Raw genomic sequence first — 250,955 nt, 5'->3', positions numbered from 1 at the left:
AGTGCTGATTTGATGTTTGCACTGATGCAATATCATTAACTTAATCAACTTGCTATGACCTCAGCACATTGCAATTATATGTGAAAGGGTGTGTTTTATATGTGACATACCCTGATCACCGGACCCTGTTCTCTCGCTGTGCACGTCAATTAAACGTCTCACAGTAATAAATCATGTGTGGAGTTTTTTAGTAAAAAGAAAGAGATTTAGCCCACGTTTATGAGTCTTAAGAAAGTGTTTATAGGTGTTCAAACTGTGTCACGTGGTGCCATGTCACTCATGCAAAGAGCAACACAAGAGCAGAGGTAGCGGATGAAAGACTGACTCAGTTCACTTGGCAATGAAAGTGTGTGTGCAGCTACTTGCACTGGGTGTCAAGGAAATGGCAGGGCGACATGTAGCTCTATCTCACCTATATGGGGAATGCAAACTGTGGTTGTCTCCATGGTAACACTTGACCTGGGTTGTTTTAGCTTCAAAAACGTTGCTGACAAATGCTACATTATACCTTTTCATCTTGCCACATGTTGTAAAGGTACGATAATGATGTAACCTCTCACTAGGACTATCCCCTCTCTGTATCGCCTGCACACAAAGCATATTTGTCTTCTTCGGAATTATACATCATAGTGACTTGAAAACTGATTGCACAACAATCCACTAGGTTGAAATTAGTTAACGGTAAAGTAATTATGTGGCGTATCAATTTTGATTTTTTTGAGTTGCTGCGTGTTTTTACCGTCATTGATGTTTAAAATCCCCAAAACAAAAACTAAAGAAAATGACTTTGAAAATGTTTAACGTTAAGCAAATATTTTATTGGAGTTAGTCAGACTAATTAAGCCAAGTTTGTTTTCTCTTCATGAGAACAGTTTCTATCTCATGAATGGGAGCCTTTGTCCACTGTCCTCTGAATTTATAGCTCAGCTGTCTCCTACTCCCTCCTTCCACACATCTGTACATTTAGAAGCTGTGTTTGTCTGCAAGGGAGTGCTCGTATTTTATCTGATTATGTATAATAGTGTTTCAGTACTCTGCATGTATAACTTGTGCATTTTTCCATGCAATGGCATTTGAGAATGTCTGACAGTCTTTTATTCTGTTTCTTTTGAATGATGTACCCAGCTGTAGCAAAAATCTGTGAGTCATTATTTAAAGAGTTGAAAAAGTGGATGTTTGACTTGGCTCGTGTCATCAGATCCCAGTTTTCTTTCCAAGGGGGAAAGGTGTGGCTGAACGGGTGAATCCAGGTGAAAGATACTGTAACATAGCACACAGCATAGCAGCACACAACTGCAGCAACTTTCTGACAGTTACACCAAAAACTAAATTGAACTTGAATTGAATAGGTGAGCATATACAATAATCAAATGCTTGGTCAGTGTAAACGATGGGCCACCAAATATTCTCACTATTGATGCCTCAGTCATTATTGTTTGATAGTTCATGGATGATAACATGTTTCTGCAGGAGCATGACATCATCAAAACAATCCATACAGCACTCACAAATGACATTGCTCTCTTTCTTAATCCCCTTCAACCTAGATCAATCTTTCCAAATATCAAATCTGTTTTATCTGAAATTCTTTTCAGTTTGGTTTTACTCAAATCCTGGTTCCAAGTAGTTTGTCCTGTGATGGACTGGTGACCTGTCCAGGGTGTACCCCTGCCTTTCACCCAAAGAGAGCAGGGACAGATCCCTGTGACCCTAAATAGGATGAACGAAGCAAAATGGTGTTAAACATTAAATATTTAAATTTTGACTTTTGCTATTAAATTACATTTATCATGACAGCGACAGATAAAAATGAGTGGATGAAAATAACACAATAAAAAATGTATAAACTGAGCTCAGTGGTCTGTTTTTTTAATTCCATGTGTTCATTGTTGCCAAACATGCCACATTTATTCAGACCTAACAACAGAGAGATTTCAGTATAGCACTTTATGGTCGGAAAATCATAAAACCTCCTCACCTGACAGCTGTAAAAACATGTATGCAAACATTCCTATTTATTATCTTGAGGAGACAGAGCGTGTAAGCAAAGAAATCAGTGAATATTTGTGACACAATAAGCTCTGCAGCCAAAGATTTTACAAAGTTTTGGACTCTGCTATGTTTATATGACAGCAAAGACAATGATTTGAACTCTGAATGCCCCACTTGAATACACAGACACACAGATTACTATTGGACTGGTGGTTCCTGTTGACTCATGCTGCTCTGTCATTTGTTTGCTCTGTCATTTGCTTTTGATAAATGTGTTTTTAGCTAGCAAGGAAAAATGTATCAGACATAGTAAGAGTGAAAAGAAAGAAGAAATTATGAATGGAGGTCTTAATTTCTCAAAAAAACAAAACATTAAACATCCTTATATTGTAAGACGTCACATGATGAGCACATGAAGTATGGTAATCCCACATCTATCAGTGTTAAAGGAGGCTGAACATTTTTGATAAGTTTATTCACTTTCTGGCAGAGTTAGATGAGAACACCGACATTACTCTCATGTCTGCCTTTAGTTTAGCATGAAGATTTGAAAAGGGGGAAACATCTGTCAGTCCCTAACAAAATCCACCTACCAGCACCTGTAAAACCTGTAAAAACATTCGATTTTGTTTAAAGTGTACAAACCTCCTATGTAAAAAGAAGATCTGAATTTTTTGTGTGTGCCAGTCTATTATTAGGTAACTTTCTGGATCCCTTGCTGGTTTTATGACAACTATTTATCAAAGTTACTGTTTTTTTTGTAATTTGTTCGTTTGTTTTGTATTTTGTGCAGATTAGTGTACACAAAACAGATCTAAAGTGTTCATCTGTGCGTTTTAAAGGTGCAAGTAGGTGGATTTTTCAGAGCCATATGTTAGGGCTACATATTTCCTCCTGTTTCCAATTTTTGTAAAAAGCTGTGATGTCATTATTTTCATCTAATATAAACATAAGCATTTCCCAATAGGGCCAACTTTCAAATGTATTAAATAAACCAGTGACAATGGTCCTGACAGACTGAAAATTAATATGTAAATCATAATAGTTTCATGGGAGATATGTCATGAAGTTGCACATTTGTTACCCAAATTCATTGTGGAATAAAAAACTGAAATCGTTTTTTTTTTGTCTCCAGGCACAAAGTGGTTCTTAATCTGTCATATTAATCAATAAAGCTGCAACATCAAGTCAGCTGAAAGAGTAATTCAATATGGCTGTTCTTGCTGATCTGGGAAGATATCCTGCAGTGATAGCACCAAAAGACCTAAATGTCTGGTTGAAATTCACAAATATTGTGAAATAATGCGTTTGTTATACATATAAAAACTGAAAATGTGACCGATGCTTGAATGTCTCTTTTATCTCTTCTATCATTATAAAAGATAAGCTTGCTTTTTTGCAAAATCAGCTCTACAATCAAGAAATCCGATCTAGTTTTAAATAAGTACTGTACTTTTGCTCTGGTACTGTGCCAGCTGTTAAATTTATGTGGAACTACATTGAAACTATAAACCACTTGTGGGTTGGCCCAATACAGCTCCTATTAAAGACCTCATTGTTGATACTTTGTTCTAGGTCATTTTGTTTCACTACACTTGAAAGGGACAGTAAAAAGCCTGTGAGAAGAGGGAGGCCTACATTTGATCGTGAATACAACCCCTTCACATAGTATGAATAAGGGGATACCTCGTTGTTTCTAGGTCACTGTGCAGCCCTGAAATGCACACCTCGTTATCCAGAGGGAGGGGGAGGAACAAACAGAGCCCGATGTTTGACATCACATTGGTATTTAATAGGAAGCTCAAGGATACACTCCCTGAAATTAAACAGAGATGACAGTTGAGTGTCAGAGTGACACAGTAGCCAATTCCTTGATCTTATGTAAATCCTGACAACTGTTTCTACTTTGTTTATCCTTTCCTCCCTGCCCAGACTCTTGACTCCCTTTCTTCCTGTCTGATCAAATACAACTTTCCAAAATAATTTAACAGTAATCTTAATCTTTAACTTAAAAGCCGTCAGATAACCAAGAAGCCTTGATATTATAAATTTATGTGGTACTGAGTTAGATCAATAAGAAAAAAAAAATATTTAAACAGGGCAGCATGGTTGCTTAGTGGTTAGCACTGTTGCCTCACAGCAAGAAGGTTCCTGGTTCGAAACCCATCAGGGGCCTTTCTGTGTGGAGTTTGGATGTTCTCCCTGTGCTTGTGTGGGTTTTCTCCAGGTACTCTGGTTTCCTCCCACAGTCCAAAAACATGTATGTCAGGTTGATTGGTGACTCTAAATTGCCCATAGGAGTGAGTGTGAGTGTGTGAGGTTGTTTGTCTCTATGTGTCCCTGTGATGGACTGGTGACCTGTCCAGGGTGTACCCCTTCCTTTCACCCAAAGAGAGCTGGGATAGGCTCCAGCAGATCCCTGTGACCCTGGTTAAGGAATAAGCAGGTATAGATGATGGATGGATGAGCTGAAACAATCCATCTTGGTTCTTTTGGTGTTTTTAACATTAATAGACAGAAAGGCAAATTAAATACTTCAGAAAACTAGACCCAAATGATCAAATGAATAAATAAATAAATCAGAGCTCCAGCTGCTACATCTCTAAATAGTGATGATGAAGTAAGTCCTTGTTTCTTTGTAAAACAGAAAAGACAATTGCTCTCACTGGCATCTTTGTGAAACAATGAACAAGACTATTCAGAGACACAAGCTACAGTCCATGCTGCAACAAAACAATGCGTTATGTGGGAAAGTACCACATTCTGGGATCTGGGGGAACAGTTTTGTGCCTGTTTTGTAGATAGAGAATGTAGATTATGTTTCATTGCAGTCTTTTAGGCGTTGTAATTACTGTGATGGTTGAAATATATGGAATATGTACCAGCACTAGGGTGAACTTGCCTTTATTAGCCTATGTTGCACTAAATGCAAGAAAACAATCATGATTCACAAAAAGCTAAATTCTTGAGATATAAAAATAAATGTTTAATTTTAGGAATACATTTAACAAGGCACAATAATGGTTTTCAAAAACTATTAAACATAGAAAGATATCCCACTTGCTTAATAAAGCCTAATTAATATATAACAGCAAAGACTAAAATGCTGCTGAAATGAAATCTAGGCTAGACAGCAACTGCAACATATTGATAATACAGAAATAAATATGGCAGTATTAGATTACAGCCCTTACAAGCAAGTTGAAAATTAAAACAAATGTGAGTAAATATTAATGTATTCATTACTCATTGTCACCATTTATTATTGTAGCAAATGCTACAGTAAATGCTCTAAGAGAAGTGCCCATGTCAGGAATCCCAAAATATAAAGACCAGCCATGTTAAACAGGAAATTAAAATCACTGAGGATAAACAAGCCATTACAGCAAGCCACTGAAAAGAACAAAGTGGTCTAAATGTTTTATTAGGATCAGACGTTTTTGGCACAGTCTCAAAAGTTTTTATTCTTGACCAGTGTGACTGGAAAGAAGGTGATTGTCAGGATGGTGGTTTTCTAGTCTTTCTAATTTTTTTGAGCTTTTCTTGTCTCACTGTCTCACCCTCTAAAGATGACAGCTCAGAAATCCTTTGGATAAAAGAGGGGGAGGCTCTGACCATTGGGTCTGGGTAGGACTGGCCTACACGGAGAGAGGCAAGAAAGAAAAAGAGACAGAGAGAAAAGTGTGTGAGGGAAAGAGTAACAGATCAATACAATGCAATATTATTATGTAATATTAGGGGCATTTTCACAGTGATGAGTTGGTCTGCAGACTGCACAACCAGGCTTTTGCTTAAACAACAATCTTACTATAGTGTTGATTAAAAATTGAAAATGAGTTACATTAAGTCTTGGATACATCATTACAGCTCATCATCATTTTTGAATTTAAGTCAATGGGAGCCAGGACTTATTGAACCCAACAGCTAGCTCCTCTATTATGCCAAGCCAAAAGCGCCATTATTCGTCTTTCCTTTTCTCATGTTATGTCATAAAAAACACAGAAAGTCAGAAAAAACACTGAAAAAAGCAGTGTTTTAGCTGCCAAAGCAACATAAAAAGCATGCACCCCCATTTCCCAGTGTCTTTGAATACCGCTTTTTCATGCTGCACCATTGCACGTTTTGATGCCCCCTGGTGTTTTTTACGTGACGCAGTGTAGCACGTTTACAACACGCTATCACTTAAAAAACGTGCCATGGCGTTCTGTTTATATTATGATAATGAATCCCACCCAGAGGTTTTTGCTGCCACAGAGTTTCAAGACAGTACATCCAATTAGCAAAAGACACAGGCAGACAAGCCTGGAAGATCACTGATCCACAATAATAGTACATGTTTGTCAGCATGCCTTTACCAAATCTGTTTCAGCAATAAAAGCATAGGCATGCATCTAGGTCTTTTTGTTTGACAACTGGTGGCATTAACTTATGTATGCATAAAATATAAGAACCATAACACCACAACTATTTTTATGAGCTTTTTTTTTATGAGATAATTCAAATTAAGCAAGATAAAATGGCAGGCATCAATCAAATAAAGTTGGAAATGTATAAAGGCCAAGAATCAACCCACTTACACTGTTTGTGTTCTTCATAAATATTGATACAGGGAAGTATGGTAAAAATAGTCCTGAATTCATATTCATATGTTTTTGCAATTACACAATTTCACAAGTCATAGTCTCCTGCATGTAACTTGTGTACTACCCATTAGATGCCAGTAGATGGAAGCATCTCTATGCCAGACTGGCAGCTTCACTGTATGATCTGGTTTAGTATTTAAAAACTGAAAAGGTCAATGAGGAATTACAGTTGCTTTGGCTATTATGACTAGTGCTTTAACCTCTACTCTGTGCAGGTGACAGACTCTTCAGTGGAAAATGAAGGCACTCAAATTAAAAATAAAGAAAATATATATTGTGGAGACAAAAGACCTAGATGCATGAATAGACAGACTAAAGGCATGTTGACACAGTATGAAGCTCTCACAGTAGTAAGTAGTAGATCACTTAGTTCATGCGTATCATGAAAGAAGTGGCGTTCAAAGACACTGGGAAACGGGGGTGCACACTTTTTATGGTGTTTTGGCACTAATGTGAGAAAAGAAAGACAAATAATGGCCCTTTTGGCTTGCCATACAATATGGCCACCCCTTCAACAGTCAACTGAAAAAACCCTTGATCCAACATTTGTAGTCCATGTCCTACTTTGCTATGAGCTATGACCAATAAGATGCTCAGCAGTGACAATAATGAGGCACAGGATCATGCTTATTATGAATCCATGAGAAGAAAATGTTTGCTACTGTCATAAATGTAATTTAGGTCCAAGTTGAGGTTGGACTCCCTTGCTATACAAATCGGGTGTGCTGACCTGACATGTTAATAGCTCAACAAATACCTGAGCATAGACAAACTATGTACTTACATCTTGACTTCACCATCAAAATATTGAAATGACTCACTCTTTTGATTGACTTTAACATTCAGTAGGTTGCACATTGGATAATCCACCTTAGGCCTGCAAAGCAGAAGAATAACAGAAGAGGCATGGAAACAGTGAAGAGAACTATCGATTGGCTTAGTCTAACTTAGTCTATAGGGCCCATATACCTGTTAAGCTTGCCGTTTTCAACAGAGAAGGTGTTTCTGCCATTGAGGACTAGAGTGGAGGGAAAGACAACGTCTGGATTTGTGTTCAGTTGATATTTCTCAGGGTAACTAGAAGACAGAATTGATAACATAAGAAAAATAAAGCTGCACAAGTGGCTGTTCTGATAAATCCTGTATTTGCTCTTTCTGCTTCAACAGTAGTCTAATTTCATTGATCTTTAGGTTTAAAAAAAAGCAGTGAAAGCAGTCTACTGTCATTTAACTGTCACCAAACAAAAATGTTCTAACGAATGAATAACTAATAGTCATAACAGTGATCTCCTTATTATACAAAAAAAAATCATGATTTTAGCTCTACCCTACATTCCCAGAATATTAAACCTTAAAAGAAACCAGCTTAAAAACCTTCTTGTGCTTGTCAAAACATTATTTATCAGGCAGCTGTTCTCGTTCTTCATTATCCTATAATCTGTCATAAACAGGACAGTGACTCGGTATAATTAGAGTAATTAGTGCAGCTGTCTGTAGAAATATGAAGAGTACAGATACAACTACAGGCCTGAGTGACATTAATACACTGATTACCCTAGGGTGAGGGGTCGCCCTGCATGGCTGTGGGAAAGTTCCTTGGAAAGCCTGAAGGGATGCAGGTTGCCAGGTCTGTGCCCATGGAAGTCTCTTGGCAGTGGAGGAATCACAGTTTTGGCTCTCTCTAACCTTCCACCTAAAATAACTGTATGTAACCATTCAGAATTTGTATGTGATTAACAAAAATACTTTTCAAAGGGGATATAAAATATTAGAACAAGGAGAAATAGGACAAATCTCCTGCATTTCATAAATACAGTCAGTCCTAATTGTAAAGATATGTTAAGGTGCTCTCAAGTTCTCAAGTAGTTAATGTTACACTTAAAGTCGACCACACCAAATTGCTCATGATGGATGGATGGATGGATGGATGGATGGATAGATGGATAGATAGATGATGGATGGATGGATAGATAGATAGATAGATAGATAGATAGATAGATAGATAGATAGATGGATAGATAGATAGATAGATAGATAGATAGATAGATGGATGGATGGATGGATGGATGGATGGATGGATGGATGGATGGATAGATGATGGATGGATAGATAGATAGATAGATAGATAGATAGATAGATAGATAGATAGATAGATAGATAGATAGATAGATAGATAGATGGACGGACAGATAGATAGATGGACGGACAGATAGATAGATAGATAGATAGATAGATAGATAGATAGATAGATAGATAGATAGATAGATAGATAGATAGATAGATGGATGGATGGACGGACAGATAGATAGATGGACGGACAGATAGATGGACGGACGGACAGATAGATGGACGGACGGACAGATAGATAGATAGATGGATGGATGGATGGATGGATGGATAGATAGATAGATAGATAGATAGATAGATAGATAGATAGATAGATAGATAGATAGATAGATAGATAGATAGATAGATCTCCTTAACCTCTCATAATGTTTTCATAATGTATGATGATGGCTCCACCTGCTGGCTGTGAGGTTGTAATGCAACCACGAACTTTAAAAAAGAGGTAACTAGTACATTCATGAGCAGGAAAACCTGATCTAATTTTAACTGCAGCAATAAAAGGGAACTCATGCTGTGAATTTCTTACATTTGGTATCAAAAACAAAGTGCCTCCCAGAGATATCCTTCACCAGGTCCGATTTATGTTTGTCCTCTTTGGTCCAGACAGATGACCTGGACATAAAACAAAGACAGATTTCCATTCCAGCACACTTTAATTTTTTTTAAATAGGATTAAATAATAACACTGACTACTGTTTACTATTTCTGCAGGCTATTATTCTTAAACTATTAAAAGATTAGCTCTGGGTATTTCTGTGTAAAACGTCACTGAAGGTTGGAACTGAACTGCTCAGTATGTGATATGTTTCAGTCAGCTGTTAAGCCAGAATCGACATCCATAAGTTACAGCAGGACTGTCAGGTGGGACACAAGGTAAAAACTAGAGCTCTATGGCAGTAGCGTCTCTTTGCCAAAGTGTGTTTGGTGTAAAAAAAAACATTTCGTGGATAATGTGGTATGTTTCTAGCTCTTGGCAAAACGTTGACATATCTTACCCTCCAACTATGAAGCTGCTGACCACGTCTTTCCCATCCCTGGACTCTACAACACAGACGAGCTGTTTTTAGCACTCAGTGTTAGCTGTATCTGAATTAAGGACCACACACACACGGAGCACGCTTACTCACTGCTCAGGGGCTGTATGGTAGGAAATGTCCTCCTTAGGCGATTACTTTGCCTGAAGGCGGTCTGTCCTCCGCCTGACCGCATCCCGAAGTTCTTGTACATCGGATATCGAGCCGCATCGAGGCCGCGCTGCGTGAAATTCGAGCTCCTCTCCGATATTAAAGGCTTTGCTGACGGCATCGACGGGTTTACCTGGTAGGTCATCATGTTGGAGCTGTCGTACAAACGCCTACATTACACATAACCTGGCCACGATAAAAGCAGCTTGTTTCAGACGAGTCATCTCTGAGCAGCAGTGGCTGCACCCCCAGGTGGTACACGGTACCAATACCCGCGTAGCCATGGAAACGGGGCTCATTAAACCCCAAGACTTGGAACCGTTATTCGCGAGTAAACGTGCTGGTAGTTAAATAGGTAACCTAATATTGACTAAGTAACTATGCTCGTTAATTACTTAACCCATATGCACTGTTCGGGATGAAAACATCCACTAAATATATCGTTTTTTCAACTTTTTTTTTTTTTTTTGCTCAGATCTGTTGATCAACTTCAGTTCTGATCAAAACTCCTAAATGTTTAAAAGAAATTCCAGGATTTTAACTCTTTAAATGCCACTTTCATAAGTGATGTCATGGATTTGGGGAAAAACACAAAATGACTTATTTTCGATATAAACAGTGATTGTGGACTGGATTTTTTTTTTTTTTTTTTTTTTACCTTTTATCAGTCTTGTTTATGTCAATGATTAGTAAAATACGACCGGCCCAATAAAATACGATTGGACCCAACCAGTGCAAATTCACACACTTGCAATACCATCCACGACCACTAAGGGTACTGTGCGAAAGACAAATGTCCTGAAAATCTTCCCCATGGGGAAAACCGGTTAAATTAAGATCTGATGCTGCGCAAAAACTAATAATGCATCAAAGTGTTACTAATCTTTGACATAAGACTGTGATAAGAGGTAAAAAAATATCTAGTCGGCAATCACAGTTTATATTGACAATAAGTCATTTTGTGTGTTTTTCCCCCCAAATCTATCACATCACACATGAAATTTACATTTAAAGAGTTAAAATCCTGGACATTTTTTTAAAAACATTTTGTAGTTTTGATCAGAACTGAAACTGATTAACGGGCAAAAAAGTAGAAAAAAAAAGCATCCATTATATTTTTACAGCAGTTTATTTTAGTGGATGTGTTCATCCTGAACCTAAAGGGTGGTGAATTTGCCCAGTGTATTACTGACCTATAGAAAATTTCAAAATCATATTTCCAAAATTTGTCAAATTAAGGTTTGTCACTAAAAATCATTATCGGTACATTAGGGTTAACTAGCTTACCAACCTAGAGTTACCTAGATAACTATTCCTAACTAGTGCATCCTGTAGGTCACTCAACTACATGGGGTTGGTACAGGAAACCCATTAAGCAAATTCCTGAGTCATATTTTTTCCTTTCTATCCCATATATATTTTACATAGGCTTTATATTTTTCCTTTGTCATGTTGACATAAATTGACTATTAATGAGGTGGCACATAGCTACAGTACTGTAATCATTTCCTTTCTTGATTTATCTGAGCCAGTGACAGCAGCAAACTCATGTGCAAGGCAGTCAGTGCTAGGGCCTTCTCAGGAGTGACTGAAGCCAGATGGGAGAAGAGGCCTTTTAGTTGAACGTTACAGCCATCAGCTCACATCCTCTCCATGACCTGCTGATCAAACAGCACTTTCAGTCAAACTTGAGCTCAAGTCATACTAGTCTGATCTTAAGTCTTTCCACTGCTCTCAGTCAGTACTCTGACATGGTCCGTGTTATCAAAATGTATCTATCCTTTTTTAGACTGTATAATGCATATTGATCTTTTAATGTTGTATTTTACTTTTAATCAACATATTTAGCCTTAAAATGTATTAACTCATTGTTGCTGTAGCTGCTGTCAAGTAGTGTATTTAACTAGGCTTATTTAATTACAATGATGTAAAAAGTGTATGAGAAAGTGAAATAACATTGACAAAAGCAACACATGGTCCATTTTTATTTCTTTTATTGTACAGTGTCCTTTGAGAACCTGAAAAATAAAAATACGTGTTACCATACAAAATTACAAGGTTTAATCAGTCAGGTTACCTACAAAGTAAAATGTTTTTCTACCTTAGGAATACACAGCAAGTTGAAGACCGTCACAAGTAAATGCCTAACCAGCCATAACCTAAACCTAATCTCACCCTAAAACAAAGTCTTAACACTCCAACAGGGCTTTAAGGGAGCGTGAGAAAGTGAGGACTGCCCAAAACGTCCTCACCCCCATAGTATAAATGCTCAAACTGGCCCTCAAACTGACGGCTACCCAGGTACACACACAAAATGATTCCAATATGCTATTTAGGTTTGCTAATCAAAGTCAAGTTGAACAGAAAATATATAACTAGACGCTTAATGGCTATGATGTGGTTTCAGTCATTGTTGGCTTATTTTCAACTGGTTTTCACCATTGTCGATAAGATGGGGAAAAAAGAATATGCATCATTAACCACATTCAATAAGCCATGTCTACTTTAAGGACCCGAATACGTTCCTACAACTCACCACAGCTTTAGTTCATTCTCCTGATCAATCTGTTGATCTGATCCTCCCTGTTGCCGGCATCTCCTCCTTCCACGAAGTGTGTGGTCTTCTTGTTCATACCACCACGAGGTGATGACAGCTTGAAGGGCCAAAGGAAGTTGTTGGCAGGCTTGAAGTTCTTTCCAACTGTATAAATCTCATGGATAAGGTCCTCAATGCAGATGATGCCATACTTGCCTATGGATGAAAATGTGATGTGTGTAATAAATTTATTTGCATAACATCTTTTATACTTAACCAGAGTTAACAAGGCTTAACAAGAGTTACTACCAACTGAGAAAATGTTAAGTCAAACTGCAAAATTTGGGCAAAGTTGTGCAAAGTTACAGCTCAACAAGGAATGTTACATCTTCAAGACAGGAAAAAAAAAAAAAAAAAAAAAAAATCAGCTGGTGCAAGAGCAAGAAGGATATAATCAGTAATAAAATATCACTTTAAGGTAAAAATCACTGTTAGATTAGCATATGTGGTTTCAGACACAACTGGCTTAGTGTCCATTTTTTTTTCACCACAGTCGATAAGACGGGGAAAAAAAGAGTGCATCATTAACCACATGTAACACCTTCTGAATCAGACGGTAGATTGTGTAGTAGTGATTGTTTCCAGTTTTTTGCACCAATTAAAAACACACATGGAAAAAAGCACTAATTACTAATTATTAGAATAATTCTTCTAGAATTACCTTTATTTCATAATGTGAAAAAATCTTATTCTATAACATTTTCGTACCAAGGGCCTTCTCGATCAGAGCGTTATCTGTTAGGGCAATGCGCTGTTTCCTCATCCTGCCATGGCCCCGTTTGTAGATGAGCTCACGCACAGATTTCAGGTTGGGATATCTGGGTGGAAAGCATATCAATAAAGGTTATGAAATTACTAAATTACCAGGTGCGGGCAATGTAGTTTTGATGGTTTGCACATGGGATATATATCTGTTCAGTATTTGAGGATTTACTTCTTACAATTATTTCATGCTGTAAAAGGCTTCAATCATACCATCACATTTCAATAAAAAATTTTAAGGACATTTCAAACAATGATAAAAGCACTAATGTGTACTTTTACAAATTAAACTCTCCCAAAGTTATTTAAACTTGTAACAAAAAACCTTAATCTTATCACCTTAAACCATGCAGGAAACAGAAGTCACATTTATCAGCAATAAGCAAATTAAACCCTTAGAGAGCAGTGTAGCAGCAGTTTTCTAGGACTGAATGCATCCACACTACCGTAGCAGCATAGAGCAGCTAAACAAGGGAAATGCACATTTTCTAAAATGCTAACATGGGACTCAGATGTAGCCCGGCAATTACAAATATTTCAGTGGCAATACAGGAAGCATAACTAACCATCTGCACTTCTGTGAGTTTCAACAGGAAGGCAGAAATCATCAGTAATAGATAATAGTAGTTACGGTTAAAAAGAAGTACTGAATATGAGGTTGGACAGAAGTAACCAGGATCCTCTTGTACTAGGCTGTAAGTACATCTACAGCATCAAACTGTTTCTTTAATAAAATTGAAATTTCAGCACTGATCAGTCTCAAACATCCAGATGTCATGTTATCACAGACTACTAAGCCACTGCTACATTCTTCCACCTGCTGCAATGAAGTTTAAAAATTCATCTATTGTTTAAAGAAATTGATAGTACTAGCAGTCATTTGAGGCACAAATAAAAGCCAAGAAAGCATCAAGTGCATTTCATAGTTATTATAGGGTTACAATATTAGGTGCTTGAGAAAAACAAACAGGAGGTGACTTAGCTCCAATAGAGAACTGACAAACTCCTTGATAGCACCATAGTAAATTAACATTTAAAATGAATAAGTATTGGTAACAATGCATATATCCCACACACTATCACGTACCTATTACTATCAGAATGTGGTTTCAGACAAAACAGTCTATTCACCATGGTCGATATGATAAACCAAACAAAGTGCATATTTAGTATATCTTTTGGCACAGAGCTAGCAATAACAACCTTACCCCCAGGCAATGTAAGGTTCAGCAATCCTGAGCATGTTGATTGAAGCCTTGTTCAGCTTGACAAACACACCGTTGAAGATCTGGCGCAGACGGAGCAGCTGCAGAACTTTGCGGACCTTGGGGCTGACACCATTGATACTGGAAAACAAATGCTGATTCTGATTAGCTCAGTTTAACATCTGGTTACAGCTTTTCAAATTCAGTATGGATAGTGGTTTCAGAATATAATTGGCTTAATTTTACACAATTAGCTTCACCATAGTCGATAAGTCGGGGAAAGACTGCATCATTAACCACACACCAAAGACGCATTTACAGAACCAGGAAATTTAAGGAGGTTAAAGCACAACATTCACATGATTGCTGTTTAAATCAAATGGAGCTGAATTTACTTTAATTGCATATTACAGTAAAGGGAAGCCCCAGTCAGTAAGGATGTACAATACTGGCATGTTAACCATTCCATGTTAACAGCTTCAACTTATTGTTAGTCTTGCAACACATGTAAATGTCATTGCCACGGTTGTGTTTAACAAGACGGATGGTTCTGTCACTACACAATACACACCACTCACCCTCTGATCCTGATGACAAAGGCCAGTTTGGGCTCAGCTGGCACGTAGTAGTTTCCCACTTTACGAGCAGTACGAGCCAGGCGGATTTCACGCCTGTACATCTGCCTGTACTCCTTGTGATACTTCTCAGCCCTCTTGTAGATCAACTTCCTGGTCACTTTGCGGGCCTGAGAAGACAACATGAGTACATCATCTCCTCAGCTGGTGCAAGAATGAAAGAACTTCCCTCACACCAACTGTATTGTTCCACCACATGCTGAGAAAAACAGATAAAAACAGGTCCAAAAGAATAGTTCTCATGCTGTTGAAAGATCCACTCAAAAGCTCATCTGCAGCTGTACCAATAAGTCATTTCAAATGTGTTTATTTCAAAGTTAGTGTTTTTAGGACAGATTTCCCTCCTTCTTTTCCCAGCACAGTATTTCTACATGAGAAATATGCTGTGAGAAACAAACCAGGGAAATTTAACTAACTTCTAAAACACAGACTCAATGTAGCCTGGTGGGAGTGCTGAAGCATCTGCATTGTCACTTTGAGTGAAACGCCTCTGGGTAACTGCAGAAGGCATTCAAAGTTACAACTTACAAGACCTATTCTCACATACATAATGAGGTCAATATTGTTTTTAAGACCAGCATGAAAAGTCCCTAACCTATTGTATAACCAGACCAAAACTAGTGTGAATTACCTTTTTCTCAGCCAGCATCTTCTTGACACGCAGGGCCTTCATAGTGGCGAAAGCCTTTCGCCTTTTCAGAAGGCTCTCAGGGACCGCAGGGACCTTTTTACTTTAAGAAATACAAATTGTTGTAAGCACAATGACAATAACGTTACAGCTGTATGTAAATGAACCAATAGCTCCTTTAGTGGACTAAAACATCCCACCATCACCTGATAGCTGCTAGATTGCTAAATTAACCCATTAACCCCTTATGCCACCAACAACTACTACACCTGGTTGCCATTGTTCATCTATGATCATGTGCTTTTCACTCTCCTATTATGTCTGCAGCACTGACAGATCTCTGGTGCAAAGTATGCAACTGGAAATGTCCCCATGCATCCTGCAGTCTCGCCTCCTCATCTCCATCATGAAGTGCTCCAAATATTTGCCTGTCAATATTCTCTGTCAGGTCTAATACTGTAGTCCTGCACCAGACTGCGATTATCCTTCGCTTTGCAGGTATGCAGTTTTTATACAATCTGTTTTGGTGACATCACATGAATTCCTACCTATGTCTGAACACCTTGAAGATGCACACTTGCCTCATGGATATCAAAATTAACACACTCAGCTCTGCACTGTTGAGTTATAAACATCCTTGAGGAGGGCAGGGGCATTTGATAAATTTAACAAACATGTCACTGTGTGCAGATGCCAAACCAAACTAAAAACTGAAAAGGGCCTTTACACATTTACAGACATCAGCTTTGTGAACAAGAGTAAAAATGTCCATGGGAACTGGTTCACTGACACCAAGTGCTCAGACAAACATTGATTAGCTATTTTTATAGTGTGAACAGGCTCAAACGTCATAAATATTAACTAATGATATTCACAGTGAGAGTTGGTTAAATGTCTATGGCTATTCTCAGTCAGAGATATGAACCATATTTGACTCATGAGGTTTAAAACTACCGGGGGGCTGAAGTTTTGAAGCGCTAGAGGTCGAGTCTGCTGGCCGCACTCTCTCCATCAGGCGGCCTCGGGTGGTAGCAGGGCGCCCGTCCTGTTCTTACCCCCCCCCCCCCCCCCAAAAAAAATTAAAAGTCCCAAACGGAAAACAAAATCCTACCAGACAACGTTATACACAAGACTGTTTAATGTGTAAATCAAAAATTCACGCTGTTCCCCGCAGATGTGGGAGCTCAGCATCTCGGTAGAGTACTCCAAGCTTATTTTCTACAGCACAAACGCGATTATCCTACCCAGAAGGATGTTGAGACACGGGTTCGGTATAATTCCAGTAGTATTCACCCTAAACACCTTCTGGGACTTTGAGGTCAAAGGAGGAGATACGCGATTTTGGGGGTCCGTTTTTCTTCCGGGTGGGCTGGACTACGAAGCCGGGCTGTTTTTCGTCGTAGTTTTCACACCGAAAAATAATCAAATACTGGTCGATAAAACGCGAAAGTGTCTCAACCTGATGCAGTTTTTACAGAACAGAAGAAAATACTTCTGTGTTCACATGTTTTAAAATTCATTCCGTCGCCTTCTTGCCCCCATTGTGATTACACTGCAGGTAGAACGTTTGACCTCCCTAATATATGACAATCCTTAACAATTCTACTGGGATTCTGTCGTAGACAAACTAACCAATCTATTCCTGACGTAAGATTAATAAAGATGGTCATTTTAACACTGGATGGACTTAGATGTTTATGGGACGAAAGACACTCACTCTGTATCCGCCATTGCGTCCAACGAGAAAGAGAGCTTTCCATTTGCGCATGTGCATGTTAAAGAATGTAGGACCTCAAAGGGCTGTCCTTGTAGCTGCCTGATCTGACGGTGTCTTCAGTAAGCCGGTCGCAAGCCTAACGTAATATTCAACAATAAAATGAATAATGTTGTATTTCACATTAAATAAGACATCCAGTACCTATTATACTAAAACCGCTCATTAAGTTACACTTCAATATTTACTGTCTTTTTTTGCGTTATGTGGATGACATCCACATTAACGAAGATATTGACACGTGATATTTTGTGTCACAAATTCGTAATTATTAATAAAATAAAATGTTTTTGTACACATTTGATATGCCTCCTTCGTGATTTCCATGCCGGACGTTATGCATGTGCTGACCCGGCAGATGGAGCAAACGCTTCATTTTGCAGTCGAGCATCGTAGGGAAAGTTTCATTTGCTTACTTCTGCCGGATGTCAGTGGAAAAAAGTCCACATTGTCTTAAGCCTGTAAAACATACGAGGTTATGAAAACATTACATAATATGTTTTAGATGTAATTTAAAGGTCAAATGCTTCTTAAAGGTGCTTTTCTAAACAATCCTTAATAGAAAGTAAAATACACGTAGCCTATACATACAAACATCAAAGTTAAATATGCAGGGTAAAGCAAAATGTGTATAGGTCACTTTAGATTTAGTGGCAGTTATACAATCTAACTGACCCAACAAAAAAATATAATATAAATGGACAATATAAATGGACATAATGACAAGGGCTCCTATTATAAATAGACAAATATCAGTGAGGCACACCATTAAATAAAAACATCAAAAGACATCCATATAGCCTATTATGTACTCTGATTGTTTCTTATGTATAGTATTTGAGGCTTTTTTTCATTGCCCTGAGCACAAAAAAAGTTTACAATCAGAAGTTGCATTGTTAAATATAAAATTTAGCCATAACCACAACAAAGCTCTTCAGGTAGCCTATAGTTTATTATCATTAGTGGTGAATAGAAACCAAATATTACACTTTCTCATTTCAAGGAGAGGGTATAATGAATTTTGAAGATGGCAAAGGTAGATCAATTTTACAATGTTGACATTTCTAGAATATATGAATGAATCTCATTGATTTTAAGGATGATGATTGAATTAGATTCAGTACAGGGTCACATAGCTTTTTAATTAGCTGTCAACATTACTTACATTAGGCAGGAAATAAAATATCGGTACAATCATCCACTTAGGCTATTTTAGATATTCTTACAATCCTAATTCTATACCTCTTCATCATCAAAAGTAAGGGTCATGACAAGATCATAAACTACATCAAAACCAACAAGATTTTTAACCCAACATTCTTCTTTTATATATCTTATCTCTGGTATTCCACATTGTTATTACTTTGTTATTATTTTGAAAAGAACAAAAGCACGAACAGTCAAACTTCTCTGATATGCCTATGTGAATTGGAAACAATTCATAATAGTGTTAAGTAAAATCTCTTCAGTTACACACACATACACATGTATTGTATGGACCTGCTGCTTCACTCTGACAGGCGCTCAAGCCTCGGTCCTATTGGATCCAGCTTTGATGTGTGGACTGAATAAATACACTGTAAAAAAGAGAATGCTAAGAAAACTCAAATTATCAAGGCAACAGGATACAAGAGATTTTTGAGTTTTCTCAACTTTGACTACCTTTGTTAAAATTACTCAGGTTTTTAAGTTTTGACAGTTCCTACCAACTTGGATCTTCCTGTTTACCAAATTATAACAATGAAATTCTTGTTTCATTGCTATATATTTCTACCTTCAACAAACAGATATTTTAGTTAACTGAACTTAATTCTTGCTTCAGTGAAATGAAACTTTATGCCTTTATAAATCAAGGAAAATGGTGCTGTAATTGCATTTAGGGAATGCTCAATGAATACACAAACCAATAAATAAATACATATAAAAATAGTATGTCTACTACATTGGAAGTTATGGCGGCAGCTTCATAGACAGTGAGGATGGCAACTGATTCACCCCTGACAACTCTTTCTTCATGGTCAGTGTTTTGAGGAACAGATGCATGATTGAGTGCCAAGGAAAACTAAAAGACAAAACGCGTCTATTGACTAACTTTAACCATTATTCAATGTTTTTACTCACTCTTGCCTTTCAATCTATGAAAGTTTTAAAAAGAAATATTACCATTTTTGAATCCTCACATCCAAATTATTTGGAACGATAAACTGGAGGGGAGAGGGGAGTGGGAGACCTTTAATACCCCACTGGACAAACAAAATCTTCCATAAGGTGTATTATGGAATAAATGAGTAGCATGCTTTCTGAATGTAATGGGTATATTAAGCAATTTAGCTTGGATTTTGGAATTCCTACTGATTCTATTCCTTACCAAACACTTCAGGAAAAACCTGTCTGCTTCATCCTGGACAAAAATGGGTAGGCCTCTCAGTGCTGCTGTATTTCGGTGAGACACATGGCCCAGTGACCTAAGAGTAAATAGTGGACACAAGCATATCAATTACCAGTGATTCCCAAACTGTGGTACTTGTACCATTGGTGGTAGGCCTTGCCAAAAAGCTTAAAAACTGCACTCCAACTGGTCCTTAGAACCAAGATAATGTTTGTTCAGTTGTATTTTTGCCCCAACTGTTTAAGCTTTTCATATACAGAAAAAAAAAGCAGCATGTGATAACTTGTGTCTGAAACCTGTCCAGACTGATAGAACAGTAGAAATGTAATGTTAGCTAACGCAAGTGGACAAAAAATTATATTTAACATAACGCTAAGGCTCATCAAATTTGTGTTTGTGGGAGAAAAATACTTTACTGTTAGCTAACGTTAACCAACAATGCTAAAAACAAATTCTTAACCTTTAGTTGCACAAACTTTATACAAACTTTAATTACTTATGTAGCTAATTAAAAAAACACTCCTTGGTGATCGAAAAATAATCCAAGAATCCTCTATTTGTTCCGTCTCCAACTTCCCCAGGCAGATAAATTTCTGTTCGTCCACCTTTTCCTGGTCATGCGTCTGACCCTGGGAAACCCCGTAGACAACGTGCAGGTACGTACTTACGTTAATGTTTCGGTAATGAGTCAAAAATCTTACGTTTCGCTGTTTCCAAACTGGTTGCTATGACAACGATAGAGTGAAGTTTGTATTATTATTATTAGTTGCAGTTTGTCAAAGCTTTATTTCCGAGTCAGATTAAATTCACAACTTTAATTAGATAAACAATTGCTATTCCTTTTTTTTTTTTTTTTACAGTGTACCGAGTGAGATGCGGTCGAGGATGAGACGAGTAGAGGAGCAACAGGGGAAGTAGGAGGCACCGCTCATAGTAGCTAGCGTTATCTGTTCATAACTCACAGCAACCGTGTGTTAGTGGCAACAGGACTCTGACAGAGCAGCATCTCAACTCTCTTTTCACTAGCAACTTCTTGTCATTGTCGCAACTTTAGTTTACGATCATTGTTGGTGTTTCGTGCGTGCACTGAGACTCCAGTTTGTCGGCGTGACTCTACCTATCTGTTGCACAGAGGTCGCAAGACAGAAACATTCCTTCGCGTCTTTCGCTGCTTATCTCATTGATTGGAAGCTTCGCCAAAATGATGATAATAATTGCAGAGTTTTTCGTAGTCATTTTGAAGGTGCTCTGGGCTTTTGTAAAAGCTGGAGCTAAATGGGTTGTTTGGCCCAAGGAGAAGAGCGTGGCGGGACAGGTGTGCGTGATCACCGGGGCTGGAAGCGGTCTCGGGCGGCTCTTTGCCAAGGAGTTCGCCCGGAGACGAGCCATACTGGTATTATGGGACATAAACAGCCAAAGCAACGAGGAAACAGCGGAGATGGTGCGGCAGATATACCATGAAATGGACAGTCCGAAAACCAAAGACGGTAGGTCTTGTAGCGATTAGGATGTCATCAGGTTTTACTCACACTTTAACATCTTGCCGCTTTGTTTCTGGAATGGCAAATGATACTGTTATACTGTATTTATAAACTACAGTGCTGTTGTAGGCAAAGTGCTACAATGAACACATTTAGTCACATAGATTATGTTGCAACGACCTTAAAGCATCTTTACAAATAAACTCCGGTTTGTGTCTGACTTTTTTTTTCCGGTAACACTGTAATTACTATGTGTTACAGTAATGACACATGTCTAAGCAGGATAACAAAGTAAACATTTTAGATGTGGATCTAATATCTCAGTAATTCAGAATCCTTAGTTATGATAACGGCCCGAATCTGAACCAGACTGCTGTTTTTATGGATCATTTTAATCATTTCGATTTTCATCTCTTTTTCCTCGACAGGACCTGTTGGAGGAGTAGAGGAGGTCCCTCCCTTCCAGCCACAGGTCTACACTTATGTGTGTGATGTTGGAAAGAGGGAGAGTGTGTATTCTACAGCTGAGAAGGTGCGTCGAGAGGTGGGAGAGGTCGACATACTGATCAACAATGCGGGAGTCGTGTCCGGCCATCATCTTTTGGAGTGCCCTGATGAGCTTATCGAGCGCACCATGGTGGTCAACTGCCACGCACACTTCTGGGTGAGCTGAGGCGCAGTTAATAAAGCAGAGGTTACCTACTTACCTTAAAAATGTAAACTGGTTATTGGACATTAGGAAATAAAATATGATAGTTTCTCATTTTCCATGAGCGCAGAGTTTACTGTGATGCCAGGTTCACAGGAATGTTTCTAATAATCTTATTCCTCTGTGTGCCAAACTCAAGGTCTAAAGGTGTGTGCACAGCATGTATGTCTACAGGACTGAGAGAAAGTATAGCCATAAATAGTTTCCTTGCATGTTCGTATTTCAGCTACCCTTAGCTTTTGCCAGAGAAAAGTCACAGGTTTGGCTTTCTGAGTAGTGCCTCTGCTGCTTTTTGGCAGCCCCAATCAGTGATGATCCCCATGGTATGTCAGCCCTTCCCTCTCCTGTCCTTGCTGTGCAGATCTGTGCAAATATGACTTGCATGATGTAAGCTGGGGGTTCTGTACGTGGGTTGGATCTGTCTAAGATCAGCTCACCACATTTTGTTGGCAGGCAGTGATTTGTTGTGTATCAGATTTTGCTTTGGCTCCTTTCCTTGGGCCCTTCAGTGTGAATACTTATCTGAAAGGCTACATCGACTTGATGGAGTGAATATGTTAAACTTTTAATAAGCATAAACTGCCACGTTAAACAGAGCAGGTGCTATCACAGGTTTTTTTTTTCATATGTGTTTAGGGGTTGTGAAAGGACAATGGTTGCAGCCTGCCACAGCAGTCAGAGAGAAGAGCAACCTGACTTAAAACTGAGAATCAGATGTTTAGCATTTAAGCCCCTCTCCTTCAATACCAAATAAATCAGCACTGAGAACTGAATTAATTGTTTAATTGTTTACCACCTCTATGTGACCACTGTATTAATTGTGCACAAATTGGTTTACAGGGGTGATGTGATGTAAATTACAACAGCTGGGAATTTGTTCTTTGTCTTGTTGCGTGGATCTGAATCGATGATCTGATTCATGTTTGATTGTATTTTCTTCAGATATATTAAGCTATGTGTCAAGTGAAGTGGATATTATTCATTTGGAGCCTTTGGCCCACATTGATCTGAAGCTTCCTAAATGAGCACAGAAATCTCTTTGTTGTCAGTCAAATAGGTTGTGTATTTCTTCCTTAATGGATGCTCTATTCAAGTATTCATGTGCCTCTCTGCTGGCTATCTCTAGTTTTTTCTTTTCTTTTTTTACATGCAGGATTTTGAGTCAGGATCTAGTGGTTGGGTGGCAGATTTGGATTCTTAATAGGGTCTATGTTTGTGCTCTCCCATACACTTTGGAGAGTGTGGTTTCTTTAGGGGTGGGGGAGCAGATGAAAGAACAACTTAATGAATAGTGACAGCCAAAATGGAGGATGTGCTTCATTAAAGACACAAGCAAGTTGAATAGAGCTTAGACTAACAGGGGCCTGTCCACTCCTCTCTTACACAAACATGGTATAGTTGATTGTTGCATGCAGGTGGAACAGTATGTTGCACAAACCTTTGATTTTGCTTTTTCCTTTTTGAACAACAGGTTTTCAAACAGCTTAACTGTGGTTTGTGGCTCAACAAAAAACCTCAGTTTAGGGTCTAGTCATGCAAAGTCTGATGTGGAATTTAAACACTGTTTATTGAGGTAGATCCTTTCAAGGATTTTTACAGAGTGCTGACAGTAAAAGGATATGACAAAAAAGCATGTTTTTGGAAACTATTAACTATGTTAGAGATTCAGTTAGAGGGCTATTCACATTTGGTCATTTTAATCGACAGATTCATTTTTTCTTATTTCATAAAATCTGAATGTGGCTGAGGTTTATTTCCTATAATTTTTATACTTTAGCAGTGGACATAAATTGTTTGGGAGGTTTTCTTGGTGTGTTATTTTCATTCAGCTTATCCAGCATCACATTTTGGGAAAACAGCATAATGACTTTGGGCACTGAGTGAGACATCAAAGATGCAATGACAATCCTCTGCATCTTAAATGCCCCACTGAGTGTAAAGCAAACAAAGAGTGAGTGAGGTTGGGAGGTGTCAGAAGCCTATGGAGGGAGGCTTCTGACACCTCCCAACCTGATTTGGAGGCAGTGAGTGCAGCTGCATGGGAGTGACATAAGCCAGCTCAGTTCATCCGGCTCTGCGACACACACACACACACACACAAACACAAACACACACATGGACTAACAGCTCTCTCTTCAGGTTTTCATAAGGCAGGGAGCCATCACAATGAATTTGTCTGATGCTGTGATTAGTCCAGCTGGTGATTTGTAATGTTTGAGCACCAGTAAAATGACTGCACATTCCGTGCCCCAGTATGACTCAAAACTGTGTGTCACCAAAGTTTGTGCTTCAGGGTTAGTGTATGTCTACTGGAATGACATGAAAGGAAAACATCCTCAGCATCTTGAGCTGGTTAACCAACAGGTGGTTTATGAACCATATGCAGCCTGTGGAAATCCTACCTCTTTTGTGCAATGATATGACAGCACACCGCTTTCGACAATGACATGGCGGGAAAAGAGCAGAGGAAAGAAAAGAGGAAGAAAGACAGTGGCATCCCATCCACAGACGAGGCGAGAGGGTAATGGTAAGCTGCTGCTGACCCACTTTATCTGACAATTGGTTTCTTGTCTGTGGATCAGCTTGACAAGATGCCAGGCGACAGGAGCCAAGTTCTACAGGCTGCATTCCTGCTGTAGCCAGAGAAAGGAGGCAGCCAGGCAGAAGGGTCCTACTTGACTGGGTTTATATGGCCCCCTCCTCAGGCCCAGTGCACCTGTACCTCTTAGTGGAACTAGCTATGACCATTTCCATATTAGGCCATATTAGGCCTATGGAGGGAGCACATATTATATCTCAAGATATGGGGTACTCTTATTTTAATCCTCTTTTAATCTGCCAATTATGAAATTAATGTCTTGTTTTATCCAACCTGCCGTCAAGGGATTAAATGAATAGAACTGAAACCTACCTCACAGAAAAATGACAAATCCCAAATTTCATGAACTTGGAACAACTATACAGGAGCTATAGCCAAAGGGTCATTATGTGGAAAATGCCTTCCTAAAAGCCAAATAAAAAATTTGAATGGACTTAAATTAAGTGCCAAGTGGTGACTTAAAATCATGATACAGGCATTAGCTAGCAGGAGCTCTTAAAGTCAAACATCTGGCTTCCAATGCCCAAGATCATATTGCTTAGAGTTTAAATCTGGATTTAAAGTTTTAAATAGTGAGTCTGTTAGATGACATAACTCACAGAAGCTAAGACTAATGGAAACTAATTGCTTTTTTGCATTATTTTAGTTTATGTATATAGGCTTTAAAGTATTGTTCACACATGGTAGTTTATCTTGGGACTCTTTGATTTGTAGTTTACTAGTGCCATTTCCTCCCTGGATTGTTGATGTGGTTGCTTTTCCGGTTAATTGCATTCCAGGTGGATAATCAGAAGTCGGTTTGAGGTTTTTGCAACAGGGGCTGATTGACTAGCATTGCCACTCCAACGTGAGCAAGTTGCATCCATCATCCCTGATGAGCACCAAACCCAATCCACTCAAATTTGTTGATCAGTTGTAGGATTAGACAAGTTTTTTCTTCAAGGCAATTTTCATTCTCTCTCCATTCTCTTGTCCAGGAAGAAGTCAGCCCAATTAAATGGCCATCTGGTCATAAGCAAAGGCCAATATTTTGTTCATATTCCTGTTTGTCAGGCACTAGCACTAATGCAGCCTGACACCCCAGCTGCAAGAAGCTTGTGTGGCTTAAATGCTGTTGGAGGCATACACCAATTAGGGGGTGCAGCAGGCATGGCACCCCCACATAGGCCAAGGAGGCCTGGCTGTGTCAGCGGGTAATTTAGCGGAACAAGGGAGCGTTGAGACCCAATTACGACTGCTCTGTAAGACACGAGCCCCCGGTTGCCTTCACACATTATGTGTCTGAGAGGTCAGCGGGGGTCATACCCACATGCCAGAGCTGCCATGAGAAGCAGGACATCACAGGCGGGTGGGAGAGAGGTGGAACGCTTAGCTCCGTCCTCCAGCTGAGGGATCAACTTTTCCTCTAACAATTCCAGTTATTTTCAGACTACTCAGCAAAATTGTCCAGTTGTATCTGAGTGTTGGCTTTAGGCGATGTGTATTGTGCCAGATCAAGTCATTCTCTGTTCTCTGAAAGTTGCTGTGGGAGTGGGAAACTTTGGCTCAAGTCAGGTATGGGCATATCTTAAGTTAATGGTTCATTTGCACGCAACTCCCTCCCTCATCCACTGCCATTCTGGCTCAGAGAGGCCTTTCTCAGCTTTTGCCCAGACCTCTGTTCTCTTGCTCCCTCTTTGGGCCCCATCACTCAATGAGTTGACTATTGCAGCAACCTGAAAATTCATGTCCTGGAAAAGTGCAGATGTTTGGAGCTGAGTCAGATCAGTTATACTGTACCTGACTATGTAAAACTCCAAAACGATGAAGTCAGCGTCCTGAAATCATCCTTTTTCTGCACTGATTTGACTTATTGCTTCCAGTTTTATTTAGTTCACAAAACAAGAAAATACACCTACATGCAGAAGTAAACTCAAAAGAGACCCTGCTACAAGTGAGTGGAGTGAATCCCTGAGTGCAGTTTTAACAAGGCTTTTCCTCCCTTTTCTGCATTTTCATGGCTGTACTACCTGGTACCATGCTCTCTCTGACTCTGTTTCCCTCCTGCAAATGTTTAGAAAGGAGACTGAATTATTTCTCTGGCCAGGTTTACATACGCTTCCAGCCAATCAAACTGTTAGCATTGATTTATAGGACCATACCGTTATCAGAAACTAAAAATCAAATTATCAAAATTATAACAAATACTTACCCTTATTTTCCAAACCCCAAATGGATGTTTAAAACTGCTTACAAAAAAACTCACAGGTACCAAAGCAAAAGTTAGGTATTTTTATTTGCTAAATTTGACATTGATTCATTCTCTGCCTATCTAAAATAATCAGTTTATCAACAAGTTGGGGATTTCCTCTTGTAATGTAAAGATTTTTGTTGATTTAAAAAGAAACTTGTAGGCTGTATGTATTGTGCTTCACTAAGGCAGTCCAGTGACTTCAATGAGTCTAGGTCTGTTACCAACAAAAGGCCTGCTGGTTGTTCAGAGACCTCCTAGTGGGAGACTGATTGGCCAGTTCCTATCACTGCCATTACATGTCACACCTGCTGACTGGTGCATGCTGGGTCCAGAGCAGCTCCAGAGTCAGCAGACAGGCAAAATGTGGAATGGATCCATCGGTTAATCACTCTCTCTTTCTTTGAATCTCCCCCCTCTGGCGTTGTTCTTCTCACCATCTCAGTAAGTCTCATTGGACAGGCCTGTGGAACGATTCAGGCTTTCACGTGGCACTCTGGTGAAACTCTTTCATCTCAAAGCTCATCTCGCTATGATTGTTCAGTTGACTGCTGCTTGGGCGCTGTGGGTAGACGATGGGCTGAATTGTATTGTTGCAAGTGTTGAGTGAACGGAGGCCTATGATTTGTGCTGTCACCAACTCTTTAGAGCCAGGCCCAACGACGGGCATCAGATCTGTGTGGGAAAATAACAGATTATACAGCGGCACACACACACCACTTACCTGATTGTTCAGTGAATACCTGGAGAGGGAAAAACCCTTGTGCTGGTCTTCCCTTAATATTTAACTCACAGAGCAACAAATAACTAGAAAAAAAAATTTTAATTTGTAAATTATTACATTTATATGCTATGACTCCTGTATTTATTTTGTAGATGTTATGAATTCATGCCTCTCTCTGCATCACCATGGAGAAGAAGAAACACAGGGGAAACAAGAGAGAGGCAGAGAGGACCAGAGGGGTTTGGCACAGACAAACTAACTGAACTAACCTTCCTCCATTTTTTCCCCTTTGCCCTTGTGTCTGTTCTGTCCTTCCCCCAGACCACCAAGGCATTTCTCCCCAAGATGCTGGAGCTGAATCATGGCCATATTGTGACGGTTGCCAGCTCCCTGGGTTTATTCGGCACAGCTGGAGTGGAGGTTAGTATCATACACAACAACACATACACATCCCGTCGTTCCCACCATCCAAAACCAGTGTTTTTCTCCAAAGTCGTCCATTTGCCAGCTAGCACACTGGGCCAGAGGAGGTTAGGCTCCCTTTCTTTGGTTGCCTCTCCACCCATTAAATTAATGAACACATATGAGCATTGGGGAGCCTCTTATAAATTCCTCTATCTTCAGCTTTTTTTGGAGGGGAGGGTTAGGGTTGACAGAGACATCTTCATTACTGCTTTGTGAACAATTTGGTGCTCACTCAGTATTCAGCTCACAGCAGCTTTTAGTGGCAAATGTTTTGGTTTTCATTCCTATAGTTCTTTTTACATTATTCTTCCCCGGTATGGATCCTTTTTGTTATTTTAATGCTTATTAAAATATCGACTTGGGCTATTTCTCTTCATAAACACAGAGAAAGTAAACTGGTAGCCCTCATATTTGGTTTTATTTTGATATCTCTATAAAGAGTTCTGATTTCCCTTTTTGACTGCGAACGTTGTCATTTTCAGACAGTCTGTAGGGATTGCTGCTCCATTTGTCTTTGTTTTCGTAGCTGCACATTTGCTTTTGTTGCGCAAGCACTCATCCAGAATGATTAAGTCCTCCTTGAAAGGAGCTGAAGTGTGGTAAATTTTTCTTAACCTATAGTGCTTCCTGGAAATGCCTTCAGTGTGATTTCAGATGTGCACATTAGTCTCAGGGAACCAAAGCCCTTATCTGTCATTTGGGCACAGTCAAATCACTTTATCCACCCCATGTTTATTGACATGCATCTGTGTTTGCCTAAGCCTTTTTTAAAAGATTATTTCCACTGTGAACCACATCAAAACCTTCCTGCCATGCCAAGTAGTGTCCTGATATACAGGCGAAGAATGCTAATGAAACCGTAGAACAGCGGACAGGCTCACTCTGGTTTCTGTGGCTGTATCATTAACAGCAAGGAGAGACCTCTGTGCCTCTGGGATATGTTTGATAATGTTCTCTGTGGTCTGAGGGTTTGGGCAGAGGAAGGGTTTTACAGGGCTAACCTGTTCTCTGTTTATTCCCTCAGGATTACTGCGCCAGTAAATTCGGTGCCATTGGGTTCCACGAGTCACTGAGCCATGAGGTAAAGGCCTCAGAGAAGGATGGCATCAACATGACCCTGGTGTGCCCTTACCTGGTCGACACAGGAATGTTCAAAGGCTGCAGGATAAGGTTAGTTTCAGCACACAGCAGCCAAATGTAATTGTGTTTTGAAGTGCAGTTGTTTTTAAAAACTTTATTGCACCTGGAATGAGTTTGTCCTCTGTAATTTTCACTATATAAAACTGCCTCACAAAAATGTTTGAACTTCAAAGCAGCTGGTTATTGTATTCTATTACAGATATTATAAAGTCACTTGTATTCCTTTGGTCAGTGCTCTATTGGAACAAAGTGAAACTTTCCCAGGGGTAAACCTCACCAACAGGTGCACCTGGGCTAAACTCCCCTTCTGCTGTAGTCCTTCCTTTGTGTGATCGTTACAGCAGGTGGTGTGTCATTTGGCTTCACAGTCTCAGTACCAAGCAGCAAACACTATTAGTGTGTGCAATAACCCATGTAATCCTTTTTACTTTATTCATAGACTGCCCTGAAAATGATTGCAATTATCATACTTTAAATGATAAAGCCAATGATTGTCTTCTTTTCTTCTTTTTTTTTGGTTATTGTCCACAACTTCCATACAGATACTCACAGTAATGTCTGTGAATACAGAACCTCCTTTAGCCTATTTGTCTGTGCTGTAGACCTCCTTTGTTGTCTGAAAACTATTATTTTACTAAAGAAGTCCAAAATGCAAAAAACAACAACCACATTTTCTACAGTGTCTCAGCTTTCAGAGCTCTTTTTTTGGAAATAAGACTTAACTAATGCATTTCATGGGGAAATCACATGTCACCCAGTGGTTCACTGGTGTGTTTTTAATAGTTTCCAGACAACAATGGAGGCATGCAGCACAGACAAATTAGCTAAACGAGGTTCTGGATTTTCAGACATTATAGTGAGTACACAAAACTCCTCATTGGTTTTAGAGTAAATTTGTTCTTAAGGTCTGTGTTCAGCCTGTCAGTAACCAGACTGTGGTCATGTTTTCCCATTCAGGAAGGAGATTGAGCCTTTCCTGCCTCCATTGAAGCCAGAGTTTTGTGTGAAACAGGCCATGAGAGCCATCCTCACTGACCAGCCCATGATCTGTACACCTCGCATCGTCTATATGGTCAACTTCATGAAAAGGTGAGCTGCCTACATTATAATATCCTGTTTTCCTGCAGTATATCCCCTCATCTCCCCTCTGTCATTGCGCAGTCAGCACTCATTAAACTGCACAGGAGTATGTTGTGTCATTAATCTAATCTCTGTCCTTCCTTTGCAGCATCCTGCCCTTCGAGGCCATTGTGTGCATGTACCGGTTCCTAGGTGCCGACAAGTGTATGTACCCCTTCCTAGCTCAGAGAAAGGAGGCCATGAACAACAATGAGGCAAAGAATGGGATCTAGGTGGCGCTGTTTGCAGCACAAACAGGGTACATAAACCCACAAGCATGAGGAAACAACCACTGGGGATGAAAATGGGGAAGGAGGAAGGAAGCAAAGACTGAACTTAGACTGGTGCACTTGCATTGGACAAATGCAAAGGTTTACCATATTGTTCCTCTGGAACAAAGAAAGCTGTGTACTACACAAAGGATTTATTTGACTTGTTTTGTCCTTTTTTAAGTTTGTTAAAAAAACATCTATATACTGTGTCACTAGTTGTAAAATCATACAGAAAGGCTATCCAGTAATTAACTATTTACATAATGTAGTCACCAGCCTTATCTAGTGTCAATGTGCAAATATACAGTATGTTACTGTACAAACAGTAAAACACTTTTTTCACTTTTATTTTATTTTTGTAGACATGCACTGTAATTTCTGATTTCTCTCTACACTGCCAGCATTCTCTGTGTAGGAAGGTTCAACACATTACAACGTACCCAGTGTCTCCCCACACAGAGGCTCTTTGGTCAAAAATTGGTTTACAGCTTAAAACAGCTCTGATCATATCTTGTGCCATTGTAAAGATAAATATTTCTCTATAATTAAACTTTGCCATATTCTTTTGTTAATTTTTTAAGATAAAAACATTTAGTATGTGTGTCAGTAATTAAAGTCAACGTATTCCAAATGGGAAAAATAAAGGACTGATTGTGGCTGACTTAAACATTTCCAGTTTAATGGGACTCAGCACTGTCCCTTCATAGCCTTGTTATTTCGGGCCTGCAGTGACTAACGTCCCAGATGAAAGTGAATGAGGGGTTCAGTGTCCTGGATTGACCATTGCATTTGTGATTCACCTTCAGAATGTATTGCTTTCAGAGAAAGTTCAATGAAATATGCTTTCTATTTCTCTCATTTGTCTTAATTTTCAAATCAGTGGAGTTTCTCTTGTAAATTTATGTTTCCAATAATGTAAAAATAATATAAAAATAACCCCAGATGTAACTGCAGGCAAACCACCATCCCAACATGATGTGCTGTTGAAGGGGAATGTATAAAAGACACTAGGTCTCCATTATTCTTTCCAAGTTTTAACACTTTTAACTGTCCTGTCCATTGTCCACCTTGTCCAGCTAAAGTGAAATGGTTAAATGTTGTGAATACCCCTGCATCCCCAAGTTACTATCTCCACCATATTTGTATAAATATTTTCTGTAAAACACCTTTGGGATGACAAGAGTTTCTGAATTTCAAGTACATTCCAGTAGGCGTCATTCCTCCAGTCACAGTGATGAGCCTAAATTCTCTACCTCTTGATTTTTGCCATTTTTTTGACAGTATAACATAAGCCTCGGTTTTTTGTAATTTTCTGAAGACTGTTCCATAGCAGAGCAAATATGGTTCCAGTGTTTAGTGTCTCTGCCTAACTTAAATTAATAAAGTGATTTAGATTATTACATGGTCTGTCATTATTACCTGCTGGTGAGCATGTGAAATCCCAAACTGAATTTGGTGATAAAGGAAAAATACTGAAAATGGGAGCTGGAAACAGTTTCTTTTAGCTTCAGTAACCACATGTGGTTTAATGCTGCAGTGAAAAAGCACTATCGTCAACACTCTCTGAATTACTATCTGAATTACGTGAATCACCACAGACAGGATGACACCAACCCAGCCCTGTTTTCCTCCCAATGTCCTCCCACATTATGCCACACAGAGTCAGATATGGGTGTTGGCTAAAAAGGGCAATAACCAATTGCCTTTGAAAGCAAGTATCATACTCACTGTGCAGTGGATGCAAACATGTGACCTTTAAAAAAAAAAAAAAAAGGCTTACCTAAGAACTTGAAATAGTCATACAAAAACACCCAAGGTTAGCCATGTCACATTGCAAACTAAAAAGGAAAGAGGATACAAAAAAATGTCATGTTGTGACTTAGAGAAAGGTTAACTCTGGGTTACAATTTTTCTTATTCAACTTTATACAGAAGAAAAATAATGCAGGAGATGTCTGACCTAATGGTTAGGAATTAACCCAGGTCCATGATATGAGATGGGTTAAAAGAGTTTTGGCAACTGTCTGCTTTGCCAAGATGTCTGGGAGCTACAGTCATAAAGTTCCTACCTTTTCTACTTGAGCTGTTATGTGGCCCCGATCTCTTACTTCCTCAAAGGAAAACAAGAAACGAGCTAAATTTCCTAATAGGTGTCAGCAAAGTGTCACATTTAGGTATCATGAGCCAGAGTTGGTCTCACATGCTCAATCTGCTGAGAGCTATTTTGATACTACTATAATTATAAGTGACTATATTAGACTGCGATTCACTTCCAAACTAGGTGTGACGTCACAAACTGTACTTACAAACGTTACAAAACTCAGATTTTAAGTAAACACAGAGAAACTTTCTCCCTTCAGCAGATAAATGTGTAAACAGCCTTTTAGTGTCAAATTCTGCACCATGAAGGTCAAACATCCAGATGAAGCAATAATAAGCAAAGCATATTTTTAAGTGAAGGGGTGCGTTAAATTAGATTTTTTTTTAGGCCAAGAAAATAAAAAACAATGAAGTTATTTATATTTCTTTGCCAAGAAATATATCCCAGTTTTTTTGTACAGAAGCTTCATATACTCAAGGGAAAATAACTGAATTTAAATGAATTATAACATTCAGGGAAAATATAGCACATGAACAAAACACTGTTGTGTCCTGCTTTTCGTCTGTAGAAATATTAGGAGTCAGAAGTCATAAAAAGCCAATTTGGGTATGTGTATCTCTACCAAAAATAGAGGGAAGGTTAAACCAGACTGCAAGAATAAAATAAGTTTCTTCGTCTGTCTGGGATGTTGGACCTGAGCTAAGTGACATAATACCAAAGTTTTACCGTCAATCTTTAAGATGGAAACGGTAAACAAGTTAGTCTGGAAGCTAAAGTGATCCCACACACACATCACTCTGTGTGATAGCAGACACTCATCTCCCCACAGAACAAATTGATTACTTGGTCAGTGACAGAGAATACACCCACCTCCCTGGTGCATTATATGGAAGTGTGGAGATGTCAGTTTCAGACCACAGCATGCTGAGCTCCTCTGCTGTGACTAATCGGGGCTGGATAAAGTTGCTCAGTGGCAGATTAGCTTTAATATGAGTTAAAGTTGTCCTGACAGATTTGAGTCCTGTGTGTACAGCACCAAATGCTGCCGCCACCAGCTACTGTTAGGACTCCATGTAGCTCAAAATGACACTAGCATTGTGTGAACAAGCCTTCATGTGGTCTGGTAAAGTACATACTAGGATCATTCTGACTCATCCAAGAATGAAACATAAATCAACATCTATATAACTCACTTCACTCGATTTTCCTCCTGTTATTACAGCTCTAATTTAGAGGACTTCAAGGTGGTCATGGCACTTTATTCAGAAGGAAAAATCAATGACACTGGAATTTGCTTTTGTGTGGCATGGACAAGCTCCATAGCACCATTGATTTTGTTCTATTTTGGGCAGCAAGCTTCACTCCCCATATTGGCTGGTCTGAGCATAATTCATTCATCTTGGGTGTAACGCGGCCTCAAGCTGGTCTGCCACTACCTGAACAAGCTTCTGGAATAGATCTGCTGCTGATGTAGTTATCGGCTGAGTCTGGTCAGCCGATAACTGACTGGGTGGTCATCATGCCTCGACTGGTTGGGGTGAGTGGATAGAGGAGAGAGGAAAGAACAACAACAATAAACAACAAATAGACACTGCAGGTTGTTGGGGCCAGTAAGTGCACATCAGCAATATACAGCTCCAGGACCAGGGACACCTGCAGAAGGTACAGAGAGAGAGAGAGAGAGAGAGAGAGAGAGAGAGAGAGAGAGAGAGAGAGAGAGAGAGAGAGAGAGCACAAACTAGGGGAGAGAGAGAGAGCACAAAGTTAGTACATCTCTATTTGGAAAACACAAACAAGCTTTTTCCATTGTTAAGTGACAACTATTCTGAATTTCCCCCATGGGGGATGAATGAAGTATCTATCTATCTATCTATCTATCTATCCATCCATCTATCTATCTATCTATCCATCCATCCATCTATCCATCCATCCATCCATCTATCCATCCATCCATCCATCTATCTATCTATCTATCTATCTATCCATCTATCCATCCATCCATCTATCTATCTATCCATCCATCCATCCATCCATCTATCTATCTATCTATCTATCCATCCATCTATCCATCTATCTATCTATCCATCTATCCATCTATCTATCTATCTATCTATCTATCCATCCATCCATCCATCCATCTATCCATCCATCCATCTATCCATCTATCTATTCCGTCATGGTTTGCTTGTATATATTAACAGAAGAGTATGACATTAGAAATGCTGTAGTTACTTATTTGTTAAAATCTTTAATTGTCCAAGTGAAGGACAAAAGTGGTTTGCTGTTTTGGATCGCATAGCTAAATCAAATCTTGGCAAGTCAGCACATTGTCCTGAAAAATGCTACAGGAGGACTAGAATAAACATGCTCACTTTATATATTCTTATTTTCAACAAATCCCATGAACAAATGCAACAATATCAACTATCACATATGCAGCCAAAGCCTGATATTGCTAGTTACTGTGTCACAGACAACTATTGTTCTAAAAACAATTAACAAGGATAAGTCATGTATCATCCAGTGAAATAGTGTCTAGTGCACGATTTCGGACAACTACCCATTTTTTGTAATTTGTTTATTAAATGCTATTCATTATAAATAGCAAATGCACTAAGAAGAAAGGAAGCACAAATGAATAAAATATAATTTAATATAAAGTAGATTTCTTTCTAAGATTCTGTCACTTGAACAGTAAGTAAAGGCAGGGCTTTGTGTCTTTAACAAAACTGTGAGCTGAAAGCTCAGTCTTGACCCTGTGAATAACAGTGTCAAAACAGCCTTATCTCAAGGTCAACTTGTTCACTTTTTCTAGAGCCAAACACATCAGCAAAGTCATGTCACGACAACTAAGCCAACTTTATCCACTAGTGAAGGTTGTCAGATTTCATTGAAAGTACTGAAAAAAAAACCATATAACTAATATATAAATATTAAAACACCAATTGGTCCTAGAGTTATGATTATTTTGTGTTGTACAAATGGTGGTGTTAACAGCCTGCTAGTCTTTAGAAACGAAACGAAACGAAAAAGAGAAAACTAGACGTAAATGATTTAAAACTGTGCTGGTTGTCCTTGGGCAATTCAGAAAGATGTGTTCACGCCTTCTTGAAGGAGAAAGAATGAGACAACAACTGATTTTTTTCCACATGAACTGAGGTGTTTTTACTGCATTTCAGTAACAGAAACAGCCTTATTACACATTGCACACACAGCGAAGGAAACACATCCTCAATGTCAGTGAACAAAGTGATTCAAAGTGACCTTTAACAGAGGGAGCCAGCAGACTGGTCTTAAGCTCTCTCTGCTCAATAGGCGCACTTCAAAATGCAGGCATTAAAAGCACCCAGTTTATGCTTTGCAGGTCAATACAACACACACAATGGGTGTAGATGTGATCGACAAAACTGTGGGGGAAAGGGAGTGACAAGCCACTGACACAAAATCACTGGAATGGAGAGGAGTCACTTAATTCACTGGAGGACATGCAACCCACACCAAACTTTGCTGGAGTTTGAACTGTTAAAAGTTTACTGGCATCAAATTAATGGTGGAAAAAAAAAATTCCCCAAACTAAATAAAACAAAATAAAACAAGTCACTGCTGATGCAAATAGTCTCTTTATATCAAAACTACAACTGAGGGCACCTTTTGCTTCTGTTGGTCAGGTGATGTTCCAGTGATGCTATGCCAGTGTGGGGGCATGTTGACAGGGGATAGGTAGACCATTCAGGAGCTAGAGGGTTTTTCCAACCCCTGCACGGTCAACACTTCTAGTGATAACTGCTAACACCAGTTTTGTCCTTTTTGTCCACATGAAAAAATCTTTTCTGTGTTATTTTTCAGAATATGATACTCTTGCAATTCATACACATCCATTTAGATAGATGAACTCTTTTTTTTTTTTATGTCTGCATACAAGGTAAGCTGGGTGACTATATATGAAGACAACAACTACAACTTTCACAGCACTGGCATTGGTTAATTTTAAATACAGTACTCAAGCATTGTTAGATTAATAAAATAACAAAATAAAAAATAAACTGAAACATAATACCCCAGAAAAAAAAAAGCTACTGTATGCAAGTTGGTTTTTCCCCTAAAATGTTTCTTTTGTATTTCAATGGTATGATGTACATATTTGCTTCAACCATATCGAGACACATTTATCCAGAGGGAAAATTGTCTATCACTTTGGATTTCCCTTAATTTAATACAGTACCATGCATTTGTCTCATTAGTTGTATTTCATTTACTTTGTTTTTTATGCACTAAATTTTGACATAAATCATCAATAAATGTGTTATGATAGCGTTGTCTTCACATAGACTCAGATAATGGTGTTTTAGTTGGTCATTTCTCGGTGCACATCCACCCTATTGCATGTTGACAGGTTTTGCAGGATACAGTGGCAATCGTGGGGTAGGTGTGGGGGGGATTGTGGATAGTGGGGACACTTTGGGTTGTAGGTTATGGGATATCTGGTTTGGGGGTTGTTGGTTTTGTGTATGCTGAAGGAGGGGGTTCAGGGTTGTCAGCTCCTAGACGACAGCCTTTGAATCCTTGCAGACCTGAGTGGTGGTGCCTGAGTTAGTCTGTTTAATGTCCATCCTCCCTCCCACATGGTTCACTAGTCTGAAAAGACAAATGAAACTGTGTTAGTGAGGGTTGTGTCTAAGGATGCGAACAATGTTGTTAATAATCAGCCCTGCTCTGGATAATATGTGCCAGCTCTTTCAAAATAAGATAGGGTTTTCTTGTAAAAGAAAACCAAAAGTGTAGCAGCTCTGACTCCAGACACTTGAGTCCTTGACCTCGGTCTGTTTCAGACTAAATGGCCACTTGTGTCTCATGTTATGTGATTTTTTCATGTTGATAACTGCAAACATCAGACACTCAGTGACCATGAATGCAGTAATGGCAAACTACAGGTGAGCTAATGAGTTTTACAGGCTGAGAGCAGAAAGACCAGAGTAAGAAATGAGTGATTAACAGCTCAGGTGAAAGTGTAACTGCTGCCATCTCCCCTCTTCTCTGAAAGTGACGTAAATGAAGCTGTCTTTCCTCTCTTTGTTCCCTTCCTCTTTCACTTTAAAGGAGACACTGGGCTGCAAGAAAACAGCCCTGCCTAAACATTTTTCCCAGGGCACACCTACTATGAAAATACTCTAGAAATGTTTGACAGTGATTTCCTCCTTGGTTTCCAAAAAACCCCATGGCGTTTCTACTTTCCTACTTCAGTCTCCACTATCGTCCTTCCTTCTTCCTTCCTCACTGTGGAGAACCCAGGGACTAAGTGGAAGGGAGGGGAGGTATGTGGCGAAACTCCACTAACGTCTTGGCGATAGCCCTCATGCAAAGTTCTGACCACTGACAGGTGTGTGTGGTACATACAAATATATATGACTACTGTTGCTTTTTACAAGGGAGAAAAATGTTGAGCAGAAATGTTAGGACCTGTGTTTGGATGGTGAGGGAGTTGATGATGGACTAGCCTGCAACACAGTCTGGCACAAAACATCTGGCTCATCATTAAATGAAAAACACATTTAAATAAAAATCTCACTGCTGTGAATGACTCATTGGTAAAACATCCACCACTCAGTGTGAAGTGACAGCCAGTTTAGTATGATGTGTGTGTCTTATTGTACCTTGATGGGGCCATCCACTGGGTCCAGGCCCTGCTCCGACAGCTGTTTCAAGGCACTTAGAGCAGCCTGAGAAGAGAGAGAACAACAGATGGTCGAATGAGTGAGGGAGGAGGGAGGGAAAGAGGGAGATTGGGTGGGAGGAGAGTGAGTGTCACCCTTCTGCTGCTTTTCAAATAACACTTACACTGGGAAATCTGATGCCAGCAGGACACTTTCCCTTTGCTCTCTGTTGTCTTTGGCTCCTCTGCTCTGTTTATTTAGCGTTATTGGGTTAACATTTCCACTTTATGTTTTGGTTGCTCTGCATTTTCCTAAGTTAGTCTGAGTGACATCTGTATTCTCTGTGACCACAGCTAAACAACTAGCAGCGGGTCGGAAATACCTATAAATCATGACATTTTGGAAAAACAAGCTGTGTATCCCAAAGCCCGGAGTAAGTAAAAATACCCACGTGTGTGACATTTTAACTCCTGATTCTCTCTAATTCTCTAATTATGCTCAATTTGTGGTTGAGAAGGGAGCAAAATGCCACTTCTTAGCCTCAAATATATATAACTTTGGATTGACTGTCTTTGCCACATTTAGATTAGATTTAGACTGGTGTGTTAGCACACTCTACCACCATCAGCAAAACATCAAATGAGAAAACATCTTTTGGAAAAAATGGTGTTTATCTCACCGGTAATCTTTAGAAACAATAGTGTTTCTTCACCATGACCTGTTTTTTTTTTTTTTTTTTTTTTGTCACCTGTTTGTATATTTGCGTGACCTCAGTCTATGCAGCTTAAATAATTCACTGGCTTTCTACCAAGCTGATGATCACAATTTCCATGAGGTGATTCCTGCTCATCCCACACCTGTCTGTGGCAACTAGGAGCGTCTAGTTCGGACGCTATCATAACATCAGCAACATGTGTGGGAGTCAGAATATGTCGTGTAAAGTAGATTTTCTTCACATTTGCATTGATGTGCTGACACTGTCACTAAGCCAAACCACCCAAAACAATTAATAGATTAATTCCCAACCTGACATCACTAGTGGGTCAGTTTTTGACAAAATAAAATAAAAAAAAAAAAAAGTTTAAGCATACCCATGTTGGTCAATATGACGTTAAACCAGGATGTAGGTCTAAATCTGGCATGGATCCACCTAAAAACTGACCCCAGTTCATCACTGTTTCTGTCCCTCAGCTGACTTGGAGCAGAGGTAGCCGGAAAATATATCAACCAACAGAGCTGACACCTCTGGGTGTGGCAGCATAGACCTCTTCATTTCATACCAACCACCATGAGGGACACTGTTCAAATACTGAAGATACTAGCAGTTAATAACCCAAAATAAACACACAGTATCTCATCTTAGCAACAACATTATCATGCTGTCTTCACATTTAATCACTCATTACAGGCACCTGGTTAAACCGCATGCTTTCAACTTCAAATGGTGAGCAACTGTTACTGTAAACATCTTAGATATCCTATAAAAACACTGTCTCATTATTCTACACACAACAGTGGTCAAAACTAGCTTCAGGTATACTCCGTCACTACTTAAACAGTGGAGATAAGGCCTAAGTAGTTCTGCACACTAGATGAGTGAAATGTGATGACTGCTAAGTTTATCTCATAAAGGCAACCAATGTAATTCTGTACTTTTTTTCTAAGTGCACTCAGCTAAGCCATGCTGACAAATCAACTATTCTCCTTACAAGAATATTTGATTTGCTAATCTGAGACCCACAGACGGAGCTGTCGCCATGCGAGGAACAGCCTGTATTTAAGCTCATATGCACTGACATTTATATGGGAAAATATGAATCCCACTGCGTATCAATGTGTCTCTGACGTGCAATATGCAGAGCCCCTCCACGTTTCTAACAACTTATGGTGCAATGTGTTTATTTTCTCTATACAGATCTGGCAGCCAGTGTGATTTACAGCTTATACTTGCTGTAAATCAAGATTTAAGGCGACAACCTGGTCGAACATGACAGCTGAGGGAATGTTTTCAAAATTACAGTGATAACAACCATAAATCATATCAGTGGACTCTTGACATAAAACTTAATATTTTATACATATTCAGTACTCTCATGTTGCCTTACAATGACCAGGACTGTCCACATATAGTAAAGTGGAAAAAGCAATTAAGATAAGGAAACCTATGGCAGTCAGGTTAATCTAGGCCACATGATCAGCACCACACCTGATAAACAACAGGGACAGTTCAATCTCTCGTTTTCTCTGGTGACCAATAAATTGTAATCGCAGGCTAATCAATAGTTACCTCTTGTTTGTAGTTTATTCAATGATTTGAGAACTTTCTGTCCCTAAGTAAATAGCCAGAGCCCATCTGTTGGAGGAGGGAGGGGTAACTAGAGATAAACAGCCATAAATCAGGGCTTTGACAGTGGCAGTGCTGCTGATATACGACAGGCAGGCATAAGGGCAGAGGCAGCCAATCCCTGGGCCCCACAGCTCAGTAAAAGACCCTGAGCCTAAGACAAATACTGGGCCTATCTGTGGGAATGGCAGCCAGTGAAATCATTATTTTTCTAATGAGATAAATTGGCCAAAGTTAGAGGCAGCCGCTATACTGATGCATCAACACCAGAAGAGTATGTTTAGTCTGGGGCTGTGACATGCAAGGTGGAGACGTTCCATCTCTGTCCCTGGACAAAGAAAGAGTAAGAGATGGGTTAGAAGACAATGTGCAGAGAACATGGTGTGCAATGAGTTATTAACTAATGTGAAGAATGGCAAAGGGTTTTAAAGCTAGAACTTTAAATAGAAACAAAAAATGGTCTGTTGATCACTATGAGCTTTTCCACCCTGGTTATATTCCAAAAGAACAACTTTGTTTGCAGTGATGTACAACTACATCTGAAAGTAGAAGTGTCTATCGCTCTTTTGAATGGCCTCAAATGCAACGAGAAGCTGGCTGTGGGGAGCACAATGTGATAATCTGAGAATAACAACTCTTATTTTCAGGCAGACATAACTAGAAGGCATTCGGTGTTTAGTGTAGCACTCATTGTACACAGCAAACAAGACTGAAAAAAATGAGTACCAGTATCCAACTGGATTTCTTGGACTTTATTCCATCTTCTCAGTAGTTCCTACAGAACCATGTCAACACTGATGCTGCCACTTGAATTTGCTATGGGACAAGTACTTAAATTACAATTACCACTCCAACTTCACCAATCCTCTTTCTTCACCTAACTTTAGATAACAAACCAGCACTCACCATCAGACCAAGACTGGGACTGAGTTACTTTACACATGGTGTCATCTATCTATCTATCTAGAGGTCCCTAGTTCAAAGGCTTGAACAAACAGCAGTCAAATATGATGGTCCTGATGTGGAGTGACAAGGGCAGCTCATTTTTCTGGGCCTGCTGCGTTTTTAATGGTTTTCCTGACAGAGACTTCGCTTCCATCAGCAGCTTAGCCAAACAAAGGCCAAGTCCCCCAGGAGCCTGCGGCATCGGCCTGATGGATCTGATGGATTGTTGGATCACACTGACCCTGATAAATCAGACCTCTATGTCAGCTCTCACTGCTGACTATTAGCTTCTTTGGAAGCAATCAAGACATTTTTGGAAAGGGGAGATTCAGAAGAAAAGGTGTAAAAACAGTACAAGGGGAGGAGACAAGAGAGGGGAAGGGTGGAAAAGGAGCAGAAGTAGTAGGAAAATAAATATTTGGTGGGAAAAGAACCAGCGAGACATGAGCCTTCAATCCTTTAATCTCCATCATTTCACCCTCTGGCCCTTAGCAGCCAGGGAGGTCCTAATGAGGTGAAGACCACTAACACATCATGCAGCCTCAGATACTTGCATCTCTTTCTGTCTTCAGAGTAGCAGAAAAAAAGGAAACTAGTTTGCCTGTTCTCTTGAATTTATCTGAGTAGATCCTACCTCTGCTCTGATGGAGGCCAGATAAAAGTACAGACATCAGCTTAAGGTTTAACCCAATGACCCAGTCTTAAGAGTACAGTGGGGTATTTCAGTCTTTACCAAACAGATCCAGATTCCCAAGGCCAGGGCTTTCTCTGGCTCTGTACAGTCCAGCCGGACTAACTGACCTTCCCTAATCTTAAGTCCAGGTCAAGAGTATCAGTGGCAGCCTCCCATCTTTGCTTTGATCCTCCATCATTATAAAAGTCGTGTTTGGATATCTACATCATCCAAGGCAGCAAAAGCCAGGAGAGAGGGAATGTTTCTTTTCCTCCTCATACATACAGTACATACTTTTTGTAATCTTTTTGAAGTGCACAAGTGAAACAAAAAAAAGTTGAGATAACATTTTTTAAAAACCCATGCTACCTTCAGAGGCAGCAGTTGTTGGATTGATATAGGAATAGCAACACCATTCTTCAAGAGCTGCAGAGATGATTTCTTACAACACCCTTTAGTGTGGCAAGAAAGTGAAGCATTTCAAGTGAACGGACCATTTACAGGAAAAATGTCTGACAAGATGCACTTCCTCCACTTTTACCAAGTACCACTGGAACGTATACAACCCACAGAATCATTTCACAACTATTACTTTGTTTGTACTTGCTGGACCTTGGACAATGCTGGGGTGGATGTACTGTAACCCACATTTCTCACTATTGTTTGCTCAATTGTATCACTACCAGTCATTCTCATATTCTGCAATAACGTTTATTGTGTGGTTTTAACAAGACCAGAAAGATGTCAGGTAATCGGTTCTGAGCTGCTATGAGGCTGCTGATGACGATGATCTAAGGGATGTCCACTAGACTAAACAATGACCAGAGTGGATTTCAAAAGGGGTGATTTTACAGGAAGGTCCTGGGAAGTTGGAAAGATGAGTGCTCTGTTGTCAGGGAGGTTCTGAAGCTGGATATATTGTTCAGGAGAGGGCTTGTTCTGTGTTCAATAGGCTGTGTTCAATAGGCCACATAAAACCTTGACAGAGTTCCCCTTTTTTTGCACTCACTCTCCAAAGCACAAAGAAATATGAGATAGCAGGGAAGAGAAAATCCCAGCCAGCATTTTATCCCCCGTTAACCCTGTTGTCACTTCCATGCCATCACATCACATCTTCCTCTGATGTTCATTAAATTCTTTAAACATCATCTAAGGCAGGTTCCTCCTGCGTTTGTCTCTCTGTCATCAACTCCCAAGCTTCTTCTCATCCCTTGGCTTTTGTTTCTTCTAAATTCTTTTCCTTCTAACCACATCAAAACCTTGGACAGGGATCACTAGAACATTCCCGGATAGCTCGTGGAAAACACCTGTGTGTGCACGGCTGCTGCCAGCGTATGGGTCTATTTGTTAATGCGGTGTGATATGTACATGGATTCTTGTGTAACTACAGAAAAAATGTATTCCGATCCTCTAAAAAATTGCTTTTTCACTCTCTCTCCAGATTTCACATCCTCTTACACATCAGAGGCATTGATAAAAGAGGCAGTGTGTGCTGGCAGTGGCCTAGCTGTAGCCTGACATGACGTTAATTCTTCTGAAATAGCACTTAATATGTGGTGCTTTACTTCTTGTGCAGCAATGATGAATGTTGTACAGCTAAGTAAACATCTGTGAGGAATTTCTGAATACTTTTCAGTCATGTGTCCATGCTGCCACATTACAGTGATCCCAGTTCCTAAAGTGGATGGTGGGTTTATTCTTTTGTGTGTCCCCAACAACTTCTTTGAAAGCTGAAGACTGGCTAAGCTAAGTTTGTGGGTAACTGCTGTAGGGCTCCCCAGGGGGGAAAGCTTTCGCTGACATGGGAAGCCATAAATAAGGGCCTGGAGCGCAGCGCAATGTCATGCGTCATTTGGGCCGGAGAGGCCTGCTTTATTCCCTCCCATCACCGAGCTGCTGAGCATGGCACCTCCTAGGGCGTAATACAAAACACATGGGCAGAAGCACCTCAGCATATCATACCCCTGTCTTGTCAGCAAAGCATCTCAGACAAAAAGCAGATAGAACCAAAGACAACCTCTATGATAACACTGTGGTACTATGCCACATTCAACCTGTGCCACGAAATGGTAACCTAATCACTGAATTTTTTTTTTTGATAGTATCACCAGTATCAGCAATGAGTAAAAGGTTCATAACACCCTATTCCACAGTATAATATAGCTGTTAGCAGAAATAAGTATGTATTAAGTGTTTATCAACAACAGTAACTCCTATGTTCAACAGTGCTGTATAAACTGTTAATGAATGCTTAATAACACAAGATATTAATAACTACAACCTAAAAGCTGAGTTTTAATGGTTTGACACTGTTATCTAAGTTTGCAGTACTGTGTAGGTCAAGAGCAACTCAACAGTGGCAAGACGACACATACTATGATCAAGTATGACACTTTCACTTTTCTTTGAAGAAAATGACACATTTCAGTTGATAGAGGAACCTGCCACCGACAGGAAGTTACAAAGAGGAATGCCTGTGTATCCTCCATTTTTTTTAAAACTTATTTAAAGGTTACTGATGAATAAGGAACTAAATTTAGCAAAAGATGACAGACAGAGCATGAAGAATGTGTACACTACTGAGTGTGAAAATATTTAGTAAGAGGAGAAAGGCTAGTGATTCACCAACACAGCCAGTGATTAAGCTGAATTGCCATGAAAAAGAAGAATTTAAATATATGAAGAAATAACTCCCCCCACATACCCAGATGCAACTTGGGTGGGGTATTCTTTTATGAGTCATAAACTGTATCTTTATCTTTATGCTTCACTTCTATGGATTGGGGAGATTGGGAAACACCTTTCTGACTGTCCTGTTTGGTTAATATCTTTTTCCGTCAGACTTCTCTAGTGATTCCATAGTAGTGTTACATCACCCTATCTTCACCAGCAGAGATTGACCTTTTCATGCTGGTGGGAGAAGCTTCGATAATCCTCAACAAATGGACTCAAATCACTCTTGGGGTCCTATGAAAGCTGTGGAAAGGAAACCCAGCCTTCAGACACCCACTCTCTTATCAATGGAGAGATCATTATCAGTCCTCAGGGGGGGTCCTATTTATCCCCTTTCTGCCTTCTCTGCTTATTAATTTCCGTTTCCACTATTCTTTGTGTCCAAGATCTTCTTAACTGCTTGCTTCCTAGCAAATTTCACTGTCCTCAGTTCAAAACAAATAAACTGTTTGCTTGGTAAAGTGCACAGCCTCATTAAATCTGGGCAGTGGTACAAGCAGCAGTTGGGTGATCATGCAAATGTGATAGCTGTGTTTGTTGCTTTCCTGCTACACACTTGGAGGAAAAGACCTTTCCTTTCTGCAGCATGGACGCATGCACAGCCCACACCAAAGGTAGGATCTAAGGTCTTAATTACCTCCCCCTATTTGCATAGATATAAACTTGTGAAAGATACTGTGGGCTGTATCAATGACTGTGCTTATGTGCATGTAAGCACTAGCTTACATTTACCTAAACCAGTTTCTTAACTGTCAAGAGAGAAAAGTACACACAAAAACTAAAACTGATACTAATACAAAGTATCTAGTAGAAGTATGAATAAATCTATTCCTTACGCAGAAAATTAGAGTATTTGTTGAAGTCAGAGTTCTCACCATGAAAACAAGCTCCTGGGTAGTGTCACTGTACAGCTAAAATCTCAACCATCCTTTCAAAATACGCCCAAAGTATAGTAAAATTCTGAGTACTGATATGTTACATATACTGTATGATTTACAGTAACCTGGTTACAACAGTGGTTGTATGAGACCCATCATGCCTTAGAGAGCCTCTAAATGAAATGTCTAATGAAATGTTTTTCTCTATTTCCCTTGTAACCTGACATCTGACTAACCAGGCCACTTAAGTGTTTGGAAACACACTGAATCACCAGTAGGATATATAGTCTGGATGTCAATGAGCTTTGCTGTTAACAGTCCTTTTATTAATATTAGAACCCAATTATTTTTCATCACTGATCAAATAATCCAAAGTAGTCCAAACAAATGACATGGGCACAAAGTGTCATGCGGTTAGCAGCTTCACTTTACAGAGCAGTTTTTAAGACATCCTACTCTATCACAGTGAAAACAGCTGCTGGTTGTATTAAGTTTAAAACCTCACTATGAGTTTTCATAGTGGGGCTGGGGTATGTCTGAAAATAATATTTTGTACATGTCTACTGAACATGCATGAAGGCAACAGCGTGATCTCACTCATAGGTGGGGCAGAAAACAGTAGTTATAGGGAAGGTCAAGTAGTGATAATAGTTCAAATCGAGATAATGGCCCACACTTTTGTCCCTACTCACCGGCTCTCACTCTATTGAACTTAATTAATATACATACAAAACAAAGTCCTGCCCCACAATGGGACAATCCCATTATCACCTAATTTGAAGTATACTGTGCCCTACTGACCAATAAAACAGGACGACAGGATTTACAGAAGAGACTTAAAGGTGTGAAAAGTCAGAAAAGAGAGCTTGTGAATGTAGCATAGTAAAGGGTTAAGATAAAGGCTGAGGGGAGAAGGACTAAGTGTCTTATAGTGACAGCTTCCAGCTGCATGCAATAATCCCCTACTCCCCATCAGGAGCCCTTTATATTTTCTTGTCGCTGACTGCAGTATATATGAGAGAATGGCTGCCTGGTGGAAAAGGACATCTGGCAACAAGAGAGGACGGTGATCAGATGGCGTTTTACACCTCCTTTCTCTCGTCTCTTCCTCATTGTAGCTCCCTAAGCCCCTTTTTGCATTGACATTTAATCAACTCATACACACAGGGGACATGCCTGTAAAACCTGTTGGTGTTTTATAATTTGCTGTGGAACCCCACAAGGTCTGTGACTGTTTCTCATTACCCAATATTCTCGCTGGGCCTGTAAGATCTGGATAGATGTTTTGTCTTCTACTCAAATCCCAAGAAATAGAGTGGACCTGCAACTCACTGGGTGACAGAGGTCGTCTGAAACCCATCATGCCTTAGAGAGCCTCTAAAGTGTTATGAAAACCCTGCAATGTTACTATGGCAACTGGCAATGTGTACTGCAGAGATATATTATGTATAAGGCATGTTTACTGAAAACAATAAATTCCAGTGTGCTTATATCAGGTCTTAGTGTGTAAGAACTTCCAACCATACTGGTTTTTCTAATGAATAGGCCCAACTAGCCAAATACACAATATAATGGGGAAAAATGTAATTTAATGCCATGATACTATCACCGAGGTTTTAAACTAGCAGACCTGTCACAATGTGTTCAGAAACAAGAAGAACAATCTTTTCTTTTTAGCTGTGTTGGGTTTTAGTCCGCAAATGCTGACATGACCCAAGACCAGACACAGAATGGCCCACATGATGAGCAAACATGGTCTGATATAGGCCAGGTGGGTGATTCATGCAGAGCAAGAGCAGCATGACATGATCTCTGAAGATGGAGAAGTCAAAAGTAACATTTAATTTAATTTAGCTTTTACACTGATTTTTCTGAGAGCCGGCTTTCTATATATGTCTAAATATTTTAAAAGGTCCAGCAACGTCACCCCTTTCCACTTTCAAAAGCAAATAGAACATTTCTACAGTTTTCTTGAAGTAGCACAGTACTAGGCTGCAATGCAGGTTTTTATGAACCACTTTACATTTTTACAGCAGGGTAAGAAGACAGTAAACACCAGGAAGGTGCTGCACTTTAACATGTGATTAAGACACAGATAATTAGATTGCAAACAGTAAAACTGTGAGAAGAATCGTAAAAAGAGGGAGTAGGGGCGGAACTACGCGAGGGATCGGATACAACCAGCAGACGACAGGACACCGCAGGCCACTGACAAATGATGGAGGTAGGGTTTCTCATGACACGTTAACACTACAGTGAGAATGCAAATAGAAGACTTTCTGATGTTAAAAAAAAAAAACTCACACACAAAGCCTCAATGTCCACAAAACTTCCATCTCTCCATCTATCCATTCTTCTGTTAAGCCGCGGTTGGTCCCATGAAACAGAGGTCAGGGTGCTAATGGAGAACCTTGTGGCCTTGTGTGCCTCTGGACCCCCCCCCCAGCCCCCAGCCCCCAGCCCCCAAAACACAATATAAATCAACCAGGTTTCATTAAGAGTGACAGAGTCCTCTGATGTCCCATCCATGTCTCATTTCAAAGTCCTCTTGAAGACTCACACAGTTCCCAATTTACCTACTAGGCACAGGGGAGATGGGGGTGAAGGGGTGAACGTGCGTGACACTCACAGAGGGAAAGACAGAAAAGTGTAAATGAAAGAAAATGAGTTTGGGTTAAGAGAGTAGAGGGAAATTAGGAATGGAGAATATGTCCCAAAGGAAAAGGCGACCTCTAAAACAATTGTTTAGTTAGTAACTATGCTGCACTAGACTCCTCATGTGAAGGGATGTAATATAATGTAAATCTCATGATGGTGTACTGAATGAGTGACTTCTGTATGGAGAAAACTGCACTTTATGAGGTTTGCAAAATCTAAATGGATTAATAAATATCCTGATCATACAAGTACTTCCAAAGGTACAACATTAGACTAAACTGGTGCAACTGGTACAGTTTCATTTTGAGATGAGCCTTCACATAGTGGAACATTAAAAAAAAAGATGAGCTCAGTAAGGCAAAGTACAGCAGGAAACTATTCACCTTTTAAGTCTATGCGGCAATGTTTCTTTTGGATGTTAACATGTACATGCTTGACATTATGAGTGAATAAGTATGCTGGTTCATATAGGTTGTCAGGCTAAGTGCTTAAGTGTGTTCCCGTAATAGACAGCACGACAGGTAGTGCAAAGAAAAAAGAGCCCACCAAGGAGGACAGGAGAGAGTGGAAGGAGCAGAGCAGTAGGCCAGGAGAGGGGAGACATTTATCACTGCAGCTATCTGGGCTCCACAGCTTTTTAAGTGTTAAAAGTAACACAAACAAGACAAACATGAAGAGGCCTATCTTTAATGAGTCTGACATTGCTTTATTCATTTATGGATATGTGTAAATGTGGTTACAGCGTTGCGGATGTGCACACAACAGCACCGATGCTGAAAAAAGCCCTTGACTAACCACTGAAGATAAGTGATTGTTGTGTTAATGACATTGTGTGGTTTGCACAGATCCAAATGACATGATTATGTCCTTGTGTTTTCCTGAGTACAGGTTTCGTTGTTACATATTTGGTCTTACCACAGACTACTTTAATGAGGCTAAGAGCACCTAAACAAAATCAGTAACACATATAGACACTCAAGAGGCACATATACACAAAAGATAATACATTGCTATGCAATCAGTTTAATAAAAAGACAAGCTGGCAATGAGAGAATTAATTATTACCAATGAATTATGTTGAATAATGTTAAAGCAATAGCTTTTTTGCTTTTTCTTTTACTCATTGGAGGTTAGATGAGTGTATCAATATCACATTAATAACTTGTAAATAAATACAATATGTGCTGCTTAGCACAAATACCGGAAACAAAGGGAAACAGCTAGACTGACTGTGTACAGATGACACTAAAACTGCCTACCATAACCTTTGAAGCTCATTAATTAACATGCGATATCTAGGTTGTTTCATTCATAGAAAAATGAAAGTACAAAAGGACAGCTCAGTGTTTTATGAAGGTTGTATGAAAAACTGTTTTTTAATTTAAAGCAGTTTCCAGGATAGTCCATGTAAGTTTCTACTTTTGAGCAAGAAATAGTCCTTCCTGCAAAACCACATGATGTCACTTTAAACTTTGGTTATTACTTTAAAAAGATCCACAGATTAAATTCACATTAAAACACATAAACACTGTACATTTCTGAATGCAATGTAGTAAAATTTGTTACATTGCAAGTTCACATTTCAAATATATGCTCACTGAATCCCTGCAAGTCATATTCAACAGCAGAGAGCAGGACTACCTGTTGAGCTGAGTTGAGCTCCTTTAAAAAAAACAGCAATGATTTTAGATAAGTCAGAGTGTGGTTTGGTAAATCTTCCAGTATCACTTTTAAATGCAAACGGTTGAGCTGAATTTGCATGTAAAACAGAACACAAGCTGGCATGTGTTAGTATTTACAGAGATTTGTAAGATCATGAGCCTACTGTTACAGGATTGGCAGACAGAAACACACGTGCGCACACACACCCACACCCACAAACACACAGTGTTTACTTAAACCACAGGAGTGTGTGACACCTCAGTCGTAACTGTGTTAACCCCCGATATGGCTCTTGTTCTGAGTGTTTCAAATTGTCTGGTGCTCGAGGCCCGAGAATGTGTTAACATCCAGATGAGAGGAAGGTGGTTGTGAAGGGGGAGGAGGGGGGAGGGGGACTCAGACAGACAGAAAAACATTCCCCTGTCACTATACGTATCTCCATAACTCAGGACAGAGTCACTGATCCTAACATGAGACATTAACAACTCAACTGCTGCTGCATTCACACAGACACGTCCTGTATATTAAAACAACGCAGGGTCTGCACTGGAGGGGGTGTGTTGCCTCTTGAATTGATATGACAGTGAAATATGCTTTTGGAAGTCCAATTGGAGCACATGTGTTTAGATCTTATTAGACATCAAACACAGTACAGTGGTTTGTGTAACCACCACTGGTAGGAAGAAATACTACTTACACAACAAAATAATCCTATGGAAATACGTGCTTCGAGCCCCGTGTCTTGGTGCCAGCTCCTGCTGCTATTGCAGTTTCTCCATTCAAATGACCAAGGACTGTCTTGTTTTCAGTCAGAGTGAAAGTGTGTGATCATAGGACTTTTAGGGTCCAATCCATGACTGCCATGTTAGAATGACTCATCTTTTTACCTCCTGGTTGTAGCAGAAGTTGAATATATTGCTTGTAGTAATTCTGAATCAGTCAGGGAGAGCCTTGTATTGTATAGCTATGGACCTGTCAAAAAGTCTTAGTAAGAGCCTATAATTTCAGAAAACCATACCATAATAATATCATGTACAAGGAAAATCAAAAACACCTTTTAAAAACAAATGGCATCTAAGCATCTGAGAGATCTCATTTCATTGAGTCAGGAAAGGAACAGAAGAGTGTAATTACCACCATACAATACAGGTCATTGTGAAGTGTGTATGTGTGTCTATGTAAATGTGTGGCTGTTTTTATGTCTGTGAAGTAAAAATGTGTAATTACTGTCAGTGCGTGATTTGCTATGGAACACTCTGATGATTAATCCTCAAGTTTTCAACCACAAGGCGTGTGTGTTGATGATCAAGGTAAATCCTTTTGAATTTGCAATATAAATGTATTCTTCAACTCTGTAACAGTGGGACAAGACTGAAAAGGTTACTGTTCTTACTAGTATACTAGTACTTACTGTACTGTGCTTTTATATTCTCTATGACGTTGGTTTGTGGAGCAGTGACTGATTTTATTCACATCACTGTATAAACTGGGTACGAAACTGAAGAGGAAGAAGAAGAATATTCAGTGCTGCATTGACAGGAGACAGTCAAACAAATTGTAAAAAGCTTTTTTTTTTTTTTTTTTTTTAAACAGGAAATGTTAATGTTTATTATTTTTGGGTGTCAGAAAAGATATCACAAGCAGTGACACGTCTCACACGTTCACTGGGAAATGGCATTGCAGAGAAAAAAGATGAAATACCTGGCCCTTATCTTGGGGACCTTTTCAACAAGGCGAACTATCACTCAGTATCAAATGACATTAAGTTAATGAGCCAAAGACACTACAAAGAGTGATAGGCAGCAAATTAGCAGCCTGCCTTGCTAATGCCTCCCACGGGGGTGACGAGTGAAGAGAGGTGCGATTGGTTTAAATGCCTTTATCCAGGCCAAATTTGCGTGTGTGGGAACTCACACCTTGCTCCTCTTAGCATGAGGTTGATAATGAATCTAACACCTTTGGGTGCCTTAAAGCAATCACATTGGTATATAACAGATCATGAAACCAGCAAGAAGGGAGATCAGTTAATTAGTATACACATAAATATTGATATGAATAATTCTTCCTTTCCCTGCTTCAATTCACTTCCTTTCTTAACAAAACATATTATTTGCACATAAAAAACAATATCTGATTACAGTGATAATTATCATAATTGCTATACCAACAACAATAAAAAAAGATATGTACCATCTGTTGTGAACTTTGCCTCAATATTTTTAGGCTTTCAAAATGTATCACATATCAACAATTCAGATTTCAGTAAGCCCCCAGGTTATAAACTTTGATTATAACTGGCAGGTGTGGTAAGATTGTTATGTTCATTATATATTTGAATAACATTTCACACGTCTACCTAATAAAAAGTGTCAAGTTTCATTCTAACAAATACTTTAACATGCCAAAAGCCTGGAGCAAAAACACATACATTTCATTTTTGTTTTCATAAGGCAAACACAGACATTGTCATTGGGTTAGCCAGCACTAACTGGCTAATACTGTTTCATCCTCAATAAAAGCAGAATAGTACTTAAATCATTTTCAACAGAGGTCCTGCAGGCAGAGAAAATGGGTGATTCTCTGTTCATTCAAGCCAGAGGTACAGCACTGATCCTTACTACCTGACGTGGCAGGAGTTGCATACACACTTGAAATCCTAGCAGCACAGTAGATATGTGTCAGTATTAATTCATACTGCTTATGCAGCGTGACATAAGGTCTGCTGCTTTTCTACAATGTGTCAATGTGTCAGTTTGAACAAATCACAGTGTTTACACAGTGTGAACAGATTTTACTCAAACTACAAATACAAACTACAGATTATCCTCAATAATAGCAACTCTGAAATAAAATGCTGGTGTTGTAGAGGAGCGGAGACAGAAACCTTCGAGGTTTAGATCTGAAAACATGAGCAGATAAAACCAAAGTTATCTGTATGGATAGATAAGATACTCCGTCAACATTTGGCAAACTGAATGACAAATCTATTAAGTGGACTGAGCAGTTAATAGTTAAACCAATAATGGAAATAATAATTAGCTACAGCCATAACAGTAAGGAAGTAGCAAAATGACAAGTGCCCACCATTTGTCATTTCAAAGTTTTATTTTTTCATAGTCTCCACACAGTGTGGACTTCTTTGTTGATATCTTTCATATTTAAAAGTAACTCATGGACACAACTCAAGTGTCCGTGTGTGTGTAATGCTCCAAATGACCACTTGGACTTATCAACATGTCCCTTAATGGGTAAGTTCATGTTTATTCTCTCCCCACTATTCCATGCTTCGTCTAGTGTGAAAAAAGAACAAGTCACTTTTATCTTCAATTTTTTTCATTCCCTGTCTTCATCAATCTTTCATATCACTACTTAATCAATTTCTCTCAGTTCCTCTTCTCCAGTCCCCCTTTCTCTATCCCCACTGCTTCTCTGAGTCAACTACCCCCTTTTCTTCCTCCTCCATCATTCTTTCACTGCGCCTCTCCTCTCCCATCCCACTCTAATCTCCTGGTCTGAAAGGTGTTTCCTGAGGAAGGCATGTGTGAAGACAAGGGGAGTGATGGATTACTCCATGGATGCTTCACTTAGTCCTCTTTCCAGGGTGTGAACAGGGTTGGGTAAGGGTAGGGGGTGCAGTAGGGTCAGGTAGGTCTGACAGTGGGAGTGCCGGGTGAAGTGGTGTTGGGGAAGAAGGCAAGGTATGAGTTCCTTTGAAAGGTGACGTTGAGGAGTAGCAGGGTAGGTCTGTGATACCACTCCCCTTTGGTTCTGTGTGTATGATGTAACAATACTACAAAGGTATTGCAATACCCTGTCATTAAAAACAGTACTCTACCTCATTTTATAAGTGTGTGTACTTGACAGACAGTTTTATCCAAATAGACGTTGCTTTGACAGCACTGTGTGTGTGTGCAATGCCTTGCAGCCACTCTAGGCTCAGCATGTCAATTCTTTTTTATACTTATATTTCTTTCTGTAAGCTGCGGGCACCTTTCATGGTAAAAGGGTGGCATAGGTGCAACTACAAGTGCTCATAAACATAAAGTGAAATTTGGCATTATTTTGCTTACGTAGCCAACTGTCAGTGCAGACCTATGGACACTACAAAGCCCATCCTTAAAAGATGTTTCAAACCTACACAAATCAGGGGAGCCAACACATCAGGCAGTATCAGGAAGACCAACCATGCGAGGCTGTCAATCGCATTTTCAGCCTAAATCTGACATATGGCTGCTCGATAATGGAGAAAAAAAAAAAAAAATCCTAATCACGATCATTTTTGTTCAATATTGAAATCACAATTATTTACCATGACTCACTGGCTTTGGAAACATGTTGCTTTTACTGAACTAAAAAAAACACCTTCAGGTGGTTAAAAAGACTTATGGTGTCACCTAGTTTCTACCTTATTTTGCTGACCAAGATGCCAGTGCTGCTGCTGCGGCTCTTCTTTCCTCATCTTCACTTGTGCTGATTTTTAAATACCACCAGATGTCACACACAGGACTTGCTTCCCTGTCAGCATTGGTTGATTGAGTTTAGGCTTTGGGAGGGGCAAACATGTGTGTCATTAAGAACACAAGACAAAATAAGCAAAATGGAACGTGGCAACATAATCGTTGTTTCTCGATTACATTGCTTTTGTGATCATTTGGTGTCGAAATCAAAAATTAAATTAAAATTTGAGCCCTAGTCTGAGGCTACAGAGAGTACGGGCTCTGTGGAAGACATCTCGTTTGGTACCAGTTCCAAAGACTGCACACCCCAGAGGACCTAATGAGTAAAGCCCGGTGACCTTAAGATCACAGCTGATGAAGACTCTGAAGACGCTTATCCTTACCAAACAATGTCCTACAGTGAGACGAAGTATGGATCCACTATAATGTGCCTACCAGCCACGAAGTGGGTTGGATGATGCCGTGATCTGCCTCCTTCAAAGATCCCTCTCACACCTTGAGAAGGCAGGGATTACCATGAGGATTGTGTTCTTTGATTTCTCCATTGCTTTCAAAACTAAACAGCCATCAAATGCTGAGGGACAAAATGCAGCGAGCACAGGTGGTCCACAGTCTGGTCTCCTCGACTATGCACTATCTCACCAACAGCATGTGAGACTAAAGAATTGTGTGTCAGACATTGTGTCTTATATCAGAGGAGGCTCCACAAGGAACTGTCCTGTTCACTCTCTATATGTCAGACTTTACCTCAACACACTGCCACCTGCAGGAATATTTTCAGATGGCTCAGCTATTATGGTTCGCATTACTGACAGAAGTGAGGATAAATACAAATCTGTGATCTAGGACTTTACTCACTGGTATCAGGGGAAAGACCTCCAGCTTAATAAGAGGGACACCAAAGAGTTAGTGGTGGATAAACATGCCCAGACAAAACCAGTGAATATCTATGGAGTTGACATAGAGACCATGCAGACATATAAATGCCAGAGTGTATACTTAAATAATAACTTAAGCCAATGTAACACAGGGAACTGCCATTTTTAAAAGTTAATTTTAGTAGAATAAACAACAGCTTTTGACATAGAAAAAAAACTCACACAAATACTTAAATGTTGAAGTACTTTAGAAAAGCTAGAGGTAGTTGCAAGAACTGAGTCCTTAGAACTGTTTGGTCTGAAAACCCTTATAGAGGATCAAACTGTTAACCATCAGGAACAAGACCTCTGTGGTCTTCGTTCACCTCTGGATTCATGTTTATACAGACTGACACCATCTGACACTTGCTTGACACACCCTAATGTGGTATTCTCACATACTTGTACATATTAGTATTATTATTAGTAGTAGTAGCCTCTATCTAAAAATAATAATTTATTATCATTTATAATTTTCTTCACAGATAGTGATCCAGGTGCTGCATTTGGTTACACAGCACTGGCACATAAAGAGGAGACATACAAGACAGATAAACAGGGAGGAGGCTGTCCAACAGCTGGTTGGGTAATATTACAGCAGGACCCCTGAGCAGAAACCAGCCTGGGATAATGTCTGCACTCCAGTTGGGAAGGAAGACTTCAAACAGTGCCTACATAACCTCCACCCTTCTGCAGCTCCTTCTCACGCTGTTCTCTAAAGACCATCCCAGCAGTCCCCACACCATGAATCAATCCCGTCTATCCTCTTGCTGTCACTACACTCTCCTAGTGTCACAAGACAGGAATGTGTGAAACATGTAAATCAATGCAGTTTTCCTCACTGGCCCTTTCTATCGACTTCCTACACCATGGCCTTTCATCTTTTGTTCAAAATCACAACTGAGGTGGCAGAAAAAATGTTCATACCAGGAACAGGGAACAATATAGCTGTCCAATATTTATTTCTTTTAGGATCACTGAGCAACTTGGTGTGGAATTAAACGGTGCAAATGGTGTTTTGGTGAGATAATGTTGGCCCTGTGAAATGCTTTTTAACAAGGGGTATTGTAGTAATATCTCAGCACATAAAGCCTGCTCATAGGCAATGGAAAATTTGACTTAACGCCTAGATGACAAACTCAAAGGAGAAAACTTCACATTTTCAGGAGTATAAGAGACCAGGGAAACCTGGTACAACAAAAAAATAAATAAATAAAAGGAAAGAAAAGGCCTCATCAGACCTGAAAGCATGTCTACAACCCATTTTAATCCTAATATGCTACGTCTGTCATATAAAATTAAATCAGCTAAAATGTGTTCTTAGTATACGAAACTCAAGCAGCTGACAACCTGGGAGACACGGCCTCTGGGACCTAATATGGCATAGCTGAGAGTATTATGGCACGCAAAGCAACCACACACACACACACACACACACACACACACACACACACACACACACACACACACACACACACACACACACACACACACACACACACAAACGTGTTTCCATTTTTCATGGAGACATTACATTTGACATTCATTTCTTGGAGACTTGCCCTAACGTTAACCAAACCATTTTGTGCCCAACCTAACCCCAGTCGTCTCTTTAATATTCAGTGATTTACATGGTGGTTGGATTTTGTCATGTCACCGTGGAAACAGGTTTCAGTCCCTACAAAGTAGCAAAAACATGATAAACACACACACACACATACAGAGTCTAATGGTAGACAACAGTCACCCTGTCATCTTCAATTGTGGGCTGCTCATGTTGGACCAGCGACACCTCACAGAGTTCAGTAGTCCTTGGCCCCCTGGTGTCCCACTGCCGCCAAACAGGGACTGCCAGAGAGTTATTTCAGCTCTGCAGAACAAACACAGAAATAAGTCTGTCTAAAAAGCAGGAAAAATGTCTAAATATATCACAGTGCTACAGCCTGTAATTTGGCCCTGTACCACATAGCATATCAACAGAGTGTGACTTTAACTGGGCAAAACAAGAACACAACAATGTTGGATGTTAGTGGTCATCATCATTGTAAGACACCGTCACCGGTCACCTTAAATAAACTGCGGATGAATACAGGCACTTTCGGAACAAACGGTTCTGGGGTCTACTGTACTGAGGAACAAACACGAGAACTTCGGCCCTTGAGGGTCTTCACGTTCACACTGGCAGTCAGAACGCTGAAGTAATATAAGCCAGTTGGTATAGCAGCGTCAGTTTTGCATGACATTCAACAAAAACACCAGAGAAAATTCTCATACTTTGCTTTAATCCATCAAGATCTCTGTTGTATAGGCAGACCAGCCTTCTGTGTCGGTCCACTGGCTTAAGTTAGTGATTGACAAATCGATGTAAACATATTATTCCTATTGTATGGAAAAGTACCTATTCCAAGGTAGGAGCTAAAAAAAAAATTAAAAAAAAATCACATAAAACTGTTTATTAATGCTGAAACTAAAACCTTTAAGAGCCAAAACAGAGGACATGCTGACAAGCATCTTTCACTCAACGCTTTGTTCAGTTAGCCTCACAGCCTCTAGGCTCACATGTGCTTGGCAGATGGCACCGAGTAGATGGCACATAAGGTCAGAAAGAGCACTAAGCTGTATATCTCTCACACATACAGGCCTTCCAGGAATGTTTGCACAAAGCCGAGGATTATTGCATTTAAGGTCTGTGATGTGGAAGTGCTTCTGTGTGTGTCTACTTGTTGATGAAGAACAGGTCACTGTTACTAAAAATAAAAAAAAAAAAAAAAAAACACATCTGCTTGTGATCAATAGTGGTTACTGGAATATATTAAACATCAACTTTGTACCTCTAATGTAATTAGCTATCCTTCACTATTCATATCATATCCAGTATGTTAAAGATGCATTCTTCCTAATGGGTCCAAAAGCACCAGCACTGATATTAATTAAACAAATATTCACAAAAAGACCCATATTCTAGTGTACCAGGAGCCAGCTGGAGTGGCTCTTGTGAATTTAATCTTCTTCTAGTTTTAACATATATGTTTTTCAAGAGGAAATTTACACATTACCACATTAAAAAGGGTCAATCGCACAAAATTGTTCCTTAGAAAGGTTGTTACGTTTAGGTGGAACTTTTACATAGGCAGCTGAAAAAGCTAATGTTGGTTTTCTTTAAATGACCCATAATTGAGCTACTGTAACACTCAGATCAAATGATGCCTGGTAATGATATAAGCTACAAAGTAACCAAACATTAAGCTAATAACAATAGACTAAATTATTCCAGTTAATTAGGTTTGCGTAATTTTGTATTTCCAATACATACTAAACTCTGAAATGCATCTTAATTTTTGAATATACAGGTTAATCAGTGTAATACTTCAGTTTATAAAGGATCAAGATAAAACCACAAGGACTTTATGAGAATACTCAGTCACTAATGAATAAACATGACACTTGTGTCTATTGTGTTTGCAAACAAAGAAATACAAAAGTGAAACACAAACCCAATATCAAGAAAGTTTCTAACAGTGATATGTCTGGAAGGTATCATTTCCCTGCCATTTCACACAATAAAAACCTGCAGCAGATTCACAAAGATATCTTCAATTTCAGTTCCTTCAATTCCATACACCCCCTGCACAACGCTCTGATGAATTACTGGTTCTAGTAAGTCTCTTTCCCAGACAAATGAATCCAGATCTTGCTTTTCACAAGTGCTGTTTTGCCAACTGTAATTTCATCAGCTATTCATCTACAACAGCAGTCCATATCCTATGTCTTTCCTTTATACATCACGGGCAACGAGAGGTGTGGAGAGGATTTCCTTTGACTGTTGATCGTTATCAATTGCTTGTCTACTAGATATAAACCTCAGTGGAAGCACTGACACCACAGCAGGAAATGTCCAAAGATGTATAAACTAAAACGGACTGGAGTCACAACATGCTATTGTGTAACACCAGGGGTAGGATGCAGCCCAAAAATTCCAGTTCAGATACTCAAGTGGATGGTTAATAATAACAGGCCTTTAATGAATATAGTATAACATATTAAAAAATATAATGACACACTTGCCTTCGTCAGGACGTCTGAACACACAATGCACACAAACCAATTAGTGGTAATTCCACACACCTGTACTGAGTAAACCTGTGCACGCACGCACGCACGCACGCACGCACGCACACACCTTGCAGTCCACGAGGGGTAGTTGAAACAAGAGAGATATTTAAAATTTCACAACAGGGACAGAGTCCAAATCACGCAAACATAAAGGCCTACAGTAACACGATGAATTGATACACATATGCATTATATTATACATATAATGGATACATTATATTGAATGGTAACAGTACATATGTTGTCAATCCCTAAAGCAGCCTACTTCACTATTGTTGGAAAGATGATCAAATGTGTGATGCTTTCAGGACTATTTTTGTTCAACAAATGTTGGCTTTTGGAGGCTGCTGAGGGTTACCCCTTATTGTTAGGTGCTCCCTTTGTGGTTGTATTTCTCACTGTACTGAGAAGAGGAAAAGAAAGGCTTTCTCTAACAGTTGGTCATGCCCCACTGCCCCTGGCAACAACAGGTCCCGAGGACGCAGACCTGCTTGGCCTATATTGGCTTGGCTCTCAGTTAGCGGTGGCGGCACTAACCCCCTGTCAGCTGTCCCATTCAGGGCCAGGCCAGCCCTTTATTAAAACTTTGAAGACTGCTGAACAAAGGGGAGTCCTATGTTTAGATGATAGAATGTAAGCAACTGGTTTTCTGCTTGGGCAACACAAGACAAAGAGCCTTCTTCTGAATATGGAGAGTACGTGAGACAGAGTGAGTGAGAAAACTAAGGAGGGAGGGAGAGAGAATGAGGGGTATGCCACAAATTGTGATGATACTCTATTAGATTTCAGAATGAGGATTATTTTGATGGATTGAAAATCACGGTCAACTGACGGCTGTGTGTGGGCAGAACAGAGGCAGAGAGAAACGCAATGCATGATTATTATCACAGGTGGTTCTGATGACCTGGTAAGTAATAATAAATCCACAGAGCCAAGGCTTTCTTGTTAATTACCAGAGAGAGGAATGATATGGAACCCCTGCCTCCTCACATTATGCCCAACATATATTGCACTGTATGTTACATATAACTGAGCAAGGATAAGCAGAAATCAACATCAGTCTTCACAGTGTGTTGGCATAATCAAATTGCAGAACTTTAATGTATATTTATAATTTAGAAAATTAATTCATGTTTATTGTTCATAATTTACTTTGAAATTGTTATTATCATTCGTGATAAAAAGACAAGGTTATGTGTTAATTTCCAAATATGTGAAAGAAAAAAATGGAATATTGTAACAAATCTAGCTTTGGTTGTGCTCTATTAAAGTGATGAATTTGTTTAACATGGCAAGTGTTAAGACAATGTAGGCCTTCACTTCTTAAAATGTACGAAAATGTACTGAAACATTTTCAGGCACTGACATGATTGGTTGTAAGAACCTCAAGGTTGTTACAATTTTTTAAAGCCAACTTGCTGTGAGCTGTGAAATATTTTGAACATCTTGGAGGTAAAAACCTGAAACTGAAGTGCTGTCATATTATTACAACAAAAGACTGTTGCTATATCATGTGATTTTGAGATTGGTGCTGCTGATTAGCATCAGCTGATGCTAGGACCATTCAGCTGCAAGTACACAGTCAGATTTGATTATGGTGTAGTGTTTCTACAAGCCACAGTACATGCAACAAGTTTGATGCCCATTACATACACAAACACACACACACACACACACGCACGCACGCAAACTTGCACACTTGCACACACACACACACACACACACCTGGTCATGGCTGGCTTGGAGGGTGCTCCCGGTGCCGTGGAAAGTCATTTGCACGGGGGAAAGGGTCAGGTAGGTCACAAAATCCTTGCCACTCTGTGCATCACTGTACTGCACCTGGAACAGAAAGCAATAGTATACAAACTGAATTTCTGAGTTTAAAAAAAAAAAAAAAAATCAATCAAAACACAAACTGACAAGTGAGCTTAAGTGTACAGCAGGATACAGCCCTGTATTTTTGAAAGTGGTTGGCTTGAGAGTAAATCTTGCATGTCTAATTGCTACCACAGAACATTTGTGGACAATTACCCCACACCATACAGAGATGGCAATGGAGGGGAATGAATGTGAGGGTGTGTATGTGTGATTGAGAGGGGGTATCCAAGGGGGTAGTAATGACATCACTGGCGACCCCAGATCGTTTGAGAGGTTAACTCTGCAGGAATTCCTAAATACTGTGCAATCAGGGCTGTTATGACATGACGATCCTCTGGGACAGTCTGCTTCAGAGATTCAAGCGCTTTCAGTATTACTGCCTGTTGTCTGCCCTACTTCTCAATTGCTCTTACTCCATGAACACGTGTGTGTTTGCACGTGTATATATGTGTGTGTGTTCATGTGTTTGCTTGGCCTACTTATGCCCAGGAAAGCTGCAGGCATCTAAATATATGGCACAAATTAAGATCAGTAAGTGACAGAGAAATAAATAACTTATACCTACAGTGAATTACTACAGTTGTTATGGCCCCTAACAGTTTATGGTGTACCCATTTCAAAGGTAGAGAAGCTAGAGAAAACATTCAGTGCCTACATGAGAAAGTGGCTGGGAGCTCCTCTCCTTCTAAGCAGTGTGTGCCTGTATGGTAAAGGGATTTTGGAGATCCCAAGTTTAACAGAGGGGGTTAAGTATGCTAAGGTTAGACTGGAGATGACTTTGCCCTCAGCCTAATGGGCTGGTTTGGGTGTGTACATGCAGGCAAAGATGGGGGTGGTTCTGGGATGCTGGAACACATTGTTGAGCTGTCTTGGTGTCGTGGGCCCAACTCAACAAAACACCATTACTGAGAGGGTACCCATGTGCTGACTTGCCTGCACTCTTACATTCACATTGAGGCTCTGTGGGGATTGTGTATTTTGGAGTAATGCATGTAATAATATTTGTAGGTTAGTGAAGAGAGGGCAGAAAGCAATATAGTATATAATACGCAAACAGGTTTAGGATAGGGAAGGGTTGGAGCACCTTCTCATGGGGCCTTGAAGATTTATGACGCTGTGGCCTGATAAGACCCTCTTTGGGGCCACTTGACGGGGCAATCTAGACAGGGAGCTTCCATATAAAGGGTCATGCATTTCTTGGCACATTCCATTGTGTATTTTAGTAAATATAAAGAGTAATGAACAGTAAGCGGCAGATATGTGAGTCTCTAGCAGTACACTTCACTGTAAGTATGGCATAATAAAAAAGGGCAATTTTAAGTTTTTTGAGTGATGATAAGTATAATTTCTTAAAGCCATAATAAATAATATATGGATTTTTATAGGTGAATGTATAATTTTCAGATAAATTAACATTACTTTAAAAGCAAACAACTTGAAACACAGTGATATCAGTATACATTGAACTTATGCACAGTTTGTTTGCCTCTGTACATTTCTGCTTGCTGAGGTGCATCTTATTCTTCTTCGTTTTATTAGGGGAAAAAAATGTGCCTGAATATCTGTCTCTGTATAAGAGCGTGTATTTGATTTTGTGCATATAAACTTTTCTCCCACAATTCAGGTTTCAGCTTACTACTAGTACAATTTGTTGGCCATGCATGCCAAACTTTGGTTTACGCACATGCACACGCGGACATGCATGACGTGTGACTGAACACTTCCAGAGTGAGGCGCATGTCTCTACAAATGAGTTATGATCATATGTGGAAAAATGTGTGCGAGTGTGTGAGCCAGCCAGACACATGGACATCTGCCCATAAATACACAGACCCATCACAGTGTACACAAACACATGTTGATATGTTCAAATGTATGTCTACGAAAAATAATGTGACACAATTTACAATATGCTGCCATCCACGTGCACACATACCTGCTGATGAGGAGGGCCCACAGTGATAAATTGTGGAATGTATCTGTTTAATGTATGAATAATGAATGTAATAAAGTAAGCCGTGGAAAAAGCCTTCCTTGACAAGTTAATCTCTAATAAATTCTCCAGACTTCAATGCTACGAGGAGAAAGAATGAAAGAGAAAGGAGGAAAAAAGGTGGGTGGGGGGTGGGTTACATTATTAGGGTATAAATATAATTGTTAACAAGAATCCTATTTCAGAAAGTTTGAAAATATATGACCAAGACCAAAACACTGCTGCCTCCACAATTTGGGGAATTCAATATGGATGTGAAGAAGAACAAGACAATGGGCACCAACACAAAAGATACAGATCTTTGTGTGTATGCATCTGCAGTTGTCCAGTTAGGCAGCATAAAGACCTCAGGCTGGGAGTCTGTGATGTATGGGGTAATCATGCTGTCTGATCAGCAAACGTACGGCATACTTCTTGTGCTGTCAGCCCTCCAGCAGAGGGTGAGGCCCTTCAGCAGTGCTGGAAGAAACTGATTCACTTTTTCAGCCTCTCATTTCAAAGAGATATACGGTATCAAATTTCTAAATATTTTGAAATTGCTGTATTGTCTGGACACTACCTTTAACATCTTTGTATCTTTGACCATGGCCAATGATCATTAGCTCTTTTAAACTTGGCAAAACTAAATAACAAAAACTTTACTTTGGTTGGGATAAAATGTATGATTACACGCAGCATCAGTAAAACAACTATTTGATCTATTAGGATCCTTCTGGTTAATGCTCCCACTGTTGTATTTTTCTGCTTTTTCCACATTCTGTTCATTCTTTTTCATTTTTGAGTGGCAACAGCCTTTTAACCAATTTAATGCCATGAAATCTGGTACAGATGTTCACGTCCCCCACAGGACGTAACTTATGTCATCCCTTAACTATCCTTCCAGTGCAATTATCAAGAGATATTTTTAAATTTTGTCCAATATTTTTGACTTTGTCCAAACATCTTCCAGATATATTGTATTTCTATTAGCCTTAACTGTTCTTTATGGTGACTTCTCAAAATATGCTAAAGATGGAGAATAAAGTAAACTTTCAATCTACTGAACATCAACACGCTAGCCTTGACACTTCCAGTTTGTTAGCATGCCGACATTAGCCTTTAGCCTGAAGCACTACTCTAAATACAGCCTCACAGAGCTACTTACATGGCTATGGTCCAATGGCCTTGTTTTCTGATGTGTTTAAGTTTTTCTCTTCTTACTTCTCTTCCTCAAGAGATTTTGATTTTATTTGCTATGCCTGCAAATAATGCTGCTGTGTGCCTGTGATGCCCACTACACACTGTATGCAATACTGGACTAGATAAACAACCTTGATTTATTCCAGCCACCAGGTAAACTCTGATTGGAATAGAAGATTTGGCAGGCCAGAAAACATAAAGTGGAAGTCTTTCTTCCTTGGTGTCTTGCTGATAAAAGTCAAAGGGTATAAGTCAAAATGCCTGATTACTTGAGTTTGCCGATGAGTCTGACCTGCAGGCAAGAAAGCTGCCTAATATGCTGAAATCAAAGAACACTTTGGCATCATCACATTTGTGATATTTTGTGTGAAAACTAAAGTAACAAACATCTTAAAAACAAACCATCTACTCTCCCATCCAGCCCGTCTGTTTTGAGTGCATGTTTGTAGGCATCTGCGAGTGCCTGCATTCTAAACAGGCCTAACTAATCATCCCAGGTCCCAACTCAGAAAACAGCCTTCAATCCACTTCCTTCAGAGACAAAGAAGCAGGAGAGTTATGCAAGGCCTGCGATTGATCGGCAGCACTAATGTGGAACGACCTCTGACATCTGGCTTCTAAAGCTTCCCTTCAACTGCTCCTCTTTATTTGAACTAACACGAACATGCACCAACTAAAAAGCAATCACAGTTGCACCGCTCATGCAGCCATGCTTGAATTCACGGTAAGTGCACAAATATGCATGTGCACACACAAATACAGAGAGAGAGCCACACAAACATGAAAAGGGGTATACACACAAAGGCAAGGTTCAGACTGTATATACAGTACCAGTCAAAGTTTTGGACAGACCTTCACATTCACTGTTTTCCTGTTTCTATTATTATATTAAATATATTTTAAACGTGTGATAAGCAAAATATGTTTTAAATTTTATATTCTTCAAAGTATCTGTTGCTTGCCTTGATAAAAATTCAACTGGAATGCTTAATTAACAAGTATGCCTTTTCAAAACATATATTTTTCATCTTAATGTGATTACAGGTCATCTGTCTCGTGCTGAGGTAGTGTTGGTGTACAGCAAATAATCTCATTCCACTATTTTAATAATGCAAATCATCCCAAGACTCATTCAATTAAAGAAAGAGAAACTGTAGTCTATCTAAATTTAAGATGTCAAACTTAGTCAATCTGAAAAATTTAAAGAAGTGTTTGAAGTGTAGTCTCAAAAACAACCAAACGCTATGATGACATAGTGGCTCTCATAGGGACTGCCTAAGGAACTCATTAGAGCTACCAGCTTCAGAAATCATTGTTTAACTGCACCTCAAATCAGAGCCTACATCAATAGTTGTACAGTGGACACATCTCAACAGCAACTGTTAGGAGGTGACTGCATGAATAAGGCAAACTACAACAGGAGGCCATAAAGAAGCTATTGGACCTAGAAACAAAGGGAATGAACATTTAATCTGCACTTTAGTCCGATGAGCCAAAATTTGAGAATTTCATTTCACCAGCTCCAACAGTATTGTGCAGAAACACATCATTCGACATGTTTTGCACTTTGAGAGTCCATCGTAACTTAAAAGCACAGAGCACAAGAGGCAAAGAAGCTCAACTTAAACTATAATAAACAAGCCCTCACAACTAAGGAATGCTGTCATTGCCGGTGAGAAGCAATTAGAGGTCTACCCTGAGCCACTTCAGTGGAGACCTTAAGGGTCAAGAGTTTTTGAAGCATGCTGTTAATATACCTTTCACTGCTACTAATGTCAGGAGGTTGATGGCAAATAATGCTGCTTCTTTAAAAACGTTGCCTAAAATGTAGAAAAAAGTCTTGAGACAATGGGACAAAAGCTCCATTTACACTTCCCGTTCAAGGCAGGATTATTGTGACAATATACCACCATGATGTTCAGTATGGAAGGTACAAAGGTTGACCATCCGTTATCACACAATAAAAGCAAAATTAGTTCAACTGTTCCGCCTTAGTATGTGTATAAATGGGGGGAGGCAGAGATTGCACTGTAGTTTTATATTTAAGATAAAGATACAACAGTACATGTTATATGGTATTCTTATTCAGCTCTCAGCTGGAAGGCAAATGCACATTTCCTTTAAAAGATTAAATCCTGCTATTTCCTCATGAGGTTGAAATTTTTGATTTGGTTGCATGATTGTACAGTACTAGAAAAAAAGGTAGTTTATAAAGTTTGTATTGCTCTCCAACTATTTTTGTTTTATCCCAAGTAATCTGGGCACAGAAAACAGACCAACAGGTTTTTTATCATATATTCTCCATCATTAAATTGTCATTAAAACACTTGGTACTCTGTTTGTAGTTTGTGAGTTCACTCAGTACATAAGGAGTTTGAATGGTAGAGTATTTCTGAGAAGAGTGTGCAGATACTGAAGAGAGCTGCTTGGTGCCAGGTTAACACACCCTCCATCTCCCTATGCTGGGACTGTGCTGGCACACAACTGCTATCACTGCCTTGTGCTGAAAATTACATGAAATATGATCGATACTATCAAAATACAAAGAACAAAGGCAAGTTGAAGAAGAATTTTGCTGCATACTCAAATTTGCAATATGCTGTGCTGGCACTTGAGGGTACTTGATTTAAAGGTTTGCAAATGGGCTTGATTGTGGTGTAAAAACATCATCATTCAGTTTTGCCAAACACACACAGACACAGGAATACGCACCGGCACGCACACAGAGGGCCACCATGTAAGCAGAGAGACTATGCGCCGAACCAGCACAGCATTAAGTCTGATTTATACCACCGAGAAAACTTGTTTTCGAAGATTGCTCTTCACACAAATATGCCGCAGAGCCCAGCTGGAAGCCATCACCATGCCGAAAAAAAATCAAACATGGTGGGATTAGCCATCCCAAAATGTATTTTCTAACGCAAATTCCAGAGTAAACAGCGAGTGGAGGAACGAGACAGTGACAAGCAGGTTGGAAACAAACTGTTAGAATCTTTCAAAGTTTGCACCAGATCAGGCGTTTGATGTTGACACAGAGAGATGAGAGTGTGCAATGGAGAGCAGGAAGGGAGGACAAAGAGTGGGGAAAAAAGAGAGGGTAGAAACTGCCAGGGCTGGGTACAAGGTGTAGTCGGCAGCAATTGAAGTGGTTTTTCTACACAGAAGGAAGCTGAGGGAGAGAAGAACAAACAATGTGAAAGTGCGAGAAACCCTGGGAACTGTACTGACTGGACATCGACATCAATCACCCGGCAAGAATTGTGTTTTCATTAACATGGACTTTCAAACATAGAAGTTTTGATTCCCTCCCTTTTCTTTACATCAATCTCCCAGGTTAAGCTTTCATAGCTACATGACATAACTCAGCTGATTGCTATCTCTGCTGGGTTATTGCTTTTGGATTTAGCAGGTGGACAAAACTGATAGATGCACTAGATACCACTCAATATTTCCAGGCACATGTTTTGAGAGCTCCACTGCAGCACACTTCACATACACTCAAAAAACACAAGATAATTATTCAGGTCATGCTTTATATATTATCCAACCTAAATGCCAAACTAAGTCCCTGCTATAGTACACATGTGGTTCTGTCATATTTTCCATTTGCAAAGCTCAAGCACAACCTCAGGAGGGGAGTAATTTCTAATTTTTTTTGGAAAAAGGTGCTACATTCACTCCATCTGCCAATTATTTTCTCTAGCAGCTTATAGTATTAGAGTGTACTCAAAAATGAGATGCCAACCTGTCTCTGTCCCTTATTGTTTGCATGCATTTCTCTTTAATGTAGTCCATTTGATCTATATACAGTATAACAGAAGGCGGGGTCATGACATTTCACAATTTAAATTAACATAACAAATTAATGTAACTTTAAAGTTACCATTTGTTTTTCATAAAGGGCAGGAGGTTTCTTTAATGGAAGAAATAACACAGGCATATGTAGAATTATAGTGTAATGCATATTTTTGAATCAGTTTGTTTACTTTAATTCTGTTACAGATACATTAGTTTAGCATTGTAGTCAAAAGCTAAACATAGAGTGTCTTGCTATAAAACCTGTTTTATATTCTTAAATACTCTGTGTTGCATTAGACCAAAACCTGATTTGAGGCTCATGTGATACATAGATGAGAAATCTGCTTATAAAAAGATGCAGACCCAGATTAAAAGACGCAGAATAGTGTCATTTCTGAATAACAATAGATCAAGATTATCTCAATCCTTAAAAACAGAGTAAATATAAGTGGTCTGTGCTTAACATATGTCGGTCCACTAACTACTCATGTAATTAAAATCATTTAAATGCAATCAATGCCTAAGGAACAATTTTCAGTATTTATCCACAAAAAAGCAATGTGATTACACACATGCGCCTCATCCTAACTTGAATCATCACAACTAAATGTGTAACTCATTAACCCTACATTTACACTAACCTCCAATCAAAACCTTAAACTTAACCCTAAAACGAACTTATATAACCTCAACCTAACTTTAAGGCCAGGTCTTGGGGAGATTTTACATTTACCTTACGTTCATTTTCCTGAGAATTACCCTGGCTTTACCCTAACCCACACCCAACACAAGCACAGGTGTATCATCCACACTTTCTCACTCCCCATTTGACACACTGATTTTTAAATCTGTCAGACATGGACAGATAGAGCTGCTTTGATAAACATTTCAATAACCCCAAAACACAGTAGGGTATAGGAAAATAAAATGCATACAAACTGTTGTAAACGACATAAAAGAGAATAAAGTGATGCAGTAGATTTGTCTTAGACCAGGTGTGTGCCATGGTATTTTAAGGTAATGGAAAATAATTAGATTTCCATCAATCATTGATGTGCTATACAAAAATCTCCTGCTCACATTAGAAAGAGGCAAGAGTTAATACTTTGAAGCAGTCTGTGATGACTCTATTAAGTAATGTGATGGCAGAGTAAATGGGAAGTTGGTGACTGCTGGAGCCAGTCCCTTCAACATCACCAGAATAAAGAAACAGCAAGCAACGTTAAGAGTTAGAAAATGTGTTGGAAGCATTAAGACCAGAGGAAGCGATTATGATGGAAGTGCAAAGAGACCAAAACATAACAATAATAAACCAGGAAGGAAAAAAAGACAGCGATACATTGACTGAGTAAAAAAAGGCAAAATCTTTTATGTGGCTCTTCCTCAGTACTTCATCCTTGATCCATGTGTTGTCTATTACCTCCTGCTTCTTTGTTTCTGCCCTACTTCCAGCATACATACCCACCATGCCAACAACACCAGCCAAATTAATAGAAAATACACACACACACACACACACACACACACACACACACACCAGAGTAAGTGCCAGCATCCTTGCTCAAAACTGGCGTGAGTACAACACACTGTTGCTTATCCAGTCAGAACTTCCACCAGAGGCTATTTTCCAATCAAATCAAAAGAAGGGCTTAGCAGGTAGGCCCAGGCTTTTGTCTATGAAACTGGGTGGATGAAACAGACACTATGAGAATGTCCGCTGTGCTTGCTTAGTTGCTTTAATCCAGTGTTGGATGGTCACTGTAATCCTCTCACTTGGATAATATAATTACATTGCAAAAACTAAGTTTCTAATCAGACCAGAAGATTTTTATCAAATTACTATAAAAATCTTACGTTGGATCTGAGTGCTTGTTTAGAAGAGAGAAAGCCAACCGACACAATGCGTCACATTACGTGTCCAGTGGAAAGGCAAGCAAGTGCAGTCACTGGCAAAAACATTTTAAATCTGTGGTGGTTCATCCCACAAAAACATATAAGAATACATAAGCCTTAAAAAGTCTGCCTAACATGGCCATGTAGGCAACCAAAGGTTCTCGTTACAAACCCACATGATATGAAACATCCCCTCAATAGAACACATATTGTTTGCATGTCTCAATTACAGCTTGAATTCCTGGCTTAAGAAACACACAGACACACATACATGGAAATCTGTGAGTCCACTAATGTGTGTTTTTACTCACAGAAATGCATGCAAAGATGCATAGACAAAAGATATAATCATACTATGCAAAGTAGGTTATGATTTCTAAAGTGTGAGAACGACAACGACTAAAACTTCACACGCAGGCTTAGCCCAACTTTTTCATTTCCACTAAACAGAACCTGCTGTGTGTGTGCGCATATGAACAAGTGTGTTTGGGCTTGGCCAGCCAGCAGAGCTCTCTCAGGTTACACATACACAGGAAGGCTGAGAGCAATAACAAAGGCCTTTCAAAGGAACCCTCAGCAGGTTAAGATAAAATGTTTTCGCTCAAACTGATAAAAAGCATCTGCAGCTTGAATGAACAGACGCTGGTATCAGTGGCATGGTATGCACTGTAGATTGTCTAGTATGGATTAAAACACAACCTGGGTTGTCTATCTGTTAGACACAAATACAAGCCAAGTGGTAAGTGCAAGTGTAAGTGTCTGTTCTGTGTGTGTCCACTGTGCTAATGACAGAAGCACCTGTGAGATTTAGTTCCAGCTCTAAATCCAAAGCCTGCCAATGACGCCCACAGTGACAAACAGAAAACTGATTTATTTATTATTGAGCAGTTTTTACATTTTGTTTTTTTCATCAGGTCTAGCTGTTATGTCAAAGCATCATTCTCATCATGCTCTAATTGTAAGAAAGGTTATTTTAAGCAGTATTGTATTGCATGTCATTTACCTCTAATCAGCTGCAATTACTGCATATGTTTGTGTATATAGAGTACACAATGTTAATGTCTTAATCCAGAAAGTCTAGATCTCAGAAGTTTGTGTGTCTGCTGTCAGTTCAGCATGTATGCATAGTGCATGACTGTATCACACAGTGTCTGCAGCTTTTACCAAGTTTAAATCGGGACTTTTCTAGCCTAACTGATACTAATGAAAACAAGCTGAAAATGGAAAAAATTATATGCCTGTCAACATGAAATCAAGAAGATTAAAAAGAACACGTAAAGCCAATGTTACTATTAATTTTTGATTGGACACATTTGTTTCAAAGTAGTTTACCATATCTTGTAATCTATTTCTTGGGGGAAATGATACATAAATAATGTTTGAACAGGGAATTTTACCATTTACCTTAGAAGTATTATTATCATAATGATAATAATAATCTTTATTTATAAAGCACCTTTCTAAAACGGAAGTTACAAAGTGCTTTACAGTATATAAAAAAACAAAACAACAGTGAGGACATGTCAAGCAATAAAAACAACATACACCATATGACAAAATAAGACACCATTTAAAGGAGAATAAATACACAACTTTAGGAAAACAAACTGATAAAAGATCACAGGAGGGTCAGTCTGTAAAAATGCATTTTCAAGAAGTGCTTTAAAAGGTCAGACAGACCCAGACAAACTGATATCTTCAGGGAGGCTGTTCCATGCTGTAGGAGATCTAACTGTAAATACTTGAGCTACTTGCGTTTTGACCAAGGCTTTAAAAGCTGGAAGGGCGGCATTTGTGGTTCTCAAGGAAAAGTCCAGCACATATAAGATTAAATATTCTAAGATGTAGATAGTACCTGCCACACCCAACACACAAAGCTATGTATTGCTAGCACCAATCTGGAGTTGAACAACTGACCACCACAGACTGCTCAAGAAAAAAAATTGAAAGATCAACTGTGTCAAATGTCATGCTGAGGTATAGCAGGACTGAAATACAATAGCGTCTGTTAACTGCATGTCCCCCTTCTTGTATCTTACCTGGAAACCCTGAATGCGAGCCAGGTAGTCCAGTTGCTGTGCAGGCTGCACCGAGACACCGCAGGCTAGGACTGGATTCTTCCCCTTCATGGGCAGGGAGGTATCAACTGTAGGTGACTGACCATTAAGCAGCAGCTCCCTGGACACAGTAGTGGTTGGGCTAGATAAGGAGGCTGAGCCGCTGTAGTATGGAGGGTGTCCTGGGGGCAGTGGGGCAGAGCAGGGGCCCATATCTTTAGATGTTATGTAGTTGACAGAACCACTGCTGCCAGCAGGGCCTGTAGCATTGGCCCCCTGCTTCCGGCTGGCCTCCATCTCCTGGTAGACATCAGGGCTGAGGTGGAGAAGGCCTTTCTGGGCTGGAGGAGTAAAGGAAGAGAGACGTGAGGATGGAAGAGGAGATTGAGATGATGGGTAGAGGAAGACAGAAGACAGAAACAAAATAAGGTTTGGATGAATGGATAAATTGAGAGATGAGAACAAAGAACACAGAATCAATAGGTAGAAATGGCATTCATAATAGCAGAAAGAGACAGAAAGGTAGGAGACTGGAAAAGAGAAGAAAGGAAAGGCGTTCTAATTATGACTAATCATTAAGCTTTAAAATATTTGCATACACATTTCTCTGCCACTCAGTACTAAACAATACAGGAGGTGCATATTTGTGTGCCTAGTTTGAGTGTGTACATGCATGTGTGTTGGCTCCTAAACTGGCATTCCATCACCGAACGTAGATGACAGTTTCATGTGGTTTGGCAGTTCCAAGTACTATCAAAGTGTCTGCTGGGAAACACACACAGCCTCTTTCTTACAAACACACAGGCACAAACAGAGCATCTACCAATATCAACAGAGCAGCTATGATTTCATCATTGATGGGAAACAGCACCATCAGCTACCCCAACAAACACAGGGATGTCAGAACTCTCAAGCAGGATCAGTCTAAGATCAAGAACATGCAAGAATACTTTTGCGTCCCGCCAAATTTGGATCATAGGCCAAGACACCTTTTTTGTCTGACCAGTATTTCTTTAATAGGACAAAGCTTGATCCAGACATGCTGTCGTTTTAGCCAGCTGAGCACAACAGACTTCCAGGACTATGTTCTGATCCAGACCATTTGGATAAATCTCTTTTGATAACTGCTGGCTTCCTGCACTCCCATATCACTATATCACTGTCCCAAAATGATCATGACAAGTGACAGGAGGAAACAAAACATGAGGTTCAGCTCTATTGTCACATTGAGCTACGATGAAAGAGACTGGAAGTAATATGAAATGTGAAAGATAAAAAAGCAGAACGTGGAGGGAGGATAAAAGAGAAAGATAAGCCGGGAGTCAGGTCAGATGGAAGAGGAGGTGGAGATGAGTGGATGCAAAAACCAAGTGAAGCCTCCAAAACTCAGCCAAGGTCACCAGAGACAGGAAGACCAGACCAGCTGTGTGTGTGTGTGTGTGTGTGTGTGTGCGCAGACCAACAGCTGGGAGAAAGTGCTGGAATGACTGCATAACTGACAGGCTACTTCCTGTTTGAGTTAACATTACCATCACACATACACACACATACACACACACACACGTACAAAGAGTTTTAGCTCACTCTAGTCTAAGGTTTCTGGGAACCTGGAGACAGTATTTCCCATTATGAACAATGAAGTTTGCATTCCTTTCCAGAAGAGCAGAAAAGCTGAAGGAAACAGAAATGAAATCCAGGACTTATTACTCATACTACAACAAACTGACCCATGCCAGCAATGACACAACTGCTAGGATTTTCATGATGACAAATTTAATTTAAATTTACACAAGTAAAATGCACACGCCTGTGCATTCTCAATGTAACAGAAAAAATGAAAGGTGTTAGCTAATGTGACATCACAACTGGACAAAGAGTACTGAAGGGGGAAGGACTGAATGTAATCCATATGACTGTGTGTGAGATTGTCTGCCTAAGTGTGCATGGGTGTGCGTGGGTGTGCACGTGGGGATGTTTGCATGTGATTGAGTGCTTGAAGCTGGTGTCAGATGGCAAGTGAGAGCGTGAGAGCAAGAAAGAGCAAAGGAGGAGAGACAGTGGGAGTGAATACGTAAGAACAACGGAGTGTGTTTGTGCGTGAGTATGTCGGACAGAGATTGTGACACTGTGTACATGAAGTGGGAATTTAGAGAGGGGGAGAATCTGAGTGAGGCTGAGACATGAGGACTAAAAAAATATGGGAGAGTGTGTTTGTGGTGCTGGGTCCAGGCAGTTCCAGAGGGGTCCCACCCAGGCTCGGCGTCCGGTGGGCCAGGAGAGCGCTGGAGGGAAGCCAGAGCCAAGCATGAGACTGATCAAAAACAGATAGGGCCAGAGCCCACCACTATAAATCACCACAGTGGAGCAAGACCTTCACATAGTTCACACATGCACACAACTCAGACACACATACACCCACAGACATATGCGCAGCAGGAAATGAAATGTGGCAACTTGAGTGAAAAGCCTTGCTGAAACACCCATGGGAATAGAAGGGAGAAAAATTACTCTTCTTACTTCTTTATCTTCTTTCTTTTTAGACTCTCTTTCTGTCTCTAAGCCACCCTGTTTGTTGTAACACTGCATCCCACAACTCACACAATGCAAAGGACACAACTCACACATACACACTGAGTGCTTGTGGGTGCCTAAGATGTGTGACAGAAAACAGAAAGACGGAGAAATAAATGTACAACCTGTGACACATTTAGGCATTGTTTCCCAGTTTGCCTTGTATAATGTAGTAATATTCAACACAATTAACCACTTTTCTGGATGCCAATATCCCACACTTTTGAGTTATAAATCTAACATCTTATCAGGCACATTAATGGAACTATTTATTGCCCTGATTTATATTCTGCAATTGCCTCTCTCTACTATAGTTTTACATAGCTGGAGGAGTCAAACTTTCCCATGTGGGATTTTAACTGCATACCCACAGGGAACTTAAGTATGAGTTCAGTATTAGCTCAGCCACCCATGTCGATTGTTAACCGAGGAATAAGTAACCACTGTACCAAATAAATCAGGATTGACATAGTAAGGTATACAACTTTAAAAGACTTGTATAGTTTAATTGAATTTTCTTGTAAACAAAGTTGGTTTAAATTTACAGTTTCTCAAAAGGTTCGCAAATCAAAAATGTTATTATTATATTCCTAATTGTAAAACACTAGCATCCATGGTTGCTTACCAGCAGCCTTGTTTCCACAGCCTTTCAATTTAAAGGCCAGGTATAAATAGCTAAAACAGTATTAATTATGCCTGGTGTATGCACACATAAACACCCGGCATAATGCAAACAAAAGCCAAAAAATATGGCTCTAAAGTGCTGCAGATCTGTACAATCTACTTTAATTAGTAAGAAGGAACTAAGTTATGAAAACAGCTTTGTAACAGCTCAAAACAACACTTGTAAAATCTGTCAAGAATTTATGGTGGAAATATCTACAAAGAAAATTTGATTCATTTTAATTTTGGTAAAAGGCATGATTCAAGATAACCAAATAATCTGCTTTTTTTCTGTTTTCCTTTATCATGTTTTACAACTACAATTAGCACTGCGTGTCACATTAAAATGTTTTACAATCAATCAAATGCTATAGATTATTTTTTGTCAGTATGCAGCTATTCCCACCTCTTCAGTAAACTGCAGATTCAGTCAAAACAGACCAACCAGAAACATTTTCCATTCAGCAAGCATAGAATCAAACACAGAAAACTGAGACCAGCTGTATCTGTTTGAATGAGTTATAAACAGTGTTTATGCAATAAACATAATTCAGATATTAGAAACTTTAATATATAATTAGCAGATAATAAGCCTCATGCTGAGTGGGAGATAAACTGAGTGGGAATGGCACCAGATCAAAGACACAATCCAAGCCATCAATAGAAATACTTTCCAAATAAGGAACACCCTGAAGGAAATGTGCATCACCTGGAACTTGGACTATCATCAAATCCACAACCACCATTTTTTAAATCTATAAACACAACTTAGCTAATGTATCTTTAAGAAAATTGTGCTAAATCAGTGATATGAGTGCTACAGAAGTTGGAAGGAACTCCATGTTCATCTGGATTCCGTATATTGAGTTTGGACCAACAATGAGCAAACACAATAAGATCATGTGATTAATCTGCTTTGTTCTTTTTAACATAAGAAAGGAGAAATACCACATCCATTCTCTACTCTAGACTGAAGCTGAATACCCTAATGTCAGAGCACTGCAGCGCTGCCAAAAGCCTCCATTAGATCCAAATGACGACAGCACATTCAAATCTAATAAGGCTGTTTTCCATTCATGCTCCACGTCTCACAGACTATCCACTTGTCCCCTGAACTGTTCCTTGTTAGCTGCCGATATTTACTTTTTTATAAATAAAATGTCCCCATATTTCCAAATAAAATTCATACATAACACCTATCATAACACTACTTTACATTTACCCGAAATTGGAAAATGTTTAATGCTAAAGCAACTTGGTTAGGCATGTTAGCTAGCAGGACTGAGCATTTGCTAGTTTAGGGGGTTGCTGAACTTAAATCACAGCATGGGGACTTGGCGCACCACTGCGAAGTGCAATGGCTGAGCCACAGAAGCAAGCCCAAAGCAGTTCTATTACTTGAGGGAGGAGGTTGAAACATTCAAAGCATTCATTGAAAACCTGTAGCAGACCTCTCCATCAGCAAGTGGCCTTCATATTTGACATCACCAAGTACCTGGGAGAGTTCAGTGTTAAGTTTTAGGGTCCTAACCAGCTTCTCAGTTTACTTAGTAGCAAATATAACATCATTTGAGGTCAATTTGAAGTTGTGGCAAGTGCAGCTAGATAGCGGAAACAGTGTTTGCCTCCATTCTGCAAACACAGAAGCCTGCTACATCACCAGATTATGTAGTTATGTGTGCAAAACACATTTCATGAATGATTCACCATGTCCAGACCAGACACCTAAAACTGAATATTTTGTTATAATTTGGGCTGCATGAAAAAAAAGAGAGAGAGAAAAAAAAAAAACGGACCAAAATACCAAAAACATTAATGAACTTAAAGTTGGGTACAGCGCTTTCCCTGTATTTGAATTTTACAAACTATATCGACTCTTTACTGCTGTAAACAGGTCTTTTCAAAACCAACACTCACACAAACACAAATTTGAGGCTCCACTCAAGGCTGTCGTATTCAAATCTGGAAAACAATTTGTAAGCAACAACATCTACGACGGCAAAATATATGATTTTCTTTTGTAGATGTCCTTATATGGACCCTTAACTAACTTAACTTCAATGTTCCAGTGGTTTTTAAAGTAATCTTTATTTTGTCAATAGCTACCATGCAATAGACAAATATAGCCTGCTTCATATACATCCTCATATCATACATACATATACATATTGTGTCTTATCATGTGCTTTGTGTGCCTGTGTGTCTAGGATTAAGAGTAAGTGTGTGTATCTGCACTCCTGTGTGCTTGCGTGTTAATCCTGAGTGAAAGGCTAAGTTTTTTGCACAGGAAGGCAGTGGGGGGACTCCCCGGAGGGCCTCAGTGTGCTGGCCCTGTAAGCTTGTGTGAATGAGCCCAAATTCGCAGGCTCCCCACGAGGACGTACGGCCGATTAAGCTGACAGTCAGAGGCCCATTGAGCAGTCACAGAGATTAAACGCCGGGCCATCTCGCTGGCTAAAACCACCTGCAGGATGAGGGAGCAATGGAGAGCTGGAAAGAAGGAGGAGAAGGAAATGGACAGAGACACAGGGAGACGTGCGGATACTCACTGTTACTTGTTGTTTCAGTAAAAGGCGCCTTTTGTCCATTCCAGCCTTTGTTGTCCAGCTGTAGTAATGCAGAGAGAAGGGGGAGGTAAGACAGATGTAGATTCTTGAACAGACAGCTTCTTCACGCATGTCAGACAAGTTCCTTCCTACTGTTTGGGCCACAAAGAGATGAGCTCTCACAGGAGGGAATGCTTAAGAAGCCTAGTGTCTGTCTAGTCCAGCTACTTAATTAGGGGGGTTGTCAATGTTTAGTAACTAAAAAAAGTCTTCTATTCAATGTGTTACTTCTGCTGTGGTATGGGTGTGTGCCTGCACGCACGCACGCACGCACACACACACACACACACACACAGAGCCACAAACACGTGTATGAAACAAAAAAAAAAACAAAAAATGAATCATATCTGATGTGTGTGACAGCTGAAGACATAAGAAGCTGTGCCCTCAAAAAAAAGACAGAAACAACATAGTCTACCAAGCTTGACAAATGCTGCTGATAATGATTCCATAGAGTTAAGGAATCTAAAGAGAAGTAGGCCATGCAGCTACTTCTTACTGAGATGTTTTTAGAGTTGTCATGCACGGACTCAATGGTTGCTTTCAAAACAAATTCAGTTCAAAGAAACTGCACAGGTTATATAATAGTTCGGCTGCATCAAGACCTGTGATAAGGCTAGGAGTCAACTATCAGTGCTGTATGTACTCATTTTGCAAAGCGCTGTAGAGATGAGATAATGTATAGACTAAACAAGGGCAGAGCACACAGTGTATTTATGTAATCCTATAGCATAGCGTGTGGCTCCACGTATACCCACCAGCAAACATCCCCATCCCCACAGCCCTGCTACTGCAAAACCTATAGAAAATGCCCTATGTAACATCGCAGTGTGGATGTTTCCTGTTTTCATTTGTGGACATGTTCATGGTAATAGTCTGAGTTTATTATTTGAGTTACATACAAATGTGTCAGACAAATTTTGATTATAAAGCAGAATTAGGGAGGTATGCTTAGTACACAAGGATTTGACTCACTCGCAGTGAGAGCAAATGTTTATCCTGTTGAAAGATGTTTTATCTTCAGACAGAACCAGGCAGATGTAGATTTAGATGTAGATTGAACGTTGGAGCCGCTTTTACATTTTTTGAATATTTGTATGAAACATGTACCATATATTTGGCTCGCTGGTACTAGGCTAAATGAGCACTGCTAATAACTCAGTGTCCAGAAAAGTTTGGCAGAAATTTTGACTGTGCTTGCTGCTTGGATCACCATCCTGAATAATCCAGTTGCTATCTCTGGTAGTTTGAAAAGTTGAGGTGAAAGAGCACTGCATGATAGCTCATTTCCTGAAAAGAATAATCATGAAGGATAAAATATACATTTTATGTATACATTAAAAATGGCCTCCATTAGTCCCTAAAACAGTGTGCAAGACGCCAAAAACCTTTAAAATGCTCATATTATGGTTTATTTGCTTTTGTTTTGAAAGAATGTCATAAAATGGCCTTTATTTTGAAAGTACATTGTGGCATAGGCAACTCATGACATTGAACTATAATATGATATCTCCAGATTACGTTTTGGATCAAACAAAAAGGAAGTACTGACATTCTATCAAACTCTCAGTCAGACCGTAAAAATATCTGCACATTTTGCAAGACAACATTACTCACTCTGTATAACCACAATGTCTCTGTTAGCCACTAGTGAGAAGCTAACGGCTAAATAGCTTAGTCAATTAGGACAATAAACTAGCAGAATAATTAGTACAGTAAACTAGGCACAATAAAGACACACAAAGTGTGTGTGTGTGCAGAAACTTACTACACACACAGACACGCACACACACACACACAACTTAATCATACCGTACATACAAACTGTTTAAAACTTGTAAGAAACTACTTACATCTTCTGTAACATGACACTAAAATGAATGAACAGTTACACATCCTAACACGTGGCGGGCTCTAAAGTATACAAGTCAGTGGAAATAATAGCAGTAGAGTTCGTACCTCGGTAGGGCTCTGAGGGACCGTGGAAGCCTTGTACCCCAGCTGCAGCAACATTGCCTCAGCTGCATTTCGCTTGGCCACTTTCTTGTTGGGTCCCGTTCCTGTAGCAACCTCATTATTCACCTTCACCTGTATGTGCACAAATGCAAACAGATTTGGACAGACAGATAAACACATGCAGAAAAATGGAAATATTTTCAGATATTGATTCTAATGGTAGTCTGGTAATGATACATCTGACACCTGTTTAGATAATAATGAAAAATAAAATTAAATTCAGTTCTTCCATTTACTTTTCACATTTTCATTCACTTTCAGTCAAGAATGCTTTGCTTTGCTTTGCTTTGCTTTGCTTTCTGGGCTGAGCTACCCGTGTAATTTACATTGCACGAAAAGACTCCAAGTGAAGTGTTTGTTTTTCAGTAATCCCAAAACATTAAATCTGTCTACACAGAATGTAAGCAGATATTTCCAAGAGAAAATCAGACGTCGTTATGTTATTCAAACAGACAATTACACTGTACAAATAACATTCTTGGAGCCAAAGCCTGTCAACAGCCAGCCCTCAATGTACTTACTCAGAGTGGTCTGACATGCTCACTCAGTGATCATCTGAATGCATCAAGTAGTCCACATCACACACAGAGAAAGAAACCTCAAATTATTAAATTGCTAAAATAAACACAATCACTCCATTTTTAAAAGATCAGCCCCTCTGAGGCTTCTGACAATAGGTGGTACCTTTTTCTGTACCTAGTGATGGGGTCAGACAAAAGATGCAAAAACAACACACTCATTTGAGTCCTGCTGCTTACCAAGGGAAACACTGGTGAAATTTTAGAAGAATGGGATAACTTTTCAAAAGGAAGACAAACACACACTTGCAGAGCTTAATGTGTGTATCAAAGAGGAATGGGGAACAGGTCTGATGGTGAAACAGAGCTAAGGTAAGCTGTTTTTCTTTAAAAAAGATGTTTATGGGGACAAAGAAACTACACAAATTAATGTATGTTGTCCATACATTAAAAACCCAATTAAAACGTTGGGTTGTCAACAAAGCTAAGAAACTGCTGACAGACTGACTCTTCTTGTAATATACAGATTATAGCACTGATCTGAATTCATTGTTTGTTTTCAGTGCATATCTAAATCAAATAATAGCTGTTATATATGTAATTCTCCATCACTGCAGCCATGTCATCCATCCATTATCTACTGTTTGTCAGGATGTGTGATAGCTTAAAATGAACAACCCATATAATGCATGATGGAAACAAAGTCAAAATAAATAAATAACTTTTTTCAATTAATGTGTGTAATTGGTGCAAATGCTGCTTTAACGTTGCTTTATTAGCATGCATGTACTAAAACAGGCTGGGGAAAGAGAAGCATAGGTCTTTAACATGCAAGCTTGTAAAAACAACGGGAATGAAAGAGACAGGAAATACCAGTTCCAACTAAAATCTATTTTAAGGTTGAGTCATGTGTAAGTGCAAAATATAACTCACAGCAAATAAGTGCAAAGTACAAAGAAACAGTTGTATTTACTGCATTACTACTAACCAGATTAAAGGTCACAGCTGCAACAAGAAATATTACTCTCTTAATAAATACTAGCTCACCACTACATCAAATATGTTCCTGTACCAAAAATGGGGCTGGAAACATGAAACAACTTCTCACAGAAAAGTTCAGATTTATAAAAAACAAACTTGACCTGCAAATGTGTGCATCTATACAGAAACTCATTTTGGATATGAGGGAAATTGTGTTCAGCTGTGTTCTGCAGGGGAGATCTGCTGACCCAGACTGTGGATGTCATTGGGAAGTGGGAGGAGTACTTTGAGGAACTCCTGAGCCCAAATAATGCCCTCTGACAAGAATTCAGAGTTGGAAGACTCATTAAGTCTCATTCATGTCTTTGGCAGGGGTCTCTGAGGTAGATGTGCAGCTCCTCATTGGCAAAGCACTGAGAGGAGTGGATGAGACTCACCCTTAGATTCCTAAAGGCTCTGGACATAGTGGGGCTATCTTGGCTAACATTTCGCTTCAGTGTTGCAGGGAAAATGGGGACAATGCCTGTAGACTGCCAGACCGGGGCAGTGGTTCCTATATTTAAAAAGGGAGACTGGGGTGCATGTGCCAATTATCAGGATGTCGCACACTGTACTGTTCAGGCTCCTTATGCTATGCTGATGGTAACAAGACAAACCTTAGCTTCAGGAGGAACAATGTTGGGTTCAGTTTGTCTGTAAAACAGTGGAACTCTAGGCCCTTGTAAGGCTACTGGAGGGGTTAAGGGAGTTTGACCGTCTAGTCTACATGGACTTGGAAAAAGATTATGATAGGGTCGCTTTTGGGGGACTCTCCCAATTTCCCCCATGTGGGAGGTGCAGGCCATCATGCCCTTCTATATCCAGAGTGAGGGTGAGACTGAAGCATACTGTCAATTTTTCTATGTTGTCAATACCTCAACTATCTGAACTTCTTTCATTCCTTAAAGCAGTTACTGACAAAAAATGTTATCAGTTCTTTCATTGCCTACAGTAGAAAATGTCTTCAAAATGGTTCTTGGGGTTTCCATTTTTGGAACTTTAAAATACAAATCTTTTTAGTGGTGCAGAAAAAAAGCACTGCACTGAGCCTTGTCCTACAACAAAAAGTATGCTCATTGTATGCGGGACTGCACTGGTAGTTAGCACATGACAGAAATAAGAAACCAGACTTTAGTCCCAGGAGAAAACCAAGAAACTCATGTTCTGGTGAAAAGAGGTTATGTAATGCTGCTGGCTTCCTTTGGTCAGACAGACAGCTTTTATTCTTGTTTTGCCATTGGCTTGTTCTCACTTTTGACCAAAAACACAGTCATCTAGAAAAAGTAATGGACCAACTTCCCAAGCATATTAGATATCCACCATCTCAGGTATCCATCCTCTGATTTGCTAATTAAACTCCAGTTTAGCATATGATCCTTAAGATCCTTCCAAACACACACATAATGCCCAATCCTCGATCAAACTCAATTCCAATGCATTTACTGCATTCATTACACTGCAATAGCTAAATCATTAAAACATATTTTGGGAACCTGGTTTCCTGTGGAACCATATTGTATACTGTAACAGAAAATGTAACTAAGGTGAGAAACTGAAAGGAATATGAAACAAATCCACCACTTGCCTGCATGATGAACTCACGACGTCGGGGCATCCCTCTCTCAGAGAGCAGCAGGTATTCAGGCTCCTTTTCCTTCTTGGCCTGCTGGATCTGGGCCAGGCGGCTGATAGGGTTCATGCCCTGACCATAATCTGGCCCTGTCTGAGAGAAAAAGAGGAGAAACATGATGATCGATTCCAATTGAATTGCGATCAGATTCATCTGCAATAGAGAGATGGAACCATTATAGAGACACAGTACAACACAAAATTAGGTAAATAGTGATCTGTAAAATGTCCATTTGAATTTACAGAATGCAATCATTGTTTGACTTTCTACCCAAGTTTTTGCTTTCCCTGGACTAGCTGTTGTACCTTGAGAATGGTTTTGGTACGTTTCTTGTAGTGTGTCTTAGGTTTCTCCACAGCCGGGATAAAGGGCAGTTTCTTTAGGTCTTGAAGGATGGACAGAGCAGCACGCTTCTTGGACAGCTTCTTGCTGTTGCCCTCACCCTCAGCTGAGAACTCCCCCACAGTGACACGGGTCAGGAAGCTTTTCATGTGTGGGGGGCCACTCTCCTTCAACACCTGATGACACAATGTGGAAAATGAGGGGTCTGTGTATATGAAATGTCCTGTAAAGTTTATTTTTTCTTATCCTACATTTGTCACAAAATGTTTCACAGAAAACTGACAACCAGACAAAAGTACAAAAAAAAAAAACAAACTGAATGTATCTGAACATATGTGAACGTTTTTGTTGTGCATCATAAGTGAGTGAGTGTGCATGCACACGGTTTGCAAGCAGCTACACCAGGTGGTCCAAAACATCTGCTCTTGATGGTCACAGAGCAACCCACCCATATGCGTGTTATTCATGTGTACACACACACACACACACACACACACACACACACACACACACACACACACACACACACAGAGTAAAACGTTCCTAGATGACAGTCTCTCGTGATAAAGGCTCAGTTTCCTTCCTCTAGCCTCTGGTCACCTGGGAGACCTAAAACAAACACCGGCTGGCGTTAGGTCATGCTCCTACAATCACATCTACTTCCTGTGAAGACCAAGAACTGTGAGCGTGTAAATGTGTGTGTAGTAGGTGTGGTTCTCCCCAACCTTATTTAGTAAAATACACTGGACGAAGAACTAAGTTTCACAAACTAACAGTACATTTTGAGCTAATGTGGATGCCTTTTCGGATTCATATTTTGCTAAATGTTTCCTTTTTTTTTTTTTTTTTTAAAAATCTGTAGCTGTTGTGTGTTTCTCTAGATTTTCTCAAGACAGTCCCCCTTTACCGCCCAACCCCATCCCCCTTTATTTAAGCTCAATTTGTGGTGCAGACAGCACAAATTGTAGTAATCACATGCAATCTAGAAACAGTTAATTTGAACCCAGTGACTGATTAAAACGATAAGTGGAACACTGAGCGTTCCTCTAATACTTGACACATTAACACAAACCAATACAAGAATACAACACACAGGGCAAAGAAAGAAGAAAACAAAAGATAATATGTACATACCATTCTTTCCCTGCACTACATCCATACCCAAACAAAATAGTGTTTAAGTCAGTTAACAAGGTAATCGAGAAAGTAAGTCTGGTGCATGAAAAGCAAACATTTATCCAGAACTGGACAAACTACAGAACACCACTACTGCATAGAGCAGTCTATTAGTGCAGAAACATACAGTTTAAAGCATGATGCTATATTTAGGTTGTTTTTTTTTTCTTAACTATTTTAACTCAAGTAACTACAGGCCATTGTAATTCACACAGTTGACACTAGCTCTGAATAAGCAATGATGTGTGTTGCAGGGAAGCCTTGGAGCACCAGCTATCCAAACTCAACTCCCACCCATGGGAACAACTTGGGTCTTGCTCATCTTCAGAAAAAGGAAATGCAACATGGCAGCTTCTTGTATATTACAACATTAAACAGGACTAGATAATTCCCATTTCTGCATTCTTTGTCATTGGTGTTGATAACAACACTGCACGTCACTGGCCACTGGTCAGCTGAGATTATGTCACTTGGAGAAAATAAAAATTAACTACTAACAGAAGGTAGATGTGGTAGTAATGGCACTTGTTCAGCTATCCTCAGTTTTGTACCTGTACTCATTCTCTCACTCAAGCTTTCTTTTGTTCATTGTCTACCACAGGCTCTTTAAACTGTGTAACTGTTCAGCTGAGAAAGGCTGTTGGGTAACCAAGACATAGACACTATTACACCAGAGGATGGAGTTGTACAAAGGCTCATTCTGCACACATGCAAACATACAAAATTAAACAGATTTAATATATAGAAAGAAATGGAACCTTCAGGTGGGTAAGTTGAAATGTTACAGTCACATGGTAAGCTTCTTGGCCACTTTGATTATAGCTAGGAACCTTTGTTGGGTGTCATCGCTGGGTTGTTAGGCAACTAAAATCCAGCTAGTACTTAAAAAGTGTATAAGATATGTACTGTAAGTCAAAATAGTCAAAAATTGAATATCTGAGTCACTGTATTGCTGAAGATTTGAATGACGATAGAGGCACATATCGACATTGCTGTATACTACGCCAAAGCAAACACACTGCTTTATAAGTATGGTATGTATTCTGCTGACATGAAATGTTCTCTAATCAAACCCTTTTGCTCTTCTCAATATACTGTTACATTTTTAGTGCTGCTATAAGGAAAGCAGTCAACAGAGACTAACAGTTGCCTACTGCAGATTTCTAAAAATTGATGTGCCACCCACTTATTTATGCCATAGGAGATTCTCTCACATGATGCTCTGTTAAGAAATATAACATATTCTGTAGTTTCATGACTCATCTTGAAGAATAAAGATGAAAATAACATTATAGTATCTTTGGTAAAGCCTTGAAAAAGTAGCTGTTACAATTCCAAGTACAGGACACATGTACATTAGTTTGCATATGAAATGTTCTCCTCTTGTACTTTTTTTTTTGTCATTTTCTTACTACTTTTCTTTTTATGTTAACCAATTTAGTCTGGAATAAAGTTTCATTCATACACCTTCAATGACCCATTTTGTCACAATACATTGAAACAATGTGTCATTTTTCCAGAGGTAATGAATAAATAAATAAATAAAAAAAAGGCACAGGTAAATAGCTTCAGTGTTTTTGTGTTGTCTTATCTGAAGCGAAAAGATGACATTACCATCATGAAGAAATCAAATGTGGACTCCATAAGTATATAGTACAGTCAAAGACACAAACAGTATGAGACAAATTGTGTATCTGTGCACACGTCACACCCTCTTGGCCCAGGATGGCGGCAGACAAACTGCAGTCAGTCTTCTGGCAGACGACACAGGATCTGCACCATGCCGATGGGATTTCAGCACTTCCATTCATTTACACGCACACCCGCATACACATACATGCAAACAAACACACAAACACGCCTGTCTCCCATCTAATAACAAGGATCAGGTTGTACACACAGGAAACACTTGGTAATTCAATGTTGATTTTTTTCAGTCCCCTTCTATTCTTGTCTCATCACCTCTTCTTTTTCAACCATGGGAGGTCTTCTATTTACCTGCTCATAGGGACATTAATACCCTGAGCAGTCTAAGGATCTATGCAAGACCTCAGGTACTCTGGAAGTGGAAGCTATGGGAGTAGGGTAGGACAATAGTGGGGACTGGTAGAGGGAAGAAAGGCTCTTTTGTGATGAATGGTGGATGGACAAGCCCTGAGGGAAACTGCTGCTTGTAAGACGGGTGGTTCTTGGCCTGGACCCTCTTCTCTTGTGTCGTCCTTGGAAAGGGAGCCTCTGATCCAACACACAAGCTGTGATTTATAGATTGGTTCCTCTTTGATGCTGACATCTGTTTGATATTGCCTGACGGGGGAATTAAATAAGCCAACTGGCTCTCAGGGTGGCGGCGACCCTCATCGTTGCAGAAAGATGGGAAAGCAGAGACACTCTAGCAGTGACTCACGGGTAATTTCATGCCCCATTGAGGGCAGGAATGAGATGATGTGAAAACATGGCTGCTGTGAAAGGCATTTACATGAGAGATGACCATTACAGCTTTGTGTAGGATGCACGCATGCTAAATGTATAACTCGCTTGGGGTGTGGGAGTGTACCGTTTCTCTTCAGGGCATCAAAGAAGAGACAGTAAAGAGAATGTGACATGATAGGTGGGACATAAGGCCAAATTTTGCTTAATGAACCCAACTGGCAAGAACAGACCCACAGAGGTTATTCACACTTGGTCTCCAGCCACAGCATAGTGGCAGCATGAGAACATATTGCATGCAACATGCTAATTGGGGATGGAAGTGGATCTTCTGGAGAGACGTCAGGGTTATGAGGGGTAGAAATGTATGTTATGCCAGCAGAGAAAGACGATGATTGCAACATGGCCTTGATACAATTTAGCTTGGGATGGCACAAAAAAAACCTTTGTGGTGTGACCGATATGCAGAATTGGAAGCCTCTAATCAGACGACAGTAATGAACAGCTAATCTCCAGAATGACAGCCAGGAGGGGGGAGACTACTATAAGGAAAGTGGCTGTAGTCTGCTTTTAAAAGTGGTTGCTCTCAGCTTCAAATCTGGAAGGACTGAAAACGAAAGTGACATAATTTCTGATGACAAACACATGACAGATAATAAACAACTACAATCTGCATGTAACTAGCTGAAATTATTAATAGGATTTCCAGGAAAAATAGCCACTAGAAGAGAGAGGAGGTATAAAAAGGGAGCTTCAACACGCTACCGCCCTGTGTGTGATTTCGGGGAGTGATGGTAGGAGAGGTGAAGAGGAGGGATTCTGTAGAGGAAGGGAGGGGAGCACACAGAGTAAACTGAGCCTCCCTTGTTTCTGGCACCTTGCAGAGTGCAAAAGAAGAGGGAGCAATGAGGGAGAGAATACTGGATGAGTCAGCTGAGATATGGTGAAAGCTAAGAACAATCCAAGCAGGTCATATAAGGACACTAGACTTGGGGTAGTGACTCTAATGGTTAGTAAAGGATTTCTCTATTGTCCAGGAGAGTCAAAACTAAGACCCTGAGCAACGCATCTATCCCACTGGAACATACCAGGGAGAGATTGTTGTACCACTGGGAAGCTCCCAGCTAAGTTTATCAAGGTCGCTAAAACTCTACTGCCAGTTTTTCCCAGAGGCAGCTGTAAATAAGCTCTTACCAAACTTAAACCACTATCATTAAACAAATAAGCCAATTCATAGGAGACCTAAGACTCATTTCCTCTAATTGTCACTGCATGAGTGTTAAACTGACTGGAAATGTACTGACATTGAAAGGATGCAATTTTTTTTAATCACTCTTACTACCACACATGCTCCACGGTTTCCCCTAGATGTTAATCGCATCCACTGCATTACAACCTTTAGTTAGGGTATAAAGTTATAAAGTAAAAAAGTTCAAGTTAACCTTCAGCTACAGACACAATGGTCTTTTTTTTACTCCAAAAAATAAGCTGCTGTCAGCAAGACCTGCCTCAGCAGAAGATTTTCAGATTTTCACATCATATGTTTGATTCATAAAAGAATCTCTCTTGAGTCAGGAAATGCTGGAGGAATGCAGCTCAGTCACATTGAGCAGCAGGTGTGTGACAAATTGTTTAAAACATATGTGAGAGTACCAACATCTGGTTAAGCACCACACTGTAGTTAGTTTAGTTTGATCATCTACAGCTGGAAACACTTTTACGTATTGCAGAGAAATTAAGGTAATTGGAAGCTTGATATTGGGCAGCTGGACTTGTAGATTATATAGCCTTTACTTAAAGGCGCACTGTGTAATAGAATTTAAAATATACCCTGCGTCCACCCCTGCTGCAATCTCACTTTATGATACTAGATGCTACATTATGTAACTGTAGTGCCTGGCATGCCTGCTTGGTCCCACAGAAGTACAGCCCACTATTATCACTGTGGAGATGGATTATGCTAGCAGGAAACAACCTTTATCTCCCTCTACAATGAGTGTTACTGAGAAGAAACCGCGTTCCTTGGCGAAGAAGAGATGCAACATCAAAAGAAATAAAACAAACTTAGCATGGCTTTCACCTGCTAAAAAAACTCCTGGCTGATAAAACGCTGCGATTCGATTCAGAGCTCGCTACTTTTCTCCTAGACTGGTGAGTAACTGTTACTGATGTGTCCGTAGCGAACTATTTAGGATAAAGGCTACTGGCAAACATTAGAGGCGGTCTACCGTTCAGACCAGGCCATTGCGCTGACAGTGGTGGAGGAACGGTCGGTGTTGAAATGCTGCCAAATACAGATGTTCCACAAGCAAATTTGAACCTTTTTTTTGGCAAGACATACCCAGTAAGGAAATATGATGTGAAGTTATTTAGTGTTATTTTATGTTTTTTTTGTCTTTTTTCAGGGTTTATACTCTTAATTTTATTATAGAGTAAATTGTACTTTAGTTGGTTTACAGACACATATTGGTTGTGAAGTGTAGGCAAACACTGTTGAAGGCCAAGAAATGTCATGTCAAAGTTGATACAAGATATCTAGATTCTTCCATTTTATGATGACTAAATCTAAAAAACAATGCTTTAGAGATTGGAATATTAAACACAGTTGTGACACATGCTTAGTACTCGTACCGGTGTTTCAAAAATAAAAACTGGATAGCAGCTGTGTCAGACTGCATTCATTTGTACAGGTATACAGAGCAATCTAAACATGCTTATGTGATCGAAGCAAAGTACTGACATGTATTGGCTCAAACTGTCAATGGAAGGACTACACAAAGGCTGACCATTAAAGGAAATAATCTCACAGTATCAGATGAGCCACATCAATCAGCACCATGTGAGTCACTAGGACGATGCAACTGGAACATAGCTTAATGATGTCCTACATTAGTCCAGGAACACTTTGAACGCAGCCCCATGAGAATTTTCACAAGCCTTGCATAGAAGAATTCCGGTATACAGGATTTCGTTTTTTACTAGATATGAGATAAATGACTTCACGGATGTGAAAATTAAGCAAAGCTGGATAAACACATATGTCCTTATACAGTTTGATTATCATTAGGGAATTATCAGTGTGACTCTGTTTCCTCTGTCTTATCTTTTCACAAGCGTAATGTCTTACTCAGCTTTTGCAATACTTAGCCTGTTGTGATATTTCACAAACCCTGAAAATACACCATGGCTACTCACACATCCCAACTGTATTGTCTTATCCTTATTTCCCGTTAAGTCTGTCATTATTTCAAGGAAGATGATTTCCATTTGACAGTAGTACCAGTGACAACAGCATCACATGGACAGATTTTTGTGGGTGTTTGTGGATAAAGTGTTATCATTAGTTTTTTTTGTTTTTCTCACCTCAAAGTTAACAGACAAGTTCCTCTTGAGGGCAATTTCATAGACCAGGCTAATTTCTGATTTGCTGGCATCAGTGCCTTCCTCTGTCTCCCCTTTCTCTTCTGAGTTCTGAAAAACAAACATACAAACAAACAAAAAAAATTTTTAAAAAAAGGAAAATGCTCTTGGGCTGTTGCCTGTGACTGATCAAGTATTTGTCACTTCTGCATAACATAACATTTTCTTTACAATTTCCATTTTACTTACTGTATATGTATTCATCTGGAAAAATACAATGAAGAGCATGACATGTGTCCCATTGTTACCGTTATAATAGCACTCCTTCCTAAAATACAGTGGGAAAGCAAAGCAGAATAATCACCTTCAACCTACAGTTTCAGGCCACGGAAAGCTCTGATTGTCCAATATTAGTGTCTGGCCATTAGTCCACAAGAGTCAGTTTTCCACATTGAACTCAATCTCTCATCAACCTCCAAGCCCAAGATTCTATGGTTCAATGAACCCAAACCACCTTTCAATGAATGTGCTCGAAACAAGTTGGATACAGAAAAAGGATGTGCTGAGTTAACGCACAGCAGCCTAGAAGACTAGAAACTGAACTGAACCCAAGGTCGAATTTAACTAAGGTTAATTAAATTATAAACATTTTTTAATTCTCGGATTCAGAGCCCCCTTAATTACCTGAGTTCAGGCTCAAAGGCTCATCCTCTCTTTATGTCCTTTTGTCTCCACATGCAAACATGTGCTGCCTATGCAGACTGACCGTTTGGTGAAAACATCTGTTCTTTGTTACCTGTAACCACACGGGAACCTCTGTAGGCCGCCATTTGTCGCTCTGACGTAATTTTATGAGCCTTCTAAGGCCACGATCTTAGCTAGCACTGTTAGGCTTCCATTGTTAGTGCCGCTTTAGCAGTTCTTTATTGGGCCATGGTAACTGGATGGTGCCCTGTAATTAACAAGGTTTGTTAATAATTTTATGATTATTTATAATTACCTTGAATAATCATTCATAATTTGCCAATAACAAAACCTGCCCCCACCCATGCGCAACATATCACGTGTGAGGCTGTCAATAACGCCAACACAGATAAGCAGCAAAAAAGGGCAGTAGGGGTGTAAAGGGCCTTCATATTCAGGAAATTTCTGGAATGCATTATCTATCCATCCATTATTGATACTGCTCATGCCTGTCAGGGGTTGCGGCCAAATGCAACCACTTCCCAGCTGTTATATGGCCAAGAGGCAGGGTACACCCTTGACATGTTGCCAGTGTATCACATAAAGACAATCATTCTTACTTATCAATAAGTTAGTTTGCAGTTGACCTAACCTACATTGGACTGTAGTACCAGTACAGAAAGGCCCCAGGATTTAACAGGGGTCAAACCTTCTTACTGTGAGGAACAGTGCAAATTACTGGACCACCATGCCAACCTGGTATGTAGTGGTTGTTGTGCATATATATCTTTATATGTATTATATATTTATGTCCCGGATTAAAGCATTATATTTGAAGCCATATGCATCATTGCAACTACCATTCTGCACTGTTGACCATAATAAATATCACCTAACACCTAACATAATGTCTGTGGAAATAGCCAAAACAGCCAAATCATCTCTAATGAGCTTAAAGACAATGAAGTGTTCTTTCCCATTCTGGACAAAACAATGTTGAATCCAATTAGGGCGCCACGTTCAGTTGTCCTGAACATAAAGCTATAATGTTCCTTCATGCGCAGATATTTTTTGGAGCAATACTGTGATGCAGTTTTTGACAGTACTTGATAGCATCTTAAATTTTAAGACATTATGGTAATAAGCCTGTTTAATGTTTTATAAATCATAACTATATATAAAAAACAGTGGCACAAGACTTTATAGAATGACACACCTAGATGGTGGGTGTCCGCCAGGCCACTTCAGCAAGAATCCTGTCCATTTTCTATGACCCTTATCTCACATGAGAAGTCAGTATTCCAGGATAGGTTTTGTGATCTTCTGCCTGTACAGCACACTCCTCAGCCTCCTGGGGAAGGTCTATGCCAGGGTGCTGGAGAAAAGGATCCGGCCGGTGGTCGAACCTCGGATCCAGGAGGAACAATGCGGTTTCCGCCCCGGCCGTGGAACACTGGACCAGCTCTACAACCTCTCGAGGGTGCATGGCAGTTTGCCCAACCAGTCCACATGTGTTTTGTGGACTTGGAGAAGGCATTCGACCGGGTCCCTCGTGACATCCTGTGGGAGGTGCTCCGGGGCCCTTTGCTGAGGGCTATCCGGTCTCTGTACAAACGGAGCAGGAGCTTGGTTCGCATTGCCGATAGTAAGTCAGACCTGTTCCCAGTGCACGTTGGACTCCGGCAGGGCTGCCCTTTGTCACCGGTTCTCTTCATTACTTTTATGGACAGAATTTCTAGGCACAGCCAGGGGGCAGAGGGAGTCCAGTTCGGGGACCACAGGATCTCATTTCTGCTTTTTGCAGATGATGTTGTCCTGTTGGATCCATCGAGCCAGGATCTCCAGAGTGCGCTGGGGCGGTTTGCAACTGAGTGAAGCGGCTGGGATGAGAATCAGCACCTCCAAGTCCGAGGCCATGGTACTCAACCGGAAAAAGGTGGCTTGCCATCTTCCAGGCCAGGGGAGAGATCCTGCCTCAGGTGGAGGAGTTTAAGTATCTCGGGGTCTTGTTCACGAGTGAGGGAAGGACGGAACGTGAGATTGACAGATGGATCGGGGCATCGGCCGCAGTAATGCGGTCGATGTACCGGGAGCTGGAGGAAGCGTCCAGGGAGAAGGAAGTCTGGGTATCCCTGATTAGGTTGCTGGCCCCGGATAAGCGGAAGAAGATGGATGGATGGATGGATGGATGGATGCCTGTACAGGAGGGTCTCTTAAATCTGATCATTTCTATGCAGATATCCCACAAAACAGAACCAAAAATTTAAAAAATAAATAAAAGATTGATAAGGTCTTTGAAAAAGCACTGCAAGATTTTATTGGAATAAATGCATATTTGTGGAACCAGATAGATAATAACATTGCTATGTTAAAAAGAATTTGTTTAATTCACAACATTTGCCGCCCATGAATCTATGAAGTAATTCTGGACTTAACAACAGATGACTCTGATTTGGGGTTTTTGTCAGTTTAATAGTTTTGAAATAGCTACGTTTGCTGCTTAAATATGGCCCAGAGTAAACCTATGAGAATAGTTTCTAAATTTCTGAATCATCTTGCTATTTGTCCCTACTGCTAAAAAGAAATCCCTAGATCATGCCATGGAGATCATATCATCAGCCATACAACAAGGGGCTTTTTGGTGCCAAATGTCAAAGGGAATGCAGAGTGTTGTCTTGATCTTTATCTTCTCATGTCCAGCTCTTTGTCTGATTAAGTCTGAATGGCTGCGGTCTTTCCCGCGGGCTCATTCCCTTCTCCTACTTCTCATTGTGTTACTTGATACATTGCATGATTCATACTGCGAGTTCTCTTGGATTTCACAGGAAACAGTCACGTGATTTGAGGTATCTAGTGAACCAAGGCGAAAGACCTCACGCATTCAGATTGTTGAGACATCTGTGTATTTAATTACATTTGGTTGGTGTGTGTTGAAACATACATTATCTGGTGCTTGTAATATATGTGTATACTGCATGTGGATATGAGAGAAACCTTAGTCACTGCGAAAGGCCTCAGAACTGGGGTTGCAACAATTATAGATTTTGTTGGTACAATCACATTTTCACAATTATCATGATTACTATGCATTCATTAATTTAATTTGTGTATTCTTGCTATATTTCTTTTGGATCTGAGGTAGAGCCACTACTGCCTGGATGTCGACAAGCTCCTGATGTTATGTTAGTGTTTTACTCCTGGCATATTAACTTACAAACCCATTTACTTAACACTGATGGGAATGTTCACTGACTTGATTAAGAGGACTGCGTTTGGTCTCAGAAAAACTGCCACTTTACATGCCATGTTGTTTACATTGTACTGGAAGCCCAACTCTCATGGCTAAAGCATTGATTGTGACACATTTATAGTTAATTCTGTACAACCTCATTGTCTCAGTATGTAACTTAGCAATTAATTACACTTTGTTGTATTACCTTTACTTGGCTGCATCAAATTTGATGGTAAATGGTCTTAAGCCTGATACATACTCCACGAGAAGCAAGAAATTTGTTCATTTTCTCAAGGTGGCGAGAAGTTCTCGCCAGGACATTTCATATTCCACAAAGAAACTCCTGGGAGGTCCCTCTCACTGCAGAGCGCTAAACATTGTGGGAATCTGACAGGAATACAGCGGATAAGATATCGGATATTGCCTATTTACAACAGACGCACTCCTCCGTACACAACATATCCTCTATTTACAAATTATTACACAAATTACAGGATATGTTGTTAAAATTTTTTATACTTCTTCACTGCCTCTGGCAGCTGTTCGTCAAAACTATCCATTAACATGACAACCGCCAGCTGAAAAAGCAGGAAGGCAACATTTCCTCTTTCCGCATTAACCACGCCCTCTTCAAATTTCTGACCAATCACACAGTAGTTCTCGGACACCACCCTAGAAAAAAGTTCTGCCTAGATGATGTGTCAAGAACAAGCTGCGAGAACTCCCAAACCAAGGCTGCAAGAAAATTCTTTTCTCAGTGTCTTGCCCAAGTTCACTTTGACCTGTGGACGGGGAAGCCAACGATCAAACCACCAACCCTCAAGTTCATGGTCGACCTGCTCTACCTGCTGAGCCACAGCCACCCCAAATAAGCATGGCACTTTCAGCTGGTGCACCGATGGTGTAACTATGTTTTCGTTTTGTGCAAGTTGCAACAGAGACACTCAGTGTAGCGACACATTTACAATTAATTAACCATGAGGCCCATTTGAATTCTCAGAAAACCTTTATAAAAACAGTTTATTATAAATTATACAATTTTACAGATACATTTATAAATAAATATATTTTACTTTACAGCAACCATGCTGTGATCCTGCAAAAGTTCTTTTAGAAACTAATGATGCTAATTTCCCGTCATAAATACGCAGACAAACCACTGATTATGAGGTCACCAACCTGCTTTTCCTAAAGACAAATTGTACTTGTTCAACAACAATGTCATAATTTTAAAAAGCACCACCTTCAACCCAGTGGATCAGATTTACAAGTTACTTAGCAGTTTCATTATTTAATCTTTATTTCCCGAAGCCATAAAAGGTATTTTGTGGTTCCTAGGGTTACATATTGTTGCTCTTCCGGTGCATAAATACTCTAATTAGAGCATCACTGATGTTTACCTGTCAAAATAAATACTTGACAGCCAAGGTGAAAAAGTACACTTTCAGCATGTAAGGACACATACTCATGTGGAGACAATATGACAGACATACACTGTAGACACAGTGTGTCTCAATTTGTAAAGCAAGACTCAGAAGCAGGAGTGAACAAAGAGCTCATTTATGGAGACTGACGCCACAAGACAGGCAAGTGGGAGAAACCAAAGCGTTTTAAATAACAATCAGCAATGCCAAGCAGTGAGGATATGGGGTAATTTGATTTCCGGTGGGAGATGTTAACAACGGTTAAGAGCCATGCCTCAGGAGAAACTCTGGAGAGGTATGGTGACATTGAGAGTAGCCAGGAAAAAAAGGACCAAAAATAAAAAAAGAAATGAGGAGCTGAAAATTCACTCCGCCAGGTGCAAACTAAAAATATGGAGATTAGAGGGCTTAAATTATACATTAGTGTAATTAGAGATGCACAGGATTTTGACCCAATCTGATGAAAACATGCAGTTTTTTTTAACATTTTAAAATGAATAACACTTTTAGAAACCCTCTAGTGACAACACCAACAGATTAGCAGCGCAAATCCTGACTTTTCATTAAGAGAACAGTTTTCAAGTAGGAGGGGGTTGAGTAGCGAGACAGTCATCTGAGATGAAAGCAGTCACAAGGTGGCAAAAGTGTTGAAGTGTTGACTATTTGAATGATTGGAGGATAATTTGAGTGGGGAAAGAGAATATTTTTAATAACCTTTCAAAGTTAATAACTAAAATTTTAATATATTAACTACAGTGTAGAGCACTTTCTCAATAGACAGGGGATTCATCTGCAACTTTTTGATAAAAAATGCCAGAATAGTCCTCAAATGTGAAGATTCTAAATTATTGGAGTATAGTGAATACCTTTAGGTTAATGATAGTTATTTCGAGAAAATAAGCATGTTATTTTCTGATGATCAACTTTTTTGACCAACACTTAAGTTACATTGTTTTTCAGTCTAATCAATCTCGAAAGTAGCAGTTACAGAGTTCATTTTAAAGGGATACTCAAGCTGTAAATAGGAAGTAAATGTAAGATGGACAAACAGGAGTCAAATCTTTTTTTGTCCTTGCACTGTTAGCACTAAGTAATCTTGACTGTAATCATTGTTATTTTAGCACCAGTCTTCAGTTTTATCATTTAACATGCCCAAGTCTGTGTACAAGTGAAGACAGTTGTACTCAGCACCTGGTAATATATATAAATCATACATGACATGAGTGGCTACTTGGGAAATGAAAATAATTGGCTAACTGAATTACTGGTGATATTTTCATATTTTCTTATTGTCAAAAAAATCCATTAAAGGACCAAGACCACAGTGACCTCTGTACTGGCATGTACTGTCCAGGCAGCCAAAACCTAACATAACCTGAAATATACAGTTTAGATTCTGTCTCACTGGGGCACAGCCCTCTGGGCTATCGCAACTAAGTCATATCCTTTCTTCGCGCGTGCCCTCTGAAGACAAATTCATCTACACCAACCTGGCATGGCCCCCCTCGCCCAAACCAATTATTTGTGTGGGTTTGGATGAGCTCATCCTTTTATTTTCTTCAGCCTAGCACTAAAGAGCACTATTCCAGCCAAGGAGCGACTGTTTCCAGAAGAGATGACTTTGCCAGACTGTGGTGTCACCAGGATCTGCGGCGAGTGTGGTACCGGCTACAGCCTCAGGGACAACCTGAACCCTGAGGACATGGGCAGGGCCCTCACTCCCTTCACATAACAGCTTGCCCCCTCTCAGCTTTTTATCCAGAGTGCCGCATGCATTGCGAGATGGACCGCTGGATGGACAAGCCTATTTGCTTACTCTCCAGTTTGCATGGCCCCCTCCACCATTCAGCAGGGTGATAGAAACATGCCTTGCCTCGCGGGTGCCTCCGCTGCTAACAGAAATACAGGATCTGTTGTCAGATGGAGTTATTTCTGTTGTTCTGCTGGTGGATACGGCCCGTGGATTTTAATCCTGTTATTTTCTGGTCCCCATGAAATTGGGGAGATGAGGCCTATTCTCAATCTGACGCAGTTCTACAAATTGATGCAAGTCAAAAGGTTTCACATGCTCACAACAGCTCAGTCCCTGAGGTGCATTCACCAGGGCGAATGGTTCACATTGATACATCTGATCAACACTTGTTTCCATGTTTCCATCTTTTCCCAGCATGGGGAATTCTTGCGTTTCTGTTTCCAGAGGATCAGCTACCAGTACAAAAACCTGCCGTTCGGCTACTCGCTGACACCCTCGAACCGTGTGTCGAGACTGGAGCCCCTACAGAGACACAGTCCTGTTTTATATCAACGACCTGGTTTTGCTATCAACAGTCCCGTTGTGGCAGATGGTGGAGCTAGTGGCTCATTTGAGTGCTTCAGGTTTAGCAAATATTTGGAGAAGGGCATCCCCAACCCACTCAGACCATAGTGCGGCTGGGGGTGGAGCTGAATTCACTAGACATGAGGACCTGTCTCTCAGAGGAGAGAGCATAAAGAGGGAGAGAGTGTCCCTCTTGTCCTTGCTGCGTCACTTCACTGCTCACCATGTGGTAACAGCTTGATCAGTTATGTGCCCGCTGGGGATGATGGCAGCAGCTCACCCAGCAGTGCCATTCAGCCTGTTATACTCGAGGTGGCTTCAGTTCATTCAACTGAGGCTCAGTGCAGCATCCGTGATGCATACTGTCCTTCTCCCCCGTCAGAGGGCCTAATCTGCAGTACTGGGGAAGCCCCCTCGTTGGCCCTTGCCTAGGAGACTAATGTCTCCATCCTAGCCTGGTGGTTCAGGTATGGAGCAGGTTCAGACAAGCTTCAGTGGATCTCTTCACAGCTTGCAGCTTGCAACCTCGGGCAGTGAGCTTGCTAATTTTCTTTGCGGGCAAGGGACAATCCCATGCTGGTGGTAGACCTGTTAGCTCATCGGCCATGGCCTTAATGCCTTCTCTATGTGTTCCCTCTGGTCTCCCTAATCCCTCCACTGCTGGCTCGGCTTCAGGAGGAGGCTCTGGAAGTGATTCTGATAGCTCCAAAGCAGCCCAGAGATTTCTGCTGCTGTAGTGCATGCTGGCATCTCTTCTTGGAAAATCCCATGGATGAAGGACCCTGGTGTGTCTGGCCGCTGAGAGGGAACGATTAGAGGGCTTGGGATTTTCCCCTAGCAATATTGCTACCATCCAGGATGTGCAAGCTCAGTCTATTATGGAATCTTATGTGGCAAAATGGGCCACTTTTCAGCACTTGCATACAGAAACTGGCATTTCCTCCACTACAAAAACTTTGCCGCAGCTATTTCCTCATGCCATTAAGGATTCGGCGACTAATTGGTATTCAGTCACCCGCTCACTAAGCAGTCTCAGAGTAATGTGCAGGCAACCCTACTGCATGTCCCATAGCTCTGCAATGGGACCTCACTGCTCATGGCTGCTCTGTTCAAACCTTTACAGCATGTCCTCCTCCATTTTGTTGGGAAAGACCACTCTACTACTGGCGTTAGCGATCGTAAAGAGGATGAGCGATCTGTCAGCTCTCTCAGTATCCCCAGCTTGTCTTCAGATTAGGGAGGATGGCATTACAGCCACCATGCGACACAATCCTACATACATGCCTAAGTGCATCAATAGTTCGATCTGGGGTGATCACATTGGAGGGTTTTTTTCCTTCTCTCTATGCATCATTGGCAAACATTTACACTGTAGTGATTTCAAGTCAATCCCACATACATTGTGTTGCTGCTGTAAACACTAAAACCAAATTGTTGTTTTGTTTTTTTTTTTATATGACATGTAACAGCTATTATGACTACACATAACTAATGGAATAAAATGTTTTTGCAACTTCCTGTGTAGTGTAATTACAGCAATTTTCATAAATCTAAAAGCGTCAAAGAGTCCATTTAACATCTAGTAGTATGTAGTGCTAATGTAAGCCTTTCTGTAAGTGTGAGTGTGTTTACCTGTGGTGGCCGATCGGGGATGGGTTCATTGCGCAGGGCCTGCAGGGCCTTCATAGCAGCATTGTGTCTGGCTGCTTGGCGGGTGCGCCCCTCACCAATGAACTCATGACTCCCCACAGACAGTTGCACATAGAAGATCTTAGGAACAGGATAATGATACCTTTTAAAAACAGAATAACAAAAGGCATATATTTAGAAAAGGTGTTTGCAACAACATACACCAGATTAGGAGTAAAGGAATGTTAGATTATTTACACACTCAACATTTATATCAGACCTAAAAACAGATAAAAACAAGGCATGGAGAGGCCAAGTTATGAGCCAAGTTATCAATTCACAGTGTTCCCAAATTAAAGGCCCACCAATTCATCAGGGTCAATTACTACACAATAGCCTGTTGGCCAACCGCTTGAGTAATGTCTTGCTATTGAATCTCAGCTCAGGGACACCTAACAAAGCACAGAGACATATATATCCTCTCCTCTTTCTTCTGGGTATGGACATAGATTTTCTTCTCTTTCTTTGGTTCTTGACAGAGCTGGACTGAGCTGTCACCAAGGAGATTTAGAGGTCTGTAAGTTCATGTGTGTGATACCCCCTCCTGGGTCAGGGCAAGAATAGCTGAGAATGTCTGCCGGATTGTGAACAAGAAAAGAGAAATAGTGGGAAAACTAACAAGAGACGAAAAGAATCTAAAGTTTTTAATATCCGTCTCCACGTCCTCCCCCTCCTCCTCTGCCAGTATAAACTTACATTCACAAGGACATACAACCACCTAATGTGGTCCACATAAATGGATAGCAGCAGCTGAGATTTATGGAAATGTGTATCAACTGGAGCCTGGTGCCAAAATGTGTCTAATGTTTGGTCAAGGCATTTAGCTTTAATGAGAGAAGGAAAATCAAGAGTGAATGCTGCATAAATGTTTACTTCAACCCATGCTAAAGAAAATTAAAACAGGCTTTCCAGAAATGCAGCTATACCATCTCTATGTTTATACATATCTATTCCTTTTCAGCTATACCAGATCATCCTATTTGGCACTGCAGCAGTAAAGAGATATGAGATTTAATACTTGACTGAGGGTGTATGGGAATCTAGGGAACCAAAAAAGGTAGAACATGCAGCACAAGAAAACTTGTGTGCATTGGAAACCTTTGCAAACTTTTACAACCAGTTACACACATGCACATCATTAAATGACGAGATTTCAAGTCATAGCACCATATCAAACAACCACCTAACAAGTACTTCTTGATATGTTTGCAAACATTAAACATTCCTTTGTATATACATGTACTTCATATATTTAATGACTAAGATCTATTGTTATCTGTCATTTATCTTGTGTTTCTAAAACAACTTAAGAACAAGAGTCGACAAAGAGTGTAGTCGACAGCTCTAGGAGGAAAAACAAACCCCATAATACATTAAAAGCATGAATGCATTTGACCTAAGGATACAACTTTTAATGTACTAATGTACACAAAGATTTATGGAAATGAGGCATTATATTTGTCATTGTGTGTAAGTTCGTGACATTTAATATTTTTTGTGGAAACATAATGTCGCTATTTGTCTTTTGTCACTATTTGTCTCTTATCTGCATTTTAGGTACAGTTTCTTTGTTTTCTATGTTCTATTGTGAATTAAAAAATGGGTTTATGAGATTTGCAAATCATTGCATTCTGTTTTTATGTAGATTTTACACAGTGTCCCAACTTTTTTGGAATTGGGATTGTATTTGATGTATTTCATTTTGTGGATATTTTCTTTATGTATTTCTTATGTCTGTTTGTTCTAACTTCTTTGATGGTGAATTGTAGCTTTAACACATGCATGTGAAACCTCCCTCATACTCTTGCCACAGTATCTTTATTCCAGGGGTAACACTGGATAATTTTGCATAGTCCATGACTTTTCAACATCTTGATAGATGAGTTTGAAATACAAAATTGAGAGTAAAATTTGCTTTTATTATAACTTGCATCTAATTTTCATAGTCTTGACCTCAGTGCTATTGGGACATAATGACACTTCTTGCAGCAATTCCAAAATGGATGACATCTGGAAATGCATTATGGACTCTCAATAAACCCCAATGTTTATTTAGAAAGGTAAAAGGTAAGAGTAAAGGTATTACCCAATATATCTCCTGTAAATATCCATCACTTTACAGACCACTGTCATTTCAGGTCAGCTCACTTTCAAAACACATTTCTGAATAAATTTGCAGATAATACTACAACAGTCCAGGTTTTCAGTTTATTTTCTCATCATAATCCACTGTGGCAGTGTGCTCCAAGGTTTCAGCAATTACTTTAGTGACTATGATGTTATTGCAACTGACACAAAACTTGGAAAGGACTAAGTAAAAGGACCCCAGCTGTAATAAACCAGAATTTCCCTCAAACTTGATAAAGTTTTCCTATGAAGACATGTCCCACTGAAATACCAGAAATACTGCTTTTTTTTTTCTCTTTTTTTTTTTTACTAACACTAAAAAGATTACTTGTTACTACAAATCTGTCATTCCTCTTAACATCCCATCCCTTCATTACTCTCCTCCATCTCCTGCCCAGCAGGCCTAATGATGAGTCAGTATTTTACTCCCACAATTCCAGCAGGTCTTTCTCCAGCCCACAGCCTTCCTCTCATCCCTCTGCTTCTAAGCTACTCCTGGCCATGAGAGCCTTCCCTGGGTGGAGGCCCGCCTGGCCCTCACACGTCAAGTGTGGGCCCCAGAGTCTCAGAGGACATGCCAAGTACAACATGGGCTCCGGCCAACAGCACTGAGCTGAGATGAGAGCAGCTGGGTCTGGAGAGCTCAGTACAGGTGCAGAGAGAATGAGAGAGAGGGATACGAAAGAGAAAGATAGAGGAGGGAGACTGAACGGGAGAGAAAGAGTGACAGAAAGAGAGAGAGAGAAGAGAGGGGGGACATGGAGGGAGACCTGTGGGAGACCCTACTTTGCAACGTGGGAAAGTAGTGGCTTACACACAAGCAAATCAGCCAAGAACAGAGGCGAGCACATGCACACACATCAAAATCATGCAGACAACAAAAGGCAGAAAAATCATGAGATCGCCCTGTGGCCTTTACAAACATCAGCACATGCTGCCTGGCTTCTTTGGTATTAATTGCTGTTTTTGTTATGATTATTACAACAGTGAACTGAACCCGAGTACCTGAGCAGTATAGGATACCTATAGGGAGGATGCAGAGAATGCTTAAAAAAAACAAAACAAGAAAACACCACTGTGTCTGTGTGATGAGAGGTATGGGAAAGTGTATTTGTTATGACTCAGGGAAGAGTGACTGAGCAAGAGAGAGAAAAATGAACCAATGCCACAACTTAATCTGATGATAGCTCATCAGTATATAGTAATGAGTAATGAACTTGCCTTTGAAGCAGAAGCTTCCCTGCAGCTCTTTTAATGTGGGCCATGTTAGTTAAGGTTACTGTTTCATCATAATCATTCAAAGACTTATGCATGAACACACACAGAGATAGACTTTAAAAGACCCAGATATTTTTGAGCCCACACACAGTCCTACTGGGGAATGGGTGATATGGTATTGTAATAATTACTATAAATGTCAGGGTGGCTTTTTGGCTGGAAACTATTTTCTCCTGTGAAATGGAAAACTATGTCTAAATGTTTGTGTAGAACAGCTAATTCTTGCTTACTCTTGTTACACTTGTTCCTAAACTGAGCAGATTCCATGTTTTGCACGACCTAAAACTTTATTATTTTGCAGCCTATTTAACTAACAATACCTTGATATATGAGAAGCTGACATATGAGAACATCACTAAAAGAGCTGGGTATTAGTTAAATAAAAAACTTTTAAAAGACTCGTTTTGAGCCTTTTGGAAGCTGACAGTGTATGTAATGGCCACAGCATGGCAGTCTCTAGGGAGGAGTGAAACTGTCAACAGCTTTTGCCGACAAACTGATGCACACTTCAGCAATCAAACGTTTTGCCAATAAGAACTCATCAGATTCAATAATGTTTAGAATAAACTGCCCAGCAGAGGTCACCTAAACTACTCATTAGTCATGAAATATTTGGAGCACTCATTAAGCTATGCAACACTGTTGATATTAGATATATTTCATGCATGAAGGTGCCTACACAGTACAACCAATTCTCCACTTGTCACAAAATAGTTCTAGTAAAGCCTTGGAAACAACAAGCATCATATTATTTTGAAGCATATTAGCTGGTGCAAACAATGCGTACTCACAGTGCTCCTAGTTATACTTAACTTCTTTTGTTGCTTAAACACATCATCAATTTCTGTCATTTATCTGTGACTTTTAAGTAGTAGAGGTTTAAGTTTTAAATGCTACTTTCTATATAAAAGCTCTTGGATTTGTATTAAAGTCATAAATAACTGTTGATTTTTGTAGATATTATGTGGTTGCTTAATAACTTAAGCTTAATAACTGCTGCCACAATAAGGAAATTCAAAAATCTCTGTAAAATGGTGGCACTGTTTTGGTCTTTCATGAAGAGAAAAGGTTGCAGCTACTAAAAGCTAGAATATATTTTTTTAAGGAATAGAGAAATGTGGACCAACAAAAACAAGCAAGATAAAATGTTAACTCTAACTCTAGCTAACTCTGGTTTAAAACAATTAACCTAAAGGGGTAATCCAAAATAGAAAATGGTGTTGAGAAAGACATTCTAAACAAATGGAGCACCACATTAAATAGTAAAAGACTTAAACCATTAAAAGGAGGCAAAAAATTCCTTTTACTACAACCAGCAGTTGCTTTTGTAGCATACATGTAGGTGACTCTTGTATATAGGATGGAAACATTATGTATTGCACTACAGCAACAGAGTGGACAAAGTAGGTCAATTAAACAGACAAATAAGATGGATAAGGATATGTACACTGATCAGCCATAGCTTTATGACCACTGACAGGTAATGTGAATAACACTGATTATCTTGTTGCAGTGGCACCTGTCCTTGTGTGGGGTATATTAGGCAGCAGGTGAAAACACTGAAGCTGATGTGTTAAACGCAGGAAAAATGGGCAAATGCAAATGGATCCGAGTGACTTTGACAAGGACCACACTGCGGCCAGATGACTCAGTCAGAGCATCTCCTAAACTACAGATCTTGTTGGGTGCTCGTGGTCTGTGATGGTTAGCACCATCCAGAAGCTGTCTAAGTAAGGACAAACAGGGAACCAGCGACAGAGTCAAGACTCACTGATGATGAGGTTAACCTGCTTTAGATGTAACTTTTAAATTTCATTAATCCTTTGATAAAAGATGTTATTTTGTTTGAATCTTTGTTAAAATGGTAGAAAATAAGAAATACTGTGCATCAGTCTTTATGAAGAAAAACATTCAGCAAACATAATGCTGACACCACAACTAGACTGAGGAGGCTTGATTTTGTCTAAAAAATTATCTCTAAGTTGTCCTTATGGCCACAGACAAATGTGTGTGCTTTTCCTGACAGTACAACTACAGAAGCAAACAGGTTGCACAGTGCAGAGCGACACAAGTGCCAAATAACTGCACTGACTCCTGTACACAGGCAGGTGGTCAAAATGTTATGGCTGATCAATGCATTTGCTTACTTTGCATTCCAGCATTGTGAGCTTGACCAACAAAACATGATGGGAACGGATGCAAACAGAGACACTAGTATATATTGAACCACAACTGCATACACATTTGATTTCCTTCGTTGTGGAGACTTAAATTCATTTCCTGAACAATCACCCTAAGCATAACTCTACATGACTAAGCGTAACCTTAAACCAAGCTGTCACTCTAAAATGTAACGATTTACAAATCATTTACATGGTAGGTGCCACCTCCACAATGAAGGTTGAGTGAGTGTGCAAACTGGTTTTGATGTGTGCATGCACGCACATGCACACTCTCTCTCACAGACACATATGGAGGCACGCAATTGACTCATGGCCTTGCAAGGGGACAAGGCAGTGTTGGGAGCAAACGGGTGACAGAGCTTTGGAAGAGGGAAAAAAAAAAAAAATGCAGAAACTTGGACAGACTCACTCTTCCACCAGCTGCACTTTCTTCCAATCTCCTGCCAGACCTTTAGTTGTTTTCTCTCCCTCCCAACTTCCATACTTCATTCCCTTAGTCCATCATTGATTGCTTTCCTTCCCTTCTGCGTCACGCAATTGCTAATGTAGAAAATACATAGTGGTGTGAGAAAACAGTCTATGTAGTCAAGTAAACACAGCCTCAAAACATCAACTGTCATCATATTGAGGATGTTCTCAAAGTTTCTTGGGCCCTGTCTGAGGATAGGAACTGTTAAGCCACACGGGAGAACAACAATCTAATAGCTTTTAATAGACATGAAGAATAAAATCAAGTGGGGGAGTGGGCAGCATATGTAGTATTTAAATGGTTCATGTGAAATCAGACTCTCAGTGTTGGAGCACTGAAATGTAACTCTTGTGATGGAGCCTTGGATTAAAACTTTGACTGTTCAAATGTTCATCAAATATGTCAGGTGTAAAATGCTGTGTTAAGGTCAATTTATGCTTCCACATTCAATTTATGCAGAGCCTACGCCATAGGCTATGCAAGTGGTCTATGGCCTATTTATACTGATCTCTCATTTTTTTACTTTGTTGTGGTTTCAAATTTTGAACAGGAGATTAAAGCTCTTTTTGTGCAAGCTCTGTCATCAGTGTCCTAGGTGCCCTCTTCCCATGCTTGACTCAAAAGAAGTCAAGCCACATGTAAACATACTCAAGCCCTCCTGCCACTCTCGTAGTAACGATTCCAGACACAAGATTTCACAGAAACTCGCATGATCAAATGTGACTTCGTGACCCACGCCTTCTCATTGTTAGCTCTATAGTGGTATGCCTTGCCAATGTGTTAAAAAGACAGCCGTGTTGTTTGAATAATTCAACAAGCATGTCTTCTTTATCAGTGCTCCTTTAGGCACTGGTTTTGTTTTGATCTGCTTGTTTCTGAGCTGAAAAAGTACACAACGGTCGGCTGGTGATGTTTTCCAGGCTGCTCACTCTCATTGGTTGTCGTGGGCATTTAATTGGAGCCACCCGGCTCCGACCCAATCAGGAGCAGTAAAGAATCATGTTGACACCACACTCTTGAGACAATAATCAGTTGTGACAAGCCTTGAATCGGGCCACGCCTGCACGATCAATGGAGGGGGCAAATCCAGCATAAAATCATCTAGTGTGTCACCAGCCTTAGTCGGTAAAGATTGATTTTAATATTCTAGTATTAAAAGCAACTACTGGAAAATAGTCTATTCTTTACTCATCAGACTGAAAAAAGACAGAAAATATCAGAGAGTAATGGAAGAACCCTTTTACTCTTTTGCCTTTTAGTGGCTGAGGGTCAGTCTGAAATCCTAACACATTGAGCTGCCGTTTTGTTATCTAGATTTAATCACAATCTAATAATCTACATGTGATCCGGTTTGACTGAACTCAAAATGTGGTTCCAACTTTAGAATCTGTTTGCTTGGGGGGAGGCGGCTCTTCTTCTTGTCACAATTAAAAGAACTGAGGTGAGAAAGCAAACATACACAAATACCACTTCAATCAATAAAATTTAAACATCCATCCATCCATCTTCTATACCCGCTTTTTCCTGAAAGCCAGGGTCACGGGGATCTGCTGGAGCCTATCCCAGCTCTCTCTCGGGTGAAAGGCAGGGGTACACCCTGGACAGGTCACCAGTCCATCACAAGGCCACATAGAGACACACAAAGACAGACAACCTCACACTAAAATTTAAACATAAAAAACTAAAATTAAATAAGTTCAGGAGAGAATTTCCTGTAAGAGTATGTTTTAAGAATAGATTTAAAAACTCTGCAGTTCTAATTTCCTCAGGTAATTTGTTCCAGAGCTTAGGGGCTCTGACTGCAAAGCTTTGTCACCTCTTGTTTTCAGTCACACATCTGGGACAGTTTGAAGGTCTTTGTCCAAAGATATCCAATTACACGCTGGCTCATATCTAAAAGGTCAGCTATATAGCATTAGCAAATGTCACAAAGGTCTTAAAATCAATTCTAAAATCTACTGAGAGTCAGTGCAAGGTGGCTAAAACTGGAGTGATGCGATCACATCTTGCTGTTCTTGATTCATTCTGTACAATTTGATGTCTACTGATAGTCTACTGTTGCAGTAATTGAGGCATAACGAGATAAAAGCATGGGATATAATGAATTTTAGAAATATTTCTAAGATGATAAGATTGCACCACCATGTGACATACTGGTGAAAAGCTTAAAACTTAATGTGATGTAACAGGGGATTACTAGATGTTATGATCTGACTTGCCAAATGCCGGGGACAAATTACATAAACCACAGCCGTACTAGAGTTGAGCTGCAAAAAGTTTTGAGAAATACAATTTTTGAACTCAGAAAGACATATCAAGAGTCACAATGAAACTTTAGGGTATCATGATCAGAGCCTTTAACAAGCAGTTGTGTGTCATCAGCATACCAATAAAATGAAACACCACATCTATGAATGACATGTCCAAGAGGAGGCATATATAAATTGAAAAAAAATTATCCCTGCACTGATCATCCAGGACTGCAAAATCTATATGGACGGTAAAATCACCAACCACAATTATTTTGTCATACCTGACCAGGTTCATCTTCCTTACAGCAAAGTTTCAGAGTTAAAAGGAAACTATTTTTAGGACAAAATTACATCATTTAAGAGAGATAACCTATTAGATAGAAACCTATTATTTAGCAAACCAAGTTTAGAAGTCTGTACTTTAACAACTAAGCTGTTAACAAAAGAAGTAGTGAATTTAGGCCTAACCAAGTTAAGGTAGCATTTGTGCACCATGCAGTGACTTTTATATGGTCTGCTGAAGCACCCCTAAAAGTAGCCTAAACTCAGCTATGATATGGCCTGGATTTTTTATCGTTCTAAGCCAGTTTAAAATTTAGCTGAAGCTGTTGTAAGTAAGTCCAGTGGGAACCATATACATGAAATCATTCTAAAATACAAACATCCTAGTGTCTCGGAAATACAAAGAAAGAATGATGTATTTATGATTTTATATGTTAAGATGCAGTACAGGTCATTGAGAAATTACAATTTAATTACCTACATCCATATATGATAAAATGTAAAACTAAGTACAAGTCTACATACTAAAAAACTGATTTTGAGATACTGTGAACAAAAAATGATAAACTCAACTACAAGATTTTGATTAACATTAAAAGACCAGTGGGGATGGAAACTAAATGGGGACAAAATGGGGTTTGACATTTAAACAATAAAACTTATAAAATAATGAGTGCAAAACCCATGTTGTTTAAACCTGGACTGCACTTACATTTTAGAAACATTTTATTTTCAGGGTTATTATAATCACTTAAAAAACTCTTGTACAGCTATGAGGAAAATCCTCAACAGTCATAAAACAACATCACTTCTGGTCTAATCAACCCAACAAAGTCTTTACATAAAGTACAAGAAAATCATTCAGGATTATGAATCCTCACATTGCTATTCATGAATTAAGTTACATGAATGGCAACTAACAGGATTATTTTAGCTTGATATCAGCATGTTACTTTGAATTACATAAGCCACACATGGTCCTGGTGTCTATCAAACCCAAGAAACCTCTCACATTCAACCTTCATAGCTATTTACTGCTCTATACTGATACTGCACAGCTACCCAGGAGGCAAGTCCATCCACTTAAGACTACAACAACATAAGATGGGTTCAATTTCCTGGGAAAAGATACAAATAAGTGGCGTGTATTTGTACAAACATTCGAATGTAAGCTTGTAAAAAAGTCCACTTAATCGTCTGACTCACGCCTGCCAAACATACTAAAAGCCAGCATTAAAAAAGTAACCTGCTTCACACAGGTTACATTAGGTTCATTTTTAAATTCAAAACATCAGGGCGAAGGAGGACACACAAAAATACACAAACACGAAACTCCACTCAGAGGAAAGGAGATGAAAGGAGAGACTAGACTTCTGTGTCATTGAATCTGTTGAATACAAATCACTCCAAGCATTTGTTTATGTTGGATCTGTGTTTCACTCCTCCACCCCCAGTGTCCTCAATAAAACACTCCTTTTATGAGTTTACACCCATTTGTACAATTTGGACAGATTATCCTTTGTTCTGGCATGTCCCTCATGGTAATACATATACTGTCTAGGTGAATGTATCTGATTTAATGATCTATGCAGATACGTCAAAAATGTAATGCAATAAAAACTCTTTCCTCAGCTGTTTCTACCTTGTGGGTTTTGGCAAGCCTTTTTATCTATTTCCTATGATGGGATGGATAAGAGAAACCATATCTGTAGAAGGCCCGAGAGGACAAGCAAGTACACGGTGTCCCCGATTATGCTACATGAGATTCTAAAGTCAACAGGGCAGAAAATAAACCTGAATAGGGTAATCAAAAAAATGCATACTGATTTGTGAAGAGGACCTCAACTAATAATGAAAACCTACAGGTAGGAATAAATAAAAGGAAATAGTAGGACTGGATCGCTAACAACCTCGCAGTTCAATTTAAAATCAGTTCGATTCTTGAGTCAATAAAAAGAAAGGGCATTAGTATCATTTTGGCTTTTAAGTCCACAAAGCTGCAAGTTAAACACTACAAATTTAAGCTAACTGGTTCTAATGAGGGTCATTACCAGGAAAAAATTGTAGAGTTATTTATGCAAACAAAGTATAATTTACACTACACATACAGCGTAATAGCTAAAGTGTAATTTAGTGACCAACTACACAGGTTAAATGGCTTTGGTAAAAACAGAGGCTGGAATTAGTATAATAAGAAGGAGGGGGAAGGAAAAAGCAGAGCATTAAGCTGTGTTGTCATTGATGGTACATTTAGTACATGTTAGTATAAGGCAAACCAGCATTATCCAAAACACAGCATACTCACAGGTTAAGTCAATAAAATGCAACCAGATGATTTCCTTTCTGAAGATGACCTAATTACAGTAGCTACAAGACAACTTGTGTGTTTGTGTGTGTGTGTGTGTGTGTGTGTGTGTGCGCGCGTGTGTGTGTGTGTGTGTGCGTGCGCGCTGTACACTGTGCTGCACCATGACCTTGCAGCTAGGTTCAACCTTTTTCGTTCTGGTAATATCAATAATTTGTTAATTAATTCTTTTTTTTTTTGAGGACCATTACGGTTTAGACTGATTAGCATACACGTTTCAGGTCACTATGTGTTCAAAAGTAACTGGGTTTTCCTGGTATGTGATATCATGGATGCAGTTCTCTCATAGTGAGGACAGCTCGTAAAATGCTTCTAGTGGAAGAAAGCAAAGAAAATAAAATTAACTGATTAAGTCATAAATGTCTTTCTCTTAAACTTGTATTATATTACTGTGTGGGGTGGTTGACACCAGCACAACTAGCTGTAAACCCCAGACTGGTATATTATCACCTTATAAAGTTAATATGCCCCCCCCCGTGTTAGCAAACAGCTGCCTATTTACACATTCAGCAGACAGAACATTAACACCTATTTAGAATCAAGTTTCCACATTAGCCTACAGAGAGAATTGTAACAGCCAGTTCAGTATCTGGACAACATCACAGAAGGAAATGTCACAGAGCAAAGTACCCCTAGCCATTCAGCCCACTGTTCTTCCAGCTAACATAATGTTACTGTCATAACCAAATGAGGGTGGGGGCGGCTTCTGACTGCTTTGTTTTGCTCTAACAGGGAAAGTCCTATCCAAATTCCAACTGACAGAAGGCAGGATGCAGGTGCCCCTAGCCCCCTGGGATTAGATCAGCAAGGGGAAAGCTGGGAGCTCCAAGGATGTCTATCCTGGAAGAGCCCAGTATGACTCATTGGAATCAGGTGCTCCAATGATAACACAAGAATCAGGGAATGTCCATGAAGTGAATGTTGACGTAACCACATTTCTTGATAACAAATATCTTTCTGATTCAATGACCATTGTTCTGAATTATTTGGGCTGGATTTATCTATAATATTTAATAGTAACTAATTGAATCAACTGAAAAACCCACATCATTCTGAGTACAGTATGTTCAGTGTTTGGGAATGAACAACAGTGTGGTTATTACTACACAACAAGACAGATTAATCATTGATTTAAATGTAGTCTTGGGTTGAAAGGAATTATGCAGAGGCCCTTCACCATAAATAAGATTCATTAAGACTCTGATAAATGCATATTTCATAATATCACCATATTTTCTCATCAGGGCACTTTCTGAATGAATCAATACTGGTCTAGGTGGTAATTAGAGTGCTGATGGATCAGAGCCAGGCTGCCCTTTTAATGGTAAGATTTTCCATCAACATGACTCCGGATCACTCTTATTCATCATAATAGGTAAGGACATGGGCATATGGAAACCTTCGTTTCCCAACAGCATCATTAAGGTGACTAATAGTAGATATGGCCTGTCACTCTGCTACATAGTCAGTCATCTGATGAACAGAATTTGTATTAAGAAGGCCTCACTTTCATTAATCTAGGGCTGAACTACACTGAGAAGAAACCTCATGAAAACATAAGTGACCTTGGAATAATATATACTCCAGTGTCTTTTCAGTGTTTCAGGCACACACATGCACGTCATGCCATTCTTTGGAAAAGGTACAAACCCGAGATGAGGGGCCATTGTTAAAGGTGCAGTCTCTTGCATAGTGTAGAAGTTGAGTCTCCCTTTCTCCTCCAACATACTGTATGTGGCTTCTTAAACATGCTGTTTGCAAGAATCCAAATCCATGACAATAATCATTAATATTTTGCAGGCAATGCAAACCAACATTGCTTGTGTGTGAAGTCTGCTGTAAATGTCCAAGGCTATCAAAAGCACATCAATTCCCTGTTCACCCACCACTGCTTTGAAGTAACACCAATTTGCTTGAGATGTCTGATGTGTTACACATCTCGCTGGATGTCAAACATCAACCAGTGGGATGCTGGCGGCTCTAAAATGAACACTCTACTGTGGTTTAGTGTAAATAAGCATTGCCATCATATCTATGCATCAACGTAACAGCAGTGTACAGGGAAAGGAAGGGCCTACTGCTTGTCGGGTAGAACCTCATCACTGTGACGTATGGCATGACAGCCAAATTCTGGAAAACAGATTTCCTCCTCTACTCTACAGACATTAGTCTTTTACCCGTTTGTTCCTGCATGGTTCAAATAGTTGAGGATGTAAACCAGATGCTAGACTGTCTGCAGACTAGACTTAGTTACCCAAAACTGGCAACATATCCCAATTTTTTTATGAAATCCCACACATTCAGCATCAGAATTCCTTAACTAACTTTAATCAGCCAAACTTTAAATCACACATTCATACTTCTCTGATTTATTTCCCTGTATACAGTGCTTTAATAATGAAATATTTACAGATTACACTGGGGAGTTGTATGTGCATAAAAATTCACATATATTCTAAACACATTTCTAAATTGGCTGTTACAAAATCAGTGGTCTATCAGCTTGGAAAAGCACTGCTACAGGATTTTTTAAATGTGGAAACACTGCCATCTGGAGGGAATCATATATGTTCCAACCCCTAATTTAAAAAGGTTGGTGAGTCTTTACATGGATTATCTGCTTGCAGCCCAAATTGTATGAATGATTGCAGCGTATGGGCAAAATGTACATGTAACCAAGCATGCAAACATACCACTGTATGCAGATACCCAATGTAATTTACCACTGTGATGCCCAGTCTGTCCTCTGGCCATGTTCATACCTGGTCTTTAAATATTGCCAGATTCTTAAAATAATGGCCTAAGTCATTTTTTGCCAAAAATGATTTTTTTGCCTAAGTGAGATCTTCTTGATGCTGGCCACCTCTGGTAAAATCGCCTAAATCCTCAGTTGAACAGATCATGCAATTCTAACTCCATAGTATAATTGCCTATGTCAACAGTGTGACTTAGGCAATTTTAATTTGCCCAAGTGACAAGACAGAGTGACTTAGGCAACTTTATAAGCTTTTCAAGATGGCGGCCTCTTCAAAAAGAAAGAAATTCCTCCTAGCTAGCGAAGTTATTGCCATAATACAGAACCCAGACTCCATTGGTAAGTGATAAGATTCACTATAATAAAGGCTAGGCTATAAATGTTGCATAGTTATTTACCCTTTTTAGTTAGCATTTTAGTCAGCAAAATAGCTGGCTACATGATGCTAGCAGTTGCTGATAATTAGTAGAGTGGAGAGACTCAAAAATCTGTGGCTGCAATGAATGTTTTCAGAAGTATCACACATTTGTCACCAAACACCTCAAAGGGTGAAAATGCTTTTTACTTTTTGGCTTTATTGTGCACAGAGTTGAACACATCATTTCACATTATCACAGAAGAAAAGATTACCTGCAAATTTTTTGTTTTATCGAAGAGTGATTACAGTTTTGCTGTTTGAGTTTGTGTTTACTGAATTAAAGGGCCACTCACTGCTGAGTTTCTGTGTGCTCCACTAGTATTTTCAAATGTTTGTGGTTTACACTTCCTCGTGGTCTGTCACGGTAGTTGGAAAAAAAGAAGTGCACTGTTTTACCGATGTCGTTTATTCCAGAAATAATTTGGCCAAAGTCAGGTTCAAAATTGAGTAACACTTGAAAAACTTGAAAATATGACGTAGGCCATTATTTTTTAGATAGTAATGATATTTTTATGCCTTAATTCTTAATTTATGAATTATCTGCAACTGAAAAGTTACTGTTTTGAACTGTTTTAAACTTGCCATTATGTATTTATGGTTACGATGACTTTGGAGCAACAAAGACGTGATATTCTATCGCAGAAATTTGTTGTTTATCATCGTAAAGAGATGTAATTTTAAAGAGGAAATGACTGACAGTTTCAGGAACTGGCAAAGTTGACTTCAGGGTACTCACCTTTGGTTGAACATCCCTCTGAAGTTGTAGTTAGCTCTATAGTTGGGCATGGGCTTAGGATCCAAAGGCCTGTATATAGCCGGCTCTCCTCTCTTCATAGCCAGACCATTCAGTTCTACTGTGGGTGTTATACTGCCTTTGTAAGCAAATAAGAGAAAAGCCCTTAAAAATTAGACATGAAAAATAGATGAAACAATGTCAACGAGCATCTTAAATAAACACTGATTTTCCAGATATGTCATAATAACAATTTTTTTCTGACGAGCAAATCTTCTTTTCCTTTTGGCTGCTCCCTTCAGGGGTCGCCACAGCGAATCATCTGCCTCCATTTAACCCTATCCTCTGTATCCTCCTCACCCACACCAACTATCCTCATGTCCTCCTTCACTACATCCAAGAACCTCCTCTTTGGTCTTCCTCTAGGCCTCCTTCCTGGCAGCTCTAACCTCAGCATCCTTTTACCAATGTATTCACTGTCCCTCCTCTGAACATGTCCAAACCATCTCAATCTGGCTTCCCTGGCTTTTTCTCCAAACCATCTAACATGAGCTGTCCCTCTGATGTCCTCATTCCTGATCCTATCCATCCTCGTCACTCCCAAAGAGAACCTCAACATCTTCAGCTCTGCTACCTCCAGCTCTGCCTCCTGTCTTTTTCTCAGTGCCACTGTCTCTAAACCAGACAACATTGCTGGTCTCACCACTGTCTTGTCCATCTTTCCTTTCATTCTTGCTGACACTCTTTTGTCACACATCACACCTGAGACTTTCCTCCACCTGTTCCAACCTGCTTGCACACGTCTCTTCACTTCTTTTCCACACTCTCCGTTGCTCTGGACTGTTGACCCTAGGTACTTAAAATCCTCCACCTTCTTCACCCCTACTCCCTGTAACCTCACCGTTCTGCTTGAGTCCCTCTCATTTACATACATGTACTCTGTTTTACTGCAGCTAAGCTTCATTTCTCTCCTTTCCAGAGCAAACCTCCACCTCTCTAGATTTTCCTCCACCTGCTCCCTGCTCTCACTACAGATGACAATATCATCTGCAAACATCATGGTCCACGGAGATTCCTGTCTAACCTCATCTGTCAGCCAGTAAAAAATAAGTAATTCATTAAAATTCCTTTAAAAAGAGTACTCACTTGTAGAAGCTGCATATTTTTTTAATGCTTTGCTTGCAGTCTTGCCATTAATTACCAGTATGTGTTAACCATAATGAGCTTGATATGCTAGTAGCTAATAGCAAGCAAATACAAAAAGGTGACTTATCTGCCTGTTTCGTCTAATTTGGCACATAACCTTTGATCATTGCTTTTACTGATTTAAAATAAAAATAAACAATTAACTAACTAATGTTAATTCTGTACCTTATTGGACACTTGTCTGTGTGCCTTAATTTTTTCATTTAGGGGTACCAATACCTGCTTAAATAAATAAATTAAATTATTAAGTTTAGAGCCCTGTCATGGCCCAAATGCTTTGTCACATTTCTTTACCTCAGCACTCAACTTTATCACATATGTACAAGAAAAATACTGAAACCCTGATACAAAATTTTACTCTGTGAAGTAACCTTTGAGTCACGCCTTCGAACAAAAGGTATTTCAACATACTAAGCTCCAGAAAATAATGTACAGTAGAGGGCACTAATGCATTAAAAGGACTGCTCCATTTTCGTGGCAATCATTCAAAGACCATACAAAAATTTGCAACCACAATAGAATTAAACTGGTATACTGAATACTGCCTGTACTCATACCTTTCTGTAATAGAGTGAGTACAGCACTATATTAGGGCTGCATAATATATCATTTCAGCATCGTCATGTCATGACATGATGTGCACATGTGCAATAGACACATCACAAGATGCACAATGTCAAGTAGGTAGGTTTACATTATTACATTATTATACATATTACAGTACTATACTAGATTCTGACATATGATTTCACTTTCACAGCAGTTCTAACTCCTCACAGGAAAAACAGGAGCAAAAGCACCAGTTTTACTAGTAAAATTAATGACGAGTTATATTTAAATGCCCCAAAAAGCCATAAAAGCATGACCATGAAGTAAAATACACAATACCATGACTTTCATCAACTGAAGATAAAAGAGCTATGTTGAAGACTACATTCTGTGCACTGGGAGCGGTACCCAAGATTATATAAAACTAATCGTTACCCTCTGGCTGCAAAATGCCAGTATATAAAAAGAAGAAGAGAAAAAATATGTTACTCTGTCACACTTTCACGCAGAGATTTCACTGTGGTTACAGTTATCATATTCCTATCATATTTTAATTATGCATACACAGCATCGAAATGCAAGTCCACACATAACTTATCTTGCCACTCACTGCCCTTCTAAAACATTTAAGTTCAATGTTTTTAAGCCTTTCCTTTGGAGTAAAATTAGAACTACTATAACTGTGCTGAAATTTGATGGTTAAAAAAATTAGCTGATTAAAACAACCACTAAAATGTGAACTGGTGGTGATGCTCAAGACTAAAATATTGCATGAGGAAAAACAGCTTAGAGAGCAAATCTCTTGATAAAAAACTCATGCTAACTATACTCATGTGTAATAATATAAGCACAATACAGAAGCTGCAAAAACACATAGGTTGAATGGTAAACATTTATATACAATTTGTGAATGTAACAATGTACCTGGGTTGCTGTTAACATCCACTTTGGGAGAGCGGGGTGCAGGCCTGGGAAGAACACTCTCAGCAAGAGCTTTGGCAGCTGTGGAGTGCTGGGCCTTTTTAATGCTTGTGCCCTCCGCCTCCCACACCTGCTCCCCAAGAGTGAGCTGCACTGTGAAGATCTGGAACAGTGAGTCCAAGAGGGAGAGCTATTACCCAAAAGCAATAACATTTTTTCCGATATCCCTCTCACATCCATATGGTAATAGCTGACATATTCTGCATAACTAACATTTTTTCATAAAATAAAATATTTAAAAATATGAAACAGCTTCACCAATTATCTTTTCAAACATACAACTGAATATAATTCTCAGACTTTTTTTGATGGTTTAAAAGGGGAATATCAAGCCGCCACCACCACTAATAATGTGAAATGGGGGGTCACTGTTTATAACAAGTGAAACATTATCTGTATATTCCTTAAGTAATTACTTTTTTCCCATGAACTAGGCTACAGTACTGTTCCTCACCTTAGCATGTGCAGGGCCTCTCTCGTTGAGGAGCTTGTACTGTGGTTGGATCCTATTAAAACGGGCTAACTCATTCACCAAACACATTGGAGTTTTCTCTTTAGGGTTTGCCATGTTCTCCTGGGGCGGGCCTAAAACAGAGCAGAATGCATGATATTATATTTACAGTACACAAGGTTAAGGTCTGGGCTCTAAATGAACCACTGGAAAAGGTGGATTTTCTCTGTCTGAAGTAATTTCGCAGTGTATGTGACACTCCCTCCACCTTATTTTTTTGTTGATGCCATTAACATACCCTTTTCCTTCAATTTGAATGTTTTATGAGCAATGACCTGAGGCTGAAGATGGTCAAGAGCTCAGGTGAAAAGGTTTATTGGTCTACAGCATTCTGGTTATGCACTTCACTGGCAATACAGGTTGTGAACAGTAATAGTACAGTTCAATCCCTAAAATCTGCAACAGTAACTATTTAGTCTCTTATATTGCCTCCTTTTAAAATAGAATATGGTGTTAAAATGTAAATAGTTGAGAATTTGTTAGTAATTACATGCATTGATTTTCATGAACATTAATTAAAAACCAGGATTTGCAAAACGATCACATGTTCAAAGTTTTGCAAATATTGGCATTGTACCTGGCGGTGTGGCAGATACAGAGGCGTCCCCATATCCGACTGCAGGAGCAGGGCAGGCGGGTGTGGGGGCTGGGCCTGTGCCATTGACGGAGGGCTGCAGACCCAGGGACCCTGGGCTGGCCATGGCCGTTACGGAAACTCCAGGGGAGAGGCCAGGACCAGCCAGGGGTGCTGAGGTCTGTACTTTCACTTGAGCCATGCTCTTTTCCTGAAAACAAAGGGCAGCTAATGACTTTCAAGTTGGTTAGACTGTAATTATGTTACTCCAAGCAGATTAAACAAAAATTTAAATCTGTTATTTAATTAAAAACCTGCAATTTAATCATTAACATCATGATTAGCTATTAAGCATTTGTCTACACAATGTGCAGGCAAGCACAAATAAATCCACCCTACACACACACACACACACGCACACACACACACACACACACACACACACACACAATTTCAGAGCCGTTCACTGTCATTTGATAAATTTTGGAGGGCAAAGCCTAGAGAACAGACTTCAAACAGAGCTGCCCTAGGCCTATCTCGCATTCTGATCTATTGGCTGCAAATACACTCGAACAATGAACCTTTATTTAAAGGAGCTTTGCTCATGTTACGGCTGCTGAGCTCCCCAGAAAAAGAAGGGAATCCTTTGATAGCAGCTTGAATGATTCAATGGATGTCAGTGACATTTTATTTGAGACCAGAAAGGTACATAGGCCTACATCAGGAAGACATGAAGAGCAGGGAGGGCCCAATAACACAATTAAAGTAAAAAAAACAACAAAAAACACACACGAACTTCTTTATCTTTTTTTCATCTGTGTAATATTTTGTTGAATGCAATTCACAATACCGTTACACTTCAGGAACGGGATACACAATCATGTGTTTTTCACCAGTCCAATATGAAGGCTGATTAAAATCTTCACGTAAAAACCAAATTAGATAAGAAAAATCACATCACAACATCCTGCCAAGATGGCTCCATATGTGGGTCACATAAATATGTGTTGATATTAGAGAGGAAATTAATTTAAATTTAAATCCCCACAGAGGGCAGAGCAAAGGGTCACCCACAGAACTGAACACCTGTAGGGTTATTACCTGAACCTGGCCTTCAGGTTATAGACAAGATCACCTATGTACTTAACAGGGCAAGTGAAGAAAAGTTTCAGATATCAGTGTAGTCCGTGTCAGGACTCTACAGCTTGAAATCCCATTACAGGTGTTACCAGTGCACACTGTCTCTAGCCATGCTTGAGCTGTTGTATATAGCTGAGCAGTGGCACATCCGTAAAACAACTTAGGTCGACTAGTTCAGTTAAATAAAATGCATTTTTGTTGTTTTTCTTTCACTATGAAGTGCACCCCTGACTAATCCAAAGCATGTATCTAAACTGCTTTCTGGTATCTACCTGCTAACTTCTATGTGCGGTGTATCGTGCCTGCCCAGAGGTCCTCGGGTCACCGTACATGTCGATCTTATGTTTTGCTCTCTGACAGTAACATGCACGAACACAATGCCAGGCAGAAGCCCGAATATGGAGGTGGGCTTACACTGGGGCTGTCTGCAACCCCTGAACCTAACTTACACGAAAGCCTCGACTGGGTCCAGCTTAGCAGGAAGCTAACGTTACCAACGAGAAAACAGCAGTTCCTGCACATGTCAGCTCCTAAAAAAACACTCCAACAGAAGTGGGAAACATACATGCTATGGTGAATATGCCACTGTTGTTTCTCGTGATGAATATACACTCTGTACCCAGCTGTAGTTACGCTGGTTTAGCCGGTTAAAGCTCATCATGGCTGATCGGCCGAGCACCCCTTCTTGCTAGCATCCCCTACCGCCCAGTACTCCACGAAAACCTGGAGATTTTCAGTGCACCCAACGTGATATACATGTGGCAACAGCATGATGAACCATCCAGATACGACCCTACAACAAAGGGACAAATATTTTAGGGTTTTTATTACCTTTGTCCAGGGCCAGACCCCAGTTACACCTCCAACATCGGCAAACACTAAAGAGAACTGGATGGAAGAGGGAACAGACCATTTACCTCATCTGGGTAAAAATGGAAATATGCCAATTTAAAGCAGATGACTTATCACTTTCATATTGAATGCCTAAAGTTGGTATTTTGTTTATTTGGTCAGTGTTAAATATTGTATATCGCCAACTTAACATCATTAAATATTGAGGTAAAGCTTGTCTGAATCATCCACCCCCGCATGGATTGAGAATGGTTTAGTCCTGGTTTGGCTTCGCAGAGCCTACATTTTTTAAAAGTTTGATTTAGAAACAAACTCAGTCTTTGCTACCAATGCATTTATTTTGCAGATGGATCAGAGTGAATAAACTTACTTAATACTTGGCACTAAAACGTCACACTGTTTAACAGTGATATTGAAACTGTCTCATAGCAAATAAATACATTCAGAGCCAAGATAAGAAATGTTTCAGTAACATAGACATGACCAGCAAAACTAATTCAGAATATTTTTTAAAGTTGAAAAAATTGAGAATCTGACCTTTTCCTTTTTCTTTTGTTGAGCTTAGCTAATTACTTTAAAGTTGGACTGCCATTGTACAGCCCTCTGCTGCTGGGACCAGGTCTAATTAAGTTGTGCCTTTGCTCAAGGGCACTTCGACAGGGCAGGTGACTCTTGGTCACAGTCTTCATTCTGTTTGACAAGGCTGATTGAACAGGCAGTGATATTTCTCCTCTGTAATAATAGGTGGAGTTCAGACAGACAGACTCTGGGACTCTATAGCTGGAGGGGACCAACCTAAATTAGAGGGGGAACATTTTACTCCAGAATCTGGGGGATCAGAGGGATTTCTTGTAGGCCTACAAGTTTGCAGCTCTGCCAATAGATGGTGCCACTGAACCACATTTTCTTCTTGTAGTTCATGGGTTGTTCTTCTGTAATTGTACTGATACTTTCTCAATATGTTGTGTGCTGTATGTGCATATATACATATAGAGAATACAATTAAGAAGATGCATGTTGTCTGGATCATACAGTACTGTGCAAAGGGTTTAGGGATTTTAGATGTTTTAAATTCTTATCACACAACATCATCAGGTGTCTGATTGATTCCAGGTTCATTGTGCAAGACAACAAGCCCATACAGAACCCACTAGAGTTCATGAAGAGTTCAGAACTATTTTCAGAGGCAAGAAGAAACAAGAGTCCTGCAGCAGACGGTCTGACCCCCACAGAGGTGTGATCTGGGCAGTGGGGAGTCAGTCTGGAATCCTATGAAGAGACAGAAATACTGGGACAGTCTGAATCCACAGAAGAACTGCAGCAGCTTCTCCAAGTCCCAATACTGATTAGATTTAGGTTTGGTTCCCTTTACTGCATTTAGTAAATGAAAACCACAGTGTTTAATGCCTAAAACGTTTGCACAGTACTGCAAGTTGAGTGCATCTGAAAAATGTTCAAATTCAAAGATTCAGTGTGATGCACTGAAGCATCTTCACATCCTTTCGGTGTTTGGCAAACATCACAACTCTGGAAAAAAGAAAAATACATGTATATTTTAGATCTTATAGACACATTTTAACCATGATCTTTTAAAATATCTGAATAAAACCCAAGTTTACCTACTGGGTCACCATCAGACATGCATTTTCATTCTGAAGCTGGGAGTCATAGTTTTTATATGCACCTTAAAGTGACACTGTATTTTATTGCCATCAAAGAATCCATACAGGACTTCAAGTAAGAAGATGACAGAGGGACTTCACATTTGAACAAGTAAGCCAAGGAAAATAAAAGTGAATCTTTAATTTTATTGATTATGAAAATGAACAGGCACCTGTTACATGGAGCTTGCACATCCCAGAATCCCAGAAGTTTCAAATATAAATAACACACCCTCATTAGTGTTGATCACTCAACAACCTGCAAACTTAGTTCAAATCACATTAAAAAGGAAAAAATAATGGGGGGGGGTGAAAAAAATCACATCATCCAAACCTTTGTCACACACTGTGACTGTATCTCAACAATCATTTCAGTCCTACTGTTTTTCTCTCACACCACAGTGACAACAGACAAGACCATCATAAAGGAGCTAAAAATTAGTGGTTAGATAGATGTTTATAAGTTATCAACATAGTTTTGAGATAGTGGGGTGCTGTGGTAATCTCATCTACAGGATAGAGAATCATGACATTCAAGTTGACTCAAGAAACTCAACCAGACCCTGGAAAAAGCAAAAGCAATGCAAACAACCCAAGATGGAAAAGGACAGAAAAGTATCTGACTGGATGGCGATAAATATTTCTTTAGGAATGGACTGATTACAGTCTGAAACGAGCCATACAACCTCTGGAGCTGCGGTTTGCGGTATCCATCCTATTAATCATTATCTAAGTTATGAAAAGACTAAAAGGTGTCACAATGCCTGATGCCAATAAGAAAATGCAGGGTTTAAAAGTGCATGCACCCCCACTGTAAAACTACTAAACTTATTTTTTTTTTTACCAAGAGTAGTGTTTGTTGTTGACTGTACACCTCTTAATTAGCAAAAGATGCAGGTTACCTCCCAATGAAACAATGCACTCCTATTAATATTCTGCTGTAAATGCATCCTCTGCTCATTTCTTTCACATCATTTAACAATTTATATACAACAGTTTCAGACATGTTATAAGTTTACAACATAACAGTCTCTTTTGGTGAAAATATAGTTAAATTCAAAATATCTGATAGGTATTCTTTTAGAGGTGATATCTTTGTTGAAAAAGTACCTGAGCCAAAACTCTGACCTGGGGGACTCACAAAAGCCTTGTCTCCTAGAAATACATACCTTTTCATCACTGACTACTATTCTGCTGATCAAAAGCAAGTTTAAATTAAATAACAAATACAAAAAAAGCAAAATACACACTGACCCATCAAAATCCCCCCCTTTTCAAAGCATCAGCTAGTTGAAAAAAAAACAGTACAAAAGGAATTCAAGATATTTCAAATCAAACATTTCAGAAGATTAAAGCATGAGTTTAAAAAAAAAAGTCACACACAAATAAAAAAAAAAAAAAGGACCATGCAACAATGTTCTCATACAGACATTCTTTAAATGGAAGAGACATTGCTGCACATCTTCCTGTCTGCTCTAATGAACACTTTAGAGGTTCTGCCCAACATAAGAGAGGTGTGCACACTGAGGTCATCAGATGTCTAGGAGATTTATCTTTATAGGTTTTTTTCTCATATGTACCAACATTCTTGTGACACAGCAGGAAGAACTGCAACCAAGTCTCAAGCTGGAAGATGAATAAGGTAACTGTGTATGCACTTGATTCAGTGGTTGCAAACTAAAACATTTTAACCTGATAAATAGCAGTACCTGCAGTACAACTGAAAGTTGGGGTAAATATACTAATAGTCATTTTTTAAACTAGATATTTTCACAGTGCATATAATAATATAAAAACAAACAGATGACGCATTTTCTTGGGGTAATGACAGTCAGATCCCATCCAGACAACAATTTGATTTGGATTTCTCTTTGCAGGCCCAAACATGCGTCCATCAGTTATTATTGCACAACACAAGGACCTTAACGTGAAGACCCAAACACAAGCAAAAACAATAATCTTAAACAAGAATTTTAATTATCTCACTACAAATCCACCTTCCTTGCTCTCTGCATGACTACCTTTTTGCTTCTTGGGTGCATTTAAACTTTTTTTTTTTAGTTTTTTTTTTTTTTTTTACTTTCTATGTTACAACCGACTAAAATGTGCATCCAACTGCCCACTGGGGAAATGCAGTTAAGAGCCTCCAGCGCATGTTGTCCATTGTTCCAGTCAAAGGTCAGAGTTCAAAGACTGAATGATTAAAAAGTGCTTCACATAGGTCAGTAGGCCTTCTTCCTTCTATGATTATTACAAAGTTTGTACATTAGCATGTATCATCTGTGAAAGCAAGCAAAAATAATTGCATACTGTTAGAATAACTCCCAACTGCCTTTACTTTTGTTCCCCAGTCAAAAAAGGAAGAAAATTACAGAACAATACTGACCATGATACCACCATTTTGTCTTCTTTGGATTTTTGTTACACGTTCTTACATAAAAGGAGTTATCAGGTGGTCGTCTCTGCAGAAAAAGAAAAAAGCATTTAGATTTAATATTTAATTAGCACAGTTTACATAATTAACTACATTTGTTACCCAAGGCATCAGTACAGGTTCCCTACCTTTTCTTTGCAGCTGGACAACATGCTGATAATGCTAAGACAAACTGATTGCACTGAGAGGGCTGGCGACCAATCTTCCGTTAGAATAGACAGACAGATGTGACCGTTGCTATACACATGAGGGTGGACAGGTATATTTTCTCCTGTAAACATTACCTGGAACAGTGAAAAACAGTGGCTATTGAAATAATTCACAGAACAAGTATAAGAAGCATATACAGGTGGTATTTGGGGAGTACTTGCAGGGAAAAAGTTGAGTTTTTTTCCCCCATTAATGGTAAAAGATAATGAGACTTGCTATATAAGGTCAGGCTTAACCCTCTATAGCAGCATAAGCTTATGGGATTAGGACAAAAGGGATTGGGATGAGGTGAGAGAGGGGAAGAGAAAACAGAAGATAAGGTATGTTTTATTTTTTAAAAAAGGAGACATAATTTTCTATAAAAGGCATCACAGGATTATAAAGGTATGCAAGATACAGGAAGTGTGATGAAAAAAATGTAAAATGTAAAAATAGTAAAAAGGGCAGGGAAGAGTAACAGTGGTGTTGAGGCAGTTTAGCTTTAGATAGGGCCTCACAGGAGAGTGTATTCTGCACATCATAGGGCTGGAAGCAGGGTGATAAAATGGCTGTTACACATAGGAGCAGAGAGTAAAGCCAAGACTATACACCAACCATTAAGACAGGTGAAAGTATGGTCTTTGTTCTCAGAATACTTAGAAAAACATCAGAACACATTTTGATAGTGGCCCTGATCCTCTTCTTCCAAAAGCTACTTGCTTGCAAAAAGATAAACTATTAAGTGAAATGTCTCTCACACACTGTGGTTTTAACAAAGCTTTGACCAGACAGGTCATGCTTTACTATCTCAGTTTTGTATTACAGTTAGTGTTTAATGTTTGAATCCAACTCTGCTTTTTGTTTGTCTCTGTCTTGATATGTAAACTTAAAATGACAACAAATGACATTATGTTGAAAAACTGCAAACAAAAATATGTTGATAGTGGAAGAGGCATTTTCCAGTTTCATCTGTTTCATAGTTAACAAAATAAATATGTCATGTTTTGTAGCAAATCTGCAGAAATAAGTACACGTGGACCTCTATGATAGGAGCTGTACAGACATTAATAACCAGCATTCACAGGGTAGGGGGTCTCTCAAAATAATGCTCTGAGAACTATACATTTGAGCAATTCAGAACTTTCTCCACACATTACATGCACTAGAGCCGTTTAGACTGAAGTTTGTAAGAGGACCTTTCTGACAATGGGCACTTTCGATTTGAGAAGACAACAGCTAAGTTTATGTGATTTTCTCTAGACTGCCTCATTCTTTATTTTTAGCTGGGCAGGGTTCTGATGAGTGAAGCAAGATTGCTGAATTAAACTAATCTTTTCAAACACATCTTCAGTGGGACCTCTGTACCCGTATCTGAACGGAACCAAGTTTTCACAATGCCTTACTTTTAACCACATACACCATGTAGCTTCTACATACCTGAGGTGAATCGAAAGGGTATCGACTACTAAATTTGAAAAGCAGCTGAAATTTCTCTCCTTCATATAGTGTGCCAGGTGCTCCCTCCATGTCTACAATCCACCTAAAGAGATAACACGAAATTTAAATATGTTAAACATTTCAAACAAAGTAAAAATTACACTGATAACATACTTTATATAGGATACAATAACAGGTTATTAAATTCCTCTTGTCAAGTCATGATATCAGGTTAACACTGTCTTTAATACAATTACTATATCATAACTGTCCTAACATGAACAAGTAGGGTAATATCTGTCTGCCTGACATATCTCACCAGCAACTGAATGAATTGCCATGATGCTTTTTGCAGACAAATGGTCTTATCTATTAATGAACAATGTGTCTTTGTATTTGTCTATAGTCTTAATAATTGATTACATGCTTTACATTCTGTATTGTTGCAGAATGACTTGCATGGTTCACATATGATTGTCATTAAAAGGGAATCATACATTATGTAAACTACCAATGCAGCAGTAAGTGTGTAATCAAAAGCTTTTAGTCTGACTCATTCCAGTGACATTCAATATTCATCTGGGTTATGACAGTGGTTTAGTAATAATATAATACATAATATAATACTCTATCGATCCAGTGGACAAAATATATTTCACTTCTGTAGCCTGCCTAGAGGGATTCAATGCCTTGTTAAGAATGGCAAATGATTGCAAATATACAGCTTTGATCCTGGGCTCTGCTATGGCGGACAGTCTACTTTCTCAACATGGCCACAACCCATAAAGATAGATGTAATTTAACGGACAAATCAAATATCTTAATTCAGAGGAAAACCTTTATGGGGAAACCTCAGAATAAAAGAAAACCCTGGAACAGTGGTGGCAGCATCACAATCTCTGGCCTAATTTCGTTCAGGCAAGCACTGCAGACAGGACACCATGATGACCTGTGGCTATTGTTTGAGGTTATAGTCTCATGTCTCTTAAATCTACCCTGGAGCATATGACCATTTAGGCATAAAAGGTCAGCCTTGTTTAAAACTACTCACAGAATGCCAGACGCAGTATGGCTGAACATGATGCTGAGCTGTGCCTGATGCAACCCACGCTGAACACAGGCATGGACTACAAGGAGTACAAGCCTGGTGATAATATCATCCAAGCAACTCAAATAACAAATTATTGAAAGTGGGAGAAATGCAAACAACAAACCTAGTATACATATGAGTGATTTGACAGTGATTTAAAGCAGGAGTTGGTTTTCAGTCACTCCCTTTATTTTCATTTTATCACAAAGCTACTCCATCAGCATAAAGTCAACAGCTATATCATTATCAACCGAGCAGTTTCAGGTGAGAGAGTGGACTATATGACTATAAAACTAAAAGCACATGGTCAACTTACCACTCACACACACTGCAGTGTTATTACTGAGTTTTCTTTTCATGCTTAGATAAAGATAGGTAAAATCCCAAACAGGAACAGAGTATGTACTGTTTGTCTTTCTCCATTAGGACCTGTGTGATAAGTAAGGTCATATCCCCACTACTGTCAGTCACAATGACAGAACAGACCTTAACAACAGACTTAGAACAAAAGGGCACACCCATACATAGCATTTCAAATTTGAGATGCACAGTTAACAAGCCAGCAGAACAGGTTGGGAGACTTGTCCAGAATGCAAAACAAACATTCATTTAATCTTAACAGACTAGATGTTATTAAATTACAAGCACTGTAACTTGCTTTGCCTATTTAAAGCACCAGGGAATCTAGCAATTAGTTGGAAGACATTCTGAACAAGATAAGTTACCACTTTTCAAAGTTGTTATCCAACACCAGAAAAAAATCTGAATGACAGCCAAAAATCTGGTGTCATCCTTACTGCCTAATTAACACAACTGGTCACTTAAGAGCAAACCAAGACACCCAGAGAGAAAGATCAGCTAAGGGGCCTGTTCCCTTTGCTAACCAAACCCAGCTCCTGCATACCACTGCTCAATCTTTTATAAGGATGAGGGAGAATCTACCGCGGGGCCAAAGCTGCCAGTCACTGGAATGACCCCATTTCTTCCTCACCAGTCACACCTTGTGTCTCATACCAGTATTGCTGCAATAGTGACCTACCTCTGCCACAAGTAGTCACATGTTACTGATGCAAACCTTCCTCTATGACTACTGAAGGGATAAGTGATAGTAACAACAACTTACTGTGTAATGGTATTCTGTACACTTTTTTCGTTGAGCGTCATTCCTGGGGGTGGATCATTTTGCAGGGCTAATAATTCCTTCTGTAGCCTTTTCTGTTGGGGGACAATGTGTTTAGGTTACTATCACACTCCACTTTACTAAAATAAGAGTAGCATAATGTCACAAACACAAATCATAATAAATAAACGTCCGAGTTACAGGAGATTTAACATCTTTCTTCCTTTTATTGTGCGATTCATAACCAAATTACAGTAAAACATCACTACTTGGATGAAATGATTTATAGTATTACGCCAAAGTGTAGATGGATTAAAGCTACTCCCCTTCACTGCTGTGATCCTCGTTGCCAACGTTACAAGATCTCAAACGATTTCTACTTGATAGTTAGCAAACGCCCTTTAACAGTAGATTCATTTTTGAAGTTGGCTTTTTACATAAATCGTGTCAAAGCTCATCTCGTTTTGGACACAGGTTGTAAAGAGATTCACCTGTTAAGCTCAAGATAAATGAACAGGCTCAATCTGCGTACCCGTCTCGTTAGCTAACGTTAGTCACCCTCAACGCCAAACAGTGCTCAGCTGAAATAAAATGATTTTTTTTTAAAAAAACACAATGAAACTTAGAACATAACATCACATCCCTTCAATTATCATCCCTGAGCCAAATAATGACATCGCCAGGCATCAGTAAAAGGTCAGAGGAAGCTGGTTTCCAGGAAGCCTTGACTTGGTGATGTTAGGCTAGTTGTGTTGCTAGCAAAGAGCAAACGGTGGAGCTAAACAGTTCAGGGTTAAATCCACCCATTCTTACTGTAATGTCATCGCTACTTCAAGTAAACACATGGCGTAAATTTAGTGGCGAATAAACTACCAGAAACACAGCAGCGGCGACCCGGTAAATTAGAAATAAGAGATCGCTGTCAAAAATACTCCTACCTGCATCGACGCCATAATGGAAACTATGGAGCCCCAGAGTGTTCAAAATTAAGTAAATAAATAGGACGTTAAGAAATTACTAATTATTTGAATAAAAATACACATTATTTAAATGAATATTAACGGCTTTATAATATGCCCATTAAATTGTAAAATAATGCAACACATTTTTAAAATTCAGCTCATTATTATGAAATATTTCATTCTGCTTCTTGTCACAATAATTACAAAACTCCTTTTTAAATTCATACAGTTTTTAATTTCAAAATGTCATTTTTCCAATGTTCCCTTTTATTTCACAATGCCTTTTTTCAGCTGAATGACTTTGTCTGTCAATCAAGGCCAGGAGGGCGGGGCCAGTTATGTGGTTTGCTGCTCATTTGTTTCAGACCTAAGCAACAGCACATTGATAGCGTCGATTTAGGCCTGGTGGTGTAGGGTGTAGTGGATATGGCAGTATAATAGGTGGTAGTATGCTACTCAAATAACAGGTGCACCTCTGGAAACAAAACCAAAATGGGCCAGATGGAAAAACGGATGGCATGGCGGTGTTCTGGCTTAACTTGAGGCATGTTAACTGGTGACACTGGGGTGTGTGAGGCTGTGGTTAGGGAGGCCACAGGTCAGAGGTGACTGTGCTGATACCTGCTCAAATCACTGCTCACCTAGATTAAAAAAAGTTCTTGTCAGTCTAAACATTTGTTTCATACATCATTAGCGATTATTCTCATGTAAAGTGGATTTGAACTGTTCAAACAAACAAGTTAATGTTACAGTTTAACATGTCATATTGCTTGGACGAGGTGTGGAGATGCTGTGTCAAAGCTTGACACCAGATTAACTTGTGATAGTGTGTCAGTGACTGTGCTTCATGTTGAAGTTAGAGTATTTGTGTATCTATGTACTGTATGTCTTCATCACAAAGATAATTTATGTTACTGAGCAAATCTATGCTTCAAATGAGACATTTTTGTTGAGTGGACAGTGGAGGATACAGGTAGAGAAATTATGATTGTTTTGGCCATGAAAAGGTCTATAAACTCGGTAAATGTCACCTCTTAAAGTTATATTTGTCTTTAAACCACAATTGGTGTTTTGTTTGTTCTGGCATGTTAAACTGTTTGATCTGAGCGGATTTGAATAGTGTATTACATTTACTGACCTTATTAACCGTTTAACATCAAATAGGTGGACAGGATTCACATTTAAGATACCTGTAATGTATTTATAACTAGTCAAAACTGTAATTTAAGATATCTGCAATGACATTTTGACCAGTTAAGATGCCTCAAGTTGGATCAGAACACTGGAAGACAGCTGCTCCTGGGCAGATTCAACATGGACACAGTGCTCTATTACTCTTAAAGTTTTTATCATTTCTTTGTTGATGCTAAAATAATGAAGAGCACCTGTTATGCCAAGCATTTCTAAAATAATGTCTGTGTCAGTACAGTATCTCCTGATAAATTCACGAACACCACTCCAGTCTATCATCACTCTCATTTGTTAGCTAGCTAGCATGTAGCATTATAATTGTAAGGTCAAAGAGGTGCAGGTAACAAGGAATAGTAATCGATACTGAACGAGCAGCCAATCACATAACTGGCCCCACCCCGACCTTGATTGACAGGCAAAATCATTCTGCTGAAAAAGGGCATTTTGAAATAAAAAGGACACTGGGGGAAATGGCAGTGTGAAATAAAAGACTTCACTGGAAAAACGACATTTTGAAATGAAACCTGTTGGAATTTTTAAAAAGGAGTTTTAGAATAAACTTTAAAGATATGCTGCGTTATTTTACAATTTCATGGTCATGTTATAAAATTGTGTATATTTATTTAAATGTGTATTTTTATTCATATAATTAGTCATTTGATGATGTCCTATTTATTTATTTAATTTTGAACACTCTGGGGCTCCATAGAAAACCTACATCAGCGCAGAGTGGATGAGAGGGGAGGACTGTACGTCAGAAGTCACGTGAGTGGAGACGTCCTGTTTGAAAGATGAAATCAATCCGACTATTTTTTCTTAACTATTTATGATCTTTAACAGAAAACACATAATATATATGCATATATTATGTCTATTGTGAAGTTATATCTGTTGTTCAAACCAACTTTGGCCACATAAACATTATAGATGGCTTCTACTCAAGGAGGTATGCATTCATCCATAGTTATTTAACACAAGGATAGTTCTTACATACATTGGTTAACAACCTTATGCAATTTGAAATTTCAGTGGATTATAAATCCATCCTGTCCTTTATCAGTACATCTTTAATGACACCCATCCATAATCTGCCACTTACCCTGGAACAGCCATGGTCAGGGGTCTCGAGTCAATCCCAGCTGACATTTTGCGAGATGCAGGGTACACCCTGGACAGGTCACTAGGCTGTTGCAGAACTGACACGCAGACAGATAAACACTCACAAGCAATTTTAGAGCAGCCAATTAGTCTCACCCAAACTACATGTGTTTGGACTGAGGGAGGAAACCAAGACCCAGAGAAAACGCAGGCACTGAACACAGAGCCTTCTTAATGTGAGACAGTTACAACCACCACAGTGCTGTGCCATCCTTTTTAATAACATTTATGTAGGAAATTATTTTCTTTAATCCTGTACTAGCTGCAATAGAAGGATTAGCAGGAGCCTTGGTGGTATTCACCTATTCATTTCTTTTGCCTATTAAAGCACATATGCAATATGAGCTCCCACTTTATATAGTTGATATGTTTGACAGATAACTCAAAGAAACTCTAAATTTATTTAATTGTGGTACATCATGCAGTAACACGTAACCACATTAAAAAGTGTAGATGTATGTTTAACTAGAAACATTTAGTCAGTTATAAGATCATATGATGAACTTGTCTTTGTCATTTTGCCTACATTGACTGATCATAAGGCCTTTTTCACTAGATTCAATCATAAAAGGGCAAACTTGAATATCATGTCATAATACTTTGGTTTAATATAACATGTATCACATCATTAGTCCTAAATATTTAAGTGCCCATGGGTTTACAGCATATTTAGACTAGTCAAAAGTTTGGACATACTTTCCCAATGAACTGAGAATGTCTAAACTTTTGACTGATGGTGTACATTATTGTCAAACACTCAGTTTCTGAAAATCTGAAACAAACTTAGACCATACTGGAGGTGTAAGATTACTGCAACTTCAACACATAATTCAATTCAAAACAACAAATGTAAACCATCTTATTTTCTAGATATCACTAATACTGCAGGTGAATATAAAGTGATCTATATCCCATCTCTATTATGTCCAACGGTCAACATATTTTACTCTATATGTATTTGCCTCTTTCTGGCCTTTGAAAGACTTTGTAATATCTTGAGACAGACCAAAAGATACAAAGTATACAAACAATTTTTAAAGTGGTAAGAAAAATATCTACTTAATATGGAACAAGGTAGCAATTGGCAACAAAGCACTCACCAAATAAGTTTTTATTAAGATGAAGAGGTGAGGAAAACTTTCTGGGGTAAGTGTTTACATTAATCACATTCTTGGCAAAGGGATTCAGTGTGATACATATATTGATTATATTAAAATGATTTCCCTTACTTCTAATAAAATTACAACAAAGCCAAGTGCTGGAAGAAAAACAAAAAAAACTTCTCATGCAGATATTTTTCATATGAAGAAAATGGCAAAACAATTTAAATATTAAAACTAGGCAAAACAGGTTTCAAGCTTCTACATAACTTTTGTAACTTTAGCAATCCAAAAAATTTGCAGCCATAAGCAGTTCCAGCGCAATCTCTGGAGCGATGGGAAATTCTGGTATTTCTGTGGAGCTGTTGGTGTAACGGACCTTGTAGGTGAAATACATGCAGACTTTGGACAGGACATGAGAAGGAATCTCCCTGAAGTTCACTTCATTGGTTTCATTCTCAGCGAATTGCCCTGCAGATGAAGGGTTATTGTGTGTGTCACAAGCAGAAATCATACAACTTGACATATGTTTGAATATCCTATCTAGGAAGTAGATATGAAACAGATTAATTCTGCAAGATGCTTAACATGGTGAACATACAGTTGTGTGAAAAGTAACCTTTTGGTATTTCTGAGAAAGCTATAAACAACCTGCACACTCAGACAAGGCCAAAATTTAAATATGACAACATTTTGATCCAGATTGGATCTTCATCAGGTCATGATGTTTAAAAATGATAGGAAATTACTTCCCATCCATTTATAATCACTAACTACCAATCAGCTGTTAGGGTACATACTTATGCCAAATGTAGTCAATTAGTAATACCCAGTGAGTATAAATACATTACATCTCACTACATAATACTTGTTAATAGATAACATTGGTTACAGAAACTGGATGTAGTAAATAATCAAAGAAAACGACTGCATCTGCAAAGGATTTATAAAAAAAAAAAAAGATACTCCCAATGGATTATAATTATAATCATTCCAGCTAAAATAGGGCCTAATACCCTTTACAAGCCATATGCAGAGGTATGTGCATTTCAAAGTGAATGAGAAGAAAACTGTTTCCTGTTGGAGTAATCTGCCTGAATCCTCACCTGGCCCACTTAACATGGCTTTGATAGTCCCAGATGTCAAGGCATGCTCTCTTTTCACAATGAACTCATGGCCATCTGAAGAGATCAGCTTTACATACATGGCATCCGGCCCTTCACATCCCCCGTAGGTTCTTTCTTCACCATCTGTCAGACAACACAGACAGACAACCTCAAACAGCTGTAAGCCAACAACCCTATTCTGGAGAATTTGTTAATGCAATAACTTGCTCACCCATGTTGTTTCGAAATGAATCCTGAAAGAGAACAGAGACAAACACAACATCACTCGTGTAAAAACCAAAGTACAGTCGCCAGGTGTGGACCCTGGCTGCAACATTAAGCCCCGACGTTAAGGGGGTTAGCCTCGAGGTCACTGAGACCGTAGCTAACGTTTAGCTACACTAAACACTGACATAAAAACACCACATCTTAAAAGGGATATAGCTAGTTAAATGCCTCCAGCCGCACCGCCTCTGCCCCAATATAGAGTAAACAGCGGCGGTGGTAAAATCCGTTCACTGTTTTAAAGTGAGTTTGCAGTTCACACAGTTAGCTGCTATTGGCTAACGAGCTAACGCCTTACTAAAAACATGCTATCACTGATTGAATCAGCTTCTCACTGCTTGTAAGTAACGTTAGTACAAAATAAACAGTCCAAGACCCGCCCACACACAGGAGCCTGTTATAAAACCACATATCTTACCACTGTACAGCACAAAGTGGAGAAGGCGTTTCAGCTACGAAGCTGCTGATACCCGGAACCAATTTGTACGAAAATTCGTCCGCAATAAATGTCTTCCCTAGGATTCATTTGCAGAGAGAAACTGTTCCCGTCTCTGTACTTCGTACTTGTTTGTGAAACAGATATAGATAGATTCATAAATATTAAAACCCACTTTCATGTTTCGTAGTGTTTCTCTTCTAACTCTAAAGCAGACAAAATGTGTTAGTAAGATACCTGTGGTAATTAAATTCTATCAAATATATTATTATCCACTGAAAAGATGCTTTTCCACATAATAAACACTTACACCTCCGCTGCCCCATATCGCTAAGTGTCACAAGATAATAATCTTACACGAGGGAAACAAGGATATTATTATTTCATTTTAATTTTTTAGAAACGATATTGCTCTGTTAACCCTAAAGATGGCGCCTGTGTTTCAGGTTTACTTTTGTGCCTGTGCGTAAGGGCTGTGATGAACCACAGCAGGTGCTGATTGGGCATGACAGAGACATTTTGCAGACCCATAAATCTGGAGTGAAAAAGAATGAGAGTCAGACACCGTGCACTCTGCACTCTGCACTATCTATATTACAAAAATGCATGTAACACAATTCATACACAGGGCAATTGAAAATGCTTTAGAAAAACATAAAGATAAAACTACAATATGAAATAGATTTTTAAAAAACGGATACAGATTACATAAAAATAAAACTTTAATGTAAATAATGCATTTAATAATATGCATGTTAAAAAATAAATAAATCTTAAAACACTCTAAATAAGTCATTCAGGATAAATTTTAGGTCAAGATTTAAATGTATCAACATTTGGGGCCCATCTTAAATTTTCTGGCAACACTGATAGGCAGCATGAAAACTAAAAATTGCTTCTCCATGGGACAGCCAGGACACCAGTCCCTGATGTTCAGAGGGTTCTAGCACAGTAGGCTTATTTGGAATTAGTGATTGGGAAATGTAGTTATGCCCAATGCCCTTGATCAATTTAATAATAAGAAGTTGAAAGATAATTCTCCAACTTGAACCTGATTTAGAGCGGCTTCAGAAATCACCATCCAGTTATAGAGCCCTTCCAATTACATTCCATTGTCCACTGTATCAAATGCAGCACTAAGATCAAATACCAAATACCAAGTATTCAACTGTGTGAATATTGGCATAATCTTTCAGGGTTATATAAAAGACCCATTGTTTCTAAACTAGATAATTTAACTTGTTAGAATCACCAAAGAATCAATATATCTCATAAAGTCTAGTTTAATAAATAAAGGTAAACACATAGAGCCATTGTCAGGTCTATAACGTCATGTTGCCTTGATCCTGCCTGGTGGTCTTTCATGTAGAAAAACTGATTAATGTTCATATTTGACACATTTACCTGAGCTGGGACATTAAGAGTAGACTTCTGAGTGTACCTGTTAATGGTGACTTCTGCAGAGGTGACGTCTAGTTATGCTATCACTTTCTGTTCCAGAAAGTACTAGTAGCCTCCTGCCTGTTGACTGCTTCTGTTGTTGGTTGACTCACACACACAGTCTACACACAAACGCTTACTCACATACATAACCATAAACAATTACTGACCTTCCATTCCCCTATTACACCATTAGTGCATATGATCAGAGCAAGCAGCTGATGGCGGCCTCTTTTATGTCCCTCTGATACAACCCACTCCGTTGCAGCTGCTCTTATCTCTATTTTAGGAAGACTGCTCTGGGTCCTTAGGCCACAGCTTCCTTAACACACACAGACAGACTCAATATATGCTGGTTGGTAGTTAACTGTATTAACTATGTTAACTATGCAGTTTAAAGCTTTTTCATTTTTTACTCATTGTGAAAGGTAAACAAGTTATTTAAAGGTGCGTATAGTATGGTGGGCAAAAAGCATATCCATGAAACCAAGTCAGAAAACTTAGCCATGATAGGGAAAGATGGGGGGTGGAATGTCTTTGGGTATTTCTTGTCTGAAAGGAGAAGGAGGCCCGTCACAGTGAATTTGAAGGTAATGTCACATTTGCCACCCTTCCCTGCAGTTCTCATGATGGTTCTAATCTCACAGACCTTTACTGGAGAGGAGCATCAGCAACCCATGGCAAATAATTGTGTCTCACTGAATGAAAGGTAAAGTAATATTTTATAAAATACATATGTATTTATTTCAATAATTTAAAAAACATCAACAAAAATGATAATGTAAATCCATCTCAGATTTGCACTTAATGTATAAACTTTACTGATACAAATAACAAATTTTGAGGGATAAAAAAAGACACTGCTGCTGAGGGAAAAGGGAACTTTGGATGGTCATCAGCTGGTGAGAGCGGAGAGGCAAATAAAAGAGCATATACACTAAGGGTGCTCCGGATAGCACCTTAAGGTGCGGGCTGCTACACTCGCAGTGTGTGAAGGAGCACTCCTGCACATCCTTTATGCCTACTGGCTGTCACCGAATCTGTTGCTGTTCACCTGTGTATTCATGTTTGAATGTAGACTGACACCATCTGACAATGACATCTTGCTGACTCACCTTACTATTTATTCTCACATATTTGTACATATCTTGTTATTATGCTTTGGCACCTGAGTTTCAATAAAGTGTCATCTAATCCAATCTAATAGTTTGAACACTCAGTCTAGCAGTAGATCTAACCCACGCTCAGATTGCAGGCTGTGAAGCCCATAACACCTCGACCCATGAGGGCTGACACCACAAAACCTCCCCTTGAACTAGCACACAATTAAGTTAGATGTCACATCAGAAAGAAAAAATCCTGCTCCATATCTCATTTTAATTAGAAAAATATGACATTATATATTATATTAATAAGATAATTAAATGAATTATTAAATACATTATAGTTCATCACAACAGTTGAAAAACTTTTTTATTAGCTTAAAAATCTTTATTCCCATCTGTCCTGATTTTTAACATAGACATCATTAAGTAATTGTTATTTTCATTTTATTGTCATGAAAATGTATTCAGCAATATATTAGCATTATGATGTGTCCATCAAAGAAATAATTACACAACCCTGCTCTCCCCCGCATGAAAGTGCATAAGCCTGTTTTATAAGCAAAAATGAACAGTATCAACAATACTAGTCCTGTATTTATGTGATGTTGCATCAACACCAAAAAAGTTCTGGCCTATCTTCCTCAGAGAATCACATTTTTACATGCAGCTCATCAGGATAATGTCTAGCAATGCTCAAGTGCTGGTCTGTTACCATGTTGCTTCATTAGGGCTAATGCGGCAAATAAATATATAATATTTAATTACATACATTTTACATACACTTAAAATCTCCATCCTGGTCAAAAGTTTAGCTGTCACTGGAATTTATTAAATAGCTTCTATGAGGGAAGGATACTCTTATAAGGTTTTGGTTTATATTTGTCCATGACTACTTCTGCAACCAAATCTTATCCAGCATGCTGTGCCATATCAGAATAGTAACAGAGATATTATATACTATTACTGACAAGTTCGGCTTCACATAGGGGTTATAAGTACCTGTACACTATCCAAAATATTACTAATCATGGCATCTGATAATTTTAAACAAGCTATTTAAAGTAAACATTAATTGTAGGCACTTGACAAATATCCACATCTGACAAACAAAAATATCATATATATATGAATGAGTTACTGCAGACAACCACAACTTAAATATGTGGTAGAATAAACTCCCTGTAGGTTTTGCAGTGAGTTCCTGTTGGCATCAGGGCAGAGGGCACAACAAGTGCATGACATGGTGTTGCTAATTCCTGGCAGGTGCTGCTGCTAGTGTAACAATATACTAATCCATGGATGATCAGCAATGGAAACAGTACAAACTGATCTGAGACAAAATGGAGCAACTGCCTATGCTCCCACTGCTAATGTGAGACCACAACGAAGATACTTTGATTTCATGCCTGGTCTTTTCCCCTTGGATCTCATTATGAAAAGGTCATCATGAGGCCATCATTGCTAGGAGATACGATGGATACACTGAAATGAGTACTTGACTGAAATTCAAAACATACTCAAGAGTTGAGTAAAGGTTCTTGTGCCAATCGCTTTTAATCCATCTATAGATGTTATGCCAATGTAACTGTGTATATGTTTCATTAATGAGAGAGAGCCTGGTGTATAGTTTACGTACTGTATGTCACCACTAACACTGACACATAAAAAACAGCATGGTTACAGTTGAAGACATCTCATTATGAGGTAGTCTGTCTGTGCTCACATAGCCCTACATCCTCCCCCTACATACAGGACAGAGTCTGCATCACTGGGACATTCTCTACTGCATCCTCACTGCACACATGGTGGGTGGACAGGTGTGATACCTGCTCTTACAAGCTGTCAGAGAACTTGGGTTATGAGTGTAACCTGAGGTTCTGTTTCAAGCAGTATCTCAGAATGGGGTATACTGACTCCCATGTGGGAAACTTAGTTTGAAGGCCACCTGCTATTCACTCACTTTCACAAGACAACACTCCACATAGGGGCTAGTTCAGGTTAGGTAACACACAATTTGTAGAAGTCTGAGGTAAGACACAGGTTGTAGTTGCATCATGGAGAGAAATGCCCCTGTGCTTTGAATGGTTAACGGAAGGTCTGCAGAACTCAGGGTGGACCTCTCATGAACCAGATTTATAGTGATAGTAATGATGTGCAATTCATTGAGTTTTGATTTTGGCACCAAATGATCACGAATGTGAAAAGAGACCATAAAACAACAGGAGTGAAATACGTTAGTCACATTGGTACAGGATAAAAGGTTTAATTAGACATTAAAAACATTTGCCCTTAATTTCCTCATCAGGCTGTGATGGTGAAAAAAGTTCTCTTATCACAAAATAAATCACACTCCATTGAGTTGACAAATGTTTTCTATCACATTTGCTAATCGTTAGCATGTTGCTCTTTAATAATCTCTCCTCTCCTCCCCTCTCACTTGTATATCCCACCATTGAATCTCACTAACTTTGTGCTCTCTCTCTTGCTCTCTGTGAGTGTGCCTTCTCCCCGGTCCTGGAGCTGTATATTGCTGATGTGCAGTTACTGCCCCCACCAAGTGGCACAGTGTTTATTTGTTGTTTATTGTTGTTGTTCTTTCCTCTCTCTTCTATCCATTCACCCCAACCAGTTGAGGCAGCTGACATGTTCTCTGGCTACCAGCTCCTTCTGTCAAATAGCCAGATCATCACAGAGTCATCAGTCTCAGTAGCACCAATTAAGTCCCTGGAGGATCTCCACTGCCACACACCCCTCACCGCACAGTTTAGGCCAGGGGACGTCCTGCATTCTCCAGCACTTGAAGCACTTTCCCCCGCCATTGTGGGATCTCCTGCCCTGCCAACACACACACAGATCAGCAGTGCACTTATCTTTATTGATGAAAATGTGGATACTAATCTGATGCCGAGCTGGCAGCTCCTTCTCTGGCAGCCATTTCTTCCAGGCACATGTTTGCAAACTAGTTGTACTAATGGCAAATGTCTAGCATGGATTAGTTCACCACTCTTACAGAGAATACTGTTCACTGATGGCCAGATTGAGTTTGAGCAGCTGATTCTTGCTTGGTTGCTGACTAATAATGACTAACAGATGAGCATTTGCAACTTTAATTATAAAAACACAACATAGTCAACTTATAACAAACATTATCTATTGCTATATTAACAAATAAAAGAAGGTTTAAAATTATTGTACAAGGAAACATCAAACAACATTCACTTTATCAGGGGACTTGTAAAAATTATTTATCAAAATATAATGCTGTATGTACACTTTTTTTGGTTTGTCAAACATTTTAAGACTCAAAGTATATATGTATATATATATATATATATATATATATATATATATATATATATGTATATATATATGTGTATATGGGAATTTTACAATATTATAGGTATGTCACCTTAGAAATCCTAAGACCAAATTTTAGATAAATACTGTGTAATACAGAATGTCTTGTATTTGGTGATTCCAGGCAAATGCATAGCTGTTGTATCTTAATCTTAAACTCTATCTTAAAAAAACAAACAAAAATTAAAAATCCTCCAGTTCTTCTTCGGCTCTTTCTGAATTGAACATCCTTCTTAAGGTGGTAAAATCTCTCCACATATAAATTAACAAATTACCCCACATATAACATTATTGCATCATTAACAAAGAGTGATATTGAAGGGTAAACAAATCATGACACAGCTTCTGCTTTTGATAGTAACACTCTTTCAAAAAAATTGTGAAATATCTATCTGAAGCCACACATTAAAAGTAGCCTTTTTACTTATTAAAAATTGCGTTGTTGCAACTGGTGCACTACTGTTGCTTTGTGATCACTGTTTGTTGACAGCTAGGTGTGTGGCACCTGCTTTGTTGATGGTTTATAAGCTCTATTTAAATATGCTGCGGTATCCAGACTGATAGCACCCAGCCAGAGAACTGCTAGCTCTAGCTATAGACTGTTCAGCTAAACACAAAGGTATGTTGTTGTGTTGAAGACCTTTCTCGGTCAAGATGAGAACATTTCATAGAATGACTACGTGTCCAACTTATATGTCCCTCCTCTGGACATCAGCATCCAGGTGTCAGCATCAATTAGAAGGTGCAGTGAAAAGGAGATTCTGGGGGTTACACAGGGAGGTTTGCATTAAATTGAGATAGTGAACAAATGATCAAAAAGGAATCAATGTATGAGATCATAAAGAGTATAAAAATATAAGAAATAAACAAAATCTACTTTAACAAGGCATAACATATTTATTGTTATACACATAAAGTGATCTCCAAAGACTTTGCAAAAATCAATGGGGCAACATGAACATTTTAGATCTCAAAAGTCTCCTGCAGCTGTGCAATATTTCCTCAAATATTCAAAGAAAAATTCATCTGCCTTTCACATCACCTAGTGGTACATATAGTACAACCAATAAGAAATATTTCCCCCCTGTAATACAATATCATATGTGCATTACATTATAAATTACCAAATTATATTCATTGTCAAAATACAGGTGTTCAAATTGTTAAAAAATACCAACTCATACCAGATTCTGGACTGTGCTCTGTAAAAATTCTTATAAATATTATATAATAATCTCTATATAAATTTCTTCCACATGCAATGCTGCATTTCAAAAAAATCCCATAAACAGACAGTTCTGTTAAATCATCTGAAACTCCAGTCTTCACGATGCTCAAATGAAAAATAAATAAATGAATAGATAATACAAGGGTGAAGCTGACTGTATGAGATTTTTTAATCATTTATTTTCTTGGTTTGCTTTTACCCTTTATTACAGATGTTGAATAGTCTTCAGTGGTTATTTTGTTTGTAGTTATGTGGACAATTTGTAAACATCTAATACAATGTAGTGCTCATATTTTTATTTAAAAAACTGTAGTCAAGTGGAACTTTAAAACTGAATTGCAGCAAGGAAACAAAGCCCTTTTTCCATTGATCATTGTTCGAAAACACATCAGTTGTACAATGAATAAATAATTAACGTTCATAGTGATGACTGTAAATATCAGCCATATAAATAACCACTTTTAAAATCAAAGAAACTCATGCCATACTTGCCACAAAGACTACAAACAGCTATGACAAAGCAAATTGAAAGAGTGACTCAACAGATAACAACAGAGTATCCCCACATGACAAAGTTAAGACAAGTATGGCATCTATTTCACTTCCCGCCTTCCTCATCTTTTTCTGAGGTAAACAGTAGGTAAAGACATTTAAAGGCATCACTCCTTCTTCTCCTTGGTGCCACATTTTGCATGGCCTAAACCTGAATAATTTAAACTCCCACTTTCCACAAGACCATATAGATCCAGTCTCATAAGCATGTAGGCCTGCAGGCCCACCAAAGCAGCTGTATGAACTGCATCTTTGCATGTTAATGGTATTTTGAAACAATGGTAACAAAGAATTGCTTGACTTCTGATTTAATAAGACATTTACTTCAAAATGAGCTTACTGGCTTCTTAAATGCAATGCCAGCTGGTAATAGAAACCCTCTGCAGTGACATATTCAAATAAGTGTCTGGAACATAGGGTTTTTAGAATGAACACCCTCTTTTGGAAAAATATACTATAAGCTGAAAAAATAAAATGTATTGCACTTTCATGAATGTGTCATGTGAAATTACAATGCAATAGGTAGAAATGAAATTAAATAAAAGGGAAAGTTATTTTATTTACTCATCCTAAGAGAAATTTCATTTTCAACTAGAAGCGTAGGTAACCAACATTCAGAGAACAACGAACAAAAGAGCTTCAACAGAACAAAAAGAAAAACAAACAAAAACAAAATGTTAAAACTGTACCATGCACAATGAGTGTTTCAAAGTTGTGTATCCTGGGTAACAATTAGACAGAGCTCAAAAAAGCTGCAGCGATTATTGGATTAACAAAGTAAGACTGGCTAGTGACCGTGCTAGCACTGACTGCTGGCGACGGTCGCGCCCAGTGTCCCGTTGCAAGAGTGGCGTGAACCCCAGAAAATGCTCCAAACACCCGAGCACACTCCTGCTGCGGCTCTCCTTCCCCTGGCTGCCAGGCTCACAAAATAGAAAGGCAGCTGTTTGCTCCTGTCATCTAAAAGTGCATCTCCACACTCTCTTCCAGCAAAGTCCATCAGCCCACTACTACTTGCCAAGGCAGTAGGTGTGGACTACAGAGACCAGTGCTTGGATCAGCATAAGTGTGGGTTTCAGTTACTTCTTTTTTCAGACTATGAATGTTTGGTTGCATTTTTAAACTCTTTTTAAAAATCTCACTAGACACAACATTTCACCCCAGCTTTTAAAGAAGCCAAAGGAGTGCTAATTCACGGGGCTGGCCCTAATAAAGGACCATGACAGGTTGGTGTTAGTGATGCCTTTCTCCTAATTCTCTTCAGTATCATGCTGATTTCCAAACACCTACGGCCACCCCCATGTCTCACTGGTGTGATTTTCATTTTTCAACGCTGGCGATGCAACTGTACTGGTTGCCATGGTTTCACTGTAACATAAAATATGTTTGAAATTAATTGGCTGCTTGTCACATTATAGACATACTGTAAATTGTGGTACACGTCACATAAAGCATGGGAGAAAAGGTTCATCTTTGAGGTCAATTCATGTATTCCTCATTCATTTTTTGTGTTTGAATAAAGGTGTGCAGGAAACTAAATCAACTTACCTGAGAAACAACCTCATCATGTCAGAAAATGGACAAATATAATTGCTAAGCCAATATTCAACAGCATTACCATAGCGACAAGGATTGAGTTCGGACCCTGCAAAAAATAACATTTTGATCAACATCAGACCTTACATAACACTCTACAGCAACATCCAAAGATTTGTAATTATGGGTATTCTTGGCGAAGGAGAATTCTTTTAGCTCAGCTGAAATAAAAAACAAAAATGCTGGGTCTAAATAGTAGAAAGGCATCAATAATTCAGCACATAAACACCCATTAAATAACAATCGGCCAGTGCTAATATCACAGATTGACATACCTTAGCTATACATTGTACCATACAGACATGTGGTTGTTATTCAGCCTCTCATCTAACACAAGCAACTGAATATGCATATTTAATAATTATTTTCTTAAATACCTTTGTCTTGTGCTAAGAATGTTACTTACAGTTTGTTCTGTGACTTCTGCAATCTCCATACTGGCTTTCTTTGTGTCTGCGAGGCTCTTTGGCTTTAGGGAATCCTGCTTCCTGAGTTTCTGGTCACACTTGCTGTCCCGTATGGAGGCTGACTTAGGAGTGGGGATACTAAAAGACTTAGGGTTTTGTGGGGGCATACGTGCCAGGGCCAGGGCACTAGGTTCTTCCTCTGGATCCTCCTCAGGGTCTGGCGGCAGAGGGACCTTTGTAGGAGCCTTGACATAGTAACTGTGGTATTCTGCATGGAGCTGGCCGTTTACTGGAATCGCCGGAGGCTCTGGAGGAGGAGAAGATGCTGGGACAGGCTGCTGAACTTTGGCAGGTTTATGGGGAGCCTCAACATGCACATAAGAACTTTTGGGGCCATCAATGACAGGCAGCTTTTCTTCTTTACTCGTCTTTCTACTAGCCCGTTCATCCTTGCTGGTTTTTTGACTTGACTTCTCTTCTTTGCTTGTCTTGCGGGGAGGCTTTTCCTCTTTGCTGGTTTTGCGACTGCTGCTGTTGGCAAGTTGTCCTTTCTTCTTGCTGGAGTGGGGTGAAGGGGGAGGTGTGGCTCCAGCACTAGTTACAGGTGAGTGGGGAGGAGTGGTACCTTTGCGGTAAAAATGGGGAGAATCTCTCGGAGAGCGGTCTTTCTTTTCTATAGGCACCTCTTTAATCTCCACTGGCTCCTTTAACTGCTGTTTTACATAGTCCGGTCCTGCACAGGTGAGAAAGAAGACACACGTGAAAAGAAGAGGTAATCTACAAATGTAAATGTTCAGAGACTGGAGCTGTGTTGTTCCTGGTTACTGGTTTGATTGTGACTTGAGAGATAGTTTTAGATCTGCAACATTAAATCAATAATCAGCTGAATTTACAGTACTAATATGACAATCAAATGAACAAATAATTTCTAAGCAAAAATGTCAATGTAAAATGTTATTCTCTTAAATATGAGAATTGCATGCTTATTTGTGGTGCAGTAGTATCACCTTTGGATTTTCTACCGTCAAAGTACAGAAAATAAAACATCTACATTGAAGGATTGAAGAAAAAAAAACTTTGGCACTGAAAAAAGTATTAATTCTGAAAATAATAATCTTCTCCGTTTTTGTTGATGTAAGTTTTTTTTTTTTCCCAATGCCAAAGTTTCAGTTTGACTTTTCTGTCACTGTTTCGGTGTGGAGGGCAGGGCTCTGAGGGACAATGCTTCAGTTCACTTAATAAAAGGTGACCGACTGACACAATAAACAATGTTCTTGCCTGTAATCACATCAAATACGCGATACCTCATAACTTCACAGTAAATATGAAGCCCTGCCTCAAAGGGCTTTACCATCTGTACAACGTACAACATCCACTATCAGTAGACCTTCACACACCTTTAATACAGGGTAAAAAAATAAAAGGAGAACAACAACAACAGATCAAAATATGATCTGGGAGGATGTTAAGCTGAGAGTCCAATATAACTAATATATCTAGACAGAAGCTCTTCTTCTGAGTACTATCTGTGCTTTCATTATGAACATTAGGTCCTGAAATGTGTGGACAATAAAACCTGAATCTGAATGTGAATGCTTTTTTGCATGTGAGAAAACAACACTTCATATGTCCTTTTGTTCTGTACTGAATTAAAATGTATTAGTGACATCAGGCTCTTTGTTTGCATGTTTTTTTTCACTTCAGCTAAATTAGAGCGTGTCAGAATGATTAAGACAAGGACAGTGCTGCATTGTTTGTACAAAAGATGGTGTGAGCAAGATCCTACGCATCCCATGTCACCAATATGCAATGGAGAAAAAAAAAACTGAAATCTAGAAATTAAAGAGGGATAATTTCATGTGTATAAGGGAAGATTTCAAAGACAGATAACTAACGACTCTCACAGGCATGACATGAGGTTTGCACACTGTAATTCAATTGAAATGAATTAATACTGATTTGTCACATGCAGGAACAGTTATGCAAACAGAAAATCTAGTGTCCAATCCTAAATCAATATAGCTATCAACAATATAGCTATCAACAGCTTTATTGCAAAATCTTTTGAGCCTCAGTAGTTATAAGCCCAAAGCATTTTTCAGCTGCATGGCATTCAGAATTTGTTTTATAAATGCCACAACACAATAAGACCCACTACAGAGAGACTGGTGAACATTTGGACATCTGCAGGGCATAATATATCCAGCAAGCTTCATTTCACACCATAACTCAATAAGGGCTAGGGGCTTCGTGGGTATGTTTGAGCAAATTCATTTTGTTTGGGGACAGATTCCTGTGAGATCTTCTAGGCATTTTCTGACTGGTTCTTGGCACTAGAACAATTTCCATCCTCACACCAGAATAAATTCTGCAAACCCATAGAATTCAATTGGCAAAACACATATCTGAAATGTTAATGCTCCTTGTTCTTTAAATTTCAATGTTTTGTAGACATTTGAGCGTGTGTAGATCCACTTGTGATGACTGAGTGAAGATGTATTAGAAGCACTCTACCAAGGAATCCTGCCACGTCAGCTGGAACATGTACTGGGACTCAATTACCTAAATGGCTGTGGTGGTTCTTTCATCTGAACATTGATCAACTGGGCTGAGTCTGCAGCCTTCCAAAGAGGGTCACTAAAATAGGCCATGGTCCTAGTCATGCCTAAGACAAAAATACTCAGAGCCAACCCAAATAAAATCAAATATAGATCAGATATATGCAAATAATTGTCTTTATTTTTAAGAAAAGATAATGTAATATATCGTTTCCTGGTCTTTAGCTCTTCGAGGTTAACAGAATACAAGATTTGGCGAAACTGCAGTTTTGCTCCAGTGCACTATTAACAGACACACACACACACACACACACACACAATAGCACCAAGAGCGAAGCTTCAGTGAGATCTGTGTGCACATAAATGGATGCGTGTCTTTGTGTATAGGAAGAAGGATTAGAGTATGTGCAGTTATCACATCTGTCACCATGTATCAGACTGGAAGAGTTATAGTGGATAGTAGCCTATGCTCTCGGGCATACAGTATTTGGCTAAATAGTAAATATATTTTTGCACCTCTTGAATCTTGTGTTTCATGTAAGCACTAACAAACATTAACCCAACAAGGTTGTTGCTACATGAATAACATGCTTGCTGCCATATCAGAGCACATTTCAAACGCTAGGAGTTTGCTTCATTGTTTCTTCTGGTCCTTGTTTCTGTGGTAGTGAAAGGCATTTGCATTTTCCTGGTTTGTGTTCATTGCTTATGATGCATTGTACTTAAATTCACGTTTCAATTATTCTGTATATTCTGTATATGTACTAGTCCATTCTGTGGGTTGTGATGTCAGCATGCTCTGTGTGCTTTTATATTTAAGATTTATGACTCAATTTGCAGCTTTTTAGATGTCCGCTTTGTTCCTCCTACTCACACCAGCAGATGGGCAGGGGGAGCTGTCACTGTTTGGAAATATTACATATACTACTGTAGACACACACACACACACACACACACACGCACACACACGCACGCACGCACATATGCAAATAAACAATGCCCCATTGTCTAGGGCTATTGATTGAATAGAATCACTGTCTTCTTATCCTTTGTTTGTTTTTACCACATAAAGAACAAAAAGGAAAACAATTTTTCATGTTCATGTGAACTTGAATGTGTTATTGACAGTAACATTGCATGCCAGAAGATGCTGCACACAAGCGTCAAACTCAGATGAGGAAACAGCTGCAGCGACAACAAGCTTTAGGAATTTTGCAGGCTTTTCCCAAACATTTACATTTTACAGCTATAACCATATATTTCTGATGTATCATCACATGAATGTATGTCACAGGTGAGATCACTATCTCAACAAATGGGACAGAAAAAATGTAGCAGAAATCTTATTTTAATATAGGATCTTATTAAAAGTGGATGTATCCTTGAAAGTCATACAAAGTTGCTGCATAACTTTAGTCGATCCTCTGTCAAGAAAAGTACTCCTCAACACCTGTTACTATAATTATAATGCAGCACCTGCTCATGTGTAGTCTTCAGCACTGACAGTCTGAGGCCTTAATGGTTCCACCTGGTCTAAGTGTACCTTGACTGGGTCAAACAGGGCAACCCCCCCTCCCCTACCCATGTTTTAGTGACCGGCTAAAGGAAGAGACAGCTGCTCTGTGTCATCTCTAAAGAGAGGCAAGTGTGGGGGTGGGCTCCTCTCAGTCCATAAAGATTTCAGCTATGTCTCCATTATACCCCAATGGGCACACATCAACACTAAATATAGCCCAATTAACGTCACGGTCACAGGCCACGCCTTGCTGCCTAGCTAACCCTTGCTGTTCTCCTGCACGGTGCTGTGTGTGAACCAATCATAAAGGTCATCAAAGTCCTGTTCCCATTGACCATCTCTTCCCATCTGAATTGCACACTTTCAATCTGGGTGATAATCTGCTATGAGTTGGAAATGCTAATTACAAATAACAAGGGGTTTAGACCCACACTTGTTACCCTAGAGGACTCAATAGAAGCTGAGGGATGAGGTTAAGTGAGAATATTTCCACTAGAGAGGCAGACAGGTTAGTTTACTTTAATGTACAAAATGACCAGAAACTGAAAAATTAGGACAGATGAAATGATCAACAAAGAAGTTGCACAGTGCTTTTTTTTCTTCCAGTAGTGATCATTTTTCCATGATGCTGCAAGGGAAACTGTTTAAACTAAAACCTGATATAACCTGCCAAAGGACAAACCATGAACCAGCAGCAAATCTCAAATTAGGCCATTCTTGTTTTGCTAAACAGTTCTTATCTTCAGGAAGAATCTCACTTATATAATACTATCTTCATAGACCTTCATAAGCTAAAAATAAAATGAATGTATGGAAAATGTGGAAAGTAGATTTGGCTTATTAGAGGTGCCTGTCTGGCTTTCGGCTGGGCTTACGAGGCATGCTTGCATAACCTAACGTTAAAATGCTGCAGCTCAGATGTCACCCTGTGCCGCGAATTATTATGACATCATCCACTCTTTCATTCATGATCTGACTTATAAGGCAAGAACACTCTTCACATAGACTTGTGGCCCAGAGATCACTGAGCCTGTCAAGCATGACCATCATTTTCCACAACACAAACAAACATCAGTCTCTGGCCTGGGCTCGCCATTTTTGTGGCTTAGTGAGGGGACATGCTTGAATGGGTCCCATTGTCAATCTATTTGTCACTCACTATTTTGTGGTGACTTTTGGCAAGAGCCCAAGCTCAGCGAGCTCATAGGGCTAAATATATTGCACACAGTGGGAGAGGCAAACCTGGCATCTTACGCTGTAAATAAAACTAAAAAAAAGGCACCTATTGCACTTGTGAATATTTGAGCATTTTTGAGTATTATTTATAAAAATAGTCTAATGTGTGGAACTGCCTTGTAAAACTCGGCCTACCTTGTAAATAAACTAAACAGAATTGAGTCATCACCCAATGCAGTGAGCTGCTGTATTGTGCAACACTGTGCCTCTTAAATCTTCAGGGATGATGCAAACTATTAGGTATTAGAAAGAGGGCCCAGTATAAGCTTTCTTCAACATTTTCCTGTTATTTCATCTGAGAAACACCAACAACCAGCACCAGTCTCTTACAACAGACCTTTGAGAAGAAAGACAAAGCCACAATCCAGAATACACTAGTCTGCTTCAAGCAGGCACTGCTTTGTCTAAGCACAAACAGACCCCCATTGTGGTTTTAGAAATCATCCTCAGTACCTCTAGTCTTCAATTATAGTCCTGGAACACCAAAACCCTATGCTTTTGTGCACCCACAACAAGCCCATTACTGACTCAGACACCGGCTGTGTAGACAGTTCTAAAACTGTAAAAACATCATTATTCAAGCAAAGCACCAGAAAAAAACTCTTGCTGGTTACCTAATTCCTACAAAAAACGTTGGCTAGAATGAACAAATTTGTTGCTCTAAATAGCTGTGGCTAAAAAATAAAATTGATAACAGAGGTGAGGAATGATTTAACAATTGTTAAACTGTGAGGGGTGAGCCATTTATTTGTTACACCTCCCCTGCTGGACCATGGAACAGTCCTAACAGCAGCTGGAACTTCATCCCTGGGTTGTTTGTCATGTCTATAATATCATATGCTTGTTTAAATCCATGCTTGCATGCATAGCTAGGCATGCAAATTTAGCCACTAGAAATAGTCAGTGTATTGGATTTCACCAAGTAGAGTGAAGACATCTGACCTCCTCAACCCTTCAGTGCACCTAGAGTCTAAGTATTTCTTAAAGAGACTAACATTTCAACTCCTTGACAAGCACATAGTCCCTCTATATACAGACTTGGGTTGTGTATGGGAGCCTGCTGTTAAAGATTACCTGGTTGGTAGAAGTTTGGAGAGAGCTCCCTGGCAACTGCCCTGGCAATTTCTGACTCATGCACAGCAGAGAGAGCAGCCTGGTCTGCAGCCTCGCTTTTTGTCCTGGCATGGGCAGTCCTGTAGGAACACATAAGACATTAAAAATGCATCACAGCTCAAGACCGAAAGACAGAGTACATTACAGATTAAGAAACACATTTTTAATTTTAATAAATCTGCATAAAGTTTCATTCAGACAATTCCATTCATCAGGTGTGACACAGCTTCACTTTACTGTCTTTTCTTCTTTCTTCCCTTTTTCTCCATCCCTCTCCTGGTCTCTCATCATCTTTGAGCATTATCACTCAGCATCCCTACTGGATGTAACACCTCCCTTTGTATTTCGATCACATATCCAGATTCTTTTAATTTTTTTTTCCAAGCAAGAATTTAATATTTGCAAATGACATAGTAAGCAGGAAAGTGTAAAGAATGCAAAATATGTTTGAAATTTTAGATTCTTCATAGCAGCCAATTTTTACATTGGTAACAGCTTTGCAAATGCTGGACTTTCCCCCAGACAATTTCATGAAGTAGCCATTTCCCTTCAAATAAACATAAAAACTAACATAAAATAAAATCCTCTAGAGAACAGCATTAGAAAAAACTTGCATCCACATCTATTATACTATGCCGAGGCTCAAAAACTAAAAGGCAGAAGAGTAACATGTTTTGGGATCATTGTGAGCTTAGCATTAGCACTGACCTGCTTAACAAATCCCTTGAAAAAGACAAAGATACTGTACATGTTCACATACTTTTGCACATGCATACACACAAATTCTAAAAGCCATGAGAACATGTGTTGTATGTACTGCAGAAGGAAGACGTTTATCTCTGCAGCTAGAGTATGTCTTTAAATTATACAACAATATGAAAAGCATCAGCTGAAATCAGTGGTTGACTAGTCCCTTATGTATAATCAGACAATAAATGGAAAGCTCACACAATACATGTCTTTGCAACAAGTAATGCAGTGACCCAGCTGGACCGTCCAAGTATCTCTGTAAGTATTGACAGCTGTGCCTCATGCCCTGCTTAACCCCACACATCCATCTTCCTCTCCCTCTTTATTTTACCATCCCTGTTTTTATCCTTCCTCTTCCATCTATTGACACTGCATTCCCTTATTCCCCCACATCGCCACCCCTGCCCTTCCCTCCCTGTCAGTGTGAGCCCAACAGAAAGATGCCTCTATTTCAAACTGCTTCTCCATCCTTGAACTCTGGGCTGTCCTGTTTTTCACAAGCTGGGACATTAAAATATTAAAATGCATGATGGGCCATATACTGGTGGAAGTGACAGACCAATATACTTTACAATAAGGAATTCAGACTGTGTTTACAGACAGCACGCCTGTGGAAACCACAGTCCAGCTGGATGTAACCATTACAATTTCAAAATTTTCCCAAAGTCCCACTTGGTGTAAGAGCTATAAAGCACACTTCCTCTGTACACTGAGTGCTTAGCCTCTTGTCATGAGTTATTAGAAATATGTCTAATTTTTCTGGTATTGCTAAAAGCAGGTTTAGCTACGTAGTTTTACTCAGAAGTGCATCACACCATTAAAGCATTCCACTTACATCACAACACTGACATATATACTTCAGACACACATGTTACCATAAGGGCAGACATGTTTCTATTTCTGAAATGTGCAGCCTAGTGGAAGGAGGCATGAACGTGTCTTGAATGTATACAGCATGCCCACAACATATCTTAATGATCATAACAGTTCCCTTTAGGTAGAGCGGGCATAAAGTCACGCGCAGACACAGGATGAAATGCAGACTGTTCCCAGACAGGATGTCTGGAGGAGGTGACAGGCAGAAAATGATGGGAATAGAGGTGTTATGAGCAAGAGTGGGAGCAAGAGGAGAGTGAGATGGAAGGTGAGAAAACATGGTCATCTGAAGCAGAGAGATGAAAGGGTTGCTTGTTTTCCTTATTGGCACTGGCAAATTTTATTGTACACACACTTTTACTCCAACTAGTGACCAACAACACCACCTTCCTCTATACAGTCATCACTCTCCTTTCAGATCCGTCTTAGCTTTCACCGACCTTCAAGGGAAATCTCTTTAGCTGGTAATTGTTACAGTAGGTTCACCTGTGTTTGGTATTTAGCAGAGAGCAAAATAATGATTTAGAAAGCCCTGAAGCTGAATGAAATAGTTGTGGCTGTAAAACCAAAACAGCAACATAAAAGATTATGAATTTTCAATATTGCTAAGTTACAGTGAGTGAGTACAGTAAGTGATATTTTGCTCCACATATTGCATTAAAAGTAGTAAATTAATCCAATGCTAATAAAAAAATTTTGATTGAAGCAGCTTGTGAGTGTGACTGGCCCATTGATGTAACTAGTGTCTTCCCACTAGTGAAACACAATGCCCTCTGCCAGATATAATATACATACAAAGACACATAAATACAATTCTCATTCAGATTTTCTAATGGACTGCCTTGCTGATCACAGATTTACAGACTCAAGACAAAATGTTTTGGTAAACAAGAACATACAAGCTCATAATTGACCTCCGAAAAAGTTCTCTAACTTTTCAGACAGCCTGCAGCTCCCCGACTTGCAACCAAGCTGTCTCTGAATATAAAGCAACACCTGTTCACATCTCCTTTTGGGCTCTGCAGGCATTCCAGTCTGGTTGAGTGCTAGGAATGGGTACAACCCAATCAAGCTATTTGAATGCATAAACTAACCTCCTGGCACAAATGCAAATATCGTACACACAAACACATACACTGACACTCACACAGTTTGAAGAAATGTTGACAAAGTGTAAAAGTTAGTGGACTTTGAAGCTGTTCCTCTTGGACTAAAGCTCAATGTGACACATGATATTAATCAAGGGCAATTTTATTACTCTGACAAATAAACTGTCTAAAAAGTGTTAAGACAGTTTGGTTTGACATTGCAGCAGACTATGACGGTGAGCAAAGCAAACAGGGAAAACAAAAACACAGATCAAGGAAAAGGTATGGAAATTGAATGAGAAAAAAACAGAACTGAGACTGAGATAGATCGCCCCTCTAAAGTCTCTTGGGTATTTAGAACTGCTGATATATGTATTTCGGCCTCTCTAATTTTACTGTAGGGTTAAATTTCAAACCTCATGTGGTGTGTTTTTCATTAAGGTTTGTAATATCACTGTCCCCTTCAGAATACAGTCTGTATGTATCGTTATTATCTGCCTGTTGGGTGTGAGCATATATGTGATCATGTGTGCACACACTCCCCTGTTTGAAGCTTCAATTCATCAGTCCCCCAATTCCAGCCTGAGGAATCTCTCTCACATATGCTGATGAGGTTCTTTGTCCCCCCCCCCCCTGCTTTGCTTCTTCCAGTACAGCCCCTCCCCATCCTGTTTCCCTCCTCCATCTTTCCATCATGCTATCCCATTCCCTGTCCCCCTTGGTCCAAGCTTGGTAACTGGAGTGCTGACTGGTACAGTATATAATAAGATAGATGATGAGTCTTGACTTTGTCTGTGATAAACTTGACCACTCAACAATTTTCACTTCAAACTCCAGTACTGTTTTCTGCCCTTAAACAAACAACCAAACAAGAGTCACAGTTCAAGAATGTGCTCAATTTGGGCAGTAATCCTCCATGCACAGCTCTGCTTCATGAAAGGATATTATACATCTACAGAGATGACAGCCTGATATCTTTGAAAAGGAACTCCCAGGTCCAGAACAGCAGCAAAGAACACCATGGAAAGTCTGAACAAATTAACACTTAGCTTGCCCTGCATGTATGTCTTACAGTCATGCAGACTTGTTGTTGAATTCTCAGCTGGTGTTAATTCAGGATTACACAAGCATGACTAACACCATTAGTGGTTATCTAAAACTGGCTCTGAAATTATTCAGGAATTATTCCTACAATGGTGAGTGACAGTGTCTGCAGCCAATAAGGCCTTCAGAGGTGACAGAATGGTTGTTATGATGAGATATGCTAAGTTGATCCTGAAAAAAGCAGTATGGTCTTGTGTGATAAAAATATTATGAGACGCTCTAATACAGCGCATGTAATGTGCCTTAAACATTTTAATAATGTTAATAATGCTTGATCTGTACTGTCAAAGATCTGGCCTGCAATTTTTATTTATCCTTTAATGATGGATTTATATATTTTTTTTCTAATGACGCAAAGACTCTATAGAGAAATTGAAAACCTGCTCCCAAGCAGAGAATTTGTTTCTGAGAAGAATGAATAGAATCAGTTTTGATTAAACAAAATCCCTAAACTCTATTGACATTTTTGGCTGTGGATTACAAACAGAACGAATCTCCCACTGGGATTTCCTACTCAGGAGCTCTGCAGTGAACCCTCCTCTGAGACCTCATGCTACCTTGATGTAGAAACACCCACTCACAGGTACATATTTCTGTGGGATCATAGCCTGTGAATGTAGAGGTGCCTCTTACAAACTAATGTGAAAATGCTCCAGCAGTGTTAGCATAGGAAGCTAATTCAGCTAGCGTTAGCTCGGGAGAAACAGTGAGGGGGCCTGACTTTGTCTGTGACGTAGAATACGGGCCAAATCTGAAACGAGGCCTTCTGAGCGTCGGTTTCTGACAAAGTTGGCCAACAAGAGCAGCACCGGGTGGTCAGCTGACACACTGAGGGGATACCTTTTGCACAGGAAACATTCAAATATATATGAAAAGTCGGTTTTGCATCTTATGTCCCCATTGAAGGTTCAATGTGTAATATTTAGAGTCATCTATAGCAGCACGTTGAATATATTATTCCTAAATATGTTGTCATTACTGTGTAATCACCAGAAAATACCATATCATTGCATTTTCTTAATCTTAGAATGAGCCTTTTAAATCTACATAGGGCGCAGGTCTCCTTTCACAGAGGCAGCCATGTTGCACCATCATGTTTCTACAGTAGCCCAGAATGGACAAATCAAACACATCATTGTTGTTTTAAAGGTCATTTCCCTTGCACCTGGAAATAGAGGTGTGGTGTGTTAGGAGGTGCTCAGGTCACATTCTGCAAAATTCCCATTTTGCACCTTTAAATTAATTATGAATATTATTTAATTAATAAATTAAACATTATATTATATTAATGTGAATATTTCTAAAGTTCCTGTTTCTGTTCATTTACTAACAAACTATGTTGTCATTACATGTCATTAAAGAAAATGCTAAAATGCTAACACTTAAGATTACACTACACATTTTTATTTTGATTTCATGATGAACCTGAAGATATTGAGATTTGTGTTGCTGTCAGAAGAAGCCATTTAGGAAGTTTAAGCAACACACACACACACACACACACACAAATTCTGTGATGCAAATCAAGACATGGTCAAAGGGCTATGCAAACATTACACAACATATACACAAGCTGACACGCATTCAAAATCTTTTGATGTACTCGAGCTACTTCTCATGTGGTAACACTAATTTACTCACAAACACTAAATCTGCATGAAAAGTTGGAAAGGACAATTACTGAGATGTGCCATAATGAGCTCTACTGGGAATCGGGGAATCTGTTTGGATAAAGGACAACATCTATAAATTTAGTCTGAATGATTGCATTATTAATCTCACACTTTTGTTCACTTCATATATCTGTTTTCTATAAAAAGAGTTGATAAATCTATTGTAAATTTCAAACTGCAAACCTTCAGTAATGGGTGACCACAATAGTAAACTAATGACAACTCAATACTCTGCTACTTGATAAAGAAAATCAACAAATGGCTGACACACTTATGATGGTGGTGAGGCAGTAGCCATGGTAACCACCAGAGACACTTGAGCAAGCTATCTAAACAGGCATCTGTCCTGTTTTAATGAATCTGCTAATGAACAAACCCACACTGCAGCCTACTATATGGGCATTATCCTACATAGAAACACATGTACACAAAGTATCATAGATACACATTCACGAAAAAAACTCTTTCCAGTTTTGATGAATGTAAACAAACTTTAGCAAAATGACAAATGATTTACAACTTTGCTGAAACTGAGGCGACACAGATACTGTGAAACAGACACACACACACGCGGACTTGTTCTTCTATCTTTGTGAGGACATTTATTGGCATAATGCATTCCTCAGCCCCTTACCCTAACCTTAACCATCACAACTAAATGTCTAACCTCTAATGTTACTGTAACCTAATTGTAACCTTTAGCCTAAAAGAAGTCCTTCAAAGCCTTCAAACAGCGGTGTAAAAAATGAGGACCAATCAAACTACACACACACAAACACAGAGTCATACACAGAGCAAAAGAATCATTAAGTTACATTGAAAAATTATAATGTGGTCTTCACACAATCTCTCTTGTATAGCCATTTCATTGAATAGAAGTAGTGCAAAACAACACTGATAGTAACAGAAGAATAGTCTATGCATGACATTACGGAAGTTACTGCATGTTTAACAAAAGGATTGTTTGTGGATAAGCGACATACCATAAGAAAAGTGTTAAATATACAGTAATTCTCTAATGCAATCCATGAACATCTGGGGGGCATACGACCTATGTAGCCAATTAAAGTGCCACAACAGATTTAGCAGGGATCATTAGTATCCAGAGGTTAAAGACACTGCCAAGTGCCACTGGCAAGTGGAACAAGAGAGCTTCATTTATTCAACATAAATGAAAATACAAACACATAAAAATCCTAAAGGTCAGAAAATTGTGTACAGTACAGTGTACTGACTGTTACATAATATCTTATCACATCACAGAGAAATTTTGAGGAGACATTAGCAGAAGGGAATCCTTGGATAGCTTTCCTGATTACTGAAAAGAAACACTGCTTGCACTTGTTATTTCTGTACATGTTAAATCATGTATAATACAATTTCTTACATAATGCTTATATATAATATTTAACCCACTGTGTCAGCCTCACATTAACACTCACGTTTGTTAATATACATGATTGACATGGATGAAGAATTTCCATTTAATAATGAAAAATTACGGAATAAGCTAAATTGTAGAGGAAATGGAGGAGTGGGTAAAACTCTCCGTACAAGAAGTACTGCTAAATTTTTAATGATTGCAGGTGCACAGCTACATGTGTTAGCCTCTTTATAACAGCCCTGGCTCCACATGGCTCCCCTCTCTGCCTGCCCGCCTGGCTGACTCATCGCAGTCTTTCCTGGGAAGCTGCAAAAATATGTGACATTGTCAGAGAGATTACAATCCACAGCCACACAGTGTAATGGCATGTCCATGAAACCCAATCGTATTGCCACTGCTGTCAGCACAGTCCAGAGCTCCCCTCACCTACACACAGAGCCACATCCCACAGGCCCCTAGTCCTATAAGAACAAAACTTTCATACAGTGAACCTCTAAATCAGCAAATTTACACATGCAGGCATTTATTCTATGGTCTTTTCTTCGCAGTGACAGCATTTAGTGCAAACTCCTGTTTTTGAAACTATCAGCTGAGGGCAAATTTTTGTATTAGCTTCTCCTGTCATCTTCCAAGAGGAAGGAAATGTATTACGAAGGAAAGGAAATCAGGTTTTCAGCTTTCACTATTTGTATCTAATCTTTTGTATCTAATGTATGTTTTTCCAACTTCTTTCTATATCATTTCTGCTTACTGAGGTAAAATATAGCAAAATGACATCTATCAAGAGCAACATATGACTCAGCATCCCCTGCTTGAGTCATTTCTTCTCTGTGATCTATTGCCCTTCCTACACATAAGGTTTTACCATAAGAAACAACTTTGAGTAAACAGATTTTTTTTAATTGCTACATACTGTTTTTCTTTCTTCTTTCTTTTTTCTGTTGAGATATCTACTCTGACACATTTATATTATGTAGGCTGTTTGTGTCTGGGAGTAATTACACATAGGACTGTGAATGATATCCAGATCATTTATTCCTATATTTATGTTGTGAATGTTGCATAAAAACCAATAAAAATCTGAATACACCCTTAAAAACTCAGGCATAATGATTTTAACTTAATCACCTAGCACTAATTATAACTTAGTAGATTCAGCTCATCTGATGGCTGCTAACTATCATATTATTCAGTGGTAATGTGAAATACTGAATACGATTACATCTTACGACTGTAATTTGATTGCACTGTGGGTCATTCAAAAACTACTTGACTAAATTTTGACGCATGAGCCATTGCATCAGCTACATTATTTATAGCTCTTTCATATGTACCAGCTGGAATTGACTCTGGTCATTGTTACAGATATAGCTAATATGAGGCATGTAGCTGGTTATTTTGTGCCAGTGCCTGAGTACTTTATTCTGTCAGCAATAAATGTTTTGTTACCTCCCACTTTCACATCGTCATAAATTTGAGACATAAATCTAATAAACGTTCTGTATATGTGGTTTGCTTTAGTCTAGACTAATGATTCAGATGAATGTCCTCCAAAATTATGCTTTGTGGCCCATGGCTACTATACATTTTGCCAGCTCATAAATGGATAAATTTGATATAATTTATAATGAAAGGTGTATGGCACATCTTCATAAAAACACCTAAAGAGGTGGCACCAGAACCAAGATCAAATACAGGCATGTAGAGACAGAAATAAAAAAAAAAAATCACCCAATTGCACCTCTGCTGCTATTTCAAGCAGCAGAAGTCAGTGCCATCAAGAGACAGCCAAGGTAGAACTTTACATGATGAGTGTTGGGATTATTTTGTTCACATGTTGAAACACAGGCTGATGTATAACTCTTTCCTAAAAGGGCAGGTGGTCAGTGGCTGAGATCATCCCACAGCAGGTGATAAACAAACACCCCTGGACACAAACGTAGCACACACACTGCACACACTTCCTCTGTTCTCTTGCCAAAAGATAGCAACCTTATCTCATCTCTTACATGCAAACACACAGACAGGTTCTCCCATTCTCTTTAAATCTTTTCCTTTATATGGACAAGCACATTGCACATACACACACACACACACACACACACACCTACATACACACACACACACACACACACACACACAAACACAAACACAAACACACCTACACACACACAAACACACACATTTGGGAGTGATGATAGTGTGAGTGAGATGGTGGGCTGCTATATCAGTGGTGGGACGGTTATATATTCTTGGCTGGTGCTGATAAGCCAACTGATGCCTTGCCTTATTTAGTCAGTACTCATTGCTGACACACTAGCAATGTAATACACACTGCATGCACTCTGACTGTAAGCGTTTGTCTAACAGCGTGTGTGTGTGTGTGTGTGTGTGTGTGAGTGAGAGAGTACAAGGATGCCTCCTTGTATCCTCTTATTTAGAGTAGCTATCAAAAAAAAAAAACTGAAAAAATTCCTTTGTGCTGAAACTAGCACAACATTCATAAGAGTTGGTACTAAGCACACATTACAAAATCAACATTGGGAAAAAAAAAACTGATAATGACATTCTGAAAAAGAAATTCTGCAACTTCCTCTTACATTCAAACATACACTTCCTATCGCAAACAATTTATATTAAATAAAATTTGTGATCCCAAAACATATTTTAAGGACCAGGAATCATTTAGTTCAGGGTTCTGAATAAAACTATTTTAAATCCCTTGTCAGCCTATAGTCACCTCATGCTCATGTGTCAGCTCAGGCATGCTTATTAGGTGTTGGTTAACCTTTCACTAGAGCCTGCAGAGCAAACACTGCTTTCCAGTGGAAGCACACACTTGCCCTTCATGCAAAGAATGGCCGACTGTATGTTTTTACCCTTCATCATTGTTGGCATACTTAGCATTACTGGAGCAATGGTCATTATCAATTGACCTGAGAAAAAAGGAGGGTCAGAAAAATTATGTAGAGAAAGCAAAAGTGATACAATAGAAATTTAAAGTAGTAGCCAAGTGTTAATGAATTTCATTGCTTTTTAGCCTTTTAGAGTAACACACACTGTACTTGAACACTCCTGTTTTTATGAGAGAGCAGAGGGGTTGACAGTGTTTGACAAAAGCCATTAGTGTAGACTATGCAAAGTATGTACTGGTCAAACCAAGTTACATTTTATTCATATAGCCAATATCAGCAATAATAGGTTTGAGTCAATGGGCTCAGCAACCTGTACAGCATACATAACACAGCATTTAAAAAGTGCCTGCTTGTCCATATACTAACATTCAGCTGAACTGGCCAAACTGCTGCTCTGTGGCAAAAAGGCTTAACGGGAGAAGCATCATGGCATGGTAAAACCTTCGATGGCACAACCAGTCACTTATCTCGGTTCACAGGCCTCTGACACACCCACACCCCAACACACTCACTTAGGCACAGGAGAATACCGAAAGTGGTAGAAGTCTTTTCTGGTTAGATAAAATAACTGTGAATGAGGGACAAATTATTCCACTCCACTTCATTGTATCACACTAGCTTTCTATTGATTGGCTGATCACAGGCCTGAAGCTCCTCAGCTCCACCCCAGAGGATGATGGGATGGCTCCTTCGTATAGTCTTTTTTATTCAGCTCTTATTGCATCATCTCAGTAGCCTCTTGCAAAGAAAACCTGCTGTATACCCCATCTTATCCAATCCCCTGGCTCTTTTACTTTCTCTGTCTCTTCCACTAGCTTGGTGCCCCTCCCCTCATTTCCTGCAGATCCACTGGGTACACTCCACATTCAAAGACAGAGTCATGCGACTAGAACTGGATCGATATGAGTGCATCTTTTACCGTGCACTGTATAATGAGACTTACATAACCTGCTTACAGCCACCACAGTCTGCATTTCTGCATTTATAACACAAATACTCTCAAAAAATGAAAAAAAGAAAAACATATTGGTTTCATAAGATGGTTTTAGGATTTTCAGCGACACATGATGGAGTGACACATACCAGCCAGTAATTTGATCAGTTGTTACAGAACAGGGTGCCTTGTTTGCTACCATAAACACATAGTATCTGCTCAAATCCTTTAACTGTTGTTGCTTTAGTGTTATGCATTAGGTCGTGTGTTCCCTTCTGCTGTAAACTGCCACTTTAATGTGCAGCCAAGAAGGATAGCAGATGGCTTTTCCTTTTCGCAAATTATCCATTTATATACACACATATCATGTGTCTCATCTGTGGAACAAACAGTATAATAGACATTTTAATATTAACTGTGTTAAATCCGCCTCATATACAGATTACATAAGGTGGATTTCATCCATTTCATGTATCATAGTCTGCTGTGGCTGTATTGGTCGGTTCAGAGCTACTTCCAAACATACTGTTTTTCATTATATTCAGTGTTTTATATTATTGTCTGTAATTTATCATTTAGCCTACAATTTTTTTAAAATGACACTTATTGTTATAAAGGAAGAAGTAAAGTAATGTAAAACAAGGAGCACAAAGTACCAACTTGTTAAGTCAAAAACAATCAAAATATTCAGTCAATCACTTTGGTTTCCATTTTCTCCACATGCATATCTCTCACAGGATGAATTGTAATGTTTCCCTCAACAAGTGGATTAAGTAAAATTATAGTTCTTACATTTCTTTAAATATGTGATGGGATATTAGTTTTAGACCCAGCTGGTTTATGTGTGGGTTTGAGTGTGCATTTTCTTTGTGTTTAGTGTATGCATGAGAGTAAAATGCAATAAACAACATCTATACTTCTAAGTTTTATAAATGCCGTATTATGTGCTTTTATATGCAAAATCATGAAAACCTTTTTAAAACGTTTGATTACATTGAGCCCTTTTCACAGCTGGTACACATCCTAACAGTCTTCCGTCTACTAATTTCCTGATGCAATGAAACCAGAGGATGTCAAAGCGATGCTGAACTGAGTCCCAGTAGGAGGGAGGCTTTAAGTGAAAAGGTCACATCTCATCCACCTGTTAAAAAGTAGATACCACATCAGAGCAATATTTGGCAGGAAGCGTAGGTATCGTTACTGGGCGCATGAGATGCACTTGGCATAGGAGCAGGTATGGCTATACTACTCACGCACATGAACTCACAGACACCCAAATCCTCTCTCGATCAGCTATAAACACACATACACACACACAAGATGCCTGTCCCCTCTCCCTGGGAATGAAAGATATGGGCAGAGAATAGAAACAGAACCTTTTCCAGGGATGATCACAGTGGCTACACAAAAGCCTTGACTGTTGTTGATGTATAATGGTCCGAGCTGTTGTCATGATACTCTTACACACTTACACAAGAGTAAACCTTCAAACAGACAATAAGATATTTCTCAAACAGGCCACAGCTCTTGCTCGACAGTGTTGAAAATAAACTGTGTGAGGATGTTTAGTTTGTTTTTTGCACAGTGTACTCCCACATGCACATACAGAAGCACAAATCAACACATAAAAACAGTACCTGGAAGCTGCAATTTCCACTTTACTCCTGGCAATGGCTGCAGCTCTCTGTGCTCCTTCCACAGCCCGGTCCACCTTCTCTCTGGTTTTGGGGTTCTTAAGAGGAATCAACTGCTTCCTTATTCCACGCACCAGTACATTATTTTTGTACTTCCCTTCTTCTCTGGTGGCATCTGGGAAAACAGTGCACCCATAACCATGGCGCTTGTTGTTAAGCCATTCTCCCTCATACTTCATCCCATTCGATCTCTCTGAAACACCAAATCCATTGCGCTTATCATTCTTCCATTCACCCATGTAGGTCTCAGTCGTGGTGGCGTCTACATGGTCCTCCAAAGGCGGGTCCTCATCAGGCAGCTCACCATCGCCGATGGATATGGTAGAGTTGGCATCACTGGAGCTAATACGGCTCATGGTGGCATCACTGCGTGCAGAACTGCGCTTGCTTGAGATTGAGGTTCGAGAGTCAGACTTGCGCAACTGTCGGAGGCTGCCAAAGAGTGAACCCCGGCTGAACAGGCCCTTCTTCTTTCCAGTGATGACTTCACTGTCTGAGTGAAAATTAAGGACGAAGCCACCACGGCTTCCAGTTGGAGTGTCTGCAGGGGAGGAGAGGTCCTGGAGCACAGTTCCATTGCTCTGCTCAGAGCGCAGAGAAGCCAGGGATGTACGAAGAGGAGAGCGGATAACAGCAGCCATGCCATAGGGAACACTCTGACGCACGCCATAGCCATGCCGCATCCCACCCATCCACTGGCCTTGATAGGTACCTGAGGAACATGTAGACATGGGTCAATGAGCCACAGTAGTAGTGCATACATCTGAAAGCACTGGTTATTTTACAGTGTTTCAATATATGAAATTAAAAATGTATTATTGCCCCTTATAGTCTCTGAGTTGAAGATAACGTATTTATCAGATATAGGACTGATAGCATGAAAGAAAATAAGGTCGCAAGCATTTAAAACTATAACTGAGTCAACCGGTACGAATAGCATTTTCTCCAAAAGAAGATCTCTGGCCTTACCTTTTACACAGTATGTTTTATTTTTACACACTCAAGGTGGTTAAGAGAACATTTTATTACTCAGCAGTTCCGTTTCATTTAACATTTGCTGGCATGATAAAAGCACACTCAGAAGTGGTCTCACAGTGACTTTAAGAAGCAAATGTACTGCAAGTCTGCTTGTATCTCTAGAGCAACAGATGGATAAACGAGAGTGGTGAAACAGAGTGCAAAAAACACTTGTTACCAGGAGAGTAGTAAGTGAGAGAATGGGAGAGTTCAGATCCAAATTCCAAGACTATAATCAAAAGTCCAGTCCACAGGTTCATAACTCAAATAATCCGTAATAAGGGGGTAGACAAGGTATTGGCAAGGTCCAAACATGAAAGTGACTCAGCAACAAATGGGATAAAACTGACAACAAATTAATGCAGACATGGGATATTAACACTCTCCTTGACTCACTTGAACTTGGACAGATGAAAGGTGGGATGGATGCAGAAAGGCCTTGGTAGCAGGATTCTTAATTACACTAAATTATTTACTTTGGACATGTGTAAAGGACCAATTAGTTAGGGTGCATGGATTTTTATTTTACAAATGCTTTGAAGTGATAAATCCCTACAGAAGAACAACGCCCTTTGTCCCTGGACATATGCTGGAGCTGGAGAGGATCACCTTTCAACACTTACGCTGTATCATTGAGATGAATTGACGGGAGCACTCTTGGCTCTTGCCCACAAACATTAGCAATGCCAGACCAGTGCCTGTGCTGATAGAACACTGACTTACCCTTCCTGTGCTGGGAAGAAAGATGGCTAGTACCCATATACCACTTGAGTGTCTCTTGCCAGTGGTTGACAGGGAGTCGTGGGTATATATCTAGACCAGATAGAAGGATTGTGGCAGCACACACACTGCAAGGATGTTTCGAGCACTTGGTTTTGATGTTCTCTTTGCTCAGTAGTCTGAGGGTGGAAACCAGAAGACAGGTTGACTGGGCTCCCAACAGCAGGCAGAATTATCTTCAAAGACTTGAGATCAAACTTAGGACAGCGGTCCAATACATGATCCATTGGTTCACTGCACAGCTGGAACAATGAAGTACACCATCTGTCCACACTGAGTTTGGCTCTCAGAGGTGGGAAGATCTGTGACCACATCTACTGACAAATATGACAAAGGGGAACAAGGTGTTGATAGTGGTTGTAGCAGCCCTGCTGGAGATTGGTGAAAGTGCTTGTGTTTTGCACAGATGGGACAGGCCATTACAAAAGTCCTAACATCTCTGGCCAGGGATGGCAGCCAGAGCCTCTGCTCTGCCTTAGAGTCAACTTTGGATGACAGACCAGCTGAGTGTCAGCTTGTCTTGCATAAACAGAAAATTGTCCAGGCTTTGGCTGGGACCTGGCAGGCACCACAAAGCACCCAGGACTCCTTTTTTGATGTTCCAGCTGGGGCTCATGCTACGCATGCTGCTGACAGGATGTTGTCAAAAGACTCAGGCTCTTTTGGTGTCTTGCACTGTCAAAATAAGGTATCCAGTTAATGTTAGGAGTTCCAGGGCAGTAGGAGAGCTGCTGTCTTTGTGAGTCTGGTGTGGGCCAGTCCGGTAACCTTTTAACCTTGTCTGAGTTGATTGAAACTCAGCCCTCATGAATGATGAATACCAAAGTGGCAATGGAGGGTATAGAGAGGAAGTTTCTGCTTTTCTAGAAGGTGCTGGAAGAGAGCTCAGATGTGCTGGATATGTTTGTGCTTGTGTTTCAGAACATCAGTCAGTTCATTACAAAAGAGACTCCAGGCCAGAGTATTCAACACAACCCACCACTTCACTTTCGAGCACCAACAAGGTGAATACAGGAGGTTAAAGAAGATGAACTCTGACAGACGACATGCTTTATATGCTACTGTGCCTAGGAGGAGAGCAATCATTTTATAGAGAAGCAGTTATGTTTTTGTTTTGTTTTTAAACGCTCAAATCCAAATATTCTGGTGGAACCCTAATTAAGGCTGGAAAGATTTCCACTGGGTCAAATTCCAGGAGAGTGGTGACAGCAATCATTAAACAGAGAGACAAGCATTCCAACCCAAAATGGCACCAATGCACCAGTTGTGAAAGTTATAAGCTCAGCCAGGGACAACCTAGAATTAGAGAAATCAGGAGGGTAAATATGGTGAAATCTGGGGAGGTCATGATGATTACCTGAAAGAATCTTGTATATAAGTTTGATAATTTTTTGAAGCAGATGGTCACCCAAGGCTCACTTATTTGATGTTCATGAAGTTTCAGTCTTAATGAACATCACTAGGTTCAATGGTTGGCTGGAGACAATTAACTGGATGTGCTGCACTGGGTGAGAGGGAGTGGATGTTTTCAGTGTTTGGCTCTCCAGTCCCCATCCATTTGCCCATATTAAATACTACTGTACAAAATGTTTGCTCTGCCTTCAGATATTCCCTTGTATGTGGCAGCACTTCACCGCAGGGGCAAGTTGAGAGTAACCAAAGTACATAAGCAGTGGCAGTGCAGAATCTATTTGCATTGTCCATTACACTCTGGAATGTGTGACATGTTAAACAAGCCCTGTGATGCTTCCTTCAGTGAGGCGGCCAGCAAGAAAACTCTCCGGAGCTCCTTGGCAAATAGTTGAGCAGAAGCACAGGCTCGCAATTGGCAGTCTCATTCGCCGTGCCCCAGAAAACAGCCTGGCTGGGAAGCAGGGAAATTATGTATGGCACCTTGGAGTGTTCTGCTGGACAGGAGACAGGCTGGAGCTCAAACAAGAATCAAAACGGGATGAAGAATACTGGGCAGGTTCTGGGGTCTCTGGAATTACACTCTGGTGAATGCAGCCAGGGATCTGCACCTGGTGTTAGGGGTGCAAAAGCTGTAGCTCCTGGAACTATCCTCAGCAGCAGGGGCAAAAACTGGAGAGAGCCATTCCTTACAGCGCCTGTGAGGTGTCTGTGCTCCACCTTGGACAAGCCCAGCTGGACATCACCGCTGGACATACTAGTGCTGCCAGCTGTTGCTTGTGGTGTTAAATGGCAACGACTTGCACCACCAGCTCCTGCTGGACACTACTAAGATTTGCTGGGTCCACAGCGGCCAGATTATACTGTAATAAACAAGCTATAGGCTGAGGCACTTAAATCCAGTATTATAAAGAGATAAATAAGCAAGTGCAAAAACAAAGACAATTCCTAAAAACAGGTCAACAAAAAAACAGATTAACACTCAGAAGATGTATGTTGGAAAGTCAAAACTTTACATGAATAATAATAATAAATAAAAAGGGTGTAAAGAGATGAAACAAATTACTTATTAAAGACAGAGGATTGAAAACATCAAGGCTTTGGATTTTTTTTTCACGTTTATTGTCAAGTTTGTGTTCCAACACACAGACTCGTGATCAATAGGCACATGGACCCTGAACAATGATCTACTGCACCTTTTAAACTCTAAAAAGTTACACAACCAAAATATCTGTCACTCACGTTGCACTGTAGGCAACATATAACCTGCTGAATAAATTGGACCAGAAGTGATACACATTCAGCGAACAGAAATAAGCAGTAAGTGGCGGCGTAAACATGTTTAGAATCACCATAAATGGTCAGGGTATATGTTACCCTAGTTCAGTCGGTCTCATCTTTCAACTCTAATAATATCTGAAAACATGTACAGAGGTTATGAATGTTGGTAAAATTGATCATTAAACAATTATCAGAGTACTTAAAGGACTCAATGCAAATTCTTGGGTATAATTACAAAATGTGGAGAAAGCAGGTAAACCCAGAGGGAAGACTGTGTGTAGAACTGATTGGCTGATCGCTCTGGTGAGAGCCCCGCCTGGATGGGTAAGACTTTTGGTGCTGCCGTTTTATCTAAATCAGTTGCAATGCTAGATGAGCCTATAAAATATCAACAGCATGGGACTTTTTACAAACTATCTTAGAACTAGCTTGTAGGTGTATATCCTTAAAGGAAGTGTGATTATTTGTACATATGCATGTCTCGATAGCTCAACATGGTTTTTAAAACTTTTAGGTGATTTTCCTTCTAATTGTGATCACAAAAGTTTTCCTCATTGCACTTCGTCGGCTAGGTATTCTCACCAAGTCCAGAATTACATATGGGAACATGTAGGAGCCTAGCTGTAGGGGTGCTAAGTATGTCAGCTAATGAAATGTTTTATCTCTTTCCCATCAGATCTGGGACTGTGAGCATAACTAACTCAATCACAGAGATTTCATTAAGGTACTAATACCGAGGATCACTTGGGTTGAATGTGAATCACTCAACTAGAGCCTATTTTCAGACAGACACTAACTCCCCTACTGACAGTAGGCAGATTCACCACTATCCATTTGTCTCTGATGACAGGGAATTGCTGTGAGTCACATAATGAACTGAATACTTCATTAATTCAATTTGGTGCTGCTGAGCCCAGTGAGCAAGTGCTGGCCTACTGTAGCTTCTTCAGAGCATCATATTGCAATCCTGATCCTTATTAGCTTGGTAATCCACTGCTTGAATCTCAATAAGCAATACAATAAAATATGCTGTAATGGTCAGATCCTAAGAGAAAATGATATACTAGCCTGGGGAGGAATTTAGATGGATAAACAGAGTGAGATTAACAGGCTGGCTCTGTGTGGCAGTTCAATTGGGTGACCCTGCAGATCAAGTTATCAGGATGTTACAGGGTCAGACAGCCAGATGTTCAGTAGATCCTCAGGGATCAGCTGATATCCTAAGCTTGGCCCTCTGTAACCATATGTAAGGTATTTATTCTGCACCATAAGGCCTTTGTTAATGGAGATGATGCTCAGAAGTCACCAATGACTTGCATGTTTTAAAGCCAGAAAATATAAAATGAGTCTATACTGAATCGCTTGCAGGAACTTAGGCTTTTAGGGACCCTGGTATCTTGTTTTTCCGATCACATATAGGGCTCTAGACAAACTCAATGTGTGAACATGCTACCAATGAGTGAGGTCAAATCTCTGTGTGAGGTCTTGCACTGCCCTCACTTTCAGTAAGTTCAAGAGTGTGTCTTGTTTGTGACTTAACTTGGCTGAAAACATAGATGAGAAGTCCAACATGTGACTATGTTCCGCACTGATAAAGGTATTAACAGTTTAGTTAATGAAACCCACCATGGACTGACATGTTCACTACATTCAGAAACAGGTGTTAGTGTCTTGACACTAGCAGAACGGCAGAGTTGATACTACAAACAGCATTTTCACAACACATTGAATTAGCAAGAGGTGTTTTTTTTTACAGTGGAGGATCAAATGTGAAAATGACAGAGAGTAAGGTGATAGTCTGGCTACAGGCTCCAAACAGATGTGCTCTGATTTATAAACCTCTTCTAAAAGCGGACATGGTGCAACTGAGCTGGTAATGTCCCACAAGTTAACATCATAAGGAATATACGCTGTGGGGTTGTTTTTTTTTTTTTGGAGGGGGGGGGGTCTGACCACGTGACCAGAGTGTGCGTACCGAGCGATCTCAGCTTCAAGTCACATCAGATTCACGCACTGATGTATTTCTAATAGCGTCCCTGACTTTGAATGTGAGCGGCTACATAACACATCATAAGTCCCAGATGTTAAAGCGACACACGCGTTAAACAAACACTGGAGCACGTTTATAAGACAGAGGTTCTTACCGCCATCACCGTAGGTTTCGATCCCATATCCATCCTGCAGTCCGTTGCTCCAGGTGCCGTCGTATCTAGCAGGTGTGTTGTGGCTTTGCCGGATGCCGTACCGACCCTTAAAGCCGTGACTCCACTCCCCGCGATAGATCCACTTCCCTTTATTCTCCACACCGAGCCCATGCCGCTTCCCCTGGGACCAGTAGCCCTTGTAGGTATTCCCGCTGGGCCAGGTGTACACCCCTACTATCTCAAAGCCGTGCGACCAGGACCCGGCGTATTCGCCCTGGCCCTTGGGTCCGGTGCAGATGCCATGTCCGTGGGCTTTGCCATCCTCCCACCCACCACAATAAGTGCCACCGTCGTCGAAGTCAAACCTGCCGCCCGTCATTCAGATAAATGCTGGAAATAAAGCAGACCGTGCGCTGCTGCAGACTCTGGCGTCTCCAGGACCGAGGCTGGGAGATCCAGGACGCGGTGAGAGGATGAGCCAACAGGATGATGACTAGAGGAAGAAAAAAACAGCACGGTCAGAATAGTGGACTGGTCCTTATGGGCGGGCCTCGGGGGGCCGTGCCCGCCCAAACTGATGTCTGGACCCGTCCATCTCACAGACACAGTATACATCCATCTACTTTCTTCACATTTTAAAATCATTATTAAATAGCAGCTTTTATATAAAAACAACAAAAACCTCTGTTGCTCATGAAGCAGCACTGATATAAAAGCGTTTGACACTGTAACAGGCCGAAGGCTACGACGACTGGTGTTAGAAAGCAGTTTACCATGTTATTAGGTTATAATAATCAATAACAAGCTGCGCCCGCCCACTGATATCGACGGGCCCGGCTTGGAGTTTGGATGGAGCGACGGGTCTGACACTGACATTGAATACAAAAGGCATGCGCAATGGCAAGTCTAAGTATGAATGCTGGACATCATTTACCAGAGGCGCACGCCGGACTCCCCGTTGTTTGTCGCTCTCTCCCCCCTCTCACCCACTGATCACAGAGGGAGAGAGGCAGGCATTGAGTCCCCACTGAAGACAGACACCGGGCCAATAGCAACGTCACGCCACAGGGACCGCCCCCTCTCCCTCACACGCTCAGTGAAGGACCTGGACACCCCCAACCCACGACAAAACTCGAAAAACTTTTAAAAGACGTTGCCTCACCTCAGACAACATGCCCCGACCCCACAGCCACAGAAATATGGCTCCCTGTGATCAGTAATACTGTACTGTACTGTAATGTGTGTCTGAGGTTGTCATGTTTATTACTCTGTTAGGGTTTAAAGATGATACATGTTGTCACTGATGTTACTGCTGTCAGTGTAACATTAATCCACCTGTACAGACCATATGTCCGCTGTATCCAACAGTGTGTGACTGTATATGAGCTTTTATATTCGAGCTATTCCTGACAACTAACACTTTGTATGTATGTGACTCCGCACTGATCCACAGGCTATAAGACTTTCAAGTCAGCATGTATGGAAAAATAAAGCTGCTTCAGTTCACCTGGTTTCATTAGCAAGAGATTTCATCACCTTATGTGACTGTTAATATCGACGATTCTGACGAAACTGTGCAGGATCTTTTTCGCAAGAAACAGATAATAGCGACATCTGTCGTACAAACGCACTTATTGCAGACCTCAGCAATGTAGAGTGTATAGTAGAGAGTAGGACTGTGGAGTAAAAGTGTAATGTGTAATTAGAGTTTTAACGTTGAGCTTCTTTGTTTGAGATCAGATGAATTTGAGTCCTACTATTTTAGAAAGAATCACCGACAGGAACGACAATAAGGAGAAAGAAGAAGACAGAGAACAGGAATAAGGAAATGTGTGTAGGTTTACACTAAGAGTCAATTAGACTATAGGAGACAATAGCTATAGATTTGCAAAATGAATGTGTTTTGTTCAAAATCTGTTCATCAAAATGAACAGAAGTATTTAAGTTACACTCCAAGCCTATAGGGGGAGTATTTCTTTCTCCTGCCACGCTGCGCTGCCTTCACTTGTCCCATAAAATAGGGAAAATGGCGTCTGAAAACAGCTGTGAATCCCAAGAAGAGAAATCTGCTGTCATAGAAAAAGACGTACAGCAGCAGTGTGGTACCGTCGCGAAGCAAAGCGGATCCAAACTGAAGCTTTATCACTGGACTCAGTCTTTTAGTTCTCAGAAGGTGAGTGTCATCACGTTTCAGCACCCGGGTCTAATGGACAGCTCCCCATCAGTGGCTTCATAGCACAGTCCTTGGTCTTAATGAAACGAAAACACACTGACCTACAATACATTAATATTCTGACAGAAGACAAGTGTCCCATGTGTCCTCACTACAGTTTAGTGCACAGCTCTTTGCTGTGTTTTGATATCTCTTTAAATCTACATGTTACACTTACCAAGCTGTGGCTTTTTAAACACGTTTGTTAACACTAGACCCTACTGTTGGTTGTGTTACTGAAATCTGTTTCTCTTCAACAAATATCAGCAACCATACAATTTATACTATACAGACTATTGCAGAAGTACATTTGTATCTGACCTCAACTGCAGAAACATTAGGATATTACTCCCCCAAAACAAAGATTAATTATAAGATTAAATATGGTGTCAACATGCCTCTAACCTAATATTAATCTTCTCTTTCTAATGTGTATGTACCGTTTGGTTTGACAAATTACTATCATCAAGTCCATTACTGATTCCAAGCAGCATTTTAAAACCATTTTATATCCCAAGAATAAAACACCAGATTTAGTTACTTGATTTAATATTTACAGTGTGAATATTATTAAAGAAATTGTTACAATGAGAAATTTAGTGTAGCTGCAAATGTGGTTTAAATTTAAGATAATCTAGTCAATCAGTTTGTTGATGGTTATCAGTGGGTCAAATGTTGGGGGGGTTGAGTCCTTAACAAAAAGTATTTATCTTGTTATAAGGCTATTATATTTGTGTGTAAACTGTTCAGACTGTTTGAAGAGGCTTTCTAATTATTTAGTTGGAAATGCTTTGGAAATGTATGTGAATGAATTGTGTTAAGAAAGGTCCAGTGCAATATGAAACCCTGGAAGGATAAAGGTGACAGTTCAGCTTTGCAGAAGAAATGTGACTGCAAAACATCTTGAATAACAATGACTCAAGATCACGTAAAACATTTAGTGAAACTTCATCACAGAACATTAACAGTAGAAATCAGAGGTTAGTGGTGAAAGGAAAATCCTTTCTACATGAACACTGTGAGAGGAATTCCCAAGACTGGGACTAAACAGCTGTGGGGCCTTAAAAACAACTTTTTAGGGAGGTTTAGTGAAAAAGGCTTCAGTTATCTAGGGCACATCAAGATTTGGAATAATGGACTTTGGGGCATTGGTCTGATGAATCCAGAGTCGCCATATTGCAGAGCAATCTGGTCATCTCAGTAAGAAAACAAAGCATCACCCATCATGCTTAGCGCCCACTGCACAAGCCACTGGAGGCAGTGTTATAATGTGAGGCTGGTGACTTGGTCAGGTTGAGGGTCAACAACAATGTGCAGCAGTGAAAATGAAGTGAGTTGATGACCTGAATGTACTGGCTGAGCAGGTTATCCCATCAATGGATTTTGTTTTTCGTGATGGCAAGGCATATTCCAGGATGACAATGCCAATATTCATCTGTGTCTAACTGTGAAAGAGGGGTTCTCAGGGAATGAGGAATCCTTGTCACTTATAAATTGGCCACCAGACCTTAAGCCCAATTAAAGTCATTTTATGGAGTGTTTTATTATCAATACAGGATATTGGCCAAAGGTTAATGCAACTCTGGTTGGAATTAAATGTAGTGATGTTGTATATGTTTTTCAAATCAAATCAAAGCCAAAGCTGCTCCAATGAAATATTGGTGTGTTACAGGTCTACAAGGTACTAACATTGAGATATCTACACTAATGTTGACAGTGATGATTGTTCTTATTCAGGTGCGTCTGGCCATAGCAGAGAAAGGCTTGCGCTGTGAGGAGTATGATGTGAGCCTACCACTCAGTGAACACAATGAGCCCTGGTTCATGCATCTGAATCCTGCTGGTGAGGTGCCAGTCCTAATCCACAATGACAACATCATATGCGACCCAACACAGATCATGGACTACCTGGAGCAGAACTTCAATGATGGTGAGACCAATTAAAGCCTGTTGTGTGTGTCATTGTTAAATGGTCAGACAGAGTTTTGTACTTCTTTTCTTATATCATTTTTTTTCTTCCAGTATTTTTGTTGAGATTTTGGTTTTAAAATTCATGTACTTTTTTTGTTTTGTTTTCATTTGTGTATTGTGCAGTTGTTGGTTTCAATCATTCTCTTTAATTTTTCATTGTCTGTTAGTTTTTACTGATCCATCCTAGCTTTGTTTTAAGGCTCTCATCTTGCCATCCTAAAAAGGAAGACAATCTGGTAAGTATGGAACTTAAGCTAATGAAAACTTACAAGTTTAAATACCTCCTGTAAAAATGAAAAATAAAAAGCATGTCCTTTTCTAACATTAGTCGCCTAGTCTGTATTAGGTGAGCTTACACTGTATAAAACATGGGTTATTTTACCAGGATTTCTAATTTCTTTCTATTGTATTTAAATGGAGAACATTTAGAAAGAAACAAAGTGAATAAAGTTAATTTTCATGACTTGCTTATCTCCAGAAGGCACTCCAAGGCTGGTCCCTGAAGAGGGCAGTACATACTATCACAGAGTACAACACTACAGAGAGCTGCTGGACTCCCTACAAATGGATGCTTACACTCATGGCTGCATACTCCATCCTGAGATCACAGTGGACTCTCACATACCAGCATATGCTGCCACATGCATACAAAGTAAGACAGATGCATTTCAGTTGTAATATATGACTCTTGTGTACTTAGGGCCTGTACATAAACAGTGTACTCAGATATAAATGTTTTCATATTGCTAGTGGTTCCCCCTTTTTTACATAGGCAGCTTGGACATCAGTGTCAGCGTCCGTCCATTTGCCATTTCTGAATTTTTTTTCCATGTGAAAACTGTTACAATATTAAAATAACTTTTAAAAATGTTGGTTGACAGGGCTGCATTGGTTTAAGTTAGTGTTTGATAAATCACCATAAACACTGATTACACATGGTGGTTTTCTATTGTACTGAAAAGTACAAACTCCGTTTTAGGAGCTAAAAAAGTTGCTCAAAACAGCATTTTAGGAACTATTATAGATCTCAGCTACTGCAGTGCTGACACAAAAAAAGAGAGTAATTTCCTCCAAAGGTTCTAGGAAATATGAAAAAGTATATATTAGGTATATATATAAATTTTGGCAGTGATGTTGCAATGCTGCAATGCTTAAAACCAGTGTGCCTCACCATGTCTAATGTTCTTTTACATTTCTGTGTGACAGCACAGATTGGAAACACACAGACCGAGCTGAAAAAACTGGCAGACCAGAACCCAGAGCTTAAAGATGCTTATTTAGCAAAACAGAGGCGCTTGAAAGTAAGTTATTCCAGTGAGCAGAAGGCCAAGCATGCAAAGATGTTGCTTTTCTGATTTACAATACATTGATGTTCTAAGACCACCCATACAAAACCAAAATACAGTAAGTTCCTATTTGCCACAGATCAATAACTAAGAAACAAAAGCTATATGTAGCTACATCAGGTCTTAGTTATCTGGTGAAATAGTCAAAGTGGTGAGTTTTAGCACTGACTCTTATCAAAGTGTCCATTTTGATAAACACACAGTTAAATGATCCAGCTGTTAAATCCAATCACGTTGGGAAATAATAACATAGGTCAACTAATATTTCAGCTTTAATACAGTAAATCACAGTTTTAAAACATATTAACTTATAAATTCATCCACTATATGGATTTCAAACATAATATAACATACTGTAGTTAACTTACTTTTCTGTTACATGGCTGGCACTTCACCTTTGTATGATTTTGTGTCTACAACAGAAGAAAATGTGAACTACTATAAAATATTGATTATAATTTTTCTGCAGTCTAAGTTGTTTGACCATGACAACATGAAGTACCTGAAGAAGCTTCTGGATGAACTGGAGAGTGTGATGGACCAGGTAGAGACAGAGCTACAGAGGAGGGTGGAAGAAACACCAGGTAACCACAACTTTCTATCTCTTAGCAACCATGGTGCAATTAACAGACACACAATAAACAAATCAGTTAGATTTCTATGCCTGAAACACAAACCACGATGGCAGTATAAGTTGGAATGTGACTGTTTCTTATTTTGATTATCTTACCTTGTTACATACTTTGTGTCTCCGTCCCTTTTCACCTGTAGAAGAAGGCAGTCAGTCCTGGCTGTGTGGTGAGTTCTTCAGCATGGCCGATGTTTCTCTGGCAGTGACCTTACACCGCCTCAAGTTCCTTGGTCTCTCCCGTCGCTACTGGGGCAATGGTAACCGTGTCAACCTGGAAACATACTATGAGCGTGTGGTGGAGCGCCCGGCCTTCAGAAGAGTTTTGGGCCATGTCAACAACATCCTGATCTCGGCTGTCCTTCCTGTGGCATTTCGCGTGGCCAAGAAGAACGCACCGGTTATTGTTGGTACCACACTGTTGATAGGCGTTCTGGGAGGAGCAACATACCTCGCTTTCCTTTACATGAAGAAGAGGCTTACTGCCTTCAGCTGAGGGAGGTTGAATTGATTTGAGACTGAATTAGGGTGGTGGTAGGAGGTTAATACAAAGAAAAAGAGAAATGTTACCTACATCAAAACACAAATTTAAATTGGCTTATAATACATAGAATTAGGCTATATGATCAGTCAATAGACATTAATAATATATAACTGAAATAGACATTAATTTCTGCTGTATTACATGCCAAAGGACTGACCTAGTGTTTTTAAATGTTTTTCACTTGCTACATATCACATATACTGTGTTTCTGTAGCTCTATAAATCAAGAGTTGACTAAGGGTTGAAAAGATTTAATATTTTATTTATGCAATTTGGATTTAGGGTCCATATAAAAGCACCTAACTGTACAACGTGTCTGATAAAAAAAAAATTAAAAAAAAGTCAACATCATTGTATAACATCATTGTTGCTAAAAAAGTGTGGGGTTTCAAAAACTGAAATTCGGCTGCGTGACATGCAGCATACCTCTGACACAAATATAAACCAGTACAAAATAATTTTCGTACTGTACTTTAGAGGAGAAGAGAAGAAAAAAGTCACAAATTAAAATGCCAGTGCTAATTTAACACATATTTGATTTACGCACCAGTATGGTCATTGCCGACATGTTTACTTGAATCATTATTAAATGATCATTATATGTTCAGCCTTAAATGTGCTTGTTCATGTATTGTTTTGTTGCCCATAATTTGCTTGTTAGAAAGTACACCAATAGCCTGCTTTCTGTAACTGGGTCTACCAGCATTTAACAAACTCATCTGCCCAACAGTAAACATACTGTACCTCAAAACCTGTGTCTGCAGCTGACAAATTTGGCTCTGTACGATTTCCCTGTCATCACACTGCACTTGTGTTTCGCTGTATGAATGCTGACTAACTGCTGGAAATGTACTCCTTGTAATAACGAATGCTGAATGAATGTTTTTCCTGTCTCATTTACATCAACACTAGATCATCATATGCAACATCTGTATGAGATTAAACTGGCTCCAAAACAATCTCCAGTGTTTTCTGTCAATCAAATCATTCAAATTGAGAATAACATTAAAAATTCACATCAGCATTGTTTAATACACAGCATGTCATAAAGGTTTTACATATATTAGGGTTCTATAGGAAAACATGTAAGGACAACCAACCAGATTATCTAGAGAGTGATGCAAAGCAATCTACAGTAATATATTTGCCATGTCTGGTAGTTCAAGCCAACCCCTACATTTGACATGTGGTCAGCTTTGATTTACACTCCTCATGTGAGCGCACATAAAACAGGCAGATGCTAGTTCATTCAACAAAGCCTGGCCTTTGTTTCCAGTGTCCAGAGGCCAGAAGAGTGCAGCTGTCAAAGAAGTGCCTCACACGTGTTAAAGCCACATGTGAGCCGAGCTGTCAAAGAACCATAAGCTCATACTAATGTGTAAATTCTGGAAAATCACTCCCTTGTAAACAGCAACACAAATGACATCATTGTTGCTACAGGTGAGCTGAAACGTCCTGAATGAAGTTTAAATGCATACATTTTACTGTATTATAAAGTTAGTGACCTTCACTTCAAGTGTTTCTGAGCCACATTACAAACCAAATCGGACTAATTTACAGTTTCATACACCTGCCATTTTTCAGCATATACCTGTCTGAAGACTATTAGCAAGAACCATTAGGACTCCACTGCAGAACCACTATAGAAAGAAACTTTGAGTGATACAATAGGCTAATGTGAGACTAATATGTATTAAACCATATGAAAAGACAAGACAAAAGATAATTTGATTTGTAATAGATGACCAAGAGAAATACTTATCATTGACACTATACAGTTTATCATTACAGAAAAAAATACTACTTCTGAAATACTGTGAAAGATTGAGAATACATTTTTCTGCTCTATGAATGTTATTAGAGAAGTGAAAATACATGTTTTCCCCACTAGAGGGCAGTATTTCCTAAAACATTTATCTCCAGAAAATAATGACAAATGAGAATACCATCCACCTCATAATTCACAGTCTCTTAGAGAAATGAATTTTTGTGTGGATTGCTATATACTGTATTAGAGTGACATTTGCATCCAAAATCAAGCCAACCAGCTGACAAAATAAACTTCTTGTTGCAGCTGGACAGATTTAAGTCTTGTTCAGATAATTGGTCCTGACATCTTGCTGTTACTTGCTGTAATTGGACAAATTCTCTGCACTCAAACTGCAAAACAACATTGATTTCTTTCTTTGTTCCACAGTCAAAATCATGTCAAATAGGAGGACGCTGTCAACATGTTACTGTATAATTAAACAGTCTGCAACACATTGGCCAAGCATATAGAACAAAATATGAATTAGTCTAAACACTGGATCAAGTGTTTATAGGAGCTGCTAGCAGGTTTGATAAATGAATAATGACATTTAAAGGACATGATTCCAATATTTATAATAAATGCTCAGTTCCTTGGATTTTATTAATATGCGGATCACAGACTTTACCAATTCTACAAAATCCATATCTATGAGAATGTTTTAAAGAAACATTTCAGTTTTCTCATTGAACCTGAACTATCAATCATATGAATTCACTTGCCAAAACAAGGTTTATAAATGTTGGAATTGGGACATCTACAAATTGCAATGACCAGGATTAAGATCAGTTAGGGACTTAGAAAACACCTCTGCCAAGGTTTCTGAGGCCAGGTTATTAAAATAATTTGTTAGGTTTGCCTTTATTATAGATTATGTTGTGGAGTATTTCAAGGTATAGTAGTAGGTATTACAGATTCATTATCTTCTCAATGAAGAAGTTTATAGTTGTGTTTACATTTTGCTGTAGTACTTTGTCTGAACACATTTATAATCATCCTGAATAGCCATGTTTGAATGCAAAAGCCTGCAATCAGTCAGGGGTGAAAATCATACAAATTGGGATAATGGCGCCCCCATTTGTCTCTTCTTACAGGCATTACTGTTGTTACACTGGGTGCACACCCAAATAGATTAAATTACTGTGTAAAAAAATTCTCTGCACACCCCAAATCAAAAAATTACAAAATGTTTATCTGATTCATTTAAAACAAACACCTCATCTGGAGCCTCCAAGGGCAAGCATAGTAGGTTAAGTAAAGAATTTAGTCCTAAGCAGAGTCAAACGCCCTGCAATGAATGCTACTCTGTAAAACGTCAGACACCACACAGTGGTTGGCGTCTTTGATGATGTGGCATTAGTGTTGAGTCATCACAGTACTAAAGCTTCTGTTGTACTATAATTTGTAGTCCAACTGGCAGATTATTTGTATTCCTATTTAGAGCGTCTACCCCACTGGTGTACGTTATAGATGGTGACTGGCGACAGGTCAGACCACTAACACAGAGCTGTACGCAGTCTCTTTGCAGTCATTTAAATAAACAAAATCAGCTGTGTCTCAAGCCATCACTGACTTTATTTCTTTTAGTCTCCCTCTCTCCCCTTAACTCCTCTTTCTTATGAACACAGCTCTTCTCTTACTTTTTCCAGAGGTCAGCGGTGAGATAGTCCAGGTGTCCATTTTGGGAAAGGCAGAAATGCATGGAAACCCCCAGCAGACATGCATACACACAGACAGACAAATAAATGGAAAGTGTAGAGTGATGGAGGCTTGTGGTAGAGGGTGTATGGTTGGTTGGGAGCAATGGCTGGAAATCAGATGCTTGGCGACAGAAGTGAGAAGTGGAGGATGAAGGACAGAGCTGATTAAAGGGACATGATTTGGTATTTTAAAAAGGTTGCCTTGTACAATGCCAGGATCTCAAACTGGGTCTATTACAATACTGAAAAGTGAAATACAATCATATGTGTTTGATAATAATATGAAAACCACTGTAAATACTATTATAATAGTATTGATTGAAACTCACAGGGAGTGGGGCAGGTGGACAGTGGGATGATGATGTGTGAGTTGTGTTGAATGCCCACAGACAGGTAGGTAGGGTAAACAAAAACCCACGCAGTACAAGCTAATAGCAAATCACACTTGATGCAGTTGTTGCCTTGGCGACTGAGGCGGGGAGAGCATGGAAACGTCCACAGATGCTCATTGCAATCAGAGGCAATGATCTGCATGACTAGAAGCAAATTTGGGGAAAGATATTATATTGTAAGGGATGTCATGAACAGAAGGGAATTTGTGATAAAGGCCAGAGGAACAATGAAGTATTCAGCAAAGAGGAACACTGTTTTAATGATGTGTCATCTAATATTTTCCATCGCATCTGCAAAACCAATACTAGTCCAAACTTCTTGCCCTCTCACTGGTCATGACAAATGGAAAAGATGATGAGCTCCATTTGATCCTAGCGTCTACAGTGGCATTACATAATGACACAGCAGATATGGGAATGACATGGCAAGATGAACTACTAGGATGAATAGCAGTTTTGTAACTACTGTCCAGCGAGTATTGGTCTTGTATCGGACCTCTCCCGTATGTCCCTGTTATTTTCCCCCTTGATGGTTACTTTGGACAACTACTCAGAATTAATGAGGGATGTCCAGAGTATGTTGGCACCATCAAAAATGTTCTCAGAAAACCACTGGACCTTTCCAGAAAGCAGCCGTCACCTTTCAGAGTGTCTGCGATACGCTATTTGCTGAGTAGACAGAGATGGGATGTCAAGATGTTGACACTAGTGTTAAAATGACCCCCCGTTGGGTCGCTCTTCACAGCTTTATGATGAAATCCTGTGCCACTATTCATCCCCACATGTGCTCCTCAAATATTTAAACTTGGCCAACATAAACAGTACTGCACAGGAGAGATGATACCCAATGCCGTTCGGAGCGGACCTGCAGCATTATAAATCTCTGTTCCATTGGGCAGATGTGGCCAAGTCAAATATGCCATTGGGTTTTTATTGTGTTAATGAATTTTCTGTGTATGATGGGTTGCCATGAAAATTAACCACAGTGATCTCAGCACAGATCTGAGATGATGGGACAAATTATTTTTCCAACTTTTTAAGCTCTTCTCTTTCTGCATGGAAAGTGTAGAGAGTTGACAGGTGGTGTTAAATTTTGGCCCATTAAGGAACTACTGTATAATTTCAGTCACTTGTGATCAGTCTAACTGCATCAGCTTGATGATTAATTTCACTGTTGCTCTAATGTATCTTCGGTCTTATTCCAGAGGTCAGTGAAGGGCGCTCCACTGGCTGTTCGAGTCACAATGAACAAAGCCTCTATGGGGGTAGGACACTGGGGTTATAGACTGGATATCCTCCCCTCCCCTGACCCCTTTAGGAAATATGGTTTGACCTATGCAGAAAAGGTTTTATAAAGCACCCATCATCTGCAACACTAAGGGAGGCCAGGAAAAATGCCTAAAGACAGTCACAGTAGAATAACCAAAGTGAATTGGTCATCAGCAATATGGTCCAACTTCCTATAAGATAACCAGGGACCTCATTTAATTGTCATTAAACAATCTTTCTAAAAGAGTATTGCTTTATAAACTGATAAACCAAGATCTAAATGAGGTTTCTAGGCAAATTCAAAATTCAATCTAACACACTACTAACAATATAAATGAATACATGCCCAGTTATGGTCACATGATAATATTTTCATGCAAAGAGGTTCAGTACCAAAATAGTATTCGTTATGGTTTGCAAAATGTTAGACATCTGCAGTAATCAGTGTTGGTGAAGTTCCTTCTGACAATTGAATTGTAGTGAAACCACATGCTGTTTTGGTTTTCATTCCTTAGAAAGAGGCTGTATTAGCATTTAGTGGAGGAAAAAAATGAAATCTAGACTAGTGTAATTGTAAGTGCTGTACTTAAGTCCAGTGAAGCCAATATGATACTCTGTTGCTGAATATGCAAGATGGTCACAAATATAGCAAAAATGACTGGTTGATCAATCCTCCTCAATCAGAGATCAGTGCAGTCCAGCCAGTCATTACAGCCAAACATGCACACAAACTCACTGCTCTATTACTCATTTGCTTACTCTGGAAAATGTTATTTTTTGTTGGAATGCTTTTGCTTTCTGTCTTCTTCAATTAGCCAGTGAACACATTTAAATCATTGTAGAAATTTTGAAATTCAAGATCAAGGCAGCAAATGAAACCCAGGTTGGGAACTGAAACAATAAGAATCAGCTGAGACACCCTGTATGGTTGCAGCTCCACTAAACTGCTTCTCCTCTATAAACCCCTGGGGAGCTCAGGAGATTGCTCATGAACCATAATTATGGCAGTGATAACAAGTGACAATGACTATTGAATAATGTGATAACACTCAAATTGACTTGCTCATAATATATACATAACATTTTGTCTTTCCCTGGCATTTTAATGCTGTGAAATATGAATACCATTTTGATGCTATAGTGGTTGATGTCCTTATTAGGTCATTAATTGATTCATTTCAGAATTTGGTTGTTTAATACACACCTCTTTATGATCCAGTGCAGTGCAAAGTACTTACAGTGCAGTCGACCAAACATCAAGGTCACTGGGGACAAACCAAGAAGCTGGGAGCATTAGCATACTCTGAACCTGAACAATAAAAAACAACAATAAAAGTACATCTTGAAAACATCATTAAAATAAATTAACTACATATACTTGAAGCACTTTTTTTTAATAGCATATCAGGCATAACAAAACTTAACAAACATGCTGACCATGTGGATTATCTCTGAGAATTGACCAGGATAACAGGTGAAACTATATATGGTATTCTAAGCAGGCACTGGAAAGCAGATTTTGCATTGGCAGGGTTTCAGTGGCTTCCCTGCCAAGCACAATACTCGGCATAATGAGAAACACTTGTTTGAAAGTGAACAATCCACCAAGCCACACAGTATTTGAGATCAACAGAGGGAGCACATATTTTACTGTACGTCATTAACATTGATTATATTTGGTGGCCTTGGCTTACAGCCACAGAAATATTCCCATACAACACCTCTAATAAAATTTAAGGTTTCTCTGCTTGCCTAAAAGTAGAGCTTAAGCTGAGAACAGGAGGTGTGCAGTACAGTGTTATGTGGAGAAAAGGCACTGCAAAGGAAATGAAAAGGAAAAAGACTTGGGTTCACGTCACATTTATAAATGCTTTCCAGGAAACGTGTCTTTCTTTTTACTGAAGTCTTATTGTGAACAGTTTCTCTACCCTAACCCTTCTGTAGTTCATTTAGTCATACTGAAAACATTATACTGTTGTAGCAAGAAAAAAAAGAATAAATAATATGTTTCTGTGTGACTGTATACTATCCAAGAACAAATAAAACATAAGTCACTGCAAATAACAGAATCATAAATCCATATTTCTCAGTCAAATGTCCACGACATGCTGAATATGCAGAATGATAAATGGAAGAAATAGCATAAGCTTAATTACTGTATCAGAAGGTATGTTTAATATAAAAGGGCATTGCTGTGCTTCACATTTCAAAAACAGTTCTACTTACTATTCTGGTCTTAGAGTTAAAGTATCTATAGAAAAGAGACTTTTGCACAGTAATATCCCTTTGAACACAAACAAAGAGATCCATACACTGTCCTTCTGTGTTTGTTTATTTGATGCAAATTCCAATTCAGCTGACTTGTAAAAAGAAATGAAATGCTGCCTCAACTGAAAATAAAAAGGCCTTTTAAGGTTTGTCATTTGGCTGTGTATCTCAGCAGTATTTCATTGTTACAAAGAGAGGTATTAAATGGCACAGAGTTTTATTGACACGGCTGTATCCACGGAGGATTACAGAGGTCTGTTTTTTCTGAGTAGCTTGAACCCATTAACACCAGCCAAGTGGAGAGCAACATTTTTTTTCCCCACTGCTCAGAGTTCTCCGTCTCAAGACTACAACCAGAGAAAATAAGTACTAACTATAACCTGTGAGGGCAAGTTAAATGATACTAATGATTTTCCATTGCAATTCTTCCTGTAAGGTGCTTTCAGACACATTGTGCATGTTTGATCAAGATCTTATTGCATTTTATAGCCACTCAGCCTTCTTGGGTCTATGCACACGAAACAAATCCTTTGAGTCTCCTGTTCAATTTGTTTTCACAAAAACTCACATGACATTGCCAGGTTGTAGGTAGGAGTAATAATTGTCATAGTTGTTAACCAAACTCTAGGGGGGAGAACGTGCTGAAGGCAAACTGCATGGTGGTTTGGTCTGGACTGCAGCCTGTTGATTCTCATTGCAACCACAGACGCTGACATGTTCATGGTTAAGGCAGCAACTGTTGCAATGTAGAAACTGATCTAACCCTTCACTGTTTGAACTTATCAAATCTAATGTGTTAAATAATCTCAACTCAAGGCTCTCTTTCAAGGTTTTTGGAACTTTCAACTACGTCACACTTTGAGGGGTGTAACTCTTCTTGCTTCAAAGATGGATCTTTCTGCTTTCTGCGGTCAGAGACGTTGCCAAATAGAGGGCTGCAATACAAATGTTTTAAAAACACAGTAAGTGGACTACTTTGTCACACACATAGGGGTCAAGAATAAATTGCTAACTTGATGTGATCTAACATCTAATTTCAGCCCTCATAATAATCTGAAAAATGACGATATATTTTACATGCACCACAGGGTTTTTAAAGCACAATTCAGCATCAGCTGGAGATCACATTTTTGGTTTAACATCCCATTTTGTAGTGATGGATAAGCATAGTCAAACTGTTGGTTGTGCTCATAGGTGCAACTGAGTATACTATCCTGTTAAAGCCCCATGGCATGTGTAATGACAACAAAGTTTAATCTAATCTAATCTAATCTAATCTACTCTAATCTAATCTAATCTAATCTCAGGGTGATCAGATATGTATTTTGGTTCTGTATCATTAAGTGTCTTATAAATCAGCAGTAGCACTAACTGATAGCCAGTGTAAAGATTTGAAACAGGAGTGATGTGCTCAGTTCTCCTGGTTGTTGAAACTCTGGCAGCAGTGTGTGAATGAGATGAAATTGTCTAGCAGTCTTTTTGGAAAGCCCTGACAGTAGTTCACCCAGCTGAAGATAAAGACCTGAATGAGTTTCTCTAAATATTGCCTGAACATGAGTCTTTCTATTTGTTTGAGATGTTGAAATGAGGATTCAGTCATGGCTTCAATGTGGCAGCTGAAGCTTATTCTATTACTCTATTATGACACCAAGATTTCTAACTGGAGTTTTATTTTTAAAGCTCTGGAACTGAATAAAAAAACAAAACAAAACCTTTTATTCTTCCCTTCTTGTTGCCAAAAAACAACATTTTGTGTTGTCCTTATTAAATGGTGACTTGCTCTAAGCACTGCTAAGTGAGTCTAAGGGACTATAGTCACCTGGTAATAGAGCTAAGTAAATCTGAGTGTCATCTGCATAATTGTGATAACTAACATTATTGTCATGTATAACTTGACCCAAAAGGAGCAGGACAGGTTGAAGAAGAGAGGTCCATATCATTAATACTGGAAATCAGCAAGATCCCATTCATCATATACATCTTATCTTTAACATTGTACAACACAACACTCTTACAATAAACTTCTTCTCTTTATTACACTCCAATGTATTTCTCCAGAGAAGAGGAGCTAAGCTGTAAGTTCTTTTTTGTCAGAATGAAGCGAGAAGCTGTAGGAAGAGCCACAGAGCAGATGGAGCGGATGACTGGTTGATGGAAAGGCTGTGTAAGGGCCACAAACAGGCATGGTCCACAGGACTCCTACACTGATTAATAATCTATGACTTTCACTGCAGCCACGGGATGAAAGATGCAGCAGTGTTTCCAGTCTGAATGAACAAAAGCAGATCAAAAAGTAACACTGACAGTGTTCGTGGAAATAAATGAGACATGGTGTGTCCTGTTGAGAATTATTCACTTTTTTTTTTGTTTTATTCTCATGGCATCCATGGTGAAACATAAAAACAACATTAGGGGTTTTATGCTTTTAGAGGTTTGGTGTGAGGGCTCCATTTCTGGATGACTACTGTATTAACAAACATTTGCACTGATATGGAATTGCACTGAAACCAACAAACTGTAAATGCTGGGTTTCAGTCCTCTCAGTAAATGATACTCCACTGGCAGCTAAGTCATTTCTCCACACTGCTGTATTGTCCTGTGTGCATTTGGCTAGAACAACTGGACCTAAACAAGAATGGTAATTGAAACTCACTCTGGAATGTTATTTAGAAAATGTAATGCACTGGGGTTTATGTGGTTAACAAACCAGAACACAGCTGTTAAGAATAAATGGAAGCAATTTGGATTCTCTTCTAGCAGCACATATGAATATACATTATGCTACCAAGTGTGTGTTCAGGTAGGAATGTACATGCTCATGTTGCCTTCTAATTTATAGGTTTAAGGTCAGATCGGACCAAATATAAACATTGCCGGTCTTTTCAGCTGTCATTTCTCTCTATACACATTCACCTTGGAACAAAGGAAGAGAGAAAATGCAAAGACAATGAAAAGTGGCAAAAGAAAAGAAAAATGAAAGAGTGTAGGGGTAATCCACTGAAAGAAACCTTAGCTTAACACTCCAACCCCTGTCCTTCACTGTATTTCCATCCAAAATATTCCACAAGACCATTCAATAACGCTTAACTGTTAAGGTGTCTACAAGGAGTTCAAAAAAGGAGGATGAGGAGGATGAAGCTGATGTGGCTCCACTACACATTTTTCTAGACTTACTTCCTAAAAAACAGCTGTTCTGATGCTCCACACTCACTTCTTGTGAGAGCCAACAAGTGATGCCCATATACAATGTAGCACCATCTTTCAATCAGAGACGGCAATAAAACATTAGTTTTCATCCTGATGTCAAAAGAACAATATGCAACAATTTAGCCTTAAAAGATTCATCAATCAGCGGTACCAATTATTCCTATCAGGAGAGAGAGGCGGAGGTACACGCAAGACAGAACCCCAGTCTATCACATGGTTAACTCGTTGAAAGAGACAAAATTCACACCTACAGGCAATTTAGAGTCAGCAATTATCCTAACCCCAAGGAAGCTGGAGTACCTGGAGGAAACCCACACAGACACAGGGAGAACATGCAAACGCCACACAGAAAGGTCCTGGGGTTGGAACCCAGGACTTTGCTGTGAGGTGAAAGTGCTAACCATTGGTCTACTATGCCAAAGTCCATAAATATTTTTTAAAAATGCTTCATATTGTCTAATAAAATTTCTTTTTGGTTCATACAGTGATCAAAGTATAAGTTACAATGTGCTTCACAGGAAAAAAAATAGGGGAGACAAGGACATAATTCCAACCAAATCATTGATCCACTCATTCATTATAATTAGTTATTTTCTGAGCCTGCACAGTAGTTTGTTCATGGGCGCATGGAGATGTGCGTGTATGCACATACACCTGTCCATTTAACTTGGAATTCATTTTTTTCACTACTTCTGCTCTGTTTTAATAAGCCCCTCAGGCCTATTTAACAGTCTGTCTTTCCCACTGTAGATAATATGCCCTGCTGCATGTATGTGTGTGTGTGCGTGTGTGTGTGTGTGTGTGTGTGAAACGTATGTATTTTACTACATTGTGTGAGGCTACGTCATCTCTTTAATGGCTCTTTGCAATAACACTGGCAGAGTTACGTCAGTTACACCCTTGGGATCACAGAGATTTGGGAAAAGAATCAGTCAGACAGGGTTATGTGCTGCATTTGTCTTTTTGACCAGTATAACTATGTGATGCAGTACTGGAAAGAAACATGACAGTTATCTGAAGTGAACATAGTTTTACACCACTAATATTAATTTAGTTTCCCAGCCAATTTCCCTGACACGGCTGGAACTAAACAAAAATCATAGAGCTTGAGCACTGATAATCTTCACGTAGCAAACAGCCCAAACTCTCATAAACCTTATTTTATTGCTATTCTGACATACTTGCAAATAATTTATGTTTAAAATTCATCCTGATATCTTTCACCTGCAAGGCTGGGATGAGACGGAAAGCAGAGAAAAAGGGAACATTGTTTTGTTTATAGTATGTTCTCTGAGTACGTTTTACGTCATTACCACCCACTGCTTTTCCTTTACATATGGTTGAGCTCCCAGAATGTGTTTTTTTTAGCCTGTTTGTGATGACATGAGTCACCTCTGACACTGCACATGCCAGGCACAGACAACTTAGCGCACATAAAGGACAGATTGAATTCAGTGTTGTTAGGTGATACATTTGAATTTCAAAAAATGTAAGTTTTCTTTTTTTTGGGGGGGGGTGACTATGCACTTTTAAAGCTACACAAAAATTTTCTGAAAACTATTTTAGGAAACTGTACATGTTTGTACGAGAAATGTTATATGAGAGTTCAAAAGACTGGAAAATAGCATCATAACTTCAACTCTCTGTAAGCGTGGATCCTTTCACCTCTTTTCTAAAATAAAAACTGATAAATCAATTTAGTTCTATTCCTTTGCAGTCCCATTTAAAGACAAAACAATAATACTGAGTTTCATCTGTGTTTTTGTCTCAGGACAGTGATGTGAGAAATTACCATTTCAGATTTTTTCCATGACAGTTCAATAAATGCAACTGATGGATAAAAACCAGACCACGTCCTTCTTCTGCTGGCAAGATGACTGACTTTACTTTTGTTGGCTACATGTCTCATTTTTCTTCACATATGATGAATATGTTACACTCTAAAAAAAAGTCCCAGATTGGTCAATACTAACAGTACAACTTGCAACTTTCAGAAAGCTGGAAATCCCCAATGCAATGTACTTTAATGAAATACTTGATTATACTCTTTTCCATGTTACAGTATTACTTTAGAACCCCAAAAATCTGGGTTAGAGAGCATATGCATGGTAAAAAAAAAAAAAAAAAATCTTTGTTAAATAATCCATTTCACATTTGTGTAAAGGCTGCCTCTGTGTCCAGCTAGACAGGATTTGAGACAAATCTGTACCTCAAAGTCTTCCAGGTAAAGCTGGGTCTGGCAGCTGCGGATTCCCACTTAGATGCCACTTGGATGCTGCTGAATGCTAAATTGAGATATTTATGTACAGTTGGCCTGTGTTTACATTCTGTAAACCTCTGTATTTTCCAGATTTTACACCACGTTTGCAGGATCACCTAATATGAGAAGTAAAAGGTCCAAAATATATATTTGCCTATAGCAAACAAACTACTTGGAAAATGCTTTTACGCTAATAAACATTTCAGGGACGGAGACTGGGAGCTACAGAATACTTATCTGTTTGTCAGTTTATTAGTTTCTATTTTTACTGAAGCTGGCAGCTCACTTCTAAAAATGACAGGGGTGGTCAGCTTGGTTCACCTATGTTTTTGGTCCAGATTGTACACTTGGCACTTAGCTCAACTTAGCAAGACTAGAAACAGACAGCGCTAGACTGGCTCTATCCAAAAGGGTCAAAGGTCACAAAATTTCCCGGCAAACTGCCCTAACGCTCACTCCAAGAACTCAAAATAGTCATCACAGTCTCTGAAGTAAGAAAGAGTCAACTGGGCCTGAGATCTCTGGTCTGTTTACACTACTCTGCTAGCTTCTCACGCTACAGAGAAGAGAGCACTTGTGTGTGCAGTTGAATGTTTCTTACTTCAAAGACTGTAAAAAGTGATGGCCTCTCTTAGCCTTTGGAGCTTTTTTTGAAAAAAGACATACACAGTGAGCAGGTAATGACACCCAGTGCAGCAGTCTGGGGCACTGATGTGTTTTAATACTTTACAGACAACAATGGAGGTCTAGGCAAATACAAATGAGCTCAACTTAGACTCACAGACATTACAGTGACTATGCTGTAAATTATTAAGCTTAGACTCTATGTGGGACTTTCAAAAATAACAAAAACACTGAATGTAACTGACCTTATCCCTAAACATGTTGTGTCTCATTTTTCTAATATAATATAATATATGTATATATATATATATATATATACACATATATAATGCCAAGTGGATCATTTATTCAAACAAGAAGAGAAGCCCATCTCTAACCTTTTCAACCTTGACCTCAAATTTAGAGATTCAGTCTATATGGCTCAGCCCACACAGGAGTGAAAATAATTTAGCAGCTGTCTTGCTTCATAGAAACGTTGGTGATTCAGAGCCTTACCATGCATTATAAAAAACCACTGAAAAAGAAAATAATATTCTGCCACGTGATCTCATCATCGTATTTTAAGAGTAGGTAATGTTACATAATTCGTTGAGCATATGCGTCCTCCCAGCAGTTGACACCTCCTGGATTTGTGTCCAAGAAAGGCCACTTTTCCCAGCCATTTCTACAGAGTGATGCATTTGTATGTGTGAGAGAATCTGCTCCAGGCTGAATGGTCAGTATTGAGACTGTTATTTGTTTTTATGTTACTAAAGCTTTATTGGGAATGTCTTATCCTCCAAAAGGTCATCAAGGTTGCTACCACAGCTTAGTCCTGCCAACCACGCACAGTCATGGTAACTGAAGTGTATCCTGACATGTGAAGGGACTCAGCCTGAGAGATGGAATGGCTTATTTATAAAAATAGTGTATCCACACTTGTTGGATTTGATTCTGAGAAAAGTTCACAGAGTGTTATTGGCACAGGAGAAATGTCACTGGGTGAAAAGATATTTGTGCACTGGCTACCTTCCTCATAAAGTGCATTGCATATTGACTCAAAAGACATTCACACAAGCTATAAAACTGGCTCTTTAACATAGAACAGGTGGTTTTGTTAATTGCCTATAAATCTGGATCAATCAAAAAGGTACAGTAAAGTGTGGAAATTCTTTTTTAATTAAAAACTGTTAAAGGTAATTTGGGGCATAATTCTAAATAATCTGAATCCATATCCTATAGGCAGTGGTTTGACTGGTTCTGGGAAATCTTGGAATGTGATTCAAATACAAAATTGTGGTGATGACGCTTGAACAGCGTCACCTTTCTGACCACAGATTCCCTCCATCTGGAATCACTCTGCTACTATGTGTCTGAGGACTGAACTGTGGGTCAGAGGCTAGTGAAGGGTTTGCCATTTCAACAGCACTGAAAAAAAAAACACAGTTGGAAGACCACTGCTATGCTGCTGAACTATGGTCCATCCAGTAATAACTATAGACATGGAGCAAAAGTTGCAATGATAGCTGATGGCAGTCATTTGCTGATACCAGTGTGGTGTAAGTTCACACTTCACCAAAAGCAATAGCTCAAAGTTCAGTTCACACACAATGAAATATTTCACAGTCACATTTCCCAATTCTGAACCCTGAGCTAAGTTCATAGTCCTAGTATTAACTAGTTCATGTTCATTTCTTCTTTATTGTTTTTAAGGAGCAGCAGAAATATTTTATTTGTCTTACCCATTCATCGTCGAGCCATTCATATTCATAAAGTTAGGTGGTGGGAGTTAACTAAGGACATTTAATTAAGTACTGTATGTAAGTACAATTTTGATGTGTTTCTACTCTACTTAAGTATTTTCAGTTTCTGCTACTTTATACTTCAACTCCATTTCAGAAACAAAAATATTTTTACTCCATTTATTTGATTACTATGCTTACTAGTTACTTTTCAGACCAGATCAATAATATAACCAACATTAGGTTATATGCACTGAACAATTAATGATAACTGCAGGGACACCTCCTTTTTTTTTTTTTTTTTTAGCAAGATTCATACAAAAATGGCTTTAGTCTAATACAATACAAAAATATAAAGACCTTAGCTGTTTACTAAACTGAAGTACTGCTAACCATGTATCTAACTGAGCCTGAATTACAACCTAAACAAGTCTGGAATATCTAAATGAGAATATAAGAGATGAAGTTCCTTCTATAATAAACAGATAAGTTGCCTCAGTAGTTATCACAGTTACGCAGATGACACTTAGATTCATGTAGCTCTTTCACCAAGTGACTACAATGCCCTTGACTCACTCTTTTGGTGCTTAGAGCAAGTAAATATCAGGATGCAATTAAACTTCATTCGATTAAATAAAGACAAAAAAGATATTGCATTTGGCAACTATAAGGAAAAAGTGAAAGTTTTCTCTCAACTTGATTCCAGATCCATTAATGATGAAAACTGAAGCTGGAAATCTCTGTCTTATGTGACTCAGCCCTGAGTTTCAGCAGCCACATGAAATCAGCACTTTATCATTTTTATGTGCATGTGAATAGACAGAGACTGGCTGTCTCCTGTCATTCACTCATGGAGAGCATTCTAACAGCTTGTCTTACTTCATCCAGTAAGATTGTAGGTAGATCACATCATAGTATGACAATGCTCTGTGAGACCCGAGTGGTGAAACAGGTCCAGGCTACGCTCAGTGATGAATCACATTTTGCAGTGAATATCATTCGTTACCATCAGGACAAAGGTACAAGGTACTGGAGTTGTGGACTAGAGATCTTTATACCTTCTAGTGTAGCTATGTGGGGTAAGTTCTTGTGGATAACACATGTTGAACTAACTCATTAAGATTTAGAGAAACACATCCACGCCTCCATCACAGGATGGATTATTGTAAATGTCTTTATCTTGCCTTTGCAAAATGTTCATTCAGAACGTCACTGCCGGAGTTTTAACAAGAACCAGCAGAGCTGAGCATATCACCCCTGTTTCAAAACTTTACACTGGCTATCAGTTAGTGCTACTGCTGGTTTGTAAGACACTCAATGATACAGAGCCAAAATACATCTCTGATCGCCCTGAGGAATACAAATCCAGCAGGGCTCTTAGATTTTTTGGAAGCAGTCAGCTGAAAGAACCATTAGTCAGACCCAAATGAGTGAAGCTGCTTTTAGCTACTATGGTGCTCACAGATGAAACCAGGTTCCTTATTAAATGTGATGATTCAACTCTACCCACTGTCAAATTCAAATAAAAAACTCAACTTTACTGAGCAATTTCTCTGCAGCTCTTTTGTTGCTCATGAGAAGGACTTGCTATTGATACCTTAAAGCATGCAAATCAACATAAGAAATTATAAGGTTTGCATATAAGGCAGGCAATGTTACCAAATAATTAATGAAAAAAAAATACATGTCCATTGAAATTAGTTACTGTCCCTCTGTGAAGACCAAAACCTGAAAACCTGTTTACACAATGTGGGCCCCCACAATGTTTTTTCCTCTTTTTCTTTCAGCTGCTCCCATTAGGTGTTGATTTGGTACAAGTTTTATGCTGGATGCCCTTCCTGATATAACCCTCTCATTTTACTTGGGCATGGGACTGACACTAAGACCGTGCTGGCTTGTGCAACATCAGTCTAGCGGCCCCTGTTATTCCAAGGTGGTCTCCCATCACTAACCAGGCCTGACCCTGCTTAGCTTTCGAGACCTGACGGGACTCGCAGGAGGGTATTGAGCCCCCACAATGTAAATTACAAAGGTTTGGGTAAGGGTTAGGATTAGACAATTAGTGGTTGTGATTCAGGTTAGAGTAAGCGTCTATAAAATGGATGATAGTCAGTGTAAAATGTTGTGTGTGGCATCATACTCTATGATCTATGAAGACAGTTGTGGATATTTAATCCTGAAAGAAAGGAAATCATTGTTTAACATCTGTCAATGAAATCACCAGAGGTTTTTTTCCTCTTTTGTCATTTTTGGACAAACATCAGCTTATAAAATGACAGACACAATCTGATTTACTACATTGAAAAATGAGCATGGCTTTAAATGTGATGCCTTTTTCCTGTTTTATTGAATACTATGAATCTAAATTTGCTCTCAGTGAACTAAGAGCTGTAGTTTTTTCAATATATTTATGCAGCCATTCCAAGATCGACAAATGTTTTTGACAACAATCTTATAAACTACCTTCAGTTTAGTGTCACTTCATTTTCATTCTGGTGTTTCCATCTTGTATTCTTTAAGGATGCAGATTTATTTTAAAAGCAATAAAAACAGGCAGTAAGACAAGAAAAGACTTTGCGCAACCCGAGAACATTCATTATTTGCGTGATAGCACTTTGAAATGCAACATGAAACAGAAAATCTGCATTGGACTGGGGATGCTGGGATACATTGTATGCACTCACTGTTAAACTAACTAAACCTTTAAACCTTCATAATAATACAAAAGAAAAGAAAACCTAATTTAATCTAATATGAAAATTATTTTGAACTGGGCAGAAAAACAATTCCAAATGAAGGCTAAAGTTGAGTGATATCTATTGACTGTATAAATTTGTTGATGTATATATAGTTATTTTGTGGCAATACTGTTTTGCTCAGGTCAAATAACCAAACATGACGTAAACAGAGGTGGTGCAACAAACTATATTGCTCCACTGAAAACTAAAATCACATTTTATTTTTTATTTTTTTTTGAGTAGTAGTTCATATTTGAAGCTATTGTAATTTTGAGCTGGACAGACACCAACTAGATCAAACCAGACCAAATTTCTGCCAGATTAGTTGCCGTTTGATATGCAGTTTGAAGGGAGGGGTTGAAGCACTTAAATGCCTGAACAATCAGAGTGTGGCTGTCACATGATTGATTTTCTGGCATGCCAGAAATTTTGGCAAGCTGCGATGCAGCATTAGCAGTTTCTTGGTCCAACTTCCATAATGCTTCCGTCAAAAGATCCATTATAAACTGTAGTGAGCTTGTATAATATAATTAGAAAAGGATATATAAAACAGACTATAGACTATATTGACTTAGCCTTCCACCCATAATGCTGCCGTTCTTTCTTTTAAAAATTTGTTCTAGACAAAATTGCCTTGTTTTCACCAACTTAATAGGAATTGGACAAAACCAGGGGTCTGCAGGTCAGTCATTGTGAGCTGCCAGTGTGTGGCATTGTGTACAGACCACACACTGGTGAGCATAACAGATGAAGCACAGAATGGCTGATTGAATAAGTGTAGCATGAGTTAAAAGATTAATAAAAATGCATGTTCGTCCAGTTTCACAAAGATAGTTTTAATTGTTGCAATGCTACTATATAATATTACCACAACAACAGCTAATTGATATTCACAGAAAACATAATAATATGTTTTTCATTACCAAGTGAGGATGAATAGTTGATAACAACTGTTGTATAATTATAGTAGTAAAACACAATTCCAATAAATGGTTTGTGATGGTTTGCAAAACAACACCTGGAATAAATGGAACATCACGTACTGAAGACATACTGTATAATAGGGTAAATCTATCTGGGCCTGGGACTTTCCTTTAATAATAATAACAGATTAAATGTTTAAAGTGATTGCCAAGCACATTAAAGGGAAATACCAATACATTAAGCATAACTGAACCTGCTGCTCAGGTCAGATCCCGGGCTATATTATAGGAGTAGTATCACAGCAATGGAGTGAAAAATAAGGATGACCTTTGGGTGGTATCCATAGTTTTGTTCTGATCTGACATACTTTGGATATTCAACCCTACTTCAGAGAAACATGTGAATATCTGCCACCAGTCTAATAAATAATTCCAAAACTGGGAAAACTTTATAGGAAGTGAAGTAATAATGGGTTATTTTCTAGAATTGAAGTGATTATTTGCATAGACTGCAGACTGGATTTCAGCGTCAGTCTGTTATCTGATAATCTATACATGTGCATGAATAGAATGATTTAAAGTTGGCCTGATGTTTTCAGCAAATTAAACTTCACTCTGCAGTGTGTGAACCAATTTGACAGATGGGATTACTATGAGAACCAATGGCAGAAGAAAGAAAGGAAAGAAATGGGAAAGCCATCAAACTACCAGAGAAAAGTCAAAGTATGTTAAACCACCACAACAATCCGCAACAGCCAGGCACACAGCATATTTACGCCATATGGGTCAAAGATTTATGGAAACAAAGGGAAAGTCTCATTTGTGGAAAGATTCAGAAGAATAAAGATTCAGAAGAAACTGTCTGTTTCTGCCAAAGCTATGTGAAGCTTTGGCAGAATGACAGAAAGTAAAGATGGCGACCGACAAGATGGCGACCGACACAATCAGTGAGGCACCTACAACGCCATCAACACCAAGAACAACAACAACAACGCCGCCAACACTACCTGACAATTTCAACTCGGACAATGCCAATCTACTACTCCGCCTAGCAAACAATGAAATCACCAAATTAAAGCAGGAAATACGCCGCCTCTCTCACGATCTCCAACAGAAAGACTCCATACTGACTAGCTTCAGGGACATTGCCCTCGAGCAGTCGAGGAAGATCTCCACACTTACCTTCACTCTCCAGGACACTGCCCCATGGGACCCGTCAACCTGTCCACGACCCTCCTCCTCTTCTACACCATGTCTTCGGTCCTCCTGGACCGAGGTTGCGGTTCGTGGGCGGAAAAAATATCACCACGGGTCTCCGCGTCCCTCCCTAGACCTCTCCAATCGATTTGCACCTCTGTCTTCTGCCACTCCGGACCTACATACTGTCTCATCTGCCAATCACGACAACACCCGTCACCCGCCAATGTCGTTCGGCGCCGTCACCTGCTCTCGCTCCCCTCTGACGACACCCGCTGCCCCCGCCTTAGTCCAAGTGCTCCTCGCGAAGCCCGTTGCCACGGCGGAAAACAGTCTCCATCCCGCTCAGCTACTACATCAGTGCGCCGTAGGATCCTTCGCGAGGCCGTGCTCAGGCACACTCACGGGCACCCTAGCTACGGACCAACCGAACTGCCGCCTCCATCTTCCACCTCAGCACCTGATGTCACCGCCCCGCCTCCCCGCCAGTCAACAAGACGACACGACTCAAACGGCCAACTACTGGCGACTTCTCCACGCCCCCTTTTCCCCCCAACCACGTTAATCATCGGAGACTCAATTATAAGGAATGTACGCTTTTTCAACGCCACTACTCACTGTTTCCCTGGAGCTACGACCTCAGACATCTTGGCCATGCTTCCTGGATTACTGCCAACACTTCCGTCTTCCATCATTAGAATGATTGTTCATATCGGAACTTGTGACACGTCACTCCACCAGTCTGAACTAACTAAAAAGGATTTTCTCTCTCTCCTCCACCTCCTAAGCAACTGTGGTAAGACTATTTTCATGTCTGGTCCCATCCCCACGTTTGGAAGAGGCTCTGGCCGCTTCAGCAGAATCCTCAGTCTCAACACCTGGCTCAAGTCTGTCTCCCTGTCCTACAATCTCCAATTCATCAACAACTTCAGCCTCTTCTGGAACCGACCTGCCTTCTTTGCAGGAGATGGTCTGCATCCCAACCGCCTGGGCTCCCATATACTTTCCACCAACATTCAACATGCAGTTCACTGTACCCCACACGCTAACACTGGACAACCTGTCCATTCTGTCCCACAAGCCTGACTATCTGACTCCATACTACCAATCCCCTCCATCTGGTCATCCTCCCGACCTCAGCCGAGGAAACCTGGTATACGCCTGATCAACCACTCTGTTCTAGCTAACATCCCCAGACACATGGACTCTACACCTTTCCATAACACTCATTTTGGGCTACTTAACGTTCGCTCCCTCTCTCAAAAAGCATCCCTCATCTTTGACATTATTCTAAAACACAATCTCGACATCCTGTGCTTAACTGAAACCTGGCAGCAGCCCAACGACTTCACTGAACTTAATCAATCTATTCCTCCTGGTTTCACATATCTCACCCATCCACGCCTCTCGGGACGCGGTGGCGGCCTCGCCATACTGTTCAACCTTAAATACAAAATATCCATCCACCCCACTGTCACCTTTCAGTCCTTTGAAGCTCTCATAGCACGTATTCACGGTCACACACCAACCTTCTTGGCCACTATCTACCGCCCACCAAAACCTAACCCGACCTTCCTGGATGAACTGTCTGACCTCTTAGCCAACCTCATCTCTCTGTCAGCCAACATAATTCTTCTTGGTGATTTTAACATCCACTTCGACAATCCCAACAACACCACAACAAAAGACTTCATTTCCTGTCTGGACAGTTTTGGGCTCCAACAATACATCACCTCCCCAACACATTCTCTAGGCCACACCCTCGACTTAGTCTGCTGCTCTGGCGTCACAGCTCAGTCATGTTCTACCCTCGACACCTCCTTCTCCGACCACAAACTAGTCTGCTTTAACTCCAAACTACCTATCTTCAAAACCCACCTCTCCCGCACCATCACCTTCCGTAACTTAAAGAACATCGACCTCCCCTCCTTCACTGCTGCTCTCAACAACCTTTCATGTTCTAATTATACACCGTCCCTCTCCAACATGTTATCCAATTTCAACCGTGAGCTACGAAATCTACTCGACAACTTCGCCCCACTCAAAACTAGATCTGTATCCTTTACGCACTCTGCTCCATGGTACACCCCCGAACTCCGCCTCCTCAAAACCCAAGCCCGTCGCCTTGAACGTCTCTTCAAAAAAACCGGTTCATCCACCCACAAGGACTTATACCTAAACCACATACTGAAGTACAAGCATACCATTACCCAAACAAAATCTGACTTCTATGCCTCTCTTATTGTATCCGCCTCTGGCTCCACGCGTTCCCTCTTCTCCACTGTCAAAAATTTATTGGGCCCTCCCGATACTCCTCTCTTCCCCTCACTCTCCACCACCTTGTGCAATAACTTCCTGGATTTCTTCTCATCAAAAATCAAAAATATACACCAGCAATTTCCCCCCATCTGTGACACTGCGAACTGCCTCCACTGTACCCTACCCTGTCTATCAGTATCCTCCCCGCTTTCGAGTTTTATCATTCCACCCACCACGGTTATCTCTTCATTGATCCTCAAATCCAAACCCTCAACCTGTAAACTTGACCCCCTACCAACCAACCTCGTCAAGCTCTGTCTCCCCTCTCTCCTTCCTCATCTTACCCGCATTATTCACACTTCCCTCAGTTCTGGTATCGTACCCCCATCACTCAAGACAGCCATCATCACACCAATCCTAAAAAAACCTGGCCTCGATCCTGCGAACCTTAACAACTTCCGCCCTATCTCCAATCTCCCGTTCCTCTCTAAAATTCTTGAAAAAGTTGTCCACCACCAGGTCCATACCCACCTTGCCGCCAATAGCTTATACGAACACTTTCAATCTGGTTTCCGCCATCTTCACAGCACTGAAACTGCCCTGGTCAAAATCACCAACGACCTCCTAGTAGCCGCAGACTCTGGCCTTGTCTCCATCCTCATCCTCCTTGACCTAACTGCAGCTTTTGACACCATCTCGCACAATATTCTCCTCCATCGCCTTGCTTCCATCGGCATAGCCGGCTCGGTCCTCTCATGGTTCACCTCCTACCTCTCTGACCGCACCCAGTTCGTCCATCTCCAGAACTTCCACTCCCAGCCCTCTACTGTCAGTTGTGGCGTGCCCCAGGGCTCTGTCCTGGGGCCCCTCCTCTTCATTATTTATCTCCTTCCTCTCGGACATATCTTTAGGCAACATAACATCAATTTCCACTGTTATGCAGACGACACCCAGCTCTACCTCTCTGCTGCTCCATCTTCTACCCTCCCCCCTCCCTCCCTCCTTACCTGCTTACATAATATCAAATCCTGGTTCACCCATAACTTTTTGAAACTCAACCCCGACAAAACTGAAATTCTCCTCGTGGGCACCAAATCCACCCTTTCTAAAACCAGCACCTTCTCCATTTTAATTGACAACAATACTGTCCTCCCCTCCCCCCAAGTTAAAAGCCTGGGTGTCATCCTAGACAGTACTCTTTCCTTCACTCAGCATATCAATACCACTACCCGGTTGGCCTACTCCCATCTCCGTAACATAAACCGCATCCGTTCTTCACTCACCATCGATAGCACGGCCATACTCGTTAATGCCTTTGTCACCTCTCGTTTGGATTACTGTAACTCACTCCTCACTGGTCTACCTCTCAAATCACTTCATAAACTTCAACTTGTCCAGAACTCTGCTGCCCGAATCATCACCAGAACTCCATTCTCACATCATATTACCCCTGTCCTTAAACAACTTCACTGGCTCCCTGTGTCCTTCCGTATAAACTATAAAATCCTCCTTCTCACCTACAAAGCCCTCCACTCTATTGCCCCACCATACATCACTGATCTACTTCACATCTATTCTCCGCCTCGTACTCTCCGTTCCTCCAGTTCCACTCTCCTCTGCACCCCTACAGTGCGCCTGGCCACCATGGGCGCTAGATCCTTCAGCCACACTGCGCCCCGCCTTTGGAACATTCTCCCTCATCGCATCCGGTCGTCTCCGGACTTATCAACTTTTAAATCATCACTCAAAACGTATCTGTTCCGTATAGCGTTTTCCACCTAACTGTCTTAACTTCTCAAAGCAGCCCGTGATGTTCTACCACCCTCTGCCTATTTCATATTGTCTCATATTGTTTCATATTTGTTGTTCTGTCATCTGGGTTTCTGTGTTTCAATTTGCTTTTGCTGTACATCGCCCACTTCCTGGATGCTCCGCACTTTTGCCTTTACTTTCTGGCCCTCTGTTAATGCATTGTTGATTTTATTGTTGTTTTAATGCACTCTATGTATTTCATGCTGTATGCTTCCTTTTTCTCTCTGTAAGGTGACCTTGAGAGTTTGAAAGGCGCCATGAAATAAAATGTATTATTATTATTATTATTAATATAGTTGCAAAATAGTCCATCCATCCATTATCTATACCTGTTTATTCATAACCAGGGTCACAGGGATCTGCTGCAGCCTATCCCAGCTCTCTTTGGGTGAAAGGCAGGGGTACACCCTGGACAGGTCACCAGTCCATCACAGGGCCACATAGAGACAAACAACCTCACACACTCACACTCACTCCTATGGGCAATTTAGAGTCACCAATCAACCTGACATACATGTTTGTGGACTGTGGGACTCTGCAATAAACTAGACCTGAGGTGATTTTTTCTAACAATAGGCGCCTTCAGACCAAACAGTTCTCAGTTCTAGGAAGTACCCCACTGAGGAACGCACTCGAGAACTACAGACCTTAAGGACCTTTTTTCTGTTTGCATTCACACTACCAGTGGGAACATCAGACTTACGTAAGGTGGCTAAGGGTTCCTATAGAAACATCACTTCTGCACAACACCATTTCACAACAACATTCAAAAACAAACCTAGCAAAAATTTACATATTTTGGTATGATCCATCTAAACGGAGAACTTTTTTCAAAGGTTCAAAGAACTCTGAAAAATTTCCTCCATTCAGAAAGCATCTAATCTTGGTATGATGTAAGAACATGCTTACATTTTCTAAAATGCAGCAGAAGCTACAGCTCAGGGTGTTTTGTTTTGTAGCGGTTTAATAATGTCCGTATAAAGTTTTTGACCTGATGACCAAAAGTCATGGCAGCTCTTCATGGAAGAAGAGGAAAAGCCGATGGGTTTAGCAAAGTCAAGGTTCTATACTAATGAAATTAACCCAATATCACAAGGTTCCAAAATTTTGATTGAGTTGTAATGATGCAGCAATCAGAGACACATATGTACAAATACACATTTGTCATGATGTCATAGAGTTCAAATGCAGTAATTGCAATATTCTCTGTACATGGTACAGTCAAACTGCAGGGACCATGACCTCAGTATTTGCCCCATAAAACTTGGTGTGTTTGCACTGAACCATGAACCAAGCTGTAAATTCTTACGAGCGATGCCACCTGCTGCAGCATTTCAAACCTTGCAAATGGGAGTTTGAGGTCACCCTGTTTGAACCAAAACAGCCCAAGTGAGAGCAAGACTAACAGTGAATATCCAGCCCTAAATCACCACTAAACCACACGTTTATTTTCAAGCACTGTAACAGATTAAACAAACACTAAGAATTATGGCAGCTCCACATGGTTTCTGGCCCAATATTTGGGAAATATTCTATAAAGTATGAGACACAGTGACCAGTCCCATCAACTCCACTTGGGAAATCTTGGGAAAACCTAGAAGCTGCACAGGGAAATGACGGAAACAAGAGGCCAAAGAGGGGACTCCCAGCAATCCACAAAGACGTTGCTTCATCTTAACTTATCACTTCCATGAAACAGAGCCCCAGAAAGTTTGAGCTTTTCTGATAAGCTGAGTCCAACATAAACACTGACGTCATCATAAATACAGCCTGGCCAGAGCCTGCTTAAGACAAATCGATTATGGATTATTCCTTCAATGTCATTGACCTAAACTCAAACTATGCAAGACACACGTTGGAACATCTTAACCTTATTTTATGATGTATTACTCACTAATCAAATGTGAGAAGGTAAGAGTTTAATTCCTGTGTTATAGCTCTTTCAGTACACAGCATTAAGAACTTGCATGGACTTTGTGGATTCACCTCCAGGTTTCTGTCATCCTTGAGCCCAAAATCAAGAGAGGAAACAAGAGGAAACTATGGAAGAGTGTAGAGTAAATCAGAGTAAACCTGTTTTTGTTTTTACTTAGTTTTCGGCTTAAGTGTTTGTGGCCTCACCTGCTTCTGAGCTAATAAAAAGATTAGCACACAGCATCACACCCAACAATACTCTATATTGCACAAAAGATTTTTTTTTTCATTCATCGTACTGTTATAGCTGGAAAATGATCCAGTTTTGGCAATTAACTTTTAACATACTCATCAAGATAAAGTCCAAGATTTAGTAACATCTTGTTGAAACTATTTTGTCAAATCCATAGTGCAGATGGTTCCTCTAACTACTGTAACGTGAAGGTTTCTATAACAATAGTGTACACAGTGTAACAATGGTATCACTTGTGTTATTGTACTTGTTGCATGGTTTCTGGGAGGTACCTCCTTGAACAGGCTCTAATAGGATCAAGGAAGGAAAGCTGACATAAAAAAAATAATCCATAAGACTTTGCATATTTCTTAATGATGAATGGTACAGTTCACCAGATGTCACCACTGCCCTCTGGCCACAAATTCAACAGGTTGTGGCACTTGCCTGTGCTTCCCAGCCACACAAAAGCTTTTAGTAGGTGCCAAGTAAGCAAGGATCAAGCCTTAACCCAACCATGGTGGGACTGGGACTCAGACTTTTCCCCACTTGTGATAAGGAACACTTTATCAGGAATAGTGGTTAAAGATTCAAGCTATTAAGAACACATTTGTGTTTTCAAGAAAAACTGATTTTGGCAATTAAATATAAGTATGTATAAGTATAAATTTGGTCATGGAAAGGCAATAGGTAGTTTAGGATTGTTTTAGGTTCACAAAGGCTAGGACGTCTTGACTTCAGAATAGTCCAGCGCATGTATTATTTCTGTGAGGGACAGGAGTCCCAGATGCTTTGCCCTACCCAAGAGATTCTCAGTCTGTCTGCCAGGGCCCAGTTCATTGCTCATCTGCTGTCTAGACTGCTCTCAGGCCTACCCAGCCACAGCCCGATCCAGCCAGGCATGCATCTAACATCTCTTTTGCTCTGAACTCTAAACTTGTACCTGCACTACCCCAGAGCAGAGTGCAGTACAGCATGCTTCTACACTTTTACTTTTCAGGAAATGCACTTTTGCTTGCAGAAAGAAACACTCATGCTATATTTAAAACTGGAACTTTTTAATATATAAGGAAGGTAAGAGAGGACTGGTGTGGGTGAAGTTAGCAGGCAGGTGAGGTCAACAGGAGGCAGGCAGTAACACCAGGCAACCAAGACAAAAAGTGGAAAAGTAGAAAATGGTAAATTTGAAAAATGCAGAAGAACTGGCAGGTGGAAAAAGAATCAGAGGGTTTAGGACATGGCAAATGGTACGGATCTTCATGGACTGAACGGGCAGGCGGTGGACAGGCGCTATAGAGTGCTCCCCACTGAAAAACATGGGAGCAGAGATGAGCTGAGACAAACAGACGGTTAGGGGGGCAGTTGCTAGGAGTAGTGTAAAGGTTAAATGCTGTATAGGTTGTTCTGGTTTTGGCAGCTCACTCCTGAGTCCCAGGTGATAGTTTTTGTTACCTTCTGTCATAAAGATACATAAAACGTCTCAGCTCTAACTTTAGGTCCTGCTGGATTTTTCATGTTTGCCTGCCTCTCTCAGCTGACATCTGAACCTCTTGAGAAATGTCTGTGTGTGACCACAGCCACGTCTCTGTCCACTCTTACAAGGCCTGAGCATCAAAGATGGTTGTAAATATCTTATAGATGGGTGAGAATATCTGGGGGCAAAGGAATGTGACATGTCAAAAATAGATACACAAGCTGAGTGACTTATTCCTGAAAAAAAGTCCTCTCTCTAGTAATCCCTCAGGTTTTTCCCACATTCTGCAGGGTGTTACGGGAAAGGGGGTGTTTAATTGTGTATGTTCTGCTGACATAATGTTTGTTAAGAATGTTTGAAGCACTTTATAGGCCTTTACATAGAGATAATGGTGCAGGAACTTGCTAGCTTTTCACACTTTGCCTTGTATTTCTAGGAATTATCCATCTGCACTAAAAATGTTCTTCAGATATTTTTCAATATGAACCTTATGGCTCTTCCTGTTTGCTCTTTATATTGACTAAAATTGTCTTTAGGGTTTGTTTTGTTCCTGTGAACTGGGATGGCGATGAAGTCGCCTTAGATCACACTAAGCTGTACAACAGCAGCCACATTAGACAACATTATGGGGAAAAGCACCCAGAGTGGAATATAGATTCTCTATGATCATATTCGTGTTCTTCAATAAGTACTGAGAATAACCCTTGGCACTGTAGCCAGTTGAATTGTATTGAAAAATATTATTTTATTCACTATGTTATATTAGCACCTTGGTACAGTCTAAACCCAAAAGGAATTTCATTTTGAATGAATCTGAAGCTCAGTGAAGGCAGTCTTTGATCAGAAGACATGGATATTTATTGACTTAATTACTGTGCTTGTTACTCTTTGGACAGGGGAGGAGTAATAATCCACTCCTGAACCTCTGCCGGGGACACGGGGTTGAAGCTTTCTCACCCACAGGTTTTTCAGACAACAGCAGGTTTTTCAACAAGTCTTCACTCTGTTGTAAGTTAGCAGACTGTGTGAAACATACAGTATTTGCTATGTGAGTCCACTGATACAATGTTTAACAGCTGCATCTGGAAGAAAGCAGCCTGGACAGATTGAAGCTAGAGGCTGGGCTTCTGACCAATGTAAACCACTCTTGAAATGTCACTATTTCTTTTTACTCCCTGGCCAACAAAAACCAACTCATGACATCATGACTTCCCAACCCTTAAGCTGCCCCAGTCCAATGGCCTTTCCATAAGCCAATACATAAAATGTCTTTTTGTACAGATAAGTACAGTCTTTAATAAAACTTGTTAAAATTGCATAGCCTGTGAGAATAATTTAGCCTAAGGCCTGCAAACAGAGATGCTGGGTCACTCTGAAGTTAACAAAACTCACCAATTAACACACTATGTCTCGATTGCTCATTATGTACAAAACCAAAGTGAAAAAGAAGTTTACATGACACACTGTTTACTAGAAGACTGTCTTGCACTCAGCCATTAAATAGTCTGGCACATAACTAAACTGGACAAGACAGTCTAGCAGTTAGCGTAGACCAATGTCTGGTCTTTGTGCTACAATAATCAAACCAGCTGCTGGCAGTGTATTTTCATATCTACTATATGAAACTCTTTTATCGGTATGTTAGTGAAGAAGCTGCATTTGGGAGATGGTTGACTTACATGAAAATTAACAGTAGGAGCTGGATAAAAGCAGTTAGCTGAGCTCAATGCATCCCCCCACTCCACCCTATCCTGTAACATATCAACTTCTTCTTATTATTATTATTATTATTTTCTGTTTTACAGATTAAATAAAAGAGAGGTGCTGTTTGGCAGATGTTATATTTTACCCTTTAACTCAGTCAGGCTGGCTGATTTTTCCCTTGATTAAGTTATTTCTTCTATGCCAAGTTAAGCTAACTGTCTCCTGGCTCCAGCTTCATATTTATCATACATGAGGGTGGCATCAGTCTTCTCATTTAACTCTTAAAACAGGAGAGCAAGTGTTATTGACAAATGCATCAGATTTATGAAGTTGCAGAATACCTGCCATGGCAGCTATGTGAATATAATCCACAGTTTACTATAACAACTGTTATATATTCCAAAACGTTTTGGTCTTTCAAGTTATATTAGACCCCTTTTTCATCCATCAGTTCACATGCTACCGATTACTTAATGACTTTCCCATGCACGGTGGAGTTGGCCAGTGCAGCAACAATAGCCTTGGGTGGAGTACACAGCTGAGCTGTAGTCTACAGTGTGTGCTTTGATTGCTGGAATAGCAGACAGAGTGAGGAGCCATCCTTAGGAGATCATATTACATGTTGAGTCGTCCAGGTCAGATCCATGAGTTCAAGGCTTAGCTGAAAAAAAACTGTCAAATGAAACTTTGCTCAAACTTTCTTGAAAAACAGAAAAGTGGTTGTTTTATGCATTAATTGCATAATTGCAAGTGATAATCCATACCCATTAAAATCATGCAAACTATTTCTCAGAACCATTTTGCCTGTCATTGCCTTGAGTCTTTCAGTGGTCTCTACGCTAATACTCTTTCTTGCTTTTCCTTTTGCTCACTACTACACTGCACTCTCTCTGCTGTGCTGGGATCAACACTGTGCTTTGAGAGGCCTCATGAGAGGGGGGAAAGCAGGGGGGAAAACTTGGAACAATGTATTGTAGGTAAATAAATGCTCTGTCTGAAAAAGAATGCCTTTCCAAAACAGACCCAAGGCCACTCGAAGAACCATGTGCCCCAAATATTGCCCTAATTACTTCTCTGATAATATGATAAGAATGCCTTTACCTCTTTCGAAGTCACTGGGTTCACTGCACAAACAAGGACCAGCACTCTGAGGCTCAGGCAACATCATCTGGGGCCTTGGAGACTGCACGTGAAGAAAACTGTGGTGTGTTTGTGTGTGGGAGAGAGATCGAGGGAGCGATTCATACAGTGGCGGTACAGTATTCTGCTAGATCTATCTTTTCTGCAGTGAAACTATGTTTTTCCTCCACTGTTAAATTTGAAGGCAGTCTCAAATGCAGTGAAACAGGTGTAAGTTAAACTGTTGTATGTTCATCTGATGAAATGGATTACAATATTACTATAAAGCTGTGGACGGGATATTAGCACCATGTCAATCACAATCTGGCTGGTAGGTCACACTGGCTGGAGAGTTGTTTTGAGTATTGATACCAGATGAGGTGTTGAATCAAAATCCTGAGCAGATGTGATGGTGTTTGGTCACAAGATTAATAAAGGAAATGAAATCACATCAGAGCTGCAAAGATATTGAATGGGTTAAATATATCTGCTGAGTGTTGGGTATAAAATGGAAAAAAAAAATGTTTAAAAAAGGGACATATTTTCATGCAACACATGCTCAGAAGCAGCAGTTAGCTGGCTCTCGTCATTGACTAAAGGTTTTCAGAGTTCGCTAAACAATACCCAAAAGATCTACTTGAGTTTAAATTAAATACTAAACTGCATTTATGCCAAAAATAATACTTTAAAGCTAATGTCACACATTCAAATATCCTGTGGACCAATATCTAAATATTTATATGCTTTTTCCTGCTAAATGAAAACAATGATCAGGAAAATACATTTGTGCTTAGTGTGCTGGTATCACGATTTATCCTTAGACTCTGAAGCCTTTTTATCCCCAGCCAATAGACCATGGAGGTACAGCAGTGGAGAATATGTACATAAAACAAAGTGGAGAAGAAAATCTTAGCTGTACACCACTCTTGAATGATATATCCCTTCCACCAATTCCAGCACCTGAAAGGACCATTACTTCCAAGAAGATTTTTGGGAAACCACCAGATGTCGGCAAGAGGAGAAGGGAAGAGAAAAAGAGTGAGAGAGAAGAAAAAGAGGGAGGAAAATTGTTCCTGTGTCACATTGCTTTAATTTGTTCACCAGCTGCCAATGAAAATGATGACCTGCAGAAAGTTTTTTTTCTCTCTCTCTCTTCTCTCTGCATCTGTCCTAGCAAACCACACAACCCATTAAGTGTAATTTTGTAATATACTAATAAAGAGAACAGGGGACTGATGGACACTTGGATCAGCTGTCACTGATTTGGCTGATGCTGACTGATGCTGTGATTACTGACCAGTGTATGTTGGTGAAGTTCACCTGCATATGAATTTGGTCTTAACAACTTTACTGTATTATCAATTTCATTGACTGATTTTAGGATATTTATTTTAATAGACTATGAGTCCTATTTAAAAGGCATATTTCAATAATGATCATATATCACACCCATATCACGTTTTATTTATTTATTATTATTATTTGAGAAACCAGAAAGAGCAGTAACAATAATTTCATGCTCCGACCTGCTTGGCGTGATTAATCAATCAAATGTCTTTTCACGTCCTGCAGCCGTACAAACGTAAAGCAGACGTCAACACTGATGAAATTAGGCAAGATCTACCGGGAACGGATTAGAAGAAACCAAACACATGGTCTCCAAATGATGCTGTGTTTCAGGTAACAAGGAGGGGCTGTGCCTGTACCTCTGAGGAAAGCGCACTTCCCGCATCGTCCACTACAATATATAAACCCGCAAAGACGGACGTCTCCTTAAGCTCTCACAAAGTTTGCAAAGCGCAAAAACTCCTCATCTGCAGCTCTCCCTATCATTCATCACCGAAGCTTTGGAGGTGAGTTTGACACAAGGTACTTCTGCGCAATAAAAGGTAGTTTCAAATACTGTGAATGAAAGTTACAGGCATTTCTGTTCTGTATTGTAAAGCGAGGGAGGTCTTAAGTTTGGTTTAGCCATGTTTGACTTGCATTACACCTTGTTCGTGCGCATTATAAGAAGACTTCATGTTTGTCTTCTCGGCTTCATTTCAGGGGACGCGGGATACTCTAAAACCAAACATGAATCCTCAGTTATATGCCATAGAGCTCACACTCCTGTGCATGGCTTACGGAGCAAGTGCATTGACAACGAATATTCCTACAGTCTCCCCGTCCTTGCCAGTCACCAGTGTCACCAGCCTTGGCGCAGCGCGCAGCTATGGAACGGACAACACCACTACTTCTAAAACAAGGAGGAAGCGTTATATTAGTCAGAACGACATGCTTGCCATTCTTGATTACCACAACAAGGTGAGAGGGAAAGTGTTTCCTCCAGCATCCAATATGGAGTACATGGTAAGTGAAAACTTTCATTCATTCTTTTCAGTAAAGTTCATGTCAAAATATATTAATATATATATATATATATGTATGAACAGAGAGAGAGTGTGTGTGTGTTTATAGAAAGTGATGGATACTGTTTGTAATTTTGTAAGAAAGTGACAAATATCTTAAGCATGAAGTATTTCTTGGCACCTTCAGCTGTTCAGCAGATTGCATTGCATTTAGTGCCCAAAGTAGCAAAAGAAGCGAGGACATGCATGGCTTTAGTGTAATATGGACAAAAGAGCAGAAGTTAAGAGTTCTTTGATATTTCAATTAGCAATGTAACTACAGAGGCTGACAATCTCATTTAAAATTGCCATTATTTCCATTATCTCTTATCTGAAGGATAAATTACATACAAGCTACTGCAGAATGACATTCTTGGAAAACTCCATCGAGCTCTAGCTACAATCCATTTCCAAAACAACTATGTGCAAATAAGAGTGACTGATGACATATTTGGATATCTGCCACCTCTATGTTCACCACCATATTTCATCAGGATAAGGTTTATTTGTGAAAGAGTTATAATAGACAGGACACAGAGCAACTAACTTTCCCCTTTTGTGTAACTAAAATGAATCTTTTGTCTGTTGCCATCATGAAACCTGCAACAGTACGACTCTATAGAGTTGCAGACATCTAGCTCACATCTCACTGAAAATGAAGATCTAGTGTTTATATTTTCCATTGGTTATGTAATGGATTTCCATATTCCCATTATGTCTCTGTGTTTAGTTGTGGGACGACACTCTGGCTAAGACAGCCGAGGACTGGGCACATGCCTGCCTGTGGGAGCATGGACCATCTCATCTCCTCAGATTCCTGGGTCAAAACCTCTCTGTCAGGACAGGACGGTGAGTGACCTTTGACTCCCCCCTCCCATCAGACATCTGCTGCTCCTCTCAGGGATGACTCTTTCTCAGCAGTCGTGGTCACTGCCTTGCAGCCCCCTTCTTCTTTCTCCTATAAGTTTTTAGCACTGTGACCTGATGACTGCTTGAGGAATGCTGCTGTTGCCCTTCAAATAAACAAACAGTGTTTTCAGCCCTGACCCTTGAAGACAAAGGTGCATCCCTTTAGTGAGTCTTGACTTTTCATTTGGAAACACAGGACACTCTCATATGTTCCTACATTTGTGTTTCCTACATCCTACTCAAAGGGCTACAGCTTATTCTTCTTTGAATATTAGGAGTATCTTTAGAATTACCTTGTTGACATTTAAAAATGTGACTGTATTTCATACAGTCTGGTATGTGGTTTGGATGCTGCAGAAAATCTATTGCAGAGCCTCAGGTTGTTTTATTGTTAGTATGGTTAGACAAGCTTAAAAAATGTAGCAGATGTTCACAATCTTTGATCGCCAAATCCACACTGTGACTACATTTTAGTATCTTGTCCACCTGAGCCGCATGTCCAAGAATTGACTTGGAAGAAATAAGAAAGGAAAATAAAAAAGCCAACTAAATAATAAAAGATGAGGAGGAGGAAACTGAAGGCAACACACACACACACACATGGAAAAAGTACATATTGCAAGACCATAGAAACAGAAATCTGTGCTATTAATTTCACTTTCAATTTCACCTATAAATGGTACTTTTGCCAATTAAAATTACTAATGGGAGTCTGTGCATTGAAGGTTCCTCTGATCTGTAACATCTGAACACACCTGGACTGCAGCAAAATTGCAACCTCACCACAGACAGACACAAACCTGGCAATACATCCTACATCATGAACTAAAGAACAGTTAAGATCCACAGGATCAGGCAGGAACTGAAGGCTCTTAAGAAGCAGTATAAGGAGGCCAGTGATGAAGAGAAGCTACTGACCCTCAGGAGAGCAGAGTGGCATTAAAGATGCCTAAAGGAAAGCACTACAAAGAGACTATCTTTCATAGCTAACCCATTCAGCTTTGCCAGACAACTATTAGATCAGAAGCAGAGCGGAAGCTGGCTTGCTCCAATGAGAAATTCCATTCGGCACATCTAGGCACCTATAGCATGTTGCAGTAACATCAGATTGGCACAGGCTGGTGACTAGGGTCATCAAAGGCTGTACAATCTCTGTGATTTTGTTTGCTTTGGCATTGAACATGTCAGTGTCAAGTCCACTGAACCAGCCCCCGATCCAAGTCAGGGTTTGCCAACCATTGGTCAGGGTCTTCATGGATGATCTGAGAAACCAGTGACAGAGTCAGTGAAAGGAGCCAGATGGACTTTGTAAGGTCTGGAGAAACTGATTGGCTGGCCAAGGATGGAGTTCAGACCTGGAAATTCTAGGTTGCTAATACTGGAGAAGGGCAAAGTCATCAACACTTTCTGGTTCAGCACTGGAGGGACACTAATACCAAAGGTTTCTGAAAAACCAGTGAAGAGCCTAGGCAAGGTGTTTAACAGTAGCCCGAAGGATGCAACACGAGTCTATGGAACCTGTCAGAAGCTAGAGAACTGTTTGAGAGCTTTTGGCCGATCAGGGCTTTCTGGCAGGTTTAAGACATGGATCTGTCAACACATCATCCTGCCAAGGATTTTCTGGCCACTCCTGTCTACAAAGTCCGTATTTCCACTGCAGAGCTCCTGGAGAAAAAAAATAGGAGTTCAGCTCATAAGTGGCTGAGCTTGTCCAAGAGGTTTAGGAGCATTGCCCTCTATGGGAAAAATACTGAGCTCCAGCTGCACTTGAAGTCACTGGAAGAGGAGTTTAAGGTGATGGGGGTCAGAGAGCTATTACACTATAGGGACTTGTGCATCAATAAGGTAGTACAGTCTGGGGTGAAGCTAAGAACTCGTAGGAAGTGGAGAGCTGCAAGCTTCCAACAAGCAGAGTACAAAATATACCACAAAGCCCTGAAGAGAGCAGTGGCTTAGGGCTTAGGGATCTGGCCTAGGCTCCATCCCTATGCCTCAATACAGTAAGGCTAAAGGAAAGGACAGGCATAGGCTGATCTAAGAGGAGGTGAGGTCAAAGGTGGAGGAGAGGCCCATCAGAGCTGCAGGACACAGGCAGCAGAGGGCCTGAATGAGGTGGGAGCAAATCATGGACTGCAAGGTGACTTGGACAGACCTTTGGAATGCTGATCCATAGTGCATTAAGTTCCTTGTCCAGGCTCTTGGGCAGGGACGTTACAGCTAGTGCCACGACCAGATCATAAACCCCAATGCAGAAGCCATTAGTATGGAAATCAGCAGTAGCAAGCGAGTACGCCCCTCCAACCAGCCAATTATCTTTGTAAAGGCTGGAGGTCAGCTGTCAAGAAATGCAGGAAGAAAATCTGCCAAGAATTCTGGTGACTGCACAGAACTGGCAGCTCTCCATGGCCCTGGAGAAACAACTAAGGTCCCATGGCACACTGTTTTGACCACCCTGAGGCCACACATCCTTTTGGTCTCAGAAGTATCTAAAACTGTTGTCATGTTGGAACTCATGGGAGGACCAGATGGAGGAGGCCCATGAATGGAAGAAGACCAAGTATGACAAATTGGTCACAGATGGCCTTAAGTGGGGTTGGAAGGCAATGTGCTTGCCCATTGAGGTTGGCTGCAGAGGGTTTGTAGGGCACTCTCTTAAAGTCTTGGGTATGCTGGGCATCTAGGGAACTGCAAGGAGAAGAGCCATCAAAAACATTACCAGAGGTAGTGGGGAAAGCCTCCAAATGGCTCTGGTTGAAGAGAGGGGCTCTATGGGGGGAGCTCATGCCACCCGAACACAAGTTGGGTCCTGATCAGCCCTGGCTGCGTCACTTGGGACAGGGTGTCTGATGATAAAGTGAAATACCTGAAACACCCAAAGATTCCAGGTTACATCACCGATGATGTGTTCAGGAGCATCGGAAGATGTATCTTGTCAATTAGTCAGAATGTATAGCTCACCATTAGTTGTGACTCATACAGTATCACTTACTATCACTGGCTTTTGTTTACAGATATCGATCCATTCTTCAGCTGGTGAAGCCGTGGTATGATGAGGTCAAAGATTACGCTTTTCCATACCCACGTGACTGCAACCCTCGATGCCCCCTCAGATGCTATGGCCCCATGTGTACACACTATACACAGGTAGAGAAACAATTAGTATTACATGTAATGGCACAGAAGTGTTGTAACTGTAACATCAACTGACAACTGATTTCTCTGTTTTGAAGATGGTGTGGGCAACATCTAACAAAGTTGGCTGTGCAGTTCACACATGCCACAATATGAATGTATGGGGTTCATTGTGGAAACGTGCAACATATTTAGTTTGCAACTACTCACCTAAGTAAGTATACATGATAAACTTTATGGTGTACTTTAGACCAACTCATCTAGTGTTACTTACATGCTGTAAACGGGCTTGGTAATTTTCATGAGCCTGTTAATTTGATGACAATGCAGGATTAATGCCATACAGTCTGCTCTGTTCTGTGATAAGTCATGAAATGCCAACCATGATTCAAGGAGATTCAGATAACCCCAATACAAACCAGCGAGCAGTACTGCATTGGCTAAGCTCTACAGATCTTGAGACATGAAAATTTTAGGAATCAAACCTGTTTAGACTTGTGACTGACTCATGACTTGGGTTCTTTAATGCCACCAATCTGATAAGTGTAAGAGTAAAAGCCACAGGATACCAATGACCTTTTTTAACTTGATAATTGGAAAAGTGGTCTCAGAATTCAGAGTTGTGGCTTTGGAAATAATCCTGCTTTCTGATCTGCAAAGGTCACTGTTGTCACTATCTGCAAAGAGCTGTTCTGTAAACCATATCAGTTCGCAAACCTAGATGCTATTAAACTGTGTTAATTTTGCTTTTGACCAAACAAGGTCAAGGTCGAGCTTTCAATTATCTCACATAGTTACCAGCAGATTGGATATGCTGCGAGTTGTAGTTCAATTTTAATTTGTTTCTAAACACTCTGAGAACATCTGGGCAAACTGCTGACGATGATCAAATCATCATGCAATATGACTGAAAGCTCCAGAAAAGCTACTAAATGGATATTGTGATGAAACTTCATTAATGTACCTCTTATATCTATACTCTGTGCACCTGTCTCTTGAAATGTATATGTTCTAAGTGTACTTATGTAGTGCCTGTGATTTTGTGGAGGACATTTAAATTTTCCACAAATTCACACACTGAGTCATGAAAGATGATTGATTCTGTGCCCCAGGTCCATTCACAATACATGTTTCTCTCTTCCAGGGGTAACTGGATTGGGGAGGCTCCCTACAAAGTAGGTGTACCCTGCTCTGCCTGCCCTCCCAGCTATGGGGGCTCCTGCAGCAACAATATGTGCTTCCCTGCTCTCAAGACAAACTATCTGCACTGGTTCAAATAAACACAGGTTTCCTCTCAACATAAGCTGACAGTATACAGTACCACAGAGACATCATTTTAATCCCGTAAGGATTTGCACAACAGTTGTGGACCACACTATTTTGTATATATGGGCTTATTTAAATACACATACATTTTAAGGCAGTAGACGATTTAGCTTTGATGATTTGTAAATAAACTGTAAATTAATTTGTTGCTTTTTTTTTTTTATACCAGAAGTGTTATAACTATTTTAATTGATTAAATATATGTTATTTGGAAAATGGGTCCTTAAACACAATATATACTGTATGTGGTGCTACATACACTTTTGTTTTCACTTTATTTGTTTACCACTGCAGTGTGGTAATTAAGGACAGAACACCATCATAGCTGCTCATACCTGCTCACTCTGGTGCTAGGGGTATCACACCTCCATGTCGTGTGCATGCCTTCACAGGAATGTTGTCTTATGAAGATCAAAGCTTTTGACCTTGGAGGGGAAAAAAAAACACAATGGTGGTGTCATCCTACCGGACTGTAGACCCTGCAGTAGGTTACAAACTTCATTATCAAGTCTATTACAATTTCAATTTGTGTCATGCAACAACACTTTCACAACCTTTGTTGACAGGAGTGCACTTAGTGTAAACAAAAAACATAAATGCCACATACAGAAGGAATAAACATTATTCAGAGAGAGAAGTTGTTCATTTGAAGACTAATACTTCAGCATAGATGACACCACAGTTGTCAAAAGTTTGTTTCTTCATTTACATGGTGCATTTGAATTTTAAATCAGAAGTGATTATGTTGTGTTTCTTTCCATACTTGTCATTATTTGTGGAATTTAACATGTTAGATTTATATTTCATTAAGTACATATGCCAATCTGACCGCATATCTGTTTTACAATCATATTTGTTACAGAGTACTGTATATATTAGTATGCTATAAACTATAAGAGTTGTTGTACCTATGTTTTTGGAGTTAAGCACTCGTGTGCACCTTAATTGTTTTTAAATTTCCAAAATAGCAGGAAATGATTGTTTTGTACATGTAGATAATCATTATATGTTGACTGTTTTCAATTATTTTATAAGTTATTCACTTTTATATGGGAAATATTTAATTAAAATGTTGTATTGTTTTACTTTTTATTATGTAAAAGGACAGTACATGTAACTATGATTTAAAAGGAGTCAGTATTGACCATTTAGCTGACAACCTTTGTAATATTCAAGAAATTAAATGTAATGTAGATGGAAGTTGTAGATTTCTATGAACTAAGCACTAGCACAATATTGGCAAGTAACTGCTTGAAGTCTTTTGAGTTAGAAAATGAATAATTATACATTCTCAAAACTGGACAGTTTCTTAGGATTGTCCAACACAGAAGGATTTATAATCAAGACAAGACATAAAGATTTTGCCCTTGATTTAAAAAAAATAGTGGAAAATCATTTTCAGCACTGACTGTGTTTAAATCATCATCAACTTATGCAATGAACTGCATTGTCCTTGTCATTGATATTTGTAATAAAATAGTCTATTTTGATTGTGTTCTTTGTTTTCTTTTTGTGTTGGTTTCTGTAAAAGAAAATACACTGTCTGAGATGTCTAAGTTCTTCCTCGTGTTTGCTATTGCTCAGAGGCTCTGTCCAAAGAATCAGTCTGGCTAATGATCCTCAGCTTTCATTTTTACTTAAACACCACCTCCGTAAAGACAACAACAGAATCAAAATAAGCGAAGGTTGATTCTGTCCATGTCTACACAAATGAACTAAATTTAAAAGATTTCAGGAAGCCTGTTGTTTGAGTTTGTCCAGTGAAACCATTGAAAGTGAGGGAACAGACTGAAATGCCAGAAGCAGAAAGAGAGAAAAAGTGTCACCACCGTAATATTGTATAAAGCTATGGCGAAAGAAAAGACATTTTCCTGCTTTACAGTATTATTACTTTGTTTGGAGGCTGATGGAGAAATTTATAGAATGTTTTCAAGGAGCAGAGATTAGCAGAGAGGTGGGACTTAAAATGCAAGTCAGTCCTTTAACTGATGTATTGGGCAGATGCTGGAATTTTATCTTTTTTTCCAGTAAGGATTGCAGGATATGGTTCCTGGCCAGCCTGAATTAAAACTAAATCAACAGTGTTAGGTAAAGAAACTAGCAAACAAATAAGATTATAACATTTTTTGGTTTTTAGTGTTTAGTGTTTAGAGTTGGAGAAAACATTTTTCCAGACTGAAGCATTTGCTGCAGTCCAGTGCACATTGTCATGTTGGTTTACATTTCCTCACATTTTCAGTGTGAAGCCTTCAAACCACTTCCTGCACTCCACTGAGAAGTCTCATCTGCAACATGTGGCCATACCTCACTGATCCCTAAATGACTCTCCCTGAAACCAACAAGCAAAGAGTTACTTCGTTCATTCATACTATACTTATCACTGAGCAAAAGCTAGAACTGGAGCCAAACAGATGATTGCTGGATATGCAAAAGTCTCATCAATGGGCAAGGTGCAGGATGGTATGGTAGTCACAGCTGTGACGGCCATACGCTTCATGCTACAGGCATGTTCTTTGTTGCAGGTTACATCTTGACTGAGAGCTAGAAAGTGGCCATTGCCAGCACCTGAACAGTGCTCTTAAAACTGCCACATGATCCAGTCTGCCTGGCTTTACACTGTGCACCTTGTTGTCTCCTTCTATTTGGCTTTTGTATTGCACCCATTGCATTCACCTCATTTACACTAGTGCACCCATACACTTTTTTACATTACTAACACTGACTCCCACCTCCCATTCCTGATTTTATTACTTAATTAAATAAACATTTGTTCATTATTAGTTTGGCAGTGCACCTCCTCTCCTATGTTTTGGCCAGCCAGCTGGTCATAACACAGCCCTTGTCTGTCCAGGTTTTCCAGGCCCTCTTGCCTTTTGGACTTTTCTGTAGACTATCATTCTCTTAGCTCCAGATTTTGTTTTTCAGTCAGAATCAGTGTTTTCACTGTTATCTTTAGTTAAGTCCAGCAAAGGAGCTAGTGAGAAGGCAGTGGGGAAAACTTTAGGAAGAATAATTATAAATGTTAGAATATAATGGGTCCTCTGCTCCAGCCTAACAATTCATTAGAAATCTTAATTAAGTTTATTCAGCCCTCACATTACCACTTTAATGTGAGGGCTGAGCTGGACTCCTGTACCGGAGTATCAGTGTAACATTATGCAGTTTGTTATAGCATCTATGCAAAATAGACCAGCATACTATTACAGCATACTATTTTTACTTTATAGTGCCTCACCTAAACTTGGGTAGTTAGGGCTGAAGAACAAAATCTTACATGAACTCAACAGATGACCAAGGAAGGAAGCTGGAGAGAAGAAACAGATTTTCATTCTTCAGTTGTTGCAGCAATAAATCCACTTTAACTGGTACACTATCAGGCTGTGCCAACACCTACTGAGGCCATGATGACGCATCTGTACGCTCATCTGAAGGTGGACCACTTTTCCTAATAACATATGTGAGTTACTGATCTGTCAGATAAACTGTTATTGCTGAAACACTTGCTTCCCTGAAGTGTGAAAATGGTGAAACGTTTATTTGAAAAGGAGATGGAGACTTCATAAGGACCACGGCAGGTTGATAGATTATTAACAGGGTGTGGGTGAGACTGGGGGAGTAGGTTTCCAAATGTGCGAACAGCTGTCCAACTCCAATAATGGTGAGAGGCATGAGAAAGACTTTCAATTTGAGTAAGTATAACACAGAGTGGGGCTATATCTTTCATGGAGGGAATGTAGAAATGTGTTTGTTGTTTGCTGTGGAGCTACAGAAAAATGACCATCTCTCCTCTCATCTCTTTCCTTTATTGTCTCTGTACTCTACAACCTCTCTGCCCTCTGTCTCCTACCCCTACATGTTGAAAACTTGGCTTCTCTGTACCTCGAGGGGGATACTGGGAGAGTCTTCCTTCTAATTCCTTGTGGTTTTTTCTTTTCTTCTGTCCCCCTTGGAAGCACACCAACTACGTTTATTTTGCTCCCCTTGTGGCTTAACCATCAGCAATTCAGCCTGTGCAGAATCAAAGCCTTGCTTTGTCCTCAAGTCTCCCCACAACCCACCACTGCTACAGCAACTTGAGGACATCATAATGGAGCTGGATGCCCAATGTAGAAAAATGTTACTGTAAGTTTTATTGTGGACAGTATCGACATTCACTTTGTCATACAAGCATAAACAGCTGGAATTGACTATTGATGAAGAAGAAGAAACCTTACATCCAAACAGGACTGTCAACAAACTCCTGTCATTGCCAAATAAACATCTCTCTTCCTGAGGAGCTGGCATAGATAGATCATTGCCTTTACAGTATCTACCATACGAAATAACAAATAGCCTTGTCAAAAGCATTTTCAACATCTACCCAGTAACTTGAACTTAAGAGGAATCTCATTTATGCTGGATATACAGTATATCTATATAATTATATGTCTATTGATGGGACATTGAATAGAAAACACTTTTACAAAATGGCAACACATGTATATGTTACATGCACTAATATCATCATCGTTAGGCCCTTGTGATACAAGGAGTCCACTGATATTTGTTCAATAGCTTTTAAGGTGGAGCAAATCGGCTTTTATCTCAGATGTGTGAATATGTCCGGTGGAAGCTATTGACATGTGTTTCCCAGATACTGATGTCAGTTACTTGAAGCACATTTTGGGATCTCCTTTAAATGTTAAACATACATCTTAAAACCCATTTGCTAAAATAAATCCCTCAGAGCAGCAGAGTTAACTGTAGGTCAGATTTTTGCAGTCTTTCTTCTTTTGAGTTAAATTTTCCCTTACTTCAAACAAGGAGTATAAAATAAAGCTTTTCAGGTACACAAATCATTTGTGGTGTCTCAGGTGGCTATTTTGGTCTTTAATGCTGTTTATTTAGGACAGTGTCGCCATAACATGTGGGGAATTGTATCATTTCTCCTTGGTTTTTATGGTTGAATCTACTCCCTACACTCACAACACACACGTTTTCATTCAATCAGCCTGAATGACACAAGACACCATTTCAATTTGAGCTGAATAGGTTATGGCCACTTCTCTCGTGCTTTTTCATTCTTGGAAAAGCTCCTCCCATGGGCTTGTTAAATATAAATTAAGCATTTCTGGTATATCTAAGTATAGACTATATTTTATCATGAGGGACAGATGTCATAAGACTGTATAGTCTATGCTCATCTCATGTATGACATTTAAAATAATCATATATTAATGATCCAACTAGCCAGAGCCTGGCACTGTTAAGCACTGCCACAGTGGCTATAAGAATAAATTTACAACATGTCTAACCCTGAGACAGAGGACTTGATCCTTCTGATTCAGTCTAAGGACACCAACCCAGGCAAAGATGACCATATTTTGTGTTTGCCTTCCGTATCCTCCATTGTCTTTGTCTTGGATGGATCCACATTAGCCTCCTGAAGAGGCCTTGCAGGGACTCCAGACAAGCGATATCCTGCAGTTAAAAGACTCAAGCCAAAATCAATGTCGTCCTACAGGCACAGCAGGGGAAAAACACTGCATAATCAGATGGGCTTCCCTACTTCACCCTCAACTCTCTTTTATACCTGTTGTCCATAGACTGACTAAGGCTTTGATGGTGATACAGGCTTATTGTATGCTAATGTCTTTAGTCTCATAATGCATTGTAGTAGTAGCACAAAAACTAGAAATTCACAATAAGTGAGTACTTTTTTTTAAGCTCATAAAAATAAATCTTTTTAACCTTCATTTTTCATAGTTCTGTGCATATGAAAAATTATTTTGACATCCATAATGGAAGATTAGATAAGATAAATTATATGCCATTAGACCAAGGTACATTTAGTGACATGAAATATCTTGGTTTCAACTTATTTGCACAACAAGAAGCACTCCGCTAAAAAGTCAGCACACTACAGCAAAAAAAATTTTACTGTCTGAACCAGAGTAACATGAGTTTCAACAGGAACTACTTAGTTTCATAAAATTGATTTGTAACGACACTATAATTGTGCTTCTAATATTCTTACATCTTTCTCTTTGTTTTATTTGTGTTTATGTTTACTATGTTGAATTGCTTGTGTATTTGAAATGTTTTCTATAAATAAAGCTGCCTTGCCTTGCCACACAAAAATGGGGTTTCGGGTACCCACAATCCCCCAGCTCCCAGTGTATTTATTTTGTCTGAAATCCATAGCATATTGTATAATTCATTGTTTGTTGAAAGACACTGACACCTGGTGGTTTTATGAAAAGTGTGCTTTTTCCTGTAAGAACAGACTATATAATATAATGAAAAATCTTTTAAAGATATGAAATATATAATGAAAAATCTTTAAAGATAAATAGGTGTCAAGGAAGTTTTCTTCAATACCACACACACACACACACACACACACACACACACATACAGACACACACAAACAATATTGAATTAAACTTAAATTTTTGCAGGAGCATAGTGACAAACCTAATTAGATGCTACATGGATTTAAGCAAAAAAAAAAAAAAAACAGTATACATTAAACATTGAACATACATTACGCAGCATACATAAACTTATAAGCCACAAGTGAAAATGAATGACCAATGTGTGTACATGGAAGATTAAAATTATGGTCTGTGAACTTTCAGGATGACAGGAAAGCAGGTTTACAATGAGATTTTAAAGTGAGGCAACATTAGCTGAATATATTGTGATATGACAGTTTAACTACATTTAAGTGCTTTCTGTACTTATTTCTTTTGGAATCATCCATAGAAAAAGTCATCACAACCCTGGCTGCTTAGAGTTGCACCAGTCACCTAAACACAGAACAATTTAGGGCAAAATATTTCTTGATTGCTCAGATGTCTTTTCAGCACAAGGGGGTCAGGAAAGCAAACTAAGTCTAAAGTGATCTGAAGTGGAGTGTAGTGAAGTGGACCTGAGGCTGCCTTCTGCTGACCACTGCTGATAATGTCACAAAAAGCACACAAGCAATGATGCAGAATGTCTGCCAAATGACCTTGATGCTCTTTACTCCCATTCTCGTTCCAACACTCCGACCTCAATTCAGCTCAACCAAAACCATTAGGGAGCACTGTGCCAGATAATGTGAGCCAACAAAAAGTGTTCTTGGAGAATGCTTGTGTGTTTTGCTGTTGTGTCCAGAGGCTACTGTTGTGTGTATGTGGGGTCAGGCACGGCTGATGCATTCTGCTGGGTTCATGGGGTTTCTTCCAAGACCACATGCTGCAAGGAGGAGTTTAGTGAATGGAGCATCTGGACCTGTGGCTTAACAATGACTGTGAGGGTGAGACAGAAAGAGCATAGAGGAAAAGAACAACAGATACAGGGGAGGACAAGCAGAGGAATGAAAAGTGAATGTTGTTTGTGAGATACAACAAGGGAAAGGGGAAATTCTATGTGTGTGTAGACAGAAATGTACAGGTAGAGAACAAGTCCAATAGTAACAGAAAGTAAAAATAGGACATACTAAGACAGACAGACAGACAAGATGGTGGGATCCAGTAAAAAAGCATCAAAGAAAGGATAATAGAGAGAAATCTCATGAGAAACTAATACAAGAAGTCCAAGCATTAAATCATTTATATTGCTCTACCACAGGCGTAAATAGTGGTATATTTACTGGCAGCCATTGTAGTAAACATTAATCAGAGAATATCTCTTCTGTTTCAGATGACCTGACCTAAATTACCACACTGTAAATCACAGAAATCCCTGAGCAGTTGGTGAATATTTCTTTTATCCACACAATTTCATTTTATAGTCTGGGTCAGAGATGCTGACTTACAGGCAGTCTTAGTTATTTCAGCGATAACCTTATTGTAAAATAGGTCATGTTATATCCTATAAAACTTACTCTGAGGGTCTAAAATAATTGCATGTGTTACGTATGGACTCATATATGCATATTCTAAAGGTGTAACAATACAGTCATACAGTCATGTATAATACATGGCTTTGCTGCCTCACCTCTCACTTTGTTATTGTTAGATAGATACAAACATGGACACACACACACACACACATAAATATAGGGAAGTTTTAATTTTAAAGCAGATGAATGAATGTTCTTGGTGGTGCTTGCCCCCAGGGAGTTGTGAGCAAAGCAAGAGCTTTGCTATTTCAGCTGTGGTGAAAGAAAGGAGGAAGAAGCCTGCTGGTTCTGTCTGCAGAGACTCATGCACTGCTGAGGCTGAGGCCCCTCTAATGACCCAGGCAGTAAACCCTGGGTTTATGAAAGTTCAAATGCAATAGGTCCTCGATGTGAGAATTCTTCTATCATATTTAGGCCTAGAGAAGTAGGTTAAACTGCAGAGACACCCTGGTACAGAGGATTTTGTGTTCAGTACTTACTGATCTAGTGCTAAGGACGTATTATACAACATCAAGCAGACATAAAAAAGACTGAGCAAACTTACTGTGAGCATAACGTTGGCTTGGCCAACATCTGATTTATTATGTTTCAAACACACAAATGTTGTGTCTCCCCCTGTAGAAAACAAACATAGGGAGCAAAAGCACCAAGGCCTAGTGATTAGCTCCAGTTTCCACATGTGTCACATCTATGAGTGAGAATGACCAGATCACAAAGGGCAAAACTGCCTGTTTCTTTTATGGAATTTACACTATGCTGCAGCTGGAGGGGAAACAGTGACGACAGCTTCAAGGTGCGGATTTAACACAGAGTCGGTTTGTGTTTTAATACCTGGGGGCTTTTGCTACATGTTGCCACAAAGGTCTTCAGTCTTAGTGAATCTTATTTTTCTGCAGATGACAACAGGAAGTATTATACCTGAGAAGACTAGAGAGATGTTTGGAAGATCAGAGGTGCATAATGAGTTAGCGCCACAATGAATAAGCGCAGTGGTGTTAATATAATGTCACTGCTGAGACGAGAGAATTATTAAACCCAAGAATCAAAGAAAAAAAAAAATCTGCTTACACTGTATACAAGACTTCTGACCCGCACTTCTTTCTATAAACGAGTGGGACGTTTCCAGCTCGTAGAGGCGTGGTTAGGGGTGGCACTATCGAAACGCAGCCAACTTCAGGATAAAATGTGGATAAGTGATGCTTTAGCGTCTTTGGTGCAAGAATCCCGAAAGAAGAAAGACCACTTTTTCAGAAAGATGAAAACGGAGTGAAGCCGCCGTGTGTCATCTTTGATTTCCATCACACGGCCATCGACAGTCATCACCTGAGCTCTGCAACTTACTTTGAAGGCGGACTCTTCTTCTCTTCTCGCTGCAGTTTTCTCCCAGTTTCATCTCTGTGCAGATCTTACACAGCGGCTCAATTCCAGTTCATTAAAGGTAAATTATTTCCAAGGTCGTCATTAAATCAAAGCGTTGCACTTCTATTTCAATGCATTGCTCTTCACATTTCCATTACTGGCTCCGTGTCAGCCTGTGGCAGCGCTGCTGCAGGCATGCCAAGAAGTTGAACTGAAAGTATGCATACTACACATACAATACTGGCAGTGCTTTCGCTACTTCATGCATCATGCTGTACACTTCACTACAGTTATTACAGCTGTAATGTGTTAGAAGTGTTCGTTTGCGCAGAATAAAATCTGTCTGTCCTGTTTTTTGACTTCTGGAAAAAAAAAAAAAAAGCCTATTCATCAGAAGTCAACAGTAATACAGATGTCTTCCATGCACACTTCGATTCGTCATCTCCAGCCCATTTGCACTCACTGAACCCCATGAGGTTACCTATGGGGCTGCACCAGACCATGTGCCTGCAAGCCAGTGCACTGTCCTCACCAGTTTCAATACTGGCCCATGTTATTCAACAAAGCTGATGTAGAGCAACAGCTCTAATCCTTTCAATAAATCAGTTTTGCTCTGTCCTCTTTGCTCTTTTGCCAGAGTTTCTTTCTGCACCAGCACCGCTTTTCCAACCCATCCTTCCCACTTGAGTTTGAGAGGACCACCATCATTATCATCATCATTTACCAGGATGAGGCGTGTATACCCACATTGGATGATTGCTTCTCTGCTCCTGCTGCTCCAGATGGCCACTTCCATGCTGATACCTCCTAATTCTACAGGCTGGCAGCAGATTCTAGACAAATATCTGGATGAGGATGGGGACTGGTGGGAGGCCAAGCAGAGAGGGAAGAGGGCTATTACAGACAGTGACGCTCAGCTCATCCTGGATCTTCACAACAAGCTCAGAGGGCAGGTCTACCCCCCGGCTTCCAACATGGAGTTCATGGTAGGTGGGTGGAGGATGTAGATATGTTGTCAGCTCATCTTTGAGACTGATTTTCATGAGGTTGTGCGTTTAAAGTGGAAAATAGTACTTTAAAGCTATGATCCAGTTTCTGAACTCCCTAAGAATTCTTTACACTTGTGGGTCATGTAGTTTATAGTGTGCTGACCCAGTCACCAGACCAGCTGGCGTCTGTCCCACTTGGCTCACTCACAGACAACATGCCAACATCTAATCACCTTCACACATGAAGCCCAAACCACATACCTCAACCCTCTACACACATAATTCTGTACCCAGGTTATTTTGGTTTTGCCAGAAGAGAGCAATTCCACCAACCTGCCAGTAATCACATAACTAATACATTGTTTTAATCATGCGAAGATATTTGTTTGATTTTATCAATGGGCCATCATGTGCCAGTGCAGTGCCAAATCACTTTTCACAGTCCATCTGGAATCAGATCACGACACCAGGGTTGGTTTTTACCAGCTGTCTCACCTCCATTAACACACACACAAACATGCACAACACTTTCCGAAAGTTAGTGCTGCACAGATCTGGAACTTTTCCAAACACACTACATGAACAGGCACTGCTTGACCACCACAGTGCATTGCCACCAGTGCACCAGGAGGTAAAAAAATCAATACAGTGTGCCGAAAGTAATGAGGTTTTATCATGAATTCATCTCTAATTAAAGAGATGCTGAACAAAAGGTGGTATTATTCTATGGTAAAGGCACATAAACAATTCCTGCTGGGGGCAACTGCTGGACTGTGTAATTGTATAATGGAGAGTTTGGATTTAAGGACCCCTTGTGTGTGCTTGTGTGTGCATGTGTGTGCATGTGCGTGTGTGTGTGGGAAGCTCTGCTTGGCAGGCTTCTGGTTGAGGCACACTGTAGTGGAGAAATGCTGAGCCAGCAGCACACAGCTCGCTTCTACTGTCTCCTGTTACAGTTTGCTGTTTTTTTAGGTGCAGGGGCACCCAGGGGTGAAATGTAGAAAGGCATGCAACAAGAGGACGTGAGGTGAAAGTATGAAAGTAAAAGTTAGCAAGGAATACAGTAGGTAAATAAAAACGGAGGTGTGAAGATGATGAAGGAGATTTGCAAATAGAAAGTAGAGGCAGTGGAAAACTGATGAAGGTACAACAAAACATATGTCAAAATAAAAAAAGAAAGAGATACTTGGAATGGGTGCAAAGTAAAACAAGACGGTATGAATAAGTGTTTGAATTGATTTCAGATTCAATAGATGTCAATATCTTTGAGGCTTAAAATGTAAAATGATTTTTAAAAGGGGCTCCATATTTCTCTGATTATCTGTGTTCAGCTGCTGTCGCCTTTCAGAAATCTGACAGCTTCACTGTACCGGAAGACTTCATAGACATGCTCTCATGCTCTCCCTACATACACATAAATACAGATACACACATACACATACATACGTTTTCCCATCATCTCTGTTATTGCCTGCTATTGTACTAAACCATAATGTGACTGACCCTCCGTGGTGATCGCACACAGAGACCAAGAGATAACATCAGTTCAAATCCTCCTGTTTCCTCCTCTTTCATTTATTTCCTTTTTTTGCCCTCACTTGCTGCCTCCATTTCTCATCCCTGTGGCTCCGTTCCCATTCTGTCATTATCCAACACAGAGGCCCAAAAAATTCCTTGGATAAGCATTGATGCTATGTAGTGATCCACAAAACTTCAATGCAGCTTCAGGAGAGGACAGCTGTTATGCCTCTCACTCAAATGTTGACCCACGGGTATAAACACACACGCATAATGCCAGTGTTTGAAGTGCTATAAGACACATATATGACATCTTGGGACAGATAGTCCCACCTTCCTTGATGTTTAGCTTGACTTCAGTGGGCTGCACTCAAGTCTGGTGTCAGTGGCTTGTTAGGACTTATTAGGCTTATCAGCTGAACTGTCATTTTACTGCTCAGGATGATTCGTAGTTGTGTTATGAGCATGTTGTTTTCATTCTTTAAATGTATTAGGTGTAGACTAATACATCTGTCTGGAATTAGGTATATCCAGCATATTTAAATGAATGAATAAATAAATAAATAAATTAGATTTAACAGTGGTGAGCCAGTCGATTCTGAAGCAGCAAAGAGTTTCACAAAGTCGGAGCACCCACAGAAAGTGCTTGATCACTCCATTGTATGAGCCCAGAGCATGGAACAGTCAGCAGAGACTGATAGGCAGGCCTTGAAGGCCATGCAGACTCTTATATACAAACAATAAAATCTTGAATATGCTCACTTCTGGAAGAATCAGTTGAAAGGCGAGCTTCAGCATTCAGGACAAGCTGTAGATGGGAAAGAGACAACTGATTAATGCCAAAATAAAAGGCACTGCCATAATTTAAATCTAAAAGCTAACAAAAGCATGAATCAGCCTCCCCAAATCATTCATATTTAAAATAGGCTTCACCTTGCATTAAATGCATAATTAATTAAAACTATAATCACCATGTTAATGTATTTATTAAATTTAAATCCTGAGTCAAACAACACACCCAGATTTTTCACATCATGCTTCAAGTAAGCTGACAATGGCCCAAGATTAGAAAAGGAACAATAAGATTAGCTAGAGTTAAAGTTATGGTAATGACTTCAATGTTAGAAAATGTTGCTTTTGATTAAACAAATTTTTAAATACATTAATTTGCAAAGTCAGTCTCAGACTCGGGTGGGAAAAGGTTAAATAGAGTAGTCTAAACACCTTTAGTCCCACCAACTTTCCAGCAGGATCCCTCAGAGGTCACGGTCTAGATGGAAGATGGCTTCTCTCCAGTGCATCACAGGGTGTCCACTCTACTGGTTATGTCCAGAAACCTCCAAACCGAGGTGCCCTGAAACAGATGTTGACATCATGTCAACTGGCTCTAATGTTAAGAAAAGCAATGAAACCTGCTTAATATAATGCCAACAATTTAAACATTCTCCAAATGCATTAACAGTGAATAGTTTGCAAATGCACCTTTTATGAATGCTTAAGGGAACATTAGCATAAAACACTACAAGGTGCAAAACACATGTAGATGAAATGATCACGTTCTAGTGATCCTGATAGTCATCATTGGTAGCAAGGTCTCCCACATCATGGTTTCACTACTGTGATCTTGTACTGCAGCTGCAGCCCCTTTACTCTGGTGCCAATTCTGCCATTGTGCTGATTTTGCAGTTGCCTTTGCCAACAATTGGGTTTAACCAGTCTCCTTCTTCTGCTACTAACTGCTGCTGTACAGCAATAGGTTTGTGGTTTACTGCCACAAGAAATACAAGCCACCATTACTACTATTGCTACTATTACTGATCATGGAAATGTGCTTTTGTGCATTTACTATGTATTATATTTTAGTAGATGATATTTGGTAGTTGTCAAAATCAGTGACACCACTTCAAGTTCAGGTAAAGCCTACAATAACTGTCTGTCCTATTCTTGTCCTACTATGTCATTGTTGTAAGGAGATCCAATTATAATATAATGTTATAGATATTAGGTAGTTGACTATGAATCATGATAAATGGGATAGGCAACACATGCAGATAATTTAATCCATATTGTTGTGAAAATAGTAATTTGCGATTTAACATAAACACACTGACGCACATAGGATATAGGATATATGCTTTTCCATGACATAATGTACAGTATTTTTTATTACTGATCTCCAACTTTGAGCTTCTTATAAAGTCACTCTTGTGTTTTCTGTGTTGTGTTCAGAACATCTTATCACTTTTTCTCCTCAACCTATCTACTTTTTTCTAAGCTACATGTGTATTGTCTGTAATTTGCAAATTTGCATATCTTTCCTGTTTGTCAGTATTTCTGTAGGACTCCATACACTACTGATCATGAACAGGAAACAGAAACTTGCAAAGGAAGTATCTCACTGTACCAAATGGAATGCAACCAATTGACCAATGACGAGAGCGAGAGAAAAAAAAAAAACACAAATGAAGTGTTAAGCCAAATAAACTCCACATTGTGCATGGTGCTGAAAGAAAGGGACATATTTTTATGGGCCCCAGCAGAAGTGCAGTTGTGGTGGATGGGGGGTGTTGGCCTCCCCTGCTGTGCTAACTGTGTAAATGACAGCACCTTGACAAGCCAGCTGCACCCTGTACAAAATTCAGCAACCAAAAAATATGGTTCTCAGGTGATTTGTTGTGAGCCTGTTTCCTGCTGGAATGAGCTCCTCAGCAGGAACAGAGCTGCTTGTGTTTACAATGAAACTACATGCCTGTGCAATGTCACTTAAATGTTGACTGTTTAAAAATTGAATCGCATTATAAGGATTGTATCATTTTTAATTTTAGGTGAAGGTTATTTCATCTTATGTATAATTTTTAAAAAAGCAGATTAGACAAATTGAAAATGCAACACAAGCTCAATGTACCAACAAAAGTGAGTAAACTTGTTATCACTGATTGTGCCTGTGATTTGCAAGTAATGTACTAGTTATAAAATGACTAGTCAACCTTTCTCATTCTTGACCCTGGGTAATGTCTAATGCAACCTTACTCCTCATAGTAGGGAATTCCTTGAACAAGTAAGAAACATACAACAGATAGTGAGACTTCAAACCATGGCAGAATGTACAGGAGCTTCAGTACGCTACTGAAACCAAGTCAAAACACAGTCGCAGCAGTGGTTAGGAGGTGCTGGAAGAAGAGATATAATACCAGTAATAATGTAAGCTGCATAAAATGACACCGTGCACGATTCACCATGTACACAGGCCTTCATTGAACAGATAGATGAGTGCTTCTGACTTGGCACAAGGATGGATATTGGTCTACACCCAATATCTATAGACAGTTTCCAAGAGAAAAATCATTTCCCACATAACTGCAGATCAGTTGTTTTCCAAAGAACACGAGAAAAGGATTCATGAATATTGGCAGAACATTCATTGGTCATATAAAACCAAAATACATTTGTTTGGGTCACATGGGCTCCGGCATGCTTAGTGTGGACCTTGCCAGAACTAACACAGCAACTTCATAGTGCTGACCATGAAACATAGAAGTTGGATTTTGCAAACTTGGGGCTACAGTAGTGCAAAGAGTAGCAGAAATGAAATGTACAGATGACTAAATGAATTCAAGTTTGTACCAAATGACAGAATAAAAAGATGAGTTCCAGTCTCATTAAGCTCAAGAAGTAGAGGAAAACTATGAACACTTTTAGAGTATTTTAAAGCTGAAGGTAAAGCAATAAAACCCCTTTAGCACAGAGAAGATAAGAAACAAGATCATTTATGAAGAGCAGATTCATATGAGACTATTATCATCCATGCCCAGGAGGATCCTACCTGTTGTGAAAGATAAATGCGAACTTACATGTTAAAAAAATAAAACAATGGCTTCATTCCTCTTGGGTTTTGGCTAAAATAAAATCAAATTGTATTAAATATTAAGGATTTGTGATTATTTAACATTTTAGAGATACTGAAAGGGGACTTATGCAGGCTTGTGGTATACTGTTTTATTATTTATTTTATTCTTATTATTATTTTGAGAAGGTCATGAGTCATGACTGTGATAGACACATAATCAACAATGTTCCCCAAGGAGACACTGTAGCCAGAATTCATTAGCGGTCTCCCATTACTGATGATGACCAGGCATTGGCCTCTTTAGTGTATTTCAGCATTATTAGCTGTTGTACTTGTAAAAAGAGATAATAATAGATATGATACTACTGACCTACTAGGTTTATTGTGTGTTTTAGGAGTAATGAAGATTGGTGACTGAGGAGGCAAAGGTGGAAGTGAAGGAAGTGGGCGGAGTTACATTTTGGCATCTGTTAATAGATTTTAGTGAATGCAAGCTTATGATTTCCAGGGTTCATGTGTGAAATGTGAAAACATTTGACACCTCCATTGGTATACTATGTTGGTATAGCATGTGCTCTAACATTTACGCACACACACACATGTGACTTCATTGAGTTTCTTTTAGAAACATGTTACATTAGACTTCCCACACTGAAGGTTAAATTCAAAATGTGCAATTAAAAGAATATACAGTGTCCTTCAAAAGAGCTACAGTGGGTGTAACATTTTTATAGTAGAATGTGGGTCAGCAGAGAGGAAGGACGCTCTGTATTCCCAGAAAAACCCAAAATGAGCATATGATCCCTCTATATCCAACCTGAGCCTGAGTGGGCAACTCAGAGAGAGGCAAAGTGAAGCAACAGCTTGCACCCTGACAGTTCACCAGAGACATATGGAAGACATTAAGGAAAAACAGCTTTTGAATTTTTTGAATAACACTCAATCTAACGGGAAAATCCATCTGGCACAAGTCAGCTGAGCAGCAATAAGAAAGCCAGAAAAGAAAGCTCTTGTCAGCAGCAACACATTAACAGTTCTGCACTTACTTTATAAATGAGTGTAGCTACTTAGTCAGACTCTTCACAGACATATTTTAGCTCCTAGTCTTAACTTATTGACATATGATACTGTAAGTAACACTGATTTAAGAAGTCTTTAGGTAACACCATCTCATCACAGCTCAACAAACCCTGTACAGCAGTGAGTGTCTTCAGATATTCCTATAATTTACTGTCAATCAGTAGCAGAGCAAGAAGCATTGAACTGTATTCAACCTTATTATATTTAATTGTATCTTCTACGCAGGTGTGGGACACAGAGTTGGAGCGTACAGCAGAGGAGTGGGCTGAGACCTGTTTGTGGGAGCATGGTCCTGCTGGATTACTGCCACAGATTGGACAGAACCTAGGAGCACACTGGGGAAGGTAGAAAATTTAAGGTCTACTATCTATCTATCTATCTATCTATCTCTCTATCTATACACACATACATATATATGTACTGTATATATAATACATTATATAATATATGTGTATAATACACATATATATGTATATAATACACACACACACACACACATATATGTGTATATATATATATATATATGTATATATTGTCAAACAGTTGGCTCAGACCCAGCCCAGATAACGATATCTTTCATGATTTGGTAACATATAGATTAGGAATAGGATGAAAATATGTTCCTGAATAGGAGTACAGTAAATATACCACCCAGTCATAGAGTGACTATTGTTACTGTAACACTACAATGCAGCCTATTGTATGGGCATCATGGATCATGCCTGTATCGTAGATTCTTGAAAGCAAAGCTACAATAAGCAGAGAACAGCTTTGATGTATAATACCAAATCCCACACCAACAGCAAAACAAGAGAAGAAAAGTATTGTTTGAATATTGCCATCACAGCATACATCTTTCCAGGTATCGTCCACCCACGTTCCATGTGCAGGCCTGGTATGATGAAGTGAAAGACTATTCCTTCCCTTACCCTCAGGAGTGTAACCCCTACTGCCCCTTGAGATGCTCTGGCCCAGTTTGTACTCATTACACACAGGTAGTTAGATATTGATCATACCATTTCAGTATTTTGAAGACTTTAGTAATTACAGGCTGTACAATCAGTACTGTCATGTGTACTTAATCTCTCTTCTGTCATTCTTTTGTAGCTTGTCTGGGCCACCAGCAGTCGAATTGGCTGTGCCATCAATTTGTGTTACAATATGAATGTGTGGGGACAGATTTGGGCCAAAGCTGTCTATCTAGTCTGCAACTATTCACCAAAGTAAGTGGCTTTTTTGTGACATACTTTTCCTGTTAAATGGTTGTCATTCAGGCCACGAGAAAGAGGATCAATAAGCTTGTGCTTCATTTTTAAAAAGTATGTGCCATTTGCTGCTATATTTTGAATGTTCTTTCAGTCATAGTTGAAAATCAGAATGGTCACATGTATTAGTTATCAGTTTTGTTGAAGTAGTTGGTACTCTGTTTATGCCACAAGGTTTACTTGTTATGTGACCTGAACAGGGGCAACTGGTGGGGCTATGCGCCTTACAAACATGGGACACCTTGCTCTGCGTGTCCCCCCAGCTATGGAGGAGGCTGCAAGGACAACCTCTGCTACAAAGGTATGAGAAAACAGAGTAACATAAAGTGTGAATGCCTGAGGCATGGATGGATAACTGACCTACCGGGCACAGGCCAGGGACTTCCTGGATCCTCTGTATGAAGCATTGGAAAATCAATAAAATGACTACAAAAAGACAAAAAAACACAAAACAAGTAAAAATAGACACAAAATGACTGCAGACATGGAACAAAACTGTTGTAAGTGAGAAAGGGATGTGGTGAGTCTGAGATAAGGGGAGTGGATTCTGGGTTGGTAGGGAAGCAGGGCGAGGCTGGGTGTGTAGGGAATGGTGGACAATGGCACGGCAGGTCACTGGAGTAGGCAGGCAGGTTGATTTAGAGGTTGGACAATCAGGCGGATGAGTTGGAGAGAAGCAACTGGCCAAGCAGTAGTAGCAGTGATCAGGTAATGTGGCTGAAACTGGCAATGGTCTGGTAGATGACTACAGAGTTTGCAGCAGTCCTGGAGAGGAGATTGCAGAGCAAGACGTCCAATCAGGTGAAGAGTTTTGGAGGAACTGGCTTTGATAGTTGATTAGCTAATCCAGTGCAGGTGTGCCATCCTCCATGCAGCTCAGGAGGAGAGCAGGGCAAAGCACCATCTTACCTGACAGCGCAAAGTGAGTGGAGGGGTGTGGGAAGGGGAGACTCAGAAGCTCCAAAGTCGATTAGAAACCACAGAAGCCACCAGGTCACAGGGCATCCCCCAGGCCTGTCAGGGTGGGACTGATGAAAGTCCCTGAAAAGGTTGGAATCTGATATTAGTAGGTGCAGAATCCATGACCTCTCTTCAGTACCTTAATCCTCCCAGTCAACCAGGCAATGAATACTCCAACCCCAGTGATGCACACCAAACAACCTTCTCACTGTATAGGCTGGAAAATCATTAGTGAGCCAGATAGGAGAAGAGGAATTGACAGGAGGGCTGAAAGGGTGAGACACATGGAATGTAGGCTGATGTTTGAGGTACCTTTAATCTGATTGAAGATGCATTATTTACTTTATCCACTTCAAAATATTCAACAGAGCAGAAGTTTCTTAAAATCAGTCCTGAGGGAGATTTATTTAGTGGAAATCTAAACTAGTCATTCTAGCCTCTCTCAGTGGAAAGGATCCACATTGCTCTGACCATGCTGGAGATTTACAAGCCTCTTGACTGCGTCAGTAGTTTAAATTGGATGATCGAATATCAGCTTAAGCTCCTCCACAAACTTAAGATATAAGAAAGACATCAGTATTACACATCAGCTTCAATTCCAGTATTTTCCCTCTCAATGAGCCTGTTAAACAAGACACTTTAGAATGATCTGTAGGATAGGTAATGGATTTCCAGTCAAAAACAAGAGAAATCTGTAGCAGGAATCCTTGGCACTTTTCCTGGGTCCCCTAGATCTTGTTCCCAAAGGGAAACTGGAGATTAGAGGGGAATCAACATTGCCTGGGCCAGAGAGAAGGAGCATTGAAGAACTGTGAAAATGGGAAGATCAGGTTGGGTGGTGAGTAATTTTGAGATGTTCTCAATTTGAGTTGCGATCCAAGAGGGAACAAAGAGCTTGGTTGTGCCATCTTTGACTGGGGGACTTGTGAACTGAATCCGCATCTGCTGGGTCCATGCTTGGCCAGTTGGAGTTGGTAAGGGGGGACAAGGGGTGTTGTTTGTGGATATGGTATGTCTTTGTGGTTGGAGAGGGGCTTGCAAGGTATGGAGTGGTAGAGTTATGTGCTTGCAGAGAAGCCAGGTGAGGCTGGAGGGTAGGGAACTAAGCAGGCAGATTGGCAGGTGAGTTGGGGAGAAACAGTTGGTCAAGTAGTATGGCTCACAGGTGAGTCACAGGTAAAATGGTCAAAGTTGGCAGAAAACCAACAAAATAACTGAAAAGATGCAAAAAAAAAAAAAACCCCACAAAGACATGCACAATAATTAAAAAAAATGTAACTAGAACAACAAAACAGTTGCCAAACACCTACAGTACAAAGATATGCAAAAAGTAGAAAGATAGACAAAATAAGCACAAAAAAGAAACACACTGACTACAAGTAATATGGTCAATGTGTGTGTCTTGTATGTGGGAGGATCCTTTTACATGTCTCTGGGTCTCACTGTCTCATAATTTCTTCATGAAAAACTTACATATTATTATACTCTGTTTTTGTGACTTTACTTAAAGATGACAGTTCCTATGCTCCACAAGTGGAAAAGGAAGAAAACAATTTCATCGAGCAGGAGGCCCCCCACACTCCACTGAATCCCTGGTCCAGGGCCTCCAAGAATGAGTCTCCAAGTCTCCCTGCCCCAGCCTCCACCAAGCCCCCAACAGAGGACCTCCAGAAGAATGAAGTAGTCAACACACAGCAGATGTGTAAGCTGCCATTTAACTGTTTATTCTGGGTCTAGTTTCATCTTAAAATGGTGGTGTAGGATCTGGTTTGAGGGATGGGAGGAGTAGAGAGTGGTAAGAATTATAGGACAATATCTAACCTCCACTCAGTTAAGACAAAGAAAACATTGCTTTTCAAAACTTGGTGAAAACCCAAAGAATTGTGAAAAGCTGCTCACTCAGTATTGGAGAAGCAATAATAGATGAGAACCACAAAAAAAGACCAGAAATATTTTTCTTGCAATTTATCATAAATTGTCTTTATGTTCTGTAGTCAATATCTGTCATCTCCCTGATGAACACTGACAGTTTCTGAAGTGTACTTAATATTGCAAGTCACTCTTACAAGAGGGAGGGGAATCTATTTTAGCATGATGTCTTGAGTGTGTGTTGCTTTTGGCTGACTGAGACAGGTCAGAAGGGCTCACTGTGGTTTTTAAATGGCTTCCTCTCTGCAGCACAAGCGGCCTGAACTTGTAAGTTGAGACACTTCCACCAGTGTTGCTCACCACCTTGAACCTTGAACAGGAATTGTTCTCTTTAGTTTTTGAAGTGTCATCACATCAATAACCTTTTCACTCCAATGAGGCTTTTGGAGGCTGGTCATCTGAATCAATTCATACATGTTGGTTTCTGTAAATGTACTGAAAGGTATATATGTATGTGTTTCAGCTCAGCTTGTGTCCTGTGACACCAAACTTCGAGACCGGTGCAAAGGGACACCATGTAATAGGTACGATTAAGATTATATATATGAAATAACACAATAAAAATGTAACTTTTCACCTATTGTTTTGTATTAATCTACAGGTATGAGTGTCCAGCTGGGTGCCTTGATGTTACAGGAAAAGTAGTTGGGACAGTATACTATGACATGGTGAGTACACAGGCTGAATAATCCAAATTGTGTTGGGTATGTTTAGTTCCTTCAGTGATCAGTATTATGCCAATCAACAGCTCAGTAACACCTAGAAGAGCCATTTGTTTCCAAGTGCATCAAATGCCATAAAATGTTCTTCTTTGCAGCAATCCAGTCTGTGCAGAGCTGGACTACATGCAGGTGTCATAGATAATGACGGAGGATGGATGGATGTAACAAGACAGGGCAGAAAGGACTTTTTCATCAAGTCTAACAAGAATGGAGTCCACTCTTTAGGGTATGACAATGATAACTGAACTAGCATTATCCTAAATTTATGCTGATGATATTTGATGAGTAGGAATAATGTAGTCTCATGTAAATGTGCATTTCTTCTTAACAGAAAATACCAAAGTGCTAATTCCTTCACAGTTTCCAGAGTCACAGGTTAGTTTGACGACATTGTGACAGTGCAATTACAGATATGTTACATTCTTACATATTAAATTGCTTAATAAGAGCTGTGCTGCAACTACTTTTGTTGGCCCTGACTACGTTTCTCTCCTACAGTCAAAGCCATCACATGTGAAAGCACAGTTGCACAGCTATGTCCTTACCAGAAGCCTGCAAAACATTGTCCAAGGTATAAATCGCAGTGTCTGCCTGCCATGTTGATTCACAAAGCCCACGCCTTTATGTAATTCTAGTCCTAACCCTTGCCCAACTTTTCTCTTTGTAGGTTATATTGCCCAAGAAACTGTTTAGAAGAGAGTCCTCACATTTCCAGAGTAATTGGCACCAGAATATACTCTGATGTAAGTTTACCTCCTCATGTATTTTTTATGAATTTAGAGACAGAAATAAATCAACATTTCTCTTTTACCCTTCCTTTGTAGACGTCCAGTATATGCCAGGCAGCAGTCCATGCTGGAGTCATTAGGAACGACATGGGTGGCTATATTGATGTGATGCCAATGGAGAAACGGAAATACTACATTGCCTCATACCAAAATGGCATTTTCTCAGAGAGGTATGTGAAGGCTCAGGGGTGATTTGCTACTAACAAGGGCATTTTCAGTTTGCAGGTAGCTAAGGTTATTTCATGATTATTGCATATGATTTTCATTTAAAACCTACCACCTACCTACTGTTTGTAACTGCACTGAATAGAGTGAGGATATCAGCTATTGTGATGTAGAATTATTTTTTTAAGGAAAGTGCTTGTCCTATGTCAGAATTCTTTCTCAGATCTTTGGAAAAGAGTGAAAGGGTTAATTTGCTGGAGCTTAAAGTAGAAGAATGAGAAATCACGGGCTCTCAGGTAGAGACAGATTTATTCACCTTGTTGACCTAATCATTTCAGGTAACAGGCAGTTCATTAGCTCCTTTATGTAGTACACATGGGAGGCTGACTAGCATACTTGTAGCCTAAAATAATGTTGTTTTTTTTTTGTAGTAAGACAAAAATGGCAACAACTGTACAAATGTGTGAATCAGATCTCAACAGACTGGTATCATATTAAGGCATTTTTATACCCAATCACAATCTGCTTTACTGAGCTCACATAAAGTCAAATTAAAGAGTGCAGGAAAAAGCCAAAACATGAAACAGGCTGTCACTAGCACCTGAAACATATGAGATATAAATCGTGTTAGATTTTAGACAGGTTTAGTTTAGTCCATCCATAGTGGACTCCACTTTAACTTCAACCAACCGGAGAGAATAGTTTCTGTGCCAGACCTCTTCCTTTCCATTTTGGTAAAACACAAATGAATCTCCAAATATTGGCCAGCAATGAAATTTGACAAGACAGGGGAAACAAAATCAGGTAATATAAAATAAAAACATATTTTTGTAGACTGTAGTCCCATGGTCTAGTTATGTGTACTCTAGATAATGACTATGTAGACAGTGCATCTTACTGTCTTACTGCCTACATAGTCTACGATAAGCCTCCATGTAACACCACAAGTATTCATAGGATAAAACACCTCAAACATAAAATAGCAAGTTTGCAATCAGACCAGCTTATATTCAGGACAGGTGAATATTTAGTACAAAGGAATATTTTTACTTCTATCACTGCTATTTTTCCATATCAACTCTTAAGAGAAGGGGTGAGAGTAGACCACATTGCTTGGAGCCATGTGCTAACACAGAGTAGAAAACAAGAGACATCATTGGTTTATACGTCAGCTATACTGGAATGTTAAGAAGCTTAAACTATGAACAAAGTACTCACCAAATTCAAGTCAATTTAGAGTAAAAAATATTCTATTCTGCATAATCATGTTGCTCTTTTACAGTAAAGAGACAGAGATTGTTTGACTTTAGAGATCAGGCAATGTACTAATGCCTCTCTGTGGTATGGAATAACGTTGCTTCTGGCAGGATGTAGAGAGTAAAGATCCGACCGAGAGTAAAGATCCTACAACTCTTTCTATGAAATGAGTTTTCAGTGAGCAAAAGGAAAATACATTTAACTGTTAACAATGAGCTTGTATTTGTCTAGGAAAAGACTTTTTTGATGCTAAAAAAATTGAAAGCATTTGTTTAGTCTGTGCGGTACCAGTTTCCAACAGCCTTATGGTTACAGGTTCTATACCAGCCTCTGCCTAAACCTAAAAGTGACCCATATCCTCTGTAGTCTGGTCCCATTTTAGAAATATTACATTTTACCAACTGAATAAACACTGTTTACATGAACTATGTAGAGGAGATAAAGTTTTACTTATTCTACAGCCTTCCCTTGCTCTCTTTTATCCTCTCTCTCCTCCTTTGTCTTCCCCCACTACATTTATCTTTGTCACACTGCCGAGATGCATAATGTCTGTTATCTGCCCCTCATTTATCTATATAGTTTAAGTTAACATGTCAGTCATTGTTGGGTTGACATATTGAGTCCTTTGTCTGTAAAAACTAGCGGTTTATCTGTTTTTTCATGAAGCCTCAGCTTCTTTCTGTTTGTGTTCTATCTGTCATCTGAGTCCCTGACAACACAGACATAGACATTTCTCCATTAAACCTGAAGTCTGTCTGTTTGTGTGTCATCTATGTGTCTCTGCATAAGGCTGGGATATGTGACTTATCTGATGCATGTCGCATCCACACTGACTGTCCTTCATGTTTCCCTGTTCCCTGCAGCCTTCACAACCCTCCTGGAGGGAAGGCGTTCAGGGTGTTCGCTGTGATTTGAGCGCCCCAGAGAGCAGCCCCACCAAACAGAGAGCACACTCCAGCTGTTGAATATGCAGTAATCAAGCCCTGTTGTCAAACTCAATGACCGAAATGTTTATGGCTTTGCTACAATTCAGGGGTTAGAGGTCATCCCCATGGCAGCGTGAACATAGCAACAAAAACCTGACACATACACAATATGAACCTGTCTGTACTCCTTTGTTTTTGTTTTGTCATGTTTAGTGCGAAACCTCCTAAACAAGAAATATCTCTGGTTTGCTAATATTTAGTTGTACATATCTGTTAATAGTATAACATTTGTTTTTGTCTTTGTGCCATTGCCTTGCCTTTTAAACATATACCTGTCTCATGAAGAAATCCTTTGATATATACAGTTTAAGGAAGGCTCTAAGGATGAATATCATTTTACTACCTGCCACATTTTACTGGTGCTCTGTAGAGCTGTTTTGTCATATTTTGTATTTTTTAATGACAGGGGAACAGATTGTTATTCATTTATTTTTATATGATTCTGCTTTATATCAAAATGTTTTTTAAAGGATGCTGCTGTCTGTATTTTGTATTGTTATTATAACTGCCAATATGATGGACTTTTCCTTGTTTGTTTTAACTAATGTGGTTTAGTTAAGATTTCCTGCAGGTCAGGAAGTACACTCATCCCTCATAGGTGTCATTCTCTAAAACAAAACAAAACTGTGTGGCCAACTTCATGTGTTGCATTTTATTTGTTACCCCACCCAAACATGTTTCTGGTCATATTGATTCCTCTGCCTGATAAACATGAATAATACTAAGTAGTATCAGTTTTTTTTCACACAGTATGTTGAGGAGGGGTGATTTAATTTACGTTTATAACTGATTACATGTTTTGTTTAATTTATAAATCATAATCAAATACCAAATTCCCTTCAAACTAAAACAGCGATGATGAAAGCAGCATCTGCTTTTGACCTACTGCCTCAAAAACTGCAAAATTATTATGTTAAATTTATTTAAAGTGATAAATATCTCTTTCAGGCTATCATTATTGTTGTTGTTGTTTTTCCTGCATATTTGTTTTTCCTATTTTTGAAGTTTACTTTCAAGTAACGTGTAACACTCAGACAGACAGACTGATTATTTTTAGCCTAAGACATCACAGAACCACAGATTTATTTCAACCTAAAACATGGTCAAAAATAAATCTTTGTTGAAATGTGAGGTTTTGGAAAAATAATATTTTACAGTTGCAGACCTTGACAGTAAATGTCTTTTTTTCAGTCTACAAATGAAAATGCTGCACATCACGTAGCTTAAACTGGCTGATACTGGTCCTCTGAAACCGGAAAACCATGTCCACAGAACGTCAGAAGGCTGCCAGTGATCCTTGAACAGTTCATCTGATATGGGTCATAGTAGCCTGATATTAAAGTGAACAATCTGTGCTAAAACCTCAATGGTAATGAGTCAAAACACATTTGCTCTAATCCAGTGGACAAGCACGCAGAACCAAAACACAAATGATCAAAGTCACGGAAGTGGGTGGGCTTTCTGGGTTGAATAAAGACACAACCCAATTCCCAAGATTTCCAGGTTTGTAGCTGAATTTTAAGGAGAACCTGCACCACTGACATGACATTTTTTGAGGACCTGGCACCACCCATCACAATATCCCTACTGGTTATTTACACCTTGGATAGCAGGAAGATGATTTTAAATGTCCCAGTTTCCCTCTAAGGGTCTGTCACCAGGGAGTGGAGTGATCATTCTTGATTTCCTGTTGAGCAGAAATGGAGCAAAATGACCAATCCATAATGGGTTCCACTGATGGATAGGCCATCCATTTGCTCCCAGGTTATATGAGAGAAAAGAGAGGTACACATCAGACAGATGTCAAAATTCACAGTAGGGTGTAATCATAGCTGAGGCTCTGAAAAATAAAATGCTAGCGGAGACAGAAAGAGACAACTTGGAGAACACACAAACCTGAAACTAAAAAAAAAGTAGCTTCTCTTGGCCTATCACAAGAATGACATTATGTGCCATCTGCAGTTTCTCATCTTTTCCTAAAGTTAAGTGTATAAACAATAACCTTCATAAAAATAAGTGATGCATGTGCAATTGTGTAACATTGCCAAACACTATCAGTTAAAAAATGCAGTTGAGTTCAAGTTATTAAGAAAGAGGTCCAACACCTCAGGTGATAATGACAGATTGTTGTGCGCCTTCATTTGTGACCCAGCTGACAGATGAAGGTGCATTAGGAGCAAAGTGACAGAACAACAGCCATTGGCCCATTAGGACCAAATATACTGAGTTCTGTGAAAACAGATGGGATGAAAGACAGGCTTGCAGCTACCAGGGTCCGCATGGTGCCACCAGTGTTTTCAGACTGTCGTTTAAAATAAGGAAGGCCATTAATAACCCCTCACTATGCTAGTCTCTGCTGCAGTCTGGCACTTCTTGCAGAGCTAAATGTGGCTCTGCATGGCAGTTGACTGTGTGTCTGTCAGTGAGACCATATATACCTGAGGGGTGGCAAAGAGACAAGTGAAGCAGGCAGTTTTTATGTGCTTCTGCATTTGTTTATCCTGTATATATGTGTGTATTTACAGTATATTTGTGTTTGTATTTCTGTGACTTACTCACTTGTTTATGTGCTTGGTGTCTGTACCGTTTGTCCCTCTATGGTTGGATAGGAATCAGATATCAGCGCTGCAGTCGGGGAAGCTGCCTGTAGTGAGGCGAAAAGTTATGAGTGCCAGCGGTAATGACTACTCTCTTGACAAACCTTTACTTTGGCAAATGAACAAAACATTAAATTTGACAGGGAGTAGGTTTTCTCCGATGACATAGCCACACTATGTATGTGTTTTTAATGAGTGGCAAGGTGACTCATATAATTATTAAGTTATTTTAGGTCTTTGTGCTATTAAAGAAAACCTCTGAAAAACAGTAGGCATTAGATTTATAATAAACTCATTACCAACTGGCTTTTCTATGACCAACCCATCCAATGATTTAATTTTAAGTTGGTGAACTGTAATTGAACATCAGATATTCACATTAATACTTTCAATCTGTTAACTGTGTAAAAGATGGATGCTTAAATATTTGTAAAATATTTTTGATCTTGCCAAAGAAATTTGTGACATTTTACCCTTACTGGACTATTTTAGTGAGGAGTGTGGCCTAATACTGTCACATCAGAAGTAAGGTATGCTAATCTGTCATGTGAGCTGTAGTGCATATTGAATCCTGGAACAAAATAATACAATTTGAGAGTGCAGCTACCTGATGTTAACAAGTCAGGCTTGGCAACTGTTGAAGAGGAACCCAAATAAAGGAGGCTTTTTAAGAAAAAAAAGTTCTTTAGAAACATGCTGGAGCAAGATTATTGTGTTCATATAGGTCTACTTCATAATCAGGTCAGTAAACCTTAACTGAGGTAGTTACTCGTCGAAAATTATGCTGTCCCAAAAGAGAACTATGTTCTCTATGTAACTAAGTCTCTCACTGTCTTCTTCTCTCATGTACACAAGTCTCTCTATGTGCAGAGGCGGAGGTGCGCACCCCAGATTCAGGGCTATAGTGGGAACATGTAAATGTTGTTTACCTGCCTTTCAAATCCTGGCAGAAGATTGTGCAACCACTAACGTTCAAAAACTGGGCTCTTAGTTTCTTTTTACAATTTCTAGGGTCACTCATTTTACATCTACAAAACAAACAAACACACTTAGTGTTAAAGAAGACTGTAAACAAGGCAGGAGCTGCTTTCATGTGACAGAATGATTCAGAGTTCAGTGGAAAGATATGACATCTTGAATGAAAGTAGAAACATGTCAAAAGAACAATGTTTTACATACAGTTGTCTTAAGTGCTGTCTTGTTGATTTATTGTCTATTAAGTTGGCTTGAAGGTAGCTCTAAAGTCGACCATACCATCATTCATATTACATTCATTTAATAATCCTAACTATAGTTATAATAATAATCCTGAATTTCCCTTCATAGACGAATGACATTTATCATGTTATTAACACTGTGAGAGGCTGAGTAACACACAGAAACAGATTTAGGATTAGCACAGGAGTCAAAGACACATAGGAGGCAACCTCTGAGAGGGCTAAAAAACCTTCAAGTCTAATTTACAAATATTTTTTAAGACATAATCTTAATCTACCCAAAATGTGTGAGTACTGTACACTTACTGTATCTTATCCTTCTAGGATTGTGGAAAGGCTGGAGACAATCCCAGCTGACATTGCGTTAGAGGGGGTGTACATCCCAGACACATCACTAGTCTATCAGAGGACCGTCACATAGAAACAGACAAACACTCTCATTCACACCTTTAGAGTCACCAATTAGCCCTAACTCCAAACTGCATGTCTTTGGACTATGGGAAAACCAGAATACCTGCATGATATGATATATGATATGATATAATGTGATATATCATATATCATATATCATATATATATATATATATATATATACCACAGCGATAGATATTTATTGTCAACAATTTGCACGTGCACATTGACACCAACACTGACATTTTTTTTTTTTTTTTTTTTGTATAAATGGGTGTCAGTGAAGCAGTTTTTTGCTCAGGATGCCAATGTGAGCCACATGTAAAAGCCTTTCCTAAAACAAGCACTGTGGAATAGGGAAACTTTTGCTTACTGTACCTTTCCAAGAGGGACTGGCTGCCTCCCAGACTGCTCTGCTGTTAGAGCCGCCCTTCAGAATAAACAATGACAAGTCTGAATCAAATCTGGGCATTTAAAGTTGCAAATTCATATTTTTCCTTTAGAAGAGTATAATGGACTGATTTTGAAACTTGCCATATGTCTTCATAGGAGTTTCATAGCAAGTTTACTTTTACAGGGATATTTTTATAGGTCACCTTTTAAAAGGAAGTGCTTTCCTGATAATCCTCTTGACGTGTTTCAGTTGAAATTGAGTTAATAACAATAATAACAATAGAATAACTCCGGAATGTGGCATTAATCTTCACACACAAAGCCATGGATAATAGAGGAAATTGGCTCAGTTTAAAAGAACCTTGCCTATTCAAGGCATAATCAGATGACCTGCAAGTAAAACAAGCACATGGAAAAGAAAATAATCTGAGAAGGAACTGGAACAGAGTATATGATGCCTAGCAAACCAACAAGGAACAACCTGAAAAGTGACATACAGTACAATTTAGGATCACATACAAAAAGACTATGGATGTCAGATGGGCACACATGCTCAGTTGCAGTTAGTCATAGACAAAAAAGTCTTAGCCAAAGGCCTACAGGGCCCATGGGTGCTGGAAGAAACACAAAATGAAAAACAAAACACTCATGAACTCATACAGTTCATCAAAAGGAATACCAAAATAAGTTTGTGTTCAAGTACCTATTTGCAAGTCAGCAAAAATTATTTTTTGGTACAGTAGACAGACTTATGAGAAGTGGGAGATACACCAAACACAATTCCATGACAGAAGTGCACTTACTGCATTTATACTGGGGTCATAATGAGTGTACACAGTGCAAGAGCTGCAGCGAATCACTGAGCTGACAATGGGCCGCAAAATCACGGTTGGAGGCAGTCCCTGGCCTCTGACGTCATAACTGACCTTTCCTGTATTTACAGAGGAGGCTTGATTTCCACTCTTTTTCCATACTCACACATGAGCCATTGTGAAGCGAGCCCTAGTGGTAAAAGAGTAGCTTTGTCTCAATCTGGATGGTGAGCACAGGAGCCATGTGCTTCTGCCAGTTCTAAAGAAAGGCCCATATCCTCAAGACCACTGAGCAAAGCACAAGCACATCTGTCAGCTTAAACAGGAAGCCAAAATCACTTGAAAGACACACATTATGATAAAGATGTTGTCTCCTCTACTACCAGACTTAGCAGCAATGAATCACCAAGTATTTTAGTTCTTATTTTGGATAATGTAATTTTCCTGTGTAGATTTAAAATCAATATTGCCACAGTACTAACTCCATTGTGTTGTTTTAATGCTTCAGTGTAAACCATGTGTTGTACAACTTGTATGTTGCTCACTCAAAACAAGTATTTTATTATCATACAATAGAAACATGAAGACATTAAAGTAGCCCTTTTCAAAGTACTTCACCTTACGGTGCAGACAATATTGCCCTCTACAGGGCATACATATTAGTCATGGCTGTCATTTATTTAGGAGGGGAGGCTGTGATGAGATAGAGACAGCACAACATGTGTTCTCGGGTGTATAATTACTAAGTGCTGAGAGGGAGACTGCCCTGCAACATGATTCAAACTCTCTAGACTCTAACATCTGGGTGTCCTCTGGTAAGAATCCCTCCTAGCCCAGCTTGTGGTGCACTGCAAGATGATTGACCTGGACAAATCCAAAATCACAACAAAGACAATACCAGTCTCATAACACTGAATTAATGAGTTGACAACCAAAATAATATTATAACAATATTATATTAAAATATGATTAATGGTAGTCTTGCCAAAAGAACTTATATTAATTAATTTTAGAAACAACTGTTCTAATTTCTTGTGTATGAAAGAGTATTAAAATGAATGAAAATGAAGGACCATGAAGGACTTGGTAAGTGACCCAAGACTGGGCAGTCCTTCACTCAGAAAGTTTTCACTCAGTTCTGATCTAAAAATGACCTCTAACACATGAAAAAAGGACAAGACAAAACAGGCATCTCATCCTTCTTGTGGGAGTGGAGTGAAGCACCTATTTTATTCCTCTATTTTCAACAAAGAGCTGTGTGTCATGTCATGAACTGTGGATTCAGCCTCCCCCAGTCATTTGATTTGAGAAATGCTACACCAGCAGAGCTAAATCTCAAGAAATTCAGCCCAGGGTCCAGCATCACCGTGACACAAAATGGGCCCCAATTTTGGGCACAAAGACTGGGTCAAAACAGCAATAGGTATAGCCTTTCCCTGAGAGTGAGCCATTACATTTTGATTCACAGATGCTCTTGCCTCTCTTTTCCTATCTTTGGCAATTCCCCTTCATCTGTCTTTATTTCTTTCCTGTTTTCACTCTCACTCACTTTCCTCATTATTCATCCTCTTCCATCTTCCATAACATGATTATTAGTATACCTAAATAGTTTGCCTCTAAGTGAATTTTCTAACCATGCATCCATTCACAATAATGTCTTTGAATAAAAACATATGTTATCAAATTATTGATTTCCACAATTAAAAACAGAATCATGAAAGATATTTCTGCAGATTACCTTGGAAATGAATTTTCACAAGCAGCCTACTGCAAATTATACATTATCCTCAGCTCTTCTGATAACTTATTTTTGTTAATTTGTTAATGTGAAGTAATGAGCTTATATGCTCTTCACATACTCCTCTGGGACTGAAGTAAAGGACCCTCTTCAGTCGCACACTCTTATGACTACCTTCTATGGAAGGACAGAGAGGCCCTCCAACCACTTCTAAGTCTTACTGTTATAGAGTAAATCACAAACATGTCATGGCCTGATCCTTTGGGAATGACAACCTTAGGTGTCCTACACTGTGTGGCTAACCAATGTCCTCCTTGCATGGCCAAGGACCCCCTGAGCCCAGAACAGCACACATCTCTTATTCTGCCAAATTGAGTTTTTTTCTTTTGACACTCACATTTTTCCTGCAGGCATTGACATTTAATCAAACCCAAATCCCACTGTGCCATTGGGTTTCTTTAAAAAGCTGGAGTACAGGAAGCCAGAGCAGAACATTACCATAACTTTATTTGTGTGATCTCTATTTTCGCTCACCCTCCCACATGTAAAATGCTTACCTGGCAAACCCCTCTTCCACTCATTCACTCCTTATCCTTTTAGAGTGTGCTCATTATTTAACTGTTTGCACTTGTGAATGCTTGCCAAATAGCACTGAGACCATCTAATGCAGCATCTAATGCAAAGGCAATTGTCATATTTCACTAAAACATCAACATGATTTGAAGCTGGCTTGGCTTTGACTAAATAAACAATTCAGGGTAGTCATAGTAGCATAGGTTTTTAATGGGTGGTATGCCTTCTTTGTGAGTAGCTCAGTCTTAGCAGTATAGTATACGAGATGTGGAGCATCTGAAATATGTTGGGGATTATGACACCTGACAAACTGCCATATTGGACAAGAGTTGCCCAGACACTGGCTAATTTGCTCATGACCTTGGTGGAGGTTACTGTGATTTTGAGTGACTCTTAACACAATGTGACCCTGTTGGCATCCATTCATGTATGTCAGGGCCATATGTTGGTTTGTTTGGCAGCTTGCACACTGAGCATGCAGCCTCTCTACCTGAGACCAATTACTTCCCCAAAACTAAGACAGGTCTTAGCAGCAATAGATCACTAGATCATAATATTAAGTGAAATAACACTTTTGCTGTCAGCAAAGTCTTCTCAGAGAGGGGATGACAAGGCAGTGGAAATGGAATGGGGCCAAGTTGTACAACAAGGATTATGAAGACAAAGCTACTTTGACAAGTCTGAAATTTGAGGACACTTCCTGGGAGACATAAGGACTATCAAAGTCAAGCCGCTTGTTGTAGGATTGGCTGCTTGTGGTTTTGTGTGCCCTTGTGACTGAGATGAACATGACAGAAAATACAGAGAGTTTTACCTCTGGATTCAAAAGCTGACACTTGACAGAATAGCAAATCTGACAGTGACAGCCATATCTGTCACACTGAACAAAGTGCCCCTCTTTCTTTAAGTGAAGTACAACAAATAATTAAATTAGTATGAGCAACATACTTGCTGCAGAAGCTGTGCTCCACTGAAACGTGTGTCCTGTGTGAAAGACCCAGTTTTCTGATTATGCAAATTAAAAACGCTTTCTTATTGACTGAAAATTGTAAAATGAAGCAATCAGCGAGGTAAAGGAACCTGTAAGTATGTGAAAGTAAATCACATAGTTGATTATAGAACTTTGTAAGAGAAGACATCTGTCTTGTATACATGTTAATCAATATAAGTGATGACAGCCTTTTTTTTTAATTGTTTTACCTGCTGCCAAGGCTTTTCCTCTACATAACCCAAACTATACTTCTAATCACATCTTTAAAACATTTATAGAGTTGTCATTTATTAGCAACCTAAAAGTATGTGAGGTCAGTTAAAAGGTACTAGAGGTTTGGGCACAATAATGGTATTGACTGTCACTGGGTCCAGTAGGTTTATGACAACACAATCTGAAATCTACAGTGCAAGGTCCAGTGATATTTTAAGACGTCATTTAAAATGAATTCTGGGCTTCTGTAGGAATACAGAAGAGTCACATTTCAGCACATTTAGCTATGTGCTGATAACCGTCATAGTTATCAAGCATCAGCTTTTGACAGTTGTGAATAGGGCAGATGAGCGCAAGGGGAAGACCAAGTGACATCCTGGAAAGACAACTGACAGGAGAAAACAGACCCCATTTGGACCTGCATGGAATTCTAACTCAAGAGCCTACTTTTTTGCTGCATCACTTCTACTACAAATAAGCAATAAGACTCAACAAGACCAGGGGTGGAAAATGACTTACAGACAGAACACCTGGCTACTAACCCTGGAGAAAACTGACAGCAAGCAGAGGAGCACTTTCATGATGGCCACAATCTGTCAAATGGGTAGCCGGAGGCTGATAGGTTTTTCCTCTATTGTGTGTAAAATTTCTGAAAATTACTTCACACAATGGAGTGAGTATAGACTACATGAGATTGTCTGATTGGTTCTCGACTGGCTGTTGCATGCACTTGTTCAGAGGATATTTGAATAAAGTTTGAAAAATGTTTTGCAACTTTGAAGAGAACAAGAAGAAGAAAAAGAAAAGGAGTTAGGAGACTTTTTTTTGTTTTGTTCTTTTAAAAAAGGGCGGTATATGTTGACTAAGTCACTATTTAGCCAGAAGAAAAGTGGCACCTTAAAAGTGCTGAAGAATGGAAAATGAAAACTGCATATAGTTAAAAATAGGAACATGGGGTTGTTTACCAACAGATGTGTCCCCTACCGGGACAATAGGCTGTCCAATGGATGTTAAAGCGCCAACTTTGAACGAAGTGAAAATGAACAGGTAGGCGAGCAATTGTGAGCCATATAGGAAGTATCCAGATGTGTTGCGGTTTTTGTGGAAGCTTGTTAGGGTAGCAATGCAGAAGCAGCTTATGACTAAGTTGTTGGGAAATTCAGGACAGACGCTTACTCCTAAAGAGAAGGTTCCATTGATTTAGGGAAGTTTTTCTTAATTAAAAGATAATGCACTGCCTAGCTCTTAAAAAATCATACACTGTAATATTTCATTGGACTGCCTTTGGCTGTGATTACAGTGTACATTTCCCATGGCACTGGCACCATGGCACTGTTTCAACAACCTCATCCATCCATCCATCCATCCATACATCATCTACAGTTTATCTCAGAATATCCTAGGCTGACACAGAGAGACACTCACACATGTGGGTAATGTAGTTCTAGACCTGACCAACTGAACCAAGCCCAGATTATAACACTGCCTCCAGAGGCTTGTACAGTGGGCACTAGGTGTGATGGGTGCATTGCTCCTACTTACCAGGATGCTCCCAGTGCTCTGGAATAGAGTAAATCTGGACTCACAATAATGAGATACGTCTTCCAACATGGTTATTTGAAGAAAAGCTACGCTTTCATTTATAATTAAGAGAATTGTTGCCTCAATGAGGAAAGCTAAAATACTAGGTTTCACTGGGTCCTTGGAACATACATACATGGTCTGCTGTCAAATTCAGCCAACAGTGAAATTATGTATTTTAGCAAAAGCATTATGGACATCCAGATATGTTTCACAACAACAGAGTTTACTACAGCATGGCATCGTTTCACAGGTGTTTTGCATTTATCAGAGCATTCAAATGTGTTGTAAGACAGAGAAAGAATTTAGCAGTGCTTACCACCAATAAGGTC

General features: G+C 39.6%; 10 protein-coding genes, 2 long non-coding RNA genes and 2 other non-coding genes across 19 annotated transcripts; 4 read left to right on the top strand and 10 right to left on the bottom strand.

The window, feature by feature from the left end:
* Positions 1-5,053: 5,053 nt before the first annotated feature.
* On the bottom strand, positions 5,054-10,345 carry c20h8orf89 (chromosome 20 C8orf89 homolog). Its single transcript, XM_026292533.1, has 7 exons — positions 9,890-10,345; positions 9,758-9,803; positions 9,289-9,374; positions 8,190-8,337; positions 7,605-7,712; positions 7,457-7,512; positions 5,054-5,630 (listed from the first exon to the last, which is right to left on the bottom strand). The coding sequence occupies exons 1-7, from the start codon at positions 10,092-10,094 to the stop codon at positions 5,491-5,493; spliced, it is 789 nt and encodes a 262-aa protein (XP_026148318.1). The 5' UTR covers positions 10,095-10,345; the 3' UTR covers positions 5,054-5,490.
* Positions 10,346-11,923: 1,578 nt separating this feature from the next.
* Positions 11,924-17,549, bottom strand: rpl7 (ribosomal protein L7). The gene is made up of 7 exons (XM_026292648.1): positions 17,490-17,549; positions 15,776-15,875; positions 15,088-15,254; positions 14,513-14,650; positions 13,251-13,360; positions 12,483-12,698; positions 11,924-11,964 (listed from the first exon to the last, which is right to left on the bottom strand). The coding sequence occupies exons 1-6, from the start codon at positions 17,501-17,503 to the stop codon at positions 12,490-12,492; spliced, it is 738 nt and encodes a 245-aa protein (XP_026148433.1). The 5' UTR covers positions 17,504-17,549; the 3' UTR covers positions 11,924-11,964; positions 12,483-12,489.
* LOC113122019 (small nucleolar SNORD12/SNORD106) lies at positions 12,341-12,433 on the bottom strand. Its single transcript, XR_003294815.1, has one exon. It is a non-coding gene; the product is annotated as a small nucleolar SNORD12/SNORD106 (small nucleolar RNA).
* LOC113122020 (small nucleolar SNORD12/SNORD106) lies at positions 12,985-13,077 on the bottom strand. Its single transcript, XR_003294816.1, has one exon. It is a non-coding gene; the product is annotated as a small nucleolar SNORD12/SNORD106 (small nucleolar RNA).
* Positions 17,550-20,885: 3,336 nt separating the features above from the next.
* On the top strand, positions 20,886-32,074 carry rdh10a (retinol dehydrogenase 10a). Its single transcript, XM_026292595.2, has 6 exons — positions 20,886-21,422; positions 21,845-22,080; positions 28,000-28,098; positions 29,168-29,313; positions 30,241-30,372; positions 30,512-32,074. Exons 1-6 carry the CDS (start codon positions 21,137-21,139, stop codon positions 30,633-30,635), a joined length of 1,023 nt encoding a protein of 340 aa, XP_026148380.1. The 5' UTR covers positions 20,886-21,136; the 3' UTR covers positions 30,636-32,074.
* LOC113121791 (uncharacterized) lies at positions 26,982-32,863 on the bottom strand. The gene is made up of 3 exons (XR_003294790.1): positions 32,743-32,863; positions 32,403-32,427; positions 26,982-27,629 (listed from the first exon to the last, which is right to left on the bottom strand). It is a non-coding gene; the product is annotated as an uncharacterized LOC113121791 (long non-coding RNA).
* A 3,090-nt stretch (positions 32,864-35,953) lies between these two features.
* Positions 35,954-121,005, bottom strand: stau2 (staufen double-stranded RNA binding protein 2). Of its 2 annotated transcripts, XR_003294728.1 has the most exons (16): positions 120,933-121,005; positions 118,965-119,172; positions 118,331-118,461; positions 117,820-117,979; positions 115,144-115,279; positions 100,222-100,381; positions 90,936-91,043; positions 83,933-84,145; positions 83,583-83,720; positions 80,403-80,531; positions 78,387-78,444; positions 72,586-72,944; positions 61,531-61,644; positions 57,440-57,562; positions 38,426-38,491; positions 35,954-37,409 (listed from the first exon to the last, which is right to left on the bottom strand). XR_003294728.1 is itself a non-coding variant. In XM_026291945.1 (15 exons), the coding sequence occupies exons 2-15, from the start codon at positions 119,161-119,163 to the stop codon at positions 37,374-37,376; spliced, it is 2,007 nt and encodes a 668-aa protein (XP_026147730.1). In that variant the 5' UTR covers positions 119,164-119,172; positions 120,933-121,005; the 3' UTR covers positions 35,954-37,373. The 2 variants fall into 2 exon arrangements, 1 of the variants encoding a protein (XP_026147730.1); XM_026291945.1 differs by lacking the exon at positions 57,440-57,562.
* Positions 121,006-122,741: 1,736 nt separating this feature from the next.
* Positions 122,742-132,182, bottom strand: ube2wb (ubiquitin conjugating enzyme E2 Wb). 2 transcript variants are annotated; one of them, XM_026292655.1, is made up of 6 exons: positions 132,137-132,182; positions 128,888-128,979; positions 126,675-126,777; positions 125,177-125,332; positions 125,001-125,076; positions 122,742-124,894 (listed from the first exon to the last, which is right to left on the bottom strand). In XM_026292655.1, exons 2-6 carry the CDS (start codon positions 128,926-128,928, stop codon positions 124,881-124,883), a joined length of 390 nt encoding a protein of 129 aa, XP_026148440.1. In that variant the 5' UTR covers positions 128,929-128,979; positions 132,137-132,182; the 3' UTR covers positions 122,742-124,880. The 2 variants fall into 2 exon arrangements, with proteins under 2 accessions (XP_026148440.1, XP_026148441.1); XM_026292656.1 differs by lacking the exon at positions 132,137-132,182 and adding an exon at positions 129,823-129,840.
* A 598-nt stretch (positions 132,183-132,780) lies between these two features.
* Positions 132,781-136,760, bottom strand: eloca (elongin C paralog a). 2 transcript variants are annotated; one of them, XM_026292567.1, is made up of 4 exons: positions 136,564-136,760; positions 134,634-134,655; positions 134,402-134,545; positions 132,781-133,766 (listed from the first exon to the last, which is right to left on the bottom strand). In XM_026292567.1, exons 2-4 carry the CDS (start codon positions 134,635-134,637, stop codon positions 133,576-133,578), a joined length of 339 nt encoding a protein of 112 aa, XP_026148352.1. In that variant the 5' UTR covers positions 134,638-134,655; positions 136,564-136,760; the 3' UTR covers positions 132,781-133,575. The 2 variants fall into 2 exon arrangements, with proteins under 2 accessions (XP_026148352.1, XP_026148351.1); XM_026292566.1 differs by lacking the exon at positions 136,564-136,760 and adding an exon at positions 135,105-135,231.
* A 5,139-nt stretch (positions 136,761-141,899) lies between these two features.
* jph1a (junctophilin 1a) lies at positions 141,900-171,362 on the bottom strand. Of its 3 annotated transcripts, none has more exons than XM_026292563.1 (7): positions 171,216-171,362; positions 170,282-170,774; positions 163,593-164,361; positions 151,193-151,311; positions 144,808-145,541; positions 144,354-144,450; positions 141,900-144,173 (listed from the first exon to the last, which is right to left on the bottom strand). In XM_026292563.1, the coding sequence occupies exons 2-6, from the start codon at positions 170,658-170,660 to the stop codon at positions 144,370-144,372; spliced, it is 2,082 nt and encodes a 693-aa protein (XP_026148348.1). In that variant the 5' UTR covers positions 170,661-170,774; positions 171,216-171,362; the 3' UTR covers positions 141,900-144,173; positions 144,354-144,369. The 3 variants fall into 3 exon arrangements, with proteins under 3 accessions (XP_026148348.1, XP_026148349.1, XP_026148350.1); XM_026292564.1 differs by lacking the exon at positions 171,216-171,362 and adding an exon at positions 171,055-171,181; XM_026292565.2 differs by lacking the exons at positions 141,900-144,173; positions 144,354-144,450; positions 163,593-164,361 and having other exon boundaries at positions 145,377-145,541.
* Positions 171,363-172,307: 945 nt separating this feature from the next.
* Positions 172,308-176,934, top strand: gdap1 (ganglioside induced differentiation associated protein 1). Its single transcript, XM_026292398.2, has 6 exons — positions 172,308-172,454; positions 174,231-174,423; positions 174,943-175,116; positions 175,671-175,765; positions 176,280-176,394; positions 176,582-176,934. The coding sequence occupies exons 1-6, from the start codon at positions 172,308-172,310 to the stop codon at positions 176,932-176,934; spliced, it is 1,077 nt and encodes a 358-aa protein (XP_026148183.1).
* On the bottom strand, positions 176,190-176,637 carry LOC113121692 (uncharacterized). The gene is made up of 3 exons (XR_003294779.2): positions 176,541-176,637; positions 176,313-176,366; positions 176,190-176,223 (listed from the first exon to the last, which is right to left on the bottom strand). It is a non-coding gene; the product is annotated as an uncharacterized LOC113121692 (long non-coding RNA).
* A 32,248-nt stretch (positions 176,935-209,182) lies between the features above and the next one.
* On the top strand, positions 209,183-216,598 carry pi15a (peptidase inhibitor 15a). The gene is made up of 6 exons (XM_026291729.2): positions 209,183-209,458; positions 209,655-209,957; positions 210,726-210,844; positions 213,916-214,048; positions 214,135-214,250; positions 215,181-216,598. Exons 2-6 carry the CDS (start codon positions 209,682-209,684, stop codon positions 215,314-215,316), a joined length of 780 nt encoding a protein of 259 aa, XP_026147514.1. The 5' UTR covers positions 209,183-209,458; positions 209,655-209,681; the 3' UTR covers positions 215,317-216,598.
* Positions 216,599-224,388: 7,790 nt separating this feature from the next.
* Positions 224,389-241,063, top strand: crispld1a (cysteine-rich secretory protein LCCL domain containing 1a). The gene is made up of 15 exons (XM_026292901.1): positions 224,389-224,670; positions 225,229-225,577; positions 232,251-232,369; positions 232,888-233,020; positions 233,133-233,248; positions 233,491-233,591; positions 235,761-235,952; positions 236,643-236,703; positions 236,781-236,847; positions 236,997-237,127; positions 237,233-237,276; positions 237,400-237,472; positions 237,569-237,644; positions 237,726-237,859; positions 239,975-241,063. The coding sequence occupies exons 2-15, from the start codon at positions 225,320-225,322 to the stop codon at positions 240,024-240,026; spliced, it is 1,557 nt and encodes a 518-aa protein (XP_026148686.1). The 5' UTR covers positions 224,389-224,670; positions 225,229-225,319; the 3' UTR covers positions 240,027-241,063.
* The last annotated feature ends 9,892 nt before the right edge of the window (positions 241,064-250,955 follow it).

Source organism: Mastacembelus armatus, chromosome 20 (genome assembly GCF_900324485.2).
Source record: "Mastacembelus armatus chromosome 20, fMasArm1.2, whole genome shotgun sequence".
NCBI classification, from domain to species: domain Eukaryota; kingdom Metazoa; phylum Chordata; class Actinopteri; order Synbranchiformes; family Mastacembelidae; genus Mastacembelus; species Mastacembelus armatus.
This window is presented reverse-complemented; position numbering and strand designations above follow the sequence as displayed.

Coding starts and splice junctions, on each gene's coding strand:
- pi15a (XM_026291729.2), top strand. CDS start 209,682: ATGAATCCTCAGTTATATGCCATAGAGCTCACACTCCTGTGCATGGCT. Junction 209,958..210,725: donor CATCCAATATGGAGTACATG/GTAAGTGAAAAC, acceptor CTCTGTGTTTAG/TTGTGGGACGACACTCTGGC. Junction 214,251..215,180: donor GTTTGCAACTACTCACCTAA/GTAAGTATACAT, acceptor TCTCTCTTCCAG/GGGTAACTGGATTGGGGAGG.
- gdap1 (XM_026292398.2), top strand. CDS start 172,308: ATGGCGTCTGAAAACAGCTGTGAATCCCAAGAAGAGAAATCTGCTGTC. Junction 172,455..174,230: donor AGTCTTTTAGTTCTCAGAAG/GTGAGTGTCATC, acceptor GTTCTTATTCAG/GTGCGTCTGGCCATAGCAGA. Junction 174,424..174,942: donor GGAGCAGAACTTCAATGATG/GTGAGACCAATT, acceptor GCTTATCTCCAG/AAGGCACTCCAAGGCTGGTC.
- eloca (XM_026292567.1), bottom strand. Junction 133,767..134,401: donor AGCCATGTTAAGTGGGCCAG/GTGAGGATTCAG, acceptor CTTCATCTGCAG/GGCAATTCGCTGAGAATGAA.
- ube2wb (XM_026292656.1), bottom strand. Junction 126,778..128,887: donor GTACAGAATACCATTACACA/GTAAGTTGTTGT, acceptor TTATCTCTTTAG/GTGGATTGTAGACATGGAGG. Junction 125,077..125,176: donor TGTCCAGCTGCAAAGAAAAG/GTAGGGAACCTG, acceptor CTTTTTCTGCAG/AGACGACCACCTGATAACTC.
- jph1a (XM_026292563.1), bottom strand. CDS start 170,660: ATGACGGGCGGCAGGTTTGACTTCGACGACGGTGGCACTTATTGTGGT. Junction 151,312..163,592: donor GTGGAAATTGCAGCTTCCAG/GTACTGTTTTTA, acceptor GTGTTCCTACAG/GACTGCCCATGCCAGGACAA. Junction 145,542..151,192: donor TCCAAACTTCTACCAACCAG/GTAATCTTTAAC, acceptor TCACCTGTGCAG/GACCGGACTATGTAAAACAG.
- rdh10a (XM_026292595.2), top strand. CDS start 21,137: ATGATGATAATAATTGCAGAGTTTTTCGTAGTCATTTTGAAGGTGCTC. Junction 22,081..27,999: donor ACTGCCACGCACACTTCTGG/GTGAGCTGAGGC, acceptor TCCTTCCCCCAG/ACCACCAAGGCATTTCTCCC. Junction 28,099..29,167: donor TCGGCACAGCTGGAGTGGAG/GTTAGTATCATA, acceptor TTATTCCCTCAG/GATTACTGCGCCAGTAAATT.
- c20h8orf89 (XM_026292533.1), bottom strand. CDS start 10,094: ATGATGACCTACCAGGTAAACCCGTCGATGCCGTCAGCAAAGCCTTTA. Junction 7,713..8,189: donor GGGCGACCCCTCACCCTAGG/GTAATCAGTGTA, acceptor TCTGTCTTCTAG/TTACCCTGAGAAATATCAAC. Junction 7,513..7,604: donor GAAAACGGCAAGCTTAACAG/GTATATGGGCCC, acceptor TCTGCTTTGCAG/GCCTAAGGTGGATTATCCAA.
- crispld1a (XM_026292901.1), top strand. CDS start 225,320: ATGAGGCGTGTATACCCACATTGGATGATTGCTTCTCTGCTCCTGCTG. Junction 225,578..232,250: donor CTTCCAACATGGAGTTCATG/GTAGGTGGGTGG, acceptor TCTTCTACGCAG/GTGTGGGACACAGAGTTGGA. Junction 236,848..236,996: donor GGACAGTATACTATGACATG/GTGAGTACACAG, acceptor TCTTCTTTGCAG/CAATCCAGTCTGTGCAGAGC.
- rpl7 (XM_026292648.1), bottom strand. Junction 15,255..15,775: donor AGATGCTGGCTGAGAAAAAG/GTAATTCACACT, acceptor TTGTCTTCTCAG/GCCCGCAAAGTGACCAGGAA. Junction 14,651..15,087: donor TTTGTCATCAGGATCAGAGG/GTGAGTGGTGTG, acceptor TTTGTTTTCCAG/TATCAATGGTGTCAGCCCCA.
- stau2 (XM_026291945.1), bottom strand. CDS start 119,163: ATGGCTCAAGTGAAAGTACAGACCTCAGCACCCCTGGCTGGTCCTGGC. Junction 118,462..118,964: donor TGTATCTGCCACACCGCCAG/GTACAATGCCAA, acceptor GCTCTGTTTTAG/GCCCGCCCCAGGAGAACATG. Junction 84,146..90,935: donor ACTTGTCTGTTAACTTTGAG/GTGAGAAAAACA, acceptor TTGTGTCATCAG/GTGTTGAAGGAGAGTGGCCC.